This window comes from Balaenoptera ricei, chromosome 9 (assembly GCF_028023285.1).
Source record: "Balaenoptera ricei isolate mBalRic1 chromosome 9, mBalRic1.hap2, whole genome shotgun sequence".
In the NCBI taxonomy this organism is placed as follows: Eukaryota; Metazoa; Chordata; class Mammalia; order Artiodactyla; family Balaenopteridae; genus Balaenoptera; species Balaenoptera ricei.
In genome coordinates this window covers 14,461,781-14,736,192 of record NC_082647.1, presented here as the reverse complement: position 1 = coordinate 14,736,192, position 274,412 = coordinate 14,461,781, and the positions used below count along the sequence as shown (strand labels likewise).

Sequence of the window (274,412 nt, the reverse complement as noted above, 5' to 3'; positions counted from 1 at the left end):
TCAGAGCGAAGCCAAGGGACTCATCAGGTCACGACAAAGTTGCCCAACATCTCTTTGCTCCTGAGCCTGAGGCTGTTCCTGGCATAACGCTGTGAATGATATGTCCCAGGAGGGAACAAGAAAGGTGCAAATGAACTATATCATTTCTAAAACCTTTTTATATAGTCTTATTTTACTTTTATACTATCTCTAAAGCTGAGAGTAACAGAGGAAACGCCCATATTTATCCAAATTTGGATATATGAGTTACACGTTTTAGCTCCCTGAATTTTTTTTTTTGAGAAAGTTTGGTACAAATTACTTGAAATCAATGTTAAACTCTATCAGGTGATGAATGTGAATCACAAACTACTCTTGTCAAAAATGTTTATATTGTAAAAAAGAATGTGTGTATATACATGTATAATTGAATCACTTTGCTGTACAGTTAGAAATTAACACATTTTAAGTCAACTATACTTCAACAACAATGAAAAAAATTTTTTTAATGTTTATATTGAGTCGAAGCCTAATTTCAGTTTACAGGAAATGAGACACATTCGGGATATTAGTCACTCTACAAGACAGCTGGCCTGGTCTCTTCAAAAAGTCAATGTTACAGGAAAGAAGTTCCAGGTTGAAAGAGACTCAAGTGATAACCCCTAACAGTGCTTAAACGCTGACTGGATCTTTGTTTAAATTAATGGAGCAACTAGAGAAGTTGGAGCACAGATTGAATATGAACTTAATTTTATTAAGTGTAATGGTAGAATTGCAACTATGTAGAAGAATATTCTTATTTTTAGGAGATGCATGCTTAAGTATTTAGGGGTGAGGTGTCTTGATGTCTGCAACTCATTTTCAAATGGTTTGACAGTTTTGTATATACAGACATAGAGTAAATGTGGCAAAATGTTAACAGTTGTTAGATCTAGGTAGAGAGCAGCTGGGTGTTTGTCATGTCATCTTTTTCAACTCTGTATTTTGAAAATTTTCACAAAGTTAGGGGGAGATCTTAGATTTTTCCATTTGTATCATCACTTTTAAAATGCTCTGTCCTGGGGCTTCCCTGGTGGCGCAGTGGTTGAGAATCCGCCTGCCAATGCAGGGGACACAGGTTCGTGCCTTGGTCTGGGAAGATCCCACATGCCGCGGAGCAACTAAGCCCGTGTGCCACAACTACTGAGCCTGCGCGTCTGGAGCCTGTGCTCTGCGACAAGAGAGGCCGTGACAGTGAGAGGCCCGCGCACCACGATGAAGAGTGGCCCCCGCTCGCCGCAACTAGAGAAAGCCCTCGCACAGAAACAAAGACCCAACACAGCCAAAAATAAATTAAAAAAAAAAAAAAAAAGCTCTGTCTTGGTGGGCATATGCGTCTTTTAGGCAGGGTTCTCCAAATATGGTCTCTGGACCATCAGTATGAGAATCACCAAAGAAAATATACGAATGGCCACGAGCACATGAAAAGAAGTTAACATCGGTCGTCAAGAAAGTGCAAATGAAAACCACACTGAGATACCACTGCTCATCCACTAGAATGTCTAAGCGTGAAAAGGCTGGCAACACCAAATGCTAATGACGTGGAGCTACTGGAACTCTGGTATGTTACTGGCGGGACTGTAAAATGGTACAGCTACTTTGGAAAACAGTTTGGCAGTTTCTTACAAATTAAACACATCCTTACCATACAACCCAGTAATCCTACTCCCAGGTACTCAAGAAAATTGACAGTCCACACACAGACTGATATTCGAACGTCCACAGCATCGTATTCATAAAAGCTCCAAACTGGAGACAACCGCAATATCACCGACTAGAGAGAAGATAAACAGATTGTGATCTGTCCCTACAAAGAAAGGAACTACTACCGATACCTGCTGGCAACCTGAACGAGTCTTTAAAACCTTGTGCTAAGCTAAAGAAGCAGACACAGAAGAGTACGTTTAATTACTATTCTATTATTTGAAATCCTAGAACAAGCTAATCTATAGACACAGAATGCAAATGTGCCTGGGGCTGGAGATCAGGGAGAAGAGAACAATGACCACAGAGGGACAGGAGGGAACTATCTGGAGTGTTGGAACTACTCCACATCTTGATTGGCAGTGGTTACATGGGTGCCAACAGTTGTCAAAAGGTACTCTTGGGCTTCCCTGGTGGCGTACTGGTTGAGAATCGGCCTGCCAATGCAGGGGACACGGGTTCGAGCCCTGGTCTGGGAAGATCCCACATGCCGTGGAGCAACTAGGCCCATGAGCCACAACTGCTGAGCCTGTGCGTCTGGAGCCTGTGCTCCGCAACAAGAGAGGCCGCGATAGTGAGAGGCCCCCGCACCGTGATGAAGAGTGGCCCCCGCTTGCCACAACTAGAGAAAGCCCTCGCACAGAAACGAGGACCCAACACAGTCAAAAAATAAATAAATTAATTAATAAATTTTAAAAAACCAAGAATATGTTGAGTAGATGAACAGATTTGGAGTTATAAAAAAATAATAATAAATAAATAAAATTTTAAAAAGAAAGTACTCTTGAGATGGGTGCATTTTCTTCTGTGCAAATTATATACCTCAATGAAGTTGACAAAATATCTACACACTTTTTTTGCCTGGTGGCAATATGGGCTCTTTTAGACAGCGTTTCTCAAAATGTGGTTTGCAGACTATCTGCATCAGAATCAACGGAAAAGCTGGTAAAAACCTGACTTGGGGGTCGCTCCCTGCGCCCAATCTCAGGATGAGGTGTGCTCCACACAGGTGACTCTTCCACAAACGAGGTGTCCACAGCTGTAACCTCGGAGGCCTCTGTGGGCTGCTGGGCTAGCCTGTGTCAGAGGCAGCTCTCCAAAGCTCCACAAAACAAACCGGCGCTGGTGGCAACGTGATTCGTGTGGATTTCAAACAATAGCAGTTGGCAGTGCCTGGTGGAAAAAGTGACTAGAAAAATTACTCAGAGGAATTCCATGCAGACCAACCTGCTGTGTAACTTTTCCAGCTTCCATTTAGTAGAAAGGGAAAGACAGGCTGTGAAGGTGAGGTGAGGCTGAAACTTGTGAAAATGTACCTCGGTGAAGGAAATAATTACAGGTTATAAGAAAAGGCAGTCACAGGAATGCTTTCTGAAGCTCGTAGTTCTCAAACCAGGCTGCACATCAGAATCTTTTGGACCTTGTAAAAAATATAATTTCTCTTTTTATCGAAGTAGTGCATGAATATGGGTATTTAAAAAAAGTGAATATGGTTTTATGTTAATAGTACTAAAGGCGGTATATTAAAAAAAAAAAAGAAAAACCTCACTACTCCTGTAACCTCACTCCTGTTCCTTGGAGATAGGCATTTAAGTTTTTTAACCTTAGGTATATAGCTTGATGAATTTTTACGTATGTACCCAGCCCCACCCAGATCAAGATCTAGAGCATTCCAGCACCCTTGAATATTCCCTGGTACCCCTGCCCAGTTAATACTCCTCCCCCCAGACCAAGATAACTACTGTCCTGACTTCTATCAGCATCAAATTAGCTTTAAGGCAACCACTTTAAATGATTTTTGCCATTCCTTCTAGGATTTGTCTCCATATTTCTAATAAGCGCACACTGCTATTCCTTGGTTTGCCAACTTTGGATAGTAACTAGAAGCTTCCTACTTTGGTAGATCAAAGGTCACTCTCTTACTCCCCTTTCTCACCACCTGAAGCTGAAAAACCCTCAGGTTTCCAGGCCCCAGCATCACACCACCCACGCTGGGCACGTGGATCTTTTAAGCTCCGCAGGCGATTCTAAACAGCACCGAGCCCAAAGGGCCCCAAGCCGGTGGCCCTGAAGCTGACGTTAAACCGGCCTGACACCACCAGACATGGACATTCGCCGAGAAGGGCTTTGAAGCGAGTTCAGCCTGAACATGTCATCAAGCTCTGGGGTTAATCTGTAGTTGGAATAAGAAGAAAGCCATGAGAAACACCAGAGTGTGTCTAAGATTTTTATTGCTTGTCAGGTGTGTTCTTAGGACTCTCCGTCCCTTTCTCCCAGGCAGCCGTACACTCTGTACAAGCTCTGAGTTTAAATGGACCAGTAGAGGTGTCTCTGAGGAGCTCGGACACCTGGTCTGCCTTTAAAGAGGAAGGCTGGTTTGCACATGATTGGCACCACGACCAGAGGCAGGTACAGTCGAGAAGCCTCTCCAGGCTGGAGGCTAAGCAAACCCTCCCCCCGACCTTGCTGCCACTCCCTCCAGCCCGGAGGCCCTTCACTGAACCTCAGTGGGAGACATCTTCAGGCTGGTGTCCTCACAGTCGTGGCAGGAAGAGCCGCCTCATGCCTCCCCACATTTCTGATTTCCTTTCTCCCTCGGACCCCAAGCTTTGCGGTGGCTTCGCTGACCAAGAGGGGGTGTGTCCTCTCTGCGTCCTCCCAGCCTTGGGCATCAGCTGGCCGGACGCCCCGCCAGCCCCACACGCCAGTCACCGCAAAGAACCTTACTCTCTGCCAACCCCCGGGGTGGGGACAGGACCCTCCTTCCTCTCTCCTCCGGGGTGGCCACTTCTCACGCGCTGCCCTCGGGATGTTGTCGGTGTGCCCGGCCGCCTGGAAACGGCCTTTGTAGCAATGATGTCATCGCTGCCAAATCCCAATGCCACGAAATGGGAGACCCACTTCATGGGCTCAATGAGGAGCCAGGTTGGGATCACCTGTGACCGTTCATCCTTTTTGTCCCTCTAGGCCTGAAAGGGTGCACACCTGTGACTAGGCAGGTAAGTGGGAGAATGGGAAGTGGCCGTTTTAATGAGAGAGAAACTGAGGCTCAGAAGGAAAAACCCAAAACCAAAAAAACCCACAAGGTCACAGAACAAATCCGCTTCAGCAGCTGGACGCTCAAATGGGCACCCAGCCGCGGGGCCACAGAAGATCTCCTTCCCCGCGGATGCGATCTCCCTGCGCCAGGAGTCCGCTCCCTGCTTCGCCGAGGCAGGGCCACTGAGCAGAGCGGGCAGACCTGGAGGCCTGGGTCCGGGGGGAGGTCGCCCCAGCTCTCAGCCTGGCCTCCCCCAGCAGGCTCAGGGCGGGCAGAACCCAAGTCACTTGGCCCCCTTGGCGCAGACCCAGGGTCTGGGGGAGGCACAGTCCGAAGCCACGAACTTGCCTCCCTCCAGGCCCCCGCAGTCGAGATCCGGCCCTTGCTGGTCTTCCTCCGGGAGTCTGGGGAAGGGCGAGAGGAAGGGGAGGTACTCAGGCTGATGGGCCCTCCCAGCCTCTGTGCCCGCTGCCTGGGTACCGCTGGGATCGCTGCATGGAGCCCGGGGGTCTGGAAAGAGCTCTGAGGCAGGAGTTATGATGATGTGCCCTGCCTCTTGCCCCAGGGAGTCAGCTGTGTGGCCCTGGGCAAACCACCAAACCTCTCTGAGCGGCTCCCCTCATCCACAGAACATGGTGACAGTCCTTCTTGGGTGAATGCGTGGGACCCAAACAAGGGATGGGGTGATGAGGACTAAATGAAACCAAGGGGCATCCTAGGCTGGGGGTGGTGCAGGGGGGTGAACCTGGGGACACGTGGAGGGGAAGGCCTCCAGCCCCTTTGGCGCCTGCTGTGGTATCACGTGGGTCACACTGGGGGCCCAATGCTAGCGTGTTGGGGACAGAGGGGCCGCCCACCCAGGCCCACGGTCACTCACAGCTGGGGTGGCAGAGGGGTCCCATCGATCCAGTGCCAGCCCTGGGGGCCTCGTCGGGCCCCCACCCAGGAGTACTTGATGACTGGGTATCTGCTCAGGAAGTCCTGAGAGAGAAAAGCAGCTGGTCATTCTTCTTGGGCCACTGATACGGCTCACCTGGGGCTTCCGTCCCCCTACCCCATCCCCCATCCCAGGTTTCTGCAAGTTCCCAGTTCCACAAGCTACAGAAGCGACTCATCTCTCCCAAAACACCAGGAATTGGGAAGCTGTATTAGATGCCTGCTGGTTGACAGGCACCGTGCTCAGGACTGGGGACCAGAAATGGGGGCGATCCCAGCTCAGCCCTCCCCGGGGGAGACAGGAGGTGATCGCCCATCCCCACGGGCAACGCACGATGGGTACTGAGCGGACAGAGAAACGAGGCGGCTCACAGAAGAGGGGGTGAAGGGCATGAGCAAAGCTGGGAGCCTACAAAGCAATCCAGGTGACAAACAGCCAGTAGCCTCACTGGGCAGGAGAAGAGTGTTAGGGTTGATTAGGCTGCAGAGGTGGCCAGGGAGCAGACGGTCAACAATGCAATCGCCAGCAAGAGCATAAACTACACTGCACCCATTCCGGAAGTATTATGAAGACCATTCGAAATAAGGGTGAGTATGAAGCCCCTGGGGCAACATGGGGAAAAGTTATAGTACATGAAGGGTTATGGTAAGTGAAAAAGCTGAATTACAGTTGTGGCATGGACTTCCCTGGTGGCGCAGTGGTTAAGAATCCGCCTGCCAATGCAGGAGACACGGGTTCGATTCCTGTCCCGGGAAGATCCCACATGCCACGGAGCAACTAAGCCCGTGTGCCACAACTACTGAGCCTGCGCTCTAGAGCCCGTGAGCCACAATTACCGAGCCCGTGTGCCACAACTACTGAAGCCCGTGCACCTAGAGCCTGTGCTCCGCAACAAGAGAAGCCACTGCAGTGAGAAGCCCATGCACCACAACGAAGAGTAGCCCCCGCTCACCACAACTAGAGAAAGCCCGCGCGCAGCGAAGACCCAACACAGCCAAAAATAAAATAAAAATAAAATAAATAAATTTATTTTAAAAAATAAATAAATAAAAATAAAGTTGTGGCATGATTGTAAGAATGAAAAAATGTGTATGCACATGGGCGCAGACACACAAGGAACAACAAAAACCAAAACAAGTATGTTAGAGAGCTAGTGGAGATGCTTTTTTCTTTTAAATAATTGTCCTCAGCGTCATGTTATTTTTAGCAATGAATTAAAGCAAAAAATTGTATTTAAAAATTTTCAACTTGGAAAAAGACGTTTCAATGTTGTAAGTCCTGGTGCAGGGGACTGGTGGATAGAGGTGGGGACAGTGGTCCACACAAGCCCAGTCTTTCCAGAACATAATCTGTGCTACAAAAAAAGAGTGGCAACACAGTTCCTATTGCTCGGACGGGTAATTCCACTTTGGGGAAGAAATCCAAGAACATAAAGGGGAGAAAATGAACTTTCGCAAAATTATCACACTGCTATTTATAAAGAAAAAATGGAAAGCACCCAAATGCTCAGCAGTCAGGAAATAACTAGGCAGTTTATGGGATATCAACAAGATGGAAAATTACAGTGCTGTTAAAGGTGATGAGCACACAGAAGATGCAGTTATGCAAGAAAACGTAAATACAAAATCATGCCGAGTGGAAAAAAGCAGACCACGCCAGCAAGCCCACGCCGAGCGGCGCACATGCGCATTAGCGATGAGAAGTGACATAAATTTGATGTATGTTCAGTTCTTCCCTAGAAAAGTGTTTACGTTGACAGAAACAAAACCTCTATATTTAATCCTGGGGATTAGAAAGCAAGCACCGAGTGATGCCTATCCCCTTGGTGACACTCCTATTTGTCCTTGAGGTCTCAGTTTAAAGGTCACTTCCTGTAGGGACACCGCTCTGACCCCCTCCCCTGGGCTGCCACAACCTTCACAGTTTAGAGCATGGTGTGTGGCATTTGACTGGCTTGCTTCCTTGTCAGTTTCCTGTATCAGACAGTGAACTTGGTGAGACCGGGTGCCTGCCCTATTCACCATTGACCATGACAGCCCAGCACATAGTAGACCAGCTCAACAAAACTGGCCCCCCTCCCCTGTGCCACTGCCAATAACCAGCAAGGGCCACAGGTAACAATCGGGCTGTCAGGCCAGCCCTGCTCCCAGAAGTGTTGGTGCAAACCATCTCCCCTTCAAGGGAACATCAGCCGGTCAACAGCTGGGAGAAGAGCCAGAAAGAACTTCCAGGCTGAAGGGTGCCAACCTTACCCCTTCTGAAATCCCAAAGACCAGACTGCATAAGGCACACGTACGGCCTCTCCTGGGCTGGTCATTTCCTCTCTGGCTGGACTCCACAGGCTGGGGCCCTTGGGCAGGGTTGGGTGGGAGCTTTGGAAGGGATGAGAAGGAACCTGGGCTGGCTTTGAGCTGTGAGTCAGAGGGCAGAGCAGCCCCAAGCATCTCACTGCCGTGGCTGCAGCAGACTCGGGGCTCCTGCTGGCCAGCCCTGACCTCCTGGCAGCAATCAGTTGCCTGATCAGAAAGACACACCAGAGCTTGGAGCTCCTCCCAGGGCCGGGAAGGGGGCTATCACTGCAGAGTAGAGCTTTGGGGCTAGGACACCCCATATTCAAATTCTGGTCCTGTGACTTGCAAGCTAAGTGATCCTAGTTAAGTTACCTGACCTTTCAGAGCTTCAGTATGATCCTCTGTAAAATGGGGGGATGTTTTGTGTACAAGCCAAGGGCATGTAGTACACACTCATTAAATGAGGCGCCTCCAGTCCGTTGGATGGTGTACAAAGCTTTGTGTCTGCCTCCAACATATGTGACCTCATTTGATGCTTGGCATTGCCAAGGTGATCCTTCCCTTCTCTCTGTCCCTAGCCCCAGGCCATGCGGCTCTCCCTCTGGGCCTCCTGGTGACAGGAGCCATGGCCTGTCCCCACCCAGCTCCACCCACTCTATTCCGTCTTTTTCCTTGCAGCTCAGACACCATTAACCTGTTCCCATTGTTAGCAAAAATTATGGTGTGGGAAAAGCATTGCCTGGAGATATAAGTAAATTCTAGAAACTTCTGTGTAATTTATGGCTCAAAGGACTGCTCCGTAATGGCACAGACATCTGGGGCCTCCATCTACTCCAGCTGGTGCATCTCTAACTTTGCCACCAACGTGGGGGGAGGGGAATGTGATCCTGAGCAGAATTTACCTGAAATCTCATATTTTACGTATTAAAATTAAGATAAATTGTTTTCCATGCTTTCATACATTTCTTTTTAAAAAACTGTAGTAAAATATACATATAAAATTTACCATTTCAACCATTTTTAAGTGTATAGTTCAGTGGCGCTAGGTTCATTCGCACTGTTGTATGACCATCGCCCACCCCCATCTCCAAAACTTTTTCATCTTCTCCAACTTAAACTTTGCACCCACTAAACAGCTCCCATTTCCCCCTCCCCTTGGCAACCACCATTCTATTTTCTGCCTTCAAACATTTCTGCTTTAATATTTAAATGTTTTAAACTACTTAATTTTCTGAATCCTATGATATTTATTCGTGTTTTCATCTTTCTGCACTCAAAATGTGGCTTACAGTCAATGTGTACATTTCAGGAAGCTTCTTCCTTCCCCCACCCTGCAAAATAAAGCTGATCTTAAACCAATGGCTAGTGAGTCTAGTGACTGATGGCACAGAGGCACTGAAACTTGGTCTCCTTTCCTCTAACCTCTTGGGGAGGACGAGACGTGTCTGTCCTGGGGCTGCGTGTACTACTGGCACCTTGGCGTGTCCCTGGGGTCTGCACATCCCAGCTCGTGGAGCCTGGCCTTTGCCAGCGGGCCCAGCCCCTCTGCCAGCGGCCAGCCTGTCCTCGGCTGCTTTTCCCCATCCCTGCCTTGGTGCCTCCTGCAGCTTCTGGCCCTTGTCCAGAACTCAGGAGGACTCCAGAGCTCCACAGTCATCATATTCTGGATTTTAACTGCCTCAGACCCAAATCTTCACTTTGGTCTTTTTGCAAGGGGCTTTTAGGAAGCTCCTTTTGGGAAAAAGCTTATCCAAACTTTGTGATATATTTTCTGAATATATACTTGTGTTACAAATGATTGATCCTGTTTGCTTAGTTTTAAAAGAATTCAAGCTCCGTTTGCGATGTGGGTAGTTCAGCTCATCTCCCCTCTTTGAGGACCCCCAGCCACAGGGAGGCCATTTGTTTAGCCAATGTCCGAGGTCATGGTGGACTGAACCTGTCTGATGAGAGGCCCGAGGGCAGGGAACTTTTACTTCACCAGTTTTCTGATGACACTTGCTGTGCTCAGTGGGTCTGTCTCAGGAGATGGGCCGCTAAGTCCCTGCCCAGCTCACCCCCTCGTTGGCTCCAGGCACTCTCTAGGGACCCACCAAGTTCCCACTGGCCTTCATTTTGTAGATGCAACCAGGCTGGGTTGGGCAGAAACCATTATATTCTGATCTCTTGCCTCCATGGGCTACCATTACTCTAGCATTTCCCCCAATCATAGTGCATACTATTTGTAGGACATTTAGACAATTTAAAAAAGCTTTAAAGAAGAAGGAAAATAATCGCTCGTAATCTTGACTCCAGTGATAACCGCTATTAATATACTTCCTTTCAGTATGTTTTCTTTGCATATATATTTACCATATTGGGATCACACATGATTTTTTTCAATCTACATTGCATCTTTTTCATTTCCCCATGTTTTTTGAAAAATGTGTTATCCCTGGTAATAAAATAATCCATGTTCACTGTAAAACATTTTCTCCAGCAGATTTTTATATCCACTTCATGAGAACTCTCCCAGAGAAAAGAAAAAGACAGAAACTGCCTTCCCTGCCGTGTGGGGTGGAATACCTTTGATTTTAGGACTGGGCAGGAAATGAAATTTCATATGTGAGAAAATCTTAAGTAAAATTATCAACTCAAATACAGAAGTATTTTGGGAAGAAAAAAATCTTGGCTAAATAAACCTTATCACAAGAGGCCAAGAATTTAAAAAAAATAATAATAATAACCACAAGATTAAAGGAGGAAACATAAAAGACATTACCATCTTAATGTATGCAAAAAAAAATCCAATGAAATTAAGACTCATTCATGCCTAAAACTCTTAGTAAAACAGGAATAGAAGGGAACTTCCTTAAATAATAACATAAGGGGGAAAAACAGACATAAGAATGGGAGGAGATAACAGCAGATGAGAAATGTCGACAAAATTTTGGAAGCTGGACAACATTGATTGGCTTAGCAGACCCAAGAAAGCCTAGTGGTTTTTCAAGGAAAGGGTGGAGTGGGAGGAAGCTGAGAAACATGCTAATTTGTATTGAGAAGCCCCAGAGTGCTCAAATATTAGAGGCAAGGTATAGGAAAACGCCAAGGCACAGAATAAAAAGCACTTGCATAAAAATAGAGATAATGCAGGGAGCAGAAGAAAACTTCCAAAACACTATAATTAGTATTTACAATGAGATAAGAGAAGATGTTTCATCCTTGCAACAGGAACAGGACACCATACAAAAGGAACATTTGAAGAACCAAAAAGAGTTCTTAAAATTACAAATAAGGCAGCAGAAATAAAAATGAAGAAAAAGACCCACAAAGGAATATTATTGTTAAATTTCAGAACACTGAATAAGAACAAAGGTGAAGACCCTGAAATTTTCCAGAGTTTGGGGTAGGGGGGCTGGTAAGAGTCACACACAAAGGATTGGGAATCAGAGTGAATGAGACTTATTAATGGTCGGACTAAAAGCTGGAAGGCAATGGAGCAAAATCTGCACAATTCTGGAGGTAAACTATTTCCAACTTAGAAATCTGTACCCAGCCAAGCTATCAATCAAATGAGAGGTTAGAATAAAAGTATCTTTAGACATGAAAGATCTCAAATGTTTTCCAGCAAATTTATCGAGGGTGTGCTTCACCAAGAAAAGACATGGAATCTAGGAAACGGGATCTCACATAGGAAAGAGGCAAAGGTATACTGAGGATGAAGGTAAAAAGAAATTCCAAGATCATAGCTGTGTAGCAGGCCTAGAGAGCAGCCAGTCCAGACTGAAGCAGAAGACAGAGCATTCCAGGAGGCTGTCTGTTCATCTCCTGAACTTTTTTTTAGTTTCCAGGTTTTTTTTTTTTTTTTTTCTGGTCCATGCTGCCTTGCCCACCTTGACCTTCAATCACATACTCCTGTCATATATAACCAGAGCGTTGTGCACCTTCCCTTCATAGCATAGATCAATATAGTAACTAAACATCTATTTCTATGGTTTCTTGATTACTCTCTGCCTCACTCACTGCTCTTAGTCATGTGAAGGTGGAGGCTGTGCTCTTCAGGCTCTTCATTGAATCCCCAGTGCCAAACGCAGTGTAGGTGCTCAGTAAATGTTTATTAAGGCACTGACTGAAAGAATGGTGCTTTTTCATGCATATTAGAACAGCTAATATAAATTCTTGGCACCTGCCCTCAGTTAGATAAAATTAAGCCAAGGGCTGGATCCAGTTTATAGGTCCTTTTTTGTAGCCACTTTCAGACCCACTGACTGGATTATTATTCAGCAAATATTCACTCCTCCCCCTCCACCCCCAGGGTGGGAGTGGGGCATGGAGTATACTGCCCTGTCCCTTTGATGTTGGGCTTGGCCACGTTATTTGCTTTGCCCAACGGAATGTTAGCAGATATGACATGAGAAGTTCTCAGTTCTTGCCCTCCTGCCATTTTTCTTACGAAGAGTTTCTCTCAAGAAGAAGGACGAGAGATTCATGGAGCAAACGCAAGCCCAATCCGTAGGCTCAAGCCAAGCCCAGCCAATCTGCATCCCGAAGCTGAGCTGTCCTGCCAAACCCAGCCCGAATTAGCCCATCAACGGTCCTCCCACAGACCGACGATCAAGAAAGAAATGCTTATCGTCTTAAGTCACTGACTTTCGGGGTGATTTGTTACCCAGTATTATTATAGCAATACCTGACTGGAATACCCACTAAATGTAATTTATTTTCCAGACTACCTCTCAGAGGGTACATGTGTGTCTCCCCCACAGACCGGCCAGCACAGACTTGTTCCTGAGTTCGCTGTTAAGTGCTGGGTCACCAGGCTGGACGGAAGCATCTCTGCTCCAGCCTTCCCGGCTCCACTTCCACTTCTTAGAATGAAGAGCAAACTGAACATCTTGGAGCCCTGACGCCTGGTCCTCCTGCATGTCACTTTATTTCTCCAGGCCTTGGTGACTTTTTCTATAACATAGAGTTGGACTAGATCTTTGAGGTTCCTTCTAGTACTGAGAATCTAATCTGTAATGATAAGCACGCCCCTCTCCTGCCCACCTCCCCCCCTCCTCACCTGGGTGTGTCTCAGCAGGGGGAGGGTAGCATGGTGGGCCGAGCAGAAAGCCTGGCTGGCCTCCCAGGCCTCAGCTTCGGCAGAGAGGAGGTAGCAGTGCTCCATGGACCACATCCAGCCCTGGGGGCATGGCTGGCACCTGGCCCCTGCAGCACAGAGACCAGCGGTGAGCGCAGGGTAAACTGTACAGAGCTGAATGTGTGGATGTTCAAAAATCAGGGGGTGGGGGGATTTCCCTGGTGGCGCAGTGGTTAAGAATCCGCCTGCCGATGCAGGGGACACGGGTTCAAGCCCTGGTCCGGGAAGATCCCACATGCCGCGGAGCAACTAAGCCCGTGCGCCACAACTACTGAGCCTGTGCTCTAGAGCCCGCGAGCCACAACTACTGAGCCCGCGTGCCACAACTACTGAAGTCTGCGCACCTAGAGCCTGTGCTCCGCAACAAGAGAAGCCACCGCGATGAGAAGCCCGCGCACCGCAACGAAGAGTAGCCCCTGCTCGCCGCAACTAGAGAAAGACCGCGCGCAGCAACAAAGACCCAACGCAGCCAAAAAAAAAAAAAAAAAATCGGGGCAAATCTGGAGGCATGGAACTGGCAAGACTTGGAGGGGCGAGCAAGGCGGGCGGGCCCTGGGAAGGCTGTACAGCTTGTGCACAAGGCCTCTCCAAGCACAGGCTGTGTCCACAGAAGGAAGGGGCTCTTCTCCCTTACCTCTGCTCACCGAGCCCTGTGCCTTCACGCTGCATCTGCGTGGGGGGGGATGTCTTTTTCTAATTCCCACAAAGGAGCTAGAAGGACTAGACACCCTGCTGGGGGAGCAGGGGAGGAGAGGGGACGGGGGGCGGGGGTGTCTGGGGACGGGGAGGCGCCATACCTGCTTTCGAGGCCAGGGCCACAATGGCCACCGTAGACACCGCCAGGAGCACGGCCATGACTGCCAGGGCCCAGCGCAGGGACCTCATGTACATGGGCAGCCCTGTGGGAGGGGAGGGGACAACCAGGAGACACAGGTTAGGAGATGGTCCCAACTCAGGACCATGCTGACTCCTATACCATCATCATGCCCACCTCATTGCCCACCCTCAGACTCAAGACACCAGGATAAACCACTCAATTTAGGTCCGAACCTCATACCTGGGAGAAAACTGCTAGAAGATATTCCACTTCTTAAATAACTAGAAGACGTAAGAGTCTCTTCAAGAAAGAAAGTGGCTAAGAACCATTTATTGAGCATCTGATGTGCGTTAGATGTAGGGCACCAATAGCACCAAGGATGGGGCACGGGCCCTGCACTCAGGGAGCTAACGGGACAGGCAAAGGTACCAGGAGATCAAACTCCACACAAGAGAGGAACGAAGGCTAGATTCAGAGTTCGACAGACCCCCAAATTCAAGTTCGAGTCCTGACTCTGTAGGCCCCTCAAGTGTTCTTGGTGTTTTTCATTTTAACATTGTAATCACATCTGCCTCTTCTATCTCTCCAGGTCACTGGAGGCCACTAATGAAGCTTCACACAGAGAGTGCCTTGTGGGCTGCAGAGCACTAGACAGATGTGAGTTGTCAGCTTCCCAAGGACCTAGGGGACCAGAGGGCTGGAACGAGGCTGTGGAGGGGAAAGGAAGACAGGAGGACACTCCAGGTGGGAGGAAGGGTGCAAAGGCTCAGAGACAGAACATGTTCAGGGACTTCCCTGGCAGTCCCAAGGTTAGGACTCTGTGCTTCCACTGCTGGGGGCCCAGGTTCGATCCTGGTCGGGGAACCAAGATCCTGCAAGCTGTGCTGCGTGGCCAGAAAAAAAAAAAAGAACATGTTCAGATGCCACAGCCTGCGCTGCAGATGGAGTAACCAGGGAAGTCAGAGGGGAAAGCTTGGGGAGTAAAACATAGTGCATGCTTAATCACAGCCAGAATTATAAGCAGCTTTCCACCTGGAAAGACACACCCATCTGAAGTAACTGAGCACTCAGAATTTGACCTCTGCCACGACTCAGGCGTGAAATCAATCAGAGCAAACACCTTGCTGCAAGGGGCCCAGGACCCACCCAAATCTTGGGGATGAGGGTCAGGAATGCCACAGAATCAGTGTGAGGGTCCTAAGAACTCAATCATTATATTTCCCAAAGCCTGAAACAGCAGAGGTTAGTCTGTGGCAAATATTTCATTATTTTGAAAAGAGTAATTCCATTTAAAAAACCATGGACATTGTATATACCCACCACCCGATTTCCTTTTTGTATCAGGGATTGACATCTCCAGTGTCACACCCTCTGCTGCTTTTCTTCACTGCTCATCCCATCGTCACTGTCTACATTTCAACTACCTTTCCCACGCCACAACTGAAACACCTTCTGCTTCCTCCTAGTCAAATCCCATGGCTGGGGTGGAGCCAGGTTTTGGGGGACTTAGTTTATCCAATTGGGGAAGGGGGCACCTTAAAAAATAAAATACAGGGACTTCCCTGGTGGCGCAGTGGTTAAAAATCCGCCTGCCAACGCAGGGAACACGGGTTCGAGCCCTGGTCCGGGAAGATCCCACGTGCCGCGGAGCAACTAAGCTCGTGCGCCACAACCACTGAGCCTGCACTCTAGAGCCCGCGAGCCACAACTACTGAGCCCGCGTGTCACAACTACTGAAGCCCACGCGCCTAGAACCCGTGCTCCACAACAAGAGAAGCCACTGCAGTGAGAAGCCCGCGCACAGCAACGATGATCCAATGCAGCCAAAAATAAATAAATAAAATTTATATTAAAAAAAATACAAACTTCCAAATACAAAGTTCAGCACGGGGCTCAGAGGGTTCCTGCCAGCGAGAGGCCTGCTTGTGTCACTGCCTTCAGGTCCATCTACTTCAGCCGGTGGCCTCTGCTCCCCCGGCTGAGCCTGACCACGCTGGACATCACCCCTCCCAGCTCCACCTCCTCCAGGCACTGAGAGCATTCTTCCTCTGAATGTACCCCTCCCGGCACCATCCCAGACTGCCAGGCGCTTTTGTTTTCTCCTGCCCAGACTGAGGACCGCTGGAGGACGTTTCCTCACATCTTCCACACCTGAGGTGCTGAGCACAATGTGACAGGCGGCAGCAGGCTGGACGACCCCTGAGATCCAGCTGCTGCTCCCCTTCCCCCGACGGGGCTGGGGACTAAGCGCTTCTGACACGTGCTTACACTCTGAGGTTAGTGCTACTCATTGAGTAACGACTTACGGAGCACTTAAGTGCCAGGTGCTGGGGATTCAGTGAAAGCCTAGACTGTCACCTGCCATGCCCTGCGGGGCTCAGAATCCGGGGGAGCATGGAACAGGGACACCTGATCTAGCCTTGGGGACCAGAAGAGGTGACTCTGAACCAACACCTAAAGGGGAATAGTCTCCATTTGAGGATCCAGCTCTCCCCCAGTTTTATTTCTTTATTTTTTAAATTAATTATTATTTATTTATTTATTTGGTTGCACCGGGTCTTAGTTGCGGCAGGCGGGCTCCTTACTTGTGGCATGGGAACTCTTAGTTGCGGTATGCATGTGGGATCTAGTTCCCTGACCAGGGATTGAACCCGGGCCCCCTGCATTGGGAGCGCAGTCTTAACCACCGCACCACCAGGGAAGTCCCTTCCCCCAGTTTTAGGCTCTCTGCAAAAGCCAATTTCTCTTCTGGGCTGAGGGCTGCCATACAGAACATTCCCTGAGTCTTTGATTCTTCAGTTTACACCTGGACAGCGCCTCTGGGACATCTGCCCCAAAAAGCAAGGGAAGAGACAAAGCAGTGACATCTCCAACCCTCTCCACAGTGGCCTCCTCCCTCTTGGGTTCACAAGGAGGGGACATGAAACAGCTGGGTGACAGCATTACCGCACTGACCTGGGCAAGTCCCTGAGCCTGTGCCCTAGTACACCCTCTTGTCGAGGTAGCCAGCTTGATCTAGGTGGTAAAGGCCACCACAGGCAGAAACCACAATGCAGAGCTCCTCATCCAAGCAGCCTTCCTCAGACCAAGCTTCAGCCAGGAACTTTAAAGTTCTTTAATCCCACACTTCCCAGAGAGCAAGCCCAAAGCACCAAGTGTCTGCATGCACCCTGCAGTATTTTCTGCCCGGCATCTCCCTCCCCTGACATCATACCTCTCCACACCCCCGGGTTACCTGCCTCGTGTCCAGAGTATTGTTTCCACATGGCAGCTCTCCCTAACCATCCAGCCCCGAAGTCCGCCTCTCCCCTGGACACTGGACACTGCTGACCACACCTTCCAGAAACTCTCCTTTTCCTGCTTCTTTGCATCCTGATTCTCTTCCTACCACCTACATTTTTCTTTCCCAGTCTGTGGCTGGCTCCTCTTCCTTTTTTTTTTTTTTTTCCGGCTGTGCTACACGGCATGGGGGTGTGGAGGGGGTGCAGAGTCTTAACCACTGGACCGCCAGGGAAGTCTGGCTCCTCTCCCTTTATATGACATCACTACCTGGAACTCCCAAATGTACCTGCTTATTTCTCCCACGCCTCATCTCCCATTCTCCATTCTGCAAGGATAACCCAATCAATCCATCATTCAGCTACCCAGCTCAGCAACTCGGGAATTGCTCCTGTTAGCGCATCTTCATCAGCGCAGTGGCCCCACTCTCTAATTCAACCTTTGAACACTCCCTCCTACCTCTGCCATAGATCAAACCTTCATAGTCTCTTGCGGAACTACTGCTATCACCTCCTAAGGTCTCCCTTCCTTCAATCTCATGCCTGTCCTGACCTTCCTCTGACAGTGCTGTCAGAGCTCACTTTCTAGAATAAACATCCAACCATGTTACCTCCCCACGACTCCTCACTTCCTTGAGTCCTCACTTCCTTATCATCCCACCCTTTTAGTCACAGACTCTCCTATTATTAATCTGATAAAAAAGCTACAGACTCGGGCTTCCCTGGTGGCGCAGTGGTTAAGAATCCGCCTGCCTATGCAGGGCACACGGGTTCGAGCCCTGGTCCGGGAAGATCCCACATGCCGCGGAGCAACTAAGCCTGTGCGCCACAACTCCTGAGCCTGTGCTCTAGGGCCTGTGAGCCACAACTACTGAGACTGCGAGCCACAACTACTGAAGCCCGCATGCCTAGAGCCCATGGTCTGCAACAAGAGAAGCCACCGCAATGAGAAGCCTGTACACCGCAACAAAGAGTAGCCCCCGCTCGCTGCAACTAGAGAAAGCCCGCGCACAGCAACGAAGACCCAACACAGCCAAAAATAAATAAATAAACAAATTTATAAAAAAAAAAAAAGCTACAGACTCATTGTGGTGGACAGAATAATGTCCTCCTAAAGAAGTCCATGTCTTAATCCTTGGAACCTGTGAATATGTTAGGTTACAAGGCACAGAGGAATTAAGGCTGATGGAATTGAGGTTGCTTATCTGCTGACCTTGAGTTGGGGAGACTATCCTGGATTTCTGGGTGGGTCCAATGTCATCACAAGGGTCCTCATAAATGGAAGAGTGAGGCAGAAGGACAGGAGAGTCACAGAGATGACAGTGGAAAGGTTCAGCCTGACACTGGCTGGTTTTTCTCTTTTTTATTGGCTGCGTTGGGTCTTCGTTGCTGCGCGCGGGCTTTCTAGTTGCGGCGAGCGGGGACTACTCTTCGTCGCGGTGCGCGGGCTTCTCATTGCGGTGGCTTCTCTTGTTGCAGAGCTCGGGCTCTAGGCGCGCAGTCTTCAGTAGTTGTGGAACGTGGGCTCAGTAGTTGCGGCTCGCGGGCTCTAGGGCGCAGGTTCAGGAGTTGTGGCGCACAGGCTTAGGTGCTCCACGGCATGTGGGATCTTCCCGGACCAGGGCCCGAACCCGTGTCCCTTGCATTGGCAGGCAGATTCTTAACCACTGCGCCATAAGGGAAGTCCCGGTTGGTTTTGAATATACAGAGGACCATGAGCTAAGGAACTCAATCACCCTTAGAAGCTAGAAAAGGCAAGGAAACAATCATCTCCTAGGGCCCCCAGCAGGGATCACAGCCCTGCCAACTGGACTTTAGGCTCTTGAGCCCATATCAGACTTCAGAGTTACAGAACTGTAAGATAATAAATTAGTGCCATTTTAAGCTTCCAAGTTTGTGCCAATTTGTTACAGCAGCACCAGAAAACGATACACCTCTCATGCAGAAAATGTGCTCACACCCAACTCTGCAAAAGTTCCCGCGTGATTAGAGTCCCTGAACTCTACCATGTCTAAGAACCGCTGGCATAGAGGCCCTCGGGATTTGGAGCCTGTCTAGCTGACCGGTCTCCTCTCAACTGGTCAAGCTTTCAGCAGGTTGTCTGCTGGGGAGGCCTCTAGCCCCTCCAGCCAGAAGGGGCGCTACCACCCCCAACTCCTACTCAGCCTTCAGGGCTTAGCTGCAGGAAGCTTTCCCATGCCCTCAAGTTCACCAACCACTGCCTTCTGGTTCCTTGTCCAGGATTTTTATATTTTTCAGGCTCTTTCTTCTTCCCTGCAAGTCGCCACCCCCCACGCGGCAACAAAAAAACTCACACACACCCTAGCACAGTCTGGCGCGTAGTCCCCACGCAGTAGCAGCAGTACCTGCTGAACGGATGAGTGTTAGGGGTCAAGTGGTTCTCGATATACGGGAGGGAAAGAGGGAGTCTGGGCCTGCGAGAGATCGGCCAGCTGCAGCCAGGAGTCGGGAGACCGCGGTGCTGCCGAGCCACCACCGCCGTCACGTGATCCTGAAAGACCTCCCCCCGCCTGGAATTCCTTCCACCTCTACTTCTCAAAGACGCTGCGCACACTAAGAGCGAACGCGAAAGTTCTTGGAGGGTCGGGGAGGGAGAATAGCGGTTTTATTTTTTACTGCCAACAAGTTGGATTATAATTACGTAGACCAAAAGTTACCGACTCTACGCCAGAGAGGCCGGGTGGGGTTCCTCCGCCGCAGTGGCCCAACGCTGGGTGGGTGGGTGGGTAGCAGGGGGTCCTCAGGTTCGTCGACCCCCACCCGGGAGCGCGGCTCCCGGCGCCGGCGCGCGCTTACCTATGAGCTTTATGACCCGGGACAGCTTCTTGTCGCCGTCCATCTCGGCGTGGAGCACAGCGCTCTCCTTGCAGCGGCAGCGGCACGTGGGGGAGCCCGGGGACTCCGCGCGCCCCTCGGCGGGACCGGCCCAACCCTCGGCGTCGAGGCCGCGCTCCATCTGGGCTGCGGCCAGCGGCGTGCCACGGCCCCAGGTGCCTCCCGGAGACGGGGTCCGCCGCAGGAGCGGGTGCGCTGGGGAGGCGTGGCGGGAGAAGGCCGGCGATTCCGGCACCGGGACGGTGAGGAAGCGCGTGGAGGGCGCTGGCGAGGGCGCGCGGCTGCCGCCGGCCGCGCCCACGGACTTCACGCGCACGTCCACCTGCAGTTCCACGGGGGCCCAGGCGCCCCGAGCCGGCTCACCGGGCGCGGCCCTGAGCATCTGCTCCGCCCCCGGCGTCTCGCCGTCCCGGGGCTGCTCGGCCGCGGCTGGGCCCGGCGACGGCGGCTGCGGGCTGGCCGACTCCTTACGGCGGAAGGCGCTGTAGCCCGGGCTGGGTGGCAGCAACCGCAGGGGCGCGGGTCGAGGCGAGGGCAGCTTCTTCCCGCCCGACAGGTCCTGGCCCGCGCCCGCCTCCTCCTTCACTGCGGGAGCCAAACTCGGGCAGCTCTCGGGACTCTCAGGACGTCTTTCCTCCGCGGGGACCTGGGGCTGCTCCAGCTCCGGGACCCGGCTTCCCAAGGGCTCCATTGGGAACCCGGCTCCGGCTTGGTCTTCCCCCGACGCCCGGGCTCCCTCCATTTTATTCGCGGAGCAGCCGAGAGATGCCGAGCGGGGTGCACCTGGGCCCAGGTAGGGAGTTAGCTTCGCCTCCCGGGTCGGGATTGGTTCCGACGGGTCGCTGGAAGTTGTCAAGCCACGCCCCTCTCCGTGGCCACACCCACTTCCTCCTCCCAACCAAGGACCCCGCTGGGATTGGCTGTGGCTCGGGTTCTGTTGGCCACGCCCCTTCAGGCCCCCAGCCTCGCCTTCATTTGGCGCAAGGAAAAGAGAGGGGCAGAAGGGTCTGGCTGAGGGGTTACCCAGAAAGAGCCGGGAGACGGGTAAGGGGGAGCCCAGAGCGCAGACTCTTCTCTCTTCCTTGTCCCTGGCCCTACCCATTTCCCCCTCCAGCCCTCTGCCATTGTGCTGATTTTTGAGAGTTAGGGAAGGAGTGGCGCACCTAGAGGACTTCCCCAAGGCAGAAGTCCCAGGGACATCTACTCTGGAGGCCTGACTCCTACTGGGCTAACTCAATAAAGACTGAGGAATGAATAAGCTTGAAAATGTGTATTTTCACGGGGAGAGAAGCCTGGTCCCCTGCCAGCCTGGTGTGGAGTACAGGGTTCCCAGCCCTGACCAGTAATCTGAATACCATGAAAAAAATACAGATTTCTGGCAGACTCCACCCAGACCTACTGAATCTCATAAGGCGATAAGGCCAATTTTTAACAAGTGCCCCAGGGTAAGATTGGCAGATAAAATACAGACCACTCAGTTAAATCTGAATTTCAGATAAATAAATTAAAAAATAGGTTTTTTGTTTTTTGTATAAGAACGTCCCAAGTGCTCCGTGGGATATACTTATATTTAAAAAGTATTCGTTATCTGAAATTAACATTTAACCTGCCTCCTATATTTTTATTTGCCAAATCAGGCACCTCTGCCCCAGGGACTTCTGCTGGAGTGATCTTGGGAGCAGCGTTTGGAAAGACCACAGACTTGCTACTCCTGAGAGGAGGGAAGGAAGAAGGATGTGGAGGGGAAGGATCTTAGGAGGGGAGTTAAACTACTGGAAAGGATGCTCCCTGAAGACAAGTAACTGAGAGAAAAAGTCCAGCAGAAAGAAAGCACTATATGAAAACACTTTACGTTCAATCTCTACCAAACCCAGGCTATATATTTAATGTGGGGATATATGTATGCCTGAAAATGCATTTAAAAAGATGTGGAAAGATAGATACATACCAAAGTGATAATACTAGTGGATTTTGCTGTAGATTGTCTGGGGGGGGCAGGGGGGAACGTCTAGGAGACTTAACCTTATCTGCAATGTTTCCACTTTCTAGAAACAGAAGGTATTTATGTATATTCTTACATAAAAATTCAATTTTTAAAGAGATGGCATATATAGTAAGTTATTTTTTTAGGGCTAATAAAGATTACTAAAAATATGAAAATCGTTCAAAAAGTATATAAAGTATAAAGGAAAGGTCTCTTCTGTCCCTCTGTTTCACCTCTCCGAGGCAGCCGCTGGCCCTGTTGAGATGGGCTCATTGTTCATTTTCAGTGTGGATTGGAGCTGAGAGAGGAGCATCCTGACTGGCTTTCCTGCTTAAATATCTTCGCCTGGGATGACGATCATCACATACGTAGTTTATAAAATCAAAGACTTCTTATCTTCCAAGTGTTCTGGCTCAGAGAGGGTCAGCGAGGAAAACATGATGTGCGTCACTGTGTCACGGTCCCTAAGAGGGAGACGCCAAGGCCTGGTTCCCCTGGCCACAGCCCACCACCCTGGGCTGGGCTCAGACTCAGAGGCACCCAGGGCCATCTAAATTCCATCTTGAATTTGAACCGTAGGCCACAGTGCCTGTGGGAAGTTGGTGGCGGGCACTGGCGCTGAGGGGTCAGGAGTGGAGAGACTGAGGGCAGCAAGAGGAGTGGGCAGCAGAATGCGGCCCTGGCCCATCCCTCCTACCTGCTTTCTGCATTCCGTCCCCTCCTGTCTGCAGTCATACTTTCATTTCACCAGTATTTATGGAGCGCCGACTGGGTGCCTGGCATGTGGGTAAAGAGCCAGGGTGCCCTCCTGGGAGCCTGCACCACAATGATCTCCTCTCTGTTTAGTCTCTCCCTCTTCAACTGGTTCTTTCCCATCAACATGATCAAGCTTTACACACCTTGGACCCTATATCCCCCTCCAGCCAATACCCTATCTATTTCTTCCTTAACACGACCAGCCTTCTTTAATGAGAGAATTATCCCCGCGCTCTCTCCATTTCATCACATCCCAAGCAGTCCTAAACCACTACGGTCTGTTTCAGCCCCCGCTAGTCTGCCAAAATCTTCTTTGCCAATGCCACCAGATCCAGCAGACATTCTTCAGTGCTTCCTTTACCTCTCAAAGCTTTTGACATTGCCAACCATTGCCTCTTCCTCAAGCCCCTGTTGTTTTCCTAATCCCACACTCTGCTGGGTCTCCTTTACTTCCCAGCTGCTCCTCCTTGAGTCTGCTCCCAGAGCTTCCTACTCTCCAGCACTCTCTCCAGCCCGGATCTTTCTCCTGACCTTGACCATAACAGCTATGCTATGGGTTGGATTTTGTCCCCCGACCCTGACTTGCCCCAGATTCATATGTTGAAGTCCTAACCCCTAGAGCCTCAGAATATGACCTTATCTGGAATTAGGTAATCAGTTAAGATGAAGCCACACTGTAGTAGGGTGGGCCCCTAATCCGATATGACTGGTGTCCTTATGAAAAGGGGAGATTTGAATACAGACACGCACACTGGCAGAACACCTTGTGAACATGAAGGCAAAGATCGGGGTTATGTGTCTACAAGCCAAGGGATGCCAAAGATTGCCGGCAAACTGCCAGAGCTGGGGGAGAGGCCTGGAACAGGTTCTTCATCACAGCCCTCAGAAGGATCCAACCCTGACTATGCCATGATCTTGGACTTCCAGCCTGCAGAACTGTGAGACAATAAATTTCTATTGTTTAAGCCACTTGGTTTGTGGTACTTTGTTACGGCAGCCCTAGAAAACAAGTGTCACCAGTCCAGATGGCTGCCTGCCCTGGGGACAGCTTACCCTGACCCTTCACCACCACTGACTCAGCTGGGCCAATCAGACTGTCCCTCACAGGAATTTGGCACTTAATCTGAGAGACCTGAAGCTGGGAGTTGTCACAGCTCCCAATAAGGCATCTCTCTAGAGAGAAGACCCACAGACCCCTCCTCAGGTCCCTGGAGTTTCTGTGGCTTCAGTCCTTCCTAAAGCATGCTTGTTCAAACTCTGTGGATTTCAGGGGGCCCTGGAGTATCATTCCACTACCTCCCGTTTTTTGCCTTAAGTTAGCACATCATTTACCACTCTGATTGCAAGTGGCAGAAAACCCAAGTCCAGCCACTGCTTGCCTCGGGCGCCCTGGGGCTCCCTGGGGGGTGGAGGGGAGTGGGTAAGGCCCAGAATTTGACACAATCTCCATCCTGCCTTCCATGGCAGGGCCACATGGCCCTGGGCTCGGAAGGCCACTTACAATGTCTATGGTGGGAGACCCTAAGGCAGGTGAATTACCCAAATGTTTCAAGGTGTGGGTTCAGATGCTGGCTGGCCAGAAAGAAGAACAAATATCTACTGCAGTTCTTCCTTCCATCTACTTTAAAATCCTTCTCTTTCTGCTTACAACAGTAATACATGCTTGTGATACAAAATTTAAATATTACAGAAATACACTGTAGAAAGTGAAAGTCCCCAGGATTTCATGCCCCAGAGACCTCTGTTATTAACATTTCAATATACAGTCTTCTGGATGGTTTTTCTATGCATACACTAACCTCAATTGCTATTATACGTACATATATTTTGTGTCCAAAACTCCACTCATATTAAATGCATACCTATACATGATTTATTTAAGCAGTCTCCTCCTGGTGGACATTTGGGTTGTTTCATTTTGCATGACATAATTCCTGCAGTGCTGCAAATGCTACAGTTATAATTCAGTGACCATCCTGCTACATTGTTTTAAAAAATCACTTCTTTGATGATATCTTCAGAATAGATTAATTAAAATGGAACCAAAGGGTGGTCACAATTTCAAATTTGATGGACAGGGCCCAAATGACCCAGATTACCCACAAGAGGCTGAGCAAATGATGGATGAGAGAGGGTCGTCCACACAGCGTCACCAGGTCTTGATATTTTCATTCTCCTTAGTCTTTACTAATCTGACGGGTGAAATTTCAACTTGAATTTCTTGAGTTATGAATGAGGTTGGACATACCTTTCCCTTTTATTTTGGCTGCATTGGGTCTTCCTTGCGGTGCACAGGCTTCTCACTGCGGTGGCTTCTCCTGTTGTGGAGCACGGGCTCTAGGCGTGCGGGCTTCGCGAGTTGCAGCACGCGGGCTCAGTAGCTGTGGCATGTGGGCCCTAGAGCACACGGGCTTCAGTAGTTGTGGTGCGCGGGCTCAGTAGTTGTGGCTCACGGGCTCTAGAGTGCAGGCTCAGTAGTTGTGGCGCATGGGCTCAGTTGCCCCGCGGCATGAGGGATCTTCCCAGACCAGAGATCAAACCGGTGTCCCCTGCACTGGCAGGCAGATTCTTAACCACTGCACCACCAGGGAAGCCCCCTGAACATACTTTGTTAATTGTGTTACTGAGAAGTCTTTGCCAGTCTCAGGGCCTGTGAAGAGGGCCATGGAGACTCCCTCTAAGGCCCGTTCCAGATCACAGGTTGGTTCCAGGAAGTGGCTCAGCAGGCACCCTTGTCACGCCCTCCTGGAGTTCACTGCTCCAGGAGGCTGATGGTATCGGGGCCACCTGAGCAGACTGAGGAGTTGTAAGGGCATAAACTGAGCCATGGCTGGTTGCTCCTAGAGAGGAAGCAAACACGCCCAGCCCTGGCTCTTGGCTGATGTCACCCCCTGTGGCATCCTGAGCCCTTCTAGGGTCCCTGGCTGCACAGGTGGGGGTGGGGGGAGGTCTCTGCACCACCAGCTCCCTGGCACGGTCCACCCTCAGCTCACCTTCCACCTGCTCAGAGGCTCAGGGGCAACCAAGCCAGTGTGGCACTCCCACCCCCGGGTCCCTGGTCCCTCACTGTGACGGTCTTCATAGCACTCGGCACTGTCTTCGGCCAACGTGTTCACGTATTTGTTTCGTTGTTTACTATTTGTCTCCGGCCCTCTGGCAGCCACTGCTGTAACCCCAGGACAGTACCTGGCAGGCCCATCCCCGGCTCTTGGCCGATGTCACCCTGGTGACATATTATGAATATTTATGAAATAAACATTGCCGAACGGGGCGCTGTGCGGGGTGCTTGACATACCTTGTCTCATTTCTTCTTTCTCTCCCCCGATTTTTCTCTGACAAATTTTAAACATTAAGAAAAACAGAAAGCACACACAGCGAACACTTAAAGACCCTCCACCTGGACTCAACAGTTAGCATTTCATCACATTTGCTTTGTCTTTCTCTCCATGCTAACATACTTTTCGTTGCCGAACCATTTGAATGTACTTCAGACCTCGCGAAACTTGTGCCTTAAATACTTCAGCATGTATCGCCCACGAATACAGTATTCTGCAGAAGTCCATACCATCCTCACACCAAGAAACGGGCAAGTACTCCATACTAGATGATATTACAGAGACCGTATTTAAATTCCCCCAATTTTTTTCAAACTAGGATCCAATCAAGTTTCACGCAGTGCATTCGGCTGTTATGAGTAGATACTCTTCACAATAACTCTGTGAGGAAGACACTAAAATTCCTCCTTTACAGGAAACTGAGAGTGAGAGAGGTTGAGGTACTTGCCAGGGTCACAGAACTCCTAAGTGGGAGACTCACGATGCTGTCACGCATCTGCAACTCCCAAACACGTCTTTTCTCCCTGTTTCCTACATCTTGTTCCCCTCGTCCCCTGGGCTCTCGGAGGTTTCCTTCCCAGTCTCTGGTCCATGCAAGTCATGGGCTGGGGCCAAGGTGCAGGAGTTGACCTAGTTAATCAGCAGCCGGGGCCTCGCTTTCAAGTTCCTCCCGCCACCTCCTTACCCCGATCCTATCCCTGTTGTTCTCTGAGACATTAGCTTTCGGCTGGGACTGACAAGGCATCCTGTTTCTGTCTCAGTTATTTGGTGAAGGATCCACTTGCAGCTAGAGGAGAGACAAAACGTGAATCCAGCGGAGGAACAAACGGTGGCCTTTCAGTCAGGTGAGCAGGTAAAGGTAAGGCTGCAACGGGGGTGAGCAAATATTCCACCTGGACGCGTGCAAGCTCATCCAAGGAGACTTAGAAGCCATAACAGGACAGGAAGACAGCTCCCTGAGTCATCGTCTGCTCGCTCCCGGCATGTCAAAACAAAGATCCTCCCTTGCTGGGAGCGCCACTCCCAGAATCTGCTACAATGCAGCGCACTTGGGCTTGTGAGTAACTGACCTGTGTGAATAGACAGCCCTGAAGAATAGACAGTAACACGTGGGGCAGACCCAGCTGATCTCTCTGGGTCTGGGGCTCAACACCGGGAAAGACCTGGATGGGAGCAGTGAAGGGAACAGGAGACAGGGGGCAGAAAGAGATGAGGGGGGACAAAGGGACATGAGAGCAGGAGAAGCAGGACCCACCACCTCACCTCACTGCTATCTACGTAAAAGACTCTTCATCAGGCCGCGTGGGACCCCCACGGCCACAGTCTGAGAGCAGCAAAAGGAGAAGACACCGGCGCCCAGGAGCACCTCGGTGAGAAGGATCCAAACGTGGAGGTAAAGTTACCCTCTTCCCCTCTGAGCCAGATCAGCCCACCGCAGAGGAGATTTCCTAGCGAGTCCTCAGGCACCGGGTATCTCCCAAGTCAAAGCAGGCCTCGCGAACCCTAAACAGAGGCCTAGAGTATAAAACTGGGAAGGCTGACTAAATGTGGATGTTAAGTCTAAGCTAAGATGTTAACAGCTGGAGCATGTGTGTTTCAAGACAAAGGTGGTATAATCATCCCGCATGCCGCAACTAAAAATTCTGCATGCTGCAACAAAGATCCCGCACACAGCAACGAAGATTCCACGTGCCGCATCTAAGACCCGGCGCAGCCAAATAATAAATACATAAATACATAAATAAATAATATAAAAGGAAAGACCTTATTTAAAAAGAAAAAAGAAAAGGAAACCATCTCACCCCCACTTAGATTGGCTCCTGCCTGGTCTAGAATTTACTATTCTCTTGTGGTCTGAGTGGCCCCATCACTAGGGCTCCATCATCTATCTTGATGGCTCCAGCTCCTTTTCTGCCTATTCTTGGCTTCCTCCCTTCAAGGAGCTCCCTGCAGCCAGGAGGGGGGAGCCATGTCCACAGTACCTCCCCCACCATGTGTGAATAGTCTTGAATTCTGGTATATGTGTGATTTGGCGACCACCAGCCTGGTTTTTCAGACAAAGGCCCAGAGATCTCCAGGTTCAATCACTGTGTCTGGGGAAACACCATTTGCGATATTGCATTTTATAAGAAATATATATTTGGTCTGTGTCCCCATTTCTGGCACATAGTTCCTAAAACCCTTGGAATTTCTTAAGTGACGAGAGCAATAAAGGCGTCTTTTGTTATGTTTATAAGGTGACTTTTGGACCACACCAAAGGATGGGTCTGCTTGTCAGGAGAACCAACCATGTGATTAGAGGGCTGAAACTTTCTTTTCTTTGCTTCTTTTTTTTTTTTTTTAAGAATTTCAACTTAAAAAAAAAAATTTGTTTATTTATTTTGGCTGCGCCAGGTCTTAGTTGCAGCGTGCAGGATCATCGTTGCGGCATGTGGGCTCTTTAGTTGCAGCATGTGGGATCTTTTAGTTGTGGAATGAGGGCTCTTAGTGCGGCAGGTGGGATTTAGTTCCCCTACCAGGGATCGAACCTGGGACCCCTGCATTGGGAGCACCAAGTCTTACCCACTGGACCACCAGGGAAGTCCTGAGGGCTGAAATTTTCAGTACCACCCTTGATCTCCAGGGACGGGAAAAGAGCAGGAGGTTGAATCAGCCACCAATGGGCAATGGTTTAATCAATCATGCCTGTGTAATGAAGCCTCCATCAAAACCCAAAAGGATGGGCTCTGGAGAACTTCTGGGTTGGTGAACATGTGGAGATGCAAGCTCTGCCGCCCCTGCCCACATTCCTTGCCCCATGCATCTCTTCCACCTGGCTGTTCCTGAGTTATATCCTTTTATAATAAACTGGTAATCTAGTAAGTAAACTGGTATCTTGAGTCCTGTGAGCCGCTCTAGCAAATTAATCCAACACAAGGAGGGGGTCATGGGAACCTCTGCTGTATAGCCAGTTGGTTATAAGTACAGGTGACAACCTGGACTTTCAATTGACACCTGAAGTGGTGGCAATCTGGTGGGACTCAGTCCTTAATCTGTGGGATCTGACTATCTCCAGGTAGATAGTGTCAGAATTGAGCTGAATTGTAGAATAGCCAGCTGGTGTCTGAGAATTGATTGGTTGTGTGGGAATACCCTCCCACATGGGAACTGATACCCAGAATCCTTACCATCCTTGACCTCTGTCTCACATTCTATAAAATTCAACCCCTCAGGACTTCCCTGGTGGTCCAGTGGGTAAGACTGTGTGCTCCCAATGTAGGGGCCCGGGTTTGATCCCTGGTCAGGGAACTAGATCCCGCATGCATGCCACAACTAAGAGTCCACATCCCACAACTAATTAGTCCGCATGCCGCAACTAAAGATCCTTGTGCCGTAACGAAGACCCCGCGTGCTGCAACTAAGACCAGGCACAGCCAAAAAAAAAAATAAAATAAATTAATTAATTTAAAAAAAAATTCAACCCCTCACCTTAGGTACTAGCTGCAGAGATTAACGACTTGTTAGTTGAATCCTATCAACTTCCTTTCTTATTTCTGCATCACTGTTGTGATGGACCAGGCTCCTAAAAACTCAGAATGGGTAGTAACGTGCTTTTCAACATTCAAGGGCAAGAAATGGCACCTTTCTTTATTTTCCTAAGTCATACTATATCCAATTCAAGCTGTCACTTATGACGATGCATGAGAACTTCACTGTGAGTCAATTTCCAGGGCCCCCTCTCGCAAGCAGATTAAACAAGGACCCCAGGATTTACTGGTGCCTTGAAAGAGGAGGCCCGTTCTTGGGTTTTGGGTCCTGACTGTGCTGCTGCTTCTGCCTGAGACAGATGTAGCCTCCAGGTGCTGGTCTTTAACAGGCTTAACCCCACCCCTCACATGTCGGTGCAGGCAGCTGGGACCTGGGTCTTCTCCTGCCTCCAGACTGGAACTACACCATCCGCTCTAGTGAGTCTCCAGCCTGCCAACTGCAGATCATGAGATTGCTCAGCCTCTATAATGGGGTGAGTCAGCTCCTAATTATACAAATAGGAAATATATACATATGAAATATACATACACACATATCCTTGTTGGTTCTGTTTCTCTAAAGAACCCTGACAAATCCAGCCTTTGTGTTACAGACTCCCTCCTCCCTGGCCGGCCGTCCAGAGCTGCACCTCTCACAGCCAGCCTCCACATGCATCCCCGGCTGAGGTCCTGCCCCCTCCCTGTCCCTCCAGGGCAGGTCTCTGGCACTGTGGGAACACCTGTCCCCACCCAGTCTCCTCCATCCTTGGGCTGTTTTTGGACTCAGTCCTTGGAGTCTTCCTCTATTCTAAACCTCCTGTGTTATGATTATTTTATGAGTCTAGGCTTTTAAAATTGAAAGCACTCAACTCTCTCCTGGGGCTAGGAACACCTCAATTTCCAGGACAAAAAGTCCAACCGCCCTCTGAAGAGGAAGAAGCAGAAAATCCCTCTCTTTTTTGGTAATGAGTCTATAGGAAAGTGAGACGGCTAACTTCGAATCAGACTATTGCTACTCGTCCACTTTGTCTCTTTACTGCTGTCAGGAGCGGAGGTGATGAGATGCTCAACTCCAGCGGTGCTCAACCTGCGCTCACGTCAGAGTCCAGAGCGGGGGCACCCGGGGCTAAGCAGCTCACGGCCTGTGCTGCTGAATGCACACTCTGGTCAAGAGACCCTCTGCTGGACCCTGTGCCCAGGCCCCAGTGGGTGACTGACCACAGAGGAAGATGTGGGGTCTCCCTGTAAGACCCCAACTACCCTCTGTAGGCCTGGCAGTGCAGACCTCAGTGAGGACACAGAGCCTGGTTTTCCAGGCAGGCGGGCTGCTCCAGCGCGCCGGATGCTAGGCTAGACGGTGGTACTGGAGCCAGCAGGCAGCCCAAGGTCGCTCAGGACAAAAGGTCAGACGAAAGGTCTCAGCAACCCCACAGCCCATTAGGGATCCCCTGACTGTCTTTCGGGCCCTGGACTTGGCTCTATCGGGACTGAACTGACCTGGTTACCTCTGCTTGTCAGAGGCGTGGGGTCGCCTGTCTGACGCACGGAGTCACCTGCCCTCCTAGGCCCTGGTCCATCTCAGTGCTGTCCTCTGTGATGCCTCCCTCTCACCTGCCTCCCCTGAGCCCCTTCAGCCACCTCAAGACAGGTGGGCCTGCTTCCTGAGACCCGTCTCAGATATTGCAAGGGTTCCAGACACTCAGGGACTTTCCATGAGAGAAAGAGCAGGGGTCTCACACAAACACTGAGGCTTCCCAGGGACTCCCACCCTCCCCAAGAGGGAGAATCCAGGGATTCTCCACATGCTGCCTCCAAGTCCTGGCCTTGCCTCTTCCCTGCCAGCCTGATGCTAGCACACCTCATGGTCACAGAAGTAGGATTTGTGAGGCTCTTGCTTGGCCCAGGTTAATAACACTGGTAAAGACCACAGCCTTTAAGGGAGACCAGGAGCACACGACAGTGTGACACACTGTCACTAACGCCCGTGCATAAGGCTGGGCTGGGGAGGGGGAGTTCATTAGGCCTCACTCTTGCTGATGTCGTACAGATGCTTTCCAAACAGCGAGCATATTTGTGCAGACCCTACCCAGTCCTGCACCGTAATGAGTGTAACATGATTGCCAGCCTGTCAACTACAAGGAGAGGGATGGCCAGATAGAGGCGGTCACAGCACAGAGTGAGGTGGAGATATTCCCAGGTGCTGTCCACGTGCATCGAAACACCCCAGCTTGCTAGAAGACGTTAAAGCAAAAATGCAAGCAAGTAGAGAAAAAGAGGCTTCTTTCCCCAAAATAAAAGCCAAATTCATCAGTTGGTGAAGAACTGATGTCGGATGCGGAGGCTACTGAAGATCTCTGGCTGCGAAGGAAATTTATTTAAGAAAATAGTTTAAACAGTTTGCTAAAATTTCTTCTTTTATTTCTGTAAAAGTTAATATTGGGCTTCCCTGGTGGCACGGTGGTTAAGAATCCACCTGCCAGTGCAGGGGACACGGGTTCAAGCCCTGGTCCGGGAAGATCCCACATGCCGCGGAGCAACTAAGCCCGTGCGCCACAACTACTGAGCCTGCGCTCTGGAGCCCGCAAGCCACAACTACTGAGCCCACGTGCCACAACTACTGAAGCCCTCGCGCCTAGAGCCTGTGCTCCGCAACAAGAGAAGCTCACCGCAACTAGAGAAAGCCCGTGCGCAGCAACAAAGACCCAACGAAGCCAAAACTAAATAAATAAAATAAATTAATTTAAAAAAAAGTTGATATCTGGCTGTCCCTGTTATAATAATTCAGACTGAGAACTTTCCCCACCATGTACCATGGATGTACATGTATCTATCTAATATCGATCTATCATCTATTTATTTATCATAGGGTAGAGTGGTGGAGACGGATTGGACAAATAGAGAGAGAGAGAGACGGAAAGACGGAGAGAGAGAGAGGGCGCTGGACCAGCTTCTGTCTTAAATACAAACATCGTGAATCCTTTGGTTAAGTAGAAGTTGTCTGCCACTCAGCTCTGGTTGATGTGAACAAAAACCCTCTAGGGAGGCACACTTCTGGGGGAAGGGTCTCACATCCCTAACAATCTTGGGACCCAGTTCCTGGACTCCATCAAGGTTCACCCTTCTCCATAAAGGAACAGACACTTCTATTACTGGGGACCCATCAGAGAGCCCAGGCCACAGGGAACCACATTATATGCCATTCTGTGACCAAAGAACCTAGCCTGCACATTCCCAATTACAGATCCACACGCATAACCTTGAGAGGAACTTCAGGGTCCAGATTGGGAGATAACCATTATCAAGTTTAAAGGTCTTGCTCCCATCATTAACAATTCCAAATTTCATGATAAGCTTCTGTGCTTTAGAAGAAAATTGACTTTACTCATTTACCATAAAGATGTGGGGGGGGATGGGAGTTTTTAGGGCAGTATTTCTTAACTGGTTTATCTATAGATTCCTTTGAATATTCAGTGAATGCTGGGAACCCTCTCCCTAATAAAATACATACATTTTACAGTTTTCAGTGTTAGGGGGTCACAGATTCCCTGAAGCCCACCCATGAAGAGAAATGTAAGGACCCCTGGTCTTCTGGCTGAAGCTCTCACCAGCCGGCTTATCGATTCCACTACATGTTTGCCCATGAAGCTTTCACAGGCCATTGGAAGGTTGTTTTCCACCTGTCTCATCAGAGCCCCAAAGTGGGATTATGTGACTTTCATATGTGGCAGATTTATATACCATGACTCAGACAGCAGGAGAGCCAGTCTGGCCACAGTGCTCGAGAATTAGACACTGTGATTTTGAGCCAGAACTGTGCCATTTCTGCAAGCAAAATACAACAACCAAAACAGGCAGTTAAGCTATTGTTAATTTTGAGGAGACCTTCACAGTGATGATTAAGACGATGTGTAATTTCAAAAGCCTAACGGGCAACCTCCTGCAAGGACGATGACGGCTCTGGCTGAGTAGGCCAGCCTTCCACAGACCTGTGTTTCTCTGGCCGCTGAGACAGCTCAGGGTCTGTTTGGGCTACCAAAACCTCCCTCTCCTTTGTGGTCTGGAGATGCATAAACATGAGACCGTCCGGCTTGTCTGTCTTGGAGATTTTTTCAGTTACCTGGGGGTCAGACAGGTTCCTGATCCCAACCTGACACAGAAAGAAAAGCTTTCTTGTAGCTTTTCTGAGCTGAACTCCCCTGTCCCTCCAGCCTCCCCTCCTCCTGTCACCATGGCAATGGGTAGAAGATGAGGGGTTTAGTGCTATCTTTTGGGGGAGATCTTAATGTTATCTGTTGACTTGTGTCCTCCCAAATTCATATGTTGAATTCCTAATCCCTGGTACCTCAGAGTGTGACTATTTGGAGATAAGGTCCTTGCAGATGTAATTAGTTAAGGTAAGGTCATTAGGGTGAGCCCTAACCCACTATAAAAAGGGGAGATTTGGACACAGACATGCATGCAGGGAGAACACCACGTGAACATGAAGGCAGACTGGGGTGATGCGTCTACAAGCCAAGGAACACCAAAGATGGCCAGCAAACCACCAGAAGCCAGGAGAAAGGCAACATTCTCCCTGACAGCCCTCAGAAGGAATCCTGCCGATGCCTTGATCTCCGACTTCTAGACTCTAGAACTGTGAGACAGTACATTTCTGTTTAAGGTACTTTGTTACAGCAGCCCTAGGAAACAAACACACTGACCTGGGCCTTTGACAGGCCACAAGGAAACGCCTCACTGTTGCATTTCAAACATCAAAAAGTGCTAAACTACCCAGATTTTATAGACCAGGTGGCAGAAACATAAACCCACCCTTGGGCCCACCTAAATCTCTGTCCACTGGAACGGTAATGACCTTTCTGTCTATAGAGGTGTGTCTGTGTATCTGAGATATTCTGGGAACAAGAGAAATGAAGGTGAGCCATTCACAGGCTGGCTTGAGGAACTAGGCTAGAGTCAGCAGAATGGTGCAAAGACATGTTTTCTGCCTGAAAACCTTATAATCAAATACCAAGCCTCTGCAAGAGCAGTGCTGCCGTTCCTCCCCAGCAACGCCCCCTGATGGAGACCACAAGCACTGGAATAGGTTTGCCGCTCCAGCTAATACCCTGAGCACCTGGGGGCGAATTTCTACTTGTGGGAGAACAGAGGTGAGTTGGGGCCCACAGAAGCCAAGGAGTCCTGGGCTGGGGCTCCATGCAGGAGCCTCTTCTCCAAGGAGCATCACCTAACTCCCCAAAAGCTGCAGTTGGCCCCTATCTGTGAGAATTAGGAAAAGGGGGGCCCCTGTGGGCAGGATCACCGAGAGCAGGTAAATTTGAAAAGTGTACCCCTTCCTCCAGGTGGCATGGCTTTGTGATCAGGTAAGAGCTGAATTCCAGATCCTAGTGGCCCCCCAGGCCAGGCGCCCTTGTGCAGTGAGCAACCTGCACAAACGTACATGGCAACCTATCCACAGGGCTCAGTGAGCAGTGACTACTGAGAACTTTCCCTCTTTCCCCTCTCCCCATCCCCCTCAATATAGGACAAGGAGGGAAGGAGGTCAGTAGCCTTTGGGAGCACAGTGCTTGTGGAGAGAAGCTACTCTCTGAAAGAGTGGGGATGTGGGGTGCGGTGCTTTCCCTCCATGAAGCCAAGTTGACAGCTACAAGAAAATCCCTAGTAGAGATACGGGGGTCTCTAAAAAAGAGGAGACTGGAGTCTCTTTCCACCTGAATGTTTGCTGAGTTGCAGAATGCACTTGCCCCTTGGGTCTGTTCTGGAGCAAGTGGACATGGCGGGGGGTGAGGTAGCTCAGGGCCAGACTGTTCCAGGAACCTGGGAGGTCAGCCCTCTCCCTTCCCCCATCTTCAGAGTCTCTAACTGGAGGTGCGCTCAGGGAGGGCACGAGGCAGGCCCGTCTGGGCTCTCACTGGTGGTGCTCCAACTGGCACCCTTGTCTTCCCGAACACCTTTCCCAGTCCCGACAGAGAGTGGGGTATCCTAAGCCAGAATTCCTCCAGACAGGTCCTATGCCAAGTGTGGCTCTCAGAGCCGACCTCAGGGGGGCCACCGGCCTCCCCTTTTGAAGAACAAGGCACTGTCCACACGAGGCCGGACTCGATGTTTGCACCAGACCCACCGCCCCTGCGGAGATGGCCCCAGGCCGCGTGTTGCAGGGCAGGGAAGGGCTACCCCTCATCCGCCCCCAGCAAGGCCTGGAACTGGCTCCAGTGCCCACCACAGAGCTTTCCCGCACTCACCAGAACGTTCCACACTTGGAGCATTAGCCAGCCGAAGTTAGAACGTGGTAGTACATCCTTGTTGTCACTAGATGGCGACCCTGTGTAAAGGGAAAGCAAAATGCTGCTGGAAGCTGCCCATCGTCGGGCTGCCTCTTTCTCTCGAGGCGCGGTCCCTGGAGGGAATCAAGACAGCAGAGGCTGGATACGGAAGGTGCTTCCTTTCGGGTCCGCCCGGGGGCTCGGGAGGCGTGGCTCCAGAGGGCGATTCCTCCCCCAGTCCCGGGGTCCTTCCCCAGCAGACGACCCGGGCCCTCCCCGCGAAGTGACTCCTACCGGGTTGAGACCTGTTTTGCCCCCCAAATGCTGTTTGCAGGTGAAGCAGTATCTCAGGGCAAGGACGTGAGCCCTGCGAGAGGGGGACAGAACACGCACCTGCTGGGCGGGGGCCTCCAAGGCACAGACTCCGGGCTCAAGGCCACCGCGAAGGTGGCGCCCTCTCGCGGAAGCAGCAAGACCAGACACAAAACCGGAGCGGCTCTGTGTGCTCGCAGCTGTACAATTTAAACAACCACCACCACCACCACAATAATAATAAAAGCTCTGCGGTGTGTTTGGAAGCTTGTGGAATTGCTCCACAGTCACGCGTATCACGGCACCAAAATCAAAGGGTTTGAGTTACCGGTGAGTCTGTTAAGGTAGAAGAAATGGCCCTTGGGAGCGGATTTTCTGTGGCCCGATTAGACCTCACGCTTGGTGTGAATTCACTCAGCTCTTTGAAAATGCCGAAAATGCTGGGCTCAGGCATCCTAGAACATGCCTGTCCAGCACTTCAGGCTCGAGGCTCCGCGAGGCCGTCGGTGTCACCTGTGGGTAATAAACAAAACGAATGAGGGAGGGGGCGGAGCTTCAGAGAAACTTTCACCAGTCGTTTCCAAAGCCAAACCAGGGAACATAAAAATGTTTCACGGACTTCCCTGGTGGCGCAGTGGTTAAGAATCCGCCTGCCAATGCAAGGGACATGCGTTCGAGCCCTGGTCCGGGAAGATCCCACATGCCACGCAGCAACTAAGCCCGTGCGCCACAACTACTGAGCCTGCGCTCTAGAGCCCGTGAGCCACAACTACTGAGCCCGTGTGCCACAACTACTGAAGCCCACACGCCTAGAGCCGTGCTCCACAGCAAGAGAAGCCACCGCAATGAGAAGCCTGCACACCTCAACGAAGAGTAGCCCCCGCTCGCCTCAACTAGGGAAAGCCGGCGCGCAGCAACGAAGACTCAGCGCAGCCAAAAATAAATAAATATATTTTTTAAAAAAAGTTTCAAAGGCTGTATTCTTACCCTACTCAAAATGAAAACAGTTTTAGTATTATAGGAAACAGGGCATATTTTTTTACCACTTTGAATCCCTACTTAATTGAATCATTAAATGTCTGTGAGAAAAAAAAACTCTAACCTGCTTTTTAGACCCCAAAATGTTCCTTAATGTCTGGGCATATTTGAAAAGTCACAAATGGAGGCCACTTTCTAATTTTCAGCTTTTACATCAATTCACAATACTGTAGGCTATGTGTATGTTTCACTTCAGCCCTGAAACAACTCCAGCAGGGAGATGGGGAACTGAGGCTTACAGCAGGGAGGTGATTTGCCCACGCCCAGTAGTAAATTAACAGCCCAACTAGCGCTGACATTAGTCTGTGCCATACTGCAAGAAGCATTTGCCAAGACCGCTTGTGTGCCAGGCACTGTGTAAGATTCAGGGAACTCGGGGCTAAATATGATGCTTGGTCCCTCACTTCTCTCACGTAGAAAGTTATTCAATCAGAGAGATGTTGGAGACTTCCCTGGTGGTGCAGTGGTTAAGAATCTGCCTGCCAATGCAGGGGACACAGGTTCGAGCCCTGGTCCAGGAAGATCCCACATGCTGTGGAACAACTAAGCCCGTGCGCCACAACTACTGAGCCTGTGCTCTAGAGCTCGTGAGCCACAACTACTGAGCCCGCGTGCCACGACTACTGAGCCCGCGCGCCTAGAGCCCGCGCTCCGCAACAAAGAGAAGCCACCGCAGTGAGAACCCTTTGCGCCGCAAGGAAGAGTAGCCCCCGCTCGCCGCAACTAGAGAAAGCCCTCGCGCAGCAACGAAGACCCAACTCAGCCAAAAGAAAAAAAAAGAGGTTTAGACAGCAAGTATATACAGTGTGAGTTTTGAGTAAGTGAGAAACTGACCTGGAGCTTATTATCTAAGCAGGAAGAGGATCAGCCCCGCTGTGTGAGGACAGGTACTGACACCCAAACGCCTCTTGGGTATGCTGTTCTCTCTTCAGAACAGCACTTAGGAGTCTGAGGGCTTCTCATGCTCCCGTGTGATACGTCTTCTTGTGTGATCAACTGATGCGTTCAGTCCGTGAATAATTCTGACGCTGCCATCAAAACCCTTCACACGTTCCTGTCAGTGGGATCAGGGAGACCCCGGCTCAGGAATCCTGCTCTGCTGACTTCCTGTCCTCACGAGGAAACTGGAACACTTCTGACAAGGCAGCCCAAAGGCACAAAGCATACCCTTGGGCACACTTTAAATATCACTCTGAATAATTCATCTTGTGCATTATTTAATAACTCTCTGCTCTGCAGAATGTTTACTTACACAGTATTTTCACCTCAAACTAAAGTTGAACCATTTCAGAGAACTTTTGACCCAGTAATTCCACTCTGGAAACTTCTTCCATAGAAACACTTGTACAGGGACTTCCCTGGTGGCACAGTGGTTAAGAATCTGCCTGCCAATGCAGGGGACATGGGTTCGAGCCCTGGTCCGGGAAGATCCCACATGCTGCGGAGCAACTAAGCCCGTGCGCCACAACTACTGAGCCCGTGCTCTAGAGCTCGCGAGCTGCAACTACTGAGCCTGCGTGCCACAACTACTGAAGCCCGCACGCCTAGAGCCCGTGCTCCGCAACAAGAGAAGCCACCGCAATGAGAAGTCCGCGCACCACAACAAAGAGTAGCCCCTGCTCGCTGCAACTAGAGAAAGCCCGTGCACAGCAACAAAGACCCAACACAGCCAAAAATAAATAAATAAATAAAATTAAAAAAAAAAAAGAAACACTTGTACAAGGGCACAAAAGTAAATATGCTAGAATATTCATTGCAGCATTGCCTGTGCTATTAAAAAATTGGAAACAATTTAAATGCCCATCCCTAGGAGAATAATGAAGTAATAATAATTATGGTATCTCCAAACTGTGGAATTCTATGTAAGTGTTAAAAAAGAATGCAAGAGAGCTATATGAAGTGACATAAGAAGCAAGTTGCAGAATGTATTAACTTTTGTAAAAAATAATCAGAAATATTTATTTTACATATATTAAAAAGTACTTAGAAGCACATGTAGTATACCAAACTCAAGCGAAAGTTTAAAATTTATATATTGTTTGCATGAAAACAGCTTATGTATTAACTTTATAATTTTACAAATGTGTTTATTTTTGTCGTTTTAGAAAAAAAGTGCAAAGTCAGATTTGGTGAATACAGCAAAGACTTGGTGCAAGTTTTCTGGGTCACGTGCAGGCTCCTGTAACCCTCCAGGGAGAGGGCTAATGCCTGAGACATCGTTCTCACTGTGAAGTCAATCTTTCGGCCAGGCACAGTTTTTCTTGCCTGCAGAGGTTGCTGCCATCAGGAAATGCTGAGCGTAGCTGCCCTCCCACTCTCAGAGCTGGTGGCCAGTGCGCTCACCAAGCGGCCCAGCTTCCATCCGCTCGTTAGGCTCTCGTCATGAAGCGCCGAGGGCCGGGACTGGGTGTGTCCTTGGCCTCTGTATTCCCAGCACCTAGCAATGTGCCCAGTGTGCATCTGATGCTTGATAATTGTTAAAGAACTTGTTGAAGGAAGAGTTTTTGATCTCTCTTGGCTTGATTTTCAGGTTGGGGAAGTGGGGTGTCTGTGAAGGTGGCTGGCAGTTCCTGGGTCATGAGACTGGGGGTGTCTCCTGGGCTCCTAATTCTGGAAGGTTGTAAGCAGATGGCCCAGCCACCTGAGCAGCACCTGATGAAGTCTTAACACACAGGAGCAGACGCTGTCCCTGGACTTAGAAATGATACCGCAGAGCTGATCTGACGTTTTAGCAATTTGCAGAATGTTTCTGCTACACGATATCTAGACGTAAACGGTAATCACCTTATATAAATAATGGTAAGTGTCCATCATCGGATGAATGGATAAAGAACATGTGGCACATATATACAATGGAATATTACTCAACCATAAAAAGAAACGAAATGGAGGTATTTGTAGTGAGGTAGATGGAGTTAGAGTCTGTCATACAGAGTGAAGTAAGTCAGAAAGAGAAAAACAAATACAGTATGCTAACACATATATATGGAATCTAAGGAAAAAAAAAAAAAGGTCATGAAGAACCTAGTGGCAAGACGGGAATAAAGACACAGACCTACTAGAGAATGGACTTGGGGATATGGGGAGGGGGAAGGATAAGATGTGACAGGGTGAGAGAGTGGCATGGACATATATACACTACTAAATGTAAAATAGATAGCTAGTGGGAAGCAGTCGCACAGCACAGGGAGATCAGCTCGGTGCTTTGTGACCACCTAGAGGGGTGGGATAGGGAGGGTGGGAGGGAGGGAGACGCAAGAGGGAAGAGATATGGGAAAATATGTATATGTATAACTGATTCACTTTGTTATAAAGCAGAAACTAACACACCATTGTAAAGCAATTATACTCCAATAAAGATGTTAAAAATAAATAAATAAATAATGGTAAGTGGGTTCATGGCCAAGACAAAATCAAGCACTTCTGGAGCATCTTTGGGGCCAGGGTGCCCACTTGTAGCTGCTCTGAGATCCTTCCAAAGATGCTTTGGACCCCAAATCCAGGCCCACCCAGATGCTAGTTTTCTTTGTTTCTGAAAAAGGAAGACAGTGCCCAGCCGTGAGCTCTCAGAGCTGAGTCCCAAGCTCCCCTTTCCCTCTGAAGGGCTCCCCAGATGCTACCCCTGACATAGAAAACATGGCAGGTGGCTCTGCTTTGCCCAGCTCCTGGCCCAGAGCCCTGGGGCCTCGCTATCCCAGACCCATTGCCCCTCAGTCAAAATCTCAGCCAGGCCACAGATTCCATGGACCCAGTGATCTTCCCCAGTTTCCGTGAGGTAACAATTCTGACACAGATGCTCTGAATACGACTTAAAGGTGGGGCCTGGTAAGTTGATACTTAATGAAAATGTACACGTATTCAGCTAAAAATTCAGAAGGACAGAAAACAAAAAGAGTCCCATGCCCCCCAGTTCCGCTGTACAGAGATAAATACCCACTAACTGTTTCTTGTATATTCTCGCAAAAATCTTCATGCCTGTAAAAGCACACACGGACACATGCATACATGAACACATACGCATCTTTTGGTGGCCACAGATGGACATACACTCTGCTGCTTTTCTGCATCTTGCTTTCTTCTAACTTAGCTTGGAGATTACTCCAAATCAACAAATACTGATTTACCTTATTCTTTTTAAAGGGCTTTACTATTCCACCGTCTATATGGCAAACATTTGCTGTTTTTTCCTGCCCAACAGCCTGTCCCCTTTCTTCCTGTGACAGTAGCATTTTCTTTGTCTCTTCCCCACTCTCAGTCCTGTGATTTGGGTGAGGATGACCCTGACCTCAGCTACAGGCTTGGACATACGACCCAGACCTTACCACAGAGATTGGTTCAGGGGTGGACACATGACCTGGGTGCGGGCAAGGTCAGTCAGGGCCAGGACTTTATCTGAATTATTAAGGGAAGAGAAGCTCTCTTTTTCCTGCTGACCTTGTGTCTGGGAAGATGTGGTCCTGGAGCACTTTCCATTGCGTGGAGTCTGAGTATGCAGGCAGTAGGGAGAAGAATGGAACCAAAATACAGAGTTGCTGGCCTTGGTGACATAGTTTAAGAGTCTGGTTTAGGTTTACCTGGAGCCCTCCCTCTCCACCCTGAACTTCTAGTTACATGTGCCAATGGATTCCTTTTTTGCCTAAGCCAATTGGGCAGGGCTTTCTGTAGCTCACCCTAGGAAGAGTCTTGCTATAGAAACTGGCATCAAGAAGAGGGGTTGGCAAGTGACCCTGGAATATGGAATTGGCTGAGTCAAGGAAGGTGGTGAGCCTTCTCTTCTTGGCAGCAAGTTGGCCATTCTCATTACCCAGTAATGAGGCAACTAATTAAATTGTGGCCACTCAGACTAGGTGCACTATTTTACTTATATGAGGTAACTAGACTAGTCAAATTCATAGGGAGAGAGAGTAGAGCAGTGGTTGCCAGGGGCTGGGAGGAGATGGAAACAGAGAGTTGTTTGATGGGTAATGAGCTTCGGTTCTGCAGGATGAAAGGAGTTCAGGAGGTGGATGGTGGTGATGTTTGCACAAAATGAATGTACTGAATGCCACTGAAAAATGGTTAAGATGGTAAGTTTTATGCTGCGTGTTTTTTACTAGAGTTAAAATAAAACATACGCAAAAGGAAGAAGATACAGTTTTATCATGAGAGGCCCTTTCTGCCTGTGACCTGCAATCCAATACGGCTGAGAGTCTGGTCAAGCGCTATTGGAAAAGCTGAATTTTCTGCAACAAGCCGAGAGCACAGGGACCACAGGCTGAGAGGCAGAAAACAGCAAGAGAGAAAGTTGGGACTTAGGAGGCGAGTACCACGAACTGACATTTAGGTGTCTCTTGTACGTGTTCGCCTGTATGAACTCATTACTCTTAACAATCCGCTGGGGTAGATGCTGATTTTCAGATGAGGAAAACAGAGGCAGGAGGAAGTTAAACAAATAAACCTCGACGAAGTAAGGGACAGAGTCAGGACTGAGACCTGGGCGGTCAGTGGTTCTGTTCCTACTCCATGGCACTGGGACACAAACAGCCTGGAAGCCCCCTGAAATCCCAAGCGGATCGTGTTGTCAGAGAAACCCACACCAGCTCACAAAGCCTCAGTCCCAGGGTGACCTCCAGGCCCTGCTGCACCAGCGCGGTGCCTCTCTCCCTGGATGCAGAAAAGCCCACACTGCGGGGATCTCGCAGCTGCTGCCTTGCCTACCCTCCCCTTCACTTTCACGTGCTTTAACTTCTGCGGACTCTCCTCCTTCCCGAGAACAATCTGTGGAGCAGCTTCGGGAAACCGCTGGCCATACAAAATTATTCCGGTGCTTCGAAGATTTACTCACCACAATCCTCTTTTGGTGTGCCCACGTCCAGGAACTGACGCTCATTTCCTGAGCCACAGTATCATTGTTCAGTGTGTCTCACAGTTGGCTCTGGGATAGCAAAATCTCTTGGCCAAAGTCTTTTGACTACCCTCAGTATTTGTGCTTGAACGATCTGTTTATGTGAGCTACTTGGGGTCGCCAGCATAGACCGTGTATTAGGATTAGGTTGAGGATGAGAAAGATTCAGAGTCATCATCTGGCCTGATAGAAACCAGCCAGGACCTGGGAATCCCCTGGTGGTCCAGTGGTTAGGGTTCCGCGCTTTCACTGCCCAGGGGAACTAAGGTCCCGCAAGCTGCGCGGTGCAGCCAAAAACAAAACAAAATGCAACAAAACCAAACCAAAACCCAGCAGAGGACAAATCACATCATCACATCACTGGGGGTCCTGTGACAGAGAAGGACAGGACAGGGGAGTGGAGACTTATTTCAGCAAGATGAGCCATGCTCTAGAGAGAAATACACATCAACTTGACAGAGGGGAGGCTTTGCCCCGGTGGAGAGGAACTTCTTCACCAGAAGGATGCCTCCTCTGTGCCACAAAAAGGACAGTGTCTTCCTGAACCCAAGGAAGAAGGACCTTGAAGACCCCATGGCTCCAAGCAGCATAGTGAGTTATACAACAATACTCACATGGACTTGGCAATGAGAATTTGATTGTCGACAGCCAAGAACAGACTCTGCGAAGGAAACTATGCCAAACTACAGCCATGTAATAAAATATATTCTACCAACAGTACTTAGTTTGCCTTCTCCTTGTGTTGGTTTCACAATTTTTTCACTTTATTAACTTACGGACGGTAAAGTGAATTATTTATGTTTGTTGTTATAAATGATCTGTTCCTACTCCTCTTACTGCCAAGAGCTAAGACGTTCCTGGTGTCCCACAGTAATATGTAGTCTGGTTGCAGATCTCAGGTGATTTCATTGACTTATGGGGACAAGGCAGTGTGATTTCTCAAGCCCACTCCAAAGGAATAAGCAGAAAAACCTATAACCAGTATATAGGTTCAGCCCTCATCCATACGGAAATACCTTTCCTAATATCCTCCCAGTTCAGCACCTGCTCGTAACCATAAGGACCCACACCCTATCCTCACATACTAAGCAGTGAGGAAGCTTCCTTCCAGATGGGGGAGATAGGCCAGCAAATGAGGCCCTTGCCTAATTAGGAGGTACTTGCCTTTAGGGGTCTCATCCAGTGACGATTTACCTAAGGGTTTGTGATGTCTTGTGCTATATGGGGTCCCTGACATCAAGCGTATCCTTAAATCAGAGACTGTCAGCTGGTAGCCCAGAGGCTGAATCAATCATGTAGATGTGTGTGTGTGTGTGTGTGTGTGTGTGTGTGTGTGTGTGTGTGTTGTGGCTGTTATTTTTTGGCTTATACAAGTTTTCTATTAAAATATGAATTATTTGCCAGAATTAAAAATTATGAAGTTTCATGTAACAACGCATATTTCCAACCCCTTTGGAAAATACCAAAATGCTGGGAAGCGCTGGTAACATTAGAGCAGCACTGCCACTTGGCAACAACCCACTGACCTGAGGGAGGGGGTCCTCCACAGCCCCCACTGGTAGGATTTACTCCTTCCTTCCTTCCTTCCAATGTCTGCCCCTGCACATTTGGGTTCGCAACTCTGTGCCCTCCTGGTCTAGTAAACACCAACGTTCCAGAACTGCTCAGTGCATGTGGGGACACAGAGCCAACCATGACACTCCGGCAGGTAGTAGGATAACCTATTCTAATGAAATTTTTGTTTGGCTCTCTACGTATTTCCTAATTGTAAGCAATTCGCCAGGCTTTGTATGCCTTTGCCTTAATAATTGTGGTGGGGCAGAGAGCAAGGCAGCCTGAAAATGAAGCTGATCTGTACTAAAAACCTAAGGCCACTGAAGAGATGATGGGGCGTCCTGGAGAGAGGGGGCCCTTGGAGAAGTGGTGAGGTGAGGAGGGCGGGCCCCTGCCCGGGAAGGGCAGAGAGGTCTGGGGACTCCTCCAGAGCAGCAGGGTCACTATCACTCCATGAGAGCCTTCTGGAGCCACATGGCTGGGTGGCCAGGAGAGGCAGCTCTGGCCCCAGAGTCCCAGTCCCAGCAAAGACTCCATATCCCAGGAAAGCCAGGAAGCAGGGCCTGCCTGGCTCGGAGGACAGGTGCCAGCCAGGATTTCCCTCATAAGCCTCAGGGACTCTGATACAACCTTGGAAGGACAACAGCCTTCAAAACAGACTGAGATGAAAAGGAATGAAGGACTGACGTATGCTATAACACAGATGCCCCTCAAAAACGTGCTAAGTGAAAGAAGCCAGGCACGAAAGGCCACATAGTGCAGGATTCCAGTGATGTGAAATATCCAGAATAGGCAAATTCATAGAGACAGAAAGCAGATTAGTGGTTGACAGGGGCTGGAGGAGAGGGAGATGAGGAGTGACTGCTTGATGGGTACCAGGTTTCTTTTTAGGGTGGTGAAAATGTTCTGGAATTAGATAGTGATGATGGTTGCACTATGTTGTGAATATATTATGAATGTACTAAAAGACACTGAATTGTAGACTTTAGAATGGTTAAAATGGTGAATTTTATGTTATGTGAATTTTATCTCAATTTTAAAAATGAGCTGGAATTTGCTACCACCTTAGTGGATGGTAACCTGAAGTTACAATTAAGTTGATTTAAAGGAAAAGGAAAACAATTTCCCCCAACCTCTGAGTCTGTGGGCAGGACTCATTCCTATTATCTAACCCTAAGAAAAGGAGCCTGTATCCTGAGACACAGGAGGACCCAGGTTTACCTGGGATGGAGCTCTAGAGACAGGAACACGGAGTGTGTTAGAAGGTGGTAAAAACACTGCCCAGGGGAACAAGACTGGGTCCTGATGACCTCGGAGCTCAGCCCAGTCCTGGGCTGACCAGCTCCAGACTTCTTTTATTGGACTTTCTAGTTTAAGCCTTTGTTCTTGGGGTCCTCTCTTACAGTCTGCCGAATCGAATCCAAACGAATGCAGCATCCTAGAGGATGTGTGATCTGAAGCATTAGCAGACGTTACGTGGGCAAACTGGTGTGTGAGGGGGCTACAGGTTGGGATGAGAAGGACCAAGAGGAAACATATTCCAGGCAGAGGGGAGAGAATGTTCCCTGGCCTGGAGGAAAGACAGAACACAGTTGGGTGTGTCTGGGGCCAGCAGAGAAGGGGTAGAAGGAGATGAAGCCTGAACTAAGAGCAGGGCTAAGACGTGAGGGACCTTTGTAGCCTTGTAAGAAGTTGGACCAAGCCCACAGGTGGAGGGGGCCCTGAAGGACTGGTGAGGTTCACATTTTAGGAAGATGCCTCTGGTGCCGAAACAGGAGGAAGCAAGAGTCGAGGGAGACCGTAAGGAGACTGAGGCTGCGGTCAGACAAGAGATGAGATGGACTTGCACTCGGCGAGTGGCTGTGACAAGGGAGCCTCTGAAAGGGAGAATTCACGGGACTCGTACCTGATTGGATCTGGTGGTGGGGGAGAGAGCAGGAAGGTTGGGGATGAGGAATCATGGGCTGAGAGAGGAAGCAGACGTGGGATTGGGACTGGAGAAGGAAATGCAGGCCTGGGCGTGGAGCCTGAGGTGGCCCGGGGTCAGCCACGTAAAGAGTGCCCGAGTGAAGACCATCGAGGGAGCCCTGGCCTGGGAGTCAGAAAACCAGCCAACCGTGCGCTTGTGTGGTGCCGCCTTCAGCAATGCCCTTGACCTCTCTAATTCCAGCCCTCATCCTAAACTGGGGGTGCTGTCAGTTCATGTGTGTAAAACCCTCTGGCACTTACTAGATGCTCCATCAATGTTAACTGAATCTGAAATGTTGCTCCTTGCGTCCCATCGGCACTTTGCTCTCTCATGCCCGCCGATTCTGTCGTTTCTTTCATCGGCCAAGAGTAGGCGCCGAAGACACTGCCCTCACCCCTCTGCTCCGGCTCCAGGGTAGCCCGGAGGAAAGCCCCTCATCTTCCTTGAGCCGCGTGAACTTGATTCCCGTTTTAACAGAGGACAAGCAGGAGGCTGGCAGGCGGACCTAGATTGGAAGCCAGGGCTCCCGGCTCCAGGATCCGCGCTCCCGGCTCCGCAACATCTGGACTCCTGCCGAGGGGGCGGGAGGCCGGGGGGCGGGGCTGTGGGTCCCCGCGCGCCCGGAGCCTCCTCCCTCCCTGCCCCCGCCCCGCCGCACCTCCCCGCGCTCCTCCTCCCGCGCCCCGGCTCTGCGCGGAGGCTGCGGCTCGGCGGGGCAGGCGCGGCGCGCGGGGACCCAGGCGGTGGCGGCCGCCGGGCGCAGCGGGTCCGGCGCGGGGAGCCGGGCTCAGCCTCGGCCTGCGCCAGCCCCGACCCTCGCCCACCCGAGGCCGGCCTGGGGGGCCCGCAGGGCGCGCGGAGCGCCGAGTGCGCGTCGGGCCGGGCCCCGCACCTCGGCACAGGAGCGCGGTCGCGGCGCGGCGGAGCGCCAGGCATGGAGCCGGCCCGGGAGCCCCCCGCGCGGGCCCGGCCGCCGCCGCCCCCCGCCGTCCGTCCCGCGGTCGCCCCCGCCGCGCCCAGGCTGCGGTCGCCCGCCGAAGCGGAGGGCCGCGGTCCCGAGGGGCTGCTGCGGCGATCGGGGTCGGGCTACGAGGGCAGCACCAGCTGGAAAGCGGCCTTAGAGGGTAAGCGCCTAGCGGCCCTCCATCCCCCGGCCGCGGGACCCGGGAGGCGGGACAGAGTCACCTTGGCCGGTCTCCCGGTGGGGAGAGCGGGGAGCGCGACTCTGGAAGCCGGAGGATTGCCAGGGCATCAGATGCCACATTGTGGGGCGGTGGGGAACAGGTAACTGGGGACCACCTATATATAGTACAGCCTTGACCCTGTGTCTGCAGCTAACTCCCTCTTTGACCTTGGGAGCAGGTTTCATTCTCTGAGCCTGTTTCCTTATGAGTGAAGGGGGACAGTTACCGTCCGGCACTCACCCGATCGGCATATTGAGAGAGTGGCTTGACTCTCTAGCAGTGAAAGTACTTTGGGCAAAGTGACTAAAGCTGTGGACCCCGACACAGTGCTAATGCCCCGTGTGAAGGGGGTTGGGGGATGGGGCGCTGGTGGTGCCGGGAGGGAGAATCGGCCAGAGGGCCTTCCTTGCAAGTCGGGGGTCCCACCTACCTCTTGCAGTCAGAGGGGCTCACGGCCTGACCCCTGACTGGCCAAGGGGGCGGTCAACAAAGTGGAAGACAGATTTCAATCAAGTTCATGAGTTCTTTCAGTGAACTTGTGTGGCCACTTGTGTGGTGTGGGAGGTGCTGGAGCTGGCCAGAGGGCTGGTTCTCTGGATGTTTCTCAGTATTATGGACACCCGGAGTCCAAAGGCCGAGGACCTGCCTCGACGGCATCAACTAGGGAAGCCCAGGACCTGGATCACCCAACCATTAGGGAAGGAGTGTCAGAAAAGGAGGGCTTCCTGGAGTAGGTGACCTCTTAGGAGGTGTGGAAAGAGAAAGATGGGTGCACCAGGCTCGAGGAGTGACATGTTCAGGGATCAAGTGGCGAGAACTCGCCTGTCCCTTGTGGGGAACTGACCTCCAGAATACCAGGATCGGGGTGGGGCGCGGTGAGAAGAGAGGAGTCTGGAGGGCCCAGACCGTGAATGGCCAGCCAGGCCTTGCCAAAGTGTTTGGACTTTGTCTGAAGCGGCTGTTGAGAGATTTGAAGCATAGAATGAGACAGTGGGTGGCCCTTGGAAAAGTGGTGGTGGCCCAGAGGGGTCAGACCAAGGCCAGGTCAGTGAGGAAGGCGGGGCCGTGGTCAGGGGAGGGACATAACCAGCGCCAGCCAGGGCAGGTGCCTGGCCAAGGAGGGAGACGTGGGGACAGTTCTGTCGGCATTTGACCCAAAGGCTGGTAGGCCAGGGGACACGGATGGCCTGAGGAGGGGCTGTGCAGACTCTGAGGGGAAAGCTGGACACCTGGATGGTGATTTGGGACAAAGGAGGCAAAGATGTTGGAACTCAGTGTAGGAGAGCCATTGCAGAGGACCTTCGGGCTGAGGACAGCTGAGCTGAATAAAGGTGGACAAACCCTCTCTTTGTCATGCATCTTCGGGCTCACTGTTAGATTTGCCTGTGACCCCCTGCTTCCCTCCTGCCCAAGTTATTTCTTGAAGTTGCTCACTCCTCTTGCCTGTATTTCTCCACTCATTCATTCGTAAGCATTTCTCCGGGGGCTGCCCTAACTTCATTCCAACCCCCAGTGCTTAGGGGCCACTTCAGGGGTGGTGCGGCCTCTTTCAGTGCCTCCGGCTGGCTGGCTCCCGTCTTACCTCCCATCCTGACCTTGGCCCCTTCTGCTTCCTACTCCCAACCACGGCTGGGCCGACCACCTGCAAGTTAGGCTGAAGAAGAAGCCGCACGTCCGGCAGGAAATGGCCCAGGGGGTCTCTCAGGACACTGGCTCTTCCAGGCCCTGTGGAGTCTAGCCCACTCTGTGCTCAGTGCCCACCTGTGGCCCAGCCTCGTCTCGCCTGTCTGGGCATGGCTCCCTGCCTGGCCTGGCTCTGTGTCTCGTGGCACCTCTGGCCCCTGCCCTCGTTCCCACGGTCCACCAGGAGCAGCCCCACCCTGGTGCCTGTGGACCTTGGGGGCTCAGCATCTGGGGCCTGTGGGCCTTTTCCCACAGGAGTTTTAGGCTGGGGAGTCTGTGTCCCTGCCAGGGGCCTCCCCTCCACTGGTCCCCTGAGCATCTCCTGGGTGTTCCCTGGGCTCCGCGTCTCCTGCGGGGAGAGGGGAGCTCTCGGACCACGACGGTGCTCTCCAAGGTCCTGCCGTGTGCTGATCCCCCCGCACATTCACTCACTCTTCCTCACCTCCCACAAACACTCCTGGAGGCCCCACTGTTCCAGCGCAGCTCTAGGCACTGGGAACATCCCTGCCCTTGCAGAAATCACAGGACAGGGGCTGAAGCAGCCTGCTGCAGCGCAAAGAGCACGGATTCTGGAGTTGGGTAAGCCTGAGCCAGATCCTTCCACTGCCAGCGGGCTGGCAGGTTTTCAAACTTGTCTGAGCCTCAGTTTCTTCATCTGCTAAGCAAGATGAGGATTTCTGCCTCTCGGGGCCACACGGACCAAGGTGCTGGGGTGTAGGCTGTGTGCAGGTGATCCCTTTCCCCAGTCCCTAGAGCCCGGCATCCCTGATGAGGGAACCCAGGGAAAGTGTGTGACCAACTGCTCAGCTGAAATCCTTTGACTGCTCATCTGCCTACTTTGAGTCCACTCCCCACCCCAAACTGAAGTCCTCATAATGGGCCCAGTCTGCAGACCCTGAGAAACACCCGTGATGGGATGAGGGGTCTGCCAGGCCTGGGGGCCAAGGGGTTTTGCAGCCCTTACTTAGCCAAGCATCTGTCTTGAGACTTCTTGATTTGACCAAGCTGAACCCTTAGGGGGCCTGTGCTCCTTTATTACCACGTACCGAATATTTATCAAGCACCTACAAAGTGCCAGCCCCGTGCTGGGGCTTTCTCAATAGCTGTCTTGTTTAACCCTCACATCTGCCCTTGCAGGGGCTTGGTGGGTGTTGTACCTATTTTATATATGAGGAAACTGAGACTCGGAGAGGCTAAGTATCTTGCCCAAGGATGCACGTTGCTCTCTCACACGTGAAATCCCATCGGGTTTGCCACGAGGCCCTCTGATGTGAAACCTCTCACTCTGTCCTGAGCTGACCAACATGCGGCTTGGTGAGGCTAATTGGAGAGAATCAAATTGTGCTTCTGACGCATGTAGCTCTCGTCCCTGCGCTCCTCAGACAACCCTGCCACCTCCAGCAGATGCTTTTTCCTCTTCACAGGTTAAGTGACGTGGAAAACATCTTAAATCTGAAGCTGGGATTAGAGCCCAGGTCTTTAAGACTTTCCTTCGATGAACAGTTAGCTTTATAAATAGGAAGCCAAACAGAAATTCTCCTGATTGAGTCCTCTCCCTGTGGATATTAACCTTTCCTTCCATCCTCAGCCTTGGGGGACAGGCTGGAAAAGTGATCCAGAGCTCCCGCCTGGGTTCTGGAAAGACTGGAGGTGACTGGAGATGGGAATGTTTCTGGCATTGGGTTAGGGAGGGTGAGGAAAAGCAGCCTGGGGGTACAGGAGTGGGGACAGAGTGATTCTGCAAATCTCAGGCTATAGATTTTCCAGTGCTCACCAATTCTGAATTTTTAATGTTGAAAGTTTCTTGATAAGACATAAACCCACAACTTCCTGCTCAAAACCACACACATGCATTTAGCAAAGCCTCTTAAAAATTTAAAAATGACCAAACTCTACATTTGATAGTTTGTGACAGTCAAGAGTATGCTTTCCAGGCTGTGGCCCTGGCAACTTAGAAACGCCAGCTATGATTCTCTTTTGCGCTGTGGATATGCGGGTGTTGGGAGATTTGTCTGGGCTTGGGAGCCAGGTTTTTTTCAGTTGTTCCTTCTAACATTAGGCTAAGTCATATACATTTATAACATAAATAAACTGCACCCTCAAACTCCATCTAATAAGGGCCATTGCATAGAAGGAAGGATTGCTGAGTTAGACATTTGTTATGGCTTGAATTGTATCCCCCCCAAAGAGATATGTTGAAGTCCTAACTCCCCAGTACCGCAGAATCTGCCCTTATTTGGAAATATGATCATTGCAGTTGTAATTAGTTCAGATGGGGGCATACTGAAGCAGGGTGGGCTCCTCACCCAGTATGACTGGTGTCCTTATAAGAGGTGGTCACGTGAAGACAAAGAGACACACAGGGAGAAGGATGTGACGATGAAGGCAGAGGCTGCAGTGATGCAGCTGCAACCAGCCAACGAGCATAAACGAGGACAAAGCAAGGAAGGACTTCCCTACAGGTCTCAGAGGGAGCACGGCCCTGCTGACAACTTGATTGTGGACTTCTAGCCTCCAGAACTGTGAGACAACACATTTCTGGTGTTCTAAGCCACCTGCTTCGTGGTGCTTTGTTACGTCAACCCAGGAAACGAATGCAACATTGTTTTGGCTTGTGCAGCCCCACAGCTGTCCTCGAGAGTGAACAAGGAGTCAGACTCTGTAGCGCACCCTCTCTCTGTCCACAGTGCCGCATCCAGAGCAGTTATCCCCATGCAAGGATGAAGAGGGTCCTCAGTTCTGGTGATGCTGGAGACACAGGCACAGACTCCCCTTTCCCTGAGAGCAGGTGTATATCCGCATGGCCAAGGGCATTGTCATTCAGGGCAGCTAGATTTCCCTTTGTGTTTTTTAGTATCAGTGGGTGCTCTGTAACACGCAAGGCAATGACCGAGCCCTGTTATAGGGAACCCAAACGTGAGTAAAGCACAGCCCTTACCCTAAAGGAGCCCATGGGCCGATAATCATCACGATGGTAATTGCTAACACTGAAGGAGAGCTTACCATGCCAGGCATTGCTCTAAGCCCTATATGTTGAATTCTCAGAAAATTCTAAGAGGGAGACACTATTATGACTTCATTTGAAAGACGAGGAAAATGAAATAAAATAGAAGCTAAGTAGCTTTGCCACTAAAAAGTGGCAGAGCTGGGATCTGAACCCACGTGAAGTGGCTTACGATGCTAGGCTCTCATTGTGGTGCCAGGGTTATAGAAGAGGATCTAGAGGCATTTAAAGAAGGGAAAGGAGGGACTTCCCTAGTGGTCCAGTGGTTAAGACTCTACACTCCCAATGCAGGGGGCCTGGGTTCGATCCCTGGTTGGGGAACTAAGATCCCACATACCGCAACTAAGCCCGCGTGAGCTGCAACAAAGACCCAGTGCAGCCAAAAAAAATAAATAAATAAAAAATAAAAAAAAATAAAGAAGGGAAAGGCAGGATTCATACACAGCTCAAGGGGATTAGTCTTACAACAAGCTGCCCCTGAGGACAGCAGAGCAGATACAGAAGGAGCCCAGCCCTTGAGGGCAGGTGTGAGCCTATGTTCTTACCATGCCAGAAGCCACCCACCTCTGGACTCCTGGTCACTTGCCAGTATAGACCGTGCTCATAGGAAGGACTCCCGGATGTTTGTTGGACTTGCAAGTAAATATGGCAGACTGAATATATGCGTTTATTTTCTTTCCCTTCCAAAGCTCATTAATACAACAGTAAAGGGATTTTTAAAAGGTCACAAGGATAACAAGAACAGGAGACAAAACAATAGCAACGAGGGGCTTCCCTGGTGGCGCAGTGGTTAAGAATCCGCCTGCCAATGCAGGGGACACGGGTTCGAGCCCTGGTCCGGGAAGATCCCACATGCCGCGGAGCAAATAAGTCTGTGTGCCACAACTACTGAGCCTGTGCTCTAGAGCCCGCGAGCCACAACTACTGAAGCCTGCGTGCCACAACTGCTGAAGCCCACGTGCCTAGAGCCCGTGCTCCGCAACAAGAGAAGCCACCGCAATGAGAAGCCCGTGCACCGCAACGTAGAGTAGCCCCCGCTCGCTGCAACTAGAGAAAGCCCGCGCGCAGCAACGAAGACCCAACGCAGCCAAAAATAAATAAATAAATAAATAAATTAATTAAACAAACACATAGGGATCAATGATGGTGTAACTGACACTGAATCCACTGGCCTGTGAAAGTTCAGGAAGCAGAGGAGCAACCTGAGTCACAAACAGGAACCCCACAGCGCAGAGACCGGGGCACCAGTCAGCACGGCCGTGAGTGAAGAGGGAGCTGAAATCAGGAGGGCTGGGTGAACACTTGTTAGGAAGACTTCAGATCCCCAAGTCCTCTCCGCACTCTGTGAGCCCATCCCCAGCCCTCTTCCTTGGGGAGAGAGGGCCCCCGGACACCAACACATTTGAGAGCAAGCAGTTAAGGCGACATTTATGTATTGAGGGCTCAGGATGGCCTCCTAGCCTCTTTTCCCAGCCAAGCCTACACTCTCCAGGAGGCAAAACAGAAGAGCAGTCTCCAGGGACACTGACCCAAGAGGAAAAACCCAAGGAGGTCAACAAACAGACAGCCTTGAGGACCAGCCCGTCACTCTGCCACAACCCTCACAGTTAATAAGCCCCTCTTCCTGTCTCAGAGGTGCCAGTGAAGTCTTATTCCTCCTGCCTTAATCATGAACAAATAACAAAGGATCTCCAGACATCTGAGGAAAGTCTCTGACATGGAAGCTAGAGATCAAAACAAATGAACAGGAAAAAAAAAGCAGTTTGGAGAAAACAGAGATTATACAGATTAAACTTTCTGCCCACCTCTCCCCCACCCCCTCCGCAGCCCCCCTCCTCCCCCCCAAAAAAAACCTAAAAAACTATCAGTAATATCCTCAGAGAGATAAGAGAAAATTTTGCATCATTAAAATAAGAACAGGACGCTTTAAGAGGGAGTATTCAGGGAACAGCAGCAACAAACCCAAAAAAACCTTAGCAGTTAAAAATAATTGTAGAAATAAAAGATTCAGTAGCGAGTGGGAAGATAAAGTTGAAAAAAATCTTCAGGAAATAGCAAAGGCAAAGAGACAGTGGATATGAGAGCTTCCTCCCTCCTCTCTGGTGGCTCTTCCTCTTCTAATAAGGGCACTAATCCCATCCTGGGGGCCCTCACCAAGAATGGAATCTGCTGGTACCTTGATCTTGGACTTCCTTGCCTCCAGAATTGTGAGAGAGAAGTGTCTGTTGTTTCAGCACCCTGTCTATGGTTTTTGTTAGAGCAGCCTGTGCAGACTAAGTCAAAGGTGAAGTAGAATTCCTGATTTTGCCTCATCAGCTTAAAGGAGTTTTGAAGTTGAAATAATGATGAGCACACAGAAGTGTAAGCAAAGGAAAATGATTAATTACAGGGAAACAAGAAGTTGTGTAGAAATAAAGATCATAATACACCGCATAGCTTTCCTGGGAGTAGCATTTACATTGCCATACGAAAAGAACACCTAATTATCAGTCTAACCCAAACTATGATGTTGAGAGAGCAGGTAGTGTGTGAGTGGTCAGGGTGGGGATAGTAATGCAGAGAATTAAATCTTCCTCGTTATTGTGGGAAGTCAATAAGTAGTGTCTTAAATAGAGAAGTCAAAAAGTATTGACATACGCAAAGCTTTTAGAGATTTGGAGGTAAATACCAAAAGAATTAGCTAAAAGGGTTGGAAATAGTTGCCTCTGTGGAAGAGGCAATGTTCTGTTTGGTTGTTAGTTTGTTTAGTGAAGCCTGGTAGAATTTCTTGACTTCAGATCTGTTGCTTTTCAAATCCTTGATAAAGGACCAGGTTTCTTTTACCAATTTGTTGTGAAGTACAATACAGACAAATTACTAGAAACAGTATCAGGCACTTGGATGTCACAGCAATGCTGAACTGCTGTAAAAGTTTCTAGATACTTCCTCTCAATTTTGGTATTTAGCTCGTCATGGGTGAGTAATGGTGGACAGCCCAGCACTGGGCTGTGGAGACACTTCTTTCATCTATGCACATATATAACTTTTAAAAGGTTTTAAAAATGGTTAAAAATAAAAAGGGAGTACTCACCTACTAGGATGGCTATAACAAACAAAAATGGAAACTAACAAGTGTTGGTGAAGAGATGGAGAAATTAGAACACTTGTGCGTTGGCATTGCTGGTAGGATGCAAAATGGTGCAGCAGCAGTGGAAAACAGTTTGGTGGTTCCTCAAAAAGTTAAATGTAGAATTACCATATGACCCAGCAATTCCACTCCTAGGTATATACCCAAAAGAATTGAAAACAGGGACTCAAACAGATATTTGCCAATGTTCATAGCAGCATTATTCATAATAACCAAAAGATGGAAACAGCCCAAGTGTCCGTCAATGGATGGATGGATGGATAAACAAAATGTATATAATTATACAATGGAATATTATTCAGCCATAAAAAAGGAATGAAATTCTGATATGTGCTACAACATGGATGAACCTTGAAAACATTATGTTAAGTGAAAGAAGTCAGACCCAAAAGGACAGATATTGCATGATTCCACCTACATGAGGTTCCTAGAATAGGTGAATTTATAGAGACAGAGAGTAGATTAGAGGTTATCAGGGGCTGGAGGGAGGTGGGAATGAGGCGTTAATGCTTAATTGGTACAGAGTTTCTGTTTGGGGTCATGAAAACATTTTGCAAATAGTGGAATTTTGCAAATTCACAGTGCACAACACTGTGAATATAATTAATGCCACAAATTGCACACTTAAAAATGGTTAAGATGGCAACTTTTATGTTATGTATATTTTATCACAAAAAAACTTTCAAAGATCCTGTGTCTGAAGTCTAAAAGGGTTCTTTCCTTAAACATCAAATTAAAATTTTAGGTGAGAACAATAAATATAAATTTAAAAGGGAGAAGCCAGAGGATCAGGAAAGCTTTCGTGGAGAGAATGGAGGGTGTGGGGCAGGATTTCAAGAGACTGCAGTGGAGGAGGAGAAATTTGAGAGCAAAGACCCAGCTGAAGGGCTGTGAGGACGGACTGGGGTATTTCAAGGAGTCCGTCTGGCTGAAACCAGGGATGAGGTAGAGAAGCAGCAGGAGATGAAAGATTGGAAAGCTCCGACAGCCACAGAAGGAGTTCAAGTGCGTAGCCCCGGAGGCAGGGTTTTTAAGCAGGGGGATCACAGAGACAGACCCATGCTTTTGAACAGCACCTCAGACTTCAGCATCAGAATCTCCTGGAGGGCTTGTTCAAACACAGCCCCAGAGTTTCTCACTATCAGGACTTGGGGCTGGAGGTGGGGGTGGGTGGTGGGGACGTGCCAGGTAATCAACCCCTTTCTCTCTCCTCAGACACCACCACGCGTCTCCTGCTGGGGGCCATCGCAGTGCTTCTGTTCGCCATCCTGGTGGTGATGAGCATATTGGGTGAGCATGGATGTCAGAGCATTTATGCGGTTCAGTTCCTACACACCTTGTCAAAAGCATGTCTGATTAGGTAAAGAAAGGTTCCAGACATACCGCCAATTCTGTGGGGTCAAAGTAAATAGGAAATGGAGTGTTGGTTCTAGATGAGATTTTAGCCTAAAATAGTACATTCACACATCGTCCTCTTTGCTAAGCCATGCAGCGGAAGTGGAGATGTTAACTTAGGTACGATCACAAAAATGCTTCGGGAACGCGGAACAAACTTGGTGTATGGTAGTCACGTAATGCTTCTTGAAGGAGATGGTTTGGGGTTAAGGGCCTTAAAGATCTCATTCACTCACTCAACAAACATTTATTGAGCCCGGCTGTGTGTTAGGCCCTGGGCTAAGTGCTGGAGATCTTTTTAAATGTATGACATCAACTTCCCTGTCCAGTGATAGAGGTGTTACTGCCTGGGGGCTTCCCGGAGGTGGGGGACACGTGTGCTAATCCCTGAAGAATGAACAGTTTCCTAGAGAGCAGGAGGTAGAGGGACCAGAGCATTCCAAGGCGGAGAGGCCTGAAAAACACAGAGTGACAGGTAGGACTGAAAGGGTTGAAGGAGGAATGCAAAAGAGGAAACTGCTACTAAGTAAGGGAGGCGAGGCTATATGACCCGGGGATTTGCTGCTTTTAATGGATTCAAGTCAAAGTACGTCATGGCTTCTGAAGGGTTTGCAAAGTGACTTCAGGACCTCTGTCTTTAATCTTTGAGAAGCGCCCTGAGACCTCAAAATGGGAGGAAAATCCACTGATAACATCAATTCCTACCAAACCCTCACTTGTAGGGCATGCAGGCTCAGCAGGGAGTTGTGAGTGCTTAGCAAAGAATGGGGTGACCACTGGGGTCAGCTTGGATTCACCTAGACTAATTGTTACAAATGAAATTGTTCTATTGCTAGGTTGGGAGGACAGGGCAATGTGTAAACATAGCATATTGAGATTGCAGTAAAACACAACAGAGTCCCTGGAAATCCTCGTGGGAAAGCATGGCAAGTCTAAGTGGGCCTGTAGCTCATTGAGCAGGAATGCCAGGGTGCCCATTAATTAATTGGTGTTGGTGTGGTGGTAGCTCCCTTGGGGGCTTGAGTACCATGGACTTGTTCTTGGCTCTGTCCTGGTCTACATTTTAGTCAATCTCTTGTATGAGAACAAACAAAAAAATATGCTTATGGAATTTGCAGGTGAAACAATTCAAAGAGGGATGCTCAACATGACAGATGAAAAAGAAACCAAGATTAAAATTTATCTTCAGAAACTCAAATGAGCCAATGTGAATGAGATGACTGTGGAAGAAATAAACACAAGATCCTGCATTTGGATTTAAATGTGATTTACACATGTTCTGGACAGGGGAGACCTGGCTTAGAAAGAGATCATAGGAAAATAGTTGAAGAGTATGGCTGAATTCCTTTTGGCAAGGAGTCTTAGAGAATCTCATGGAAGTTCTGGGCCTCCTTCCCAGAAAAGTGCACATAGGCACATACCCACAGATTCTTCTCATTGGAGCATCTGAAGACTGGAAAGCCCACAGCAGCTGGAAGGGTTACGGTGATCGCTGCTGGGTGGTGGACCACAGCTGACGTGTCCCAGCCTGTTCTGGTGGCAGCATTTTACTGGTGATGTGGGCACACCGTACTGAGCCAGGCAGGATGGAGAAGGGTCTGGAGGGCACCCCCTGCAAGGGATTGTGGAAGGGACGGTGTCTGTTCAATCCTGGAAGAGGGGAGGCAGGGGTCCTTCTTCAAGTAGGAGGTGGAAGACAGACCAGGTCTGTCTGGGTCACTCCAGAGGCAGATCCTGGACCCACAGGTTCCAGGTCATGGGAAGGCAGGTTGGGACTCAGAATTGCAAAGGATCTTTCCAGCAGTTCAGCAGTGTTAGCTGATGAGGGGGTGGCCAATGAGAGCAGGCCCATCGAGCCCGCCGATGGTTCCCACCCAGGCTGGAGAGAGAGGACGCGTGGTCCCCAGGTCCTTTCCAAGTCCGAGTTTCTCGGTTTCCACGCCTCGGGGAGTTCGGGGAGACAGAGGAGAGCTTAACCCAGGGGCCTAACCTGCTGTCACTTCCCCTCGGGGCGGTGTCCCTGCCAGTCTCCCAAATTCCTTTTCCTTACTCATTTAGTCACCAGCCTTTTACCTGCCAGGCCCTGTGACAGGCGCTCCCCCGAGGCATGTGGCTGATGGGCACCAAAGTGGAGGCAGGTGGAGGGAGTGGCGGGGAGCGGAGTGGGATCCTTGGGGGGCCGGACAGAGGCCCGCTGTGCTGGTGGATACCGAGCCGCTCCTCTTCCCTGCAGCTTCCAAGGGCTGCATCAAGTGCGAGGCGCCCTGCCCGGAGGACTGGCTACTCTACGGAAGGAAATGCTACTTCTTTTCTGAGGAACCGAGAGACTGGAACACGGGCAGGCAGTACTGTCACGGCCACGAGGCCGCGCTGGCTGTGATCCAGAGCCAGAAGGAGCTGGTGCGTGCCGGTGGGGCGGGGACCTTCGGGGAGAGCCATGCCCCAAGGACCTGGTGTCCCCCGTGACCTGTTTCCGGAGCACAGCCTGGGGTGGGGGGTGCAGGTGGGCTCCATGGGGTCTGAGCAGGTCCACGAGGGGCTCTTGTTTCCACTGCTATTGTCAAGGCCAACTATGTCCACCCAAGGCTGGTTTGCTGAGCTCGACTCAGTATTGAAGCGTGAGGATTACAAATTATACCCGCACTTGTGAAATGAAAAATCGCGTTGGCTTCTTCTACTAGTCCAAATCAGGGCCTGATCTCTCATTTAAACAGTTGTATCACTAGAAATGTGAAAGAAACACAATTAGTGGGTCTCTTGGCCATTTTGGGTTTTGAGGGCAACAGTTCACGCAATCCAAAATAGCAGAAAATCTAAAAGTCACTTCTGTTTGTCTCTGATACACAGTCTGATAGCTCCTTTCGGCAGAGAAAGGCCCAGGAATATGCGGGTAGAAGGACATCCAGCCTGAGCTTTGAGATGTGTCCCAGATAATCCATCAAGTAGGCAATTCCAGGCTTCCTGAAAATGAGGAACGCAGGCATGCTGGCCCACTGAGCTAGGAGACAAACCCTGTTCCAGGCTTCCTGGCCCAGTGGTGCACTCCCAGAGCCCGGGTCCCTTGGAGGCCGTTGCAGGCAGCTCCACGTGAGTGCAGGGTGTCTGTAACCCCAGCTCCTCACCCTCGGGATGCAGCGAGGCGTCACTCTCTCCGTGTCTACACATCTTGGGAGCCAGTCTTCCAAGCTGAGGTTAGTCTGGGGATGTGTGAGCAGTCAGGAGACCGCACCTGACTCTGAGGTTTCCCTCTTTCCTTGGTGCAGGAATTCATGTTCAAGTTCACAAGGAGGGAGCCCTGGATTGGTCTGCGCAGAGTGGGGGACGAATTCCACTGGGTCAACGGGGACCCGTTTGACCCGGACACGTGAGCTGAGGCTTCATCTTCTGGCCAAGGAGCTTAGACCGGGGAAGCCATAGCCTCCCAGCCGCACCTCCTGAAGAACCTGGTTTTGTGCTAGCTGGAGCCACTCACCTCTAGGGTCAGGGGTGTGGGACAGAGACCCAGTCATGATAATGGCTTTACTACTCTCTGCCTGGTAAAGTCCAGCCTGGTTTGGTGGCCCTGCTGCACGTAGGCAACAGATCTTCCTGCTGCTGGAAAGGGCCCGGGCTCTTTCCATCTTGTGGCTCTCCAGTCCATCTGCACGGCTCAGCGTGGCTCAGGGGAAGGGAGGACGTGCCCTGGACATCCCTGTGCGTTGGCCAGAACTTAGCTTCACGGCCACACCCGACTGCAAGGGAGGGTGGGAGGTGGGGCCTCTGTTCTGGGCAGCCACGTGCCACCTGAACATTGTCACTGTGGGAGAAAGGGGATCTGAACCCTGGGCACCAGGAGGGTTCCCTTAGAGAAAACACCTCTTGAGGGTGTCGGTGGTGTGTGCAGTGGTGGTATTATTTGTGTGGCCCAAGTGGTGTGGTGGGCAGTGTGTGATGGGTTGGTGGGTGTGCAAAGCCAGGGACTGTTTGTGGGGCGACGGTGGCAGCAGTCATGGGTGTAGGGGCAGTTTAGGCTTAGGGAGATGCAGAGCAGCACACACAGGGAAGTAAGAGCCTCAGCTTCTGATGTAGACTCTAAGGCTGGAGGACTAGGCCCGAGGAGCCGGGCGGGGGCACGGCTGCTGACCTGACGTGAACTGCGGCCCGTGACAACTCCTTCCCTGTGCCGGCTTCTCCCCGTCTCCTGCACCTGTCTTTGTCCTCACTGCCTCTTCCTTGTTTTCTTTCTTTTTTTTTTTTTTTTCCTTCTCTTTCCTTGTCCTGCCCTCATCCCAGACCTGTTCTTAGAGCTGCTGAGAAAGTCTTGCCCTTGCTGCTCCCACCTCTCCCCTTCTGGAAGCTTCCTGCTCCCGGAACCCAGGGAGCCCTGGAGGCTGGGGTCCCCAGAGCGCTGACTACCTGGCAACCAGCGGGCCTTGGGGCCACGCTTCTCTGACATTGAGGTGGCCCTGGCCCCCCTACTCCCTCTTGGGGTCCTTCTGATGCCCTCTGAGACCCCAGCTCCAGCCTTGGCAGGGGGCTCAGGTCAGGGTGACCAAATGAGGTGAAGAAGAAGTGCTGAGATTCAAAAGGGATGATTTTAGGCAGGGAGAACCCGCCCTGTGCTAGATACAGGAGGTGCAGGCAGGGCGCTGTGGGGAAGGTGGGTGGGTGGAGGGTGGTCCTAGACAGGGCCCCGGGTTCCTGGGATGAGTGAGCTGAGCCCGACGGGATGGCGAAGCCAGATGGAGGAGTGCAGGGTGCGTCCCGGAAACATCCGTGGGCATCACCGGGGGCTGGAGCCGTGAGGCACTCTCTGGAGGCGACGGGAGCCACGCAAGCGGGGTCTGTGGGGGCCGACTGTCCCGGAAGGCCGCTCCCGAGGGAAGGACGAGTCACAGGGCCTCTGGGGCTGCCCAGTGACGGGCCGCGTCTGCCAGGTCGTGAGTGCCCGGTCTCTTCTCTCCCCGCCACAGATTCCCCATCTCGGGCCCGGGGGAGTGCGTCTTCGTGGAGCCCACCAGGCTGGTGTCGACGGAGTGTTTGATGACCCGGCCCTGGGTGTGCAGCAAGATGGCCTACACATGAGGTGGGTGAGGCCAGAGGCGGCCCGGCAGCCAGCCTCCGAGACCTGCCAGCCCCGGGCTCGTCTCCAAGCGAAGCGGTGAGGAGGGTGCCTTCCGCCCCTGGGCGCTCTCCCAGGCCCCGGAGTCTTGGTCCCTGGTCTCCTTGGCCCAAGGCAGGTCCTGTGGCTCAGCAGTCAAATCCCATGAGTCAGCAGTACGGCAGGCACCTGTCCCCAGCCACACATGCACACTGACACGCTCACGCATGCCCACGAGGGCACACGGCCCCTGCTTCAATTCAGGCCCACCCTTAGTCACCCATCAAGTCCCTCCCTGGCCCTACCCTGGAACATTCCCGCCTCCGGAGGCTGACGGGCTGCGGCACTGTCCACACAGACGGGCCCCCTCCCCACGCATCTCTCTCCTGGCTGCTGGGGAGGCCGGAAGGGAAGCCCCCCTCACCTGGGCCCAGCATCCACCGTCCTTGCCTCGCCCGGGGTCTCAGGCAGGCCCCTGCTGTGTCCGTGGTGCTGCCGTGTTGGTCACTGATGGACTAAAGAGATGACTGGCGTCCAGAGAAGTCGGCTGCCACTTGTTCCAGGATCATGGCTTGGGGGAGGGGCATGTCTCCGGGTGCCCGTCCTTGGAGGGACACCACCAAGAGGCACCGATGTGGCAGGCGGCATGTGTAGGAACCAAGGCCAAAAGCACACTGTGTGGCCTCAGGGCACCGTTTAACGTTGCCAGGCCACTGAGTTATTCTTAGATGTCCGAGGGGTGAGCTCCATCTGGTTCCTCCATTACTATTCAACTCAGAGTGACAAACATTGATTCACACCTACCTCGTGCCAGACACCACACTAGGCATGGGGAGCGACAGCTTTATCCCCCAAGGAGCACACAGGGAGCAGAGGAAACAGCTTGGAAAGCACCAGAACATTCTGGAACACAGTTGAGGAATGGCTTACTCTGCCTTAGGGGAAGATGGGGTGAAGAAGGCAGGAGAATGAGCCACGGAGAAGAGATGATATTCATGTTGGGCCGGTTAAGAGTCTGTGCAGGTGCCGGGGCCCCTTCCTGTTCCCCCCTGGTCTGCCTGGAGAGGAGGCGGGGACGGGGCGGGGGTGGGGGAGGCTGGCGGTTCCCCTGGGCCTATGGGGGCTGCCAGTGCCACCCTCTCCAACGCACACACGTGGAGCCCAGAGCAAGCTGTGGCCGGGTGACACACAGCCAGCCTGCCTGGGAGCCGCGTGTGTGAATCCGGGTCCCGGCCCATCTTCAGAAAGTGGCTCACAGGGAAACAGGTCCTGCTCTGCTCCGCTCAGTCCTTTTACTGTCAGTTTTCAGACAAAACTGTCAGCTTGGTTTCGTTGACCTTCTTGAAAGCTTTCCAGGTACTTAGTAAAATATGGGTATTTTGTGGTTTCCTATTTTATCTTTATGGGGAAGCCAGCGTGGAACCTGAGCGTGCAGTAAAGAAGCTAAGGGAATTCGGTGTGGCCTGTGGAGGGGTGGCAGGAGCCCACCGCCTTCCCAGCCCCTGTGGGGAAGTGTGTTGAGGGGCTGGGGATTGAGAAAGTGGTCAGCTGCCGCTACTGCTGCTTGGGTTGGTCAGGGGTCGGGGTGGTAAGTGGGAGGGCGTCTCTCCCTCACACCAGTTCTCACCAGTATCTTCCCCTCAAAGATGGTCTCGTTGCTTTCCACGTGGCACCTCATTTAATTCTCTCAGAAAGACCCTGAGGCAGGTAATGCTGCCACGGGTGACAAAACTGGTCCTGGACGCGGAGAAGTAGGGCTGTGCTCTCATCCTGTCCTGCGGGTGCCGGTGGGAAGAAGGGCGCCACGAGGTGGGTGGGGAGGAAGCAGTGTGGGAGGGCAGGGAACGAGGAATCCGGGCCACTGGGATCTTAGTTCTCATTCAATATGCACAGCCTGCTGCCTCAAGGCACACTGGCAGATGAGCTCTCCAGCCTTGGGCTTGCCCTGGGACCGCACAACAATTCTACATCCGGTAAAGCTAAGAGGAACTCTGACCCAAGGTCATGGGTGCTTTAAGAGCTCTCTTATCTGCTCCTACGAGGATGGAAACAGAAGACCAAAACGAAACACTGGCATGCCAAACTTCAGAAATGTTGAGAATTCTTCCAAAGGTTATAAACCAACGAGGCAGGCGCACCTCCCACGTGGGCGGAGCCAGGCTGGGTGGGCGGGGCCGCGGAGTCGGGTGCAGTTGGGGCCGGCGGGCACAGGTGGCAGCACGGAGGCCGGACGCTCTGCTGGTTTCGGAGCTCGGAGCTCGAGCTGGCTCCCCCACGGTGGGGGTTGGGAGGAGGTGTTGGGGGTAGGCACAAGGGACCACCCTTCCTCCAGCCCCACTCCTCAGCCGCTTTGGAAGATTTTCGCTTCTGAGGCCACTCCCCTGGAGTTGAGAAGATGCTTGGCTGGGAGCCTGGGCGGCTGTGCCCTGGGTGAATTTGAACCCGCACGGCAGCCCTGTCCTCGGCGTAGCCCCTGGAGCCGGCAGGATGTGGGTAGGAGGCTGGAGCACGCACACCAGGTCACCCTCAGACGTCCTTTGTGAAGATGGAGGGACGGGGGTTTTTTTCAGGAGGACTCACTGGGAGGTAGCGTTTGTTGCCGTGCTGGTGGGTTTCACTAGTGTTTGCTTAGTAGATCCTCCTACAACCTTACAGATGAGGAAACAGGCTCAGGGCAGTTAAGGGACTTGCTCTACTGCTGTACATCACAGGCCTAGGAGGTGGCGGAAGGGGAGGCGGGGTGGAAGGGGCCACCTTGGGAGAGGACGTGGGGCGCCCACAGGCGATTTTCTTCCTGTGCACTTTTATCGTCGTCGTATGGTTTTCAGGTGAATTTCCCATAGGGAGGGGGTAATGCAAATACTGACTTCCGTCCTTCTCTCCCTTCAAGGCCCAGCTCGAGCTCCCTGGGACTCCTTCTAGGACAGCAGCAGCCCTCAGTGACCACTCCCTCACCCCAACACCTCCAGCACTTAAGACTGAGCCTTTCACACCACCGGAGTCTGTTGGAAGTTTTCATCTGTGACTCATCTCTAAAGTCATCTGACCGCTCTTGGCAACTGATTATAAGCCCCTGGATAGCAGGGATTATGTGTCACTGGCCTCTTTGTAGCACACATAGCATGTGCTCAAAAAAAACTGTTGTATATGACAATAAGATTGCCCCCAAATGTCATCTCTGAAACTCTTTGCCATGGTGGGAGACAGCAGTGGCCGGCCATCATAAGAGGCTCGTCTTTTTGGCTTTGGTGGGCGTGGCATGATTTTAGAGGCCCGGCAAGATGCACTCTTTAGTTTGTTTTGCTTCAGCTAAGTTAGCTCGCTCACATTCTCTAAGCGTGTAGATACTGGGTGGCCTGAGTGGAGGTGACAGGGAGCACCCGGGCCGTGAGGGAGAGCTGCCTTCACCTCCAGAACATACTCTGCACATACACAGAGCCCAGCTGGTGAGGGCAAGGGGCTGGCTGTGAGTGGAAACCAGGCCCGGGGAGGGTTTCCCACAGTGACTGGGGCTGGCGGCTGAAGATTCCTGTGGTCACCAGGATAATTATGCTAATATCACTGTGCTGTTTGTGAAAGACGACCTGGTTTTCAGAAATGCCCACTGTCTGCTGTGTACTTAACACCAGGAGGGGGTGGAGGTAGAGGAGGGAACTGCTCTTTCCTTAGGCTGTAAAGAACTCCAAACCGGGAGCAAGTATGAGATTCAAACAAGGGTCATCCAGAAAACCTCCTGCCGTGCCGATCAGAGATCCCACGTCTCAGCCTGGAGTGGGTACACACTTGGCCTGACTCAGAAGACCTGCCCGAGTCTAGTCTGGGGCCAGCTCTCCCAACAAGCAGATGTGTAGCTCAGGCTGCTGTGCTCAACCTCCCCGACCCCAGGCTTCACCTCTAACATAAAGTAGAAATCGTGCCTGCCCTGCCTACCTCACAGGGTTTTGAGAACTGTAGATGTTAGAATTTCAGGGATTAGAAATTATCGACCCCATTCTCATTATCCATGAGACCCCGAGAGGTTAAATAACACGTCCAAGGTCACGCATCTAGTGGCAGAGCTAGACCTCAGGTCTTGTGGCTCCTCTAATCGTTGTTGATACTATTATTGCACGTATCATGCTTTATTTGTTTACCTGTCCACCATCCACGCAGAAGTGTAAGCCCCTAGAGGGCAGGGATCCACTCTCACGCTCCTTTATTCTCTAGCGCCTGGCACATACTAAAGGTGCTCAATAAACATGTGTTGACCTAAACTGATCTTGACTCCTAGTTCAAGTGCTCCTTCTACACCATGCTGTCTCTGATCTCAGAAATCTGTACTGCCAGCCCAGCTGCCCACAAAAAGTATGAAAACTTGCAGGTGTTTTAGAGAAAAAGACAAGATGCTCAAGTGCTTTGCAATGTGCTTTAGGGTCCTGTAGTCTAGAGCACAGAAACCATTTGAATAAAGACATACACATCTAAGACAAAATTGTAATAACAATGAACACTAGTTAAGAGCCTATTAGGGCCAGCCATTCACACAAAGGGCCTGGCCCATAGTAAGTGCTTAAAAATTATCATCTTGGGCTTCCCTGGTGGCGCAGTGGTTAAGAATCCGCCTGCCAATGCAGGGGACACGCGTTCAAGCCCTGGTCCGGGAAGATCCCACATGCCGCGGAGCAGCTAAGCCTGTGCGCCACAACTACTGAGCCTGTGCTCTAGGGCCCATGAGCCACAACTACTGAGCCCACGTGCCACAACTACTGAAGCCCTCGCGCCTACAGCCCGTGCTCCACAACAAGAGAAGCCACTGCAATGAGAAGCCTGCGCACCGCAACAAAGAGTAGCCCCCGCTCGCTGCAACTAGAAAAAAGCTCGCATACAGCAATGAAGACCCAACACAGCCAAAAATAAAATAAATAAATTTATTATAAAAAAAATTATCATCTGTTTCACTATGTTGTAAATTGAGTAGGGTCTTAGAGCATGCTAGCTTTTGTAATACCCGCATTTCAGAGGCCTACCCAAGAAAAGATCCCTTTCTGGCTTGCACCGCAGACTAATGCAGGTCAGTGACAGGAAAAAGCATTGCTCCATCCAGGGTCTTTGAACATAGAGGCTCACACAGGATGTGTTTTAGGCAATGTGGTAGATGTGGCTGCCATGCACCGAGAATTTTTCCTTTCCTCTCATTCTAGGTATACGGAAGGATTGTATTTCCCGGTCTGTTTGAAGGTAGGTGTCAGGTGACATCACAGCTTTAACCATGGAAAAGTGACAGATGTCATTTCCAGGTGGAAACGTTTAAGAACCAGTGCATACTCCTCCATATTCTCCCTCCCCCAAGTCGTGATTTTTTGATTTGGAGGCTCCATGAGACTGAAGCATCCTGGGATGCTAAGTCAGTGTGTGGGGGAGAAGTTCCCTGGAAAGCCTCTGAGGTTTTGGGTTTGTTGTGATCATAGCATATCTTACCCTAGACTAGACAGGGGCCAGGCCTGGAGGTGGCACACATTCCATCCAGTCCATTGGCCAGGACAGTCATGGAAGGCTGAGAAATAACTTCCAGCTGTATGCTTGGATACATGAGGTTCTTGATTCTTAAAGTTGAGGGTTTTCATCAATTTTGGAAGATTCATCACCTTTGTCTCTAAATATTTCACCTGCCAAACTCTTTTCTCTCCTTCCAGGACTCCAATTAAGGCTGTTTGAGATCGTCACACAGGTCTAATGCTCAAGTTTTTTGTCTTTTGATCAATTTTACAAATCAATTTGATGAACTATGACTTTCTAGCAATTTGACTCTTCCAATCAATGACTGAAGTAGCTCTCTCCATTTAAGTTTTTAAAAATTTCAGCAACATTTTACAAGTTTTAAGGGTAGAGTTTTTGGGTATATTTTGTTAAATTATTTAAATATTTTTATTTTTTATGCTACTGTAGATTAATTTTTTAAAAAATTTTATAGTTTGTTTGTTGCTAGTGTAAAGAATGAATATTGTTAAAATGACCACATTACCCAAGGCAATCTACAGATTTGATGCAGTCGCTATCAAAATACCAATGGTATTTTTCACAGAACTAGAACAAATAACTTCAAAATTTATATGGAAACACAAAAGACCCCAATTAGCCAAAACAACTTTGAGAAGGAAGAACAGAGCTAGAAGGATCATGCTCCCCGACTTCAGACTATACTACAAAGCTACAGTAATCAAAACAGTATGGTACTGGCACAAAAACAGACACATAGATCAATGGAACAGGATAGAGAGCCCAGAAATAAACCTATGCACTTATGGTCATATGGTCAATTAATCTACGAAAAAAGAGGCAAGAATATACAATGGAGAAAAGATAGTCTCTTCAATAAGTGGTGCTGGGAAAACTGGACAGCTGCATGTAAAAGTATGAAATTAGAACATTCTCTAACACCATGTACAAAAACAAACTCCAAATGGATTAAAGACCTAAATGTAAGATGGGATACTATAAAACTCCTAGAGGAAAAACACAGGCAGAACACTCTTTGACATAAATAGCAGCAATATTTTTTTGGATCCGTCTCCTAAAGTAAAGGAAATAAAAAATAAGCAAGTGAGGTCTAATTAAACTTAAAAGCTTTTGCACAGCAAAGGAAACTGTCAACCAAACAAAAAGATGAGCCACCGAATGGGAGAAAATATGAAAATGATATGACCAATAAGAAATTAATATCCATCATATATAAATAGCTCAAAAATATCCAAAATATATGAACAGCTCATACAAAACAGCAACATCAATAAAACCAAACAACCTGATTAAAAAAATGGGCAGAATAACTGAATAGACATTTCTCCAAAGAGTAAATGCAGATGGTCAAGAGGCATAGGAAAAGGTGCTTAACATCACTAATCATCAGGGAAATGCAAATCAAAACCACAACGAGCTATCACCTCACACTGATCAGAATGGCTATCCTCAAAAAGAACACAAATAACAAATGTTGGCAAGTATGTGGTGAAAAGGGAACCCTCATACACTGTTGGTGAGAATGTAAATTGGTGCAGCTGCTTTGGAAAACAGTATGGAGGTTCCTTAAACTAAAAATAGAGCTACTATATGATCCAGCAATCCCACTGCTGGGTATATATCCAACAAAAACAAAAACACTAATTTGAAAAGATAAATGCACCCCAATGTTCATAGCAGCACTATTTACAATAGCCAAGACATGGAAGCAACCTAAATGTCCATCAACAGATGAATGGGTAAAGAAAATGTGGTATATATATGCAATGGAATATTACACGGCCACAAAAAAGAACAAAATTTTGCCATTTGCAGCAACTTGGATGGACTTGGAGTGCATTATGCTAAGTGAAATAAGTCAAACAGAGAAATAAATACGGTGTGATATCACTTATATGTGGAATCTAAATACAACAAACTAGTGAATATAACAAAAAAGAAGCAGACTCACAGATATAGAGGACAAACACTGGTAATGGCTACCAGTGGGGACAGGAGGGGGAGGGGCACCCTAGGGGTAGGGGAGTGGGAGGTACAGACTATTGGGTGTAAGATAGGCTACAAGGATGTATTTTACGACACGGGGAATATAGCCAATATTTTGTAATGACTGTAAATGGAATGTAACCTTTATATATATATATTTTTTTTAATTTAAAAAAAATAATAAATTTATTTATTTATTTTTGGCTGCGTTGGATTTTCGTTGCTGCGCGCGGGCTTTCTTTTTTTTTGTTGCAGTGAGCGGGGGCTACTCTTCATTGTGCTGCACAGGCCTCTCATTAAGGTGGCTTCTCTTGTTGCAGAGCATGGGCTCTGGGTGTGCAGGCTTCAGTAGTTGTGGCACATGGGCTCAGTAGTTGTGGCTTGTGGGGTCTAGAGCGCAGGCTCAGTAGTTGTGGCACATGGGCTTAGTTGCTCCGCAGCATGTGGGATCTTCCCGGACCAGGGCTCGAACCCGTGTCCCCTGCATTGGCAGGCGGATTCTTAACCACTGCACCACCAGGGAAGCCCCGATTCCGTTTCTTTTAATAGAATTTTTAAAGGTTGCATTCTGGGGCTTCCCTGGTGGCGCAGTGGTTAAGAATCCGCCTGCCAATGCAGGGGACACGGGTTCGAGCCCTGGTCCGGGAAGATCCCACATGCTGCGGAGCAACTAAGCCCATGTGCCACAACTACTGAGTCCGTGCACCACAACTACTGAGCCTGTGCTCTAGAGCCTGAGAGCCACAACTATTGAAGCCCACGTGCCTAGAGCCCATGCTCCACAAGAAGAGAAACCACCGCAATGAGAAGCCCGTGCACTGCAATTGAAGAGTAGCCCCCGCTCACTACAACTAGAGAAAGCCCGTGCGCAGCAATGAAGACCCAATGCAGCCATAAATAAATAAATATTAAAAAAAAAAAAAAGAAACGGAATCAATTTTTGTACACTGATCTTTTATCCTGTAATCTTACAGACTGGCTTGTTAGTTCTAGATTTTTTGGCAGACTGAACAGGGTTTTTAATTGCATGTGTATCCAATGTTTTTATTAAAGCATAACATGGGCCACCATGATTCCAGCTCCTGAAATCAATTTCCTTATTTCTCTGCCCAGCTGCTAAGCCAATGCCATGTATTTTATTTTAGCTGTTTGCTACAGCCGTACCTCACTTTCAGGAACTAATGTCTATATTAGTCAGGGTAGGCTAATTGCTGTATAAAAAATCCTAAAATTTCAGTGGCTTAAATATAATAAAAAGATTTCTTTCTTACTTTTTGTGGTTTTGTCCAATGTGGTTTTATTAGGAGGCCATGAAATCATTCACTGATCTGGGCTTCTTCATCAGAGTCCTTCATCAGCTCTTCCACATATGGGCAGAAATTGAGGGGAAAGAGTGTGGATCAAAGTATGTGAGTTTTGTTTTAGGGGTCAGGTCTGGCTATATTTAACTGCAAAGAAAGGTAGGAAATATAATCTAGCTCTGTACTCAGCAAGAACAGGAAATGGCTATGGGGAATATCCACCCAGTCCTTGCCACATGTGGCATTATCCCCATTTTACAGATAAGAAAACTGAGGCTTAAGAGGTTAAGTGATCTCCCAGCTTTTATGGTCATAAACAACACAGCCTCAAATTGAACCCCAATATGGCTGACTCCAAAGCCATGCTCTGAATCGCTCTGCTATGGATAATGCTTTCTCTCCTACTGCCTCACTGGCCTGTGCAATCTTAAGACCTGTGGCAATCTTTTCCCCCTTAGAAGGGTTTCCTCCAAGCATCCACTTTTTCCTTCTGGTTCTGGCTTTTATTAATGGGTAATTTGTTCGCTTATAAGCAGCCTGGTCCACGGGCTTAGTCTGCAGCAGATAAAGAGTCTGAGAGCCATGGCAATGACATAAGAAGGCATCGAAACAGAACACAAAAAGACATAGAAGCAGATATCAAGTGATTTACTGACAGGGTATCTGCACTCCAGTGTTGTTTTACAAGTGCTGTCAAATGCAAAGTGTCTCAGTAGAAGAGACCACATCTATAGATCAGCGCGTGTAAAGAAAGCACTTAAGAATGGGAATTAGGGCTTCCCTGGTGGCGCAGTGGTTGAGAATCTGCCTGGTAATGCAGGGGACATGGGTTCGAGCTCTGGTCTGGGAGGAACTCACATGCCGCGGAGCAACTGGGCCCGTGAGCCACAACTGCTGAGTCTGCGCGTCTGGAGCCTGTGCCCCGCAACGGGAGGGGCCGCGATAGTGAGAGGCCCACGCATTGCGATGAAGAGTGGCCCCCGCTTGCCGCAACTAGAGAAAGCCCTCGCACGAAATGAAGACCCAACACAGCCATAAATAAATAAATAAATAAAGTAGCTATTAATTAAAAAAAAAAAAAAAAGAATGGGAATTAGGACTTCCCTGGTGGCACAGTGGATAAGAATCCGCCTGCCAATGCAGGGGACACCGGTTTGATCCCTGGTCCGGGAAGATCTCACGTGCTGTGGAGCAACTAAGCCCGTGCGCCACAACTACCGAGCCTGTGCTCTAGAGCCCGCGAAACACAACTACTAAGCCCACGTGCCACGACTACTGAGCCCACACGCCACAGCTACTGAAGCCCGCACGCCTAGAGGCCGTGCTCCGCAACAAGAGAAGCCACCGCAGGGAGAAGCCCACACACCGCAACAAAGAGTAGCCCCCCCGCTCGCCACAACTAGAGAAAGCCCACGCACAGCAACGAAGACCAACGCAGCCAAAAAAATAAAAAATAAAGTGTACCCAAGCTGCTTTAAAAAATAATAATAATAATGGGAATTAGATGGCCTCCTTACCAAACCAACCTTGTCTTGCTGTCGCACAGCCAGCCAAAACGCTGAGACGCCGAAGTTCACAGCAAAGAGGGTTCTTCGCAAGGCAGCCGAGCAGAGAATATGGGACAATAATTTCAGATCTCAAACCTGCCTCCCCAAAGGCGAGGGGCTTGGGGTATTCACGGGATGACGAATAAAGAAGCAGGGTGGGCCTAAGCGTGGGCGCACGGGGAAGACTGACTGGAGAAAGGTGCGGGAATCATGGTTCTGCGCAGGCGCAAGCGCAGGCGTAACTAAGCTACGGGTCTCTGCAGGTGCCCAGCTGGAGGGTCGCTGGTCCTATCCAGTTTTAACTGGCTAAGCTGAACTAGACGCAGCTGCAACCCCAAGTTCCTAGAAAACAACTCGGGCAAAGATCTTACTGTTCAGGCTACACGCGGCTTGGAGGACACGCAAGCGTTAAAGCGACCTTGATTAGTGAAGGCAGGTGGCGTGGATTTGACTCATCACGCACCGTTTCAGCCTCACAGAACTGGAGGACTATCTCGCTCCTGGCTGTTTCTTCCCTATGGAGTGAGGATTAGGGTTGTTGCTGAACAGTGCGTGTTTTCCCATCCTCAAGTAGTGCCAGGCAGTGTACGGAAAATAGATCTTCTAAGGAAGATCTATTGGAGGCCGTTTGCATGGACCAAGTTGGACCTAAAGCGTGCCAGGTTCCGGGGCGGGGGGAGGGTCCGAGGCGCCTTTGTTAAAGCTGAGTACTGGCAGAAGGGAGGGACTGAACACAGTGAAGAGCTCACGAGGACACCCACCCCACCAGTGTTACATTTACCCTTTGCTCTTAGTGTATTCTCTGCTTTTATACTTATTGATATTTGCTTAAGCTTAGCTATTCCAGGGAGGAGTTAGAAAACATAAGTCAGACTCTCACAAAAAAAATGTAGTACACCTGGCTGTTTGGAACACGACATCCACTACACAACAACGTGCCCCCAAAGCAAGGGGAGCTTGGTGACGTGGGAGCACCTCCCGCCAAAGCCAAAGCCCCAGTGGGCAGAGTCCCGAGCTGGCTGCTGGCTGAAAGCACCATCTGTCTGTGGCTTGGCCCTCCTCTAGGGGCTCCTTGGCTCCTTGGCACTTGTTATGGGCGTCTAGAACTCTGCTTCCTGTTCATTATCAGTTCAAGGAAAGAATCTGGTTTTTTTATTTCCCCAGTACTGAATATGCTTGGAGGAACATATTGACAGCAATAAGTTTGTCTTTTCACTTTAGATTTATATAACTTTCCGGAGACGCTGGTGGGGAGATCCTTAAACACAGCTGCACTGCATTCCCCTGATGACACGCTCTTATCTCACTTGGAACATAGGGTCTGCTTCTCTCTCCGTTTCCACGGACTGTGATCCCTGGCAGTGCACTTCTAACTTAAAAAAAAAAAAAAAAGTATGTTGGAAGCGTTCCGAATTCTGTCAAAATCTTTTGCATGGATTTTTATGGAACTTGAATTTTGGTTGAGTTGCATTTAACCTTGGCTGCATTTAGGGTTTATTAGTATTACCTGAATTCTGGGAGACACGGAATTTGGAGGGCGGGAAGGTGGGTTGATTGGACAATAACACGGGCTGAGTAGTTTGTTCATTTATCCAAATATTTCTTGACTTCCTACTCTGCCCGGCAGGGTAACAGATGCCCTAGAAATAGAGATGAAAGACAAATCCTTACCTGCAAGGATTTTGTGGTTCCATGGGGAAGGAAAATCAGGAAAGAAAGGTTGACAGTATGGCATAATGAGAATTATGCACAAGGGGTTGGGAACCTGGGCAAGGGACACCCACCTCATTATTTGGCCGCGCCCTGTGGCATGCGCGATCTTAGTTCCCTGACCAGGGATGGAACCCGTGTCCCCTGCATTGGGAGCTTGGAGTCTTAACCACTGGAATGCCAGGGAAGTCCCTCTAACAGTACACTTTGAAGTGGGTAAAATGGTCAATTTTATGTTATGTACTGATTTTACCACAATAACAATAATGTTTAAAAAACATGATTGCTGGAAGGGTGGGAAGGCCCAGTCAGAGGGGATGGTGACTCACGGCGGTGGAGCTCCGGTGGGCCGTCCCGGGGAGGCCCCGGTGGCGAGGCCGGTGCGCAAGAGGCTGCCTGGCACTGAAGTCTCGTGGGAGGGCAAGGCCTGCGTGCAGAGGATGGCGGCTCCGCACCCAGATCCGGGATGAACTCGGAAGCTCTCCGGATGGCGGATGACAGCAACGCCTTAGGCCTCGGGGATGGAGCTGGGGAGCCGCCTTAGGCCTCGGGGATGGAGCTGGGGAGCCGCCTTAGGCCTCGGGGATGGAGCTGGGGAGCCGCCTTAGGCCTCGGGGATGGAGCTGGGGAGCCGTGGGGGTTGGAACGGCTCGGGAGAGTTAGCGTTAGTGCGGATGCTCCCCGCCCTCCCCGCCCTCGGCCCAGCTGCCCCCGAGCGGGTAGTGAAACGACCTTAAAGCCCGCCCTCTACCGCCACACACAGTGGCAAACTTTAAATGCAGTGGCGGGTTGTGAACACGTTCAGAGGTATTGAATACTTTCCGGAGGGCTAAATAACTTACAAAAGACGTGGCTCGTAACCCCTGTAGCCTCAGAACCGGTCTGGTTCTAGAATAAACAAGCATGCCAGGCTGAGTGTACAGTGATTCCAAACAGTTTAATGTAATTCCAAGACAAAGTGTGATTACATTGCTACACATATACAATATGCATATGTGAGTTTACAAATTTTAATTAATAACTCGTTTCACCTCAGAGACCGAAAAAATGATCAAAAAGAAACTGTGAGTAACAAGCTATAACATAGTTCACCACAACGGGACCCCCCTTTCTCACCCTACAGTTAGTAATATTACAATTAAAATAACTATATTCTTCTATAATTTTTTTTCTGTTAAAATCATCTCATAAATTTACAATGCTATTATTAGTTTCCAAGACTAATATAAATTCACTCCATTTTTCTACAACGAAAATGATCATTAATTTAGAAGCACACGACGTCATGATGAAAAACACAAGCATTTTAGTAGCAAGGACTTGATCAGTTAAGAATTATTTTTCTTGTAAAACATTCTAAAGCCAAGTAAAATATCCATTCTTATAACATACCTATAATATGAGACTAAGGGATAGGTTACATATAGGCCTACAACACATTGGTTTGTCTTTTTAAAAAAGTAGACATTTATAAATAAAAAAAGAAAAGAGGGACAATTCACATAGGAAAAAGAGGTACACGAGAAAATACTGTTGCACGCAATAATTTTCACAAAGATTAACATGGATTAACACTTTTTATTACAGAAACCGTACAGTGAAGGAACACAACAGACCAGGGCTTCCATAGGGTAACTGAGCTGAGATGACCTGGTAGAGAAAGATTTGGGCGAGATGGCCCTGGGGAGGAGCCGCGTTCCTTGGACCAGTGACCGAGCCTCACCGGGCCTCCTCTTCCCTGCTCTCGTTCTGGGGAGTGAGGCTTTCTATCCAGAGTGTCCTGAATTTGTGGGCAGTTGAAAGGTAAACATTTCTACAGATCCGTTCTCTTTCCATCCTAATGGATACCATTTTTGGAAACGTGATATAGTATCAGAGGCTGCGGCTCAATACATGTGGTCAAAGCAAAACAGGATGGAAAATTCCTGTCATTCTGATGTGCTGCCCCCCTCACTCATCTATGCCCTTGTCGCTGGGGACCCAGAGAGAGCAGCGGCTCCCTTTGGGGCCACCTGCCTCCACTGTGGCCGGGACCCGGCGCCCTGCCTCAGGCCACGTGCGAAGGTGCAGCCTGGGCCGCCCCGGGCTCCTCCCATCCACCAACCAACGCTGACTCCGTCTTCTAAAAGCTCCTCTCCCCCCTCTCATCCGTAAAGCTATACTTTTCCTATCAGAAATTTGGTTTGATATATATATACACAAACATATATATCAGCATCTATATCTATACAGTGATTCTACTAGACTGGAAACTCTGCTGCCCCAAAGTATGACTTCCTGGTCTACTTCATTTGGTTAAAAAAAACGCACAGAAAGAGGATGAGGAGATGCTTTGGGGGCCAGAAATGATTGTGCCCTGGGAAAGCCACAGAAGAAAGCTTTAAAGGAGCCGTAACACAACAGTGAAAGGGTGAAAAGTGACAGGGGGAGTGAGACGGTGGGGAGAAACCATGCGCCGCGGAGACGGCGAACAAGAATATCTGCAGGGGGGGAGGAGGGGGAGTGGGGTGGGGGACACTTTAGGTTCCATCCAGAAGTCACAGAAAGCTACGAAGGATGGGCATGGTCAAGTCACTTTCCATCTCCCAAGTTCTTCCTGAGCCAAACTATTAAAATAATAATAATAATAATAATAACAATAATAATAATAATAACAATAATAGTAAATCCATTGCCCCTTCAACCAAGCAGGCGAGTATCTAACAGGGAGGCAAGACCACCACTCACAAGGCTAAGTGGGTCCTTCTTCCTGGCTCTTGAGAGCTTCCTGGGAGTCCTGGGTGCCTGGGCACGGGGCTGGGGTGACAGCAGGGCAGGGGCCAAGGTGGCCACGGGGACAGTGACCCAACACAGAAGGGGGAGGGGGTGCCAGGAGGTTCGCGTGGAGGCTGGCTGAAAGGCAACTAGCGAGCGAAGGCAGAGTCCTTTTTCAGATACAGCATATTTACTTAAAAAAAAAAAAAAAGCCAATTTCTATACCTTTATTTTTAAAAAACATGATTAAGCCCCAAAGACAATGACATAAAATTCATTTGGTTAATTAAATCAAAGGGAAAAAACCCAACAGAGGAAAGCAGAGGATAATTAGGAGGCGCAAGATGAAAAATAGTTCACAATGACATTTCTAACCAAAAACTGTGATAAGAACATACTATCAACAGAGTTCACGGCGAAAAAGCAAATGCATTAAAAACCACCACCAGTTAGTTCCCTGGTCCCAGGTGTTTTGCAGTTTTCAAGGTGTTATCTGCTAAAGGAATGCCCTTCAGATCACAGCAGGTCCTCTGCACTAAGGTTGTGGCACAAGAGAAAAGAAGAAATGAACCAAAACTCTTAGGGAAACTGGCTCCTGCATCATGATGATGGGCCCTCTCAATTATGACCTCTACTTGGATGGATCTCACTGCTCCTCCCCCCACCCCCATTGCCCCTCAGTCCCCAGTCCCCTCCTCCCACTCAGCAGCACTTACAATCTCTAGCAAAAAATCTAGATCCCACCTCCTAATGACCTAGGCTTCAAAACGAAGTTTGACAAAGAGTAAAAAGGAAACACAACCTTTTACACTTATTTTGTTTTAAAGGAGAAAAGGAATAAATGACAGCAGATAGATGGAAAACCCAACCAATAAATATGGGCACAGGGGTGTATGACTCTCCCCTGCAAAACGCCAATCAGAATATTGCTGGGGGCCCAGAAATAGCAGCTGTACCTTCAGGGCCACCTGAATCCCAGTGTCTTCTACTGCCCGGTGACTGGAAGTCAGTGGACCGATGAATAAATTAAACATTCAAATCAAGACAGAATCAACAAACCAGGTATCTGTTCTCTCGGCCTCTTCCAAGATGTCAAAGAGAAGGCCTTGACGACCAGTGTGGATACAACGTGGCACGAGATCTTCGCATCTGGCCCAGGCTGTGGACTCACCCCTTCCCTGCTCGACCTGGAAATTCTTTCACATTCTCTCGCGTTCCCATGGAAACCAGTAATATGGAAGGCTACACAACAGTACGGGTAGAACACACCTGCCTTGGGGTGCCTTGGGGGAACGTGGCTTCCCACTAAAGAGGTGAAATTGCTGGGGTTTGAAGATGTCAGTTATAAACAGAAATTTTCTTTAAAAAGTACCAGTTTACATGTAAACTATAAAACACTTTAACTATAAAACGTAGCCAGAAATATGCTTAAGTATCCACAGTCAATTATTTAGTTTACGCATTTTAAAATGTGACTCTCTTGATATCTTAGAAGCCTAACAGCATTTTACAGTAGCTAAAAACATATATACTTAACATGTGCATTTGAAAATCACATTTGATTACAAAACACAAGGAATAATCTCTTCCTTGGTTCCATTTCTGTTGTAAAGATTACCTATTTTCAGAGTTCACTTAAGCAACAATGACCAGGGTGTGCATTAATCGTTACTTTCAGCCCACACAGAGTTCATAGTCTTTTAAATCCCAAGATCAAGCTGGCTACATGATTTCAAAAAAGGCTAAAACCAGGATGAATGCCCACATTTGAGGTAATTATTGCCATCAGGTCACAGTTTGTGTAAGATAATGTATCTAAAACCTTCTTTAAAAAAATCTTTAGGTGTTCTGTCAGAATTCCAGAATACCTATTGAATGAAACCAACCAGGATCTCAAATTCTGATCAGCTGGGTTTGCTTCCAATGGAATTTAAGTTCTAGAAGATTCTAGAACTTGTGTAAACTACCTAAGAATTTAGGCAAACATGCCTGGAGCCAGTCAATAAAGTAGTTTTTAAAGTAAAAAAGAAACGAAAACCCCACCCCAAACAACTGAGGAGATGTTTCATAACAAATGGTGACAGTTTTCTAAAAAATTAAAAATCTAGTCCTAAAGCATTTCTAAATTCTCGCCACCTTTCAAGCAAAGTAAAAATCTTCTGTGTTACTATTAAGCTCATACCTCGGCAAGAGACTCTCCTTCCTTATCTCCTGAAAGTTGGCTAGTTTTTCTCAGTTTACACAACTGTTGCTTTCCATTTCTTTGAGAAGACTATCTCGAAAGAAAACTTTGTTCCTCTTTCTGAAAGTCATCTTGTCTTTCTCCTTCTTCTTTTTCTTCTTCTTCTTCTTTTTTTTTTTTAAGCACAAAGAAAACAGTTCCTGGACACCAGACCCACATACGGTATTTACAAATTTGGTGTGAATCCCGCATCTGGTTCTACCCAGAGCTGAAGAGTGGATCGATTACAGAGACCAGAGTTGTCATATTTATCAGTGCAGTAAAAAATAGCATTTTGAAAAAAATATATACCTTTAGTATTGCCTTTCTAGAATTAACTATAAGCAAGAAAAAAAATTATTTTTTTTTCAAAGAAAAGAACACTTTTTTTTTCTTCACTCTTATAAGAGTTTGTTGTAGCAGCACTACTAAAGCTAATTGGTACACTGGAAAGGAACAGAAAATGAACTCTACTATGAATCAAGAAACTCCCCTAAGATTTTCTCTAAAAGTCAAACTAATTCTGTCCCTGCTGTTTGGATCCAATTCAGGACTCTCTCTACACACAGACCTTCTGCTGAGTTCCATGCATGGGGCAGGGGTGGCGTGGGGCGATGTTCCTTCGAGACCTTTCTTCGCTCACACACCCAGAAGACAGCCGAGGCTGGTGTCTGCGAGCTCGGTTCTGGAGCTGGGCAGGCCCAGGTTCAAGGCTAGGCTCCCCTACTAGCTGCGTGATCCTAGGCTGGTTACCAGCTCACCAAGCCAGCTACCTCATCTGTAAAGGGACTAGTACTGCCGATTTCATAGGGTCGTTATGAAGACGGAAGGAAATGGGATAAACATGAGCGACTGTCAGAACAGTGTTTGGCACACAATCAATGGGAACATCATTAGATGGTTCATCAGAAACACGAGGCCACTTACTGATGCTAATTTAAGAAGTGAAACAAATTCATATTTTAGTAAAGTTCTGATTAACAGAAAATTTCACTAGAAACTTGGGGATTTGGGGCCACCATGGTATTTTCTTTAACACATGCTGCTTTCTTAGAGGGTCAGCTGTCTCATCAACTCCTTCCTCTGTAAATGGGGGAGGGGGTGTCGTAGATGGCATGGATCTGAGGGCGCCACGAGCTCACACAGGGCTTGGCATGAGCCTGGCGCACTGAAAGCATTCAGCAAATGGTGGCTCTTATTCAGTGGATGGATGTGACAAGTTTTACCAAGAAGAGACAGTCAACGTAGCATTCTAATGCAAGGGCCTGTGATTAGGGGCTCTCGAAGGCTTGCAGGAGTCAAGCTGGGGCATCAGGAAGCTCCCTGCTGGTAGCGGTACCCTGAGCAAGCGTGCCCCACAGGAGGGTCGCTTCTCTGTAAATTCTCACTGGGTCTCAAGGGAAGAACTGGCTTGGAGCTGGCTCTCCTGGGCTTCTGGAAGCTGCAGGAAGGATGTGAGCAGCCTTTCCTAGGTTGGGTCGCTCTAGTGAGCAAGGGCGCCGAAAGCCTTCAAAAGGTTTCTACTGCGTTTAAATGTCATTTCACTGTCTCCACTTCTCCACTGAGTCCAGTCTGTGGAGATCAGAAGTGAGAGTCCTAAGGCAGCAAAGCAGAAAAGTACTGACACCCCGAGTCCGGCCCCAGCATGCACCTGACCCCGATGCGGCCGCACCTCCTGGCAGAAGGTCTGCTCTGGCCGATACCCGAGGTAACGTGAGGTTAGTTAAGCCCACAGATCCGTGCGGTGCCTCCAGGTTCCCAACAGCAGCAGCATTTAGGGTTACGAACCTCCACTCCTCTTACAAGATGAGCACAGTTTTAAAATAAATGCAAAAAAAAAAAAAAAAAAAAATCCAAGTCAGGATAGAGAGGAAAGAGAAAGACAAATGGGATCGCATCTCTGACAAAGTCATTATTGCCGGGAGAGGAAGGAGAGGAACGCCACTCTGTCCATATCTGGGGTGTCTTTGAGAAGGGTTCTTTGGCTAAAGAAAGGAAGACTTTCACTTTCCTTTCCAATTTGGTTAGGACAGCTCGGGCCTGCTCAACTCTGAGGCTTCCCCATCTGAAATCCGCAAGACACACCAGAAGGAAAAGACAGAGAAGAAAAGGGAGGGAAGCATGCACGGCCCTGGCGCTGGCATATTTCTTGGCAGAATTGCTTGGGCTGGCGTTGAGCGGCACCCGGCAAGACCTGCGACCTGCGGAAGGAGCCCCCGCCTCTCTGCTGCGCCCTCCCTGCTGTTTGGGGGCACCTTGCTTTCCTCTCCTCTCTTTTTACTGTCCCAGCAGCTACTGAACAGGCCAGCGAGAGCCCCACATCCTACCCCGCCCCCAGCGCCAGAGAACCCGGGATGAAAGCTGGGGCGAGCCCATCAACGCACCGCGTTTCATCAACCACAGCCCATCAGCAATAGTTCCTTAAGCCTCCTCATCTCCTTCCTCGTTTCCAAGAAAGTCTGCTCCACTCACTCACACGCACTCACACAACCCAAATCCTCCACCGCAAGCTTGTTCAAAAATGAGTGTTTGCAACTCCAAAGATCTGGTCAAGGGAAATCCGCCTGTTAGCAGCTGGGCTGATCTCACCTTCCCTTCCTTCCATCCCACAATCTGGTGTTTGGGCGGGTTGAGTCTTCCAGGGTGAAGAGGACAAGGCCAGCTGGCTCCCACAGCCCGCCAGCCACTCACCGCCAGTAAGGCCAGAATGCAAATACAGTCCAGGAGACAACCGCTGGTTTACCCCAACCCTTCTCTTCCCTCTGAACTCGATCAACCACATGTTCCACTTCACAGTATTAACTGGCACCAAGCCTCAGACTCTCCCACCCATCGGCCTGCTCACCCCTTTCCTTGGAAACAGCCAAAACATCATGAAAGAGGCACTAAGCACAGAGATACGGGTGCAAATACCCAGCGGGGTCTGCAAGACCCCACCGAGCAGAAGCAAATTGACCTGCGGTTCCTAAGGCTCCAGTTATGAGGCTCTCCTTGATGGTCCTTTTCAACCTTCCCTTTTAGCCTTTACCACGTTTCCTCAGTAAAGAGGGATGGAGCCAATTCCAGAGCAGATGATATTCTAAGTTATTTGTGATCTAAATAAGGACTAGGTCGGCATCCCTCTACTTGAGAGCTGGGTCTTAGGGACGGGCAGCCTTTTATTCATCCTATTTGCTGGGGCGGCTCGGAGTTGGAGGGCAGGATGGGAGTTGGGGCAGATGCCCCTGCGTGGGCAGGGGCTGGCCTCTCCCACTGGGGTCTTCTCCTGGGGCTTCGGAACCACAGCTGTGCTTGGCTGGAAGAGGAAGGCAGATAGCGACTCGGGGAGGGCGCTAATGTTTGCTGAGTGGCTCTGGGCTGGGCATGGCCTGGTGTCTCCCTTCATTAGCTTCAGTGAAGCCCGCCATTCCAGACCTTCCTTTACCCGCCTGGGGCCCGGTAGTTTCTGGGTTTGGTGGGCAGCGTGTGGGCACCTCAAGCTGATTAAAAAAACCCATGGCACACAGCACCGTGCCCTAAGGGGCACAGTCGGAGCCCCGTGGACCTGGCTGCGAGGCCCCACTGTGCCCCTCTGTCGGCCAACAATTTCAGCGGGGCCGCAGCCTGCAATGTCCAAGGAGCTGCTGGACTTTTGTCAGTGTTCCTCTGGCCTCCTATTAACCCTCCACCTTTTTTTTTTTTTTTTTTTGGCTCCATAGTTTGTCCCTACAATTGTGTGCTGAGAACATGTACCGGGGTTTGGGGGGCACTGAAGAAGTGGGCAGTGTGGTTAGTGAGAGGAAGGGAGGCTGACATTTCCCAGGGGAAGGTATCACCTGCCTAGCACCTTCCATCAGTGTGTTACCTCCAGTGGCTTCTAGGAGGGGACAGTTATCTCTGCACTGAAGGATGTAAGCCACACTCCTGGTGTGCTGATGGGAAAAGGGGGGACATTTGGGAAAGGGGCTGAGTCAGCTCTGGGCAGAGGGGATTTTTTTTTTTTTTTTTTTTTGCTTGACAGGTCCGTATCAGATGCGAGGCATGCCCAGGATCTATTTAGCAGGTTTCAGAAGCGCAGGGAACGTGGGAGAGGACCACGGCTAAGGGTTCAGCCCAGGAGATGCCTCCTCAGATCTCCTCTCAGGCCACTGAGAATCTAGAAAAATACAGTATTGATGGTGACCATGGACCATGTTGTCCAGAGCCCAATTTGACCTGTATAGAGATAAAGGCTTTGATTCTTCAAACTTTTGTTCTGTGGTGGATCTTTCTTGACAGCTTTTTTCCCAATTCCTCGATCTTTCCTTTCCTTTTTTTTGTTTTTTGGTCTGACAAAACTAGACATCTGCATGTCCCTCCTGTTTACTCAGATACTCACAGATATAATAAAATAAATTTAAATATTAAAGAGAAAACACAAAGATACTTGGAATAAATGTGCATTTTAAAACCCCAACTAAAATATCAAAATGATGATTATGATAATAATTACAATGGTAATAACCAAAATAATTAGTACAATAATATTATCTTTATGAGCAGCATGAAACTTTCATTCCTGATCTGGAAGAAAAGGAAAGAAAATGTCAGGTGAAAGAGCAACTTCCAACTTAAGTAGACAAAATAATTTTCTTTAAAATGGAAGGCTATGTTGTCTTTTCCTGTAAAAGATCAGATCTAGAAAGGGCTGGAAGTGAACTGTACAAGGGGGTCCAGGATGCTACCCAATAAGGCAAAAATGCTGGCTCGTTTGCAGCCAAGACTTCTGTAACTGGGTGCAGGAAGATCGGACGGGGCACTGCCGCCCTCCGGATGCCAAGAGTCCAGAACAGAGATGGTTCCCCAGGTTGGCGCGGCTCTGGGAGCACTCTGGCTCACATGTCCTCCAAAGCCTTTCCTCCCCTCACTCTCTCTGGACGGGCCATGTTTCTGTTGTCTCAGAACGACGGCACATCCCCATGTTCGGATAAAGACGTATTGATCGTGGCACCACGAGGACAGAATCTTGTCCTGCTGCAAACGGCTCCGCGGCAGGCCCGCTGGGTACCTGGGGCTCTGCCCGAGCCTGCCCTGCCTCGAGTGGGACATGGTGTCCTTCCTTCCTTCCGGCCTAAGGCCGGGACTAGGCTGGTTCCAACCTGGGGACCGGTTTCTTTGTAGGATAAGTAGAATTTATGCTTGGAGAGGGGAAATTTCCAGAGTTATTTCACATTTCACAGCTAAGAGCTAAGGTAAGGGCTTGGCTTCGTTACTGAATTAGGTCGGATATCACGATAAAAACACCTTTCACAGTAGATCGATCGTTAAGAAAGACCATAGAACGAGGACAGAAAGTGAGGGAGGATGAGGACGGACTGCTGTCCGAAACTGGGAGCCATCTCTTCGCACCTTGGAAACTTGGCTTTGGGGTCAGTTAAGGACTCGGCATCAAGAATCAAACAATTAGGACCACCCTTTGAAGTCCCACTGATGACCAGATAGCGTTCCCCAACATTCACGTATTTTAAGAATAATTTGCTATGGATAGAGTGACCCCTCTGCCCTCACCCCCACCAGTGTTCAAAGCCTGAGAAAATTTCCAGAATGTATCAAAGGTGCAAAGAGGGCAAAGGGCAAATTTCCTTGGAAACTGAACTGCCCATGGGAGTGTTTTCCAAAGTGCAGTACAGGACCACATGGTTACCCTCATAAATGTCCCTCCAGCCTCTGCCCACCAGACTCCTCAAAAACCAAAAACGAAGGCGTGCCTTGGGTAGGCCTGGGTAACTCGAGGAACGATTCAGCAGCAAACGACGGCTGATGGTTGTCTACAGAGGGGAGGACCCGGCAAAACGGTGAGAGCAAAACACAGCTGGAGAACCAGAGGAGAGGGGGCAGGGCTGCGAGAGTGAAGCGCGCGGCGAGTCTGAGAACACGGGGCTGGGCCGGGTACCAGGCCTCCTCTCCATCCCGCAGACAGAGACAGGAAGGCTGTGCCAGGGCTGGAGGCTGAAGGCGGCTACTCTCCTTTGATGCTTCTACATCGGGAAGGAGGCAGCTGCCCGGCAAGGCCAACATTCCTAAAACAGAGATGGGACCTCCGGTCCCAACGAATGGCAGAGCCACGCCCCCCCCCCCAACCCTGGGGGCAGAACTGGGTGAGGGTACAGGGCGGGGAGTCTCTCGTGCTCTTTCTCCAAAGTAAAAGTCATCCAAAGCCATCACCATCGTCAGATTCACCCACCACCATCCATCTCGCACATCTCTTTCCAGATCCATGGGCTCTCCTAGCCCCTGCCAGCTGCCTGACACCCCTCTGCTAGCAAACAGTCCAGGAAAGACAATAGGTATTAAAATAAAATGGAAATTAAACAAAGAAAAAAAAAAAAAAAAAAAGAGGAAAGACCAGAGTAAAATGTTGCAACAGCACAGAAGAAGGGCTGAGATGATGTGACTCGCCTCAGCCGGCTTCTTGGAGTACCGTGGAAGTAAACCCTCATCCGCGTCCCCGGTCGCTAAGGCACTAGGAGGGAAGGATGTAAAACCAAGTCTGTGAGAGCCGGCGGCGGTGCCGGGGACAGGAGCGTGGCACCGCGGACACCCGCGCGTGCACCTGGACCACGGCGCGGGTCACGTGCCTAGGTGAGATCGCTCTTCTTGTGCAATTACACTGAGGAATAGTCTCTTGGTATCGTTGGGGGTGAACACAAAGTAGCACAGACAGGTGCAGACTGCGACATCTACCAGGGTGTCGGTGACGCCGCGGGCCCTACGCTACGTGACGAGGGATGGACTCAAAGAGAAAAGAAATCTTCAGGAAAGAAAAAAAATCATTAATGACATTTGAGGAATATCATTGCTTAGGGATTTACCCAGAGTGCTCAGAAAGAGAAAACGCGCCCTCCTCTCCCAGGGGCCCTCCTTCGGCCTGGCTGTCCCCATCGCTCCCGGCAAGTGGGCCAGATCGGGGCTTCCCCAACCCCGGACCCGCCCCCAGATACCAGCCTCCTCCGGCCACGGCCTGACCTTTCTAGACGGTAGCCGACCCTTTAGAGTTCTGGAAAAATCCCTAATTCTTACGTTCAATCATTAAAAATCTATTGGATTTTTAATCCAATAGATTAAAAATCATATCAGGTGTCCCTGACAGCAAATTCTTAAACGCCACTTGCTGCCATATGAAAATAATCTTTGAAAAATTCATAAAGTTCTTCAAACACTGAGCGCCCCCCCCCCCCCCCCAATTTCTGGAATCTTCCGTGGCTCTCTTCTTCTTCTCCTTTCCAGTCTGGTGCAGAATGGGTTCGTGAGCTGTGGTTTTTTGTTACTGACGTTTTCTTTTTTTTTCTTTTTCTTTTTTAAAATAAAAAGCATAGATTTCCCCCCCCTCCTTAAATCCCTTCCTTTTTAAAATGTTCTCTTCTCCGCTCTCAGTCCTCCTACTTCCTAGTTCAAGTTTCATTTGTGTCCCGTCCCTGCCCCCTGCCCCCCTCCCCTGCCCCATTTGCATTGTTTCTGTGCGGCACCTTCAGTATAAAAAGCCCAGCTCCCCCCTCGTCCCTCCTCCTCTCCCTCCTCCCCTCTCGCCATCCTCCCTCCCTTCCCCTCCCCTTCCAGTGTTTATATGTAAGGGTACTGGTTGACCTTGGCGGGGCTCAGTGGGTATCCAGTGTAGACGGTGGAGGCTGGAGAGGCGCTGATGTAGGTCTGGTGGGCGAACTGGGCTGGATACTGACTCGGGTGGATGGTGGGCGAGGGCAGGACCCGGGGGCCCATGCTCACGGGGACCTGGTGGACGATGCTGGCTGGGTAGGCAGTGTGCTGCACGGTGTGACGCGCCGAGCCTTGGGAGGCCACCAGGTGGGCCACGGTGCCAGTGGAGCCCAGGGCGGCGGGCGCCGTGTAGGTGTAGAGGTGGGGCTGGGCGGGGAGGTGAGCGGCGGCGGCCAGGTGCGGGTGCACGGTGCCGTGGCTGGGGCTGTTGTGTGGGAAGGAGTATGGCGCCTGGGCCATCGTGGGGGTGATGTAGGCCTGCTGCCGTCGGTGGCTCCCGGTGCGATCTGCGGCCATGTGCTGCTGAGCCTGGAGGGGGAGAAGCACCAGGAGAGGGCTGCGTCGTCAGGGCTGGACACGCGCACGCATGGGAGAGGCTGCGGGGGGGGGGGGGCGGGGGAGAGGAGGGAGAAGCGGGGAGTGGGGAGGAGAGCAAAGAGGGGAGGAGGGGTCGGGGGGAAGGCGGAGGGAAAGGAGCGGCAGGCGTAACAGAAGACGCCTCCCTCGCGTGCCCGCAAAGTATCAATTAGCCTGGGCTGAGAAGGAAGGCCGTGCCCAGCCATGCTCCGGCCTGGGTGACACTCAGAGCCGGCTGCAAAGGGAACGGGAGCCACTAGGTCCCCAAGGGCATCCTGCAGCTGTGGAGTGTCAAAAGGACCCCCTCTCTGAGTGCAGACTGCTTTCTCTCTCACCGTCCTGCTCCCTGAACTGCAGGCTCTCAGAAACTTCGCTGTCTGAAGTCACAGGTACACATGAAGCAGCCCTCTCTCACCTGGAGAACCTAAGTCATGACACAGACGCGGCCTCGGTTTACAGCCCAGGGGCACCACTTCCGATGAAGGGCTTCTCAACACAAACTCCCCCTTATCTTACCTCTGAGCTTCTAAGGAAACAGGGCCCGGAGTCCACTTTGCAACTCAGACCCGAGTGACCCTCTACACACAGGCTGAGCACTGCCCGTGGAGACTCTGTCTTGTTTACATTCCCCCTGAATGTCACCCACCTTCTCCGAACCCTCCGGCTCTTTTCCTGGGTTTGAGGTCCCTGTGGGAGGCCTCCTTCACTGTAATGACTCACTAGGCCCAGCATGGTTGGACTATGGGGCCCAGGTGCAGTGTTTTACCCTTTGCTGGGCTGAAAGAGCAAGACGTGGGTCAGCCTATTTTTAAGCTCTGGCACCACATCACTAAGTGCTTCGGAACATCAGACGAGTCATTTTGCTTTGGGCCGGCTCTCTGTGAATCAGGGATCCGCCTTCCCCAAGGTGACCCACAGCAGAACGAGAACACCAGAGGGCACTCGGGGCGCCTCCTGCCGCCACGGGAGGGGCTGAGGCTCCGGGAGGTGGGCAAGGGTCCACCCTGGCGCCCCTGGCGAGCGGCCGTCGGGCGGGCTTACCTGGCTGAGATTGAGAGGCCGCTGCTGCCGGTAGGCAGTGGCTCCAGATGAGCTCCCTGAAGAGTGACCGCTGGTGGAGGTCACGTTGCTGGAGGACTTGGACTTGTAGGAGGACGAGTGGTGACTGGTGGTGACTGTGTTGGGAGGAGGAAAAGGTCACAGGTCCGTCACGGGCCCTCAGCTGCCCGGAAGACCCTACTCCTTGGGGGACAACAGTGGTCTTCCAAGATCCCTTTCCCGAGACTGGGTGACCACCATTCAGCCGCATCGCCCCCAGACCCGGTGACGGACGCCGACTCTGGGCTGGCACCCGGGCTGCGGCTTGTTCCACTGGTTGGGAGCAAACCCTGCTGGACTTTAGAATTACTATCTGGTGACACCGAAAAGCATAAGGAGAGTCTAAGAGACAGAAGGAGAGCTCTCTGCAGCTCCTCGTGTCCCAGCCAGGGGTGCAGTGGGTGGCCATCTGCCGAGATGCAGAGACACGCTGACAGATGAAGCAGGGTACAGAAAACCGAGTCTCAAAAGAGGAACTACATGTCCCAGGGGGAAAAACCACCGGAATAAAATGAATAGGGCGAGGAGGTTTACATTAAAGAAACCATTCTAGTCAATTTCGGTGCTGAGTGGTCTGTGAACACCAGCTCCTGGCACAGTGGGACTCGTGTCTCCAGGGGGCAAAGTCAGAGGACTGTACGCCCGGGTACAGGATGTGCGAAATCAAGTGCGACTCTTCGTCTGCCTCTCAGTGTCTCTCTTGACATCAGACGTTTCTGTGCTGAAGCTCTGTCTAGATCAAGAGGAAGTGATCCACAGTGACTGCCGAGAAGCCTTTGGCACAGGGAATCCAGACATCCGCCAAAACCTGCGCTGTCCTCCGCAGACTCCCCGACTCTAAAACCATACACGTTTGAGGGAGCTGCCCAGAGTGGGGAGTTCAAGAGGAGACCCTGGTAGCTAAGGGAGAACCGGCAGGACGTACACAGGACCTCAGAGGCAGGTCTATTTCTTGTGCTGTTCAGCAGAGAATTCAGAAGATATACTGGGGCTGAGCATCGTTGGGAAACACAAAAGCCTAATATGGTATCAGTCAGGTACCCTGGGGTCGCGAGTGTAAAAATGGGCAAATCTGGCAGTTCTCGGGGGTGAAGGATGGTAAGAATGAATGATGCACACGTAATAAGGGTCAGGCCCTTGACGTAACTGGGTTGGATCGATTCTATTACGAATCCCAGGGTGATGAGGTCAAAGTCAAAGAGGAGATGCCTGAGGCTGGGGCCGGCAAGAGAGAATGCTGATAACTGTTGATGGAGAGAAAGCTGAAAAGTGAGGGCCAACCAGAAACCGGGGGACAGGAGACTGGGGAGCACAGTGAAGTCAAGGGGAGCCTTCTCCTCCCCGAGGCGACAGTCCCCCTCAAGTAAAGGGAGAGCTGCCTCACTGGGAAGGGGGCAGCGCGTCCTGAGATCCCAAATCCAACCGTGGGTTGGGGCCCAGCGGCCCTCCCATCCTACCCACTGAAGCGCACCCCTGTCGGGGGGTGGCCAGGAATTCGTATTCTTCACGAGCTTCCCAGGACAGCAGGAGCCAGCCAGGCCTTGGTGGACGCAGCTGACCTGCATTGTGGAATCGGGGTCTTGTGCTCAGGCCAAGCTTGGTTAGACCCTCAAAGGCCCTCCAAAGCCTGGGGGGTGGAGGGAGGGGCTCGGGGGACCCACTGTAGGGTGAAGGGTGCGAAGCTGCACGTGCTGGCTATCAGGACGACTCTGCCTCCGTCGATCAGCCATGGTGCCACTGTGCAGGCATCCAACTCTTTCCTGCCCTGCAGCAGATCACCAGCTGTGTCTGCTGCCTGGGCCCAGCTGTGGATGGCACCTCTCTGCTCCTACGTCAACTCTCTGGGCATTTTGTGGTAATTATATTTGAGGGAGAAACTCTGAGTGCAAGGGGTCCATAGCGTGAGGCTGCAAGTGAAGAGATCAGAGGGCTTCAGATGAAATGGGTGTGGCAGAGCCAGGCTACCGTCATCGCGGGGACAGGAAATGGGGTCAGAGCTTGTCAAGTTGCCAGAGCAGGGGACCCCAGAATCAGGGAGGGGGTCCTGAAAGGGACCAAGAGAGTAAAATAGTGATTTCCTCCTGCAGAGAGGAATGAAGTGACCATGGAGTGGAGAAGGCAAGTGCTGAAGGTCAAGTTCCGGAGGTGTATTTCGGTGCTGGGAGGACAGTACAGAGCTCTCTGCTCGAGCCTTGTCTAGCTGCTCTCATAGATCTGCTGCCCGGGAACAGCCCTGGGTTCATGGATGGCCCCTGGTGGCCCTGTCTGTACAAGGCGGGTGGGAGAGTGCTTCAATCCTGGGTGAGCCCTGGAGGGCCAGCCGCATGGCCGTGGTGGAGTTAGTTAACCTCTCTGTGCTTCCATTTTCTTATCTGGAAAACTGGGAAAGTAATGTTGACTACACGTAGGGTCGCTGTGGGGATTACATGAGTTAATGCACGTAGAACGCTTAGTATTTGGCACGTGTTAAGCGCTTAAAGGTGTTAGCTGTGTTAACTACGGTTGATGTCTTTACTATCGAGCCCTGTTGCCTGGCCAAAGCGGATGCTCAAGGAACAGGTGTCTGCCCCAAGGTGGGACCAGCAAGTTCTGTTTCCTGGGACTGGGAAACTGGGAGCCCGGGGGTCGCTGGGTCAGGGTGAAGCAGTGTCCAGAGAGCAGGCGTCGGGCCCCCAGTGGCTCAGATCAAGGAGTTCTGGTTCCCGTCCCGCCTGGGACTTAGTTGTTGAACTTCCTCTCGGCCCTGCACCCTTCCAATAAATTCCTTATTTGCCTTAAGGCAGTGCACAGTTCATTCTGTTGCCTTCCAGAAGAACCTTAACTGACCCAAGAGACCCGAGGAGGCTACGTGAGAAATAGGGATCCTTCCTGAGCCAAGACCCACAGAGGGGATTAGCACTGAGAAAACGGACCGTCACCTGCACAGCCTCCGTCCTGACCTGACGGGGCTCAGGGAACCCTGGCAGCCCAGCGGAGGTGGCTGAAACGGTTCTCATCTTGGCCGTAAATGGGCCAGCGCGGCCCCAGGAGGCTGAGGAAGGCTGCTTTCCTTGATTCCTCCAAGCCCAGGACAATTGAGCTAACAGAGGATATCAGCGTTGAGAAAGACCACGTTCTGGGGGCAGATCAGGCACCAGAATGAAGTTCCTTCCTGCCCCTTGCCTGTCACTAGAAAGACCGTGCAGCGTGTCCTCACAGGGGAATATAAATCCCTCTTTACACTGGGAAATTATACCATGGGCTTCCCCAGAGAGAGTGGCACTAGGTGCCTTAGAACCAGCAGCCTTACTGAGAATAACCTTCCTTTTTTTTTTTTGGTTGAAAACATCCCTGAGAAATTCTCAGCCCTTCAGCTGTAGCAGTCCTTGTGGAAATGCAGTGGGGTGAGTGCTCAAAACCGCCATGGGCGGCCCACAGCCCGACGGCTGATGGTGGAAACGGGCAACGGAGCGTGAAAGGTGTGACCTGTGGGCTCCACAGAGCTGCCTCCCCCCCTCTCACCGTCGTGGTTCCCCACAGAAAACTGTTGCGTTATGTGGGGCAAAGCTGGCCCTCAGTCCCCTGACCTGTCTTAACTAGGGGGTTGGACTAGTCTTAACATTTCAGTAGCTCTCAATTTTGTCACCTTCCACATTGTGGCGCCGGCACCCAGGCCGACAAAGTTCCGAGCTGGAAGACATCTAGCCTGCGATCATCTGGCCGCTGCCTTGCGCATTCTCCACCATATTTAAAAGGCCAAGGGAAGTTCAGCACCAGCTACCTTTCCCCCCGCTTTATCAATTCCTAGAGGACCTGCGTAAGGTCTATCCGGAGCCGATTCTTATAGACCAGTGTCCTGAAGTGTAAAGGGACGGTTACTACCACAGAGTTCCCCTGAGATGTCCTGGAACGTGGGCATCCTCGACTTACAGCCTGCATCGTCTCCTCGTGTAGGTCTACAGTCTCTCATCTGAAATCCCTGGTGTCACTGTTTTTTTTTTTTTTTTTGTGCCGCACTGCGTGGCTTGTGGGATTTGAGTTCCCCGACCACAGGTCGAACCCGGGCCCTCGGCAGTGAGAGCGCAGAGTCCGAAGCACTGGACCGCCAGGGAATTCCCTGAAATCCCTGGGGTCGGACACTTTTGAAATCAAGAATTTCCGATTTTAGAAGGTCATTTGGTATGTATTCAATATATTAGGTTACCCCCAGTGGAGCCCTGTGCAGTACCACGTAATTAAAAAAAAGTGATTATTTCTGCTACAGAATACTGGGACATTTCACCAAGTGCCACAAATATGACTCTGACACAAACAGGAATATGACAAAGGGACTATAAATAGCCTCTGGTTAGTTCAGGTCAGGTTTCACCAACTGACTTTGCTGTAAACTTAAAAATCTGGTTTTCGGAGCTTTTTGGATATTAGATTACAGATGAAAAGGAATATTTCCTTCTCTTCCTGTTGGGTAAAAGGGCTGGTCTTGAGGTTTTCAACAACATAGTCTTGAGACCTTCACTGTTAATTAAGCAGGAGAGCCCTTCACACCAAGCTGTGTGCACTTAAGGCTGCGATCTTTATAACTGGGGTACGTGCGGGGCGACCTGAGGACTTGAGGGTGCACGGCAAGCAGAGGTTTGAGGGGTCAATGCCCAGAGTCTCACCTTTCAGATGTATCTTTTCCTAAACAGATGCACCGGCCCTGGGACCCACCGGTTCCCTTACTCGCCTTCTCTCTCACATTCACCCTTCTCCCACATTACAAAAGAAAGGCTTCCTTCTCACTCTCCTTAATGTTAAAATGGTGCATTGCCTCCAGGTGTGAGAACCCTAAGGGGCGCTCAAATGGGATAATTCCAGAACAAATGGCTCCTGAGGGACAGTCCCGTGAGAGCAAAGACAAGCCACTCTCAGTAGGAAACACTGAGGGCTGACCAGGCTTGCTTTCGCTCAGGCGACCAACTCTTTGCAAACTCCCTACCCCATCCATCCATCCATTCATGAGATACAGTTTAGAAGTGAGGTGGCCATCACAGGGAGGACCTTTTCTGACAGATGTGAGGTCAGCTCTGGCCTCCTGGGCTGACAACAAGGAGTCTTCTTGAACAGGATCCTTGGGTGAGGATCTACTACCACCCGGGGCTTAGTAGCTCTCCCGTAACAAGATGGCGAGCAGCAGGGAACCAGAAAACCAGCGTCCGGAGAGATGCTGCTGGCCGCCCCGGCCCCAAATTACCTGGCCCCAGGCTATCACACTCCACCAGCGCCTCGCTGGCCTGGGTTTTCAGGGGCGGCACGATGATGGTCCGGGGGTTCCCGGTGCAGTGCGACTCCAGGCTCCCCTTGGTGTCGAAGGTGGTGGCGCCGTGCCCGGAGCGGTGCTGCACGGCGTAGGGGCTGGTGATGCTGGAGGAGTCGGAGTAGGGAGAGTCGTGGACCGTGACACAGCTGATGACGTTTTTTCTCTGCTTGGACACAGGGCTGGAGACGGAAAGGGAGAAACCAGGACTGTGAGAGGCTGGGGAGGGAGACACCAAACTGACGGCGAAGAGCCTCTCTGTGCTCTGGGGCAGGGGCAGGCAGAGCCGGAGACGGGGTAGGAATGTGACTTCTGCTCTCCAGAACCCTAACGGGGAGGCACAAGTGTCACCAGTCTGACCAGTGGGGGTGGGGGTATATGTGAGGACGGGAGAAGGGGCTGGAGGGGGGCCCACAGAAGCTTCTGGAAATGGGGGCGAGAGAAACTTCCGGGGAGGCCTGGGCTGTCCCCTGTGCAGCCGGGCTCAGCTGACCTACCGGGGAGGTGCGTGCAGCACAGAGCTGTGTGGCAGTGCCCTCGGAGCCACTGGAAGGGCACACGAAAGCAAACAGAGAACCCAGCCAGACCCAGGCAACCTGAGGCCCAGGTGTAGGAGAAACACACCGCCGGGAAGGGAACAACATAAGCTCTTGAGGTTCGGGACCTGGAAGACCCAGCCAACTTAGGCAGGAGGGAACAGGACATCCAAGAAGAACCGGGACGCGGTGAGAGGGACGGGAGAGAGTGAGGCTCTGAGCACGCTGACCCCACACACAGCAGCGACCCAAGACCTCTGAGTCCCCTTCTCAGGAGAGGTCCGGCCCTCCTGCAGCTTCCCCTCTGCCTGGGCGACGATGGGGTGGGGGACCGGCACCGCGTCTGGGTGAGGGCAGAGATGCTGAGTCGGTGAGGGCGTGGCTCTGAATCCCTGGTCTTCATCCTATAACTGAGACTTAATACGCTGATAGGGAGGAACTGGCTTTGGATGGCTCTGGGCCAGCACATTTTTTCCGCAGATATTTACGTTTGGTTCCTTTGGGAACCAATTCTGTCTGCCTCCAAGCTAGTGAGAGGCTGGTGGGATGACGGATATGGAATTTGTTGCTTATTGGGAAGGTTTTAAAAATGGATTTTCATCTATTTTTGTATATCGATCGTCTATTTTTAAGAAATATCGATTGCCTAAATAAGACGGTCAGTTTGCAACTACTTTGCTAAGAGAAGAAGCTGGTATTTATAGAGCACCTAATGCAGCCACAACGCCCCCTCCAGGTGTCTTGCCCAAGGTCACACAGCCAGCCACAGGCCACATTCCAAGATCAATCCTACCACCACTAAGGGTGGCAGAGAAATGAGGAACTCGAGCCCCAGGAAGTGGGAGGACAGCAGGGTTGCTAGCCTACAAAAGGCTGAGGGGCTGGGAGTGAGCCCGCAGGAGGCCTGACGTCCTGCTCCCTGAACCCTGCCCTGCTGACATCTGGGCCAAATTATCCTTCTGGGGCTGCATATTCTGTCCTCCCCGGTTCAGGGTAGAAGGGTCCCCTCCCTAACTGTGTCTGTGGATAAGCACACATGCCCGGCAGACAGATGTCTAACTTCAGCACGTGCTGGTGGTGTAGCTGTTCAACCTCTGAGCGATTCAGTCTCCTTACCAGTAAGATGTATATTAATAGTACCTATGTTACAGGCTTGTTTTGAGAAGTGAGAAAATACATGGAAAGTGCTTTGGATGGTGCACGACACACAGTTAAGTATACTATAAAAACTAGCTTCTAGATGAATGGATAAAGAAGATGTGGTACATATATATAATGGAATATCACTCAGCCATAAAAAGAAATGAAATTGGGTCATCTGTAGAGATGTGGATGGACCTAGAATCTGTCATACAGAGTAAAGTAAGTAAGTCAGAAAGAGAAAAACAAGTATCGTATATTAATGCATATATGTGGAATCTAGAAAAACAGTATAGATGAACCTATTTGCAGGGCAGGAATAGAAAGGCAGACATAGGGAACAGACGTGTGGACACGGCGGGGAGGGGAGGGTGGGATGAATTGGGAGATTAGGTTTGACATAAATACACTACCGTGTGTAAAACAGATAGCTAGTGGGAACCTGCCGTATAGCACAGGGAGATCAGTCTGGTGCTCTGTGATGGCCTAGTTGGGTGGGATGGTGGGGGGGGGCGGGTAGGGGCGGGAGGGAGGTCCAAGAGGGAGGGGATGTATGTATGCATATGGCTGATTCACTTCGCTGTGTGGCAGAAACTAACACAACATTGTAAAGCAACTATACTCCAATTTAAAAAAAAAGCTAGCTTCTATCATTATTATTATGATGAGTGTTACTTCATTTTAAAACAGGTGAAAACAGGTTTGCAAAAAACATCTCTAGGCAAAATGAATTCTATGAAGGTACATACTTGCTGGAAAAGTTTCTAGTCTAGGAATAAACCAGAGATTGATATGAAAGAAGTTAAAACTCATCAGTTAGGTATCTTAGAGATCTATGCTAGGTGCTACAGGGAATTTCTGTATAAAGAAATATAATACATGTCTCCGCTCTTGGAGGAGATTAACATCTCAGTGGGGGCTGTATAAAAACATGACAAGTTAAACAGTAAAAGCTTTAAAATAATCAGTTAAAGAGAAGGGATGTCATAAAGACTTCCACGATGAACTGTCAAATGAGCTGTGCAGATGATAATTAAGAACTCAAAAGAAGGTGAGGAATGAACTGACTGCATATATTTATAGTTCTTCATGCTAACTTTGATAAAATGGATATATCTTAATCAATAAAGAACTACACTTCCTACTTATAACGGTTTAAATGCAAAAAGCCCACATGCTTGTTGCTCAAACATAGTTTGAGGTAAATGGTTACCGTATGACCCAGCAATTCTGCTCTAGGTTAAGTACGAAAAGGAACTGAAAGCAGAAACGAACAGATACTTGTATGCTAACGTTCACTGCAGCGTTATTCACAATAGCCAAAAAGTGGAAATAACCTCAGTGCCCATCAACTGGTCAATGGATAAACAAAATGTGATATATCCACACAATGGAATATTATTCAGCTATAAAAACGAATAAAGTTCTGATACATGCTACAATACGGATGAGCCTTGAAAACATTACGCTAAGTGAAATAAGCCAGACACAAAAGGACAGGTACTGTGTGATTCCACTTATATGAGGTTCCTAGAATAGGCAAACTCATAGAGACAGACGTAGATTAGAGGTTACCAGGGGCTGAGGGAAGAGGAGTTTGGGGAGTTACTGCTTAATGGGTACAGAGTTTCTGTTTGAGGTGAATGAAAAGTTTTGGAAATAGTGGTGATGGCTGCACGCACTGTGAATGTATTTAATGTCACTGAATTGTACACTTAAAAATGGTTAAAATGGCAAATTTTATTATATATGTAGTACGACAACTTAAAAAATTAATGTAATAGGCCAAAAACCATTTAATTGTACACTTTAAATGGGTGAACTGTATGGCAAGCAAATTCTATCTCAAGTTTTAAAAAGTCCATATGCTTATTCAGAAACAAGAAAGCAGGCTTCCCTGGTGGCGCAGTGGTTGAGAATCCGCCTGCCAATGCAGGGGACATGGGTTCGAGCCCTGGTCTGGGAAGATCCCACATGCCGCAGAGCAGCTAAGCCCGTGCGCCACAACTACTGAGCCTGTGCCCTAGAGCCCGCGAGCCGCAACTACTGAGACTGTGTGCTGCAACTACTGAAGCCCGTGGCTCTAGGGCCCGCGAGCCACAATTACTAAGCCCGTGAGCCACAACTACTGAGCCCACGTGCCACAACTACTGAAGCCCGCGTGCATAGAGCCCACGCTCTGCAACAAGAAAAGCCACCACAATGAGGAGCCCGTGCACCACAATGAAGAGTAGCCCCCGCTCGCCACAGTTAGAGAAAGACCATGCACAGCAATGAAGACCCAACACAGCCAAAAATAAATAAATTTTTATATATATATATATATATATATATATATATATATATATAAAAGGAAGCAAATAGGATCAGCGGGGAGGGGACGACTGAGATCTGGCAGAAGAACTAGAAAGTGGGGCGCCAGGGAAAGGTCCCCATGCCTGGAAAGTAGGGACAAGGGACCCAAGGGCAGCAAGAGCTGTGGAAAGCTGTGGAACTGGGAGGAGCCCTGGGAGGAAGGAGAGCTGCCTTAAAAAAACACAGACAGGCGAAACCTGCAGCTGCTTTCTGTGGGGGGGCGGGGCTGGTTTGCAAGCAGTCTGTCGTGTTAAAGGAACGCCCAGCCCTCCACCTCCACCCCCGGCACCATCACAAAACGCTCCCAGGACCAGGGTCAGCGCCGGGAGGCCATGAGCATGCAGCTCCGAGTGTCCTGCCCTTCACGCTCAGCTTCGGTCACAGCCAGTTCTGCCTGATGAAATGACACACACACACACACACACACACACACACACACACACAGTGACTCATCTGGTCATCGCACAAAACGCAGAAATGTTCTGCTGCAGACGCGTGGTCTGTGGGTGGCAGACCCCACGCGAAGAACAGAGGCTGGCTGCTCCCAAATGTGTCCTGGGAGCTTGTGCTCTAGTCCTGGCGCGGCTGTCCATTTATTGGTGTGACCTCGGGCGGTGGCCTGGATATTGGGGTGACCCTGGATGTCCCTCCAGCTCTAACCTGCTATGACATCCGTTAGGGAGAGTGGCCTTAAAGGAGCCATTGTGATGGTCCCTTAAAGATTTATTATTAAAGACACTTAAAATAGGATTCGCTTTACTCCTAATTTGGAGAGAAAATAAATCCTTTTAGTAAGTGTACCTTATATGTAGACCCAGACCCAGACAATTCCTGCTGACTATATATCCTCCTTAGGTTCTGAATAGTTTAGAAAATGAGCAAATTAAACACACACATACACCCACACACACACCACTAAGTCTGGCCAAGCTGCAATAAAATTCAAGTTGGACATATTTGGAATTCTTCACTCAATTTTAGAAATTGTGGAGAAGCTTCAGCTCAATACGAGTACAAATTCTCTGACAACTGGAATTATCTGAACATACAATGGGCCGCTTAATGAATCAGTGAGCTTCTTGTCACTGAAGGAAGGCTTTCTGGCAAAAATCTTGTAACAACTGACAGCTTGCTCTAGATGACCCCTCAGAATTGAGGGCCATCTCCCGACAGAAATGTTGAGGAATTCTGCATGTCAGTATCTTGTCATCTATACCAAGGAGTGTGGGAGAAAACCTCTCCGAACTCTTCATGGGTCCCATCCCTTTTTTCTGATCTGGCAGTCCCCATGCCCAAGGAGCAGATAGGTACAACACAGTCTAATGCTGATTTATCTACCTCTTTGGATTTACATGTGACAGGTTTGGAAAAGGTGAATTAATTTGATAGCTCTGTTTTTAATCTCTTCTATTGTTAGAAATCTCTGTGCTCTACCTGATGTACTATGCAGATTAGAGAACAAATGAGAAACTGTTAAATGAGTCAGTTTAAAAATGAGCACACGGGCTTCCCTGGTGGCACAGTGGTTAAGAATCCACCTGCCAATGCAGGGGATAGGGGTTCGATTCCTGGTTCAGGAAGATCCCACATGCCGCGGACCAACTAAGCCTGTGCACCACAACTACTGCGCCTGCGCTCTAGAGCCCACGAGCCACAACTACTGAAGCCCCTGCGCCTAGAGCCCGTGCTCCGCAATAAGAGAAGCCACCACAATGAGAAGCCTGCGCACCACAAGGAAGAGTAGCCCCCGCTCGCCACAAATAGAGAAAGCCCGCGTGCAGCAACGAAGACCCAACATAGCTAAAAATAAATTAAAAAAAAAAAAAAAAGCTAATCACTTAAAAATTATATTAAAAAAAATGAACACACATTTGACATTACTACTATGGGTTCTTTTGGCTCCTACGTGTCTATTCTACTGGGCTTCATCCCACTGTAGTGTCTAATTATCATTGATAGCTTATCAATCCCATTATGAACTGGTAATGGAAGTGAGAGACAGTGATAGCAGAAGAATGAGAGATGCTTGCTTAAGTGGTCTCAACAGAACATCACTTCCAAATAAAAAACAAAGCTGCCAGAGTTCATGACTGCCTTGTGCTGTCATGGCAATAGATGATTTTCATCATTTTAAAATGATGAAAAGAAATAAGGAGCTAAGTAAAGAAGTCAGCCCCAAAGGAGAAAACATTGCTGGAGGATCAGACACAAATCTGTGACCCCTTCTCTGCAGGACCCTAACCGGAATGTGCTTCTGATTTCCATTTGCCAATCACCGTCAATTCCGTCCTCCAAGACCTGAGTCAAAACTCATCTCCACCAATGAACTTTCCATGACTGATTTCATGCCTCTGATGCCATAATCAATGCTATATGTAAAAAATACTGCTCTTCTGTTACTATGGCATTGATTACTAAATACAGGAAACGTTTACTGAATGCACAACTATTGTTCAAAGTCCTCTGCATGTTTTATCCCCTCTAATCCTCACAGCAAAACTACAAGGTGAAGAATATTACAACTTTCATTTTAAGAACAACAAACTTCAGATGTGGAGAGCTTAGGTCACTTGGTTGTTCAAGGTCACACAGCTGGTTAGGGGCAAAGTCAGGCTGGAACCAAGAGCTAGCATTCTTCTTCTTTTTCTATTTGTGACTAAGTGTGGTCTTAGTTTATTTATTTTAAAAAATTTTATTTTATTGTGGTAAGAATATGCAACATGAGATCTACCTTCTTAAAATTCTAAGTATACAATACAGTAGCGATGACTATGGCTGTGACGCTGTACAGATCTGGAGAGCTTATTCATCTCAACTGAAGTGTATGCCTGTTGATCAGTGACTCCCCATTTCCCCCTACCCACAGTCCCTGGCAACCGACATTCCACTCTTTGATTCTGTGAATTTGACTCTTTTAGATAGCTCACGTAAGAGGTTTTTTGCATATTGCACAATTTCCTTCTTTTTAAGGCTGAACAGAATTCCACTGTATGCACACGCCACATTTTCTTTACCCATTCATCTGCCCATTCATCTGATGGACACTTAGGTTGTTTCCACATCTCGGCTATTGTGACTAATGCTGCAATCAACATGGGAGTGGCTATCTCTTTGAGGTCCTGATTTCCATTCTTTTGGATAAATACTCAGAAGTGGGACTGCTAGATCATATGGCAGCTCTATTTTTAATTTTTTTGAGGCACTTCCATACTGTTTTCCATAGCGGCTGCACCAATTCATATTCCCACCAACAGTGCACAAGAGTTCCAGTGTCTCCACATCCTCCTCGTCAACACTCGTTATCTTTTCTTTTTGATAATAGCCATCCCGACAGGTGTGAGGTGATATCTCATCATGGTTTGGGTTTGCATTTCCCTTATCACGAGTAACGCTGAGCAGTTTTCATATGGCTGTTGGCCCCGTACGTGTCTTCTTTTAAGAAACGTCAGTCCAAGTCCTTAGCCCACTTTTAAATTAGGCTGTTATTTTTTTCACTGTTGGGTTGTCCAGAGCCTGCACTCCCTTTTAATCACTAGCTACACAGCCCCCTGCTACCCACGAGACTGAGAACATAAGGCAACTGAGACTGCTCCTGCTGGTTCCACCAGGGGCACAGTTGGTGACGGTGGTCTCCTCCAAGCATGGGTCACGGCGTTGTTCGCATGGACAGCTGTCCCAGCTGATGGAGGTGACAGCTGCCGACCCGGCCACCTGCACAGGCGTGCGCACGGCTCGCTATGCTGTGCCCACTCCCTCTCCACCCAGCTGGAAATAAATACAAGGCCGACTGCTTTTAACCAGCCCTTCATGTGAAAAGAGGGGCCGGGTGACGATGCCACCAGGCCAGTGTGCTCCTTCCAATGTATCATGTGGCTTCCAATTTAAAGTCCTTAGTGAGAACCAAAAAAATCTACATTTTAAATTTGGTGCATACATTACATTCGCGTTACATTATCCACATGTTTATATCTATGTGTATGTCTCTCAACATACACACACACACATCCATGTCACCACTACGGTCACTTTTTACATGACTACCTTCTGGAGAAATCTGAAACAGGGCCTAGAAGGAGCCAAGGCTGGCCCCAGTCCTCACGCATCACGCACAGCAGCAGGTGTTCACTCTCCCTCCACCTCCTGCGAGTCTCTCCTGACCACGCTGGGTCCATCCGCTGGGCATGGCTCTGCCCTGTGCTTCCCAACCCGCTTCCGCCCTCCTCCCTCTGCCCTGCAGAAGGCAGGGAGGACACCAGGAAGTCGCTACACGTCTGTGAAAGCTTTGTAACGTGTGGCAGTGTTAGGACAGGTGGCTGGGGACAGTCTGGTGCAGTGTCTCCTCTTCAAAACAAAGCCTTTTCATAAAATGCAGCCCCTTAACCACTGGGGTGTTTTTTTTTTTTTAAATAGATTTATTTATTGATTGATTTATTTATTTTTGGCTGTGTTGGGTCTTCGTTGCTGCGCGCAGGCTTTCTCTAGTTACGGCGAGCGGGGGCTACTCTTCGTGGCAGTGTGTGGGCTTCTCATTGCAGTGGCTTCTCTTGTTGCGGAGCACGGGCTCTAGGCGAGCAGGCTTCAGTAGTTGTGGCACGTGGGCTCAGTAGTTGTGGTTCACGGGCTCTAGAGCACAGGCTCAGTAGTTGTGGCGCACGGGCTTAGTTGCTCCGGGGCATGTGGGATCTTCCCGGACCAAGGCTCGAACGCATGTCCCCTGCATTGGCAGACGGATTCTTAACCACTGAGTCACCAGGGAAGCCCCCCACTGGGGCGTTTTGAACGCAACCCTGTAATGAAGATGCAGTAGAGTTCCCTGGACAAAACATCCTCTGTTCATCTGTGGGGTGTAACTTAACACCGCGAAGCAACAAGCCTTCCAAATGGCACTGTGAGTTGGGTCCTTTGCTTCTTCCCTCGAGCTTGACTCTGATGCCACTAGCACAGCACAATGCTGGCCTAAGTGGGTGTGTGCGCTTTTCCCCTGTTAAGTGGATGTTAATTTTTCAGGCTGTCTTTTGAGCAGCAGTCCATCAGCTTCCTGACTGTGCCTTTTCTATAGTAATTTCTCTAGATTTTCAATTTAGTGTAAAGAAGAACATTTGGGGTCACATTTTTTTTTTCATAAACATTTTCAGAGTGATCCCTGTTTAAAATACTTAGTGATCCTGATGAATCAATCTTCTACTGAAGTTCACATTTTGGTCACATTAGCTGTAACACACTCCCAAAGTGATGCAGAATATAGCAGTGCCCTGATGACCGAAGTAAATGAACCCCATCTACCAGAAATAGTCAGATAACTGAATGAACAGATAAATGAATGAATAATGGAGACCGGGCAAAATGATTTCTAATTGATCAGCTGAAATGAGCCACTCTGGTCACACACTTTGGAAGACTGTATGATGCAGCCTCATGGCCTCTAAAAGACAGTTTCAGCACAAGGCAAGGTTGGCAGAAGGGTCTGAACAATAAGACGTGCACCCATAAGCTTTCTCCAAGGAAAGTTCAAGGGAGAAAAGATAGCTTATTCAGCACGTGTGGACAGTCAAATGTTCCTCTAATCAAAATCATTTATATATATTTAAAATAAGACTGGTTCTACTTCCTAATCCTGGGGGACCCAGAAAAATATCTGTTTGCTATCTTTAGGCAAATTCTCTAGCCATGACCACAGAGCCCCCTCGTCCAACATCGAGAAAGAGGAGGCTGCTGGGTCTTTCTTGGCCTCCTCACTTTTTCAAATCTTCTTAAAGAATGAGAAGAGCTGACTTCTGCCCTGCCTGCTGCTAGAGCCCCAGCACTCTGACCAATCGACGCCTGGCCCCAGTCAGGGCTCAGTGAACATAGCCTGGACTCTCCCACTGCCCTGGCCTGGTGCCCTGCACACAGTGGGTGTGACCATGCATGTGGGCATGGTGGTGGTCAGAGGAAGCACAGGACACAATTTATAATGTGTTGAATTAATGACTGAAGAGAAATCAATTATTTTTGCCAGTAATTAAGACTGCCATTTCCTCAATGTCACAGAACCTGAATCCTAATTCTGCTACTTAGAACCTTTGTGAATCTGGGTGAGTCACTTACCTTTCTCGGGCCTCAGTTTCCTCATCTATCAAATGGGACTACAACTACTGGCCTTGTATATTCCATCGAATGATGCACAGAAAGTGCAGGTGAGAACACCTGGGGAATGTCTGTTATGACTCCCCTCCTCTCTACTTCACTCGCCCCCAGCCTGCCCCTCACGCTCTGGAGTCCTCCTTACAAGGAGGAATTGCTGACTATCCATCTAATCTGGCAATGAACAGTGCCACACACTGGGGGTCGGGAATGATAACTTTGCTTTGGCATTCTTCTGAAAATTCCAGGCAATTATCAGCTGGTCCTGGAGATTTAGTGACAAGCTTAGTCCTAAAAAAGGTGGATTTACCATTATCTGTCTCACGCCACCATGTGGTCGGCGCTCACCATCCCTGTGAGCATCATCGCCCCCCACCCCGCTCTCTGGCTGCTGTGTTGAGGCTGAGTCACGTGAGGGGGGGTGATCGGCATTTCAGGCAGGGTTACAGGGCTAGCACTGGGGGTGAGCCGCAAATAGGAAATGAGGTCAGGAACACGGAAGATCAGAATCACCATGCTCACGGCTGGGAGAAATCAGGTTTGGGAACGAGAACGGTCAGGGTCTAGGAGGGAAGTCTCCACGGTTCACGCTGGAGCACTGACAGGTAGAGAAGCTTCCAGCTGGAGGGCCGCTGGGAGGCTCCCCCGTGGGCTGCACCTGGGGGCACGTCCTTGTTTTCCCAGGACTGATGCTTTCCCACCAGCTCCTCAGCACCTCCTCGCAAAGCTGGCCACGCCCACCTAAGGGGAGACCCTCAGATCTCCCTTTCCAATCTGAAATCCCTTTTTTCCTTGTCTCCTGCTTTCTCTCTGATCAGTGGCCCCACGTGCTCTTGATCCCCTCTGCCCACCTCTGAGGCTCCGCCCGCCACCTATCTCGATGGAATTTGCAGTCTCACCTCCTCTACCCACTGTCCACACCCATCAGGACCTTTGACCTTGAAAAGCCTCCTCTCCCCTGCTACTTCCTCAAGCTATTTCCCCTTTGAATCCCCACAGTCTTCTGCTAGTTTTTAGGGGGCTGATATTCTGTTTTGTGTTATGATGATTTGCACACGTCTTACCTGGCTTATTACCCTGCAAACCTCCTGAGGACAGAGGCTGTCTACCTTATTTATGTAGCACCTGTGGTTCCGAGCGTAATATCTTACCAGTGGGGCCAATAAATATTTACTGTGTTAAATTTTGCCATAATTCTGATATCTAGGGCTTCCCTGGTGGCGCAGTAGTTAAGAATCTGCCTGCTAATGCAGGGGACACGGGTTCGAGCCCTGGTCTGGGAAGATACCACATGCCGCGGAGCAACTGGGCCCGTGAGCCACAACTGCTGAGCCTGCGCATCTGGAGCCTGTGCTCCGCAACAAGAGAGGCCGCGACAGTGAGAGGCCCGCGCACCGTGATGAAGAGTGGCCCCCACTTGTCACAACTAGAGAAAGCCCTCGCACAGAAACGAAGACCCAACACAGCCAAAAATAAATAAATAAATAAATAAATAAAAATTCTGATATCTAAGAACGAGTAATCGTATTTCCCCGTTTTTTTTCTCATTACAAAATGCAGTCACATTAACGTGGCCACATTACACGGTGGTTTCGCTATGAATAAAATAGCTACTGGTTTCTGTTTGATCCTCCTCAGACTCAAATACACCTTCCTGTCTTCCTGGGTCCTAAAACATTCCTTTAAGGCAACAGTCATTTGATCCCTCCAGAAAACACTATCATCTCATTCTGCGCGCCTCCCGTCACACCTGTGCACAGCTGACACCCGTCTCGATTACGTGCTGGCCTCAGCCTGCAGCTTCCCCCATTTGGCGGAACCTCTCTGGTGCGTTTCGTTCCCCTGGGCAGGCGGGCTGTCCCCTGCATTTTTCCACTGTATGAAGCTCTGGTACTCAGCAGCCCCCTGTCGCTGTCTGTGGTTGTCGCTTACACACGCACCTGCCAGTCAGCTCCCTCCCTGCCCTCCCCTAAGTCTTGACTCATCTGTGAAGTCACCAGGGTCCTCACATGCTGTCAAGTACTGCAGTTCTCTTCTTTCTGGGCCTCCGAGCTGCTGCGGAAGTAGCCTGTGCTTTGGCTCGCTTTGCGCTCACAGCCCCGGCAGCGGCCTTGACAGGTAGAGAGATGGCTCTCTCATTCTCCTTCTCCTCAGACCTACTATTCAGTTCTCTCCTGAGCACACAGGTCGAGATTCTGTGTCAATTCAAATGTCAAAATGATATTCCAATCTAGTCAATTGTCAGATTTTAAAATCGCCTTTTTCCACTTGTGGCAAAGGGCTGTGTGAGGTTGCTGGTCCTTCTCGTGCCTGATGCTACAAATGTGTGCACAAGCTACTCCAGGCCAGGGGCCGGGCCGGAGCCGTGAGGAGCCTTTCTCTTTGGGAAGGGCCTGCGAGGCACGAGGCACTGGGCAGGACGGGGTATTGACTCAACTTGGGACTGTTCTCCAAAAGGAAACTGAGCCCAGTTCTGGAACAGGCAGCCTGGGAATGAAGCACTGAGCCCCATCCCCCCAGCCCCGTGGTCCCTCTAGCGCCTGACCCAATGCTAGGACCAGAAATACTCCATGATATGCTTCTCTGAGACACACTGAAGACTAGGCTGGGCCATTAAAGAGGACACTGGAATGAGAGATACACTAGCCCTATCATGAGAAGATAAGACGCTGAGTTCATTATAAAGATGGGAAGGGGGTGCCCCGTCCAGGAAGAAATAGCTGTAGTGAGAATGTTTGAATCAGTCTATCTGCATATCTTGTAATGATTTTAAGTGTAGGAATTTATTATCTAATCACAAGGATGTGTGATTATAATCAGGGACATTGTATCCAATCAGGAATTAGTAATTTGGGCCTAACTGTGAATGTTAAGCTTCACATCAGGTCATGGGATGTGCGCTGACTGGCAGCGTGGGGCAGGCCTCCCTTCCCAGGTCCTGGGTCCCAAAGGGAGGAGCCAGCAGGTTGGGACTGTGAGACTTTGGATCTACAAGGTCCCGAGGCCTGGGGGTGCTGAAGGCCAGGGGACCGACTGTTCAGAGGGGCAAGTTCCAAGGGACCATCAGACAGCCCAAGCTCACACCGCACTCCGTTGCAGTCTGGCTGGAAAGTGTAGACAAGAGGCTCTGGCACTAGGGTGAACAGTCTCGCAAATATAATAAATATTTCTTCCCTCCCCAGGAAGCGTACAGAGACTAAAATGAGTTCTTACTACTTTGGAATAAACAGTAATGCTCTCTGGGTGAAGAGCCAACTGGCAGTTTGATAGACCGGGTTAATCAGACACAGGAAACTTTCTGATTAATTGGACAATTACCTCAAATTCTGAGAGAGCCAAGGCAGTGTTAGAGAAATAGCCTGACCAACTAGGAATAAATTCAATAGCCCGAGGCAGAGATTTTTAAGCGTATGAGGGTTGAAATACACTGGCACCGTGTGCCTGATTTTTATCGTCTCACGTCCCCCAAATGTAAAGGGCCTGTAACTATTTTTTAAGACCAAAGTGACCCAAAATTATTTCGGCTTTCAACAATTATGGAAAATCTCTTTGACATTCCCTTGAAATCACCTTAGGGCTCCAGGACACGGCAAAGCCAAAATTCAGGGGCCGGGAGAGAGGGGTCATCACGCTGGACGATGGAAGGTGGTCCAGATCCACCGTAACTGTCTCTGTGCGAGACGGAAACGCAACTCCGCTCCGTCCGGGAGTCTGAAGGTGGCACAGCCTCACCTGGCGGGGGCATGCTTCTGCTCCTCCTCCTCATCCGTGTCGCTGCTGATGGTGATGACGCTGACCGTGGGGCTGGGGGTGTCAGGAATGACGATCGTCTGCCGCTGCCGCTCCCTGGTGGTGCTGGAGGCCCCGTCACCCCAGCCGCACGTGACTGAGGAGCTGCAGGCCGGGCTGCTGTGCACCAGGGCACAGCGCGGAGGCGTGTTCTCCTTGACACGCTTGGACCGCTGCGGGGAGCTGACGGCCTGAGAGGAGGACACCTCACAGGTGGAGACGTTTCTGGAACGACAAAGCCACGCACGCTCACGGAGAGGCTCAGACCCGGCAGCTCCTTCCGAGGAGCTCAACTGTCTAGAAACACCAGCTCTGCCCAAGTCTCCGTAAAACAGGTAGAGGGCCAGGGCACTCAGACTTAATGTGACTGCAGAAGCGGCTGCCTGTGGAGCTCTCTCTCTCAGTTAGCTGCGACACGGGGTGGGGGGGGGGGGGCGGGGCGCAGCAGCCTGGTCTTCTCTGGGCTCTGGCCTGGTTCCGTGCACCCACCCCCAGCGGGACAAAGGGAGTAGTCAGGGCTCTCCGGAGAGGGCACAGGGCTGTGACCCAGGACTGGGCTGGTCTTGTGGGGGCAGATGTAACGCCCAGGATTTCAGGGGTGTCTGCCCCAGTGCAGCCCCCTGTCTTCAGGGTCGAGGCCCAACTTCCTAAGCTCAATCTGGTCACCCTCTCCAATGTACTTAGCTCTTGTTTTAGAGGTGGAAGAAAAGGTATCTGCACAGAAAGCTTTAGTTTCCTTGCTAATGGCTGGTTTACCACTGATTAAACTAAAACACTCACTTCCTAAGAGTTCCTGGATCTAAAGGATCTGATGTTAAAGTTTAGCTTTCCCTTCTTCCTCCTTTTATGGACATGATCATAAAAGTATCTGTGTGGGTATAATTTTTCAAAAAATGATTTTTTTTGGATTTTGACACATGGGCATCACAGGACGCTTATCAGTCTGTTTCAATTGCAATGAAAAATCAGGAAAAATGCAAGAGGAAAAGGTATGCTTAAAAAGGGACCTTTTAATCTTGATTTTGATCAACTCAAAATTACTTATCAAATCAGCCAACGTAGTTTCTGGTAACTTTAGAGAAAAAAATACCTTACCTTTTCCCCTCCCCATCAACCCTTGCTGACCTTGGTCATATCTGTACAGTGAGACCAAAGCCAGCCTATAATGAAACTTAAGACTGTTATATGTCCTTAGAGATTCTAGCATCTTCTAGCTAAAGGGATGGCAATACAGATGAAAATAATTCCATAAAGGCAGATCTATTTAATTTTCCATTTAGTTGATATCAGATATGTTGCTTGTTCCTTTTGGGGGGCTCGTAATAAGAAGTGTTACTGATAAGATTGTTCCATTCTCTGTATTTACCATAGAACTATGTATTTGTTATTACTAATATGTTACAATTTTGAGATTATGTTTTCACTACTCGAGCAGTTAAAATATGGTCCATTTGGTGTTGTTAAAGAAAAGTGTGCCTGATTGCACCACCTGACAGGGGAAAGCCTTCTGGTCTTCCCAACTGTTATGCCTAAGGCACTGGTCTTAAAAATAGGAAAACACATAATTTTCACTCTAGTGATACTGATCTTGAAATGCATTGGCAATGAGCCTTCCTAAAGGCAGCTGGGTGGTGAGGAGGCTAGAAAGAGGGACTTGCCAGCAGGTCAGAGGCCAAGGGTTCTTCCTGCCCCTACCTGGCCAAAGTGAGCTACAAGGAGGCTAAACCCCACCTCCCGGCCAGACCAGGGTTGTGGCGACCACCTACCAGGGTGAGCATGACAGCACGTGAGGATCGAGACAGTGGCTTCTGTTGCCACCCAATCTAACAGAGACACAGGTGTGCTGTCACAGGGCTGCCACGCAAAAGCATTCTGGAAGCCTGCCACCGATCTGACATGAATTTCCCTAAGTTGTCAGAAACATCCAAATAAGAATCTTGTTCAAGAAGGATGACAACTTAAGGAAGTTAGCTCTTGGATTAGTTTCCAAATGAAAAAGAATACAAAAAGGCAGGCCTAATTTCTGGCACCTTCCTATACAAGGAAGTCGAAACCCAAAATTCACTAGACATTTCCTATACTAGACTTCTCTTGATTAGCCTATTCCAAATAAGCAATTAGGTACCTCCCCGCCAGTGCCACTGGAGAGAGACGTAGGAAAAATTATGCATCCACACAATCTTGATCTTGATTTTTTTGTTTGTTCGTTTGTTTGGAAGTCTCTTATTTTTTAAAAGTCAGGTCTCTTGAGGTATTTACATACAGTGGAAGACACCCTTTTGAAATGTTTGATGAGTTCTGACAAATGTACAGTCAGGTAACCCCCATCACGATCCAGATATAGAACTTCGTCATCACCTTGAAAAATTCCCTTCTGCTCGTTCCTTGTCAATCCTCTCCTCTCCAACCCTAACCCCTGGCAGCCCTGATCCGATCTCTGTCCCTGTAGCTTAACCTTTTCCAAAATACCTTATAAATGGAACTAAACAGCACATGGCCTTTGTCAATCTTGATTTTTAAGAGTTCATGGAGATGAAAGTGGATTTAAAGGAAATGGGAAAGATTATTGTTCTGCTGGTTAGTGTCTAGGATTAACCCAAGTTACTGCTTATATTTAAGCAAGTAGCTAAATGAGTTAAATTTCTGACATTAGATTTCAAAGAAAGCACATTTCTGTACTACCTTTTTTTTTTTGTCTGCACCGCAAGCCGGATCTTAGTTCCCGGACCAGGGATTGACAGGGCGGCCACGGCAGTGAAAGCACCAAGTCCTAACCACCAGACTGCCAGGGAATTCCCTCTACTACTTTTAAATAAAGTTATTATGGTTTTGAAAAGGCAACTTCAGAGGTCAGCCTGAGTGTTCGCTAGAGAAGTGGAGAACCGCTCAAGGCCCGGACACTGAACACTGTGGTCCCAGGCCCCCAGCCTTTGGGTGCTGGCAGGGTCAGCACTCAGACCTCAGAATGAGTGCCTCCTTCAAACCCTAGTGCTCCCCACACGGCCTAGCAAATTCTACCGGCCACTTCCTGTCCCATTCCAGGGATCCAGATCTTTAACTTCCAAGCTCCTTGAGCTTTCCTTCCTCTAGGGATAGACTCTTACACCACCTACCTCGCAGAGGATTGGTGCTGCTTACTCTTCCGGGAGGAGGTGGTGCTGGTAGGTTGCTGCCGCATCACGTGGGCCACGCCCACATTTAAGGGTTGAGCTGCTGGAAGGGTCACATGACCAGTCAATAGCGCCGGCTGCTGCATGATGGGATTGTAATGGCTGCCGTGAGCATGCGTGTTCCTAAAAGAAAGACGGGAGAACAGGCTCTTTACTGGTTTTATAGAAACAGAGCTCGTTTATAAGATAAAGTTCCCTCCCCAATTAAAAGCCAAACTAAAACCAAAAGGTGGGTCTCTCACTACTCGGAGAGTTGTTGAAGGGAGGAGCCACCCCAGGTGACTTCAACAGGTAAGTTTCCCTGGTGCAGTAACATTTAAGTGGCAGGGACACAACTTGGTGAGTGAGAAAGAGGGCATTTCAAGCGGGGAGAATGCCAAGTAGGCAGACTCAGCTTAAGTTCTGGGGAGAAAGTTCTGGGGAGAGAAAATAAATATTCCCTCCAGCTTCTCAAGTCCCTGAACAGGTGACTGTGCTGTGTATTTTATTTTAGAATTTACAAAGTGCCTTCAGTGGGTGATTCCACTCTGTGAGGGAGGCAGGATATCTTAGTAGTACCATTTTATAAGGGAAGATATTATAGTTTATGTGAAAAACAAACTTCGAAGCCTGGGAGCCATATGTTTCTGGCGTTAGGAAGTGTTAACACTTTAGAATTTTCTCAGCGGCTAGCACAACGCTCAGGCGTGTAGCAGCTGATTAATGAGTTACACGCTTCCTGAATGAACAATTAGATTAACTGAAGGTTGACTAGACATGTATAGCGTTTGGTACTAAGTGAAAATTACTAACGTCAGACACATGTTGATAAGAAATACTGCCAGCCATTATCCTGAAAATGGGTTATACGGGATCTGGGTTGTATGGCGCTCAAAGGCTTATTTTCCCACAGAAATATTAAGAGTAGTGATAAATTAAGAGAATTGCCCATAAAAACCCATTTAATACATAATAAAATGAAAAGCTATAGAATTCATCTGAATTTTTAAAATATTATGAAATTTATCTTTGAAACTTAGGGAGAAAGATGAATAGGAAAAAAAGAAGCAGGGAGACACTTTTGTAGAGATTTTGATAGTCTTTTGGACGTTTACATGAACTTTAGAAACTGATGTTGTAGCGTCTTTACTTTGTTGCTATTTCATCTACAGACATGGCACTCTTTTTCCTTTGATACAGGTCTAGCACTGGTACTTCTCTTTTGTTTATTAGCTATGATTACGGATGTTCTTTGGACCACACATGAAATGGAGAAGAGACTGAAAAGAAACTGTGTTGGCTTTAGGTGTCTTCTGTGGTAACCAGGTAAGAGATGAGGAGGGATGAGGGATAAGAAAATATGCATGAGTGAGTGAGTATGTGAGTATTGCTGAAATTCAATGAGCTAGAAATGCTGAAAGACAAAGGAAAGAAGGAGTACAGTGTATGTGTGGTCTTTTAGGAGAAGAAGGGGTGAGGAAAAAAAAAAAACTGGTCAGACAGCTTTCCCCTTGGTGGTTGTCCCTAATGAGCTGAAGAGGGAAGGTGGTCTTGCTGAGCATGAACCAGTGTGAATGGGGGAAGGGCAGATAACAGATCTATTTACTGCCTGTCATGTACCAGGCGCTGGTATGGTACGTTAAATTCAGTCAAGTGCTTTGTTTCTTTATCTTAAATTTAAACCTCCCAACAATCCTATGAATAGACATGATTATCCCCGCTTTACTGAAGAAGAACCAAGGCTCATACAGGTTAAGTAACTTTTCCCAGGTCATGCAGGGCCAGACATGAACCCAGTTTTACCTGGTTTGAAAGTGCTTCCAATGAGTGGGGGTAGATGTAGGGGGAGTGCTGCCAGTGGGAAGTGAATGGGGCTGTGATAAACAGCCCATGTTCCTCTCTTCTTCTTACTAAATTAAATTAGAATTAGTAAATTAGTAATTAGAAAATTAACCGGCAGAACAGAGGAAGCTGCAGTTGAGGCTGGACTGGGGGCCGGTCTCTCTACCTCTCTACCTTTTATCCAGAGCTCTTCATTCACAGTAGCCTTTCAGGTCAGAAAAGGAGCTGTCAGGAGGCTCCATGGTTGGTATGGAGACTGTCAAGAGGGTGAGGGGTGTGACCTGCCCTGATGTTTGGGCTGAGAGACAGTGCAGAGGGCCACGGGAAGCTGGGGACAACTTGGGGGCTGCCATTTGGCTCTGCACTGGTGCAGGGGGGCATGGTCGTGGTGTTGGGATGGGGTGGGTGGCAGGTACAAGGAAAAGTGGAAAGCAGCGATAAAAACAACGGAGCAATGTGTCAGTGATGAAGCTGGCGAGTGGGATGGGGTGGGGGGCTCTGGAAACAGATGCAGGGGGTGTGGCATGCTGGTGGCCGTCAGCTGGATGCCTCTGGGGTCTGCAGAAAGTGCACTTGGATCTCGAAGATATGACTGTCAACTGAGGAGGCACACTCAGCAAACACACCAGAGTTTATCATCCCAAATAAAGCCCTTTCTGTCAAGCCTTCCCCCGGGAGGTCTGCTATGACTCCAGTGTGCCCGCGTCTCAAAACACCTCGAGAACACTTTCTGGAATTGCATAGGAGCCCCGGGGACTCTCTTCTGCATCCTTTCACTGGTGACAAATCTTTGTTTTCTGGGAGTGGAATTTAATTCTGAGAAACAACCAAAAAATCATCCCAAGCCAAGTCTGGTGAATTACACTGGTGATCAAATAATGGAACTGAATTTTGGGTTGAAAACGACAACTGACCATAATGTAATGAAGCTGATTTTCTAGTGTCCTGGTACACATTTATTTAAAAATAACCTCTCATTACACTGTAGTCTTATTCCACCTAATAATCTTTTTTAATTTAAAAAGCAGGGGATTCTGGTACAGGCCAGCCCGGCAGCTCTCTGGGTCAGTGGTAGACATGCCTCCCATCCCAGACATGCCTGCTGCCTTGCTTACCTCCAGTCGGCCAACTGCTGGGTGCCGGCCATGGTCTCGGGAATCACAGTCGCGTGCTGCACCGACGTGTGCGTGGCCACCCCAGTCAGCTGCTGCCAAGCCGGGGGAAGCAGGATCTGCTGGGTCCCACTTGGCCAGGCCTGCTGTAGGACAGAGGATGTTTGCTATCACCATGTCTGTTAGTTACAAAATCAATCTGCATGAGTCAAGCACTTATTCTGTGCCCAGGGTTGTGCTGGACCCTGTGATAGGCGTGAAAGTGGAGACCTGCTCTTTGGCCTCAAAAACCAGGGGAGATAAAATTAGCACATGGGACGTCAATAGAAGATAATAAGTATATGGGCAAAGAACTGTATGGAAGCAGTTCATTCACATTGAAGAATGATTTATTTATAAATTTGCTCTAATGAACAATGCTTAAAATTTCCAAGAGTTCATTCATTGATTTATTCTGTCACACAATTATGTGCAAGAGATTGAGGTAGTTGAACTGGGCCATACAAGGGTAACTTCTTGCCCTCAAGAAGTTTTCTGTCTAGTATCCTTTATTTAATATTTTGCCTTTTGTTTATCAGCTAGAGTCTAGAGGTCCAACTTGTGTTATCTTCTGAATAAGTTAACATAATTCTGAGATCACCAAGTATCTGATACTTGCCTGCAACTGAGGGCAGACAAGTGTGAAGTACAATTCTTAGCTGGGACCTTAAGCTTAACTGAGAATTACCTTGACTTCCTCAAAGCAAAAATGAGACAGTGAGGAAGTCACAGCTTGATTCTTCGGAAATATTAAGCTTTTTCTAAGAAGTCTAAAACGAACTTTCTTGATTCCTCCTTGAACAGACTTACACGTGTGCGTGCATGTGCGTGTATTGTGTTTTGAGCTCTCTGTATCTTCAATCACTATTCTGCTTGCCTTTGGTTATTAAATGATTCACACTGAACACAGCTGTCCAAAGTTGGACACTTGAAGGAACACCACTAAGGTAAAATTCCTCTTGGGCAGGTCAAGGACTTAAAGATTTGGGATCTTAGTTATATCTCTCTTTCCATCAGGATGGAGATGACCGACACTGGGGAATTAATATAATGTAGTGATCCACAAACTGTGCATGTGTTTAATATGTGTGTTTTGGCTCACATGTACAAACAAGCACTTCTGGAGATGGATTACAAATTTGAGTCAAGGCTTAATAAACAGTGATGTGTATAAAATGATATAGCCGCAGTTTAGACCTGAGTGGATCGTTCACCTGGTCTATCCTGTCATCTCTGTTGCAGATGAGACCCAGTGAAATCTCTTATACCTTGTAGATATTGCCTGTTTGCTTACTGATCTTTTTTGATAGAGGCAGAAAGCTCAGGGACCACAGATAATACAGTAAATGCTTAATAAATGTTTGCTGATGAAATGAAGGAAGCAGTTCTACCAAGGCAATTAACTATACTTAACTGTATTTCAGGTTTACTGAATTCAAACGCAGTGAGCAGAAAAATAATTTAATTGATTGAAACAGTTATGAGCTCAAAAGCTTCAATGAATAACAGTTTCACTGGCAGTAAGATTTCTACTGATTTTGCCTGGAACTTATTTCAGATCTCATAAAAAGCATGTGTTTTGACTAATGTCATTTTAAAATAATAAATCTTTATATCAAGCTAAGGACATTATTTTTTCCCTATTTCCCTAAAATGAATATTAACATTTTACTTCAAAGAGAGATATTTTTGTACCTCTGTCACTGATTGATACGTTCAACTCACTTCAGACAACACTTCATCAGATATTTCTATAATTTATTACTACTTTATAATTTATAAGATTAGCGCTGATATTTCTGGATGCATACTGTGTGCCAAGCATAGAACTAAGACCATAAATAGATTTTCTGACTTTATCTTAAGACCAATCTTGTGAGGTAGGGACTATTTTCCCCTCCCTTTTCTCAAATGAGTAAACTGAAACACAGAGAAGTTAAATAGCTTGCCTGGAAATATGGTAAATTAAACATACATTTACTGCTCTCCCTCTTTAAGCTCAACTAAAATGACAGTGAAGGAATGAAAAAAATATATATAGGTCCATAGGACAAAGAGAACAGGAAGTAACAATAACAGTTAACAAAATTTTAGAAGCTGTTAAAGAGAAGGGCGATTACTGAGTTCACAGACTGAAGTAATCTAAGGACAAGTCTGTATATTAAACCATGAGATGCCTTCACCCCCAGATCCCTGGTATGTAGAATTATTACCCGGCACCCCCAGTCTCAAAGAAGGAGCCTGGAGGATTCTCTCTAGGGAAACTGACTATTCCAAGAGAGAAAAAATGTAGATACGTTTGAGGAGAGGGGATCTGCCAATGAAAATGCTGAGCTCACTCCTTACTGGCCTATAAAGAAGCCCACATTCAGCTATGGAGAAGTCCACCGCCCTGCCCCTGAAGCTTTCCAGTTATTTTAGTGCTCCAGTCTTACATATGAATGAACAGCCAGGGATCGCCAGATTTTAAAGGAAGCTTCTAACATGAAAGCGACTAAAACAAAAAAATGAAGCTCAGAGGAAACAACAGTGTAGGAATCAGAAGAAAATTTCAAAAAAATATGTAATTAATGTCCTCATAGAGGTAAAAAAAAAAGAAAAAAAAATCTATATCTCCATGAAACAAGATCATGTGTAAGAAGATATATCTATATTCAGAGAACAAGAAAGAACTCTTGGAAATGAGAACTATGACAAGAGAAATTAACAATTCCATGGAGTTGAGAAAATATTAGGAAGTAGCATAGAATATATAGAGACAAAAAGGTGGGCAGGGTGGGGGGGGGGAAATGAGAAAATCATTAGATCACTTCAGAAACACCAGCACCTAATTAATAAGAATTCCGCAAAGGGGGCTTCCCTGGTGGCGCAGTGGTTGAGAATCTGCCTGCCAATGCAGGGCACACGGGTTCGAGCCCTGGTCTGGGAAGATCCCACATGCCGCGGAGCAACTAGGCCCGTGAGCCACAATTACTGAGCCTGCGCGTCTGGAGCCTGTGCTCCGCAACAAGAGAGGCCGCGATAGTGAGAGGCCCGCGCACCGCGATGAAGAGTGACCCCCGCTTGCCGCAACTAGAGAAAGCCCTCACACAGAAACGAAGACCCAACACAGCCATAAATAAATAAATAAAAAAAAATTAAAAAAAAAAAAAAAAAAAAAAAAAAAGAATTCCGCAAAGAGGGAACACAGAAAATGGAAGGAAAGAAGTTAACAAAGGCAAAAATAAAAGAAAATTCTCCAGGTAAAAAGGGCAAATAGGTTGTCCAGGACAATGTATTCTAAAAGACTCACAAGGAAACATGCAGTCATGAAATCTCAGACCACTGTAGACAAGGAGAGTCTTAAAAGCTTTCAGAAAGAGAGAAAAATAACAACCACTGAACTTCTCAATATGCTCAAACACATCAACACATTAAACACACAAGCCTTTTAGAGCTCTGGAAGAGTTTGGGGTAACTCTATAATAATAGACACAGAGGAAACTAACCCAATGAAAAGATGAGACAACCATTAATTCCAGGAAAAACAAGTTGTACAGGAAAAGAAATGGAATCATAGTATATTATGAGGCTCAGCTGAAAATAAGATCATACAATATCGATGATAATAATTAATTAAATTTAAATTAAAAAATAACTTCCCCAAAGTCATACAGCCAGTAAGTGGTGGGGCTGGCACCTGGACACGGGCAGTCGAATTCTACAGCCCATGCTCTCAGCCAAACTACTACCTCTTTTTATGGAGATGATACATAAAAATGCTGGCCCTACTCAGGATCAGGTGTTGGTGGCAACTGCATAAAAGTGGTATGAAAAAGTCTTCCTTATTCATTAACAATATCAGACACCAAGCAAGATTGACACAGACAGCAAGAGAGAATGGTTGGAAATAACCAGAGAGGGTTTTGAGAAGCATTGAAGTTTTGTATTTTGAACAGTTTAAAGAGTCCAAGCCAGTGGTTTATCCTTAGGGAAACATTTAAAGGGGTTCAGGTGATACAAGCTGATTGGCTTGAAGAATGCACAAAACTTCTTCATGGCAGGGCAGAGTCTACAAGGATCTGGCAAACAGACATCTCCATATCCTGGGGGCTCTGAAGGGTCAAAGGGGGTTTGGGATCCTGCCATTTGAAAAGTGAGATAAATTCAATACTGTATCAATCAAGAACTGTACTTCCCATCTCTCTACCTTTACCTACTCATTCACAGTTTCTGATGGTGGTCAAGATGCCAGCTCTGGGCTGGGGCTTGGAAGGACAGAGGTGACAGCTCCTTTTAGGCGGTACCAAAAAAACGTTACTGGTAAGGCAATCCATATCACCCTCATGTCACTGAAATGAGAGGGTGTGATTACACCCTCTTCTTCCACGAACACATCTTTGGGGTGCCCCAGAGAGAGTGTTTCCCTTTGAGGGACATGTGATGCTGCTGGGAGGTAGGGCAGAAAAGGGCAGAGCAAACAAAGCTAACATGAGGGGTGGATTTAAAAGGCTCTTTAAACTTTCATAGATAAACTCTTTGAAAAGGTATAACTATTTAGATAAAAAGAAATACACAGAATTTTGGGATATATTTAAAGTAATAATCTTTGGAGTGCCTCTGCCTGATACCTAGAAATTTATCCCAAGAAGAATGAAAGCGTCATCTTCCATGTTTAATTATTGCTTTTTTTTTCTTCTTTATAGCTGCCCTACTAGTTTCAGAAGTTAGCTTATTTTCGTCCTTTGAAGGGACCATTAAAAAATACCTAGGAGAGGACTTCCCTGGTGGCGCAGTGGCTAAGAATCGCCTGCCAAGGCAGGGGACACGGGTTCGATCCCCGGTCCGGGAAGATTCCACATGCTGCGGAGCAACTAAGCCTGTGCGCCACAACTACTGAGCCTGCGCTCTAGAGCCCACGAGCTACAGCTATTGAGCCCGCACGCCTAGAGCCCGTGCTCTGCAACAAGAGAAACCACCACAATGAGAAGCACACGTGCTGCAATGAAGAGTAGCCCCCGCTCGCCGCAACTAGAGAAAGCCTGTGCGCAGCAACGAAGATCCAACATAGCCAAAAAAAAAAAAAAACAAACCCAAAAACCTAGGAAAGCTCGACCTTAATAGGCTAACATATTGGCATGAATTGAGTGACAGAAAAATCAAAGGCAACCAATAAACAAAAAGACACACAGTGATGCTGGATAGGACAGGACTTTTTTTTTTTTTTTTTTTTTTTTAACTTAATCTCTCTTAGGCGTCTCTGCATGTCAAGACACTTTAGTCTACCATGTCCTTTTTTTTTTTTTTTTTTTTATACCATGTCCTTTTTAATGGCTACATGGTGTTCCGTTTTATGCATGTATCAATTTATTTAACAAATCTCCTACTGATGAACATTCAAATTGCTCCCAGCAGTACCCTGTTAACACTGTAGCAATTAAAATCCTTGTACATGTATTTTTTTTTGTTGTTCACTTTCCCACTTAGTGCTTTAGGTTAAATTCACTTGGAGATTTACAGCACGTTCGGGACTCCTTTTCAAGTACGCAATAGGTAGAGCCCTTCCCTGCTATGATTAAAGGACTGAAACAAATTCAGAAGTGCTGAGCCTGTTGGTTTCCACCAAACTGAACAATGAAGAATGTCTATTTTAGCTAGTAAGAGATGCCAAGTATTCTTTCTTTCAGAGATGGTTCCTGGCTTACTAGAGTTAAGTGTGCAAACACAAAGAAGGATCTATAAGTACCCTTTAAAGTACATGTGAATTCTGCAGGCTTTGGCTCACAGATGAGCAGCACTGGGAAAATGGCCTGGATTTCTGCCAGTCGGATAAAGTATGAGCAAGCTGCTTTGTTTGCCCCTGGAGGGAGCTGTGGTTCTCTTGATCTACCAGGGCCTTTTCTGAACTCCCTACTACCAAGCTGTGCAAACAAAAGGGAGCTATGAGGACCAGAGACAGAGGAAGGAGTAGAAGGTGTGCTTTATACACTGAAGGTTCTCTGTTTACAAACTTTCAGCAAGACACAGCTTTCTGTGCCATCAGACGCTGGTGTTAGTGGTCATTTGCAGTCTCAATTTGGACATAAGAACAAAGAGATGAAGAATGGCTAATATCAATCTCAAACAAGCTGTTCCAGAAAACAGAAGAAGAAGTAATAATATCCAGCATATCTTATGAGATTGGTGTAATCTCGATGCCCAAAGCAGATAAAGATTTGACAAGAAAGAGAAATTCATGCCACTTCTCACTTATGAACATAGATGCAAAAATACTAGCTATAGTGTTCGCAAACTATCCAGAATTGAAAAGCATACAAATACATCAAGCACAACATGATTAAATAAAGTTCACCTTGGACATACAGGGACAGTTGAACATTACAAAATCTATCAAGTAACTTGGTACATTAACAGATTAAGGAACAAAAACACAGGAGTATTTCAATAGATGAAGAAAGAACATTTGATGCAATTTAATATTAATTCATTAAAAAAATTAGCAAACTTGATGAAGTGTCCCTCTCAACTCTTCAGAGTAAACAAAATCCCTAATGGCAAGCAGCTAGAAGAATTTCCTTTAAAGTTAGGTTCAAGTTAAGGATGCTCAATATTAACATTGTTATTAAACGTTGTTTTGGAGGGGCTCTCAGCACAGTGATATAAGAACAATAAATAAAAGTTATAAAGATTGTAAAGGAAGAAACAAAACTGTATCATTTGTAAATGAAAAGACAGTCTACATAGAAAATCCAAGGGAATTCACAGAAACAATCAGAACTAATCAGAGTTTGGAAGGATTGCTAGATAACAAACTCAATAAAGAAAAATCAGTTACATTCCTATGAACCAAAGACAAATAATTAGAACATACAGTTAATAAAGTTATTAATAACAAAACTGTAAAATATTTAGGAATTATTCTAACAAAAGAAAACTTTAGTGAAAGGAATAAAAGGTAATTTATATACAGTTATACCATGTTCAGGGATGACTTAATATTATAAGGATGTCAATTTTCCTAAAAGTAAATATAAATCCAATGCAAGTCCAATAAATACAAACCAGGGTTTTGGGTTTTGTTTTGGCTTGTTTTGGAACCAAAATTCTTATGTAAAGGTGATGATAAAATTCACATGGAAAAGCGGAGGGATAAGAATAGACAGCGAAATTTTGAAGAACAATATAGGAGCAGGGCTTTTCTGACCAGATACAAGACATATATTAAAGTCATAATAGTTAAGACAATAGGATATTGGAGAGGACAATGGAATAGAATAGAGTGAGTCCAAAATAGACCTATGCAATTTGACTATATTAAAATTAAAACCCCAAACTTCTATTCAACAAAAGACACCATAAGTAAGTGTCTTTGGGAACCAACTTTATTTAAAAACAAAAGTGCTTCTAAACTAACAACATTTTGGTCAAGCTGTCCTTGACGCCCAACAACAGACACAGTACAGCATGGTGGTTAAAATACAGATGCTGGTGTCTTGGGTTTCTCTTCTGGTTCTGCCACCTAACTGCCATGTGACTTTGAGCCAGTTCTTGTGCTTCATTTCCCGTATTTGTCAAAAGGAGACAAATACCTTACTATGTTGTGGGGATTAAATCAATAACAACTGTAAAGTGCCTGGCATAATGAGGATGTATTTGTTATTAAGGTTCAAGTGACATTAAGGATTGATTACTATTATCATTACACCACTATGGTTACCTAACATTTCCACAACACTTTACAAATTTTCAACCAGTTTCACCTCTGTGATTTCATTCTAAGAATCTATCAGAGTACCTGTATGAACAGATAAGGAAGGTTCCATCCCAAAGCTTCTGTGATCCTGGTTTTCAACTATAAAACAAAGAGATAATCTCCAAGGCTCTTTTTGGCTTAAAAAAAATAATTTCAATTTTACAAGGAAGAAATGCTAACTGACTTGCCTTGGGTCACAGAGAGTTAGGATTAAAGCCTAGGTCTCCCATATTAATTTGCATTACAAAGATACAATGATAATAATTTCCCCAGACTCTCCCTGTGTCTAAATTTCTTCTTGTAATTGTAAGCTAGATACTTAGGAAGGTAATTCACCTGGGGATCATTCAGAATATTACTGATATATTCTAATGATTTGAAGCATCTAACTCATTGCCAGGGAGGGAATTAGCGAAGATATAGCTCTTTTGTGAACAACATTAACAACATGGATCATGGTAATACCAGTATTAATAAAGAAAGAATTACCTGGGCAAGCAGACCTGGTTGGATCTGAAGAGGCTGAGCTCCTGGGGCTTGAGTGACGATGGGAACTGCGTTTTCCATTCTCACAGAGTAGCCAGCATGCTTAGACGGAGAGGCCTGCAATCCTAGTCCAGACAACGGGCAAGGGGGAAACGGGCTAAGTGACTGGAAACAGCTGGTTGAGGAGAACCTTCCTAGCCCGCTGTGTCAGCTCTCAGCTTCCCTTTGCACTAGATACCGCCTGGTCCTTTGGAAGTCTCCCCTTTAGTTTCTAACTTAAAAAAAAAAAAATTTTTTTTTTCTTTTGGCCTTGCCTCATGGCTTGCAGGATATCTTACTTCCCCGACCAGGGACTGAACCCGGGCCCCTGGCAGTGAAAGCGTGGAGTCCTAACCACTGGACTGCCAGGGAATTCCCTCTAACTTAAAATTTAAAAAAACCACGAAAACAGCCTTGAATGTTTTCAAAGACTAGGTCAAATTAAGGAATCTTTAAAGCCAAGAGTGGAACAGTTATGCTGGCAAATTACAGCAGGAAAACAACTGCTTTTGACGTGAAGATATATCTGCGTATGTCAAAGCCAGGCCTTGGGGGAGGAGCGAGGCGGCTGGAATTGCACTGATTCAGACTGAACCATGTAGACTTACAGCAGGAGGGTTTCAGAAACAAATTCTTGAGCTTTCTGTGTATATTGTAACCAAGCAGTCAACTCCAGCTTAGAATTTTCAGGAGAAGAGTGCCGGGGTGCATGGCCCAAGGATCACCTGGTGGGGACGTGGTCGGGGGTTGGTGTCCAGGAAATGCTTTTCAGACAGATTTATATTCTTCACAAGAACTGGGACTAGTTGGCTGTCGGAGATCGGCAATTTTTTATAGATAAGCCACACAGAGGATATTCCATGTGAGGAAATGCAAGAGCTGACATCAGCATAACAATGGGAACACACACAATGGGCTGATTTACAGACAGCAGCTGGGCCTGGGACGAAACCACCGGCAGGTGATGAGAATAACAAGGCGCTGACCTGGTGCCGAAACGTAAGCCCCACTGTTTCTAGGCTGGCCGCCGCAGTACGGGGGCCCTCAAGTTCAGTGATGCCAGGTCTCTCACCAAAAGAAATGAAGAGGGCTTTAGCAGGACAGAAGAGTCTGGGGGCCAGCGCCCCAGAGGTGGTCCTCTTGGAAGCAAGTGAGAGGCTGTGTCCGCTCAGCCTTACCTTGGAAGCCGGGTGGACACACGATGAGCGCTTGCTGGAAGGGGTCGGGCCGGGCGCAGATCTGGGCCGCTCCCGTCTGGAGGGGCATGCTCCGCTGGGCCACCGCAGCCATGGATGCCGCTGAGGGCTGGTAGAGTGCAGATTGGTAGTTTAGTATGGAGACTTCAGGATTGGCTAAGGATATAGTGGCACTGGTGGAGGTGGGAGCCTAAAGGAATGGTGGGGATTAAACAAAAATAAACACAAATAAAAAATGAGGGAGGTGGCATGTTGGGAGACACGCATCTAAATCAAATAAATGAACTCAAAGAAGAGCAAACAAACAAACGAAAACCAAGAGCGAAAAAGCAAAAACAGAGGGGAGTGGAAATACAGTTGGAAAGTCTCAGGGAAAAGCAGGCACCTGCAGCCCCATGAGACACAGAACCACCTTCGGTGCTTACATTCAGGCCTCTTCCTAACATTTATGGGGATGCAAATGCAAATGGACGCCTGCATATCATGTCTAAATACTGCAAAGTTAAAAATCGGCTAAACGACTTATGTTCTGCCCTTCCACTTGGACACATACACTTTCATAACCACCTGAGTTTGAATCCCTCTTGGATTCCTTGGCTTGGCCACTGGAATGTGCAGCTGAATGCCTGCCTTCCTTCTCTCCCTGTCCCAGCTCTGTCCCACAACTTGAGGGCCTTTGGGCCCACGTATTTGGACTTGGTGGTACAGTCCATACTGGGGAGGATGAAACCAAGCCTGGGGTGCCAGGTACCCAGAGCTTGGCATGGAAGCACACATACCTGGGGAGGGCCCAGGCAGGGGGCCCTTTTTCTCAGGTCTAAGGGCAGCACTGTTTACAGATGCCCTGAGATGTTTGCCGAGCACCGTTACTGTAAAGAAATACGCTGCAGAAACAGAGACGGAGAGGGACATGCTGAGACTGGGGTTACTTGTTGGAATTCGGTGCATTCTCATGCTGGCGTTCAGCTACTAAAGCTGGAAGGCAGGGAGAAAAGATGCCAGTGGGTCAAGAGAACTTAAAGGGAAATGGGTTAGACAGATACTGAAGTTATGTCCTCTTTCCTTTCTCTTCCAGAAAGAGACAGCATTTGAGATTGAAATTCCATGTGAAGCAAAGCCACGCACGGAAGGAAAAGAAATTCTAAATTGGGAATTCTCCAGTTTCACCCCATCTTAGTCTTCTTCATGCTGATCCTTTAGCAAGATAGGTGGAGTTACCTATGGCTTCAAATTCAACCTTGTTTATAAGAGGTTTTGCCACTAGAGGTTACAAGGACTAAAAAAGTAAGGAGGGAAAGAGCCACAAGGATATCGTGGACACATACAAAATTAGGATTTCAAGAAGGGTATGCATGTGTGTCAAATTTGATAAAAAAGGATAAAGTCTCATTTTACATGATTTTTATACTTATATTTGATGCTGAATTTCAGTGCAAAGTAATAGAATTTGAAAGTAATCACTAAATTATTTGGCGCCCATGTTCAGATTTTAAGATATTATTGTAACAATAAGTGTCTGTTTTTGCAGCACCACACAATCGGCCTCCAGGTAGTGTGACTGGGAATGCACGTGTGACACGTGTGGGCCAGCATCTTTTATTGGGTTGGCCAAAAAGTTCGTTTGGGTTTTCCGTAAGATCTTATGAACTTTTTCCATAAGATCTTACGAACCTGAACGAACTTTTTGGCCAATCTAATTTTTTTTTTAATTTTTATTGAAGTATAGTTCATTTACAATGCTGTGTTAGTTTCTGGTGCACAGCAAAGTGATTCAGTTATATATATGTGTGTGTGTGTGTATATTCTTTTCCATTATAGGTTACTAAAAGGTATTGAATATAGTTCCCTGTGCTATACAGTAGGTCCTTGTTGTTTATCTGTTTTATATACAGTCATCTGTATTGGGCCGGCATCTGTGTTGCTACTGATGGCACGACTTGTGTTTCCTCTTTGTTCTCTCCATGGCCTCACCTCTCCAGGAGGCTTCCCCACATACACACTCCCCACCGCCTGCTTGCACTCTACACACCAGAGACCAGACCCTCCTCACATCTTCCTGCCTCTGGGCTTCCCCTTTCAGGGCGCTAGCACCAATCTCCTCCAGGTTCCCACGCTGGTGCTCAACTACTCCCCCTTCTGGCCAGTCGCTGGTCCTGCTGCTCCTTCCTTCGAAATGTCCCCAGAACCCTCTTTTTAATCACTACTTCCTTAGCTGAGGCCTGTCCTGGTGCCTGGGACCTGTAAGGCCCTGACTAGTGATGTTCTGGCCTCCACTTCTTCTCTTCCAATTCTTCTTGGACACAGAGGCTAGAACATTCTTTCCAAAAGACTACTTTGTGCATGTCACCACCCTGCTCAAAAATCTCCACTTGCTGCCTAATGAATACGGTATATGCATCTTAGTCTGGCCCTCCTTCCTCACAGTTAGGCCAACCTTCCCATTTCAACGTTATCTTCTACTCTCCCTGCTTACGGCACCAGCCAGATGGTCCACTCACTACAATGGGGCTCTGGTGATGAAGAACAAAACCACGGTGATATTTTGCCAAGGAGTTCACCTGACTGGCCATGGCTGCCTTAGCCTGAGGACTGAGCTAGGCGCTGGGTGGGAGTGTTTATTATTTTGGACCCCAGGCTGTAGAGAACATTAGCTCTTTCCACTACGGAGAATTGTAAGAACACCAAGGGCCCCCAGGGGGCAGCAGATTCCACGCAGCCTCTCCTAGAGTTTAGGCAGAAGGAGCGGACAGGCTGGGAAGTAAAGCTGGGCCTTAGCAACACACTCTGCCAGGAATGGCCTGGAAAACAGGGTCAGTGACGCTTCCGTGGGAGTAGGGGACCTGTCGGAAAAGAGTAGATGGCCAGGCAGAGTATTCACACTTCAGGATTAGAACATATACACTCCTTTCCTATGGGGTGGGGTGTGTGTGTGTGTGTACACACACACACACACACACACACACACACACACAGAGGTGTGCTGTTGTCATTAAGGATTGATATTAAGACTGAAAAAAATCTAGGGACATTTATTTGGTGGAACTGGTAAGGCTGGTTGGTGGGAATAAAAGTAAAAGTGTCTTAGATACCAGAGGCAGCCTGAGTGAGGACTTCGGGATTATTCATTCAGTAAATATTTCCTGGGTGTCATCCATGTTTCAAGCAGTGTATTAGGTGCTGGATTCTGCTAATTTTCTGCAAAAGATTGGAAAGCTGTGGGAAGAAAACCTCAGTTTCCCGGTCCCTTTTTAGTTCTAACTGCTGGAATTCTGGTGACAAGACTGATGAATTGATTTTCCCTAAGAACTGGAAAAGGACAGGTTTTATCTGTCTTGAAAGGAGATCATGTGGACCCAGCAGTGTGGACACCAGGAGCAGGGGCCTGAGCTGGATGACCGCCAGCATCCCTTCCAGTTCTAGAATTCTTTATCAGGCAGATGTCAGTCATAAAAGGATCACAGCATCTCCTTTACCTTATTCCCACATCAAGACAGGAGAGCAGTAAGAGGTACCATCTCAGAAGTAACTCCCTTAGTGAGTCATTTCTGGGACCTTTCGATGAGCCAGTAGTCAATACAAAGAGTGCCTGGGATTCTCAAAGGAAACAACCTTGGGAACAAACACTTTCTTACAGAGTTGAATGTGACAGCGGAGGGATTTTGTCTGTTGTACGTGATATTGGAGTTTTGTCTCCTGACTCGGTTTGGTGGAAAAGTATAATTCCTGACGCCCACACTATCAGCCCCGCCTGCCTTCCCCTCCGCTCCCCACTCACTTGGTTGTGGACGGTGTTCAGCTGGTTGTTGAAGGTCATGGTCAGGTTGGTGGATGTGCTGGGGGCCACGTGTGTGATAAAAGGGGTTTTGCTCTGGTTGACCGTGTCATACATGTTCACTCGACGCTTGCAAATCTCCATGTTCTGGAAACATGATTTGACGCTGTTCACGCAAAAGGCAGAGACAGAGGCATTAGGGAAAGACAAAAGGGTAAGGTGGAATACAGGGGAGAAAATAGAGAGAGAAAAAGAGAGAACAGTTAATCTAATAAACAAAACAACCGGGACACTTCACGTTAGGTCTCAATTTCCTGGATTTCTCATGCAGTGTCTGCATTTGCAAGAGTTGGCGGTATTTAGATGAATCCCCCCATTGTCTCACTACCTCTTCTCCCCATCCTGGTGGGTAAAGTTTCTCCATCAGCACAACAGACCTCTTGGCTCTCACTGCATTTCCTCATGCTGCTGATCTGCCTCCACCTTCACTGCTCATTCTCAGCTTTCAAGGCGGTTTCTGGCCCATAAACAAACGTGTAAGTTCTCTCATTGGGAGCGCTGAACAGTAGTTGATGACCTGTCTCCACCTTCCTTGCGCTCACCCTTTCCAGCTAGTCTAGGGCACCGGCGCCATCTAGGGGTCAGCCAAGGAACTAGCCAACCCAGTATCAGGACCTCTTGCCACTCTTGTTCCTCCCTGGATTGTGTATGGAATGAGAACAATGATTTTAATGATTACTGCTAGTGGCTAACTTTACTGACAGTGTGGTAGTTGTCTGCAAGCACTGTCTCATTCAGTCCTACAGCAACCACGAGGGGAAGAGATACGACTGTTGGCCCTATTTTATGAGTAAGGCTGAAGCAGACAGAGGATGGGTAATTTGCCAAGATCAAGAGCTAATTATTGGCAGTCTTCACATACGCAGGTACATTCTCTTTACCTTCCTTCATTCTGCCTTTCGGTTTTCTAATTCTTGCCCAGTTACATGAAGTAAAATTTCTCTTCCTCTTTTTCTTCCTCCATTGCATTTGTGAATCAAAACAAAACTCTAATTATGAAAGTCAAGTATGAAAGTGTCGCTGACACCAGCATCAAGGACAAGGAAAGCCACGAGTGGCCTTGACCAAGTTTTTGAAAATCCACCATATAGTGTCCTTTAGAATTTATACATTGTTTTTCATTCACTTGTGTCTTCTTCTAATTCAACTTAATTTTCCTCAAATGGTAATATTCAAGATAATAAGACCCCAATTAAATTTCAATTTAAAATACTTATTTTAGTTATAGATAGTTTAATAACAATATAAAATTCTACTATTTTAAGATTACAAATGCATACTGTTTCCACATGCTATAGGTAAGTTATATTCTGGACCAAGCAGGTGCTTGTGGGCTGTCCCAAAACACCTTCTCCATGAAAGATGCTCTGAACTGACTTACACATTCTTTCTGAGTTAATGACTACTTACACTGGCTACACAATGCACACTGAATAAACATTTACTGACTGACAACCCTGGAGAGGAAGGAAAACGTATTCTCCGGTAACCAAGAGCTAAAAACACTATTACTAATGCTGGTAATGCCAACATGTTTTGAGCATCTACTAAGTACCAAGCCCACTGCTAAGTGCTTTCACATGGAGGCTGAAGGAACAAAACAATAGATTTTGTGTTCTTTTTGGACTGTATTTAATGCATCAACGGTTTTCTGACAATTCAACACAAAGCTTTTAGACTCAGAATTGTCTAACTGAAATGGTCTGAGCTTTTAGTTTCAGTTAGAGGAAAGCACTTTCACGTTGGGTTAATTCTGAGAATGGTTTTTAAGGAATTTGTGCACTAGAATCCTGGCATGGAGAAATGAGTGGAGTCTCTTTCACCTGTTAATCTGGATATTGGGGTAACCCTGGTCGAGCCCCAGAGGTGGGGTCTCTAGCAGGGGGGTGGGGTGGCCTGGAGGTTTCTTCTAGCCCCAGAGTTCTCCATGGTCTGCCCAACAAGTTCTAGGGTTACCTGGGGATCAGGCCTACTCTCGGGTAAGCCTGGGTATGCGCAAAGACCCTTCTTTCCTTCTGAGGCTTATTTTCTGAAATCTAAGCTGTCGGTGCTTCTCTTGGTCTCACACCAAGTTCTGAATTGGAAGCTGATGCCCATGGATTCCACGCTTGGTCTTCATCCCACACAGTGAAGCACCCTATATCTGTTTCCTTACAGAACCCAGAGACAGACAAGCACCCTGAGGTCATTCAACCAAGCCCCCAACTTTATGCAGGGGACTGTCTCACTGACTTGGTGCAGATGGTAACGGGAGCCCTCTAGCCAGCACCCCTCCATCTCCTATCTATAGCTGTTTCTCAGTCATCCCGCTTCACCCCGAATACGCAAAGACTGATCTTATGCGGCCCTATCCAGTAAATCACCAAGTTTGCCTTTCTTCTGTGGTATAGACTGACACCCCTTGACTCAGCCCTACCACACCCAGAAAAAGGACAAATCCCGTAATGAGAGTTTGCAAGGGATGGGTCCAAGTTCCTTCTTTATACAGGAGTTTGGTTGTTTCAAACGTGCTTCTAAATTAGAGGCAATATCTGGTCGTTGCAATACAATTTGACTTGCTCAACAACAGCTAATAAGGAACAGACCTAAAATTGAGGAAGCACCGTCCACGGTGGGTGCCACACCATCCTTTCTCATATGCTGGTTAAGGTCAAATCCAGCCTTAATCAGCCCAATCTGATTGTGGCCATGGCAGGGCCCATGATGACCTGCAGGTGTCTCTGATCCGCGGCCTCTTCCCGGGTATTCCCTCTCCCTCCTGACCCCATTTAAAATCTGCTGCTCTCTCGAGCACCCTGCTTCTCCCAGCAGACACCCAGGGAGGTGACTGTTTATTCTTTCACATCCCAAGCGCCTCGGGGTCGAGAGGCTGAAGTGCCATCTCTCACTACTCTCTGTTATAGGCTGAACTGTGCTCCCCAAATTCACATTAAGTTAAAGTTCTAATCCCCCCGGAACTTAAGAATGTGACTGAATTTGGAGATGGGATCTTTAAAGAGGTAAAACGAGGTCATTAGGGTGGGCCCTAATCCAATTCCTTAGAAGGAGGAGGAAATTAGGACACAGACGTGCATAAAAGGAAGGCCATGTGAAGACACAGGCAGAAGACAGCCATGTGTAAGCCAAGGAGAGAGGCCACAGAAAAAGCCAACTCTGCCAAACACCTAGATCTTGGGCTTCTAGAATGATGAGAAAATAAATGTCTGCTGTTTAAGACACTCAGCCACTCAGTGGTACTTTGTTATGGTGCCTCCTACTACCCCCTCCCATTCTCAGGCCGCACAGCCTCACGTCTTTTCTTTCCTCCTCATTTCACCGAGGCCTGGGCCACTAGCTCGGTCCCGCCCACCTGGGGGACTTCAGAGGTCACCCTGACTCCTCGTCAGACATCCTGGCTTCTTAGTTCCTTCTCACCTCCAGTGACCTGCTGTCAATTCCAGCCACCCATTCCTTAGACTGTCCAACCGGAAACTGCTTCGCTTCCCCCAACTAGAAATTCAAGCCTCCCATCTGGTCACACTTTCTACTCCTCTGGCTTATTTGACTGTTCCTATACTAACCGATCTTTGAACTGACCACTCAGTCTCTTTGGACCCCTCCCATCTTCACTTCCTTTCTTTTCTGGCTAAGCCTCCCATAGCCATCACTTTGGATTTCAGTTGCTCCATTGCCAACACCTAACTCCGTGTCAACTTTTTCTCTTAGCAGCCCGGCAACACTCCACCTGACGGACCCAGCTACCTCCATCCCTCCACGTCCCTCCATGCCTTCGCCTGGGGAGCTCAGTTACAGCCGCGCTATTCATGTCCAACCTCCACGCTCAACAGTTCTGCTCTATTTCTCTGTCCCATTTACTCTGCCACCTCCCACTACCTAAACTTTTCTACCCTCCTTAAACCACCACCACCTTGCTCTCAACAGGAGGAGACAGAAGCCGGCTGAAGAAGCCCCTCACCTCTTCTCCCCTGCACCAGCCACACGCCCCTCCTCCACCTGCCCTCTGAATCCTGGTCATCCCACCACCTCGGAAACATCTTCTGAGCCTCCTTTATCTCTAAGCTCTTACTACCAGACACTTCCCATCAGCATCTTAAATTGCTCAAGCCTCTTCCATATGAAAAGAAACCCCACCCTTGGGCCTTCCCTAGTCACCCCTCTATTTTTTCCCTCCCCTTTCCCAGCCTTCCTTCTTGAAAGGGTACTATCTATTTCTTCACCTCTCAATCTTTCAACCTGCTAAACTGGTTTCTGCTTCTACCATCCACTGAAACAGCTCTCACTAAGTTACCAACAACTTCCAAGTTGCCAAATCTGATGGGCATTTTTTTCCAAGCTTATTTGACTTGATCAAGTGACAGCAGACCGATCTCTGTTAAACACAACTCTCACCAGCCATTCCCCTGCCATCAATCCTTTAATGACTTCCCATTGCTCTTAGAAGAAAGGCTGAAATCCATAACACGGAAGGCCCGCCCCTGGCTTATCCTGGGGCCTCATCTCTCCCCCTGTCCTCCAGCTCCTGTGCTGGTTCTGCCCGTGTCGGAGTCTCCATATGGCAACATCCCTTCCGCTCTCGCCGGCCCTTCCACCAGGCACCTCCCTCTCCTTTGGCGGTCCTGTCCTCGGGTCTTCCCTGCCATGCCCCAAGCAAGGCCCCCTTGTTACATGCTCTCCCCATCCTATGTGTCCCCTGATAGCATCCTGGATATGTGGGGACCGCTGGTTTAGTACCTTCCTCTCTCCTATAGATTGTAAGCTCCAGTGGGCAGGGGTCCCATCTGCTTCACTCCCCACATACTCCAGCCCCTGGCACAGCACACCGCACGGTGAATGAATGAATGAATGAACGAAAGAACACACCCAGATCCACACTGGACCGAGTCCACTTGTGACCTCTGCCCCTGCACGTGGCTTTACGTCACAGACGCTGCCATTCTGAGCACCTCGCTTTGTGCACAGACCCCCAGGGTCCGGCCCACCCGGCCTCGTGCCCTCTCACGTTCCACCGTTCCCTCTCTTTGGTGTCAAGAAAACTTCGGCCCAGGGTCCCAATGCGGCCGCCACCTGTTTTGATAAATAGTTTTACTGGAACACAGCCTCCCTCCTCGCTTTATGTATCGTCTACAGCTGCTTTCAGCTCTAATGGCAGCGCTGAGCCGCTGTGACAGAGACCGTATGGATGCAAAGCCTCGAATATTCACTATCTGGGGCTTTCAGGAAAAAGTCTGCCCAGCCCTGGAATAAAGCATCACGTGGGACACCTACTGTGTGCTGTGGGGAAAATCGAGTAAGTGTGTCATGGTGACAAAGGGGTGGTTCAGGGTCTCGATCGGAGTGATTCTCTTATCAGCGTCTATGGTCAGCATCTTCTTCAACAGGTCGATGAACTCCCGCCGGTCCGCCTTTTCCACCAACATGTCACTCCCTTCCAAATCTGTCATCATGTTCACCTGAAAGCAAGCGGGGACAGGTTACCAAGACCGCACGCGGCCTCCCTCCTCCTGACCCCTCTTATTTTGCGTCCTGCAGCTCCATCCTAATCTCTCGGTCACCCCTTCCCAGCCCCTGGAAGGCTGTGTCTGCCCCATGGGAGGCGCTGCCTCGGGTCATCACTGCCCACCGGACGCGGCTGTTCTCTCTGCAGGAGAGACAGAGGGAGGGCACGCGGGGAAGGGAGAGGCCACTGCCGGCACCTGCAAATGTATAAACGTGCCGGGGGTACCAAGCTCCTGCTCATCACTTAGGCGGAAATGCACCTCACATCACACCTCACTGAAAAGAACCACAGGATGAAGAGAGTTCTGGAGACCGAGTGCGTGACAATGTGAATGCACGGAATACTACTGAATGGTACACTTACAAAGGGTTTAAATGATAAAATTTATGCTACATGTATTTCCCCACAGTTAAAAAAACAATAATTACAACCAAGCAGTAAAAAATAAGATGCAAAAAGGTTTATTTATTTAACCTTCCGAGGGAGATGTTGGGGCCTCAGCACCCTCTTCCCACACCTACGGTGTGTCAGTCCTCTTGCAGGTCCTGAACTAGGGCCCGAATTATTCAAGTCCCTGGGTTCGCTGGGATCACCTCTGGCCAAGGCAGGCAGGACATCTGAACACAGGATTTTTCTTCCAAGAGCAAGTCTATACTAGGATGGCCTTTAAAAGCCTTGTTTTGTGGTGCTTTCTCTATTTTCCAAGACATGCGCTGGAAAGCAATTTCGGTTTTCTCAGACAATCTAAGCTTCTAATCAACTGACAAGTATACTTTACTCAGAATCGATGATTTTTGGTTACACTTATCTTCCGTGAGAGGTGTGCTAAGTGTTTATTGGTCTGTAGCTTTATTTTTCATTGCTTTGAAGAAAAACTCACTTTGGGTTGCCCTGATTTCAGGCTAGTTTTTACCCTAAAAATAGCTGACATTCTAGAATTTTCTCTGGGCACAAAGGTGAGAGCCTGTGGTCCCTCCAGTGAGCTGAGAGAGACTGAGTGCAGTGGGTTGAATTGTGTTCTCGCAGAAGATGTAATTCCTAATCCCTGGTACCTGTGAATGTGACCTTATGTGGAAATAGGGTCTCTGCAGATGTAACCAAGTTAAAGTCATACTGGAGTAGAGTGGGCCATAAATCCAATGATTGCCATCTTTATCAGAGAAAGAGGGGAGATTTGGACACAGAGACAAGAGGGAACAAAGGGATGAAGAAGGAGGCAGAGACTGGGGGGATGCAGATACAAGTCAAGGGAAACTGAGGATTGCCAGGGGCCACCAGACGCTAGGAGCAAGGCATGGACAGTTTTTTCCTAGAGCCTGCAGAGGGAACATGGGCTGTTGGTACTGTGATTTCAAACTTCCAGCCTCCACAACTGCGAGAGAATAAATGTTGTTGTCTTAAGTCACCCAGTTTATGGCCCCTTGTTAAGGTAGCCCTAGGGAACTAATCATGGGCATTAAACTCAAATGTACTAATGGGCTTGAATTCTTCTCATGAAGACATCAGTAAGATTGGCCAGTACTATTTTACAATTGGGAACCAATAAACTGAAGCCATTTTTAAAGAGCTGGTGTAAGGTTTTAAAAATTTTTTTATCTTTGGCTGCGTTGGGTCTTCGTTGCTGCACATGGGCTTTCTCTAGTTGCGGTGAGCAGGGGCTACTCTTCATTGCGGTGCACGGGCTTCTCATGTTTCTCATTGTGGTGGCTTCTCTTGTTGCAGAGCACGGGCTCTAGGCACACGGGCTCTAGGCACACGGGCTTCAGTAGTTGTGGCACACGGGCTCAGTAGTTGTGGCTTGCGAGCTCTAGAGCGCAGGCTCAGTAGTTGTGGCGCATGGGCTTAGCTGCTCTGCGGCATGTGGGATCTTCCCGGACCAGGGCTTGAACCCATGTCCCCTGCATTGGCAGGCAGATTCTCAACCACTGCGCCACCAGGGAAGTCCTGGTGTAAGGTTTTAAAAATGTTCCACAAACCCAATGGTATTCTTCCTAAGGCTGGCATATCATTGTTTAAGGTCAAGGTCAACCACCACAGTTGAGTAATGTGGATTTCTACCCGCCATCTTATATTAATTGCTCTCGCAGAAGTCTTGCTGTGCTTGGTTTTTAAAGGGCTAACACTGCATACTCACCCACGGAGCTTACCTGGGCCATATCATCTAAACAGTTGAAAATGTACTTCCTTGCTTCTTTTGACTTAATCCCCGTCTCTGCTTCATGGTCATCTGGTGTCTGGTCAAGAGAGGCAAAAGCCCATTGGTGATGTGAATTATTTCCTAGTCGCTGTGACTCAAACCTGCCAGCTTCTGCGTCTCCCAGAGGGTCTTTTCTCACCTTCCAGAGAAGGAGACTAGGATTCTTCTTAAAGTGACCTGCGTACGAATTCCTTCCTCTCTTCATCCTCCTCACTAACTCATCCCTCCTCCTTCCTTCCTCCCCATGAACACCTGTTGGGGGCCTGCTCTGAGTCAGGTCTGGAGGATCCCCAGATGAGCAAGATATGCCACAACCCTGATAGCCCTACACTCTCCCCTAAGTTTAAGGAATAAGGTCAGGTTCCATATGTGGAAAAGCAGAAGCCCTTTTTCCACTTGTTTTAACATGTTAATTTAATTTATCAAACTCGTATACCTAGAGCTCTCCCTATGTGCCAGGCACTATTCTAAAGCACGTGAACTCATGTAATGCCCTTCACAACCATCTTAGGGAGGGCAGTTGCCAGCCCATTTTCCAGAGGGAGAAACAGGAACAGAAGGCTTGAGGAGCCTGCCAAGGTCCCAGGGCCGCTGCTGGCTCCGGAGTCTGTTGTGTGTGTCGCCTCCGCCTGGGCCCGGGGCACGCACACCCAGCTCCCGAACTGGCCTCAGCCTAGGAAGCTGCTGTTTCCAATTACTATGGATTTTTGGACTCATTCATGGATCACAGGTAATTAATCCTTCAAATCTCTCTCAAGGACAGCACACCTGGAGCTGCTAAGATCCAGGCTTCGATCTGGGAACAGCTGGCCAAGTGGGCCTGAGGCTCTTAACTAAGACGTAGAAGTGAACCCCACCCCGGGACTCTTTTTCACCGGACCTGACCTTGAGCTGCTCACCCTCACAGCTGCCAAACGCCAGCCTCCCGTCAATAGCCTAAGATGCTTGTTCAGCTTCCAGATCTCTTTTCAAAGTCTTTTGCCACCATTGGCCACACATTATCTTTAAATGTATTAGAATATGGCGTGGTTTCTGTCAAAAAAAACACCCACCCACACTCTTGCAAAAAAAGAAACACCTAAAATGAACACAAAACACACTTAAGACTTGTATTATTTTCTCCTTCCCAGGAAAAAACATTAATTTTAATTACTAGGCACAGATCAAAGCGAAAGCAGAATGTGTTTCTGTTAAAGTCAAACCACCAGAGTTTACGGTGTGCAATGGTGCGCTCCACCACCTGCCGGCCGGGACCGGCAGACCCCTCCCCGGAGCCTTCGGATGCTGTGCTGCTTAGGCTGCTTCCTGTGCCTGGAAGGCCCTCTTCATCCTTTAGGGCCCGGCTCGAATGCTCCTCCCCGACCCTCTGCCACAGCGGGATTAAAGGCTCCCTCCTCCGGCCTCCCACGCTCTGTTCCTGCCGGGAACAGAGCGCTGGTCACGGGGAGGAGGCAGGGCTTGCCACACGGGTTCAGGCTCCCTCTGGACTGGGAGCTCCTTGAGGGCAGGCGGTGGTTCATTTCTCTGTCTAGTAACCAACCAGACGGGTCATTAAGATTCACTGGATTAAATCTCAGGAGTTTAGCGATCAGAGTTTGAGCCGCAAAAGGCAGCAGGTCAAGCAAAGTGGTGCTTTTTGAACATTCAGATTCATCCACACCATGTATCAACCACAGTCGCGCCTCCCCCGTGGCCGAATCACAATCAGGTCCAGGACCAACGCGCCGCTGTCAAAGGCTCCCCACCGATGGGACCTTCTTCCCTGTGTGCTGGGTGTTGGAGGGGACGCTCTTCCTACCTTCAGCCTCCACAGAGGATACGGCGAGTCTGTGTCACGGTTGAAAAACCTAGTCGTCTTTGTCCCTGCGCTTAATAAATATTCTGCTGGCAAACCCTGTGTTTGTGAAATATACCGAATCTGCAAGAAAAGATGAGAATGAGGTCAGGGCTTTTCCTGTCATCATACATGTGGTACACTAATGGCTCTAGTGTCTCGGAGAAAAACAACAATTTCATAGGGAGAGAAAGAAGTAATCAAAGGAAAAGGGGAAAGAAAGAGGAATAAAGAAAGAAAAGCGAGGCGAAAGGAAGCAAGGTTCGGGAGACAATATAACACCGTGTAGCCCCATCCATACGTCAGGTTATAAATGAGGTGCCAATCCAGATGAAGAATGAGGGCTTGCTGTGAACACCTGTGCTATCCGGACCCACCTGATCGTACTCTGAAGCTCCTGGATACAGCGGCCAGCCCAGGAACAGCTCTGCAATGACGCAGCCCAGGGACCACATATCAATTGCCTCACAAAATGGTAAACCAAGGATGATCTCAGGGGCCCTGAAAAGGAAGAATAGAAAAAAATCATTAGCAATTTGGAAATGCAGGCAGCTATTTCTACATGAATTCTACATAAAATCCAGTCTTTCCAACCCAAGGTACCATTATTGACTCCCTCAAGGGCCTGTCATTCTCGAGCTGGACTGAAATGATCCCTCCATCCTTTGACTTGGTCCTCCCCATCAGCAGGGAGCCTGGCTGAATGACTGGTTGAGATGAAGGGTAGGTCTGTGGCTCTAGAACAGACCCACAGGGAACCACAGCTATTGACTTCATTACCATTACACTCCAGCCAGATGAGCTAAGTATCATTTCAGAGACACTTGGGGAATTATGTTTTGTAGCTGAAAACTCGGGAAACCAACCTTTAGAGTGCCCAGTTTTTACAAAGGAATTCTTAAGTACAGGTATTCTATTTTCAGTAATATATATAAAACAAGTTGCCTCCTCCCAGAATGGGATTAAATCCAATATCTGTTTATGCCAACAATCCTTAGGAGTCTGTATCACTTTCCCAAGGAAACACTACTTTATTTCATTAGCTTCTAAAAAGTTCTCTACTATGACAATCATAGAACGCCTGTTCCCGATACCTAGTTTGGGTATCAATCAGAATTCCATTAGAAACCCTTTCCTAACTGTAGAAATTATGTTCCTTCATATGATAAACCAGGTTACATGCTGGAACTTCTAAAGGAAATCACCTAAACTCAAAGAGAAAATTTCACATGTAGTTGGTAATCAAAACCAAAGACCACAGAGTACCTCTTCTTTTCTAGGAATTGGTCATGATTGCTAGGGGTACATTTTGGAGAAAACCACATTCAGAGTATGAGATACGAACCCAGTTTATGTTTTTTTAAAATACGTGGCTCGAGGCAGTCTGCTGATACATTAGCCCAACTTCTGTTTTCTCTCTCAACTGTCCCCTTGATCAAGCGATACAGGAAGATGCTACTCTCCACCCTTTCAGCAGCCTGGAGAGGAGTGCAGGGACGCGGGGAGACCTTTCTCTGCCTACGTTATCTTCGCCCAGCTAGCACGAGAGGCGGGGGGTGGCAAGGGAGGGGGCGTCAGAGACACCTCCACGTGGAGCTTCAAGCTGAATTTTCCCTGCTTAAAAAGCATCTCCCCACCTGCTCCTTTAAATTTGCTCTCATTGCGAATCTTCTTTTTCTCTACATCATGGTACTGAAAAAAAACCAAACAAGAACCAAAGTGTCTTGCTACCAAGTCTTTTGACTTTTCAGGTGTAAAAAGGAGTTTCTTCACTTCCTTGGAGCTGAAGAGTCGGCACTGCCCACGGTGCTTCCAGAGCTCCACAGTCACGGTCTGGGAGGCAAGAGTGCCTGTCCTGAAGCCCAAGGCTGGGTCTCCCCAGGCTTGGGAGGAGGGAGTGGCTGCGGAGGGCGGGGGGAGCGAGCTGCTGCTTAATGGGTCTGCCCTGTCCCCATCCCCTCACTGCTGGGCATCTTCAGCTGCCAGTGTTTGCCTGGCACTTAGTCCTGTCTTTGGTCTTTTTCTCCTCCAAGCCTAGTAGCTGACGGTCCGTGTGAATACGGGAGGCTGCTCTTGCCCTCTGGCACTGATGCCCTGGGGACGCTGCGGGTGGTTTTATGACACATCACTGCTGGACTGTCCTGTGTCATGGGGCCTCCGATCCCACAACTGGCCTAGGTCACTGTGTCCAGCGCTGCCGCCCCACGCCAGGGCTTCCGGGGCCACCCGATCATCGTGTGTAACCGACCAAATTATTGCAGGTTGCCTCTGGTGATGCAATCTCTTCAGAGGTGGTTTTGGTTTATTTAAAAAAACACATCTTTTAGAAAAGAAGGGAATATTTGAAAAGAACATTATAGAGAGAACAACATGCTTTTCCTACATATGTGTCAGAACCTGCTTTGCTTTCTGCCCTCTCTGTTCTAGAGTCAGATGTGTCCCCCTGCCTCCTCTCCCCGGGAGCGGTATTCTGGTCTGGTCCTGAGAAGCCCCTCCTGTGGCAGCCGCTGCTGCCTCAGGATCAAGCATCTCGGCACCTCTGTCCCCTCTTCCTGTGACCTGTCCCTTTGCCCTTTGCAGCCTGGACACTCCAGTCTCCAGGCGGGGTCTTAGGGACAGGCTGTTCCTGCTCCATGGGGACATCTCCGGATGTGACCATGGGGCTGCCCTTCCGATCAGGTTAATCAACTGGTCCTCATGCCCCTAAGCAGGCCACTGGGAACCTCTGGAAACCCATTTCCCAGATTCTGTTCCCTGATGTTCTGCCTAGCAGAATCCAGCAAGTAAGACTGTCACGCAAAGGGCGCTCCAGCAATGTTCTTTGGCGAAAAACACTAGACGTGGATTCCGTCGGCTGACGTTACACGGACAGGGCCTGTGAAAATCGTTCAGTCCATTCTCCATCAGAAAAGGAAACGGCAGCGATTCGTGGTGCCGTGATATATACAGCAGAGGATTTCTCTTGCCGTGACCATAATGAACAAATGCTTGAGCGTCAGGCAGGGCGGCCGGGAGACAAAAGAAACAGAGGGCACAGCCCTGTCCGTGGGGGCCCCAATGCTGGGAAGGCAGCACTAAAGCGCACGTGACAAGTGAGGTCGAGCACAAAACGTACACAACACACACACACAGATACGAAAACAGAGCTAATCCAAACACACAAACTCACTCCAGCATCTCCCGTTTAAAAAAATCAAGCAGAACGCAAGGACAAAACACACCAAACCCAAAACCAAACCTCTCCTAATCCCTTCAGCTCCCTGCAGCTGTTGCCCTAGTTCTCTGTTCTCCTTCCAAAGCCGAATCTCTAAAGAGTCATCTCCGGCAGCTTCCACTGCTTTGCCTCACGCATCTTCCCTCCCTCCTCTAACTGAACTTTCCCCTCTGCTCCACTCAAGTGCAGAGCTTGCCAAGACCAGCAGGGACCACATCACGTCCCCTGGTCAGCTTGTAAGCTCTGGAACCCAAGAGCCGCATTTCTTCCACGCAGTTGACCGTTCTGTCTTGTTTTGAAACATGCAGTCTTGGTTTTCATGACACCACGCACTGCCGCATTTGTCCTGTTCCTCTACTCATGGCTTGTCTTCCTTTATCCAACTGCTACCTGATGGCAAAGCCCTAGGACCCCTTCTCTTCTCTCTTTTCATTGTTTTTCTAGGTAATTCTTATGGGTTGAATTGTGTCCCCAAAAGACATGTTGAAGTCCTAATCCTTGTTACCTCAAAATGTGCCCTTCTTTGGGAATGCGGTCATTACAGATTACTTAAGATGATGTCATCCTGGGGTGGGGTAGATCCTTAATCCAATGTGACTGGTGTCCTTAGAAGAAGAGAGAAATTTGGACACAGACGCAGAGGGAAGATGGCCATGTGAAGATGCAGGCAGAGCTTGGAGTGATGCTGCCACAAGCCAAGGAATGCCAGGAGCCAGCAGAAGCTAGAAAAGGCAAGAAGGATCCTCCCCTAGAGGCTTCAGAGGGAGCACAGCCCCGCTGACACCTTGATTTTGGACTCCTAGCTTCCAGAACTGAGAGAATAAATATCTGTTATTCTGAGTCATGCATTTTGTGGTACTTGTTTCTGCAGTGCTAGGAAACTGAGACAGTCATTGTATCCATTCTAACAGGTTTAAATCCCATTTTGTGTATTTCCAAATGTCTATCTCCATCTTCGACTTTTCTCAGCCCCAGCTTTATGTTTCTGATGGCCTGGCATCTCCACTGGAATACCTCACAATCATCTGAAACTTACTACGTTTGAAAGGGAACTCTTCTCTTCTGCACTCCCCCCCCCAAACAATTCCTCCCTCTGTCCTCCTTGTTTCACTAAATGGAATTACCACCCCACCCCGCTGTTACTCATGTTGGAAACCTGGAATTGACCTTTGATTCCTCTCTCTCCCTCTCCATCCTCACCACCCAATCCATCAATATGGCAGCTCCGAAGTACATCTCAAATTGGCCCCTGATTCTCCACTTCCACTGCCACCGCTCTGGCCCTGGCCACCCATCTCACCTGGAGCTTCCTATCTGGTCTTTCCACTTCGTCACCCCTTCCTCCAATCCACTCTCTACTGGCTGAACAGGTCACACGTCCCTTGGCCTGAAGCCCTTCAGAGGCTCCCTGCCACACTTAGAATGAGGTCTCAGTGTCCCCCAGGCCCACGGAGACCTCCACGGCCGGGCCCTGCCCAGTTTGGCACTGTCCAAGTTCAATAAGCTCCAGGCTAACCAGCTTCCTCTCAGTTTCTGGACCCAGAGCCTTCATGCAGTGGGGTTGCTTCTGCCTCAAATGCTCTCTCCGCTGGCTCTCAGGTGGTGGCCTCCTTCTCATCCGTCAAACCTCAGCCTAATCGTCACCGCCACAGACGGGCGTCCCTCGGCACCAGTTAGTCTCTGTCTACAGTGCCATCAATGCCGCTTTACAGCACTTTCCCAATAACCTGCTTACTGTCTGTCTCCCCTGCCCAGCCCACGAGGGCAGCACAGTGCCTGGCGTTTAGTAGACACTCAATCAGTAAGGATCTGTTGACTGAATAAATCTTTATTAAATATAAGGAAGTGCTAAAATACGTGATTCAGATGGAAAGTTCTAAGGCAGCACAAAACAAAGGAGGATGGAAGGGGCAAATCTTCACGAAGGATGGAAGCCTGGGCACGAGGCTTTCGCCCAGGGAAGAGCGGGCCTCTGTGCGGGCGGGACCCGCAGGAGTGGAGGCCCAGAGACAGGCGTGGGCATGCGGCCCCGCTCGGCCGAGCACGGCGCCCACAGAGGGGCTGGCACCGGGGGACGGAGGACCCCTACCTGTAGGGGGCTCACGAACGAATTACAGCAAAAAAGCCAGCGAAGGTAGCAGGGGGGCTGGAGGCGGCGCCAGGAGAATATAGGGTCAGGACCACCGGGCTGCAAAGGCCCATCCCTTCTCACTTCCCTCTTGAAGCCATCACCTTCTCAGCTCCACGGCTGCGGGCTTGCTGGTACCCTCTGCAATCCAGGCCTCTCTTGTAACTCCCTACTGGTCTCCTGCCTTGGATTTCAACCTTTTCCAATTTACCCCGAAACTCCCCCTCATTCAAAGGCTGTGTCCTTTTCTCTGCATGCATGACACATTGGTCATATTTCTGATATAGCCTGTCCCCTCCCCACTCCTTCCTCACTCAAACACACCCTGTTCTCTGTGCTGGTGGACCACGTGATGAACATATCGACACGAACCACCAGATCGGTCCAATAAATATTAACTGACCACCTACTACTGTAGATATATGTCCGTGTGTCCGCCATCTACTAAACCTTCCCAAGGGCAGAGTCTGTGTCTCGTGTGTTTTGATCCTTAGTCTGGCACACAGTAGATGCTCCATAAAAATCTGCTCAAAACCCAGGCCACGAGCCCTCGGGTAAGGAAGGCACTTCTCTGGCCCCTCAGTAATCCTTGGGGGAATGAAGACCCTTCTGCTGTGGCCTGGCAGAGGCCTGGCCCCTGTTCTGTTGGTCCATAAGGCTCTGAGCTCCTGGATGTTCAAAGTCAAGTCTAAAATCTGTTTCTTTTTGTTTAGCGCACCTGAAGCACGTTCGATGGTTGCTAAGGTGCGTTTATTCTTCAGTGAAGAAGAAACCATTCTTACCAAGGCTTACTCCATGCCAGAATTTAGCGTCACTCATTCACTCACTTAGCGGAACAATTCAACTGCCATTTTCCTAAGCGCCTACTATGTGCCAGGCACTGTGCTGGGTGCTGAAGATCAGAAGCCAGACCCTGTGGCTCCTCTAGGAGTTCACCATCTAGTCAGAGGCAACAGCGGGCCTACAGCTAACACAAAACGCGCGCCCGGCACACGAAAGAGGGGGTACTGCGGGGAGGAGAGGCAGAGCCCGGGGCGCTTCTCAGGAGAAGTGGACAGGTGGGGTGGCCTCCAGGCACAGGGCAGGGTGAGTGCACGTCCCCCCTGGCTTCTCGCCCATGTCGCTGCTGTACCTCCGGCGCCTAGCACAGCGCCTGGGGCATGTAGGGGCTCACTATACATCTGTAGAAGGAATGCATCTTTCTGTTTCAACCCCACACCCTCAGCAGGTGCCAATTTTCCCTGAAGCTGGCACCTTCTCCTTGGCAACACCTCCTATGACAAAAGACAGACTACTTGGCCTTTCTGCTTCAAAGTTTATACATGCTTAAAAAAAAAATCACATTCCGGTTTCTTGCATGGGGGCCGTTTCTGTTCTCCGTTCGGCTCCGCAGCAGGTAGGATGGCTGGCTTGGGAAATGGCCTTTCCCTCTGGGCTCAGAATCGCCCAGGTCCTATCAGTGACTCATCCTTCACTCACCAGCCCATGGAATCATCTTACAGAGGCTCTTGGGTGCTATTTTGGAACATCAAAAATACTTTAAACATACATGAAGTGTCAGACAAAATTTGCACCTAAGAGAGAGAGATTGTTCCTTTCCAACATTCCCATAGCAAGACATGGAAAATTCTATTTTTCTATAGAAAGAGAATGGGCAACTGTCATTTTCAACACACCAATGATTAAGCTTCGATATTTCACTCCACTGGCTCTCCTGACAGTGTACATGGCTGATAAGGCATTCCCAGATGTCCAGATCCTGTGACCCTATAGGGGCATGACCCCCAACAGAGGTGTGGACACCACCCGAGTTGAGTGGAAACACTCAAGATCCCGTGTTCACAGGTAGAATAATCCAGTGCCATTAGGTTGTGGCTGTATACTGATTTCCTGACGTTGGTAGGAGGATGAAACGAAACAGCATAACAGGAAGCACCTAGCACAGGGCCTGGCATGGAGTAGGCAATTAACAGATAGTACATCACTTGTCTATAATGTGTCTAAGTCCACGTGACAGCAGTTAAATAAAGAGCATCTCTTTTCCTCATTTTTAAGGTCCATTTCCTCCTTGTAAGTTGAGACATTAGGAAAACTAAATTAAGTATGTTGAAGCATACACATTAAACATTTTTGCTTCATTTATTTATATGAAAAAGGTACAAAGATGAATATGACCAACAACTAAGTCGCTAACATTTAGCTTTAGAAAGAAAATTGCCCATCCGCAGCCCGCCCCCTTCCTCCTACCGGGAAGCACAGCTCTAAGTATGCATTGCCTTTCACGGTACAATCTCTTCCTCACCCAACCTCCCCGGCCAAGTCCATGTCTCCATCAACCACACAGCACACTAATAAAACAAGTGCAAGGTTCACGGCCACTCCCAACTTGGGCAATAAATCTGCAACACTAATCAGAGAGCACAGGAGGAACTGTGCATTTCTGGAAAAATGTTACTCAATTTCTCCGAGTTTTTATTTCACCATCTATAAAATGTGATTATTAATCTTGCCTTTTTTTTTTCTTGTCTCTACAGCAGCTTGTGAAGATAAATTATGGTCAGTAGAATTATAAAGCAGTTTGAACTCCTTGGAAGCAAGACACTTTGTTAGTCCATGGTATTTTATACTCACTGATATTATGAGGTGTACTTGAACTGAACTGCCGTGAAAAAAGCCTGTTCCCACAAATATATGTAGATTGAAAGTAACCTCGGTATGGCTAGGGCAGAAGCAATCAAAATGTAAAACTGTATTTCAGATGGGTTGTTAAATCTTATGTTTCCACCACAAAAATAAGGAGACTTGGAAATGCTGACACGCTCTCGGAGCCACTATTTGAGCTGGTGACCCGGAGTAGAAGGCAAAGGATTACATCAGAGCAACACAGGACCCTAGAGATGGCAGAAATCTGAGGACTACGAGGAGGCTATTTTAGAGAAATTGGACCCCAAAGCCCAAAGGATCTGCACGGAAGACAGCATGGGTTCATACCATGTCTGGGGGACCCAGAAAGGTCCAAGTGGAGATCAACATAGCAACAGAGGCCTGGCTCATCTAAGGTCAACCTGAGACTTGATTTTGAAAAAGACACAGCTTCCTTGGTGAACAGGAGATATGAAAGAAACAGCTACGTTTTTGGGGTGCTAGAAAGATGAGGTGAAAGACAAAGGGACTCAGAGATGGAGCTCCAGGGACAAAACACAAGGTGAGGTTGACCAGGAGCCCCCTTGTTGTGTGAGCCTGCACTGAGCCAAGGTAATAAGGAGACTGTCCTTGCAACGGCCTAGCCAAACACTGTGCACCCTAAGAGCTCCAGACACACCCCACAGAAGAGTATTTCAGCCCTGTAATAAGCTGAGGATGGCACTGTCATCTGACAGGACCATGGCTCTGACTCTAGAAGGAAAGCCAGGAAAGACACCCCACTCGTGCCTGTGGTGGTCCCAGCTTGATGTCACATATACAACAAAATTGTTGCAGAGAGGTTCTAGAAGTTCTACCTTGGGGCCGTTGTTGATATCCACAAAACTCTGTGTAAGCTGATGAGGATTCAAGACCCTCACTGGTGATTCTGCTGTAACTGAATGTCTCCAGCTCTCACCAACAGAAATGCTCAAGACATCAGAATGAAGCATCACATCCATATGGAAAGTCGATTATATAGATATAATCAACTTTGGTTGATTGTGGGTTTGGTTGTGGTGTTGACGCCATTCTCATGCCACACTTGGACAGTCTCCCAAAGGAAGCGAGCTTCCTTGATTCAACTGACCATTTTCAGTACAATGTTAGAATCAGAGTGGAAGTTTTTTGGATTTGTATTGGCAATGAACATCCTGGCTCGGAATAAGACTTTCCTGGTGTGCCCTAAATAAACGGATATAACTCTCCACTCCCATCGCCCACCCCTGTGCCGACCCTTGGTTCCCAGCACTGCTTCAACTCTGCAAAGTGCAGTGCCAAAATCTAACCTTCTTGATTATATACCAGAAGAAAAGGTTGGATCTAGAACTCAAATGACTAAAATCTCCAAAGGCTTCTAAATGATGCTGGTGTAAACTGGAAACCAGTTCTCAGGTATCTGGAGGATAATCTGATGTTAGCCTCTAATTCCTTGTAAATCTCAGTAAGAAATGTTCACAAGGAAGAACGACTTGGACTCCACAATGGGTCATTTCAAAGACTGCACACTGCCCTGGACTTCCTTATCCTCTTGACACGTACCACTGTACTGTGTCTACTCGGCCCGTCCCAAGCCCTGTATCTCCCAGTCTGGTCTCTGCGGCTTTTACCATGAAGCCAAGGATTGCTGGAGAAAGCTGGATCTTGCTTTCCAACACCCCAATGGACTATAATGTTATCAGGTTTTATACTCATACTTTTGGCCAAAGAACATGCTCAGTAAATGTCTGTGGAAGCACCTGTCAGCCAGGGAAATGGAATCTCAGGTTTCAGCACTATCTACACATAATGATTCATTTTACACATGTCCTGCTCCAGGTTCTTATAAAGTTAAAAAAAAAAACTTTGATTGTGAAAGATAACACACATACCAAGAAGTGCACAGAGCAAAGACATACAGCTCCGTGACTTATCAGAAGGCAACGCCCAGTGTCACTCCCAGCCGGGTAGAGAGACTCGGCTGGCATCACAAAGCCCCTCCCGTACACTGTCCCCTCTCCGCATGCAGTGGTGATGTACATCGGGGTGCAGACCGCACGCCTCCGCTGGGCTCTGCCTTCTCCCAGCTTGCAGTGACAGGGGCTCAGCACAAAGGCCCGGGGCAGCTGGCCGAGGGAGAGGAAGGAGACAAAACCTCAGACGTTCCTGTTAGTTCCTTTGGTTGATTGTTTCTTCTGCTTTGTTGCTAGTCTGCTGACTGAAGCTGAGGGTTAAGACCGTGCATTTAGAGCTTCCCTGGAAAGCATGCTGATACCGGGAAGGCCTAACCCTTGTTGCCACACTGTCACCCTTCGCTTCCTGAGGCCACTCCTCTTTTCTCTGCGCTAGGAGGGAATCTGGAATTTCAATTCCCGTGGACCAGCTGTAGATGCAGCCCCTCCACTTTATTCAGAGTGGTGATGCGTCACCCCCAGTGGAGTGAAAGTGGGACATCAGGCCGGGAAGAAAGGCAGGCGGGCCTCCTTCACACCTTTGAGTCAGTGAATTCAAAGCTCACGCTCTACCCCAGGGGAAAGCACACTAAGAAGGTACTATTACTTACCTATGTGCAAATTACCCATTTAAATGTAAAACGTTCCATGGGTTAACAGTTAGCTTCGACTGGCTCGTAGCGGGTACTCAGAAACGTCTGTCGGGGGAAGGGCTGAGCCAGCACACGGCTGGGGAATCAGGATGCTGTCTTCCCAGGGGTCCCTGGGCCTGCCCTGCACAGAGACCCCTGAGCGCCCAGCTCTCAGCAAGTGAGCGGAACCAAAGATAAGGCTCATCCTCGGGTTCTCTCCTCTCCTACAGCACCAGCTGATCCTGTGGCTCGTGGGGCTGAATCACGAGGCGTTCTTTATGGCTGATGGATGGGGGTAAGGAAGACAGGGCCTGAAGACAGAAACCTGCTCCTTCTTTGAAAGGGAAGTGCATTTGGTGTCACTGACTGGAGAACTACCAATTGAGAGAGCGGGAGCCGGAACCTGAGACGTGAAAAGGAATCCGCTGAGTAAAGGTGCTGAACACACGCTGGGTGGGGGGTGAGTTTCCCCTGCAGCCGCAGGGATGTTCCCATTTCCTCAGAGGAGGCTTCCCTCCCGATACTGCGCTGTTCGTACAGAATTACAGAGAAAGAAGGGCCAAAGCCAGCTCATGTGCTACCTAAGCAAGTTTTCAACTAAAGTCAGGGGCCATCCTGGCCGACTGAGTAGGTTCTGGCCCACAAAGTGCAGGATGCGTCCTGCCTCCAAGCAGACAGGCGTGAACAGGGGAAGGCGAGGCTGGCTTTGCTCCCTGGGGACGTGCACACCGTTCTGGCTTTGCCAGGAGACCAGACGGGCAGAAGAGGACTGAGGACACATCCTTCACCCAGTTCTACAGCAGGACATGCTGCAGAGCGGACTGCACCACGGTCTGTTAGGACCCGCCAAGGTCAGGACAAGGAGGCCACACCCATGGCGGCTGGTTGTCGGTTCCGGCAGGAGTTAGGACGGGAGAGTTTCGCCAAACAAAGTGGGCATACATCCCAGGTCTCCAACCAAGGGCAGCTGATTTAGGGAAAACCTTCCAATATTCACCTCTTCCTAAAGGAACTGGAAAACAAAACAAAACAAAACTCAAGCTTGCTTTCTTGTGCTTGCTTGGGTCACGGAGGAAAAACAAAGCTGGCTCTTTGCAGCTGACATCAGGGGCTGCCGGAGGGCAGCGGACACACCTTCTGAAAGGCCCCCGGGCCTTCGGCTCCTGCGGGACAGAGGGATGGAGCCCACCGGGGACAGCCCGGGACCTCACGGTGACAGAGCCACAGCACACTGCAGACTAGAGCCCGGAAGACGTTTCTGTCGGTGGAAGGGGAGTAGGCTGTCCCCGCAGACGAGGACACCACTGCTCATCTGCCCAGAAACTGTTTTTCTCATCATAACAAGGAGGCTTCTTTGTAATCCAAGGGATGAGACTCTCGGATCTTGCCTCTGGAATGGAGCAGCCTTCAGCAAAAGAGATGAAAATGTTCACTTTGTTCTCTCGAGCACCGAACCCCACTCCAGCCGAGTGAGCTAACCCGCGTGTGGAATCAGGGCGCTGCACACCAATCAGCTGGGGCTCAAGAGGGGGAGTAAAAGGAAGGGAAGAAAGGACTCGAGAGGGAGGGAGGAGCTGACCTGCTGGGAGCACGAGAGGAAACAGGGCAGAACCTTCCAGACTCGCCAGAGTGGTCAGGACGAGGCCCTGGACACCCTCAGGCATCCCCCGCCTCCTCCACTCCCACCCACAGTCTGCCTCTTTGGAAAGCACTCCTCTGGACAGCAAGGTTTCCAACTCGAATCCTGCTTCCTCCAGAACTCTGCCCTGAGGCTCTCTCCTATTCTGTGTCCCACATCTGTCTCCTGACGATTCCGTCTTTCACTCACCCCTGCCCTGATAATTATTTCTTAAAATGAGAAAAATCTTTTGGCAGCTTCTCAGCTGGATTGGAAGCATCTTGAGGCAGTGGATTGTTCATTTTTCATCGGTACACCTGGCACAGGTGCTGCGGGGTGAGTCCTCCACAGACACAGGTGGTCACGCTTCACACTCACAGGCCGGGAGAAGCGATGGGCTCACTCTCTTTTTCCTACCACAAGCCCCATGCAAGACGTAGTAAATGCTCAACATACAGATGCGTGCTGAACGGAAGTGATGATCTGAGAAAGAAGTAAACATGGGGACTTCCTACTATTTGTTGTTTATGTATTTATGGATGTATGTGTTTAAGGAAAGAGAAGGGGTAGGGAACAAGCAAGCCCTTTCTAGTACTTCTCTGACAATGGGGATTTCCATGGAGAAATCCGAAGAGAAAACTATAAAGCTTTATTTATTTTTAGCGGGAGAAGCTTGACACAGGAAGTCTGTATCCTTAAAAGATACGTAAGCAGAGGAATGGTGGGAGAAAAGGAGAAACTATTTATCTGGAATTGAGGAAAGAAATAACAAATGGAGATGGGAAGAGAAGAGGCAGCCACGGAGATTTTTAAAAATACAACTAAAAAAACCACAAGCAATTAAATGGATGTTTGAAAGAACGGCAGTCATCCTTGGTATGAAGAGCTCAGTTTTTTGGGGTTATTTTGCCAAAGAATAAAAATTTTGAAAACTCATTTAAAGTAACCGAGCGGCTGCTTGTCACACTCGCCTCTGTAGAGTGTCAGCTGTGTAAGTAGGTTTTTTGTATGTACACATTTAGGCTTGTCCTGGATTCCCCCATGAGATCAAAAGTGCCTTGAGAAGAGAGAGCCTATATTTGCCTCCTAAGGAAGTGCTGAGCTGCTTTGCAGCCCCGTGGTGCTCCGCACACAGCACGTGTTCCATCAGCATTAACCAACTAAATGGAACTAACCAAATTCCGTGCCCTCTGGTTTAAAAGCCTCTGACACAGAACTGTCTAGTTCCTTTTCATTCAGCCTCAAATAGGGTCTGTTTTTCAAGAAACAAAACAACACCAAATACCCCAAAGATTCAACTCTAGATTCAACTTTGAGGCTAAGTGGAACAATTCTGCCCGACTCTTTAACGATGCTTACTTGTGTGAAAATCAAACAGATGTCTTCCTTCTTCTCTCTTCTGGGGTCCCCTGACTTTACAGAGGCTGATAGGCTTCAGATGATCATAGAGCCCAAAGTTACGGGCCATTGCCGGGGACTCACAGTTCAGACGAGGAAATTAATACCAGTGGAGGAAGTGTGGAGTGTACAACACCGAGTATTTCGGGTTGCAGAGAGGAAAGGTTGATGAAAGAAATAATGGCACACATTCCCCAGCCTAGTTATGTTTTTTTTTTCTCTGCGATTGCATCAGTAGTTTAGATGAGTCTCATTCCTGCATGCACCTTAGCATCTGGTGAAAATGGGGCTTCAGGTCCATCGTCGGTTCCGTCATCCCTCCTACTGAGAGGCCACGTCCCACACATTTCTCACCGGCCCATCTGCATCATCCCCGAGGACCATTCGCAGGCCCGTCTTGCTTGGCTGGGGGAGCCAGCTTTGGGAGGGAAAGGCAGCGGGCAGAGGTGGGGAGGATGCTGCAGGGGTATTTTTCTTTCCCTGTACACACTGTGTTCAATATGGACAAATACTTGTGTAGCCTCTGTATTTACCATTAATACCGGGATGAAGTAATTAGTGACTAGATTTTACTATGGGAAGCTGCAAAGCACGGGGCGGGGCGGGGACGGAGTAGGGGGGGCCCGAGGCGGGGGGGCCAGGAAAGCAAAACCCCAAATGGAAGAATGCAAACGCTAAAAGCTGGCATCTGAAGGTATTATTCAAAAACAATATGGGAAAAGGCAGAACTGTATTTCCTCTGTTCTTCTAAGGGGAAGTTCAGAAAAAGGTCAGAAAGAGAACAATGCAGGCCATCTATCACAGCAGCCTCTAACCTACAAAGGTTACTTACCCGCCTGCAGCCTCATTTCTCAATTCTGTAATTACCACCCCCCTTTCCACAGATCGCACGCCATCACGGCCTTATGAATTATGCATGTCATTTCCATTTAGCAGCTCCCTTCTCGGTGACCACCGCTAAGGCAGAGTGGATGGGACGGGGCGGGGCGGGGCGGGGCGGAGTGGGCCCCTCCCCCAGGTGCGCACGCAAACACTGCCCCCTCCACGCCCCTGAGCCCCGTGCATAGCGCATACACGTGGAGTCGCCCTGTGCTCCCCTTCAATCCCTAGCCTAAGTTTTTGTTTATTGAACAAATAAGCACTAGCTACCAGTGGGGATTTTCCTAGGGGAAATCACGGTGGCACACTTTTCCTTCCCCTGAACATTTGTATTCAGGCGAAATATGGTTAAAATGAGTATTTAGGGTGGTCTTAAAGGAGGCAAAGGCAAGGTGCAGCATGTGTGTGTGTCTATGTTTGGAAGTAGCAGCAGCTCCCACAGAGGAAAGGTGCAGAGAGAGAGAGAGAGAGAGAGAGAGAGAGAGAGAGAGAGAGAGACTGTGTGTGTGTGTGTGTGTGTGTGTGTGTGTGTGTGTGTGTGTGTCTGTGTATGTTTGGAAGCAGGAGCAGCTCTCACTTGGTCCTGCGGTTGCAGTCGGGGTGGGGAGTTGCACAGGGGGTACCTGAAATAGATCCTGTGGCAGGAACTGAGGTCACCCTTCTCTCTGTCTGACCCTCTGATAACTGGCACCCCTCTCCTACCAATTTCAGAGGGCCCCAGGGAATCTCAGGGGGCTATTTGTTTTCACAAATGCTATTAATATATCAAAGAGGGTACTATTCTTTGTTCAGGACACTACTTCTTGGGGATTTTCCTTTCAAATCTTTAAAAAAACATTAGGCTCAGTAGAGAAGTGTCATCTCAGGCAACTGAGAGAATACGAGAACAAGGAAACCCCACGAAGCAGAGGGAAGCAATAATTGAAAGGGCTTCCTTGAAAAGCAAATGGTACACCTCAGTCTATCACTCTAAGAGGTGATACAGGTAGAATTTTTAAATCTACTTTTAAAAAGTGATTTTTGACACATTCAGGGATGACAGTTTTAAGATGGGCTATGAAAATAGGATATTTAATTTCTGAGGTTGATCTCAAGAACACAGCAGTAAATGAGATGAATATTAGGTACAAATCACTAGGACATAAATATTATTCCCTTAGGTTTTTTTGGGAGATCAAACACTACTCTCAGTGTTTGATCATTTGTTTAAAAAGGATTTAGTGACTATTGTGAGCACGGCTGTGACAGACAGCCTCCAAGATGGCCCCTAGTGATCCTCACCTCCTGGTATTCAACAGCGAATCCCCTCCCACATGAATAGGGCAAATGTGTGTAACCAACAGAATACTGCAGAAATGATAACATGTGACTTCTGAGACTAGGCTATAAAAGATGTTGCAGCTGCCACCTTGCTCTCTCTTGGATCACTCACTCCGGGAGAAGCCAGCGGCCACGTTGTGAGGATGCTCAAGCAGTCCTATGGAGAGGCCCACACGGCAAGGAACTGAGGCCTCCTGCCAACCGCCAGCACCAGCCTGCCAGCCATGACAAAGAGCCACCGTGGAAGATCCTCCAGCCCAGGCAAGCCCTCAGACAACTGCAGCCCCAGCTGAGAATTTGACTGCAACCTTACGAGAGAATGTGAGCAGAACTGTCCAGCCAAGTTGCTCCCAAATTCCAGGCCTACAGACACTGTGAGATAATACATGTTTATTATTGTTTTAAGCCAATGAATTTTGAGGTCATGTGTTATGCAGCGGTAGATAACTAATACCCACGTGTGACCATACCTCTAAGAGAGGAGGGACCACGCAAAAGAAGCTTGAGACTTGTTCTTTTGACAAGCCTCAGTTGAGCATCTGCCTGGTGCCCAATGCTGTACTTGACGCTCCACCTGGTCCCTCCCCTTCAGGGACAGACACTCTGGATGTCAATCAACAATCACCCTCTTAAAAAGGTAGGTGGCACAATGAAAGTGATGCCCAAGGAGGACTTTCAAGTGCCCAAAGGCAGGAAGGTCTGAGGGATAGAGCAAAGGTTGCAAACTGCTATCCCATAGGAAGCATCTGACACAGACACATAAAGTATTTGGCCTGTAAAGAGTTAAAAATTTTGGGGGGGCTTCCCTGGTGGCGCAGTGGTTGGGAATCCGCCTGCCAATGCAGGGGACACGGGTTCGTGCCCCGGTCTGGGAAGATCCCACATGCCGCGGAGCGGCTGGGCCCGTGAGCCACAACTGCTGAGCCTGCGCGTCTGGAGCCTGTGCTCTGCGACGGGAGAGGCTGCGACGGTGAGAGGCCCGCGCACCGCGATGAAGAGTGGCCCCCGCTCACCGCAACTGGCGAAGGCCCTTGCACAGAAACGAAGACCCAGCACAGCCAGGAATAAATAAATTAATTAATTAATTAAAAAAAAATTTTTTTTTGGAATTAGTTATTAACATTTAGAAATCAAGTGAAATCTCCTAAAAATTTGGATTTCCAGCTTCTCTTGAAAATCCAAAGCTCTCTTGAAAATCCAAAGCTTTGCCAACTCAGGGCTATATGTCTGTGCTTGGCAGCAATCAGCTTGGGCCAAGCAGCGCTGCCCCCTTAAATGGTACCCAGGTGTGCCCCCTGCTGCGTCCTCACTGCTCGCTGACTTTTGCTGACTTTACCCACCTGGCCCTACAGGCATGTGAGTTTGCAACCCTTAAGAAAGAGGCGAGAGGCAAGACAAATGGGGTAGCTAAGCAAAATGATTGTTTTTAGCTATATACTGGGGACTTTTGAGTGGTATAAAACTAGTTTTCTTTGATTAAACAAAGAAGGTTTAGTCAACAGCTACCCCAGAAGCAAGGGACACTTTAGAACTTAGAAGGAATATAAAACAATTATTACACTTTACACTGAACAGCATGAACTTTAAAAGGATCCCACGTGAAGTGTATGCAGTGTGTGTTTATGAAAGTCTCCATTATATAAGACCTCAGCTGAGAGGAAGTGTGATGCTGGAGTCTCACTTTGCTGACCTGGCTTTCTACTATAACAATAATTTACAATAACAGAAGAAAGGAAGGCTCTGGCGCCATAACTCAGTGAATATCTGCCGGATTCTTCCCTCCTACAAGATACAATAATATACCCTTTTTTGGCCCTCGCCCAACTCTCCATTTGAAATAGGATTATAATCAGTTTTCAGAGTGGCTTACTCAGGAATTAACTGGCCAACCCCTGGATAACTGATTCTTGAACAATTCTATACAGTCCTTCGCTAATTTACCGAAGAGGAATGCGATGTTAACAACATCACGCTCTTATGAATGTCCTTAAACACTCAAGCGCTGGGTGGGAGGACAGGGGCCCTTGGACTGGCTTAAAAAGCTGCTCAAGGTGGTTTTATATAAGAGCAAGAGAAAGACACTCTGCCTGCCTCCCCACCCCTACCCCGCCCCACGCTCAGGGAACATTACTGAGTGATTATGTCGTAAACGCAATCACCAGTATTTACTGAGCTCCTAGCGTGTTCCAGACTCTGCTACAGGGTGATACAAAGTCATGGATTCTGTTCTCAAGAAGCTTAGCATCTGGTAGACATGTACAGAAGGATGAATATAGACAGAAGGGATACATGTCAGATGGCCACCAAGTTTACAGAGAGCAATCACTGTCTTTCATTCAACAAAACTTACTGAGCATCTACCCAGTCCTGGGCGCTGAGTATTTGGCAATAAACAAAAAAGGCGGTCTCGCCCTCACGGGGCTTACACTCTAGTGGACTTCAGCGACTCACTCCAGGCTGGGAAGAAAAGGGAGGAACACAAGGAGGTAGGATTTACTTTGACTGCTAGGGATGGGTAGACTTTCAGCTGACTTTAGAGGGTCCAGAGATGGCAGAAGGCCTGCAGATTGGAAAACTATAAGCGAAGGCGCAGAGGCAGGAGAACACAAGGAATGTCCAAGAGAACAAGCAAGGGACACGATGGGCTAGGCCGGCATGAGTAACGGGCAAAAGACACCAGGGCAGCAAACACTAACTCTGCATTTCTGGCCCTGAGGTAAGACAATAAGCTATTCTTTGATTCCTTTACTCAGAAAGTACAGACACAAGGGTGTTTGTCTCTAAATATGAGTGACTGGAAAAGGTGGTACTGAGGCTTATTAAACGCTGTCAGATGGATGGTGGGATTAGAGATCTGATGGGACTCCCACGCTGCTAGCACATACCGTAAACGCCTGACACACCGACCTTGGAAGGAGGCCAAGGTCTCCTGTTGGAGATGCCACTGAGAGCTGAGAAGTGACAAAGGAAGTGAGCCACACGGCCTCGGGGAGCACAGCCCAGGACCCCCGGCCCCGCACGATGCACACTGCCAAGTTTTCTGTCGCGTTAGCAAGGCTTTTCCACCTGGGCAGTGTTTCCTCCCTCTCAAAGGTGGGGAGGGAAGAAGCAAACCACGCTCCCCCGCCCCGAAGACTGCGTCTGTAACAACCCGAGACAGTTTTACACACGTGCAGCCCAGCATGTCAGGTGACAAAGAAGCGAAACGGGGTCCCAAGGGCGCAGAGACCTGACTGGCCTGTGTTCACGTGGGCTTAATGGTACGGGACACACAGAAAAGCGGCTGCTGCACGAATGCAGCTCATCAAGGGAAACACCGTTCAAAACATCTTTGGAGCTGCTTCGCGCGTTTAGGAAGGGGTGGGTCTGTTCTGGACTAGGGCTGCACTGAGCCTGTCATCTGGCCCCCTCCGCCCCCCACCCCATGACAGCGCCAGCGCTGTCTCCACGGAGGGGATGGCAGCAAGTGAGACTCAGATTCTTACAAATTCAGCAAAGTTCTGTTTTTTTTTTGCAAAAAGCTCGCTCGTCTCGATATTCCTGGTAATATCAACTCTCAAACCACTCCTTGGATCACCCACCCAATATTTGTTTTGGGAACAGTTTAAATCAAGAGAGAAGCTATTTATTTAATAAGTTAAACAAAAGCTGTTGAAGGGATTCCTTGTGAGTGGGAGCCGGCATGGGGTGATTTCTCAAGTCCTCGCCAACATCATGGTTCTAGGATTCAATTCTGCTTTCCTTCTGATCACACGCAGTTACACAGGCACAGGCACCACAGAGCAGTGGAAGATCACGCATTTGCATGAAGGGCTGTATGACTGCGGAGGGAACCCACTACCATCAGAAAGTGTCTCTGGGAATGAGGGTCTAAGGCTGGAGCTGAGGGCTGTGAGCAAGTGACTGAATTCCAGGTGCCCACAAAGTGCAGAGTCAACGGCAATAACCACGCTTAGTTGAGGGAGCACCTTCACGATAAATGCAAACCAGGGAAACAGCGGACGCAAGTACTGAGAAGGCAAACAAATCAAGAGCAAATGAAGCAATTTATGATCGATAAGCAAATGTCAATCTTCCCTTTGGAACAAAGGGAAGATGTATCATCAGTTAAGCCGTAAGCCGCAGTGCAGAGGAGGTTAGCAGAGCTTCGTGGGGAGACGAGGTGGGAGAGGCCTTCCGCTGGAGGTGGCGGCCAGTTCCTGGGTTCCTGGAGATGCAGGAAGGAGGGACCTGCGGGGCCGTCTGTCTCCTGCTGTAGCCGCTGCACCTCACCCCAGGCTGCAGAGTCTTTGCTTCGGGTTCAGACGTGCTCACTCCCTCTTTCTTTTCTCCTTTCCCTTCTCTCCTTCTTCCTATTTTCTTTTTTTCTTTTGTACTTTTCGTTTTTGGCCGTGTGGCGATGCACGTGGGATCTTAGTTCCCTGACCAGGGATGGAACCTGCGCCCCCTGCGGTGGAAGCTCGGGGTCTTAACCACTGGGCCACCAGGGAAGTCCCTCCTTCCTCCTTGTCAGCAGTGCTGCGTACGCCGCCCTCCCTTTCTTCAGCACGCTTCTCTTCTCCCCACTGACCTAGAGCCCACACGACCCTCCTCCTCTGCCCAGGTAACTCACCCATCCAATTTAAGATGTATCATTAGATCTGTAGTTTAGAAACATAACTATTAATAGCTTATGATTAAGATTTTAGAGCAAGAGCATTCTTCTGACAGGCCCCCGGAGAACCAGTCAGAGCTGAGAAGGCTGGGGGCAGGGAGTCTGGAGCCTGGCAGATAATTTCAGGGGAGGCCCACCCTAAGGAAACTAGGGAAACTGCTCTCATACCAGCCCTGACCTCCCTCTGTGCAGACCCGCTGGCCTTCTCCTCAGTTCCCATCCTTAGCCTCCCCTCTCTTTGATAACAGACCCTGATAACCTTCAACTCGCTTTCGAAATCCATTTAGATTTATAATGTGTTTTGCTGGCTCTCCACTGATTTCTCCCATCGCTCTTCTCTTTCCTTTGCTGCCTCCTCTTCCTTCTCTCTCTTCTTCACTCTGGACCCCCATCCCCTCCTGTGGGACTCGTTCACTGTTGTTCACTGTCAGGCACTGGCCGTCAGACAGATGCATCCCTGGCCCCAACCTCTCGGCCTCTAGGTCCCTATTCTCAAAGACGGAAGTATCTCTATTTGGATGCCTCAAACTGATCTATCACCTTCCCCCTTCGAAATGGGGTTCCTTTCCAGACCACCCCATTTATCCCAGTAGAACCATTATTTTTTCATTTCCAAAATTAGGACCCTCAAGTCATCTCTGCCCATGGCATCTTCCCTTAAATCGCAAGTTTCTGCTTTCTTTGTTCCTCAGAGTCACCTTTTCCTCTTCCTTCTCAGTGCCATGACCCCCGTGGCTTTATCCAGATTTCTGACAAGTCTCCTGGCTGGTTTGCCTCTAATCTTTCTCCCTTCCAATCCCATCTAAGTTGCTGCCAGACTTGTTTTCCCAGAACGGCTTTCATCATACCAACTTCCTTCCTCCAGAACCAATTTGCTTATCACATGCAATCCAAATTCTAATTGCTTGCCAGCCCCTGAGCAGCCATTCCCATCTCTTTATCCTATCCTGTTTCTCTCTGTTCAATTCATAACTTCTTCTTTCAGGCCAGAATCTTCCCTTCTTACTCCATACTTTTGTGCGTGTTGCCTTCTCCACCTGAAATGCCTTCCCCTCTCCGATTCAAATCTGAAACATCCTCGGGGTTCAGCTCCACCCCCTTTATTGGCCGTCCCTCCAGGCCTCACCCACGCTCTGCCCCATCAGGAGCCCCAGACTGCTCTCTGCCCCCCTTGCCACGGTGTCTCCAAAGGAGGCATTACATCAGCCCCGAGCCTTCTGTTAGACAATGTTTGCTTTGCCATCTCAGCTCATGATCACGCTGTTTACAGTGGGTCGAGTTGACCCAAATGTCCCTTCAGACCTCATCTACTCAATTTTTCACTTTACTGGTCCAAACCCTCGGGCCTGATCTCTGTGGAGCTTTCAGACCTCACCTTTAGCTCATCTCTAGATATGACAGGACCTGCACATTCTGCCTGCACCCAAATGACCCCTGTCCAGAATGCCCTGCTTGCTAGACCCTCGCTCTTGTTGGTGTATGGTTATGAAGTCCTATCTCTGCCCAAGATTCAGTTTCATTTCTTCCCCCAGGAACTTTTTTGGTGCATTCCAGAACTTTCTTCTTTCCCTTCACTCATCTTCCATTAAACCTAATTGTTTCTAGGTGTAGCAGTTTGATCCCTCCAATTAAGCTGTTAGCTTCTTGATGGGAAGCTATCAAGAAGATGCCAAGACACCATGGCATCTTCTTTTCCTGGACACCCACGTCAGAGGACCCAGTGTTATATACCAGGTGCTCACCAAGACACAACTGGTTGTCTTATTTTGTCTCACACCACGCACCTGGCCATCATTCTTCTAGATTCCCTTTAAAAGTTCTGGATCAGGGATCGGGAGACCTGGGTTCTACACCCAACTTTGCCATGTATGTACTTTGTGTTCCTGGTTGAGTCTCTTAATTGTCATGAGCCTAAGTTTTCTCAGCTGTAAGATGGTAAGAATAATTCCTACCTGGTCACCTTATATATTGGGGTAAAGATCAACGGAGTGTCAATATACGTGAAAGACTGTTAATCGTAAGCTTAGTTCACTCACTCACTCAGTTATTCAATGTACGCTATAGAAATGACAAAGCTGTTACGGGATGATGAGCCAAGAATTTTCAATCCCACTAAGTCATTTTCATGGAATAATTTCCACGAGAAAGTGGGAAGGCAAATACAAAATTTTCTTCATAGAAACTAACTTAATGCCAACACGACTGGAACCAAATACTAAAAGTTTTGACAGGGGTGAGCCTTTGGAAGCATAGATTTGGTTTACTAATAAAAGACTTCATCTTGGGTAAAGAGAGGGGACAATTGGGGTTCTGATGGGTACAGCAAAGTTGGGAAATGCTTCAAAGGTGGGTAAGACCTTGTTTTGTACATTCCCAATCCCGAGTGCCCATCAGGCCAGCTGCTTTTTAAAGTCCTCTTTAGGCAGAACCCCAGTAGGTTGATGACTTTATATCAGAAGGCCAGGCACTGCCAGTCTTCCTCAAGGAGGGTTCTCCACCTGAACCACAGAAGACAGAAAATGATCACTGTCGCCTTTCTAGGCAGCGCCCCAGGTGTCCAGGGGAGAAGCTGACTCTTTACACACAGTGGACGTCTAGGGCGGCAGGGCCTCATTCTGCCCTGAAGCCCTGGCTGGAGAAGGTAAGACGCTGACCAGTGGATGTGTTTCTCAGTGAGGCCAACAGCATGTGGCCGACCAAAACCAATAGGGCCCCTGTTTCTTTGCTGCCACCAAGGGCAAGGGGGCAGGAGGGACTTTCTTTACTCAAGAGCACCGCCTTAAGGAACTCAGTCGATTTTCTATACCCCTGTGTCCACATTTCCCTCGCTGCCCTACGTCTTTCCTGGGAGCATCCCTTTTCCTCACCTTCTCCCTGCCTTGCATCACAATCAGGCCCTTCAAACCAAACTCTCTACTCTGCACTCAGGTGTGCATTTCACGCAGCTGAAGATTTTCACGGGCACAGCTGCACAGCATTCAGTTCTTTCTGTACTTATTGCAAGTCTTAAACAATCCTTTTCAAGTCCATCCTTTTGCAAGGTTCTCCAGGCCCGAGCCCAGGGCTCGGCAGAGCTCCAAGCCCAGGCTGTGGCTTCTCTAAGTCTAGAGTGACGCTCTTCCCTGGGCTCCTAGGGTCCCAGGCCCGGCCTGCGGTTAAAACGATCATCAAGTCACCACCTCCTGTCATCCTACAGCTTCTGAAGTAGGAACCCGTTTTCTCTTTATTCCCTGTCCTTGGCCTACACCTTTCTAAGGGTGGGTCCCTAGCCTGTAACCTTGTGGTGCTACAGCTGCATTCCATCTCTTTCCTGCCCTTCCTGTCTTGCCTTTATTCCTTTATTCAGTTCTCTCTGACCCCTCTTCACGCTCCATCTCCATATGGGGATATAGCTCATCTGCACTGGTTTTGTCACTTCTAAAACAGACCTCTTTACAGCTTCACAACACATTACTGAATGATAAAAGCAACCCCTATACTTCAACTCCCTTATTTATAACTTGGATGTTGAGATTCAGAGTAGCTTGCTCCACAGCTCAAAAATCACCTTTGCATAGTTTTATTTGGCAAGAAAACTTTTTATCAAATACAAGCCGTTCACTGGCTGGCCATATGAACGTTCCTGGAAGGGCCATCCCCCGTGTACAGCCTAACCATTCCTGGGTGCTACTGTCTGTCTCCTGGGGAACCAATAACGGGAGGGAGTGGGGAGAAGGCAGCATTGGGGGAAAAAGAAAAGCATTGGGGGTTTCAAGTGGGACATCATATACATATGAGAAAAGTAAAAACAATTTTTTGATTTAGAACTTCAGAACACACTCAAATAGTATTATCTGCGTGACCACAGCTGACTTTGCTGTCATGTCTACCACAGGACATGTGCTTTTCCCTTACACACGATTCAGACTTTCTTCAAATCCTTTCTGTAAAAAGAAATAAGAGAAACAGGATTAAAATCATTGTTTGCTCTCTGCCCACAAGCCATGGGGACAGAGGCTGATCTCAGGTCTGCTGTTGCCATATGGCCTCCAGGGCTTTGTTACACTTGTGAGTTGGACCTTGCACCTGTGATCACTTGTCCTCCACAGCCCAGGTGTTTCCAAATCCTGTTTCGATGGCTGAACTCATCTGTGACTCACAAGTTCTTTAGGCTGGTGCTGAGAACGGAGTGGGGCTGCCCCATGCCCAGGGCTAGCCAGTCTAGATACTTAACAAGGAAAGAATTATTCCAAGAAACAGAAGGTATCTGAGTTTCCCTGGCAGATCCAGTGACAGAGAAACTCCCAGCCCTCAGATCTTGGCAGGAGATAGGAAGTGGCTTGAGCACCAACAAGGGGAGCTGCGTACAATGGAAGGAAACAGAATCTGAAAAGTCCAAAGAACATAAACGTGGACGTTCCCTTCTCCGATTTGCTGTCTCACATTCCACAGGCTCATGGCTTCTAACAGACACTCTTCTTTTTTTTTTTTTTAATTTAATTAATTAATTAATTTATTTATCTTTGGCTGTGTTGGATCTTTGTTGCTGCTCACGGGGGCTACTCTTCGTTGTGGTGCTTGGGCTTCTCATTGCGGTGGTTTCTCTTGTTGTGGAGCACGGGCTCTAGGCGCATGGTCTTCAGTAGTTGTGGCACATGGGCTCAGTAGTTGTGGCTCACGGGCTCTAGAGCGTGTGGGTTCAGTAGTTGTGGCACACAGGCTCAGTAGTTGTGGCTCGCGGGCTCTAGAGCGCAGGCTCAGTAGTTGTGGCGCACGGGCTTAGTTGCTCCATGGCATGTGGGATCTTCCCAGACCAGGGCTCAAACCCGTGTCCCCTGCGTTGGCAGGCAGATTCTTATCCACTGCGCCACCAGGGAAGCCCCTAACAGACACTCTTTATTTGGGACAATCCCGGGGTGTGCTGGTACGCTGGCACTGGGTGGGAGGGGAGCAGGTCACCTGTAATATTTGTGGACTTCTGTGGTGTAAAGACTGCCCCCATGGCTGACTTCAAGCCACCAACAGTTGAACTCCTGGCTTGCAAAATTCCTGATTATTTAACCACTAGCCCCTGAAGGCTGGTACAAGCCACCAGCACACCACTGGATAACACATTAGAAACCACGGAGTATAACCCTACAACCAATAGGAGTCTCTTCTGCAGAATCCCTGACAACTATTCATCAAAGCTCTGCCTAATCCTCCACTAATGAGCTGCTCACTGAGTCCAGATCTTCTCACCCTAGAATCCCCTAAGTGTGCCCACTGGAAGAGTGCAGGCAAAGCTACCTGTCTGGGGTGCTGTCTTCCACATGGCAACCCTCTACATATTTAGACAGTTACCATAAACCTGGAGGTGTTTCTTCTCCTTACTAAACAAACACCCTCAGATTCTTCAATCACCACCCTTCACATCAAAAGTAAAACTGGCCCCCCACAATAAAATGAACAGAAAATGTCCTGTATGTAACATGACCCAAATATGATTCAGTGAGAATCATATCCCTATCATCTCCCTTGTTCTAAATACTACGTTTTTCTTACTGTCTTAAGGCTGCATTAACTCTTTTGACAGCCATCCTATACCGACGACTCATCCTTACACAACTGTCTCCCCCAAAGGCCCCCAACCCGGCCAACCCTGCATCCCAAAGTCTTTTAATATATTCCACAACTAATTCAGGTTTCTTCCATTAATTGATTTTTAAAAACACCATGCTATGACTATATTATTCTTACTAAATGTTATATGGTGAGCTTGGCTCATGCTTCTGTCCTACTGAGATCTTTTCCAATTTTGCAGTAAGGTAGTTATTCTTCCACAGTTTGTGTTACCCACAAACTTGATAAACAAGCCTTTTGTGTCTCCATCCAATTCACTCACTTTGACAGAATTCTGCAGCAGCTGTAAGAGACCTCCTTCTGCACTGAACAATTCTTTAACCCATGATCTTTGAGTGTGTTCCTCCCACCAGCTAAAATCCACCAACTCTACCACTGTCCAGTCCATATTTCTTCATCTTGCTCCTAGAGTTTCAAACACCTGTCAAATGCTGAGCTGAAATTTAGAATGTACTTTTAGCAGAAAAGCACTATATAAGGGTAAGGATTTGCCTATTATCCACCCTACTCCCCTGCAGATCTATCCCTCCAGAAATGTTACGAAGAAAATACTGGGGACCTTATGATGGTTCCATAGTTGCTTATAAACCACTTGCCAGTTAATCCCTTTTAGTATCTTCCTGGGAATTAACAACAGGTTTACCACCCAGGTTCTCACCCAGGTTCCCACAGATCTCTCTAGCTCACTCTCTTGTGTGTTACAGCCAAACCAAGTTTCCTAAAACGCCACTTTCTTTATGTCGCCCTGCGTTCAAGACGCTCCTGGCCCCGCCACCCCACCTGGCCACCGCCCCCCTTCCGCTCTATGTCTGGCGCCTCTTGTCTGTCCACTGCTGGCTACGCTAAGTCCTGCTTCCACCACCCTCAGCCCGTAAACTCGCCCTGCCTTCTGCCCTGCTCATTCCTACCTACTCTTCAAGGTGCACCTCAAGCCCCTTCCTCCATGAAGCTTTCCTCTCAATTCTGGTCCTCACCGACCTTTGCCTTCTTTATATAATATTCATTTGAATGTTTACAGCTGTGGAGTCATAGAATAATGGCCTTTACAGCCTGGAAGACTGGACTGGAGACCACCAGGCCGAGCTCTCCCTTTAGCTCAGAAGGGAGTTTGCACCCCGAGACGCAGCAGCACGTGTAGCTGGAGGGCCGCAGGACCTGGGCCTGAGTGACTGCGCTGCCACTTAGGAGATGGATGACACACCCCACGGGCTCCTCAACGGCCTGAGGTTCAGATACGAGACTACATAGCAAGTTCTTTAGAAAGAGCCACACGGCTGTTGGCTGCCGGTGTTATTACTAGTACCCTCAGCTAGAGGGTGAAAACCTTAGAGTTAACTGTGCATGGAGAGGGGCTTTATTTAGCTTTAAATAGTGCTATTTATAAGCATTAGGGGCCAAACTTGAAATAATAGCTACAGGTAAAACTGGGTTCATGAGACATTAGAAACAAACAAACAGAAAACATGTGAAAGCTAAATTCAGTTAGATTCTGGGGTGCAATTTAACCTTGAGAGACCAGCACTTTCCACCTTCCAACCCTGGAAACTAGAGACAGAGTAACTGATAAGAAGTAACTAGCCCAGAAACCTCCTACACTCTATCTCCAGGTTCCCCTCAAGCCCACCTTTGTTTTGAGACAGCTCCGTCCAGCAACTGTCACCAGCAGAATGACGTGGTGCCTGGGCCTCCCTCCAAGAGGCTGCTCCCATGGGGACTTTCTCTGCTCACACTTGGTCACTGGCTTCACTGCCACCCCCCTTCGTGCCTCAGCACCCAGGCTTCTCCCAACTGAAAAAGCCCTCACGGTAGTCATCACCCTGCTTTCGTCTTCCTTTTTCCCCTGGCATCTGCGTTTTCCTTGTCCTCCTTTCTCAACTACTCCAATAAGTTTCTTCCCCTGGCAATTCTCTCCCTCATCCCTACAGCACGGCTTCTCTCTGCGCTGCTGTGTTAGAACATTCCTGGGGAGGCCACGGGGCGTCCCCTCTGATGGTCTCTGCGGCGGCAGTGATGTGGGTCTGAGGCCACGCTATGGCCCTATTTCTCTGCCGTCCCTTTTCCCCTCTCCACCACAGACTTAATCCTCCCCTTGACTTTCAACTGCGTTTTCCTTCCGAGTGCGAACTCGTCCAAAGCACACAAGACTGACAAATCTAACCTTTGCTCCTAACTGCTCCCGAATTCTATACCTTAATTGTCCAAATGAACATTCTACTGATACTGGATGGAGACAACACACCAAACAAGCAGCTCGGAATCCCTCTTCTGTCTTATTATAGGTACTCTGTCCCCAGCCTGTCATCAACACCAACACAACAACGGTTTCCAAATGCTTAAAATTCCTTTCCCTTGGTTACCCTTCCTCCTTCTTATCTCACATTCAATACTTTATGAAACCCAGCAGATTCCTATTCTGTAAAAGATCTAACGTTGCTGTGTCTTCCCCATTTTCTCAGCAGACACCCAAGCTATGCAGGCACTGACCCAGCTCTGCTGGCTGGACTCCTGTCTTCAGCCCCTGGCCACATTCATCAATCAATTCACCCCCTAGTCACAATTATTATTCCATTGCCCACTTTCCAGAAATCTACAACTGGTCTTTATTCTCACTACATTACCAAACTCATCCCCTGTTAAATTAGCACCTGGTACTTCACTTTCTCTTACATATATAGTCACCCCAGCTGGGACACCCAGGGCTCAGCTAATCTGACCCTGCTGCCCATCTGAGGATCACCCAGGACTGGGGTTTCAGTGCAAATGCTTATGGTGGGACCTGTTCATTTTGAGCTTTGAGAACGTTCTTCAGTTGTTCTGTTTCCAACGAGACTGTAACCTCTTTAAAATCAGTAAGTCAGGGCTTTCCTGGTGGCGCAGTGGTTAAGAATCCGCCTGCCAGTGCAGGGGACACGGGTTCGAGCCCTGGTCCGGGAAGGTCCCACATGCCGTGGAGCAACTAAGCCTGTACGCCACAACTCCTGAGGCTGCGCGCCACAACTACTGAAGCCCGTGCGCCTAGAGCCCATGCTCTGCAACAGGAGAAGCCACCGCAATGAGGAGCCCATGCATTGCAATGAAGAGTGGCCCCTGGTCACCGCAACTAGAGAAAGCCCGCGCCCAGCAACGAAGACCCAATGCAGCCAAAAAAAAAAAAAAAAAAAAATCAGTAAGTCAGTAAGCAGATCTATACACTGAGATGTCCAGATGGTGGTTTCGATATAGCAACTACTCGATAGCCCCTGCTGATGGGCAGTGAACATTAGTAGCCAGAAGCCAGTTTCTAAGAGGGCTAGCAATAATGCACAATCAAAAGGACATCTAGAAAAGGACAGAGGTGAGCATGTTTCTGGACACTGCAAGTTTTCAAAATTATTCACTGGTCTACGTGAAGAGCAAATATTTTACTCTTTGGGCCTTCCCTCCTTTAATTAAAAAGGTCAAGATGAGTACTAGGTAAATCAGAGTTTGAAATGGAGTAGGAATGTCAAGCTATCTTTAACCTGCAACTCACTGACCATGCGTTCGGGCCTTCTGAGACTTGAGAAGGGGCTGGCCAAGGTGTACCCTTGTGAAAGGGGCTGTCACTACGTCACTACGTCACAAAAAACCCAAGGCTCACTGGAACCATTAAGGACACTCCGGCACTTCTTTTTTTTTTTTTTTTTGGTAACATTATAAAGATATCTGATTTTAATTGAAAGGGATTCACTGTATATGCTTATCCACCTCTTTAAATCTTATTACTCCCTCTGGCACTTCTTAAAAGTCAAAGGTCAGGTGACCAAATGTCATTTTATGGACTGGCAAATATTATCTTCTTCCTTGAAGTTTTAACTAGACAGATAAGATACTCCAGAAGGAACTGTCCCACTGTGTAAGTGACTCTCTGGGAGTTGGTACAGGACTCCTAGAAAGTGCAGTCATTCTTTGAGGATGCCACAAATAGATGCAGTCATTTGCACCATGAGACACCTTATTTTTGATGCTATGACCTGCAGTCATTTTGACTGATCCTTTCAATTCCTGCTTAAAGTGGTACGGAACAAAAACATGCTAGAAAGTGTATTCAACAACCTTGTAACAGTATTAAAACACTATATTAAAAAAAAATCTGTACTGCCACTCTAACACAAAAGTTTTTCACTTACAATTTTTTATATAGTTGTAATCAGTCCACGTACAATTTTGCTTTCTTTTGTCACTGATAGTTTGTAATTACTCTTGTATACTTTTGATCTTTATACTTATCACCCAGACTCCACCCAACTATTAATATTCCATTTTCAAACTTTTATTCTTCATTGTTCATTTGCTGATTCTGTTGTCTCTTATATTCAATTATTAGAAAAAATAGTTGGATAATTATATATATGCATACAGCTTTAAAAAATCAATTATTTGTAATTTTAAGGAATGAGATTATCAAGTGAAAGGATACAAATATATTTATGGCTGCTGTTATAATTTGCCAAGTTGATCTTTAGTAGGATTGTACAAACCTATAGTTTTAAATTCAATTTTATAATTTTTGATCTACCTCTTGTGTTGAGTCACTGCTGCAGGGTCCTAAAATAGTGACTGCCATTTCAGAAACGGCATTGACTTGCTGGCTTTTGTAATAAGAAAACCAATAACAAAGGGAAAGCTCTCACAACAAAAGCCATATATCCTGGAAAAAGTTTGTACATTTGTACAATGTACAAAACATACTGGTTAATCTCCTTTACACACAGAACAATCTGGTTTCATATGTAATAAGTTGTGAATACTTTCTATTTTACCTGGGTTATCTTTTAGGTAAGACAGAAGAGAGCATTTATTTACACATAAATTAAAATTAACACTATCTTATGCAAAAATAGTTAGATAACTTACTATTAACCAAGTAAGTCTGATTAATGCTACATGTTGTGGGAAACAGACATGATTTACTTTTTATTTAACTGGGTGTCTGGTGAGACATCACTCACGTGAAGCACTGATAAGTGTGCTTTATCACATATATTTCTTCTAGATTGACTAGAAGAAATTAATAAATGAAATCAATTCTACTAGAGTTAAATGCCATCAATTTTGTGATTAAAATTACAAATGTTAATTCAGATTTTCTGGGACTGTCTGGCTAATGTTAAAATTGTACATTTGATTGGATATTAGCTGTTCTATTTCGTTGAGACAAAATCCAGCTTTGAATCCAAGTGGTTAAAAATGGTGAAGTAAAAAAGGACTGATGACTATCTTTTATCCCTCTAAATGTAACTATTTACACTGACTGGCTTTTGCCTATATGCCTTTCAACTGTCAAGATATTTTGAAAATAATAGACCATGGAAGAATTCATGAAGTGTCAGGATCAACTTAACCTGTGCTTTCTAATGTGAGGTGTAGAATTTACAGAAGGGCCAATTCAATTTTCTTATCAAAAGCAAAACCAAGAACATGGCCTTAAAATCCCTTCCTTTGGGTTAATTAATCCCTTTAGCTAACAACTACTTTAAAAAATGGAGGTTTACCATTCTGAGTAGGGAGTGACCTTTCTGGAAGAATCTCAGAGCCCTCCTCCCACTTAGGAGGCCACAGTGCATCCCCTAGGCCAGTGGGTCACTGTGTACGCAGCCTGCTGTTAAGTCATTTAAAAGGATGAACCATAAACAGAAGCCCTGATCTCTCACTTTGAGGAGCTGGTGATCTGGCAGGGGAAACAGCTACACTGACTTCGCATAATTAAAGACAGCGGTACCATTAATAAGCCCATTTTTTTCTTTTGTAACAGAGAAAGATCTTAAAAATTGTCTTCTTAAATCCAGCTTTTCAAGACTCATTTGTGAATGAGAAAACAAGACTATAAAAGGTTCTCCATAAATTATCTGATGAGTATGGTTCTTACACGGATGATATTTGGCAAATGGAGGGATGACCTGAAACCACAAAAACGCAATGGGAAATTCCTAGGCGTCACCGAATCGTTTCACGAGCAACGATACTACCACAGTGACACACAAAAGTTAAGTGATGAAGTAGAAAAGCACTAAAGCCTAGGATAACCAAATAGATTATATCTCAAAAAAGACTTCAATAATGTGAAACTACATCAACTACGATGGAAAAAAACAGTCTACAAACATTATAAATATGTTAGTGTGGCTTTTAGAGAAAACAGATGAAATATAGAGAGCTATTGACGGCAGTCATACGGCAATGAGGTCAGCACAACAGCCCGGCACAGGCGTACCTGGCTGAATCTTAAACTGGGATAATTAAGCTTTATTTATGTCTTGCAATGCCCATCATTTTAATCTTTTATTTATGGAGATTCCAAGACAGTGCAAAACGTGGCACAATTAACAGGTTAAATGTATTTTTTACTAGCTCTACTAAAAGATTTGGTTTAAATTACCCTCAAATTGCTTTCAGACATTGGGCAAGTGAGAAGTGATACGGTAAACGCTAAACATTTTCAACTCTCATAATGGGTTTGAGACGCCGGCCTGAGAAGGTTCAGAAGTCATACAAGAAGCTGTTCCTCCTTCAGTGGACACCTCTCCCCGCACAACTGGTGGAGGGGTGCAGAGTCAAAGGGTCCCCCCAGGTCTGCACCCTGATTAAGATTCTGGACTCTCAGGTGGCAGGAGCGACATGATGTAATTACTGATCATTCCCGTAGTCGGCAGTGGAGGGGGAGCTGCACCTCTCATTCCTGATATTCAAATCGGATTGTTTTCAGCCAAGTTTAAGTATCTTCTACCTTTGATGACAACTTGAAAAGTAACATTCTTAAAACCCACAATTTGAAACAGTGAACCAAAGGAGTAATTTGTGACAGAAAGAACATTAAGATATTTTCATAATACTTGAAAACGAAGTATTACAACTGGAATTTGGTGAAGTGAAATTGGCACGTCAAACACAATAGAAGATTGTAAGAGTAAAAGGTAGAATAATTAAAAGAAATAGTAATTATACCCAAGACAGGTTTATAGAAAACCACACTGGTTAACCTTGTATTTATAGACTTGAAAAGAACTGCGAATGTGACATTTTCTCTAATATTGTGATTGCTCTGCACCCATCTTTATGCCAGTCTCTAAAATTGATACAGCCACTATGGAGAACAGTATGGAGGTTCCTTAAAAAACTAAAAAACAGAACTACCATATGACCCAGCAATCCCACTACTGTGCATATACCCTGAGAAAACCATAATTCAAAAAGAGTCACGTACCACAATGTTCACTGCAGCTCTATTTACGATAGCCAGGACATGGAATCAACCTAAGTGTCCATCGACAGATGAATGGATAAAGAAGATGTGACACATGTATACAATGGAATATTACTCAGCCATAAAAAGAAAGGAAGTTGAACTATTTGTAGTGAGGTGGATGGACCTAGAGTCTGTCACACAGAGTGAAGTAAGTCAGAAAGAGAAAAACAAATACCGTATGCTAACACATATATATGGAATCTAAAAAAAAAAATGGTCATGAAGAAGCTAGGGGCAAGACGGGAATAAAGACACAGACCTACTAGAGAATGGACTTGAGAATACGGGGAGGGGGAAGGGTTAGCTGGGACAAAGTGAGAGAGTGGCATGGGCATATATACACTACCAAACGTAAAATAGATAGCTAGTGGGAAGCAGCCGCATAGCACAGGGAGATCAGCTCGGTGCTTTGTGACCACCTAGAGGGGTGGGATAGGGAGGGTGGGAGGGAGACGCAAGAGGGAGGAGATATGGGGATATATGTATATGTATAACTGATTCACTGTTATAAAGCAGAAACTAACACACCACTGTAAAGCAATTATACTCCAATAAAGATGTTAAAAAAAAAAAAAAAAAGAGTGCTGAATGCAGATCAGAAAATCACAGCCGACTGAGAACTATTTATACGATCTGTGTGCCCAAATGGATTGGACTCCCTTACAGTGCCTTCAGTTGTGAGTAAAGTTGTAATGAAGTGACTTCAATGTATTTATTAGAAACGGGCTTTGCCAGACTCTGAGCGTTGAGTGCTATAGTTCAGGTGGGCAACGCAGACTATTTTAATTATTCCCATTTGTTCACTGTAGGCAGATCTCAGAGATATTGCAGGTTTGGTTCCAGAACACAGCAATAAAGTGAGTCACACGAATTTTTCGTTTCCCAGTGCATATAAAAGTTATTTTTACATTATACTGTGGTCTATTGTGCCTAAGAAAGGTACTTTACTGCTAAAAAATGCTAACCGTTATCTGACAAAGCAGGGTTGTCACAAACCTTCAATTTGTAAAAACTGTAATATCTGTGAAGCACAATAAATCAGGGTATGCTTGTATTTACGGATCTAGTTTAAAATGACACATTTGAATTTTAACATTATAATACATTGTTCTGGATTTTTGTAAAACGATTTTTATTGATTTCTTATAGCTTGTCTACAGCTCATTCATTCATTAATTCAACACTTATCTAGTGACCACAATGCATGCTGGGTACTGTTTTAGATGCTAGAGATAATACCGTGAATAAAATAGACACACCCACTGCAAACCTCCCTGCCCTCATGGAATTTACATTTTCCCTCATATAACACACGGAATGTTAATAGAATTGATTAGCTATTGACTTAGTGATTTGAAAATACGTCACATTTATTTAAGGTGGCATGAAATTATACAATATCTTTGATATGGAAGACTAGTCAGGTTTATAAGAAGAACTGGGAAAGTTTTAAATATGTCATACCAACTACTCATTAATTACTGCAGAAAGGTCAGTTCAAGTCCTGACTTCAGAACATAAGGACTTAAAAAAATAATTTAAAATAACATTTTTATTAATTCTGGGGTCAAGTAAGATCATTAAACCAGAATCATGATTTATTTAGTCATTGTGGGTTGTCCTCTACATGACTACCTCATCTTTAACTCCTATTATAGTTATAAAGAATTTACACTTTTACTATCCTCAGACATGGTATGATTTAGTATTTTATAATGTATTCAGTATCCTCCTTGCAAAAAAAATAACGCAAGTTGGAACAAAGCCTAGAAGGCAAAATTACCACCTGCAACAATTAAGCCAAATATTTTAACAGCCATAAATCTGTGTAGAACAGAAAGTCCTAGTGGTTAGAACAGTGGTGATTAGAAAAGCAGTGGTTAGAACATTTTTTATGGCAAAAAAAAAGGGGGGGGGGAGGGGAGGTTGGGGGAGAGGATGGCCAGTAAATGACATCAGAGACCTACAGAGTCAGCCCACCTGCTCTGAGGCCCGGGTGGAGGTGAAGAGTGGGCAAAGGATAAGCTGACAAGGCCGAGACTGAAAGAGTGTCAGTCGGGAAGAAACAGAAGGAGCACGCTGGCTGGCAGCAAATGAAGGGAGTGGTGGCAGGCTCCTGACCTTGACAGCGACGTACTCTCGCTCTCATTCATATTCTGTCAGTTCTCTCTCTCCCTCACAGAGGACAAGTCAGTCAGCCACCACTGCTCTGAGCACACTGCCAAATCCCCCCTCCCCGAGCAGCGGCCCAGCGTCGTCTGCTTCTTTTATAAGACGAAATGGAGGAAGATGAGGTTGCAGGAGCCCCTGGGGACTGAGGTCTGTGGGGCTACCTGTGTGAGGCTCTGGGCGGGCTGGGGTCGGGTGGAGATGCTGGCCGGGCTGTGGGCCCAGGTGTTTGCATTCGAATTCCCTCTCACTGTTTCAAGTGGGTCTTTGCTGTCCTTCTACCTGCAAGGGCAGTAGGTACCCTAAAGAAGTCTATTTTTAAAATGTTTATTTCCAGCACATTGTCTGGCACCGGGTAAAGCCCATTCATAGAGGGTGGTGTTCAAACACCTGCTGTCTTCCGGTTTGGGGATCTTCCGCATAAACGTAGTAAAGAAGTTATATATAGCCAAAAATAACAGTGACGCCGATAACCAAAATTTGTGTGGCCCTTCACAGTTTATAAGGCGTCTTCCCCAACACCCTCTCTTCCGTCCCTCAGAGCTGTGCTGAAGGCGGCTTATGGGTTCAGTGAGGTCAGGTTTCACACTATGCCAAGTGAGGGGAGATTTTTGTTTTTCATCTTTTAATCCTCTTCCGTTATCCCACATATAAAGCAGCAAGAAAAATTAAAAGAGAAACTGCTTGGTATTGATTAGGTAAAATGGTGACTTAAAGATAGGAGAGATCCATAGGGAGCAAGACAGCCCGAATCCACCCAGAGAGCGAGGTGTGAGCTGAGCCTGAGCAAGGAAGGTGTTGGAGGGAACGCGGTAGAGGGAGGGCCTTCGCCTGTGGATAAAGTAGGAACAGGGGCACAGAGAGGGGAGCCAGACCGGCTACAACAGAACAGTAAAAACAGATCTCAGGCAGACTGACCTAGTCTGGCCCCAAGTATCAAACCTGGCACGGACCGAATGCTGTTACTTTCCACAAGAGGAAGAAAAAGGAACACGGTTATCATACTAATCAATTAGTCTTCTGTTTTCAACCTCAATTACCAGAGCAAATTAATTACTTCATTAAGTAGGAGATTCTCCCTTGATTTCAGTCATTAATGAATATTACTAAGTAAAACTGGATTTGTATGTCTAAAACTTTCGCTTTTCATACCCTTGATAGGGCTTAGGGTCAAGACGAGAAAGAGGCTCTGGATATGAACTTGGGACTCCAGCCCTGGCCATCACCTTCCCTCCATCCATCCAGGCTCTTCTCTGTAAGAACCATCGAACTGAACTGTCCTTGGAATCCAGATGCCTTAGCGTCTGCCTCCATCAGTCTTAAAACTAACACTGGGATAAGTGCTCTCATCTTTTCTGTATTTGTGCTGTGTCTAATTTTAGTTTTATTGTACCAAAATGACTGATGTGGGTTTAACTGCTTTCTCAGATGAGTGTTGGTTCATCCGACGGACAGATGCTCGCTCCTACACTCATTAGCCTGGTGCGTTCTGACTAATTTATGGAACGGGGTAGGGTACGTTTTCCCCAGCAACACATCCTGCTGTGACTGTAACATCACCAAACATTTCAAAGTGACTGTAGCTATGTTAAAAATACTAGCTAACCACTGAGAGAGGTGTGGCGGGCTGAAGTCCCTGGCCCCGGGGTATGGACAGCTTGTGAGACGGGACACACACCTACCAACAAACAACACGAAAAGTCAGGGCCTGGCCAGCTGGGTGGGGCTGACTTGAGTTTTTTGGAAGGAGCTTTGAGGTGGACCCTCAAGCTAGTGCTAGGAGCTAGGAGAGGGCAAGGGTTTCCAGTCCAGGGACAAAGTGTGACAAGCCAACTCTCTGATGAGACTCAAAACGACCTACTTCCTTCAACGACGCCTCAACAGATGGCTGCGCTTCGCTCCTCCTCGGTGGTTTTCCTACACCCAGGTTCCTTCCCCAGTATGAATCACTCCCACAGCAACGTTCCCAAACCAGACCTCCCATCAGGTCAGTCCCCTGCTCAGGAGGACCAAGTACAGGCTGTCACCCTAAAATATGGTCCTAAGGTAACTGTATTCATCCTGGTTCCTTCCTCTGAGTAGAGGCCAGCAATCTCCTTCTGCAAAGGGACAGGTGATAAATAATTTTGGCTTTCAGGCCACACTGTTGCAACTATTCACCTTGGCTGGCCTGGCATAAGAGTAGCCACAGACACCTGGCAATGAGTGGACGGGGCTGGCCTGTGGGCTGTGGTTTGCTGACCCTTCCGTAGACATCCCAAGGCTGGGCCCAGCCATGCTGAGCCCTTGGCCGCCCCCCTTGGGCCTTCCAGCCGAGAGACCAACCTCTTTCCATGCGGTCTCCTCACACTCATTATTGGCTGTCAACGTCCCACACTCTCTTCTGCCTGCCTCAAAGGCCCCTCCACCGTTACACCCGTCTGCTCCCCCAACCAGCCCCTTCAGCAGACATTTGTGGGCCGCCCACCGCGTGCTCAGCGCCAGGTATACAGCGTGGAAGGCTGGTCCCGCGTGGGAGCGTTAGAGTCTAGTAGGGGTGACAGACAGGTGAGGACGATCTCAACAGCATGGAGGAGCCGGATGAAGCTCCCCTGCCTCTGACTTGCCACGGCACCTGCTCTCTACAACGAAACACCTCATGCTTCTGTATCTACACCCTGGAGTTGAGGCCCCTCCGGAGAAGACACCTCACACGGTTCCTTGCACACAGTGGGTACTCAAAAAACAGTTACTAAAGTGAATTAAAATTTAAATTGAATTAACTAAAATTTAAATTAATAGTGCCTTATGTCTACCTGACACGCATACAAATTTTAGAACTTTAAATAAGAAACTACTGTATAGCACAGGGAATGCTACTCAATATTCTGTAATGACATATATGGGAAAAGAACCTAAAAAAGAGTGGATATATGTATATGTGTAACTGATTCACTTTGCTGTACAGCAGAAACTAACACAACAGTGTAAATCAACTATACTCCAATAAAGATTAATTAAAAAAAGGTGTATCGAACCCACTGTATGCCTCAGATTTAAGCAATGCTCTATGTCAATTATATCTCAGTAAGGCTGAAAAGAATTTTAATAAATTAAAAAAAAATAATAAAAAAATTTTATAACTTTAATATTTTTCAATAAATATAATACAATGTTAAGGTGAGGGGACTGATTTCCAAAGAACAGGACCATAAAAGAAACCGGAAATAAGTAGGAGCTGGAGGCTGACATACGTATTTTTTTACATATGTGTCAAACAACAACAACACAACAGCTCTGTGACCATCCTTCTAGCTGGCAAAGTGACTCGTATTTTGTGGACAAGCACTTGCGAAAATTACGCTAAGGAGACGTGGCCACTCCGAGTAGATTAGAGAAGTGGAAATGGGGCTATGGAATCATATTAGGAACGCCATATGCTTGGAGGGACCACCTTTAAACTAAACCTCCTATCAAAACACCTTCATGGGGCACTGCCAGTTATAAATGTGCTATACTCGACTGGGAGAAAATTCCATGAGAGCTTACAAAACCTCGCTAGAAGCATTAAAATTTCCTAGCCGTTTCAATATTTGTCATTCAGCAAATGTTAATATTTCTTTTTGTATTCCTACTGAAGCTTGAAATTAACATGGCTTTTTGTTTATTTCTTCATTTCTGCACTCTTGTCAGCTCATCTCAGGAATGTACTTTGTTAGCTGGCTGCTGCAGAGCCAAAAAAAAAAAGCCTAAAGACATTCACACCCTGACTAGTAAAAGGCTCTGCATGAAATTACATTTGTTCTTTAACCTCTCAGAAATAGAACCTTTCGCTTAAAGTAAATATTTAACACCTAGGATGCCTTTATCAAGAAACATTTTGAGACAGACATTAGTCTCTCTCGGTCCCCAGAGCCAGAACCCTGGAGGTGCAAAGTTCTCTACAGATGATACCGAGGGACCGTGTGTACAGGGTATGAAGGCTGGAAAGCAAGGGTGAACACGGAATTTTCTAAGGCAAACTGATCTCTGAAAAACACCCCTCCCCCTCCCCAAGACTCTTTAAGTCTTGTACTTTCAAACCACTCTGGATGCAGGTCCCAGGGAAGGTCCTCTCTGCCCCAGGACTGTTTGTGTTGGATCCAGACTGCTTCCCAAGGACCCGACTCCGCGAAGCCTCCTCCCAGCTGGGAACCTGATTTACACCCCAGCTTAGCTGCTGCCCTGACAGCTCTGGTGGGCGTGGGGCCTTCAGAAGGAGAGCCCTGACCTGGGGCACTTGGTAGGGAGCAGCCTCTGGCTCAGGTACCCAATATTGAGTTTATGTTGCTGACTTAAAATCCTGCCCCACAGGGTGTCTTGGGTGTTTTGGGGATGCTGCTTTATGAAGAATTTTGTGGCGGCAAGGGACTGTTTTGAAAAGTATAGACTGTGACAGACATGGGTACTGAATGTCCCCAGGAACAGAATTATCAGAGTCTGTATCCAAAACTGGCTTGAAGAATGCCTCAAATGTGGCAAACCATTTTTAACTTGATGTTAAGATCGGCCAAGAGTCTTCAGAAGACAGAATCTTTCTCACATCCGTGGGTATGTGTGTGTTTAAATGTGCTTGCTGAACTTCCCAGCTAGGACAGAAGGGCACAGCCGTCCCGGTTCAGAACATGGCACCTGATAAAGCTCGGAGGACAGCCACCGATGGTGGCTCTGCGTGTCCTTTTAAGGCCGTTTCCACGGGCTGTGTCTCCCGCCTGTCACGAGGACCCTGCTTAGACCACAGGGCCCCCGGGTTACACAGCACCCCCTGTCCCGGGGTACCTGCTCGTGAATTTCCCGTGGAGAATATCATGATGCTATATTCATCCTTCTCTTGGCTGATGTTGACTCACTATATGATAAAGCCACTCTTCAATCTCTATTTCGGGTAGACTATGCACTTCGGGGGAGCTGGTAACACGCCTCTCCTAATATAAACGTACAGGAGAGGCCATTAAATGCAGGCCTCTGAAGTTTTCATTGGGTCAATGTCTTCACTGCCACATCCCATAACCAACTTGAAAACTAAACTTGTGATGTTTTCTCGGACTTTGGCTTTTAATCGTTCTCTTTCTTGGCTTGTTTTGATAACGCAAGCCCGCTGCTATCCCCACGTGAGGACCGGGGACAGGATGGGGGCGAATGGGGAGGAGGGAGGAAGAAACCCTGCTTTTTGGGTCCTTCTGAGTCGTCCTTATTAAAAGTTGATTTCAAAAGTTTGTGATGAATTTTCAGAACGCCAGGTATAACCCCTCTATATAAACAGAAGCACAAATCCACTGCCACAGCCCATTTCTGGATTATCTGCCGTTTTACACACTGAGCCCCAATGCTCCACCCACCCTCCCATCTCCTCCTCCCGTCAGCCTGGACGATCAAGAGGTGACCATGGAAAATTATCTCCAGCGATTGCTAAATGCCACGTAGGAAAAAAGTCACATTTTCTGTGAACCCAAGTTAAGCTGTTTGCTCTAAATGAAAATTAAGGATGCCGCAGCCCCTACCAGGAAGCGCATTTAAAGATTCTCACGTGACGTGTCCCGGGGGACACGTACCCCAGGGACAAAAGGTTTTCTTTAAGAAAAATCTCAGAATGCAGCCTGGACTCTCCGCTGGCCAAGCCGAGTCCGCTGCAGCACCCACCGCAGCACCCACTGCTCCTGGGAGTGGAAGGCCTCAAGTTCTCCGAGCCAGAATCCCCCCGTAGGTCTTTGCCCAGTGACCCGGGGCCTCGCTTGCGGGACAGCCTCCCTGGGGAGTGGGAGTTGCGCCAGCCCACAGCCACCTGGCCTGAGTGGGCTTTGTTCTTTCTAGCCCAGGAATCACAACTGCCTTCTTCAAGTCTGGTTCCTTCCCTTAATTTGCCACCTCTGTTGCTGGCCCACAGCTTGTGCCACTTTTGGTGCAGACCCTGGGTGATGCTGGGCTCATGGTAACACGCCGACGTGGCCGCTGCCCCAGCTCCCACCTGTCCTCGGTGCTGCTCACTGCAGGCCACGTCGCTTCCACCCTAGAAGGAAGGCGTTCTTGACTGCCAGTTACTAGCCCAGTATTCGTGGCGTCCCAGGCCCTGATAATTCAGTCCAAGTTACCCTGCCAGTCTCATCGATCACTCACTCACTTTTTCATCTGTTCATTCATTCATAAAGATCCCCTGAGGCCTGCAGCAAGTCAGGCATTGTGCCTGGCACCAGAGACACTAAATAACACGCATCTCTAGCTGAGTTTCCTCAAGAAACTCACACTCGAGGATTGGGAGCCAGACCTATAAGCCTGTATGTGCAGTAAAGGGTCAGGACGAAGGGTTCTATCCAGGCACCAAGGAGGGAGATGGCAGTTCTTGGTTCCTTAGGGCCCAGCTTGGACGCCACCTCTGACGGGAAGCTTTCCCTCATTACCCACCCTCCTCTGGGTCCTTCTGGGGGGCAGGGCAGTAATGAATGTGCTCAACCTCGGCCCGCACAGGCATGAACAGTCCTCGACAGCAGGAACTGTGCTCTCTGCTGCAACTGGCACCCTGGCTTGTACACGGTGAATGCTCCGTGCATGTCTACGGCTGATTCAAATGTACCTAATAGTAAATCTTAGGCTCAGGGTCAACAGCAACCTTCCCAAAGTATTGCACTGAGAACCCACGTTCCTCCTTCTTCTGATGGAGGGGGCAGAAGTGTGCCAGACGACTGTAGTCAGGAGTCTGCCTGCCGGCCCCAGCTCTCCACTCTGAGTTGTGTGCTTTCCAAAGACTCTCCTCAGACCCCTCCGGCCCTTGTCCCCCATCTGTTATCTGCAGGACAGTAGAGGCCCCAGATGGGGAGCAGGTGGGAGGAGAGCACCAGGCCTCAGGGGAGCAACACAGCAGCAGGACGAGACTTTCTGGTGGTGGATGGAGAATGAACCTCCCCCCTTAGAGACGAAGCATGTCCACCACTCATACACCATCCCTTCAGTAAGGTCACTCGCTCATTACTGAACAAAACCTTGCTGTCTGTGTGATGCTGAGCGTTACCCAGGGGGGCCGGGTTTTCAAACTCGGAGTCTGGACCACGACCACTACGAGCCCATGGTGCTCATGTGCTTCCTGTACACGCATGTGCTACATGTATCGAGATAAAAACACTGTAAGACACTGCACCAGCTATCTGTTGCAGGTGACAAATCACCACAAAACTCAGCGGCCTAAAATAACAGGCATTATCGCATAGTTTCCATAGGTCAGAGATACAGTAGCAGCTTAGCTGTGTGGTTTGGTTCAGGGTGTCTCATGAGGCTGTAATTAAGATGATCTGGGGCTTCCCTGGTGGCGCAGTGGTTGAGAATCTGCCTGCCAATGCAGGGGACACGGGTTCGAGCCCTGGTCTGGGAAGATCCCACATGCCGCAGAGCGACTAGGCCCATGAGCCACAATTGCTGAGCCTGCACGTCTGGAGCCTGTGCTCTGCAACAAGAGAGGCCGCGATAGTGAGAGGCCCGCGCACCACGATGAAGAGTGGCCCCCACTTGCCACAACTAGAGAAAGCCCTCGCACAGAAACAAAGACCCAACACAGCCAAAAATAAATAAATAAATAAATAAAAAAAAAAAAAAAAAAAAAAAAGATGATCTGCTTCTAAGCTCACCTACATGGCTATTGGCAGGAAGCCTCAGTCACTCTCTGGCTGTTGGCTGGAGGCCTCGGTTTCTTTCTACATGGGACTCTACTGGGCTGCTCACAATAAACACAGATAGATTTTTTTTTTTCCCTCCTGTGATTCTGAAGGCTGTAGATGCTTTAGAGAATGGTTGTGAAATATTTAATAGGCTCAGAATCTGAGGACGGATATCTATCTATCCACACACACACACATAAACACGTATGTATGTATTTTTTTTAGTGTACAGGCAAGTGACGTTAACTACTTTCACGTTGTTGTGCAATCACCATCACCATCCATTTCCAGAGCTCTTTTCATCTTGTAAACCTGAAACTCTGTGCCCATTAAATAATAACACCCCACCCTCCCCTCTTCCCTGTCCCTAGCAACCACCATTCTTTCTGTCTGTATGAATTTGGCTACTCTGAGTACCTCATATAAGAGGAATCATACAATATTTGTCCTTTTGTGACTGGCTTATTACACTTAGTGTAATGTCCTCAAGATTCATCCATGTTGTAGCACGTGTCAAAATTTCTTTCCTTTTTAAGGCTGAATAATATTCCATTGTATACGTATATCACATTTTGTTTCTCTATTCATCCGTCTATGGACACTTGGGTTGCTTCCCCCTTTTGGCTATTGTGAATTATACTGCTATGAACATGGGTGCACAAAGATTATTATTATTTTTGGCTGTGCGGCACGGCTTGCAGGATTCTTAGTTCCCGACCAGGGATTGAACCCAGGACCCCTGCAGTGAAAGTGCCGAGTCCTATCCACTGGACTGCCAGGGAATTCCCTACAAAGATTATTATTATTTTTAAAATTAATTTATTAATTTATTTATTTTTGGCTGCATTGGGTCTTCATTGCTGCGTGTGGGCTTTCTCTAGTTGCCGTGAGCAGGGGGCTACTCTTCGTTGCGGTGTGCGGGCTTCTCATCACAGTGGCTTCTCTTGTTGCGGAGCATGGGTTGTAGGCGCACGGGTTTCAGTAGTTGTGGAGCGCAGGCTCAGTAGTTGTGGCCCACGGGCTTAGTTGCTCCGCGGCATGTGGGATCTTCCTGGATCAGGGCTCGAGCCCATGTCCCCTGCATTGGCAGGTGGATTCTTAACCACTGAGCTACCGGGGAAGTCCACGAAGATTATTTTTAAATGTTTTAAAATATGTAAACATTGTAAACATTTTCAACCATCCAAGTCACTGATACAGTATCATTTCAAGACCTCAGTAGAAAGTATTCTTGTTTCTGAATTAATGCCAAGGTTAGTGGTTGGGAAACTTTAAGGAATGAGGGTAGATCTTCTCTGGACCCGCCCTGGGCTGGGCTCCACCTGGTGCAGGCTGGGGCATGGCAACCTGGTGAGTATCAAGAATGACCATAAAGAAACTCAGGTTTACCTCTATTTAAAAATGTGACATTTTGGTTAACACTTAAAAAAATAATGTTCCATAGTAAAATATATGTGTTCTTTCAAAATCCAAACAAACAGCCCTCTTGAGACAAGTTTACAACAGATCCTGAGTTAGAGCCTCTGCAAAGGAAATATCAATAATTATAACCAAGCTCTCGCTCTTACAAAACTCAGATAATAATACTAAACAGCTGGTGTGGGAAGTTTAAAATTAAAAAATCAATAAATATATAAAGAGAAAAGTTCTTCCCTCCTCTCCAGTAGGAAAGCAAACTACGGCCATCTGGCCTATGAAATAATTCCTTTACTAGGCCATGGGTACCCATCACGAGGTGAAACAGGGCTCCGTGTAAATGAGGGGGGAAAGAGCCGCTGCCTAAGACAGCGTCTGAGGCCAGAACATCCAAAGCCCTGGGGCCATTCCACAGAAGATGGAGGGGGTGTCTAAAGGCATATCCACTCATCTAGGGTTTAATCAAGCTGTCGATGATAAGGATTAAAGATAAGTGGTCAGTGATGGAATTTTATGTATTTTTCAAAACTCTAAATGCCTACCACTTAAAAAAATTAATTTGTAACATTTGACAACGTATTTATTGAATTTTTATAATGTGCCAGGCGTTGTTAGGTGCTTGGGATATGGAGCACATTGGTGAAGAAAACAGACAAATGTGCTGAACACAGACCATCTGACGTTATTTAAGAATTTCAGGTTTAATTTTAACAAAGAACGTGGGTGTTAAGTTATCTCCAAGCTCTGTCTTAATCTCCCCTTCCGTGTGTCAGGTCCACCACCAGGCACCCTTGCCAGGACCAGGAGGCCAGCACTGGGGAGGAAATACTAGTTCCTTGGATTCCTAAACTTGCAAACATCAAGCAGTATGGAGTGGGTCTAATTATCAGCCCCTCCTGCTCCAAACTAAACAAAATTCTGGCCAAAACAGCCCAGCTTTGTGCTCAATAATATTCTGAGGCAGTTTTGGGGCTGGTGGATGGATGGGTGGATGGGAGAACAATCTAGATATGAGATGAAACAAGATTTCCCACCGAGAGGGCAAAGATCTCTGAGAAGAACCCAGCTAGGGCCCTTCCTAGCCATGCTCTGAACAGCTGAGTTTGAGCACACCAGTGGGTAAGTCTGGCCTTGTTCTCCAGCAACACGGGTTCCTGTCAGCCCAACCCACTGCCAGGTGCTGCCAAGGCTGGTAGACAGACACAAACTTCTCACTGGGCCTGGAGGGACAAGCCCAGCGCCCACCACGTGTGCGCACCTGCGCATGCTGCGTCCCTCACACTGCCCCTGAAGCCTGACCGGACCCAGCCTGGCGAGGTCCTGCTCCTCCTTGGCCGTGTGGGTCTGGCACGGACGACACTCATCCTCCGGATGCTCTCCTGGCTCTACAGGTTCCTCAGACTTCTCCACATTCATCCTCTCCGGCTCCTCTCTGGCCGCTGCCGCCAACCGGGAGTGTGGAGTAAGTGATAACCTGACCTCTGAAAGTCAGAAGCAGTGGAGGGCAGCCCGAGACTGGAAGACCCAGGAAGGTCTGGGGGAACTGGCTTCTTACTCTCCCACCTCTAGAGTCTGGGTCAGATGTCAAGAACCAGAAGGTGGGAGCTGACGGCTGCCGTCGGGGTCTCTTCCGAGGGCTATGCTGGGGGGTCTGCTCCCAGCTACAGGTACATATCTCAGAGGGCTGGTCTTCTACTTATTTTCTACTTTCTACTACAGCCTACAATTTTGGCACCAAATGTTTCCCTGAATAATGTGGTATGAGATAATATTTGTCTAGCACTTGTATGTCTCCGTTGACTACTATATTTTTTAACATCAGAGATGAATTTCCATGTACAATCATTTTCCCTCTTCTTACCTCCTCTCCAACCCACACCCGGAGAACCAACTTAACAATATTAACATTCACTACAAGGTGAATTCTGCTTATGTGTATATTTAATGTTACCAGTATAGAACCTGAAAAAAAAGTTGGTGAAAAGGACCGTTAACACACAAGACTTTGGGGTACTTTCAGGGGCTTTCGTGTATTAAAATATACTTATACTTTTACTTCTAGTTTTATTAAGTTCATGTCTTCAGGTATCATTGCAAGTCAAACCCCAGTATTCGCAAGGCATATGAAGAGAAATTCTCAAAATGAAAAAAACATAATTGCCAGTTGGTGACTCAGAGCAATAGCTAAAGATTAATCCTGTTATAGCCAGGAGGTGCCTTTTGAGTGCCAAATTTGCCCAGGATGTGAATGCAGCCGTGGACCCTCCCCAAGAGCTGGGGAAATAAGGGACTTCTGTCAGGGAGGCCTGCTCTGCTACAGGTGAGCACTGACCAAGTCGGGCCCAGGCAATCAGACAGAAGTGGCCCCATTTTGCTAGTGTTAATGGGGCTGCCTAATCCTATCACCACAATGAAGTTCATGCACAAAACAGAACCCTGAAGTTCTCATGATTAAGGTTTAGCCAGTACAAGTGCATCACCTTGAAGTTATTTATGTCACATCTTCTCTTATGAGAAAGAATCAACTTGCTATCCATTCTGGGATGAAAATAAATATTGCCTGTGAAACGGTCCCAAATTATTTTCATAAACGCCATTTACATGTATTCGCTGAACTGCTGAAGGTGCCCAGTACTCTGCCTGCTACAGGGGAGCTGTTCAGAAATGCTCCCACCTAATAAGCCCAGACCGGAGCTCTCCCCCTACAAACCTGCCCATCCCTGCCTGTCCCCCACGTCCTGCTGGTCCAAGGGTGGTCTGAGGGTGATGCCTGACTTCCACTGAACCACATGGCTCAGAACTCCAATGTCACGGCTTGAACTTTGCTAGAGACTAACTGGGGTCTAGAGGTACCTAACTCGAAATCAAAAAAAGAGGAGGAGGAGGAAAGGGTCGGGACAAATGAGTCAGTAACCCTGCGAGACACAGAGCTTCCCTGATGGGGTCAGAGACAGAGGCGGCACGGGGCGCAGGGGCACACGGGGGCCCAATGTCAGGGACTCGAGGACAGGAAGCAGCAAAGGTGACAGATTTCAAAGGGACAGCAGGGCAAGTGTTTGGAGGAGGCGTGCCCGGCGGGCCTCTGGAGCACCACCGAGCACATGTTGGCCGGTTAAAGGAGCAGGGACCACGTCAACGTGGAAACGCCTGCCTGTGTTTAGTGTCACGAGCACAGGACACGGCGTCAGCGGAGCCGGGCTGGGGTCCCACACACACACTCGGGCCCTTGATGGATGCCGAGCCCCCTCCCAACCTGGGGTCTGATCCCGGCCAAACTCGGCCACGCAGGCCTTCCGGCTACTCCTATTCAGCCCCTGGCCGGGGGCCTGAACCCTAAACCTAAACCTAGTATGTGTTTGACGTAAATGTGCTGAGTGAGACCTACACTGAAGGATGTGGGATTACATAATCATCAGATGGCTTTTGGTGCTTCAGTGCTGGGATTCTGTAGGAAAGGTTCTCTTTAGACAAAAGCAAACTCCCCTCCTTGCTATCACCGTCCAGTATTGGATATATATGGGGTGAGCTGCAGAGCCCCTATAGTTCTATAGTTTCTATTTTGCAAATATCTGGCACTGCTGCTGATAAAACTGAGCAACCAACAACACGGCAGTTGCTGGTCATTTAGCACTCGGATGAGCCCTTTACCATCATCATTAACAAACTTCAGCGTCCAGGTCTGCGGAGGGAGTGCCAGCGAACTTGATGTTCTCTTTTTATAAGACCACACGCTAGATAGCCAATGTAATTGAGGTTTGCTCTTTAGAGACTTTTTTCGCCCCTCATAGTAACATGTTGCTTGGAATCATTTAAACTCTGACCTGGCACCACTGTATGGGACACAACTTATGCATGAGAAGCTGGACTAAAATGAAAGCCGGGGTGTTGGGGGAGCAGGCTGGGGCTGGGGACCGCTGGCTCGTCTCCTTTCTGGCTCTGTGTCCTGGGGCACGGGAGGTTCTCAGCTTCCACATGCGTAAGTGGAGCTGATGAAACGGAGCTGTTCTGATGAGTAAAGGGAATCGTACACAAGATCATGCTCTGTAAAGTATACAATTATATTTATATATTAAAAAGAAGCAATAAATTAAGAACTGTGCCCTATGAAAGAACTCCAGATATTCTCTGGAATAGAAGTATGTATGTGGTACACTTATTTCTCCTTTCAGGGAAGGTACTGAAACTATCACAACCAGGTTGTATAAAGAGAGAAGTTTCCAGAAAATTCTTTATTCAAAAATAAAACTTAAGAAAGGTAAAAGGTATTTAATGTACCGACATGCATAAAATCTACTTTAAAAAAAAAAAAACAAAAACTAGTGCTCAGAGCAATGCCAGTCTGATGCAATCTCTAACCATAAAGTATCTGAAACAGTATTTTCTTTTTAGTTGAGATGTATAAATGCAGTAACATTTGGAGCTCATGTATTTGGCTTCAACGATGACCTAGAATATAATCCAGAAACTGGAAGTGAACTCCAAAAGGCCTTAGAGCGCCACAGACAGGTGTCCTGGAGTCCACACGTGAGGTTCGCGCGCGCCGCATGGTGAGGGGGTCAGGCCCTCCCCAAGAGCCTGCTTCACACAAACGCCACCGGGCAAGGGCAGAGCCGTGGGGCTGCCTCGGTGCCCCCTGCAATGTTCCACATCCTGGACATGCACAGCAATCCAACTAAGGGGCACAGGGCGGGTACTCTCCCCGCGGTGGGGACTGTGGCCCCAGACATTAAGGAGAACTCTGTCCTTTTCTGCAAAATGGGGGTGGGGGAGGCAGTTAAGAGCCATGTGATAGTAATTGTACTTTTCTTACTGTCTTCCAACTGAGATAATACAAAATGCCAGAAAGCTATGACAGCCAAGTAATGCTCTTCAACATATTCATCACAAGAACGTTTGTATGCCTCAAAAAAAAAAAAAAAAAGTCCTGTGCACCTGTACCAAATGTAACTAGTGTACGCACACTATGTGGGGGGAGCATAGAGAGTCCTCCTACATTTGTGACCAAGGCCCAGGCAGGGAAGCAGAAACTATGGGCCTCCAGCTCTGAAATCCCAGGAGTTAATGACTTGCTCAAGGTCACATGTCCGGCCTTGAGGCCAGAATCCAGGTCTTTCGGCTCCTGCGTCAGTATTTTTTCATCACCTTTAACAAGGTGGCTACTTGACTCTGCAGTCATGAATGGATTAGAACATCACACTGGAAGCGAGGAGGGCTCGGCACACGGACAGCAGTGAGCGGAGATGACTGAACCCTGGGAGGCTCTATGGCTTAGTGGTTACACAGTCATGGGCAGTTTTTTTAACCTCTCTGAGCCTGTTTCCTCATCTATAAAACGGCGATAATAACTAGCTGCAAGACTTGTGCAGAAAAGAGATAATGTACGTATAGTTCCCGGCACATAATGGGCACTTAATAAATGGCAGCTCTAGTTATTATCTTAATAACTCAATGAATATAGCTAACAGGAGCCTTTTAACTCTGGAGCAAAGAGAATGAAACATCTACATAGAATACGTAAGTGCATCTCTGTAGTTGAGCACATTTCATCACATCATAATGATAACCCTGAGGGATTCAGAAAAGGCTCAGCTGGGGGGAGAGCACCCTTTGGGGGGAGGAACCTGTGTTTGGGAGTCTGATGCTCTGGTCCCAATCCCAGCAGTCCTAGTTACTAGCCTTGTGACACTGGCCATTGGTTTCCTGAAACTCAATTTTCTCATCTACTAAATGGGGATAATAACGGTTGTCATGAGAATTAAATGTAGGCCTCTGGCCTTTAGCAGGTGCTTATTAAATGTCGGAGCCTTTCCCCCTTTGTCTTCTACTCCGTATCAGATGGCAGTGGGTGCTTTGCTGTCTTCTTGTTAGATTTGTGTCCAGAAAAATGAAAACATTTTTAAGTATGGTGTTGAAATGGGTAAGTTTCAGTCACCTGGAAAACTTATACACACAGGATATTCTTTAGTTTTCAGTATTGTGTGACTTGTGTGAGCATTTCTGAAAAAAATCTACATTCATTAGAGCACTAAAACACAGTATGCAGCATGCAGTAAGCATTTAATGAATACTTGCTGCAAATTGAATACATGAAAGGAGTGATAATCCAACCAAAAAACAAGCAACTTTTATGTGCATAAAAAGTGCAGTCTTGGGGCTTCCCTGGTGGCGTAGTGGTTAAGAATCTGCCTGCCAGTGCAGGAGACACGGGTTCGAACCCCGGTCCGGGAAGATCCCACATGCCGCGGAGCAGCTAAGCCCGTGTGCCACGACTACTGAGCCCGTGTGCCACAACTACTGAAGCCCGTGAGCCTAGAGCCCGTGCTCTGCAACAAGAGGAGCCACCACAATAAGCATGCGCACCGCAACGAAGAGTAGCCCACACTCTCCACAACTAGAGCAGGCCCGCGCACACCAACGAAGACCCAACGCAGCCAAAAATAAATAAAACAAATAAATTAAAAAAAAAAAAAGTGCAGTCTTTCCTTGCAATAATTCGTTCTAATCTGAGAAAAAAAATCTGGAATTGAAAAAGCAGGAACATACTTTTTTTCCTATTCAATAAATAATCAAGAATGGTTAAGTCTAGGTGTTCTGCACAACTCAGTACTTTGGGTTTCTCAAATTTCTCTTTTGACCTGGCTGACATAGACTATTTAACTTCGAGTTAGCTGAAATTCACTTCATTTTCCTGACTCGTGAAAGAGATGTATTCAGTAAAATCCATGCCCTCACAGCTCTCACACAGTTTGTCCTGCCCAGACACATGTGCACTCACAGTGCCACCAGACACCAGATGCGGGGCAAGAGCGAGGTTCTGTCACCCAGCCCAGCGAGCAACACCCTCTTCTCCACCATAGAGATAACGTGGACTGACCGTGACATCCCAGCCACACTCGGCTCGGAGCTCCGTGGGGCGTCCTCCCCCAGGGCAGGACCAAAGGCACATTCTTCCAGTGCAGGACCACCTCCTGTCTCTGGAGACACGTGGGCACACCGCCCTGGTCTACCTGAGTCTCAAAGGGCCACGGACCAGGGTTCAGCGGTCTGGACAAGACTACCGTCACCTGCCGGCCCGATCACTCCTGTACGTTCCAGTGCTGTCCATGGTCACGCGAGAACAGAGAAAGACGGTGAAATGTGAGGGATGGGGGCAGCAGTGTCTGCTTGGAGTTGGTGGAAGGATGCGGATGGGCAGAAGAAGGTGGGGGAGGAGGGCTGGGAGGAGGGTGATGGTCCCAGGCCAACCCGGGGCAACTGCCTGGGAATCACTTATGGGGCGAGATGCTGCCGCAGCCACATTAGAAATTCCCTGCAAAACGGCTGAATGATGCTACTTATCTGCCTCAGATGACGGTCACAATATAAAAATTCCCAGGGTCACCCCATTTTATAAGCCAGCTTCTCCTGGCTAGCTCCTCCTCAACACGTCCTCCTCTGGCTGCGACTTTGCCATTTTGTCAAGAAAACAAAATGCCCGTCTTCAGCTCAGCGCATGGGCTTCCCTCACCAACACCATCTCCACGAAAACCCAAGGAAAAAGTAACAAAAGTGACATACAGTTTATGAATATTCACACTGTCTCCCACTGGTGGGCCAGCAGCCACATGTGTTCTAGCATTAGAGGCAGAGGCTGCTGGCAGCTGGTTTTCCAGGAACAGCGGTCCTTGTCATCAAAGGGACCATCACAGCGGGCAGCTCCAGAGCCAAGGGTGAGGCCTAAATATAACTGCACAGCCGTCGAGAGGTCGGAAGCCACCTTTCATCACCGGCCAGCTGGGTGGCCTTGGGGGGTTCACCACACCACCTCCTGGGGCCACCCCATCCATGAAATGGGACTGATGATGTCAACCCAGTTACCCGACGTCAGTGCTTCCAGGAGGAAAACTTCTGTACGCATGACACAGAAATGGATCTAGCTGAGCTTGAGGACATTAGAAGAGGGCCAGAGGAAAGCAAAGAACCAGAACAAATCAGAGCTGTTCTACTGAACAATTTACAGGACGGAAAGTTTGTTACAACCAATACAAACTTTCAAGAGGACAAAGAATGTACACTCAAGAGAAAACTGTAGGGAAGGGAGATGTACAAATAGTCACTAAGTATCCCCCGTAAAAGACGGTTTGGACAAATCACCCCAAATCATGGCGAAGCATGACTGGGGAATAAAATGGCTGTAAAAATAGAGTTTAATGAAATCTTATCCCACTTAAGACAGCTTAACTTTGATCATACTAATTTCTAATTTTCCTTACTGGATTCTCCTTGAGAGAGGGGTCTGCTTCTGATTCATCATGGCACCCTGCCTGGCTTATGACAGGTATCCAATAAACGTTTACCGAATGAAGGAGGAACGAAAAGCTGTAAGTCAAGATTTGGAGAAGGGCAGACATATCATGAATGTTTACGACAGTTCTGGGAGAACTGGCCAGAAGGGGAAAGTGCATTGCAGACCAGCAGACACCAAGGCAAGGAGCAGATACCTGGAAAGCCATCGATAAGATAATGTTTGTGGAACTTTGGTTGGTTTTATGGAGAGTAGGGGGAAAAAAGCAAACATGTAAATATACATGTGGTAATATACAAATTCCTTTTTCACCTAAAGGCCTGTGAGAATAAAATCTAATTATCTACGTGGCAATCCAGGGGTGGGGGAGGGTGAAACGCAGAGTCTTTACTGATTAGGGAAGACAGTTAATGTGAAAACAAAACCCAGGTACTTTGTACATCCTCTAAATGGCAGGGCCAAGAAAGGGTGTGACACACAATGGGCACAGATGTAAGGAAGGGCAGAAAGGGCCAGGGGGAGGCAAGCATGAAAGGAAAGTACTTGCGTCTCCCTGGGGTCCACACTCTCCAGGGGACATACTCTCAGCATTTTCTTCTTCAGAGAGGTTGACATTTCCGTGCATTTCCACGGGCCACGCCTTGCATGTGTGGATTTCATTTAATCCTCACACTTTTCTAAAACAGTGTTGTTGTCCCAAATGTAGGGATTAGGAGGGTTAAATAACCCGCCCAAGGACATAGTAAGTTGCAGAACTAAGTTGCAGGTTTGCCTGCTCTAAAACCAGCAATACCATATACTTTAAGAATACTAAAAATGTCATAAACAAAGGTGTTTTTTTTTTTATACCAAGATTAGTCTCCGTTATAAGACAGAGGGAGAGAGCGAGAGCCACCCCCGGCTCACCGTCCACACCGCACCTGCTCTGCAGGTAAGATCATGCTCCTCAGAACAGTCCCAACCTCCACTTCTACACACTCGGTGCCTGGGGCCCTCAAAGACAGTGAAGATAAAGCTGTTGCTTTTCTTCCCGAGTCAAGGAAAAAACAAAACAAAACAAAATGTTCTTTAGTGTTTCAGCCTAGCACCAGAAAAGTATAAATGATCCTAAAAAATCTGCTTTTGTAAGGATTTTAAAATCAGCTCCCATAGTTACCGCACAAATACAGTTCTCAAAGCTACTCATATTCAAGCTGGCATTTTTAACAATGCTGGGTCCCACGTACAAATAAACCAAAAAGGGCCTAAATCTCAGTTCCCAGTAAAATCTCATCCCACTCCAACTTTTTAGCCTGAAAACGTTTTTTTTTTCTTTTTAAAAAGTAATTTATTGAGGTGAAATTCATATAACATAAAATTTACCATTCTGTGGTATTTAGTATATTTACGATACTGTGTGACCACTACCTCTGCCCAGTTCCAAAACATTTCCATCACTCCAAAGAAAAACCTCTTGCCCTTTCAGCAGTTTCACCCATTCCTCCCCCCTCCCTGCCCTGTCAACCACCAACCTGCATTATGTCTTTACGGGTTTATCTGTCCTGTTCATATAAAAAGAATCACACAACAGGAGACCTCTTGTGTCTGGCTCCTTGCACTCAGCATGTTGTTTTGGATGTACACCCATGTGGTAGGGTGTGTCAGAATTTCCTTCCTCTTCATAGCTGACTAATATTCCATTGTAGGGATATACCACAATTTGTTTAAACATTCATCCACTGCTGGACATTTGGGTGGTTTCCACCTTTGGTCTATTGTGAATAATGCTGCTATGGATGTACAAGTATTTGTCTGAGTACCTGTTTTTAATTCCTTTGGAGTGGAACTGTGGGTATCATCTGGTAATTTTACATTTAAAACTTTGAGGAACCGCCGAACTTTTCCATAGTGGCTGCACCATTTTACATACCCACCAGGAATGTAGGAAGGTTCCTGAAAAAGTTCTTTTAAACATATCTAATTTATGAAAAAAAATTCCTGACATGATTTTTTATTAATGCTGACCTTTGCAGCTCATGAAAGGCTTAGGGGATTTATGTAACAGCTTTCCTTTAACAGTCCTTGTGAAATCTCTAATCCTCAACACCCCCCCACCCCCCCATCAAGTATGGAGAATATGTTAATCACCAGAACGGACACCCAGGACATTTACAATCTAGCTAGTTGCCCAGGACTAACACTCAGGACACAATTACAAAACAAATCTAAGTCCAAAAGTTCCATCAAATGCAAGGAGGCATAAAATACAGAGTTTTAAATGCAACAAGAATTTATAGCAGACAAGGGAGAGATGCACGGAGAGCAAAGTGGCCAAAGAAAGATGAATAGAGAAATGAAGCCTGAGTAAGACCCTGAAGGACGGGTACAATAAATAAGAAACACAACAACCCCTGGCTTCCATCCAATGGCCGCCTCATGGACTGAGGGGTGCTCTGCTCTGTTACTGCAGGGTAGCTTGGGCAGCAAGCGTCCTGAGAAGGAAACAAAGAGCTGGGAACCTCACCCTGCCTCGCCAGCACAGAGCCCCACCTCATTTCCCAAGAGCGGCAGGAAGCAAATCTCCTGCAGAAGAACCCCCCTCCCACCTGCTAAGAAAGGCGACATTGTCGTGTTTCGTTAGAAATGTTCAATTTCTGTGGCAAAACAAACCCAGCAGTTCTCACGCTGTGCGGGCAAAACTGGAAGTATTTAAGTGTGGTGCGTCTGGCTTGCTAGATGGAAGGAGAAATCACATGAGTAGGTACAAGGTCCCTCCCCGCTTCCCCCGCGGTGCCTGGACCCCTCCACCGCGCCGAGGCTGTGTGTGCCTTCCTTTCACAGCAAGAAGTTAGATTTCTGTGTGGAAGGACGCTTCATCAAAGCGCAGGTCAGTGTGACACTCGGGCACACCCTGCCGTCCGAGGGCCGGGCAGGGCCTGGAGTGCGGGTCCCTGCGCCCCACGCCCGGGCGCGGTCCTCCGCAGCGCAGAAGCCCCCAGTACTTGAACTTCAGCGAGCTGACGGATCAACTGCTCTCTACCTGGCACTGCCGTTGTCTGCATCCATCCTATTTACATTTCTGGGGGTAAGCTCTTGGGGCCGAGGCTGACCGGTCCCCGAAAGCACCGAGGGGCGAGGTGCGGTGTTGCTACACGCCCCGGAGGACGCGCATGCGCACTGTGGCCGCGCGCCTGCCCCGTGGGCTCTCCCACCCGGACTCGTTCATTTCCAAGCGGGCGTAGATATCGTCCGGTTCTGCGAGTCAAAGACACCACCTTTCGCTACCACCGGGACAGGGAGGGAGCAACAAACAAAACCAAGCAGTATGCAAATCCCAGTGTCCGTGCGGAACCAAGCACGGACTCCCGACGTGACGGGAAAACAAATCATGGCTCCGCGGCCCCCTCCAGAGGACAGGCCGCCAGTCTGTATGAGGGTGGGGAGGGCAGGAGGGCAGGAGGGCGGACAGGAGCCTGCTCAGATCAAACACATTCCTGGGCCTGCGTGCGGCCCGGGCCTGTGCACGGGAGCTAGAGGCTGTGCCTGGGAGCTAGAGGCTGTGCCCCTGCATCCGACGTTGTTCTAGGTGTCTTGGCCCGGGGCCCTCCACCAGGGCAGGAATGGCCTGGACAGAGTGGGACACGCAGGCTGCACTCGTGGGGCTGGTCACCAACACGTGGGTGACCCCTGACAAGACACTGACCACACAGTGAGACGGGGACAACGCTGCCCGAGCTACCCTTGGAGTTATGATAATGGTCACATAAAGCTCCTGGAACACAGAAAATGCGAGTCACCATCGTAACCAAAGGCCCAGGCAAATACAGACGGTTAATTCCCCCCTCAGACAGGGTCTGCCCCACTTGGCACTTCTGCTGATTTCTTCGGTGGCTTCGTGTTCCTGAGACTTTTGTCCAAATGGGTGTGTTCCTAAGACATGCTCTCTCCGGAGGAGCTGCGGCACATTCCCCAAAGGTGGGGTGGGGGGGCCCGCGGTACCCACAGCATCTGCAGTGTCACGCACACAGGTGTCTGACATCACCTGCTGAAGAGAGCTTGTAAAGTAAAGCAATGAGATGAGGATATGGGTCTTTCTGTACAAACCATGACACAGAATATGAACAGGAAAAGCTAGAAAAAAAATTCTAATGGCTCATTTTCAGAGAAAAATCTATCTTCAATCTTACTGTTTCTGTCAGCACCAGCAGAAACCTCATTTGGGTCCGCATGGCCCCAAATTGAGAGCCACACATGAATACATTTCTTGCAGGGGCAGCAAAGCAATTAACTGGCAACCTTCTAAGAGCCGAGCTCTCGCTTAACTGTGTCCCCAGAGTCTACGTATGGTGGTGCCTTGGTGCCTGGAGATGTCCCACCACTGCTGTGTCCACCTGGATTAGCGTGGGAGAACCTTGGGGACACAGGTAGAGGAAGACAAGAAGAAGGAACGGGCAGGATAGAAAGGAAAGGCTGGGCGTGGTTAGAAATAGTAACCTATTTACAGTCTCCGCTATGCCCAAGGCTCGGAGGGGCTACGTGAGGCTAAGTACAGTGGGGCGAACTCACATAGACCTTCAAGGTGCCCACGGCCCTGGTGTGTTACGTCACCTGGTCCAGCTAAGGAGATGGCACGTCAGGGAGGTTAGGAGATTCACCTGAGTCACACGGTTGGTGGGACACTGAGACCCGGGTCTCTGTCTCCGCGTCACCTCCCTAGACGCCGCCAGTGGTGGCTGGTCATTTCAGGTCACTGTAAAGTGGGTTGATAACATCAGCCCTGGTTCTTTCACAGGGTCTGAGAGCCAGACTCTGGCCCCAGGAAGTGCATAATTTCCTTGGAGGTCAAATGGACAAGTGCATAACATGGCAGATTATACAACGTCCGAACGTCTCCGGAGGAAGAAACCATTTCTGGCTGTGGCAAATCTGGCACTTGGGCTCCACCACAGGAGCCGGACAGGGCTGGGTTCTGGGGCCTGGGTGCAGCGGAGGGCAGGGCAGGCATCCTGGGAACACTGTGGGCTCACACAGGTGCTGAGGGCGAGGCTGGGGCCTTGGAACAGGACTCCGAATTCCGGGCTGGGAACTGGGATGTGGGAGCTAGAGCAGGTAACAGAGGAGGGAACATGGAATCAAGGAAGGAGCTGGAGGGAGAAGGAGCTGTCTTCTGAGAAGGGAAAGGGCACATGCAAGAGCAAGGAAGGATGCCCCAGTTCTCCTCGGAACTAATGTACAGAGAGCAGCCTGGGTGGCATCACGGGGCATGGGAAACAGGGGTGGGGTGGCCATGAGCTCAGATCTGCAAACGCACGGACCTCTCATTGCCAGGAGAGTCACAGAAAACCCGCCTTCAACCGGCCACTCTGAGCTGCAGAGGACACCATGCAACATTTACATGCTGTGGGCTCGTTTCTTCCAAGGAAACAAGTGAAAAGTTCCTGTCAGTGGGGAGGGAACGGAAGGAACGTGGCTCTGTGCCCAGCATGTGGCCTTGGGTCACGGCCCAGTTATTGGGGTGCGTGGCCCAGGCCGTGCTCTTGGGAACTGGCCTCATCACGCCTGGGATCACCGCTGGGGACGGGAGCCCCTCTCCAAGGCCCATCACTCAGAATGCAGGCAACAGAACCCACTGCATCCAAGATGGCACGCAGGTGCCCTCTCTTTAGAGGGGATAAAAGACCTTTCCTACAAAACCAGCCACTTCTCTGTAATAAGCATGAATGTCCCCACAGATGAGAGGCCTGCCGTTGGGAAAAGCTGGTTTTAGGAAAGCTATTTTATCGAAAACGATGTTGCTTCACACCTGGATTTGCTGGCCACGGCCATGATGATGTAAGAGCCAAGGGCAGGGCGCTGTAGGCACAGTAAGGCTGGATGACCAAATTCCACGAAGACCATCTTCCTCCTGGACTCCGGCATTTCAGGGGTAACAGTCCCTCACTTCTCTGTCTCTAGCACTCACTGTCCTTCACTTTTAGAGGGTAAGTCCATGACCTATACATGAAACGGCAGATGTAAAGTAAAGAAACTGCGGGATAGAAGTGCTTCCGTCATCAGCAGCTGTTTATTCCCCAGAGTTGTTTTCATAGTTCCCTGGTCCAGCAGTTTCCAGAAATGATTGTTGCCCTGCTGGCCATCCTGTTACAGGATGAACAAAGATATCTCTTTTACCCAAACACAACACAACAAAAACAGGAAGAAAAACTAGGCAAGATAAAGTTGAAGGGCTTAATATTACCAACAGTTTTTTAAAGATCTTTAAGGGTAAATAGATTCTAAATTTTCACTTGGAATTTTTTAAATTTAATTTTCGGATGTAAGTTCTGTGAGTTTCCGCCTGTTACCACCACGACAGTCAGGACACAGAGCAGCGCCATCTCCCGAAGATCTCCCTGCCGCTCGTCAGGGTGAATATTCACCTTTCACAGTGAGAACATCTGACTCTCAGTGCCAGAGCTATTTCTGTTCTGGGGGTTCACACTTAGTTCATTTTTATTTGCCAATGTAAGTTCTAATTTACAAAGAGAAGAGGACTAGAAATCCTTCACTGGTGGTCAGTGGATGACAAAGAAGCGGCACCAACAGTTTATCCCTCATGTTCTGGCCAAAAAACTTTGATTTTTATAGTCAATAATTACATAAATAAGGTTGTGACTGTAGAGTCACTTCCCCAGTCACACGAAGCAGGATCTGAAGGGGCTCCAAATATGGGGAACCCTAGGGACCAGCCTACCTGCTGCCACTGACCTCGCACACCCACACTCTCCCCACGGAGCAACACACATCACATATACAATACACACTAACATACAACACACACTAACACACATTCACACATCCAACACACACCCCACACGTATAGTACATACCAACACACATTCACACACCCAACACACACACACACACACACACACACACACACACACACGCACACCTTCGGGGAGTCCTTGAGCAGAGTCCTGCCCATCACTCCAGTCTTGGCTCCTGGACCCTTCTGATGTCGGTGGAGACGGACAGTGGATACGGGAAGCATGGCAGGTGGCAAATGCAATGTAACCTCCTGAGGCTTCCCGTGCCCGCTCCCCACTGCCGTGAGGCTTGTGTGCCCAGCCCAAGTGCAGGATACACAGCTTCGCTGCAGGTACACGAGCAGCGGCAGGAGGGTGCCGGGCCCATGCCCTCAAGTCAAGCACGCTGCACCCGTGTCTCCCTCCTGACTCAGAGGAAGAGACGTTGCTCCTCTCCTCAAACGCTAACCCTTCACCATTGCACTGGACACCGTCCCTTCCTGACACCAGAGGAAACCCACCAAACATACTCCATTAGCGCCTACTGGATGTGAAGTACGTGCTGGGCCTCCACAGAGATGAAAAAGAAACGACACGTGATCCCAAGGAGCTCAGGAATACTGGGGATGTCGATAGCCTACAATGATACCAGGCCAAATAAAATAAGTGCTAAGCCAGAGGCACATACACCGGGAAGGGGGCCCAGGGGAGAGCGTGACGGTTACTTACAGCAGAGGCGAGGTGCGCACAGGTGAGCACACACCACAGTCATCTCGTTTAGTCCTTAGAACAACCTCAGGAACTGCTGTCGCACTGCCCTCATAAGAGAAAGAACAACGAGCCTCAGAGAGGTTTGGGAACTTGCCTAAGGTCACACAGCTATAAAGTAGCAGATCTGGAATTCAAATCCAGATCTCTGCCAATAGAGTGATGACGATAAGAATACTGATAATGATGGTAACAGTAGCGGCAGTAAAAGTAATAATAGCAGCTAACATGGGCTGAGTGCTTGCCACGTGCCAGGCACACGCTGAGCAGCGTGTGGGGAGCTTTATCCTCTGCGGGAGATCTTCGTTCACTCAGTTCCTAAGTATGAAGACAAAGTTACGGGGCACACGACTAGCATGTCTGTTAACATCTCAAAAACAGGAAAGCAGATCAGGGGTTAGCGGCCCAGAGGACAGGGCTGTCTCCACACGTGCAAGGTTCCCTAGTCAGGTCTTGCTGGGCTCGGCCCTTTCTTCATACTGGGAAGTCATTTCTAATTTTCTGTAAACGTGTAATGGGACATGACAGATGTTGGCTGATTTCAGGGAACTAATCTGTTAAAAGCTGAGTCAGCTGTCTTCAGGTTTTAAATTGAAATCTCACAGGTTGACGGAACGAACATTTTTGCTGAGATGTGTCTGCTCCCCAAAAGGCTGATAAAGGGGGCCCGTATGATCCAGGGTTTGGAGACGCTGGATGCCACGGGCCTGAGGTTTAGGGCAACAGTGAAAGGACTGTAGGAAGGACTACAAGAAGCTGGGCACGTGGGTGTTTCTGGTGTGTGACAGTGTGAGTTGAGCTATACACATATGGGGCCACTGATACCATCCATCCATCCGTCCATCCATCCATCCGTCCATCCGTCCATCCATCCATCCATCCATCCATCCATCCATCCATCCATTCGTTCGGCCAGTTAGTCACTCGCTCATTCAACAAAGGCGCCTTGGGGAACACACCTACGACAGCTCCGAGCACCAGCAGAGAGAACGTGGGAGAGAGTAACCGCCTCCACCTCACCCCACGGTTCTGACAAACTCATGCTTCAGGCACCTCCCCCTGCTCAGGTATCTTCTCTCTCAGACACAGCCTCCATCTCCCACCTCTAGTGGGCAGGCTGGCCAGATAAAAAAGGAGAGTGGGGTGGAGGCAAGATTCTTATTTTTTTTTTTTTTAGCTTTTCATTCAGATCTCCCAACTCCCCCCAAAACCAAAATTTGGAGTTCAACTCTGAATTCTTAGCCTGCAATACTTAAATTTGCCTACAAAGGCACTTCCCCTGTATTCCCTTTCCATTTAAAAATGACACACATGTCATCGGTGGGGAGGACGGAGTGGATCCCCGAGCGCAGGGCTGGAGCTCACACTCTGGGTCCTTCTGGGCTCGTGTCACGTTCCCGCTGATCTCGGCCACAGTCACGTGGTCTGTTCTGCTTCACAGTCTCCTCAAGCCCACCCAGTCCTTGAACAAGCTCGGCCCAAACAAAGGCACAGGAGAGTCAATACCCTCGAGGGCCCTCGGTCTCAAAGGGCCCAGAGCCCCAGCCTCCCCGCTCCTGGGGCACAGTCCCTGAGGCCTACAGCAGGCCCCTTGGAGGGAGAACGGAGCCACCCCCTAACTCCTCCCGGTCTCCCCCCACCCCATTCCCTTCCTCCTGCTTCCTGAGGTTTTCTCCCAAACAGACACGCTGCACCCAAGCCCTGCCTCAGGCTCTGCTCTGGGGACACCTAACCTACGACAATTGCTTCTACAATGTCACCATCTCCATCTCCGCCCAGGAACGAGGGCCACAGCCCAGTACTCATCACCAAGAGCCCTGCTCCTCCACCCGGCTTCAAGACCCGGTGAGCCAGAGGCCGATGGGGCCAAGGAAGAAAGGGAACGCTGGGCTCGAGCTGCCCTGGCAAGGCTGTGGCTGGGCGCTCCCTCCTCCTCTGGGGAGCTGGTGAGTGGGTGGGGAAAGGATGGCCCGATCTGTCCCAGCTGTGATGCAGAGATCTGTCCCAGCTGTGATGCAGAGACCCGCAGCAGGGGGAGGCCAAGGGCAGGGGGGAGGGGGCCCATTCACTGGGGAGGGCGCTCAGGACTCAGAACATATAATACAAGCGGCCCAGGGAGACTGGGCAAAGCGATTCAAAGGCAACATGCTCTGCCTTCTCGGCTTAAGGAGAGACATCTACACCGGGGTAGACGAGGACAGCGAAGCCTGGCACACCCACCGCTGGCTCCCCAGGGACAGCTCATTCCATGACAGATTCGGGGGCAGAGCTGCATAGCTGAGGGCACTCCTACTCATTTCTTGAAACCTCAGCACAAAGCACAGTGTCTGGCACATCTTCGGAATTCAAAAAATTACTTGTTCGATGCATAAATGAGGATTATAGCTCCAAACCCAGCTGTGGCTACAGGGAGAGTTCGGTAGCTACTAAGCGGTAAGTGCTCCGTCGATTGCAAATTATGCAAAAAGTCACGTGTATTAATGTCGCCTCTGTCCATCTGCTTCCCCTCCCAGCCACCCACTTGCCAGTTCACCAACCCACCCAGTAACCCCTCCTGTCGCACGCACCAACGATTTTTGGATCTTCACTGTCACCACCATTGAGGCATAAGGGGTCGGACCACCAGGAATCTAACAACGGGGCCCCGCGGCGGGGCTCTCAGCCACCCAGGTGAAGGGCAACAGCCCCGTACCAGGTTGCCCACAGCAGCCCCACTTCTCCCATTTTGACGCGGCAGGTGGTAACCCCCTCTGTGGGGCAACCGACTCTGGGATCCAAGCCACCTCTGGCAACAGCTCTCAAAGGACAAAATAATAATTTAAAAAATATAAATAAGTAACTAAAGCGGGAAGAAACTCCTGGAGGTGATGGATCTGTTTAAGGCATAAACTGTGGTGACGGTTTTACCTCCAAACTCACCAAGGTGTACACATTAAATATGTACAGCTTTTTGTATGTCAATCATACCTCAATACAGTGGCTTTAAAAAAAGAATTCGCCCCAGAGCTTGCTTAAATCTGTCATCTGGCTGCACCCCCCAGAGAGCCTGTTCCTTAGATTTCTTTTGCAACCCAGGAATCTCCATTTTTAACAAGCACCTGGGTGATACTTTGGCAGGAGGGTCCTTGGATCACCCTTTGAAAACAACTGGTTTATACCTGAGCTCAAGAGTGGTTCCAGCCCTACTGTCCTCACGTTTGGGGACATGTAGATGGCAATTCTGCAGCAAGGCAGAAAACTGGGCCAAGTTTCTGGGGCATGAACACTGCTTCTGCACCTGGGCCCTTGACCTCTGGGGTCGCTCTGGTTGGTTCATGTGGTCCGTGAATGTACATGGTTTTTCAGTGTCTTTGAAGCTGTGTGTGTGTCCTTGTGTGTATACGCATGTCTGTTGCATGTGTCTGTGTGTCTCCCTCCATGTGGCAGGCATCTATGTACATCAGCATCTCTGCTACAGCTGAGCATTAGCTTCTGTCACCAAGGCGCTTGCGAGCACACCTAGCTGTGCGTATGTCATGCATGGGCTTATACTGTGTTATCTGGGTTTATTCGTGTGACCGTGCACGTGCGTGTGTGTAGGCGGGACTGGAACACCAGGGCAGAGATACACTCAAATACACAGAGAGGTTCTCCCTTTAACTATTTCATACTAAAAAAACAAATTCGATTTCAAATTATTTCACCACACAACTCAAGGTCCTAGAGACAAGTAAGGGAAAACTAAAGACAACCTAATAGCCCAGATAACTTATTGATTACTTCTCCTCAGAAAAGACACTGCAACTCTCAAAGCTTTTACATATTTATAACCACCTCCCTCATCTGGGTGAATGAGACTGTCAGTGGGTGGAATGTTTCACTCAAAATTCTCAAGGGTAAACTAGAACCCTTTCCTGTTGTATCTACTAGTAATAAAACACAAATTAACTTAAAAAGCTAATGCCTGCAATGCAGATGCTTTCAGAGCTCTTCTTTTCAATCAAACCTAACTTCTAGTCAGGAATCTGCACAAGCTATGCAATTTTGGAAACTGTTTTTATGACTGTATTAAGTTATGCCCCTTTTTTGAAGTGACTTAGAGAAAGACATTTTGGAAGACACCGTGTTCCCTGCTGATGGGGAGGAGATGATGGAGGGTCCCCAGTTTGAGCCAATGAGGCCAAGGTCAGCCCACAGGAGACAACACTGTCCCCTGGCCATGGACTAAGCACAGGCCCTGGTCATAATGAGATCCAGATGCGGGGGTGTGGGTGGCTCACAGTTGACATTCTACCAATATACTGACTCCGTGGAACACAGTCAGCTGGGGATGGATGGGGCCAGGACTGGAGCTAAGGTCTCTGAACTCTCCTTCCAGAGGCTATTACTTGATAGCAGTGGTGGGACTTGAAACCCGGTTCTGGAGGCCAGAGCTTCACAGCTGTGCCTTAGGGAAAGCAAAGTCCATAAACAAAAGACAGCAAAACAAACAAACGAACAAAACGTATTCCCTCTAAGCCAACTCAGCAATCACAGTACCAGAATTTAAAAGCATTAAAAGTGTTCACATTTATACTGGCTACTGGCGGGGGATGGGGAGGGGATCCCCATTATAATCTAGGGCCTCTTCCCTTTATTTATGAATAACTACTACTGTCTCCTAGCCTCTGGGTTCTCCCCAACTTTTTGCCCCCACTTCAGTTGATTAACTTCACTAATATCCTTAACTTCACTGAATTACTCCTTTGTTAAGTCCAAGCCCCTCAAGCCTCCATCAAAATTCTCCACGGTCAGGCCTCCCTCACCTAACCCTTACTTGCCAGCCCAAGCCTTCAACTCCTTGCACATGTCACTGTCATCCCCCCTCCCCCCATCTTCCCTTATTAATTCCAATCTCTGTGCCTCTCAGGCTCCCCCCACCCCCATCTCACACTTCCTTTAAGATGGACCTCAAGAGTACTTCAATATAACTCGTTCTCTAAAAACCTTCCCTATTAACCCACCTCGCAAAATCTTTCACTGAGGGGGCTTCCCTGGTGGCGCAGTGGTTGAGAATCTGCCTGCTAATGCAGGGGACATGGGTTCGAGCCCTGGTCTGGGAAGATCCCACATGCCGCGGAGCAACTAGGCCCGTGAGCCACAACTACTGAGCCTGCGCGTCTGGAGCCTGTGCTCCGCAACAAGAGAGGCCGCGATAGTGAGAGGCCCGCGCACCGCAATGAAGAGTGGTTCCCGCTTGCCGCAACTAGAGAAAGCCCTAGCACAGAAATGAAGACCCAACATAGCAATCAATCAATCAATCAATCTTTAAAAAAAAAAAAAAAAAAAATCTTTCACTGACTTTGAATCTCTGTAACTGGTTTTTCTCATCACTGGTTCCCTAGAGTCTCGATGAATATCTGCTGAGTGATCAAACATTTGCAATATCAAAGTATCAGAAATACACTCTAGGCAATTTGTGTCTTTTAATCTCCTCAGAGAAACCATAAACTCCTCCAGATTAGAAATCTTGCGCCTTATCTCCTACCCGTCAGTACATCACAGGACACACAGTAGGCACCCAATGAACGTTTGATGAATTGAACTGAATTAAAATATATCTCCCCCCCCACCTAAAACAACCATGGAATCAATTTGAAGATAGTGTCTGAAACTAAAAGAACCAGGCAAAAAAGGTTACATTATTCTGAAAGAGTAGATTACTGGCCTTTTCTTTATGTCCTAAATTTTTATGCACGCCCCACCCTTTTTCTTTGGTCCTGGTAATGGTCTTAAGTGTTTCAAATTAAGTCTAGACAAGAGTATTTTGAATAACCGGAGCAGAAACAAAAAAATCCACACATTTTAATCGCTATCTCCTGCCTGAATGGCATGTCTTTTTGTTTGTTTTTCCTGAGTAGAGCTTAATATTTAGTCTTGTTTTCAGTTTGCTGGTCACACTGACAGTGGAAATACCCCAGCATCAATTTATTGCTTGCTCCAAAAAAAATAACTGGCATCAATGTAGAATCAAATGCAGTAGTCCCCCCTTAATCACAGTCAGCCGCGATCCAAAAAATATTAAGTGAAAAATTCCAGAAATAAACCATTCTTAAGTTTTAAATTGCCTGCTGTTCTGAGGAGTGTGATAAAGTCTCACAAAGTCCCGTTCTATCCCACGCAGGACAGGAATCTTCCGTTTGGCCGACACACCCTGCCCGTTTGTCTCCTAGTAGCTGGCTCGGTGATCAGACTGACTGTGGCCTCGTGGTGCTTGTGTCCAAGTAGCCCTTATTTTACTTAATAATGGCCCCCAATGGCAAGAACACTGATGCTGGTAATTCAGATACTCCAAAGAGAAGGCGGTAAAGTGCTCCCTTTAAGTGAAAAGGTGAAAGTTCTCCATTTAATAAGGAAAGAAAAAGAAAGTATGCTGAGGTTGCTAAGATCTACGGTAAGAATGAATCTTCTATCCGTTAAATTGTGAAGAAGGAAAAAAGAAACTCGTGCTAGTTTTGCTGTCGCACCTCAAACTGCAAGTTATGGCCACGGTGTGTGATAGGGCTTGGTTAAGATGGAAAAGGCACTGAATTTGTACAATAAGATATTTTGAGAGAGAGAGACACCACATTCACATAACTTTTATTACAGCATATTGTTGTAACTGTTCTATTGTATTATTAGTTATCAATGTTAATCTCTTACTGTGTCTAATTTGTAAATTTCCTATGCATACGGGTATGTATGCCGAGGAAAAAACACAGTGTACATAGGGTTCGGTACTATCCTCAGTTTCAGGGACATCCACTGGGGGTCTTGGAACGTAACCTGGAGGATAAGGCAGGGACTTCCAAGGTATGTTCACAGAAGTGCACAGGATCTGCTCCAGTTCCATCCCTTAGGGTGTGAACACTTCAAAGGAGACACCCTTAAGGACCCCTTTCTCTCTCAGTGGATCTCCCACCACCTGCACAAGCTCACCTCTGATTCCTCGTGGCGAGTCTTGGGGTGTGTGCAGGGAGAGGACTTTCTCCGGGGACACCCCTCTGGAGACTGGGGTGCAGTGGGTCTGGGGCAGGGCCGTGGCGGTAATGTGTTCTTAACATGCTCTCCAAGTGATTCTCATGCACAATAAAGCCTGTGACCAGCGTGGTTTGATGGTTTAACTAGGTAACTGACCTTCGAGTTGGAAGGTCAGGTTGGAAGGGGCTACCCACGCATCAGACTTAAACGATGAAAAAGGCAGCCTTTGTTTCCTGAAAAACACACGGTCAGGCTTGCTTCACAGGATACCTACGGCAATATGCCTGGCCTCGACCAAGCACGCGCCTAATAGCCGGGGGAAACCGTTTGCTCCCCGAGACACACCTACTTTTCCAGGCACACACCCCCCCCCCCCCCACGAGGACAGGAACATCTCTTTACATCAGACTGTTTCCACATCACTAGGCGGGGACGACAGTGGGCTGAGATATTTCATACTGTCCATTTAAAAACAGGGCAGGACATTAAATGTCCTCCTCTTTGAAAGTGAGGTCGCCGGGGGATGATGGCCCAGCTCAGATACAGGGGGCCCGGGGGACCCAGGCCCTGCCGAAGGCTGGATCCACGGGGTGGTGACTCCTCTACTCCAGGTGGCTCAAACACAGAGCCTCTCACGACGCAGCTGAAACCGCAGCTGAAACCGCCGACCTTCTCAGATAACAACGGACCACTGAAGAGCCTTCTCCACCCACCTCCTCTCCCCTGTAAGAGGCAACACAATCAGGAAAATCGACTGGACGAATGTGGCCGGGAGCCGGCTGTCCCACAGCAAGGACTGATGCCGCCCGGGCTGGAGGCTGTCCGCAAACCCTCAAACTGCTGTGTGTGGTAGCAAACTATTCCGGGGTTCAGACGAGACCCGGGGGAGGAACAGGATGCTGTGACCGATTTAGAGATGAAGCATCACTTCAGCAGAAACACTGGGCTGGCTTTCATGTTGACTGTGCCCTTGAAAGCAGAGCTGGGCACAGGGGGGCCACCATGAGGACCCGAAGGACACTCGCCTTTTTTGCTCAAAGCGACCACAGGAGGAAGGGGTCCTGCTCAGAAATTTATGCAACAGTCACATGAGGTCTAAAGAAAGGGGTCACCTCACAACCAGAGGGGGGGCTTCCAAGGCAAATGGGGGCACCGGGGCCGGAAGTGGAAGACAGAGAGGGGGGCTAAGGAAAGCCCTGGACTCGCGGCACACGAGCCTTCCACACTCGGCGGAGCGGTTTCTCCTGCCGCCCAGAGCTCCTGCGCTGGGGTCCCCGGTACCCGGGCACCGGGGCCGACACGAAAGCGCAGGAAGCCTGGAAAGTCTGTCTGCTGCGAGAGGGGTGCCACGTGTCACGTGGGCACAGGAAGGTGAGAACACGAGCGAGGCCAAGAGTCCCGAAGTCAGCTTACCCAGTGCATCAAGTTTGGCTCTAAGTATGCATTGCCTTTTAAATAGAATTTTTAAAAGCCTTTTTACAAGTTGCTCTGCTCAAGTTTTAGAAAACATGAATAAAGCCAGTATCATCCATTAAACGGCATCAAGTTAACAAAATAATAAAAGCCCGAGCAGCCTTGACTTCGCCGCAGTTCACCCTAAATTCAGGCCAAGACCTAGGAAGGAGCGGCCTGGCATGCTGAACTGGCACCCCCAAGTGTAGAGTGACAACGGCAGCGGGGAGCTGGCCAAGGCACTGGCTATCCCTCGGATGGGCTGGTGACCCTAGATGATGCCACCCAGAGCTCGCGTTCAGAGAAGGGCACTTTGTAAAGAGAACGCCTGTGGTTCCGGCCCCCGGCCAGCCTCCTCCTTCACCCTCTCCCCTGGGGTCCGCAGGGCCTGCTCCCTCCACCTTCAAGCCCAGGCTCCCCTTCCTCGGTGGCCACAGCCCTGGGCTCACAGCCTCCCTCTCTGCCTGGCTCTGGGGCTGCGGGCCTGACAGCAGACCGCAGAGGTGTAAGAAGCTGGTGAGCGGAGAGCAGCCGGGTGAGCAATAAAGATCCACCCCTCCCGGAGCCCAGCAGGGACGCAGATGCGAGGCTCCTTCCTGGATGCTCAGGGCAGGCGGGTGGGGGGAGGACAGCACGGGTGGAGGGGCCTAGAAACCTGTCTAATTCGGGACTGAGATGAGGGAGGTGAGGGGCAGTGGGGACGTGTGGCCTGTGACCACAGACCTCCCAGGGGAAGGGGTACGAGGTCAAGGACAGAGACCCACGGGCTGAGGGCCGGGCGAGGGCACCTGCGACACAGCCGGCCGGGCCGAGGGGTGAGCAAATCGGCAGACGAGGTGTGGGAGGGACGGGTGTGCCTCAGAACGTGTGACGGGCCAACTGTGCTGACGCGGCTCAAGCACATTCCCTGCCTTTCTCCGTGGCGGGGAAGGAGGTGTGGGGAAAGCACGTGCTCACTCGGGGGTCGGGCCAGTGGGGCTCGGGCACCGAGGAGTCGTGGGATCCTGGTTTTACTGCCCACGTGTCAACCTCTTAAATGTGTTGTCAGCCCCATCTTCTCATGGGAGTTTTAGTTTCGTATCTTGCCAACTTCCATTTTTCACCAGACCGTTCAACATCCCCTCAGACACAGCCCATCACCATCTCCCCAGAAGAGACTCACTTGCTTCCCATTTCCATCCAAGCCCTGTGCACTGACCACGCGCCAGATACGGAGCCAAGAACCCAGCTGCGTCCCGGCTCCGTCATCCAACAGCCCCAACACGGCTGGTGCCCGGACTCTCCCGGTTTATGGGTCAGGAACGCAGGGGTTAGAGAAACGAGGCCACCAGCCCAGTCGCACAGCTTAGCGAGTGGAGGGATGAGGCTTTCCTGACCCCAGAGCCAGTGCCCTCATCTGGGTCCCACCAGGGCAGCGATTCCTAACCCTGGCTGTGCACTGGGAGCCCCAGCGGAGCTGTGACAAACACCCACGTCGGACGCCACCCCCAGAGATGTCGATGACTCAGTTTGTGGGGACTGGGACCTAAATCAGGTTATTCCTTAAAGCCCGCTCCACCCACCGGTGATTCTGACACGGAGCCAAGGGTGGGAAGCAGTAAGCCACAGACTCCAGGATGGCGAGGGCCTTGCCTCTGCTCTCCTGGCTGCGTCCCGGTCCCCAGCGCTGTGCCTGGCTCATGTTAGAAGTGAAATAAATCCTTGTGGAACGAGTGAAGGAATGAAAGCGTCACACTTTCCCACCAAGGGTGCTACAATCCTTCATCTTCCTGACCCCAAAGTTCTCCCACCGCCGGAGGACGCTGACGGGTCCCTCGGCTACGGATCTCCCTCCTCCCATCCCCTTTCCACATGGACACAGAGTCATCTTCTCAGAGCACCACTTTCATCCTATCACCCTCTGTTGTTCAAATGTTTCGGCACTTGCTCCACGTTTACGGACACAGTTGCAACCCCTTCATCTGGTATCTAAGACCCCAACATCCTGGTCCCAACCTATCCTTGCAATCAGATTTTCCATCACCCACGGATTCTCTGTTCTGCCAGGCGGGCGTCCTCCTGGTCTGCAGTGCGAGTCTTGCCCATTCTTGCCAGAGCGACTTCATAATGCGTGTCCCTCTCTCTCCTTCACCCATGTCTGGATTCTACCCGTCCGTGACAACCTGACTCCCCGACCATGCCTTTGCTCTTTGCCCCCAGCCCCCAGGAATCCCTCCCAACTCTGAACCTCTACACCAAGAATCTTACTTGGCTCCATTCTTACATGGCTTCTAATCATCATTTCAACGTGCACGTGTCCTAATTTCCCAACTAAATCGTGATCCCTTGAGAGCAGCAATTTTACCTCCCAGGCAGTGACCAACACCGCACACGCTCTGTGAATGCCGCGGGGCATTCAGCATCTCCTGTCTCGGGGCAAACGGCCTTACCTGTAATATCTGGACTGCAAGTAGGTGGAGCACACAGCCTTGGACACGTGACTGGCTGAACCAAAGTCGATGACCTTGACTCTGTACGGTTGTCTGGATGGATCCACCAGCATGATGTTTTCCGGTTTGAGGTCAGCATGGATAAGACCTAGGCTTTTTAGTTTCATCAGGGCTGTGGCAACCTGCTGGAGGACCGGGCGAATGTATTTGAGGGGCAAGGGGCTGAACTTGTTCTGCTTCAGAAAGTCATAGAGGTTCTGCTCCAGCATCTCAAAGACCAAGCACGTGTGGTTCTTGTGCTGGAAGCACTCGTAGGCACGGACGAAGTTGTAGTCGTCGGCGCTCTCTGTGCTCAGGCGGGCCAGGATGCTCACTTCGATCTGACCTTGGCGGGCGTATGACGGGTGGTTCTTCAGGATCTTGATGGCCACAATCTCATTGGTGCCCCGCTTCCAGCACTTGACCACTTGCCCAAACGTCCCTCGGCCCAAGAACTCTAAGACCTCGTAAGTGTTGGTCATGGAGCACAGCACCTCATGCTGGACCAGCTGATAATCCCCCTCGCTGTTGGAGCCACTGTTTTTGGAAGTGGCAGTCGAGGTGGTGGCAGTGGCTACAGTGGCCCCACTCGCATTATTCTGAATCATGGGTGGATGCTCTTCGATGATCTGCACGCTGCTTGTGTTCTCGATCTCCTCACTCTTCCGCTTGAGTCCGCATTTTTGGTAGGTATCAAGAAGGCTCACAGTGCTGCGACGCATGAGGTTGTGCGGTCCGCCGAGGACTGGCCCGGTGACGGAAGTGCTACTTGCTGATGTCACGACGATGTGCCCGGTGCTTCCTGGGAAGATGATGGTCTGCTCGTACGGTAGGCTGGGGTTTGGGATGGGCAGGGAGGCGCTGACGGTCGTGGCGGCTGGCTGGGATGGTGGCGCGTTCTTGCTCTGGCCGTACACTTTGCTGTGGGAGCCGTACCCGGTCATGTCCCAGTTGGAACTCGGCTCTACTTTCAGTTTCTTCACGCTACAGAAGGCACTTGATTGAAGGGTGTGAGGGGAGAAAACTTGCACATGTGAGGCCATACCTGTGAGAAAGAGAAAGGCGAAAAGAAATATCTTAGTCACCCTTACACGAATGAACGCGACAGAGCCACTTCAGTTCTGACCGGCAGCATGGGTCCTAGAGTATACTGTCTTCTCACTTCGAAACAAGGTTGGAAAAGTGAATCTATTCCACCCAGAAGCACCGTCTGGTCACTCAGTCTGTGGGCTCCAGGGGTTCCAGTGTTCCGCCCGCCACCACCAGAAGGGTGGGAGACTTGCAGGGTGAGAATACAGTCAAGACTCAGAAACACAATTAGAATACCAGAACTTAGTTCATTATGTAGTTTTTTTTAATAAATATTGTTTGTGATAGAAACAAATTCTTCCTCAGTTCTCACTGGGTTGCAATCCTATTAAAACTGAAGACTGTATCAGGTGGCCCAGCTAACTGTCACATACTTAGTTGTCTCCCATGGTCGGCTCCTCTCTGTCACAGGCCCTAAGACTGTCAGGCTTACTCATCTGAGGAAACAGCTTCCATACAGGTCCAATCACAGAGCCACTCGTGATCTGCTAGCTTCTGGATGAGCCATAATTACCCCCTGGCATCTTAGGCACCTTAAATAATTCTGTAGGGTTGAATCGACCAGCAGTTGGTCTGATGTTTTCATTTAGATAGTCTGAATCATTTTATCAGCTTTTTTTTGGAGGGGAGGAGTGGGTAGCACAACTCATGGGCTCTATTCACTCAGTGTTCCTGCTAAATTTATCTGTCAATAAATTTATCTAGAAAGTCATACTATTTCATATCAAAACCTCACCCACAATTTAGATAACCTCAGAAATCTGTGAGACCATAACTCTGGAATGGCTGTACAATTTATAATTATGGTGATAGTGGAAACAAACAGAAATTCATAAAAATGAATTAAGGAAAAGTAACAAGGTGATGAGGAAGGATAAGTCCTTACAGGTAAAAGCAGAAACACTGCCCATCTTCTAAGCTGCAGCTGAGAAACATTTCCTATAAAAGCATAAGGAAAGTGGGGTTTCTATCAAGCACCGTTGGTGTTTAGCGATCCCAGTGTTCGTGTCTCTCTGACCCCCTAGCATTACCTAGGGTGGTTATTTAACATTTTCCTTTTCTCCTCGTCACCCACCACCCTAGTCCACCCTCTCTCTCAGCAACAACCCACCTTCCACTTTGTCCAGAAGCCTGAGGCCAGCAGCCTTGCTGTCCATCTTTATTCTCTTCATTTCAAAACACTCCTGAATTTGCATCCATTCTCCATCCTCTCTTCCATCTTTCTGGTCTCAGAGGAAGAGGTGACTCTCTTTTCCAACACTAAAAGTTCCCCCTATTCTCATGATTCAGCCTCTCTCATTTTCTCTTGAATGCTATGCTCCCGCCGCTGTCCACTCTGATGGCTTTCAATTTCTCCCTGTTAATTGGATCCAAGTCCTTAGTAGGTACTTAATAAAGTTTTGCCAAAAGAATCAGTGACAATCCTTCTCTTCTGCCTTCACATGTGCACATGGAAACTCCCAACTTGGAAGGTAAGAGGAGTAACAGCCGTATTCTTCCTTTTTGATACTTTCTTTCTTCTCACTTGTAATCAATGGTTTATGCTCCCTTTTCTTCAAGGCTCACTCCTTAATCCACCTCCCCCCACACATACACACACTACAGGACTCTGTTCTTAAAGGTAAACGACTTCCTAATTGCCTAATCCAATGGCCTTTTTTCAGCCTCTAATCTCTTTGACCTCTTGGCAACTGACCAATCTGATACTGCTGACCACGACTTCCTTCTTGATGCTCTTATCTGTGCTGTGTGAATCTGTAACCTCCCTATCCCGCATCTGACTGCACATTGTGTGCTGGCTGGTTCCTCTTCCTCTTCCTCCTTTAAAACGTGGGCGTCTCCAATGTTTGGACTCTGTTCTCTCTGGATCGAAGCTGTCACCTCTCTGCAGGCGACCCCGACACGTTCATCACAGGCCAAGTGCTCCCTCGTGCCTTCCAGTGACGTATTTCTGCCTCCTCCTACAAAATCAAGGATGATCTTCCAAAGGTGAACTCCTTACCTTTTCCTAAAAATCCAGCCATTTCACCCTCCATGATAATGTCCCCATGGCTGTTCATAAAATATTCTTCTAGTCACTTGGTTCCAAACCTTTGAGGATTCTTCTTTGCCTCCATGGACAAGAAGATTTGGAGTCTCATTTCTCTGTCCTTCAAAATGTCTCTTGTAACCATCTCTTTGTTTCTGTTCTTGCTGCCACTTCCAGAGTTAAAGCATTTATCACTCTCCGGTAGACAAAAGCAAGCACAGACATCTGGTCTACCTGAGCACTCTTTCTTCCTCTAATTTGCCCATATTCAGCCACCAGATTATCTTCCTAGAACATTTCTAAGCATGTCACGTCTCTGTCCAGAAACTTTCAATGATTCCTTAGTGTCTAGAAGATAAATTTGAGGACTCTTAACACCTTCACATTTTGATTTCAACTGCTTTGTTGGCTTCACCTCCAACTATTAACCTTCCTGGACCCTCAATTTTAATTAAGCTGTTCTACTCACTGTTTCTAGAATGTCTCTTACAGTTCCTACTTCCATGCTCTTACACAATTCCCCCATCCGACATGCCTTCACCACTTCTTTCAGCTTATCCAAAGATAAGACAATTCAGATGCCTCCTCTTCCCAGACAACTCCACCCTATACTGATATTCCCAACTCTCCATTCCTAAGGCACTAACCATGTGCACTGCCCATTTGCCCACAAACTGCATTTCTGCCTTGCAGAATCTCTTGTCTTGAATTGAATTACTTATCTTTTGTGCTATATAACTTTTTATACGTTTAAGTCATGTTTCCATAACCAGGCTATATTCGGAAGGTGCGAGCTACAGGTTATACTTCTTTTTTTCCCCCTAGCATTAAGCCGGGTTTGTTACATATGGGAGGCACTCAGTTGATGGAATAAAGCACTCTAACTGATCAGGCTTCGAGGAGAGCTTAGTTTTCTAGCTATAGAGCAATTACCAGTCACAAGTACCTACGGAACCTGGCCTCACTCTGGAGAATAAAGAAAAACCTGCCAATACTTTTCCACCCAAACTAAGGCAGAGTCCAGGCAGCTCCTGTCCTGGGGTCAGCAGTCATGTTCTGTCTATACTTCATCCTGGATGTGCTCTCACTTCCCAGGGGCAACCTCAACCTGTCTAACACCCAACACCTGCTCTGAACCCTACCTTGACCCTGATCCCATAGATCTGACAGAAGCTTCCTTTCTTGTTTGGTTCCTGAACTCCAATATCTACTTGTGTAATATGACTATACTTCTGTAGACAGCCTTCTGCCTGACAAGACTATTTTGGCTTGCCCATTCAGAATTCACACTTTACCTGTTTCTTCCTACGGTACTTTTTGTTCAAGTCAATCTTGCCTTAATTCTATAATAACACAGAAAATAGCTTTTCTATATTTATCAGTATTAAATAACCACATTGTTCTAGATATTTTATACAATATAGAAATGACCAATCCTTCAGCTTTTTGTAACGTATCCACTGAAGAGGCAAAGCAATAAGCATTTCCTTTATTCTTTGGTATCGAGCTTGCCCCTTACTGCTCCATCCTCAGTGCTTTGTGGCAGGAGGACGGGGAGGGGGGCAGAGAGGGGTCAGAGGTGGCAGAAGAAATATGCTGATGTTACATAAAAGAGATGTAGCTCTATTCTCTGTTTTCACTGTTTCAGAAAAATCTTGGTGGAAAGGCCAGGGTGTAGCAGTGGAATTTTACAGAGGGGAAGAGAATGGCTTATGACTTATTTGCTACTGGGATGACAGCCAAGGGTCATAAAACTGTGGAAACTGTCACTGGGTACCTCTCGTGACAGATTCGCGGGATCAGAGAGGAGACCTGCATGGCTAGGGACACCCTTTGCCGCACCGCCTGCTGCAGACTCTGGCCTGGCCTGGTGTGGCCACTGCTGCTCCTTTATAAGGTCAGCAGCCACTATTCTAAGAACTAGATTAGCAATTCCCGATACAGCCTTATTTCCCCCTCCAGCTTGACTGAGATATAACACATATAAAATCGTGGCAGTTCAACGTGTACAACGTGATGGTTTGATATGAATATATGGTGCAAAACGATGATCATAATAAGGTTAGTTACCACCTCCATCACCTAATTACCTTTTGTGTGTGTGTGTGGTGAGAACATTTAAGATCTACTCTCTTAGCAGCTTTCAAGTACACAATACCCCGTTGTTGACTACAGTCACAGGCTGTACGTTACATCCCAGAACTTATTTATCTTAGAGCTGGAAGTTTGCCATTACAGTCTTATTACCTTTATTCTGTAGCAGAGGCCATTTTGCTCTGCGAAGCAAACTGCTCAAAGAAAATATAGGTCAAGAAAGTCTTCAATAATAATAATAATAGCAATTATTGTTATTACTACTACTACTGTTACTTATTTTTAAATCTCTAAACTATCTTATAAGTGATAAACCGTTGCTGATAGTTGCGTAGCTTAGTCTTAAAACAATCCTACAGGAATAACCAAACTTATTGCCAAACATTTCTCCTTGAGAGTATTTTTCTGGAACAAGTCCTCCTGATTCGTGGAGATCCCAGTGAGCCCAGCCCACACCCTTTGCATTCTATTTATTCAGATCCCCAAGGCTGGGGCCGAGGAAGGCAAGGACCTTTATGTTTTCCACTCTAGAGAGAGCTGTCTCCTCTCACTTCTTTCTGTGTTGACCTTTGTGCTCTTCAAGGCCTGCTGCCCTCCTCATCTGTCAATTTTCTTCTCAGAAAAGGCAGGGGGTTTAATGGGCATTTTCAGTTTGATCCTATGGAACCATTTCAATCCCTTTTTAAGTCATCTCTGCCCTTCCTATTTGGTTCTTGGAAGAGAAAGTGAATTTTTCTCCACCTTCCTTGGGAGACTGGGAGGCTATTACCATATGGGTGTGAGGGCGGGTTTTGAGCCCATGGGGAGTGAGGCACCAGGGAAATCACTGTAGGATAAATCTGCAAAACTCACACCTGCTCCCTAGAGGGGGCCACGAGACCCAGACCATTCCACAAAAGCCCGAGTAGCCTCCCAAAATAACTCCTGACATGACTGCCGCATTGTCACTCATGTGAAAGCACAGTGACTCACCACAATTTAGAACTAAACTTTCTAAAAGGCACATCACTGTTACCATCTGTCTCATAAGAAGGTCAAAATTATAAACACTGTGTATTAGATATTCATCAGGGCCTTGAATGTTTTTTAATGTTACTGATACAAGTTTATGCAGATGTTATAAAAGTGACCAGGAAAAAGCATTTAAAAACTAATTTATTAAAATTTAGGTCAACTTGTACTACACAACTGTATGTAATATGTCCTTCCTTGCATATGGCAAATGAAATACAGCTCCTATAAAATGGGCACTAAAATACATCCTATAGTTGGCAGAATTAAACTCCATTATTTGTAAGAAGTCATTTCTTATTACCACAAAGATGAAAGACTGCTTCTTTCATGCCCCAAACAAATCCAGGTCCCAGCTACCTAGGGTGCATTTCTGACACTGCTAAAGGCAGTGAAAGCACTGGGCCCTCTTTTAGTCATTTTATTCACATGCTCATTTTGCATTTTTAAAAAGATATGCATGAAAGTCTGCATTTCAAAATACTATTTTTAAAACATTTGCCTTCTACTCTTTATTAGAGATGCCATTTATGTCCACAAAATGCTATCACACTTGAATTCAAACCCTATTACTCAGGAGTCTCATGATTCTCCAGATATTAAAATCTTGAGCACCCAGTAAGTACCAGGCTCTGGGCAGGATGTTTTACGAACAGGGTAAACGTACATCTGACTTTGGGACAATCCGGAATCACCCTTGTTATTCCAAACGAATTAGTAAGAGCACCCTGCCCACTTTCATTCTTACGAGGGTCCTAGTTTGAAAACTAGGAAGTCAAGTGATGGGTTAAGGCTCCTATAATTAAGTGGAAAAACCAGACCTTGACCCCAGAAGTTCAAATCTGGGTAATTCTATGTGCCACTTTGTCTTAATAGTTTAAAGAGAAATTTATTTTTCTAGGGTTAAAAATAATATTTTCCACCTTAAAAAAAAGGATAGTTAAAAATCTTCCTGATCTTCCTGAGCTCTTAAGTCACAAGAATTTTTAAAAGGTCATTTGTTAAAGGATTGGCTCATTTAGTTCATTTTTTTCCACGTATTTGCCTAGTTTCTTCATAATTTTATATTTCACAATTAGATGAACTGAAAAGTTGCTTCACATCTGAGTACATTTCCTTTCCATTTCACCACCCCAAAATTATCTACTGGAAGATCAGACTCTGCCGAAACTACAGGAATGAGTGAGGGTTCAACTATGATTAAAAAAATAATTAAGCTGAATTCAATTTCACTGTACCCTATCAAAGCTCGAGAGAAGGAACTATAAGGGAAACAGTGGCACCATTTTTATCAGTATGTAAAGTTTAATTTTGGTGTTGCAGATCACCACTCAGAATCCAGTTATATTATTAAAGAGAACAGAATTATGAACACCTTAGTTTGGGAATTCCCTGGCAGTCCAGTGGTTAGGGCTCCATGCTTCCATTACTGTGGGCATGGCTTCCATCCCTGGCCGGGGAACTAAGATCCTGGCAAGCTGCATGGTATGACCAAAAAAAAAAAAAGGAACACCTTAGTTTAGGCGGTGCCAACTTCCCCACTTCCTATAGTCCTTTGGCCACACACTTCTACCAAATAGTAAGTATTTGATAGAAGCTACAGATCTTTCTTTTTTTTGTAATCCAGAACTCAAAGGACGGATTAATTCCCATACTCAGCTGACTGCTGTATCTCTCTTACATATCACATTATGCACATAAGGTATAATAAAATTATAGAATATTTCAAAAAATATATGAATGTTAGAAATACGCATCTGAATGGACATTAAGAACGCCTAAAAAGGGTTAATCTGTATAATCATTGATTACCATAATTTGATGCCTCAGGGGGTTGAAAATAGAAAAAATTTCTTCATTGATATATGTAACAATATTCATAAAATTTTAATGACAGTAATCCTGCTTGTCAAGTTTATACTTCACAAGGAGTACAAAGATAATTTCAGTTTAGCCCATTTCTAAATACTACATTTCCAAAACAGTGTATACTAAATGTCTATGGGGCTTGTATATCATTTTCCATCAAAGTCTATTTTATCTGCTAGTTGTGTAATGTTAAATGTGTAGTATATTCCACCAGAGCACAGTTTAGGATCAACCACGAGCTCTACAGAATTCTTTATCAATAATGACAATCACAATACTACTGATTCCATTAAGGGCGCTCTATATAAAAAGACTGGAGTTGGGGACAAAAGGAAGCACAAGACATCTAAGACATCGGCACTGCGCTAAAGGAGCTTAAAATCTCATGGGGGTGCCAAGTTCAGTGCAGAGTAAAAAGGACAACTGGCAATTCTGGGCAACGTAAGCAACTTGCCAAAGTAAATGCAACAGGAGTTCAGAGGCAGGCATCACTATGGGCTGTGGTTAGGCAAGGGTTTACAGGGGAGGTAAGACTTGAGCTGCGACTAAAAAGATGTTATACCTTTTGAAGGGCATAAGGACAGTGTTCCAGCTCCTGCTCACTGGGTGTTGGGGGCCTGCAGCCAGCACTGTGGTCTCTGCCCTCAGGAAGCTGAAGCTTTGTTTGGAGACAACAACTTAGGAGCATTTAATACATTAACAAATGCTCACCCCCAACGTAACTACCAGTCTACACTGTGTGCACCAACAGCCTACTTATCCAGAATTGTCCTCTTCTGATAATTTCAATCTTCTAGAAGTAATTTTTAAATCCTGAAAAGGCTGGTGTGAAGCCCTACCACTAAAGCCACTCACTTTATACTGACTGTCATCTAACACTCGATTAACAAGTCGTAGAGGGACTGTCGTTACTGGGTTTGCTCTCTGTGTCAGACTCCAGGTGCGCACACCCCACAACCGTAAGGTCAGGTGCATTTCCCATTTTACAGATGGGTAAGTGGAGTGCAGGGAGATGACACAGTTTGTCCAAGCTCACTTTGCTACTACCAGCAGGGCTGGGATTTGAACTAAGGTCTGCCTGACTACCAAATCTGTGCTGTTAACCCTTCTTCATGCTTTAGGGTCTCGGAGTTAAAGCACCAAATAAGGAGACAGGTACCATAACAGCCAAGGCAAAATGAAAGTTGGTGTGTGAGAGGAGACTGATCTAAAGTATGGGGCACACCGACTGCACGCCACCTGGTAAAACAATGGACCCCACGACAGCACTCCCAAGTCACCTGCATTTCTCTATCCTCTGGTTATGATGACATTTGGGAAATACAACCCCTCAAAACTGTTCAAATAAAATAAATTTACCTCCTGAAAGAGGTAAACTTCACTCCTCTGATGTACAGTGGCACAGTGGACAGAGCACCGGTCTTGGGTGAGCTGACCTGGGCTGTCCTAGCAGTCCAGGGGGGAGGTAATGAGGACCTGGACTAAGGAACTGCCTGAGAAAACAGAAAGGAAGCAGCAGAAACATAAGACTGTGCAGAGAAAAGAGGCAAGACGCACTGACAGACGGGACGCAAGGGCAAAGGCGAGGGAGCAATCGAATACGTCTGGGGGCCTGAAAGGAGCGGGGTTCCACAGACGGTGACATGGAAGATGGGAGGTGGTCTTAAAGCGTTGTTTCTCTTGGGAGATGGGATAATGGAATGGGTTTTGAACAAGATGAATTACAAGCACTGACAAGAGATCCAAGTTGAAACCTTCACTGTTCAGCTATTCATACTGAAACTCTGAGGCAGGGAAGTGCTTAATTTACCAAAGTTACAGTGTCAGGAGCTGCTGGTCATTGACAATCAAGCATCTAGTTCCCATTTGCTGAGTTGAATCCTCAATGAAGATAAACCACTTGGAAAAGACAACGGAAATCAATAAGATGGGCTAAGCTTGCACAGGATGAATTGGAGCGGGGAGAGGGCAAGGTGACCCTGAACCAGTCCATGCATAAGACCAAGGACAAACGGGTGGAGTCAAAAATATGGCTAAACAAAGATCAGTAGGACAGAGTGACAAAAATATGGAAAGGGAAAAAGACTGAAATCAAAGGATCACATCCCAAAGAGACTGGGAAAGGAACGGTGTTGCTCAAGATGAGAGCCGAGTGAGCTGGAAGAGCTCGATTTTTTAAAAATTAATTAATTTATTTATTAACTTATTAACATTTATTTTTGGCTGCGTTGGGTCTTCGTTGTTGCACGCATGCTTTCCCTAGTCATGGCGAGCGGGGGCTACTCTTCGTTGTGCTGCACGGGCTTCTCATTGCGGTGGCTTCTCTTGTTGCGGAGCACGGGCTCTAGGCGCGCGGGCTTCAGTAGTTGCGGTACGCGGGCTCAGTAGTTGTGGCGCATGGGCTTAGCTGCTCTGCAGCATGTGGGATCTTCCTGGACCAGGGCTCAAACCCGTGTCCCCTGCACTGGCAGGCGGATTCTTAACCACTGCGCCACCAGGGAAGTCCCAAGGAAGAGCTCGATTTTGGAGAGATTTTATTGTAGGCATTAGTAACAACAGAGAGGAGACGATGTTCTATATGTACCAATAGAAAAACCAGGATGGGAGAATGGGCGAGGGGTCGTTGACCTGAGGGCTGTCAGCAACACCTAGATGAAAATGGAATCCATGTGGGTAAAGCTGTTTCCCAGGAGAAATGGTGTAGAAAGTAGAGCAGATGGCAAATAAAGTAATCCTTGGGGGCACAGACATTGTCAAACAGTATGAGGAGGACAGTATGAGTCACAGTGAAGAAATCAAGGATAAAACGATGAAAAAAAAAACCCCACAAAAACAATTAAGGGATTGATCCAGGAGAATGAAAACAGAGAAAGCGCTACTGGGCCTGGCTAGGAATAAGCCACCAGCCCTCTTTTCCCACAGGGTCAGGAGGAGAGGAAGAAGGGGCACTCCCCTGGGAAGAGAACCAAGTGCACCATGTTATGCCCCCTGCTTTCCCAAGAAATATGATTCTCTTAAGGACTTTCAAAATCTTTTACGTCATCTTCCTTGAATCTGCAAATTCTACCATAAGCTGTGTTTCTCCAATTGAGAAAACATCCTTTTCCTACCATTTGCAAATTCTCCACATACCTATCTACCTACTGGCTCATTATTTGTCCAAATCAGCCCTTATCCATGTTCAGACTTACTTTCTCTTTCTGAAAGTCACTAACTTCACCTATAACAGAGTCAAACCTCTCTCAAATTCCCCTTCCTGTGACTCTTGCCTCATTGCCTGGGACTAAGCCATAAATCACTATGGATGTGCCAGCCTTTCACTGCAGTGGGTAAGTACATGTAGCCTATAAATTGATTATCTAGAGGCCATGTTACCAAGTGTTCATAAGCAATCTGAAAATTACCAATCCAAGATAATTCTGGTGAAAAAAAAAGATACCGAAAAAACAAACATGCTTTTCAGTTTCTTTCTCCAGGAAACTGGAGAATCAATGAAAGGAAAACAACTGTATAAAAAAAAAAAAACCTCAAAAACTCTGTTTTCAAGCAATAATTGCATTAATTAAGAACATTAATTATTTAAAAAAAAATACTTCTCAACATAGGTGTATGTACTTGCTAGGATGGCCATAACACAGCACCACAGATTGGGGGGCTTAAACAACAGAAATGTGTTGTCTTGCAGTTCTGGAGGCTGGAAGTCCAAAATCAGGGTGTTGGCAGGATTGGTTCCTTCTGAGGACCCTGAGGGAAGGATCTGCTTCAGGCCTCTCCATGGTTTACAGGGGGCTGTCTTCCCTTTGTGCATGTCTCTAGGTTCACATTTCCCCCTTTTAAGGACACCAATCATATAGGATTAGGGCCCACCCTAATAATCTGTAACTTGACTACCTCTGTAAAGACCCTTCCTCAAATAAGGTCACATTCTGAGATAATGGAGTTAAGAGTTAAACATGTGTTTTTACAGGCGAGGTGGTTAGGGAGACAATTCAACCCTTAACGGAAGGTTTAAGGAGACCAAATGCATTTTACTAACGCATAACTTTCTCAGGATATATTGTCATATTTTAAAAGAACTCTCTCTGTTTTTCCCTCCTTGGAGATAAAACATTCCATGTTGTAATTTCCCTATATCTTGCCTCAATGGACCCAGGAGGGGATTTCAATTAGTCAAATATTATACAAGCAAAAGCAAAGTGATTATTTCAAATTAAATTCTGCATAAGTTTATGTTACTTATGCAGTGCTTCCGGAAAAGGCCATGCAGGAATGTCTCTGCAATGTATATCGAGGAATAATTGTAGTCATTCTGGTATAAAAGAGAATTGAAAGTCACATATTAATAACACCAAAATGGGAAAGTAAACTAAGTTTCTAGCTCAGATTCTGAGTGCTCCAAACATTTCTGAAGGAGACATGAGTACACTCAAGAGGCAAATCAGTTGAGGGCTGGGCGAGGATGAGGAACTTTCCTTCTTCAGGGCCACTCTCGCCTTAACAGAGCCTTGGATCGGTCTTTTCTCAGACACACTCTACTTCCCTTCTGCTACCCATGTTGTCCTTTTAGTCCAAAGGTGGTAGAGGCTTACATTTTTCAACTTTGCATCTTCTTTCCAACTGAGGATCTCAAGAAGATAACATTTAAACACACCTGGTGGGATGAAAAAGGTAACACACCCACAAACCGTAAAAACAAAATCAGCTATACTTCTGGGTTTAACCCAGAATTTCATTTAAATACACATTTTTCAAAGATCTAGCAGGCTGCTCACATTGTCCCTGAAATGTTCTAAATGAGGCAGTTAAAGTCTCAGCAGCATTAATTTGCAGGTGTTTGAGTCACAACAAATCTTTACAAAAGCACTGTGTCCCCGGATCTTTCAGCCACTTGCTATCACCGGCAGACCAATCCCCGTCCATTCAATATTGTTTCCAAAGCATACTGACTACCTCAAGAAAGCAGTGAGCTGGAGCGGGGGCAGGTACTGAGGGGTTAGCTACGTGTCTGGCGATGCTAGGGTAAGCCTCAGATTGAATTTTTCTACCCTTCAGAAGTGGTTTATAAGGTCCAAATCAAGACTAAAAATCTGGTAGGCTTGTTTTCTCTTTTAGGCAAAAAAGAAGTAGTTATTCTTAAATTCCTCTTACCAAATTACGTGTTTTATTTAACCTTACCCATCCCATGCCCAGCCCACAACTAATTTGTCTTGTGAATTTAATTAGCTTCTCCTTCAGCAATGTTTGGCGCACTCAGAATCGGAACTGAAAACCTACTTTACTCTTTTCCATTTTGTTGTTCTTATTACCGTGCCACTGTCAACTTTCTTTTACACCAACAAATTATGTAAATCTATTACTCTGTTACTCTGGGTAAATTCTATTAAGAAGTGACCCCTCAAGAGGTATGCTGGAGTCCTAACCCCTAGTACCTGTGAATGTGACTTTATTTGGAAATAGAACCTTTGTGTCATCAAGTTAAGATGAGGCCGTAGTGTGAGTTCTAATCCAGTATGACTGGCATCCTTATAAGAAAAGGAGAAAGGACACAGACACACAGAGAGAATGCCTCATCAGGACAGAGGCAGAGCCTGGAGTGATGTAGCTGCAAAAGCCAAGGAACGCTGAGGATGGCTGGGGGTCACCAGAAGCTAGGAAGAGGCGAGGAAGGGCTCTGCCTTGAGTCTCAGCCGGAGCATGGCCCTGCTGACACTTTGGTTTCAGACTTACAGGCTCCAGAACTGAGAGAATAAATATCTGTTGTTTTAGGTCACCCGGTTTGTGGTGCTTTATTATAGTAGCCCTAGGAAACTATACTCTCTGTGATGTAATTCAGGATATATTTCATTGAAAAAACATGTTTGTACTCAAGCTACGATAAAGTATAACAATTGCAGAGTCACACTGGCCGAACAGCAGTCTGCCCTGACAGCCTGTCTTCGCAGCCTCTCACTTGAAAGACAGGAGAATCATCCTCAGCCTTACACGCCCCCATCTGAGTTCTGAGTCCCGGAAGGGGGTTGCTAAACACCTCTTCTCTTTATGCAAGTATACTTGTTCTTCGTGATCAACATGTGACTTCTCTGGAAGGCACAGAAAAGTTCAGTCTGTTCTCACCGGCTACGGTAACAGTTAAGGAGTCCCGGCCAGCACTTCCTTGGACCTGCCCTCCCTAAACCTCAGCTTCTTGCTGTTGTACAGACAAACCAGGACAAGAGGCCACCATCTGCGTCCTGCTCTCAGTGCAACACCTGTCGCTGCCTCTTGTACTCATGTTTATGTATTTCTTTGAACATTTCTCTCGTGGGCTGCTACCTACCTGCAAAGAAAACTTTGTGAAGATGTCATACAGACCCAGGGATGCCCATGAGGCCAAGTGCACAGAGCTCTTTTTCCTGGGTTCTCTTCAGAGACAGAATTCTTTCATTCCTCCTCTTAAAAGCACAGTAATATAATCCTTCCTACTTGATTTAAATGGTGACTGCCGTTTACAACAGTAACTCTACGTTACAGCTCCTTTGCTCCTCGGAGAATTTTTTCATTACTCTCAGTTGCCTTTAACTGACGTCTGATGAAACTCAACTAGCGATCAGTTTGGGAAAAGGTAGAGGAAGCGCCGCCCGATGGTGTAAAGGGAGGAAAGGGGGTGGAAAGACATAAAGAAAAGCCGGAGGGATGGGGGAAAAGCAGGCTGGGATGCTGGGAGGGAGTAAGGTTGGGGAGGAGGAAAAGGAAAAAGAAATACAAGATGGGAAGAAAGGGAGAACACAGAACGCAAGTGAAATGGTATTGTGAGCACAAGCAGAATAATGAAGGAATACTGTGATGTGTTTTGTAAACTATGAAGCACAAGAAAAATGCTACATGGTATTATTCACAATATTTAGGCATGTATTTGTGTGTGGATGTTGCAGATATAAAAACAAGCTGGCACAGGGATCCCTTGGCAAGACAACCAATAGCCCGTTCTAAGCCGCACAAATTAAAGCGGGCTCTTTGGGCCGCTGCGAGGACATTTTTATGCTGTGAGTCACTGTCATCAAACCAGTCCTGGTGTTGCTGTGACCCAGCAACCCCACAGTGCTGGCCACTGGCACACGGCCTGAGGGGAGGTGCCCACTCTGATGATACGGGGTCTTGCTTCCCTCCCCCGGAGCACAGCGAAGGGGTCAGAAAGTTCTCACGTGTCCTGCTCTGGGGCACAGAGGATGGCAGCTGGTGACATAGCTGGTCCCAACTTAACAGTGGTTTGTGTTCCAGGGGCTCAATTCAGATCGTTTCTGAGTTCCCAGCCACTGTGTCAGATGTGGGCTCTGCCCCTTGCCGGCTGCAAGTCTCAGCAAGTGATGCAGCCTCGGCACCCCAGTTTCCTCCTCTCTGAGATGGAGACAGTATCTCATAGGGTCCTGGTGTGAAGGGAATGAGTCAGTGTCTATCATGCACTTAGAGCAGTGCCTGGTCCAGAGTGAGCTCTACGTAAGTGTCCGGTGACAGAGGAGGAGGGGGAGGTCAGCTGGCTCGCCGAGGCCCATCTAACAAGCAGCACGGCCAACACGCCGGCTGCTTGAGATGAACCAAATTCACAGGGTACCAGGGGTCCCCTCAGCACCACGCCTGGCCGGACGAGGGCCTCGGTACCCTATTTCTGAATGACCGGACAAGGAAAGACAGAAAAGACAATGAAATGGGACAAGAGCTCATTTGTCACTTATCTCAAATGCTGTTCCTGGAGGGAAGGCAGGTTTGGACAGGAGGAAGCAACTTCCAACGATTCTGAAGAGGACACCGGGGAAACTTGGAGGGATTCAGAAGATTCAGATACAGACTCTATCTTTTACCTACTTTACCTTAAAAACGTATGTCCTCCTTTTCTGTGTAACATTTTAATCAAAAGCACTACTCCTGCACACTACTATATACAAAATGGATAAACAAGGACCTACTGTATAGCACAGGGGACTATATTCAATATCTTGTAATAACCTACAATGGAAAAGAATCTGAAAAATACATAAATATATATACATATTTATGTATAATCACTCTGCTGTACACCTGAAACACTGTAAACCAACTATACTTCAATTTTAAAAAACTAAAAAATGGGGCTTCCCTGGTGGCGCAGTGGTTGAGAATCTGCCTGCCAATGCAGGGCACACGGGTTCGAGCCCTGGTCTGGGAAGATCCCACATGCCGCGGAGCAACTGGGCCCATGAGCCACAACTACTGAGTCTAAGCGTCTGGAGCCTGTGCTCCGCAACAAGAGAGGCCACAATAGTGAGAGGCCGGCGCACCACGATGAAGAGTGGCCCCCGCTCGCCGCAACTAGAGAAAGCCCTCGCACAGAAACGAAGACCCAACACAGCCAAAAATAAATTAAAAAAAAAAAAAAAAAAACTAAAAAAACAAAACAAACACTACTCCTGGTCATAAACGGGACCCAGTTTCTATGCACAGTGTACACATTGCACATTTGCATCTACTGTATAAACTATGACCTAAGCATTTCTGATCGACAATCAGTAAAAAAAACTGAAGATTCCTAACACATGTGATAATTATTTTTAATAAATTATATATGTTCTACTTTACTCTTATGTTTATTAAAAACACAAAAATAGAGAATTTAAAAGGATGAGATAAAATATACATATTCTAATATTTTCTTCTACATCCCAATAAATTGTTCTGAGCCCTGCACTTTGAAAATCCCTGTTATAACTCGAGTAGCTAAAGCCAAGTAACTTGGAATTAGTCTTGGCCATATGGTTAAACTTGGCCAATAAAAAGGGAGTGACAAGCGTCGTTTCTGGGCAGCCGGTGTGCAATTTGCCTACTTGGTCCCACTTCTCCTTGCACACGTAACCAGTGATGATCCCGGGGTGGGTGGAAGGATGGAACGAGGGTTAGAAGGAGCGGATACCCCAGCTGACTCAAGGGGAACAGGCAGCAAGATGGTGGAACAAACCTTTGTTATTTTAAGTCCCTGAGATGTGGGGGGGTATCTGCTGCCGCAGTATAACTTAGCCCATCCTAACGAGCCCTGTAACCTTCCTTAATGCTCCTATCCCTAATCAGCCTGAATTAATGAGGCTGATTGTAATTACCTTTTGATGCTCGGCATCCTCACCCACCAAAATCAGAGCACTCATTTTTAGAGACAACTTTAAAAATTCTAAATAGTTCAGTCCCTAGCTTCCATATTTTAGCATCACTTCTGGGCTTTGTGAAAATGCTTCCTGAGATCAGTGGGTCAAATGATGGAACAGCTCTGACCCTCACAGCTATTAGTGACTTCAGGTGTGCACGCATTAATCCCCACCCAATAACTTTCCTGAACAAGTGGAAGGTATAGGATCACCCATCACAAATGCTTCTCGTTTGGTTTGGAAACTTTGAGGCAAATGACTTTCCAGTGACAAAAATGGGAGGCTGCTCTCCAAACCCAAATAGGAGTTTGGCACTACAGAATTTAGGCTTACGTGCCCTCGTGGGAGAACCAGCTGATGCTCTGTGCTGCTGTGTTCTCTGGGAAAAATGGACTTTTCACACCCTGCCCCCAGTTGCATGATGCAATGGTTATGTTCTTGGTAAAGAATAGTCAAGTTCTGACGTCACAATAACCATGGGTATTAGTCACGGGAAGCTCACAAGCCTGGCAAGGCAGTCTGTACCCTCTTTATCACTGAAGTCAGCAATGGGTTTAAAAATAGCATTTCTCACACACCCAGGGTACCACTGATTCATTAATGGCAGAACAAACACTATTCTGGACTCCTTACTTATACGGGAGTTTGGATCGAGATGCCTAGAATTGAGGCACAGCATCTGTCATTCCCCTAGGAGGGGTGTTACGCTGTACTGTCTTATAAACAGAGATCTGCAGATCCTAAAAGAAGGAATCCTCAAAAATTACAAACCAAGATTTAAGATGCCATCTTATTTGTGACCCAAAAATGATGAACCTAAAATATAAATAACCAGAATATCTATAAATTTGGGAACTATAATGTGCCGAACATACCAAAATAAAGAGGGCTGATGTTACAATGATAAGTGACAGATGTCTCAGCGAAGTCTATAAAAAAAGAGTCTGAGATTTTTCATTGTTTAGCGGGGAAAGAAGGTATTTGAACCTAGATGCCGGATACAGGTTCTTTAGAGAGAAATATCCCTGAAGCAGAGAATGTTTTCATAATTTATAGGTATCCATAAAAGCACATAATGCCTTCTGTTCAAATTCTGTGCTTAGTAAAGCAATCGCTGATTTGTAACAGGGACCCCAGGAAGCACCTTCTGACTAAGGAGGAAATGCCCTTGTATATGCATGTCTAGGGTTATCTTTCTTTAAATAATTCAGATTAATCATCTTCCGTAACAGCGGTCCCAACCTTTTTGGCACCAGGGTCTGGTTTCGTGGAATACAATTCTTCCACGGATGGGGGTGGGGCGGTGGGGGAGGGGCAGGAGATGGTTTCAGGATGACTCAAGCACCTTACATCTATTGTGCACTTTACTTTTATTATTATTACATTGTAATATATAATGAAATAAGTATGCAGCTCACCATAATGCTGACAGGAGGCGGAGCTCAGGCGGTAACGCGAGTGATGGGGAGCGGCCGTAAATACAGATGAAGCTTCGCTCACCCGCTGCTCACCTCCTGCTGTGTGGCCCGGTTCCTAACAGATCACAGACCGGCAGCGGTCTGTGGCCCAGGGGCTGGGGATCCCTGTTCTACAAGATCAGTTAGTAGGAATCAGTCCTTCTGAACATCATAATCCTTGACGAATTTATCAAGTCACATTTCCAAATCTGCCAAGCTGAGGATTCTAGAGACCATGGTGGTCACCCAGAAATATTGGCTGAGTGCCTGCTATGTCCAAGCACCACCCCAAGTGCTGTAGGAAGGCTACAGGCATCGTGAAAAACAGTACTACTGCTTTTCAAGAGACCAACAAGACGAGATGGGTGACATGAGAAAAGATAACTGACCAGATAAGGCAGGCGTAACGGTTACCGACTGACTGCAAGGGTCAGAGGGAGAGTGGGGCACAGGAGAGCACCCCAAGAGGAAGAAGGGGGCAAATGAAGCACAGAGGCCAGGGGACACACAGCAGGCTTAGGGAATAAGATGAGACCTGTTGTTTTTTTTTTTTAATTAATTTTTATTTATTTTACTCATTTTTTTCTTTATTTTTGGCTGCATTGGGTCTTCGTTGCTGCGCGCGGGTTTTCTCTACTTGTGGCGAGCGGGGGCTACCCTTCATTGCGGTGCAAGGGCTTCTCATTGCAGTGTCTTGTTGCGGAGCACGGGCTCTAGGTGCATGGGCTTCAGTAGTTGTGGCACGTGGGCTCAGCAGTTGTGGCTCATGGGCTCTAGAGCGCAGGCTCAGTAGTTGTGGCGCATGGGCTTAGTTGCTCCGCGGCATGTGGGATCTTCCCGGACCAGGGCTCGAACCTGTGTCCCCTGCATTGGCAGGCAGATTCTTAACCACTGCGCCACCTGGGAAGCCCGAGACCTGGTTTTATGTAAGCTTTATAAGCCATGTACTCCCCACAGGACCTGGGGTAGTTTGCAGGTACAAGATAAAAATAAGATAACTTAAGATAAAGCAGGACGGAAGCCGTTTAAAGGGAACACAAGGAGACAGAAAGGGTCTGACTGCAGTGAGGGTTCCTGCAGAAAGACTGGAGTCAGGTGTGGAGGGCCTTCGGCGCCAGGCTTCGCCCGTATCCGGGAGGTGGTGAGGAGTCGCAGGGGTGTTTGGTGGGGGCGGGGGAGGATAGGATTAGCAGGGCTTCTGGATGGAAAATGGACTCGTGGCAGAAGCCTAGAGGTAACCTGCTCACCTTGGAGGTGCATCTGGGAGAGAAGATCCTGGAGGAAACGTGGCATCAGTGGGAACTAAAGCAAGGTCACAGACAGGAGACGAAGGGGGCAACTAAAGACCTTGGCAACTAAAGGGGAAGACAGGGTAGGAGAGGAGTCTGGGATATCGTGTAGGTCACGGTGACAGATCGAGGGGAAGGCTGGTCCCTTTTTTGGCGTGGCAGAGGGAGGCATGGCCCAGGCCGGCCGGTCGGTGGGCCCTGGGAACAAAGGGGCTCGCGGGGCACGGCGACTCTGCTGCCAGAAAGAGCTCAGACACACCAGGGACCGGGTGGCTGCAGGGCTTCCCCGGGAAACCCAGACAGCAGGATGCAAGGGGCGCTCGCTGGCGAAGACTGCCCCCCTAACCCCCAGCCTGCCCGGTTCTCGGTGCGTGTATCTCGCAAGCCAGAGGTGACCTGAAACTAATCAGCGCTTAGGCTGGGCCTACGGGTTACTGACTTGTGACGCTGGCCTCAGCTGAAGCTGGGAACACTCTCACAGAACACAGAATCGTAGTCCTTAGGCTTGGGCACCTACGGCCCTGAGTGAGAACACACGGAAACCCTTATAGAAGCCCATGGATTGATCAGAACAACTCGGCCAGTTAGGGCACCTCATATTACACAGAAGATGTGAGTGGAGAACATCCGAATGTGTGTTCTCCTGCTGATGGCCAGAGGCAGCGGAAGTGCTCTGGCTCCTTCACCAGCATCAGATGCGCCCTGTTTACTCCTCCAAAGGGGCTGAGGGGACCCGGTGCTGCAAGTTCGTTCTAAGGCAGCTCTCAAAAGGCGGCGAAGGGCACAAACTGCACCGCTCACGCTGCACCTCATGGCCCTCAGCTGACGCCGTGTGGTCTTGGCCCTGCCACTCAAGCCCTTTGCATTCTTTTTTAGTTAAGCAGAAAATGAAGCTTTCAGCTCCATTTCCACTCTGTCTGCATGAATCCATTTCTTCTTTCTTTCTTGGCTCAAGCTATATGGTTCATATAAGATTCCCACCGAGTTCTTCAGTGACTCTTACTTTGCTAAATATTTTTCTAAGAAACGCTGAATCAAAATAAAAGGTGGAAGAAGGTATGAGAATACATTCTAAGGGGCAAATGGAAATATAAGAAAGGTAAACGAATAAGCCTGTGGATTTCCTGTTTCCCAGCTTTTACTCCCCTCCATATGTTAAGAGTCATGGGGGTAGTGCCCTATGGAAGTGAAGTCAGCAGCCCAGGAATCTGTTTTCCATTCTTACCCCTGCAGTAAAATTCCAGGAAGTCACCAGGAATTCCTTGGAGGAAAAGCTCTAACACCAGTTAGCTCAGAAGTAGAAACCACTCTGCAGTTTCTTTGTCTTCCCTGCATTTCGTCCAAAGTATGGTTGAAAATCACCACCGTCCATTTTCCCCTGGACTGGAGCAAAGTGAGCTGACGATGGGCCAGGGTTGGTAGCACCTGGGAATGTGGGCTGGGCAGCCCGGGCTGTGCCCATCTGGCCTCCACTCCACGAGGAGTCCAGGCAGGAAGGTGCCGCGCCCCATTGGTCCTGGGCCCCGCAAAGCGATTCACAGCCATGGGATCACCACTCAGCCACAACACAGAAAACGAAGGGGAACAAGATGAGCCTTTCTTTGGTTGCAGGCTAAAATTTGGGAAAAGTTATCAGAACAAAGCAAAAGAGCGTGGTTGCCGGGGAGGCCGCTTTCCTTCTTCTCACAGGAAATCTTTCCTGGTGCTTTAAGAGCAGAGCCACACCTGCTCAGACACCAAATGTCAGTGCAGAATGGGGGGATGAGGTGGGGAGCTGCACCTTGAGTTATCAGCCCAGTGACAAAGACACCAAGTCACTCTTGAGCTAAGGGAACGCAAGCCGGCCCCAGCACATGAGTTAGAGAAAGGGTTCAAGTTTGCGAAAAGAAGGGCCACAGCGAAGGAACCCCCGACTCAAAGCTTAACCATCGCTATATATATAGTCTACGTGCTTCCCCTGAGCACAAGCCAAGCTGATGTGGGCCACAAACAAGACTGAAGACCTCATTCCAAAAGGAATGAGAACATCACTGGGTCACCTGACAAAACTGGAGTACGAACCGCGGGCTACGTGGGAGTTCTGAATCAGGGCTAAGTCCTCCTGGGTCGGGAACCGCACGGCGCCCTGTTCTCGGGACACAGAACACACGCGGGGAGGGCGGGGGAGCCAGTGCTGTCCACTCAAACTCCGCGCGATGCTGGAAATGCCCGTAACTCCTTCTGTCCCACACCGTAGCCACTGACCACAGGTGGCTACTGAACACTTGAAAGTGTGGCTGGTATGACCGAGGACCTGACTTTTACATTTTATTTACTTTTAATTTAAATGGTCCTTTGCGGCTAATGGCTACCGTATTGGATGGTGCAGATATCAGGGGCCATGACATTTATAACTTACGCTCAAATCACTCAGAAAAAGTAGCATTTATGTATATCTAGATATGTACGTATACACACACGTGCGACAACAGAGTAGAAGTGAGAGGGAGGGAGCACGCGAGTGGATGCAAATGATAAAGCAAATGGTGCAAAATGATAACCGGTGAACCTGGGTGAAGGTACGGGGCTATTCTTTGTATTATTTTTATTTTCGCAAATTTTCAGTAAGTTTACAATTATTTCCAAATAAAATGTTTTTTCAGTATATGTGGGTGAACGTTTATTCATTAATCACTGAAATCTAACAGGGTCCAACTGGAACTTATGTTCAGGTAGGGGGCTGGAACCAGGAAGTTCAGGGCATCCCAAGATTCTGAACAGAGGTCGTGGATCCCAGACAACACTCGATGTGTCCTCACAGCATGGCTCGTCCACACCCACCACCTGGTGCTTCTCCCCAGCGGCAGGATCTGGGCTTCTCCTCTCTTTGGACCGGGTTCCTAGCCTATACGTCTAGGTCCACAGAAGACTTGACTGCAGCGGCAAGTTCAGAGCAGTGTTTTAAATAACAGCTTTAGTGACCTATAATTCACATACCATAAAGTCATCCTTTTAAAACATACAGTTCAGTGGTTTGGAGTATATTCGGAGTTGGGCGATCATCATCACTATCTAATTCCAAAACGGTTTCACCCCCTCAACAGAAATCCTACACCCATTAGCAGCCCCTCCTGTTCCCTCTCCCCCAGGCCCCGGTAACAGCCAATCTACTTTCTGTCTCCGTGGATTTACCTATCTTGGACAATTCATATAAATAATATCATACAATATGTGGCCTTTTGTGTCTGGTTTCTTTCTCTTAACCTAATTTTTAAAAGTTCATCCATGTTGTAGCATGTATCAGCATTTCATTCCTTTTTACTGCCAAATGTTCCATTGAATGGATACAGCGCATTCGTTTACCCATCCATCAGCTGGTGGACATTTGGGTTGTTTCTAGTGTCTGGCTATATTTATGAACAATGCCGCTGAGAACTCACGTGCAAGAGTCTGTGTGGAAAAACACCCACAATTCTCTTGGGTGTAGACCTAGGAGTGGAACTGCTGGGTCGTGTGCTAACTCCAGGTTTAACCTTTTGAGGAACTGCCACGCTGTTTTCCGAGAGTCATGGCAGACAGCGGTCCCGGTTAAAGCCCACGGAAGGCAATTCCACAGACACGGCTGCCCTCTGTCATCCTGTGAAACAGCACAGTCTCCATTCAAAGCAGGAGTCCGGGTTTGTTTGATTCGAGGTAAATAAATTAGAGAAGCTGTGACTCGCTCGGTGCCAGCAGCACGCTTAGCCTCGTACCGTCCAGAGGCCGAGCCAGCACCTGGCATGGGAGGCGAGGCTGGCACGTCTCGCGCTGGTGCCAGATGAAGAGGCTCTCTGTGCACAGAGCAGCTGCAGCAGGGCGCAAGCTGGCAGTCTCTCCGCCGGTCCCCTCACCATGGCGAGGCTGTCTTGCTACCGGTCAAAGCCCAGGGAGAGTGATTTACTGTCGCCCGCAGACTGAGCTCCTAAAACCGCCCACTGAGAAACTGGCAGAGAGAAAGACGTGAAGAGAGCAAGGGCCACGAGGGATCCAGAGAGCAATCAGACGGGGCGGTGGGGGGGGGGGGGGGGGCGATGTCAAAGAGACAGGGCCTTCGGGGCCTGTTAGTCCTGATACATTCCAGGAGGAGGGCTAAGACAGAAGCCCAGGAAAGCAGCCAGGACCCCACCGATGCAAATGGCGACTCAGTATCAGGCCTGTGGCCCCTCCAAGCTGGCGGTAAACAAATAAATGCCTGAGCTTCATGTTAGGGCACCGGACTAAATTCCCAGGCAGAAGTGCAAATTCCGAAGCCATACCAGCAAGTTTTGAGGTTGGGGTGACGGGCTGGAGAGGTGAGGATGATTTCTGTGGCTCCGTCACAGCCCCGGGGAGCCCCTGGGTCCCTTCTGCCATCCTGAACTCCGGGCCCTGCAGCGTCCCATTCTCTTGCAACGTGTCACTTGTCCTTTACCTTTCCCATCTTGGACAAACTCTGTTGCCAAATGTTTTAAATAAATGGTATTCCAAAGGCAAACGGCTACCTATTTTATTTTATTTTATTAATTGATTAATTAATTAATTCATTCATTTATTTTGGCTGTGTTGGGTCTTCGTTGCTGTGCGCGGGCTTTCTCTAGTTGTGGCGAGCAGGGGCTACTCTTCGTCGTGGTGCACAGGCTTCTCATTGCAGTGGCTTCTCTTGTTGTGGAGCACGGGCTCTAGGTGCGTTGGCTTCAGTAGTTGTGGTGTGCGGGCTTCAGTAGTTGTGGCTCATGGGCTGTAGAGCGCAGGCTCAGTAGTTGTGGCGCACGGGCTTAGTTGCTCCGCGGCATGTGGGATCTTCCCGGACCAGGGCTCGAACCCGTGTCCCCTGCATTGGCCGGCAGATTCTTAACCACCGCGCCACCAGGGAAGTCCCTGCTATCTATTTTAAAAGATAACCTCAACCACATTTTTGTGTTGTGGGGATGGAAAAAGGGAAGGCAGGTGGCTCGAGATCCTGAATGGCTCCTACCTTGGACAGAGCCTGCCCACCAGGCCCCATGCAATCTACACGTTCTAGTCCATCCCTCCATCAGTTTCCCCTCAATTCCATGAATAGTTAGCAGTTCAATACAGCTCTGAATTTCCATAGGTAATTACTCCTATCCCATGTGCCTTCACTCTTTAAGTCAGCATTCAATAAATACCCATTACGATCACCATTATTAATTTCTTGGTGTCTATAATATGCCTAGCCTTTTAAAATCATAGATAAGTGGGTCCCACACCTGATCTACGGAGAAAAGTCTGAGGAAACCAATATGAACATAGACTCGGGCTTTACATTACTGTCTCACCTCATTCTCACACCAACCCTGTGAGGCCGTTATCATTACCCTCTCTTTACAGAAGAAGAAAGAGACTCAGACTCACAGGCTTAGCTGACGAAGGTCATGAGCTAGCAAAAGGACAGAACCAGGGTTCACATGCATGTCACTATACCCTAAAGCCTGTGTGGTTTTCATTAATAACATAAGTGACAACGTTTTAAACATCAGACACCCTCTTTCGAGCATGATATGGTTACTATTTGTAAAAAGAGCAATGGAGTAGTAGTTAGAAGGTTTGGTTTCAAGTCTGGCTTTGTGTTAACTTTGAGCAAGTCACTTAATATTTCTGAACCCAGGTTTCCTCATGTGTGAACGAGGCAACATTTCCCAAAGTGTGCTTTGTGACCTGGGAACTGTTAATATCTGCTATGAAAAAAAAGAACAAAATTTGAGACCAAAACAGTTTAAGAAAGGCTGGGTTAAATCAAATTAAGCTGTTGTCTTTACTGCAGGACTTCTCAGAGCTTTTAATGCACCAGTGCATACTGTGAATATCCAAGAGGGCCACACAATATGCTCCACAGCCCGAAGTTATTTATCAAAGGAAAACTTTTTCTTTTCTGCATAAAGCATTTAATGGTTTTTGGTCAAGATGGGAGATTGGAAAATACTGGATTGGATAATCTCCAAGGAATCGTCTAGCTCTAACAGCCAATAATTTTCTGATTTATCTTACCCTTCCAAGTAGATGACACACTTTCTGAGGGTAGAATGTGCTTTTCTGTGACATCAAGAAGATGGCAGCCAGGTAGAGGCAGGTCCAAATGTTCATCAAAGAAGCAAAAGGAGACAGAGATGGCTGCACAATAATGGACGTGCATTTCTGGAGGGACCTCCTACCCTTTAAAAATAAGTAACCATCATCCAAATGCAACTGGACTGGCTTTGGCCTCCAAAGCAAATTTGCTGGGCATTAAAGAGATTTGAAACTGTCCTGACTGACTTAAGAGGAGGAATCAATAATGTCTGTCCACAACCCTTCAAATCCACATTGAAGGAAAGGCTAAGTCGTCAGGGCAGATGTGTGGTTCGGCAGTTTCACAAATTGGTGGCGCTGGCTCTCTAGAGGACAGTCCAGGTCAGACTGCCAACACCTTCACTTCTCTGGAGGCTCCCTTCCCCTGGTGTGCAGGGAGAAGGGGCCCCAACTATAGAGGCCCCGAGAGGCTTCTGGGAGGGGCAGGAAACCCCGCTGGGCCTTGAGGGATGACCTGGATTTGAACTGGCAGAAAAGGGACGGTTATACATGCCAGGTTGGGGGGATGGAGAGAGAGGATGACGGCTGCAAAGGCAAAGGGGCAGCAAGTACAGGACATGTCTCGGGGATGCTGAGTACAGTTCTCAGAACAGAGAAGAATTCCCAGGTCCTCTTGGTAGCTTCAAGGGTTCCCCATAAAACTCCCTTCTCCTTAAAATAAACCCATGATTTCCCTTGGGACTTTTTTTTTTTTTTTTTAACTTTTTGGCTGCGCTGGGTCTTCGTTGCTGTGTGTGGGCTTTCTCTAGTTGTGGTGAGAGGGGGCTACTCTTCACTGCAGTGCACAGGCTTCTCATTGCAGTGGCTTCTCTTGTTGCGGAGCACGGGCTCTAGGCATGCAGCCTTCAGTAGTTGCGACGTGTGGGCTCAGTAGCTGTGGCTCGCGGGCTCTAGAGCGCAGGCTCAGTAGTTGTGGTGCACAGGCTTAGTTGCTCTGGGGCATGTGGGATCTTCCCAGACCAGGGATCAAACCCGTGTCCCCTGCATTGGCAGGCAGATTCTTAACCACTGGGCCACCAGGGACATTTTTATATATGACTTAAAATTGCCAGATCACTCTTGGAAAATACGTTACTCATCGTGGCAGTGGCACTGTGGAAGGAAGATGATGTTCTCAGGTATACCTCCATGTGGTCTTCAGCCCCGACATCCAGGTGCCCACAGCATGGGGGCAGGATGGAGGATACCCTGGTGCTGCAGCAGCTAAAAAAGCTGTACAATTACCCCCTAAGTTCTCCATCCAGAAAAAAACCAAGACTTAGAAATAGCCACTGCCCTATGGATTCTGCCAGAGCTCCCCTTCCAGACCCTCGCTACCCCTGCTGTTCTAGGTTCCAAATGTGGGCTCTAGGATGAGAGCTTTGTGCTTAGAAGAGTGCGTGACAAGACATAAGGGTAGGCATTAAGACTCAGGACACTGGGCATTCGATATCTGGGCAGTTAGTTCTAGATGTCACCTAAAAGGTTACAGATTTCTGTGAGAAACCTGGTAAGAGCGATTAACATGGACTGCATGCCTATTTAAAAGCCAGGCACAGTATCTAAAATATATTGAGAAGTCTTACAACTCCACAGTGAAAAGACAAATAACCCAATTTTTTTAATGAGCAAAGAATTTGAGTAGACACTTTTCTAAAGGAGACACACAAATGGCCAATAAGCTCTTGAACAACGCTCATCATAATTAGTTGTTAGAGAAACGCAAATAGAAACCACAGTGAGATACCTAGAGAAGGGGAAACACATGTCCACACAAAAGCTTGTACACCAATGTTCACAGCATTACTCGTAATAGCCAGGAAATGGAAACAACCCCATGTCCACCAAGTGATCAATGGATAAACAAAATATGGTGCATCCACACAATGGACTACTGCTTGGCAATAAAAAGGAATGAAGTGTTGATACTTGCTACAACGTGAGCAAAATGTGAAAACATTATGCTAAGCAAAAGAAGCCAGACACAAAAGCCCACATGTTCTAGAATTCCATTCATATGAAATGTCCAGGACAGGCAGATCCATAGAGACAGAAAGCAGATGAGTAGTTGCCAAGGACTAGGGGGAGGGGAGAAGGGGGAGTGATTGCTAATGGGTCTGGGATTTCTTTTTGGGGGTGAGGAAAATGTTCTGGAATCAGAGAGTAGTGATCAATGCACAACTCGGTGAATATACTAAAAACTGAGTTGTATTTCAAAAGGATAAACCTTCTGGTATGTGAATTATATCTCAATAAAGCTGAAAAACAGGCACAAGGGTAAATGCTTGATACATATTAACACCCAGTGAAGCTGAAATGTGTGTTATCATTCGCTCTTCGCAGGTGAGGAAACTTGAGGACTGGCGAGGAACAGCTAATTGCCAAGAAGTGCCCAGCTAAGCCAGGTGACAGGGTGATGGGGTCTAAACTTGGGTCACTGGCGCCAGAGGCCACATTCTGGCCACCTCATCATGCTGCTTCTTACCAAGATGATAAGCTAACTGGCAACTGCAGAACGGTTCCTATGGAAAAAATAGCACTCCCTGGACAAAGAATCACTGACCGACATAAAATGCTAGTGTTGGAAGTCACATTACGGGGCATCTCGCCAAGTCCCTTCATTTTACAGATGAATAAGTAGAGCTTCAAGGCAGTCAACTGACCTGCCCAACCAAGGCGGCAAGGCTGGTGGGAACGTTCACCCCTCTCCTTTTACAGAAGACGAGCTGGCGTATTGTTCGCTGCAATTAGCCAGGAATGAAAAGGTAGATGGAGTTCACCCAGTTGGGGCACGCAGGTCAACAGGTATTCAGCAACCTTCAAACATGCTGGCCTCACACCCGTATCCCAGCCAGAAGATCACTCAAGCCGGTTATAGCTCACACTATTCTACGGTTACCCTGAAATTTCTCTCCCAACCCCAGGAGTGCTCTGAAAAGTCCCACTAGGGTGCAACTGTTCCAAGGATCCCTCGGAGCTTTTGAACTACTTAGCAGGAACAGGGAGTTCTGGATTTAGCATTTAAGTGTGAGGATAAAGCACTGGAGACTTAAGAAACTTCCTCCCCCCTAGTCTGAAGTGACACTATGGGGAACCACTTGAGAAGGGAAGGGGAGGAAAGCTGAGGCCAAAGGAATTGGCGCTGCAACCATGGGGTCTTGAATGCTCTAAGTTGGGGGTCTTTTCAATGCCTGCTTAATGGCTCCATGGGGACGTCCTGTCTCAAACTTAAAATGTCCCAAATCGAGCTCACAGCCCTGTTCTCCATCCCACAAACCTGCTCTTCCTTCTGTTTTCCCTTTCTCCCATGACTATTCTATCATCACCATTCTCCCTGTGGCCCAAGCTAAACAGCCTGCCTGCCTTTCACACAGCCCTGGGGCCTTGCCTGGGGTCCCCTGGCTCTACGTCCCTATCCACTCGGCACTAGAGTCCACCTCCTCCCGCGTGTGCTCACCGCAAGCCCTGTCCTAGACTCAAGAAATGTTCACTGAATTGAGAGGCCAATCCCACCCACGACTAGCTGAGTCCTTCACAGCAAGTGGTGGCCAAGACAACTGAAACGCAGAAAAAGAGGAGATGGGTGACCTCACATGAATAGGTCACAGAGAGGTTATTAAATAAAAGACAGAGCCGGGAAGAGCAGAGCAGATGCCGCTCCTTGCGTGTGTTCCGCTGGAACGGAAAGGCACACCAAGACAGCGGGGCCACTGACCGAACCTGCAAATTATTAACTATTTCAGTGTGGTCCCCCTGAACTCTCCATTCGCTGATGGCTACTACAGTCAAATCATCACATTCAAATGGAAAAACCTGTGACCTATAACTTGTGCCGGCTGGACCAAAGCAGACACCCACCGTCCCCAGCCGAGCCTCGTGCACCACCGCCTGGAGCAAGCTCGGGCTCCCCGCCGCCCGTCCGAATCAAGGCCACCCTTCAAAGACCAGATCAAATCAAGCATCCCTGGTCGTTTGGGACCTCAGGGTTTTTTCTTTGTGTCTCGCTGACGGCGCTCATCACATCTTACCTTGCATCCCTTGATCTCTTTTGCTGCTTCGTTTAATCTCGTCTGCAATGAGTTGATGAGTTCTTGGCGAAGAGCAAGCGTGTGCTTCGGTGGGCACTGTCACCCTGTGTGCGCATGAGCCACGACGAGCTATCACTACTTACTGCTGCCCCCAAGCCCCCGAGCATGAGGCCGTGCACATGGTACAAGCTACCGAATGTGCTGTTGACAAACAGGTTTCCCTCAACCCCGTTTCTCTCCCTAACCTCTTCTCAAACGAAAACCCCTGCCCTCTAAGGCCCAGACATTCCGGCTGAAGGTCCACCAGCTCACTGCTCAATCGGGAGAGTCCGCCCCTTCCTTCCACGACAGCCCCTACACTGTTAAGAGTCCAGTCTGCTGGAGTGAAGGGGGCAGGGCGAGAGGCAGGCACCATCCTGACATAAAGCGTCTCCGCATGACGCCCCTCCTTTGACTCAGGGTTTAGAAAAATCACAAGACTTGATGAACCATTTGCTTCTCTGTGAAATCAAAATGATAGCTAAGCAGAGTTGGAAAAAGGAGCAATTTTTAAATTATATGGGGCCCTGAGCCAAAGCCAGTGGTGAGCAATGACAACAGTCATTTGTCCAGGGCTGGCCAACACAGTCGTGGGGACCCGTTCTTGTTCCGTGTGAAACTGCATCTGAGAACGCCCGACTGTGGTTCCATTTTAGGTTCTGAAACCTCCCACGTGCACTCTCTCCAAACCAGCATCTTCTGGCCACACGCTCCACGCGGCGGCCGTCAATGCAGAGGGGTGGGGGTGGGGGCTGGGCTCCAGGAGCTCCTACTGGGCATCTGCACACAGCAAATCTAGCACAAAATACTCCAGGCGCAACCTTCTGCCGTCAGAGAAGGTGGTCTCACCTGGGCATCCTTGGCTTCCTAATCTGCGACTACGGGTCCCTCAGGACAGGTCGAGGGTCAGCACACACAACCTGAAGGCAACTTCTCGGCCCATCTGGACCCCTCCTCTCCTGTTCGTTCACCTGCCCCGCCTCTCTACTGAGTACTGAACCGTCTAAGATGATTTGGGCTCCAAAAAGAAGCCCTGTATTAAGCGTCTTTTCAGCAAAGCATCTAGAAACGTCTGCTTGTATTACTTCACTTTTATTCCCACCAGTGCTCCGTTAGCTGAGGACAAGGCCACGCTCGGGGGCACCAGCAAACCCAGGGTGACCCGTTAACCCAACCTTCCCCTGAACCTCAGTAAAGAGCCCACACCTCAGTCTTCTCCTCTGGGTCCTTTCCCACTGCTGCCCTTATGTTCTGGACCCGCACTGTCCAACTGTACACTAGCCACGAGTGGAAACTTAAATTAAAATTTTAAAAATTAAAAATTCCGTTCCTTAGCCACGCTAGCCACATTTCAAGTGCCAAACAGCTACACGTGCAGCACGTGGCTACCAGGCTGGACGGCGTGGATCCGGAATACCATCATCAGTACAGAAAGTTCTTTAGACAAAGCAGTTCTACAGAGTGAAATTTAAACTGAGAGGTGGACTTTTTTTTTTTTAAACCATCACCTTGTGGTCTTGAAGAAAATATATTTCCAACCCTAATGGACAAATTGCTTTCCTTAAAAAAAAAAAAAACCCAGCAAGGCAAAAGGTCACCTCAGAGCAATGTCCCTCATACAACAAAGACTCACATTCTTCAGAAGGTGGTCTGCTTGTCTGTGCTTCTCTTCTTTCTACTTCCTGACCACATAGCCTTACATCCAGCTCCCACTCTCCAATGGAAACATTAACCAAAGCACATGAGTGATTCTCATTCCTCTTCTGGAGTTTATAAGTCACTATTTCTCCATGGGCCCTGTATTAGCTTGCTAAAGCTGCTGGGACACAGTGCCAGAAACTGGGTGGCTTAAAACAACAGAAATTTATCATCTAGACTACATGTTCAAGATCAAGGTATCAGCAGGGCTGGTTCCTTCTGAGTCTCTGAGAAAGAATCTGTCCCAGGTCCCCCTCCTAGCTTCTGGTGGTTTCTGGAAACCTTTGGTGTTCCCTGGATTGTAGACGCATCACCCCGATCTCTGCCTTTATGTTGACATGAAGTACCTGCGTGCATGTCTGTGTCCAAATCTCCCCCTTTTTACAAGGATACCAGTCATACAGGATTAGGGTCCCCCCATTCCAGTATGAACTCATATTAATTACATCTGCTGTGACCCTATATCCAAATGAAGTTACATTCTGAGGTACCGGAGGCTAAGACTTCAACATATGAATTTGAAGGGGGACACAATTCAACCCATAATGGGCCCTCAAGCCTCCAAGGAAAAGCACTCCTCCTGGCACACTATCTGTTTTCCATTATTCTATTAATATGAGACAATCCGTAAGGAGCTACTGGCTACTGAGCTTTGTGGGGGCAGGTGGCGACCCAGGCAGAAGCTCATACTACATAACACTGTTTCCATTATCCATCAAGGCGATTCAAGCTCACGATACTAGATTTAATAAGGTCCAAAAGCAAAACCAAAACCTGGACTTTGCCAGAAGTGCTAGAGGAAAACTGTCACAACTGTCACGATCCTAAAATCAGTGCTGGGAAGTCCCTCCACGTTCATTCAATCGAGCCACCTCCCTGTACAGGTATGATCTCCAGGTAGTATGACAAACACAGATGGAAAAAAATCTCTCCTCACTCAGACTCCTTAACATAGTGCTGCTTTTCACAATCATCATACAAATCACTGTCCGAGCTTAACAAATGTGATCATAAAGGACAGAAAGTCATCCACCAGCACATGGACCCAGAAAGGCGCTTTGGTTCATAGCCCACACATCTGAGTTACAAGATACAAGAGGGTTAGCTACAAATCCGGACAGCCTGGAGCAGAGAAAAACAACAGGCTTTAGTGCTAGAAAACCTGGTTTGAATCCCAGCTTCAATACTTATGAGATGAAAGATCTTGGACAAGGTAATTACCTCCTTAAGCCTCAGTTTAGCCATCTGTAAAAGGGGGAGCACGAGACCCACTTCATATTACGTTGAGAAGGACCTGCTGATGGCCGTCATTCTAATAATGACTTTTACTGAACACTGGCGATGTATTCATGATGCCTCCCAACCGGTCTGTGGGGTAAGATGCCGCCGTTATCCCCATTTTTGAATGAGCAAACTTAGACTTTGAGCCTAGAGCTAGGTCTCTCTGATGGCAAAGCCACGCCCCTAACCATTTCATGATAGGTCTGGTACACAGTGGGAGCTCTATAAATGCCCGTTCCTTCTGCATCCCACCCCTACTCTCTTCTGTGGTACTGAACACACTGTGTAACAATCCATGCTGTGCTGCCATCCACCACTCCTCACACCTGCACAAGGGTACAAGATCATCAAACGTCAGTTAGAATAAATGTCACCTCTGTCAGGACACAATTATTATCTCATTTGCCACTTCCCCAAACCCTCCCTCCTCTGTAACCTCCTACTCACTACAGAACATTCCTGGCACTTAGGGGTGGCGTCTCTGCATACTCCCCTCTCTTCCGCACAGCCTGCTTCAGTCTCCCTACTCATTCCCACCCTTCATTCACACACCTGAGACAACAGGATGAGACCGCATGGTATGGCTCTTGACGTCCCCACTCTTTTTAACTACTTAGCCTGAATACAGAGGACACTGGCCCTGGGTGAATGGTAGTTTCTTGGTTATAACCTCATGGCTTTAACTGCTAGGCTTCGTCCTTGGGAGTGGTTAAATAAAGACAGATATTAGCACAGTTTTCCACCCAATTATCCTATTTACAAAAATAGAACTCTCCTCCGTGAGTGTTTCAAATAGAATCCTTAATTTCTACAAAAGATGTCAACCTTACAAGGTCGATTCCTGAAGCCTCAATCAGTGAGCTAGAATACAACATGGTAGGCAATGGAATATAACCTCAAACTATCTCTTCATATATATATAGTATTTTATATATGTATACACACACACACACACACACACACACACACACACACCCCAGTTAAAAGAAGCAATGGTTGTAAAGACTGTCTGATAGACACCCAGACCAGCATTTCCACTGGTTGTTTTGGGCACTGCATCACACCACACCAGAAGGCTAGAATTCCATTTGCCGATTCGCATTCTGATGTTATGCCTCGCGCTTCTGAAAAGGACTGATGTGAGAAAGAGCCGTAAGAGCTCAGCTGTCCATTTGCTGTGGGGATGTGGAACACCCCGATCGTGATACCACTCAGTTCTTCCTAGATAAAAGTTCACATGCAAAATTGAGTTTAAAAGACAAAAAACTCTTTGCTTCTCCTGAGGACGTGGTATGTCTTCCTTCTCTGGCAGCAAGAATTACTGAAGTGACCACTTCTCTTTGATCCTATGAAGCTCAGAGACAACGTGATCCTCAGCTAAAGCAATGCAGGGGTCTCACGGTTGGCACATCTGTGATTCTTCTTTCCTCCTGGCTTTGAACTTCTGTATTGATTTGCATTTTTCCTGGTCCTGTTCTTAAATTCTTTTTTGTATTGTATGGGTTATTATAGTCTATGTGTTTATACTATAAAACCAATCAGAATTTCCAGATCAAGATGAGGTATAAATAATTAATTGGATAGAACTCAATTGAAATAATTACCATAGTACGTATAGCCAAATTTAGAGAATGCTTTAGTTAAAAAAAAAAAAAAGTGACACAATCAGAACAAAACATTAAAAAAAATTAACATGTTGAAGCAGACACTGTAAGCTGCCTTCCTTAACAGCCACTTCCACTTTTTCCTCGGGCACAGCCCAGATCTGGTTCAGATGTCACCACCCCCATGCCCCCAACGGTCACCACCGCCAACTACCTCCCACCTTCCCCCTCGTGACTCAGAATCCAATCCTGATGAGTCCAGGCTGACCATTTCCTGTGCCTGCCAGTCAGGGATCCGGGCGGGGCACACACCTGGTTCTACCTGTAAGAAGGGAGAGGAGAACAGCTGGGGGCCGTGTGGAAGGCTCCTTGTTTGATGAGTGGCTTATCGGTGTGGCTAGAATCACAGACGGATGGATGGATGGGCGAATGGATGAACAAACATGGATTTCTCCTGGGCCAACCACACATACTAATTTTTACCATCACCAAGTGTTGGACACTAAAGCACACCCGCTGGGAGATACCGGGATGAGTGAGAAACGAGAAGGGGCTCAAGGAGGCAGACGCCCTAAGGACAGCGACACTCCAGAGGACGCTGCTCCAAACGCAGCTCTCCTGATTCTCCCTGGAACCGCGGGAGCCCTGAAGGGTCACCTCTGATCAGCGCTTTCAGGATCTCTACACAAGCACCAAATTCCCCACCACTAACAGAGGAGCAGCTCTCGCTCTTGCACAAAAGGAAAACAGAGGAAAGGGATGGCGGAGGCCAGGGGAACTTAGTACCCCGCTGGAAAGCGCACTCTGTGCGTTCTCTGGACCAGGTACCACTGCCCCCACGTTTACATCAACTGCTCTCAGGTCACCAGTAACGCTGCCTTTTCTATCTTTTCCACACCAGACACCCATGGGCGGCACACACACCCTCGCAAACATTCCAATATTTTAAATGTTCTCCAACCCACCCATGCGCCCGCCCCCTCCTGCACACAGATGCGTCTTCCTTTGGTTGGGCAGGGGCTGTGTCTCCTTCCTCGCCATCGCCCTGCGTCCTCTCCCCCCAGGTGTCAGTCACTTTCCACCCTGCGTCTTTGCTCCTCTCGCGGTCCCGAGGACGCCGTACCGCTGCCCCAGAGACACCTGAGATGTAGCGCATCACACAGCTCTTCCCCACTCCCCAGACGGCCTTGCACACGGCAGAACAAAGTACCGTTCCTATATATTCCAGTAATCCAGTAATCCCCGCTGCCAGACCCTCCCTGCCCTTCCCCTGGTGTGGAGTCTGCACGTGATTTTCTCACTTCCACACTCACCTCTCTCCCTTCTGCACCAAACCACGTCCGCTGCCCTTCTGAACCGCCAAAAAGCCAGAAATCTTCCTGAAGGCACTCAAAGCTAACTCCTTGGGGTCAGGACCACTACACCCAATAGCCCCTCAGTGCTCACACCTTAAGGCTTTTGCTTTGGAGGAAATGATTCTCCAAAGTCATCTTCTGCAAAGCAAATCCTACTTCTCACTAACCTGTATTTCCTCACAGCAGAAAAAAACAAAACAAAACAAAACAGTAAACTCTGCCGAAACACGTGGGGTACTGGCCACACCTGCTCGGCTGAGATGTGAGGGGTTTTACTTTGCCAGGCTTGCCAGGCTGAAAATTACTTAACTTACAACATGAGTCCAATGCCACTGCTACAGGCTGAACGTCTGCACAGTTGATTTAATCACAAGGGGACCTAGGTGACAAACAAGGCAGAAGTGAGTACAGGTTTGTCCCCACGACCAGGAAGTCAACTCCAAGTCCATGTCCCACAAGAGGGTGTCTCCATCTACGTTACTGGGAGAGCACAGGTGGGCGTCTGCCCCGAGGTTCTTCTGTCCCTCTTTACGTGACCCAGAAGGTAAGGTGGTGTCTTCTGTTCCCAGCTGAACCACTTAACGCAGGGCTCTGCACCCAGTGGGCCTCAAATGGTGCTGAAAGGTTGACTTCTGAGGGTGAAGTGCTGGCAAATAACTGGTTGCCTTCATGGCACAGAGGGTAGCAAAGCAGTCACCGGCATGCCCTGATAGAAGCCTCTGGTTTAAGCCGAGTGGCAGGTAATAAAAACCAGGTTCCAAAGGAGCTCAGCTGAACAGGGGTTGGCTTGTTAGCTGAACTGGGAATCAGAGAGAACCCAGAGCAACCACAGGAGGCTTCTCCACATCATGCTGAGAGCAGCCCCGACTCTCTCTCGGATGGTGAACGGTGAGTGCAGGAGGAGAAAGGGGAGAGACTGGAGAAAGATGCCCAGTGTCATGAGTGATAGAGCAAATTCCGACTTGGGACCATGCAGAGAGAAGGGTATCTCTCAGCTCAGCAGAAGGTCTTCCCAGCGAGATACAAAAAGCCTTGTGCATCACAGTAGCCAGTCTGCTTTAAAAAAAATTTTTTTAGGTTGAGCACAATAGGGAAAATGCAAATGCAGGGCTTATCTGTGACTCTTAGCACTTCTGAAAAATGACCATTTTGAGGGTGGAAGGATGACGTGTTGGTGCACATGGGCATGTACGCACGGGCAGGCAGGAACACACACACACACACACACACACACACACACACACACACACGGCCCACAGCGATCCACCCAATCTAGCACAGTACAGGCAGTTAAAAAGGTGAAACTGTTGCTTTAATTGTGCCAATCGTGGGATGGGGAAGGCGCCAGCCGAGAAGGCATTTAAAGCAGATTGGCCCATTTAGGGAGATATGATTCTTGGAAACGCAGACTGGCACTTTTCCTAGACTAAAGGTTGCACTGAATAACCAAGGAGCAGGAGGGCAGCAGCCCGAGCTGCTGGGCTTCAACCGGACTTCAGAGGCGGGCGCCACGCCGGAGCCAGAACCGCTCGGGGCCGTGCTCCCTGCTCCAGTTCAGGGTCGCGTCCTGGTTATCTCTGCGTCTACACCCTTAGAAAGTGGGGAAAAGCTGCAGGTCAGGCCTGAACTGAGGGCTGGAAAGAGGACACAGCACACCAGGCTCTGTCCTTTCATTTCAGAACCATTTTAAGAAAAATAGTTACTTAATCTAAGTCTCTCCTGATAGACGGAGCATGAACGGGAGGTGCTCGGTGCTGTCACCTGGCTTTGGGTCAAGGAAATGCCCAACTGAAGCTTCATGTGCGCTGGTGGAGAAGAGAACCGATGCATCAGGTTTGGTGGAGGTCATGAGAAGAGCTGGACCCACACACTTCAGACACATTCCCTCCTATCCGGAGTGTATACCTTCTCTCTATAGTCCTGTATATCAGGACTACACCTTCTCTCTCAGAAGGAATTTTAAAGGTCCCTTAGCCCAACCGTCCATCTTACACTGGATCCTATTCCCCAGCAGTCCCATCAAAAGGCGCTCATCTTGAACACCTCCAGCACGAAAGGAGTCTCTGATCCCCAGGACTGTCCATTTGTAGAGAGATTTCGGCATTAAAACGTTCTTCCTGACAGTTTGATTAACTCTGCTCCCTGTAGCTCCTCAAATCACTGGTTCCAGGTGGGTCCACAGCTACCTTTTTTGATCCATCTGCCCTTCAGATACTGCTTCTAACTCGTACAGTTCAATTCTTAATTAGTGCCGCCTTTCAGACGAATCTTTTCTTACAGCACATGCAGATGCTTTAGAACAATATTCTACCATCCCTGTTCCTCAGGTTCAGGTGCTTTAGGAAAATCTATCTAAATGAAGAAATGAGTGAATTAATCAATCTCTCTCTTTCTCCTACCCTCAACCCAAACATGTCTAATAATAATACGAGGGTAATAATCTTGTTAAAAGTCACATCTTTTGAACAAAATTGGAGCAATATAAAAATCCAGTATTGTCAGCCTCTAAATCCTTGGACGGTGATCAAAAAGTCTCCTGCAAACACACACACACACACACACAAGATCTCACCTATTTCTGTAATTAAAATATCTTTCTTCATACACTGACATTAAAGAGAAATAATTTCGTATTCAATCTTATTTTTGTGACATTGAATTATTTCCCTTTTCCTACAAATTATATGTGTTTCAGCTATGCTATTTTTTCAAAATTTTTATTATACTTTATTTTTTTAAAGGAATTCCTTTATTTTTATTTTATTTATTTATTTTATTTTTTATTTTTGGCTGTGTTGGGTCTTCGTTTCTGCGCGAGGGCTTTCTCTAGTTGCGGCGAGCGGGGGCCACTCTTCATCGCGGTGCGCAGGCCTCTCACTATCACGGCCTCTCTTGTTGTGGAGCACAGGCTCCAGACGCGCAGGCTCAGTAGTTATGGCTCACGGGCCCAGTTGCTCCGCGGCATGTGGGATCTTCCCAGACCAGGGCTTGAACCCGTGTGCCCTGCATTGGCAGGCAGATTCTCAACCGCTGCGCCACCAGGGAAGCCCCTATACTTTATTTTTTACAGCAGTTTTAGGTTCACAGCAAAACTGAGCAGAAGGCACGGAGACTTCCCACATACGCCCTGCCCCCACCCATGCATCAGCCACGCGCTCTTTAACGTTCTTTAAGGCTAGCTTGAGACCCTGATCTTAACTAATACCACTTTTCTCTATTGTTAAATGTGATCTGTGTCCACACAACCACCTTCTAAAAGAAATTCTGGAACACAGTCCCCCGGTAAACTTAGGACTTCTTAAATATACCTGAGCTGATCTATCTCACTCAAAACTCCCTGTTCCCAGGCTCAGAACACCTTTCCCTAATTTCTCATGTTTATCTTATGTATCTTACCAAGGAGTCTCCAACAACAATAGAATCCAGGGCTTAAAATCATCCTCCTGCAAAGATAACGAGTCTCCTAGACATATGTTCCAGCAACTCTCAGTCATTCATTCTAATGTAAGAGAAGGTAGCATTGGCCATCACAAACTATATATCACACAAAATTGTTTTTACAGGGCTGTTGGATATAACACATGACTTTCTCTCCTAGAGGAAAAAAACCCCCCACTCTCTAATTATATTCTGCCTAGGGTAAAATAATTAATTTATGTGTGCCAAACCACACAGTAATTTTAAAAAGTAGAGGTGGTCTAGAAATACAATAGATCCAATCATTCATTCAATAAGCATCTAGTTGCACCAAATATTTGCCAGGCATTATTCAAGCATTGGGGCTTTAGAACTGAAAGCCCACTCCCTGCCCTCATGAAGTCTCACTAGAGTGGGTGGCAGCAAAAGGAAACTAAATACATAAAGAAATCAGCAAATCAAAGCCACAATGAGATACCACTTCACATCCACAAGGATGACTATGATAAAAAAAAGATGGACACAGGCTACAACATGGAAGAACTTGAAAACATTACGCTAAATGAAAGAAGCCAGTTGCAAAAGACCACGTGTTGTATGATTTCAACTATATGAAACTCCATATCAGAAAGTATTAATAGATTAGTGGTCTCCAAGGAATGAGGGGAAGATGGGACTGGGGGATAACTACTAATGGGCACAGAGTTTCTTTTTGGGGTGAGGAAAATGTTATAAAATTAGATAGGGGTGATGACTGCACAATGCTGTGTATGTCCTAAAAACCACTGAACTGTACCCTTTAAATGGTGAATTACAGCTCAATAAGGCGCTAAAAATATATATGAAAATCAAAAGTCTTCATACATGCAAACAACAACCAATTAGAAGGCAATGAAAAACTATAAGCATAAACTTAAGATATATATAAACTATATACAGTAAACTTTAAACATTACTAAAGTACACACACAAAAAAGAACACATGGAAAGAAAACATGATCTTAGATAAGACTCAACACCTTGTAAAGATGTTAATACCCCTGAGCAATTTATAAATTTAATGTGATCCCAATGGAAATACCAACAGATTTCTTCTGAAAACAAGACATGCTGATTCCAAACTTCATATGGAAAAACAAACAGGGGGAGTAGCCAGGAAAACTCTGAAAAGAAATAGCAATGAGGGAGAACTAGTCCTTTCAGATATTAAAAGACAATATAAACCCCAATAATTAACAACAGATCGACCAGTGGAAAAATACAGAATCTGGAAATAGACCCCTGGGCCTACACGAATTTAATATATGATAAAGTAGACATCATGATACTGTGGAAAAAATATAAACTTTTTAATAAATGGTGTTTGGACAACTGAATATTGGAAAAATATAAAGTTGGCACCAAAATCTCAGAACATACCCTAGTATAAACACCAAATAAACCAAGATGTAAGTGGAAAAATAAAATTACAAAAGTACCAGAGGGAACTTAAAACCTGAAATAGGAAATGTCTTTCTGACTCTGACTCAAAATATAGAAGCCATAAACAAAAAGGTTAAAAGTGATTACATAAAATTAAAAAGACTTTTGGAGGGCAAAAGACACCACCATCAGTGAATCAAAACATATATGACCAAGCAAGAAGAGCTACAATCCTGCAGCCTGTGGAACAAAAACCACATTCACAGAAAGACAAGATGAAAAGGCAGAGGGCTATGTACCAGATGAAGGAACAAGATAAAACCCTAGAAAAACAACTAAATGAAGTGGAGATAGGCAACCTTCCAGAAAAAGAATTCAGAATAATGATAGTGAAGATGACCCAGGACCTCGGAAAAAGAATGGAGGCAAAGACTGAGAAGATGCAAGAAATGTTTAACAAAGACCTAGAAGAACTAAAGAACAAACAAACAGAGATGAAGAATACAATAACTGAAATGAAAACTACACTAGAAGGAATCAATAGCAGAAAAACTGAGGCAGAAGAACGGATAAGTGACCTGGAAGACAGAATGATGGAATTCACTGCTGCAGAAAAGAATAAAGAAAAAAGAATGAAAAGAAATGAAGACAGCCTAAGAGACCTCTGGGACAACATTAAACACAACAACATTCTCATTATAGGGGTCTCAGAAGGAGAAGAGAGAGAGAAAGGACCCGAGAAGATATTTGAAGAAATTATAGTCGAAAACTTCCCTAACATGGGAAAGGAAACAGCCACCCAAGTCCAGGAAGCGCAGAGAGTCCCATACAGGATAAACCCAAGGAGAAACATGCCGAGACACATAGTAATCATATTGGCAAAAATTAAACACAAAGAAAAATTACTGAAAACTGCAAGGGAAAAATGACAAATAACATACAAGGGAACTCCCATAAGGTTAACAGCTGATTTCTCAGCAGAAACTCTACAAGCCAGAAGGGAGTGGCATGATACACTTAAAGTGATGAAAAGGAAGAACCTACAACCAAGATTGCTCTACCCAGCAAGGATCTCATTCAGATTCGATGGAGAAATCAAAAGCTTTACAGGCAAGCAAAAGCTAAGAGAATTCAGCACCACCAAACCAGCTCTACAACAAATGCTAAAGGAACTTCTCTAAGTGGGAAACACAAGAGAAGAAAAAGACCTACAAAAACAAACCCAAAACAATTAAGAAAATGGTCATAGGAACATACATATCGATAATTATCTTAAACGTGAATGGATTAAATGCTCCAACCAAAAGACACAGGCTTGCTGAATGGATACAAAAACAAGACCCATCTATATGCCATCTACAAGAGACCCACTTCAGACCTAGGGACACATACAGACTGAAAGTGAGGGGATGGAAAAAGATATTCCATGCAAATGGAAATCAAAAGAAAGCTGGAGTAGCTATACTCATATCAGATAAAATAGACTTTAAAATAAAGAATGTTACAAGAGACAAGGAAGGACACTACATAATGATCAAGGGATTAATCCAAGAAGATATAACAATTATAAATATATATGCACCCAACAGAGGAGCACCTCAATACATAAGGCAACTGCTAACAGCTATAAAAGAGGAACTCGAGAGTAACACAATAATAGTGGGGGACTTTAACACCTCACTTACACCAATGGACAGATCGTCCAAACAGAAAATTAATAAGGAAACACAGCTTTAAATGACACAATAGACCAGATAGATTTAATTGGTATTTATAGGACATTCCATCCCAAAACAGCAGATTACACTTTCTTCTCAAGTGCACATGGAACATTCTCCAGGATAGATCACATCTTGGGTCACAAATCAAGCCTCAGTAAATTTAAGAAAACTGAAATCATATCAAGCATCTTTTCTGAGCACAACGTTATGAGATTAGAAATGAATTACAGGGAAAAAAACTTAAAAAAAACACAAACACATGGAGGCTAAACAATATGTTACTAAATAACCAAGAGATCACTGAAGAAATCAAAGAGGAACTCAAAAAATATCTAGAAACAAATGACAATGAAAACATGACGATCCAAAACCTATGGGATGCAGCAAAAGCAGTTCTAAGAGGGAAGTTTATAGCTATACAAGCCTACCTCAAAAAACAAGAAAAATCTCAAATAAACAATCTAACCTTACACTTAAAGGAACCAGAGAAAGAAGAACAAACAAAACCCAGAGTTAGCAGAAAGAAAGAAATCATAAAGATCAGAGCAGAAATAAATGAAATAGAAACAAAGAAAACAATAGCAAAGATCAATAAAAACTAAAAGCTGGTCCTTTGAGAAGATAAACAAAATTGATAAACCATTAGCCAGACTCATCACGAAAAAGAGGGAGAGGACTCAAATCAATAAAATTAGAAATGAAAAAGGAGAAGTTACAACAGACACCGCAGAAATACAAAGCATCCTAAGAGACTACTACAAGCAACTCTATGCCAATAAAATGGACAATGTGGAAGAAATGGACAAATTCTTAGAAAGGTATAACCTTCCAAGACTGAACCAGGAAGAAATAGAAAATATGAACAGACCAATCACAAGTAATGAAATTGAAACTGTGATTAAAAATCTTCCAACAAACAAAAGTCCAGGACCAGATGGCTTCACAGGTGAATTCTATCAAACATTCAGAGAAGAGCTAACACCCATCCCTCTCAAACTCTTCCAAAAAACTGTGGAGGAAGGAACATTCCCAAACTCATTCTATGAGGCCACCGTCACCCTGATACCAAAACCAGACAAAGATACCACAAAAAAAGAAAATTACGGACCAATATCACTGATGAATATAGATGCAAAAATCCTCAACAAAATACTAGCAAACAGAATCCAACAACACATTAAAAGGATCATACACCATGATCAAGTGGGATTTATCCCAGGGATGCAAGGATTCTACAATATATGCAAATCAATCAATGTGACACCATATTAACAAATTGAAGAATCAAAACCATATGATCATCTCAATAAATGCAGAAAATGCTTTCGACAAAATTCAACACCCATTTATGATAAAAACTCTCCAGAAGGTGGGCATAGAGGGAACCTACCTCAACATAATAAAGACCATATATGACAAACCCACAGCAAACATCATTCTCAATGGTGAAAGACTGAAAGCATTTCCTCTAAGATCAAGAACAAGACAAGGATGTCCACTCTCACCACTATTATTCAACATAGTTTTGGAAGTCCTAGCCACGGCAATCAGAGAAGAAAAAGAAATAAAAGGAATACAAATTGGAAAAGAAGAAGTAACACTGTCACTGTTTGCAGATGACATGATACTATACATAAAGAATCTTAAGGATGCCACCAGAAAACTACTAGAGCTAATCAATGAATCTGGTAATGTTGCAGGATACAAAATTAATGCACAGAAATCTCTTGCATTCCTATACACTAATGATGAAAAATCTGAAAGAGAAATTAAGGAAACACTCCCATTTACCACTGCAACAAAAAGGATAAAATACCTAGGAATAAACCTACCTCGGGAGACAAAAGACCTGTATGCAGAAAACTATAAGACACTGATGAAAGAAATTAAAGATGATACCAACAGATGGAGAGATATACCATGTTCTTGGATTGGAAGAATCAATATTGTGAAAATGACTCTACTACCCAAAGCAATCTACAGATTCAGTGCAATCCCTATCAAATTACCAATGGCATTTTTTACGAAACTGGAACAAAAAATCTTAAAATTTGTATGGAGACACAAAAGACCCCGAATAGCCAAAGCAGTCTTGAGGGAAAAAAACGGAGCTGGAGGAATCAGACTCCCTGACTTCAGACTATACTACAAAGCTACAGTAATCAAGACAATATGGTACTGGCACAAAAACAGAAACATAGATCAATGGAACAAGATAGAAAGCCCAGAGATAAACCCACGCACATATGGTCAACTAATGTATGACAAAGGAGGCAAGGATATACAATGGAGAAAAGACAGTCTCTTCAATAAGTGGTGCTGGGAAAACTGGACAGCTACATGTAAAAGAATGAAATTAGAACATTCCCTAACACCATACACAAAAATAAACTCAAAATGGATTAGAGACCTAAATGTAAGACTGGACACTATAAAACTCTTAGAGGAAAACATAGGAAGAACACTCTTTGACATAAATCACAGCAAGATCTTTTTTGATCCACCTCCTAGAGACATGGAAATAAAAACAAAAATAAACAAATGGGGCCTAATGAAACTTCAAAGCTTTTGCACAGCAAAGGAAACCATAAACAAGATGAAAAGACAACCCTCAGAATGGAAGAAAATATCTGCAAACGAATCAACGGACAAAGGATTAATCTCCAAAACATATAAACAGCTCATGCAGCTCAATATTGAAAAAACAAACAACCCAATCCAAAAATGGGCAGAAGACCTAAATAGACATTTCTCCAAAGAAGACATACAGATGGCCACGAAGCACATGAAAAGCTACTCAACATCACTAATTATTAGCGAAATGCAAATCAAAACTACAATGAGGTATCACCTCACACCAGTTAGAATGGGCATCATCAGAAAATCTACAAACAACAAATGCTGGAGAGGGTGTGGAGAAAAGGGAACCCTCTTGCACTGTTGGTGGGAATGTAAATTGATACAGCCACTATGGAGAACAGTATGGAGGTTCCTTAAAAAACTAAAAATAGAATTACCATATGATCCAGCAATCCCACTACTGGGCATATACTCAGAGAAAACCATAATTCAAAAAGACACATGGACCCCAATGTTCATGGCAGCACTATTTACAATAGCCAGGTCATGGAAGCAACTTAAATGCCCATCGACAGATGAATGGATAAAGAAGATGTGGTACATATATACAATGGAATATTACTCAACCATAAAAAGGAACGAAATTGAGTCATTTGTTGAGACGTGGATGGACCTAGAGACTATCATACAGAGTGAAGTAAGTCAGAAAGAGAAAAACAAATATCATATATTAACGCATATATGTGGAACCTAGAAAAATGGTACAGATGAACCGGTTTGCAGGGCAGAAATTGAGACACAGATGTGGAGAACAAACGTATGGACACCATGGGGGGAAAGTGGTGGGGGGGTGGGGGTGGGGGTGTGATGAATTGGGCGATTGGGATTGGCATGTATACACGGATGTGTATAAAATTGATGACTAATAAGAACCTGCTGTATTAAAAAAATAAAATAAAATTCAAAAATTCAAAATAAGTAAATAAATACACACACAAAAAAAACATATATGACCAACTAGGAAAAAATATTTGCAACTCATATCACAAAAAAATATATAAAGAGCCCTTAGAAATAAAGAAGAAAAAGACCAACAACATAGTAGGAAAATGTATAAAGTTCAAAACACAGTTTGCATAAAATAAATATCAAATGACATTTAAACAAATGAAAAGATGCTCAACCTCACTTATAATAAAAGAAATATAAATTAAAACTACATTGAAATACCATTTCTCATCTACCAGCAAAAATCCAAAAGTTTCCCAACAGATTCTATGGGCTCTGCTCTAGGGAAACAGGCACATTCGTAGACTGCTTGTTCTAGTGAAACATGGTACAAATCCTAACTGGAGGAATTTGTCAATACCTTTTAAAAGTTACAGATGTATTTACCCTTTGACCATACAATCCCACTTATAGGATTCTATCCTACACATGCACCTGCATGAGTATGAAATGCCATGTTTATAAGGTGACACACTACAGATGGTTTGTAAATAGCAGAGGATTGGATACAATCCAAGATTATGTTAATGTTCCATAAACCTGATATGTCAACAAAATAGGTACTCTGTGGCTGTAAAAAAGCCTGAGGATAATCTCTATGTACTAATATAAAGAGAGCTCCAGAATATATTGTTAAGATGTAGAACAATATATATGGTATGTTACCTTTTGTATATACGAATAAGAGTGTGCACACACACACACACAATTTGAATATACAAAACGAAAGACTAAAAGGGTCAAGACATTAATAAAAATGGCTATCTATGAGGGAACAAAGTAAAGACTTCATTGTGTATATCTTTCTATATGGTTTAAATTTATAAATTTTAAAAAATTAATTAATTAATTTCTTTTTGGCTGGTTGGGTCTTCATTGCTGCACGCAGGCTTTCTCTAGTTGCGGCCACGGGCTTTCTCTAGTTGCGGTGAGCAGGGGCTACTCTTCGTTGTGGTGCGTGGGCTTCTCATTGTGGTGGTTTCTCTTGTTGCGGAGCACGGGCTCTAGGTGCACGGGCTTCAGTAGTTGCGGCACGCGGGCTCACTAGTTGTGGCTCGTGGACTCTAGAGCGCAGGTTCAGTAGTTGTGGCACACGAGCTTAGTTGCTCCGTGGCATGTGGGATCTTCCTGGACCAGGGCTCAAACCCATGTCCCCTGCATTGGCAGGCGGATTCTTAACTACTGCGCCACCAGGGAAGTCCCTATATGGTTTAAATTTAATTATTTTAACTTTCAAACAAAAAGAAATGTAGAAAGAATAACTTAACAAATTCCCATATACCTGTCATCTACGTTTAACATTGGTGTAGTTTTGACGTTGCGGTCATATAAACGCATCACCTCTCTCAAACAAAGCTAAATTTAAAAATTTCTTAAACTGAAAAGAAGCTGAAAGATATGAACCTAACCGTATGTCAAACTGGTGACACAGTCACCCTGAAGAAGAATTTATTTTTAGAGATTTTAGAACGCAGCTTTTAATTATACAGTTGACCCTTGAACAACACAGGTTTGACCTACGTGGGTCCACTTATACACTGATTTTTTTCAGTAAACATACCGGAATTTTTTTTTTTTTTGGAGATTTGCAATAATTTGAAAAAACCTGCAGATGAACTGTGTAGCCCTAGAAATATCGGAAAAAAAAAAAATCAAGAAAAAGGTACGTCATGAATGCATAAGATATATGTAGATATACATGTAACATACAAAATGTGTGTTAATCAACTGTTTATATTGTTGGTAAGGCTTCCAGTCAACAGCAGGCTATTAGTAGTTAAGCTCTGGGGAAGTCAAAAGCTGTATGTGAATTTGTGACTGTGCAGGGGGTGAGGGTTGGTGCCCCTAACCCCTGCACTGTTCAAGGGTCAACTGTATATCCTTAGTTGGATGCATGCTAAAGAGAAGACAAAATTACAAAGATGTGTTAAAGTTTCTTTTGTAGTTTCAGCATTTGTAATAATATAAATGTTGGTGTTTTGAAACTTTATTCTTATATTTATAGGTTATAGAAGAAATAAAGATTTTTTTTATAGAAAAGAAAGGAGTTACGATGATAAAATTGAGGAAAGTAAGCGAATGCACAGGGTAATTAAAACTAAACTAAAGATGTATCTGAACTCTTAATTTTTAACAACACGTATTTTCTAGCTCTGTCCACTGAAATTCTCTAGAAAAAAGTCACCTCTGTAGTAATAACCACCCCTAATGCCCAGATCGTGGTCTCTAACACCACTGTCCAATACCACTACAAAGTCCAAGATGAGCCTGGGGCCTTCGTACCATTTAGCAAGAAAGCTTTTCAAGATTGTGGAGGTCCTGTCAAGAGGTCACAGGAGCTAGCTGAAGGGGTCTCACTGCCTAAAGTTGTAACAAAAAGATTAATGATCAAAACATACCAAATCAATAGAAATCCATGACTACTTAATGATAAAAAAGAAAAGGCAGAAAAAACTCATTTCTCATTATTTGAAATGGCTACTGTGCAACTCCTTAATTTGAAAATTAATCATTAAAGGGTGAGTATTAGCAAAGATCCTGCTTTTCCAGTGAGAACTATTATTTTGGGGTAACCAGTTGGCCCCACTTGAAGAGGAAAAGCTATACTTTATATAAGAATTAAGAAAACATCATTTTACAAAACCTAATGAAATGTATAAGTTCAGGCAAGAATTATCATTTGGTGCTAAAACCATTCAGTAAATGGTATGTACGCCAAAGTTATACCTCACAGATCACTTTTTGGTCTCAAGGGGGAAAATGGAACTGGACAGGGAAGGGTTCAGGCTGCCATAATAACCCTCATCCAGGGGTCAATCTGAGCTTCACTAATAGTGGGTCCCTGGAAGGTGAAGCAAGGGCCCAGAATCAACTCTGGGGTATTCTAGCCCAAAATGATGAACCTGAATTCATTGAGCCCCTAAGACACAGGAAATAAAGGAGATGAAGAATCAAGCTCGGCACCGCCCTAAGGAAGCAGCCCCACACATCGAGAAGGTGATAGCTTCTATGGGCAACTGGCCCATTTCTTTAGAGAGAGACTGCCAGGTTGGGAGATGAAAAGAAAGTTACAACCAGATGCAGTGCGTAGTCCTTGATTAGATATTGATTTCAACAAACTGGCTTCAAAGGACATTTGAAGGCCAATAATGGAAATCTGAATATGGACAAGGAACTAAAGGAAATAAAGTTTACTGAAATAAAGGCTGTAAATTGTTCATTGAAAAAAGCAGATTACAAAACAGTACTACATCATTTTGGTGTTAAAAAAAAAAGTATGTGTACATATATATGCACAGAAAAAGACCTACAAGGATAACAGTGGTAATCTCTGGAGAAAGGAAAGAGAAAGGGTATGTGTATGTTTTGCTTGCCTTTATCTTCTAATTTTTGTAATGCACAAGTGGTGTTTCTATAATACATCTCTTGAAAAAATAAAAGTTAAATAAGGCTTTATATTTCATCCCTGCTAATCTACAAAAGACCATCTAAGAAATGATGTATGATCTTCCTAAAATATGCTAAGTGGTCTGTCCACCGAGAGCACGCAGGATTCTTGGGATGTTCTTCAATTTGGAGCTTTGTTACTTGGATGATTCTCTGACAAATCAAAGATTTTCTTCCCCAGATGACGGCAATGCTGTAGGAAAAAACTAATACCAGTTAAGGTCTCAGAGGCATGAGGTGATGGTTTGAGATAAGAAACGAAAGTCAGTTTTTAAAAGGGGTGCCAAAATGCCTCCTCAAGCACTCTTCACCTCCACTTCCCTGTGTGAAAAACGTTACCAGCAAAGTTCAAAAAAATCTTTAGGAGAAAAGGGAGACCAGCAGGACTGAACACAGCACTCAAGTCCCAGGGAGAAACCCCTGGACTAGGTGTACCTGATGGCAGAATCACCCTCTGACAATAAAGACACATTCACACCCATTTACAAACTCACTTATCAGGATTTCTTTTCTCTTTAATCATCACTCTCAAACTGAGAAGATATACTAGAGGCTCTAAAAGGGTGACTTTTGCAGGTTTCTATATTGCAGCATCATACAAAGATCTGTACGAACAAAAGTGTGCTGTACAATCATGTGCTGAGTTAACAAGTCTTGGAAAGTGTCTACAATGCATGTGAAGGTGACACGAGCAGAGAAGACAGAAATGACAGACTCGGCCCATCTTCCCGGAGCCTGCAGTCCGATGGGGGAGGCAGGTGGAAAACAAATACACCCAAACACACAGGCACCTGAACGCTCTAAGTGTCACGAAGGAAAAGAGCGGCGTTCCCTGAGATCAGAACAGGGGCATCTAATTTACAGGAGGAAGTGACATTTCAGTTGTGACTGCAGAGTGAGCAGGTGCTGGCCAGGCAGAGGGCAGACGAGCATTCCAAGCAGGGAGACTGTGTGCAAAGGTGCTGAAGCAGGAAGCAGCAAGGGACAGTCACAAAGGGGACAAAGGGGAAAGACTGACCAAAAGTGAGATTGCAGAAATCAGCAGGGGCCGTGCTGTCACTGTGTTACTCAGGATTTGGGATTTTACTAGAAGTGTGATGGGAAGCGGTTGGCCATCTGAAGTAGGAGAGTGATCAGATCTAAGTTACACTTAAAATCCACATGGAAATCGGCTGGAGGCTCAAGAATGGATGGGGGGCGGGGTGGGGACAGGTCAGGCATGTAGTGCAGACGAGATACAGAGGTGGGTTAGACTAGGCTGCAAGGGTCCAAACTACAGCCTGAAGGCCGAATTCAGCCCAAAGCCTGTTTGTGTAAGTAAAGCTTTACTGGAACACAGCCCCACCTACTCATTTACGTCTGGTCTACAGCTGCCTTCACTACCACGGCAGAATGGAGTAGCTGTGACAGAGACCATTTGGCCTGCAAAGCCTAAAATATCTACTATGTGGCCCTTTACAGAAATCCTGCTGACCGATGGACCAGCGGATGGCAGTGGAGAGAGAAACAGGCTCACCATACAAAGCAGATCGTATTTGTGGATTCTGTATCTGCGAATTCACCACCTTGCTAAAAATTTATTTGTAACTTCAAAACCAATCCTCAGCAGGTGCTTCTACAGTCATCCCTGGGCACGCGCACGCTGCCAGGAAAAACCTGGGCTGCATGATGCCTGATGCCTGTGTTCCCAGTTGAGGTCAAACGAGGTCGGGCTCTGCCTTCTTGCTGCAGCTCTTATACTATAAGCAAGCCTACTTTCCGTGGTCTATTTAGTACCACGTTTTTCACATTCTTTGGTACTTTTTTGCTGGGAATTTTTAAATGACCCCCAAGCATAGTGATGAAGGGCTGTCTAGTGTTCCTAAGTGCAAGGAAGCTGTGATGTGTCTCATAGAAAAATGCATGTTAGGTAAGCTTCATTCGGGCATGAGTTACAGTGCTGTGGGCTGTGATTCAATACTAATCAATCAACGATTTATATTAAATAAGGTGTTTTTAAACAAAAACACACATAAAACAAGGTTACGTACTGATCAGTTGATGAAAATAAGAGCAGAGGCTCGCAGGAAGCTAATCCTAGGAGCGGTCGTCCATCATCCCCTAATCCAGCCTCTGCGGTGACTTTATAGAACATAACTATAGCAAAAAACAAGAATGGCTATATTTGGGAAGCAAAAATCAATAAAATTCGGTGATGGATTAAATATGAAGTGAAACGAAGTCGAGGATGACACTCAGGTTTCTGATGTGAACGACCGGGTGGAAGGAGATGCCATTTATGGAAATGAAGATTTCTGGGAGAAGCACATATTTCAGGTGGTTGACCAAGATTTTTTTCTTTGTACACATTAAGTTTGAGATGCTTGTGAGACATCCAAATAGAGATGTCGTGTAGATTGTTGGCTTTCTGACTTTGGAGCTCAGAAAAGAAGTCTAGGTAAAGGCACAGCTTTGGGAGTCACTGACATACAGAGACAATGGTGTTTGAAAGCCCTTGGGAATGGTATGTGCCCCCCAACCCGACCCCCGAGCAGGAGGAACTCTGTGCCTTCCTGAATCAACAGGCAGGTAAATTTAAATCTTTATCTAGGTGGTTTGATTTGTTTAATATAAAAACACTTAGGGGAGGAAATTAATCCAGTGGTCTATAACTAGAACTGGATAAATGTTCATACCCCTTGACCTAGTAATGCTTCTTAGAAGAACCGATCCTAAAATTCAGACACCCCTTAATGTTACACTGAATGACACTAAGAAATGATTCATGATAGAAAAACCAGAAACAACCTTACAATTGGGGAATGCTACACTAATAAAACTACCGATATTCTCCTCTGCGATTTCTTCAACAGATCCTAAGCTTAGAAATTTCAACCCCTCCAGAGGTTTAATAAATATCCACTTCTGTTTCCTTCAAGCTTTCTTAAAAAAGGATTTTTTTAATCCATTGATAAATTTACCTTTATCCGTTAAAATGCAGGCTGCTTCAGGGTAGGGGTGTACATCTGTTTTGTTCGTTGCTGCACCTCTGGCACCTAGAACAGTCCCTGGCATACTTAATGTGCTCAACAGACTTTTGTTGAATTTAACATTTTAATCACATAGAATTTATCTTGGTATAATGTTGTGAGGTGATAATACCCGTTGAGATTTTTCAAATTGCTATCACGTGGTCCCATTCCCATTTGTTAAATCAGGTTTCCTTGCCCCACCGCTTCATGGAAACTCCTTCGTCATCTATTAAATGCTCACAGACAACAGGATCTTAAATCTGGCACACCTATTCTGCCCACTGATGGGTCTGTCAAGTTTCGTGCCAAATCTGAACCTTTATGGTTTGGTTTTAACACATGGCAGAGCTGGCCCTTCCGCTGCTCTTGTCTTTCAGACCTGACTGTTCTATGCCGGCCACCTTATCTTTCAAGAAGACCAACAGAAATCAGTTTCTCAAATTTTAAAACATTCATTCAGATTCTGATTGAAACAAAGAACATTTTACATTGGGAGCAGAACCAGCATATTTACCAATTTCACTCTCTTATCAAGGAAGGGATTGGGAAGACTTCCCGCTTCGCAGCTAGAGCCTGGTGGGCAGGGGTGGGAGCTCTGGATCCAGGCTGCCGGGGGGGGGGGGGGGGGGGGCCAACCTCAGCTCAGCCGCCTGTGAGCGCCGACCCTTCCAGTGCCTCTGCAGCGTCACACAGCTGGGCAGAACCTACCCTGCAGCATTACTACAGGAGTCAGTGAATTAATACAACTGAAACCTTAGAACAGAACTGGCAATACCAAGGGCTTGATAAGTATTAGCTGTTACCACCTTTTCATAACTTTTTTTCTTAGAGGTCTCAGGAAGATTATTCTCAGATTTCTGGTTTAGCTGCTCACATGGGTTCATGGCGTGGCTGTCCCTTACTATATACCCTCCTACATGCCAGCTCCCGGACTAAGTGCTTTACACTCACCATCTCATCTGTCCCTAATGGATGGAGAGGAGGCCAATGGGACAGCAGAGCGGGGGTGAGCGTGGGGTGGGAGGATGTGTGTCTGCAACATCAACGCTCCAGCACCGCCAGCCCCCCGCCGTGGTTGCCCTGCTCCGAGAAGGATCCCGGATCCTTCCTACTCGAGTTAACTGTGGCTCTCCATGCCGCATGTTACCCCGACCACTCCAACTGCCCCGTGAGGAGCCGGGCGGCCGGCCGGCCGGTCAAGACGAGAGTACGCTCCGGCATCAGGAGGGCTCAAGGTCTGGCTTATGAGACTTTGGACAGGTTCTTTAATATCTCTAAGCCTCGATTTCCTCTTCTGTAAATGGAGACAATCACAGAGCTCTTTATGTCGATTAATAATAATATATTATTACTGTGAGAATGATATCTGCCCATTCTACTCTGAGGCCCCAGTGCCAAACTGGATGAACTACAGACTGGCCGGCTCTGGAGAGAGAACAAGAGAAAGTAGCCCCTGCATGGACGGGCCCTGGAGCAGATGGGGCCTCGTCTCTCCCGGAGCTGAGGCAGAAAGGCTGGAGGCTGGAGGCCGTCTCAGCCACCAAGAGCAGTACAGCACATAATACCCTGGCCAGGTCTCCGACTCCCACATGCCCAAGGAAAGTTTTCATCAAAGCAAGTACCATCTGATTTTAAATATACACTGATTTCTCATTCTGAATGCATTCCTCTAAAATAGGGGTTCTCAATCAGAAATGCAAATTCTCAAGCCCCACCCCAGACCTACTGAAACAGAAACTCTGAGGGTGGCGCCCAGTGATTTGTTTTAACAAGCCCTCCTGGTGACTGACGGTTTCCAAAGCCGGAGAAGCGCTTCTCCAAAACAGCTCCCTACACAAACACTCCCCAAAGTGAGCCCCAGTGTACCTGCACTTGGACCCTGACACCTACGAGTATAACAAGGCAGAGACACAGCCAAGATACGCAAAGTCAGACGATGAGCAGGCAGGTAAGGAGCCTGGCTCGCTGTGGGTAGCTGAGTGGGGAATAATAAGTAGCTGGAAGCAGAGAGGTGAGATGACGTCAAGGGAGGACAGAAGTAGGAGAGGCTGCGAATGTCAATGGCTGAAACAGACAAAACGGAAGAGCTGCTGGACTGACTAGGCTCTCTGTCAAGTTTCACTGCGGGAACAACATACTGGTTCCCGAGCTTTCCTTAGCCAGCAACGGGAAATGGGGCAGTTTCATCAACCACGCTTTATGGAGCAACTGTAAGTACAACGTCAAGGTTGAGGAGGGAAAGAAAGGAGCAGAGTATCCAGTGAAGCAATCACCAGCCATGACTTGTATAAACACAAAACATTTTGAGTTGCCTTTGTTGCCCAAGTTTTTATAGCAAGAAGTCCCCTTAGCAGCACTGCCCTTAGAACAGGGTAAAAGGGTCTCCAGCCCTGAACCCCACACTTTCAAGACCCCCAGCCACACCCCTCCCCAAGGGGAGAGGTGTCCCCAGGGTCACCAGCTGGGCCCCTGTCCTCTTCCGGACCATGTTCTGGATCCCTGGGACCCTGGTAATCCCCGTCCAAAAGGCCTTGCACCCACTTGTAGGCCTTCCCCAGGCAGGGCCTGTGGGGTGCACAGAGGGGCCAAGCAGGTGGCCAGGAGGCACCCCTAGGTCCGCGGGGAGGTGGAGGTGGTCGTAGGTTGGACACACAAACCAGGAATCGGTGGGCTGCAGGCTGCCCTGTACCATCACCCTGGGATTCAGCAACGTCAAGTCAAGCCACCCCTTCTTGTGAAAGTCTGTGTGTTCAAACACTATGAAGGGTTACTCATTGGGATGGAAGAGCTGCCAAGGGAGGTGGGAAGCGCAAGACAGAAGGGACCCCAACAGGATCCTCTGTGGGGTCAGAATGACACGCCTGACAACAGGGATGGGGTTCAAGTTTTGGTCACATCAAAGAGAAAGAATGAGTCGAAGCTCTACCTTGGGAAATCAGCATTTTTTTTAAATTAATTAATTTTTATTTTTGGCCATGCAGCGCAGCTTGTGGGATCTTAGTTTTCCAACCAGGGATCGAACCTGGTCTCTCTGCAGTGAAAGCGTGGAGTCTCAACCACAGGACCGCCAGGCAAGTCCCAGCATTTTTTTTTTTTTTTAAAGCCACTTAATGACTGAAAAGTGCTCTGAGGTTCTGTGAAACTCATCACAATTGTACCGATTTCTGTGATTTTTTTCTTGTTGTTGTTAATAAGTAGTTCGTGGTGACAAGCTGTGAACTTTCTCAGGGAAACATAAGGAACAACTTCCTAACAGAAGACTCTTGAAAAACCAGAGCTGAGGGCATATGGCCTTGCTTTGCTCTGGACAGTGGGAAATAGCCCCCCGGGGATGGGCTCGGGGAGGTACCGTGGGCGGCAGGGCACCCAGGAGGACCAGGCCCAGGACCTCCCCCAGCTCTGGGAGAAGGTTCGCGGCTGTGACAGCCTCGTGGGACGCACACCATGGAGCTCCCGCTGGCAGGGCGGCCCAGTGAAGCCCCACTCAGTGGCCACTGTCCTGGAGTTTCTGCGCCCACGGCCGGAGTGACTCTCAAGGCAACGTTGAGGCAGCCTCTTCAGTGCTCTGGGCCTCAGTTTCCTCAAGTGTCAAAGGTTGATACGAGTGTGTGAAGACTGACCCAGTAAGATCCTGAGATACTGTGATCCCGGGGTAGAATGTAAGAGAGCCTACCAAAAGAAGAGAGTCTTTAGAAAAACAGAATCGGTCGTCCTTTGGTATCTGAGGAGTGCTGCTTCCAGGACCGCTGTGGATACCAAACGCCTAGTATGCTCAAGTCCTTTACATAAGACAGTGTAGTATTTGCACATAACCTACACGCATCTGCTTGTTTACTGTAAATCATCTCTAGATTACTTGTAATATCTAATACAATGTAAACGCTATGTAGATAGTTGCCGGGTGCACAGCAAATTCAAGCTTTGCTTTTTGGAACTTTCTGGATTTTTTTCCCAAATATGTTCAATCTATGGTTGGTTGAATCCATGGATGTGCAAGCTGTGGATATAGCGGGCAGACTCTAAGTATCATGGCACTGCTAACACCAGCAAGCTTCCCTGGTCCTAGATCATGGCCACGAGGGGTGGGGAGGAAACTGGAAAGGAGCAAATATTTACTGAATGCCCGGATCAGGCATGCGGCTAAGTGCTCTGCCACGCTCTCTCGTGTGACCCCAGCAACAGCCCAGCTCCATCACCAGGGCGAGCTCGCCTCCCCCCTGCACCACATGGCTCACCCTCCGCTGCCTCATCCCCTCTATTACATCCAGGCCAGGAAAAAAATTACCTTGTTCAAGTATCATTTTGATTATATTGGTTCCCTTTTCCACGCCATAAAGTGTCTCTCGAATTAGAACCCGTTTTAAGCCTTTCAACAACTGATCCCAAACACTTACCGTTCTCGGCTGCTGGTCTATTTTGTGCTTACCACTCCAGCCAAGCAAAAATGACCTTGCAAATGAATTCCATTATGCACTCTGCTTGTTCACCTGGTTACACCAGCACAAGAGCTTTGACTGTTTCTGTTGTCGCTCTGGAGAGGAAAACCTCACTTATCCGACATCTTTGGAAATAGGCCGATCCACAGAATTGATCTATATAAATTAATTTTCCCTCTTCCAGTAACTTAACCCTTTAAGAGGCCTTAAATCCTTTTTGGGGAGTAAGTCGTGGTATAATTAAATGAAAGAGTTTCTTTACTTTAACCATTTTCTTATGGAAACATTTCTATAATACATTAGAGAAACTCCCAGTCTCAGTTAACAGAACATAATGAATATTGATTAATCTTTGCCTGATGGTGCAGGTCATCCTTAATGAATCACAGTGATCACAGTGTGCTGGAGCTTCAAATGTACCTGCCTCAGGGGTGTGTGCCCCCCGATCCCCGCCCCCATTACGAGTTCCCCTGTAATTCACTTTCCTGCAGAAGCTCCTGCTATCAGCCTGGATTCTGGTTGACTAGGTGCAGTGACACAGAACTCGGGAGGGTGTAACTTGCTGCCTCTCTGCACAATTTTAAGAACTTACACGTTGCTTTTTGTCAGAGCTCTGTAAATTCTTCATTAGGGGAAAAAAGATCAAACTTCCATAACAAGCAATGAACCAGAGTTTTCAAAATTGCTTTACCATGTGACTTTTAAAAGGATTCCAGACACACATATTAAAATTTGCTTCCTTAATGCCATGAAACTAGAAGTTCTATACAGAACTGGCATGATGGATCACTTTTCTTATGATGAGCCCTTGGAAAATCATTTTATATTGTGAATAACAATTCCATAGGTTGAATCAAAAGGGTAATATTGATCTAGAGGAAAATGGTAAAAATATAGGGGGGAAAAAACCTTATTTCATCAGAATGTAATCTGTAACTATGTGAATCCAAAGTGTCATAACCCAATGTTATGGCAGGTTCTACAGTGATCTTTCACTGAGCATGCACAGTACAACCTGGGGGGAAACGCCCTTGTCCACTCATATATTAAACTGCATTCTTTCTGTGACAATGAAGGTTTTATAAAGTCTACAGCATTAGCACAGGCAAGAGTCAATCAATCTTAATTCTACTTAAACACAGTGGCATTTAATTAATCAGAACCTACTAGAGCAAAATAAGTTAGGCAAGAATTGCTAAAACAGGCTACTTTCAAAAACACTACAGATCTCTTCAATGCCGTGTTTAGAAATAAGTGGCTGTAAAACCGCAAAATTATTTTGCAGTTTTACAGGTTTGCTGCTAAGGAAACCATAAACAAGACAAAAAGAGAACCCTCAGAATGGGAGAAAATATTTGCAAATGAAGCAACTGACAAAGGATTAATCTCCAAAATTTACAAGCAGCTCAATATCAAAAAAACAAACAACACAATCCAAAAATGGGCAGAAGACCTAAATAGACATTTCTCCAAAGAAGATATACAGATTACCAACAAACACATGAAAGAATGCTCAACATCATTAATCATTAGAGAAATGCAAATCAAAACTACAATGAGATATCATCTCACACTGGTCAGAATGGCCATCATCAAAAAATCTACAAACAATAAATCCTGGAGAGGGTGTGGAGAAAAGGGAACCCTCTTGCACTGTTGGTGGGAATGTAAATTGATATAGCCAGTATGGAGAACAGTATGGAGGTTCCTTAAAAAACTAAAAATAGAACTACCATATGACCTAGCAATCCCACTACTGGGCATATACCCTGAGAAAACCATAATTCAAAAAGAGTCGTGCACCAAAATGTTCATTGCAGCTCTATTTACAATAGCCAGGACATGGAATCAACCTAAGTGTCCATCGACAGATGAATGGATAAAGATGTGACACATATATACAATGGAATATTACTCAGCCATAAAAAGAAACGAAGTTGAACTATTTGTAGTGAGGTGGATGGACCTAGAGTCTGTCACACAGAGTGAAGTAAGTCAGAAAGAGAAAAACAAATACAGTATGCTAACACATATATATGGAATCTAAAAAAAAAATGGTCATGAAGAAGCTAGGGGCAAGACGGGAATAAAGACACAGACCTACTAGAGAATGGACTTGAGAATACGGGGAGGGGGAAGGGTAAGCTGGGACAAAGTGAGAGAGTGGCATGGACATATATACACTACCAAACGTAAAATAGATAGCTAGTGGGAAGCAGCCACATAGCACAGGGAGATCAGCTCGGTGCTTTGTGACCACCTAGAGGGTGGGATAGGGAGGGTGGGAGGGAGGGAGACAAAAGAGGGAAGAGATATGGGGACATATGTATATGTATAACTGATTCACTTTGTTATAAAGCAGAAACTAACACACCATTGTAAAGCAATTATACTCCAATAAAGATGTTAAAAAAAAGTTTGCTGCTTTTTTTTTTTATTGGCAACTATTTCACTAGCTTACTTTCTAATGGCAAAGTTACCCATCAGAAAATCACAAGTTGAATGGCTTTGCCCATCATATCTTTTGCCTTTTCCATTGGCTCTAGACCAAAGATGGAGGAATACGGGCTGTAAGTCTGACTTGTAGCCACTCTCATGAACACCTCACTTACTCGTAGAGAACCTGGAAAAACAGTCACGGCTTTCACAGACTCAGAACCTCTAAAGAATCTGACGAACTGTCCTTTCTAAACCTGGATGAACCAATATTACACCGAATCATCAAGATTCTTCTGTGCACTCTCTCCTCTTCTTTTGAGAGTAGTTCAACTTTTTTTTTTATGACTTATGTCAGCTGCATTCTGTTTGTCAGACTAAATTCTCCCAAGGTCCTTTCCTGCTCTGGGCTCCACACTCCCAATAGGTGGAGCTAGGTTTTCTTCTTCTACAACTTCCTTCCCTGAGGGATCTGCTGAGTGACCACCAGATCTATATCCCCACCAATAAGTACCACAAAACTACCTGGAATTAAAGATCTCAGCCAGGCAGCAAAGCCAGGAATTAATTCTCCAACAGCCATGTAAGATGAATGGGTCCACTGGCGACGGAGCCGGTAATGCCAAATGCCAAAAACAGAAAGTCTCTGAGCAGCGTGTGCAAATTAGAAGTGTAATGTGTTTACAAAGATATAAGATGTAAGTAATGAAAGAGGAAGATGGACTCTTCTGCAAATGAGAGATGGTAATTTCCAGGGATGGTAATTTCCAGGGATATTTCTAAGGAAATTTGTAATAGGTATTTTCTACATTCAGAAATATTTTTTTGATTCCAAATAAAGAAAATATTTCAAGAGAAAATAGGGACGTGGGGTCTTCCCTTTATACCTCAAGAAACATGAGCACGTAAGAATTAAGAACCGATGCGAGGGTGCATGCATGCACACACACACATTAAAGGCATTCCATCTTGAGTCAGACCACGGTCCGGTGAGCTCATGCTTAGTTTTGACTTTCACTTCCCATGCAACCTGAACTCGAGGACAGACACCCTGCATAAACGTCTGTGAAATGGATGTGTTAAAGAAGAGCCCTGCCTGTAAAGTGGGCGTGACGGTGCCTATTTTGGGGCTGTCAGGAGGACAAGCGAGTCAATGTGGGTAGAGCGTGTGCCACAAACTAAGTGGGGTCTAAGTCGCAATTACTGCCATGAACTTCAGGCATCTTGGTTTCTTTTAGAGGAAAAAAAAAGACCTTTCTATATTCCAGGTTTTCCATTTTCTTTCTCTACCTCCAATCCCTCCCCCACCCCCAATAGGGTATTGCCATACAAAATGGAACTATTATGAGTTTGGGCCTTTCAAGTTCACACTCCGTCAGAGGTTATATGACATCTGCTGGCATTATTCTGAACCTCGCCTTTGATAGCAACCCAAAGAGCTTGAATTGTCATCGTAAGACCACCAGAAAGCATTGGCAAATGACACGTTCAGAGAACAATAAAAAATGTTCATGTATCATACCCTCCTGATCGTCACTATTTTGTTCCATATACACCTCAAAGGCGGTTCCTTTAAGATTGGTCTCTACAGGAGGAAGGAAGAGAGAAATAAAGAAACAAAAAATAAAACATAGGGACTTCCCTGGTGGGCGCAGTGGTTAAGAATCCGCCTGCCAATGCAGGGGACACAGGTTCGAGCCCTGGTCCGGGAAGATCCCACATGCCGCGGAGCAACTAAGCCTGTGCGCCACAACTACTGAGCCTGTGCTCTAGAGCCCACAAGCCACAACTACTGAACCCGCATGCCACAACTACTGAGCCTGAGCTCTAGAGCCTGCGTGCCACAGCTACTGAAGCCCGCGCGCCTAGAGCCCGCGCTCCGCAACAAGAGAAGCCACCGCAATGAGAAGCCCGCGCGCAGCAACTAAGAGTAGCCCCCGCTCGCCGCAACTAGAGAAAGCCTGCGTGCAGCAACGAAGACCCAACGCAGCCAATAAATAAATAAAATAAAATAATAATAATAATAATAAATAAATAAAAATAAAATACGAAGAATATGAGCAGCTGTAACTTGCATAAAGCACCAAATTTTCCTCTGTAGGAAAATTATGTTTGGTGCACTGATCCAGAGCTTGGCTCGTGGTGGGGCGGGTGCCTCCCCTCTGAGGAGCCCTTGGTAGGGAAGCCACCTCTGGGCGCTCCCTCTCCTGGCCTGCTGCCTGGGTTACGAATGGATCCTGATTAAGGGCAAAGACTATCTTTCATACTTTGGGATACTTTCCCAGAGGCACAGCTGCAGACCCTGAAACTCTGTTCTAATGGCTTGTTGCCTCATTTTTAAAGTGGCATAGAATGTGTCACTAGAGAAGAGAAATCCTCTACCTGAAACCAGCAGAAGCTCAGTGGGAATAAAGAATCTAGAAAAGTCACAGAGGGGGTCAAAAAAGGCTCTTTCTTCTGTGGCCATAGGGGGTTTATTGTTGCTGGTGCCCAAACTGGAAAAGGAATAGCAGGAGATCAATAATTGGAATGCTGCTATTATTGGTTTTCTAAACTATTTGTGGGTTATTCTTTCCCTGGAGTTGTCATGCCTGTAAGCAGCTCAAAAGCTAGAGGGATTTAACACGCACTGAGAAAATGCCTACTACAGCCAAGCGCTTTACCTGTACTCGCTTCTAATGGAGCCCTGGCACAATCGAATAAGGCTTTAAAAAAAAAAGCTCAGAGAAGTTAAGTAACATGCCCCAAAGCCATATAGCTAGATTCAAACCCCAGGTTTCTCTGATTCAAGTATCGTACCACACTGTCCAGGATCAGGAATAAAATTAATGAGCCTTGATTCACTCTTCAAATGTGGTGAGAATGAAAACAATATTTATACTTCCTCATTTTAAAAATATAAAACATAAACACAGGAAAAGATATTTTTTGAACATGTGTCATCAAATTCTTTTAATGGAAGATGATTCAGAATCCACTTCTTGGTAGGTGTCTTCAGGCCCATCTGATGATAGACTTCAGCGCTACAGTTTTGGGAAGTCTGACTGTATAAGCCAACACTAGTGGACATGGCACACAGCCCAGGGACAGTGGAACACAATTAACGTGGGATTTAGGGTCCTCCAATTCAGAACCTATGGCACTATAGACCTTTGTGGTTGGCCTTTGCACTACATGTTGGAAAAAGCCTTGCTAAGCAAGTTGATGGAGTAAACATAATTGCAAGGCGAATGTTTAACATTCTAAAGAAAATAAACCTTTTTAAAGAAGTTTAACTTGATCAGTACCAAGCCATTGAAAACTAATGTGCTATTTATAAACCTACCCTTAAAAGCAAGTCACAGAAGACTGATTATACTTTCCTACCCATTAATTTGTATTATCAAACATACCCTGTTTCCAACTGAGCATTTCTCTCTAAAAACCTGGCAGCTCAGAATGCTCCACTAATGCACTCGGGCCTTCACACCAAGTCCCAGCTTGGGGCAACTGCACCCCATTTAAACAAATGAGTACACCCCTGAATTCCAGCTGAAATGCCTCGCCTGTCATTATCCTTCTCCTGAGAACTCCATGCTCAACCTCTCAGTAGCTTAAAAACTATCAGAAATCACTCTTCTTGGAGAATTCCACAGGAAAAGCCCTGCTCCTTCAGGATGCACACAAGGAGTCCATATGCTCTGATGGGGGTACGGTAAAAAATCAGGTTCGCTAAATCAAGCAGACGTCACCAAGGAGGGAAAAAGGAGGTCACTGGAGTCTTAGAGGAACTCACAGCAGGACGGGAATGTGGGTTCCGCAATACACTGCCTGATTATAGAGGTCACCTGTCTGTTTTAGAGCACGACCGACAGTCTCTTTCAAAAAAGACGCAGACCTAAGCTTGTGCAGAGTGAAGCTGGGACTGCTTGAGGAGGGGTGAGAAGACTAGGAGAAGAATTACAAAGGTATGCAGAGACTCTCTCAGAATCAAAGGGCACAAAGCACAGGAATAATTAAGAGAGCACACAGACAAGACTGAGGGAAACCCGGGGTGGACCGGGGTGACCACGCAGGTCACCTGGGACACAGACGGCAGGCTTGCAAATTTAAAAAGTGAGCTCCTGAGACCTTTGAGATCGGTGCTGATTCTTACACCACAACATCTTACACACCCACAGGTCTTTATCTGGTGTCATGCACTAGAAGAGCACTGTTGGAAGAACAGGAGTGCCAAGTCTTGGCCTCAGGGGTATGGCCTACATTCCATCTGGATTTACAATGCGAGGGACAGGAGGAGAACAGCACGGTTCCCAGGATGGCTTTCCACAAAGTTGACTAAATACATCCCAACCCACACACCCAGCCCCTTGTGAAAAGGGAAAGCAGCCCTTTACTATAGTTCTGAATTCAATGCCAAGTTCCTTCTCCAATGCTCACCCGGAGTGTCCAGCAGAGGGAGTCTCAAAAGAGGTACTTAATAAAGAGAAAATTGTTTCATTTTAACACTCCACAGACAGTGGAAGCATTGACTGTAGCCCCCTCCCAGAGACACAGACAAACAATGAACGCCCGACTGGGTCCTCCTAGCGTGTTCACAGAGCCACCGGCTCGCTCTTTTCTGCGTGGTGGAGTGATCAGAAATTTCGTTTTGTTTTGTTGAATGGTTAAATGGACCTTGTGTTCTTCAGAATCAAAGAGGAAAGCCCCTGAAATAACATCTCTCTGTTGCCTTCTAAACAGGCCCCTTTGTTTCTAAGAGAGTCTGAAAAAAAAATATTTACAGTCCATAGGTTATTTACAGCCTCGTTATCCAGGACCTGACTGGTAACTTTATTCCATCCAGAAACCTAATTCATTTGGAGCCCTGGAACTAATAACAGATTTTCTTTTCAGATAAGTTTTTTTTTTAATCTGCCTTTATAATAGAGATAAAACTATTAATGCGTTCCCTGTCTCACTCGCCAGGACTGCTCTCCGGATTTACAGAGGATTAAAATCTCCTCACCCCTCCTCTCTGTTCCCCCACAAACCCGTGCCCCTCTCATTTGCTATTTCATCCACAGAATATCTGAACAAAACCGAAAGAAAGCCGGATGGACTGACGCTAAAAGTATGTAAAGGCTGCTACTTCAGTGATTGCACGAGAAAACATTTTCACGATGAAAATGACTGAAAAAAAATCAAGCACCCTTTGGTTCAAAATTCCTCCTATTACAAGCACACAAAAAACACACTGGAGTGTAAAAACTTAGTTGATTCCAGTTTGATTTCTGCCTGGAAGCTGACAGAACTGACTGAAGAGAAACGAAAGAGCGAGGGAGTGCAGGGGAAAACGTAGCGCTCGTGCCTTCCGTTTCTTTCTTTCTTCCTAAAGACAGATGAGAAAAAGGACCCGACGCCAGGTGAAGGTGCACGACGCAGGTTTACCCAGACCGATCGAGACGAACAGACGTCTTGGCTGCCTCCCCGACTTGAAAACCTAAACTACATTTTTCCCTTACACACGCTAATGCGGGGAGATTTTAGCCTACTGCATTGTTCTGCCTGGGTCTGAAATGGACTTTTCCTCTCTATCCCCTCTCATCACCTAGCCCCGTACATTCCGATCCGACAGCCCCCCCAAATCAGAGGCTCGCGAAGAATAAAGGAGCGTGGGGTGGGAGTGGAGGGAAATGGGAAGGGAGCTGCGAGGACAGAGAGTGGAAAGCACATCATCTTAAAGGTAATTTTCTTTGGGGGAGGGGGGAGGAGGAAAGCTACACCGTATCACCTTTATTTATTCCAAATAAATAAAGAGCACCGTCATGGGTCTGTCTTTTCCCCGGCGCCCCCCTCCTAATTTCTTTTCTTCGGCCAGGAGCCCACCCTCGCACCCACAGCCCCCCCCCCCCCAGCCTCTTTCTCCACCCTGGAAATAAGATCTGTTCGATTCCGGATCCCGGCCGCTCGCTGGGCGAGGGTGGGGGCGGCGTGGAGGGGGCGGGCAGCCGGTTCGAGCCCCGGGGGTGGGGCGCGGAGGCCGGGCGCCCGGGGGCGGCGGGCCTGGGGGCTGCCCGGCGAGGGGCGGCGGGCAGAACAAAGCTGCGGGGGCCGCGGCAGCCAGGCGGCGCGGGGCGAACGGGGTCGGCGGGCCGGCGCCGCTTACCTTCGTACACGGGGGCCATCGGGGCCGGGGTGTCCGCGATTCATGGCAACGGAGAAGGGAACGCGGCGCGCGAGCTCGGCCCCCCCAGCCTCAGTCGGAATCTGCCATCTTGAGCCTGTGTCTCCGCTCTCCGCGCAGCCGGGGCCGCCAGCGCCCGCATCACCGCCTCACTTGGCCGGCGCCGGGGGAGGGGGCCGGGCGCCGCCGCCGCCGCCGCCGCCGCGGCCCGGGCCCTGCGCGGGGCTCCGGGGCGGCCGGGCGGGCGGGCGCAGCGGCCGAGGCCGAGGGCCGAGCGGCCGCGGCCCCCGAGCGGGTCCGCGGTGGGGCGGGAGCCGGGGCGGGCAGCGCGCGGCCAGTCCCCGGCCGGGGCTCAGCTCAGCATGGCTGTGTGTGTGGGGGCTTCGGCAAAAGTTGCACGGGAGGCGGAGGAGGGGCGGGAGGAGCCGGGGGAGGGGCGGGGGGCGGGGGCGGGAGCGGCGGCAGAGCGCGAGCGAGCGAGCGAGCGAGCCCGGAGAGCGGATTCCGCGCGCAATCGAGCGCCGATGGCACGGATGCGAGGCGGGGAAGGCCGAGCCGAGGGCAGGAGCGGGCGAGGCCAGGGAGGCTTGGCGAGGCCAGCGAGGCTCGGCGCGGCCCGGTGTGCACACGCTTCAGCTCTGATTGGCAAAGGGGAGCCGGTCCGCAGGGGTAGCAGCCAGAACTTTGTGTGCGCGCGCGAGCTGGGCGGGAGGGCGAACAGACTAGAAGGGGAGCCCCGGCCGGCAGCGGCTCGCCCTTCTCGCACCTGGTTGGCGCTCCCTGAGATCGGGGTGCGATGAATGAATGGAGGAGTGGGCGCACGCCGTCCTCGGGGGGAGGATGAGTAAGCGGAGGAGCTTTTGAAATCCAAATGAGGTCAGAGATGCAGAAGCCATTCCGAGCACGCTTAAGAAATGCAGCCCCCGGGTGGTCGCTGGA

The 274,412-nt window shown here is 47.8% G+C and overlaps 3 protein-coding genes and 1 long non-coding RNA gene across 10 annotated transcripts; 1 reads left to right on the top strand and 3 right to left on the bottom strand.

The window, feature by feature from the left end:
- Positions 1-7: 7 nt before the first annotated feature.
- LOC132371387 (uncharacterized) lies at positions 8-2,982 on the bottom strand. Its single transcript, XR_009504841.1, has 3 exons — positions 2,676-2,982; positions 1,664-1,792; positions 8-89 (listed from the first exon to the last, which is right to left on the bottom strand). It is a non-coding gene; the product is annotated as an uncharacterized LOC132371387 (long non-coding RNA).
- Positions 2,983-4,945: 1,963 nt separating this feature from the next.
- Positions 4,946-20,909, bottom strand: KLRG2 (killer cell lectin like receptor G2). The gene is made up of 5 exons (XM_059933242.1): positions 20,025-20,909; positions 13,910-14,011; positions 13,035-13,180; positions 5,640-5,743; positions 4,946-5,166 (listed from the first exon to the last, which is right to left on the bottom strand). The coding sequence occupies exons 1-5, from the start codon at positions 20,803-20,805 to the stop codon at positions 5,046-5,048; spliced, it is 1,254 nt and encodes a 417-aa protein (XP_059789225.1). The 5' UTR covers positions 20,806-20,909; the 3' UTR covers positions 4,946-5,045.
- A 26,686-nt stretch (positions 20,910-47,595) lies between these two features.
- CLEC2L (C-type lectin domain family 2 member L) lies at positions 47,596-66,377 on the top strand. Its single transcript, XM_059932627.1, has 6 exons — positions 47,596-47,785; positions 56,875-56,949; positions 59,288-59,454; positions 60,318-60,418; positions 62,007-62,119; positions 65,025-66,377. Exons 1-5 carry the CDS (start codon positions 47,596-47,598, stop codon positions 62,116-62,118), a joined length of 645 nt encoding a protein of 214 aa, XP_059788610.1. The 3' UTR covers position 62,119; positions 65,025-66,377.
- Positions 66,378-86,710: 20,333 nt separating this feature from the next.
- On the bottom strand, positions 86,711-273,633 carry HIPK2 (homeodomain interacting protein kinase 2). 7 transcript variants are annotated; one of them, XM_059933235.1, is made up of 16 exons: positions 273,456-273,633; positions 207,757-208,840; positions 136,886-137,009; positions 136,473-136,592; positions 134,625-134,711; positions 132,246-132,430; positions 126,924-127,086; positions 123,131-123,338; positions 121,917-122,038; positions 121,470-121,526; positions 113,660-113,802; positions 110,667-110,846; positions 107,497-107,778; positions 93,548-93,792; positions 88,279-88,412; positions 86,711-87,189 (listed from the first exon to the last, which is right to left on the bottom strand). In XM_059933235.1, exons 1-16 carry the CDS (start codon positions 273,472-273,474, stop codon positions 86,728-86,730), a joined length of 3,615 nt encoding a protein of 1,204 aa, XP_059789218.1. In that variant the 5' UTR covers positions 273,475-273,633; the 3' UTR covers positions 86,711-86,727. The 7 variants fall into 7 exon arrangements, with proteins under 7 accessions (XP_059789218.1, XP_059789217.1, XP_059789221.1 ...); XM_059933234.1 differs by lacking the exon at positions 273,456-273,633 and adding an exon at positions 209,996-210,058; XM_059933238.1 differs by lacking the exon at positions 273,456-273,633 and adding an exon at positions 209,996-210,058 and having other exon boundaries at positions 123,131-123,257.
- Positions 273,634-274,412: the final 779 nt, after the last annotated feature.

Coding starts and splice junctions, on each gene's coding strand:
- CLEC2L (XM_059932627.1), top strand. CDS start 47,596: ATGGAGCCGGCCCGGGAGCCCCCCGCGCGGGCCCGGCCGCCGCCGCCC. Junction 47,786..56,874: donor CTGGAAAGCGGCCTTAGAGG/GTAAGCGCCTAG, acceptor CTCTCTCCTCAG/ACACCACCACGCGTCTCCTG. Junction 60,419..62,006: donor GACCCGTTTGACCCGGACAC/GTGAGCTGAGGC, acceptor TCCCCGCCACAG/ATTCCCCATCTCGGGCCCGG.
- KLRG2 (XM_059933242.1), bottom strand. CDS start 20,805: ATGGAGGGAGCCCGGGCGTCGGGGGAAGACCAAGCCGGAGCCGGGTTC. Junction 13,181..13,909: donor GGCCCTGGCCTCGAAAGCAG/GTATGGCGCCTC, acceptor TCTGTGCTGCAG/GGGCCAGGTGCCAGCCATGC. Junction 5,744..13,034: donor CCCTGCTGAGACACACCCAG/GTGAGGAGGGGG, acceptor TTTCTCTCTCAG/GACTTCCTGAGCAGATACCC.
- HIPK2 (XM_059933234.1), bottom strand. CDS start 210,056: ATGAAGAGAATAAAGATGGACAGCAAGGCTGCTGGCCTCAGGCTTCTG. Junction 107,779..110,666: donor CAGCACCAATCCTCTGCGAG/GTAGGTGGTGTA, acceptor TTGTCGTTCCAG/AAACGTCTCCACCTGTGAGG. Junction 88,413..93,547: donor GTGTGATAGCCTGGGGCCAG/GTAATTTGGGGC, acceptor CTCCCAACACAG/TCACCACCAGTCACCACTCG.